The 288,358-nt window shown below is 48.1% G+C and overlaps 1 protein-coding gene across 3 annotated transcripts; it reads left to right on the forward strand.

The window, feature by feature from the left end:
* The first annotated feature begins 60,178 nt into the window (after positions 1 to 60,178).
* Positions 60,179 to 191,573, forward strand: SEMA6A (semaphorin 6A). Of its 3 annotated transcripts, XM_004618175.3 has the most exons (20): positions 60,179 to 60,819; positions 127,606 to 127,743; positions 129,930 to 130,047; positions 134,745 to 134,805; positions 135,785 to 135,847; positions 136,730 to 136,831; positions 143,140 to 143,230; positions 146,148 to 146,267; positions 147,192 to 147,280; positions 148,251 to 148,468; positions 152,231 to 152,362; positions 153,642 to 153,797; positions 155,648 to 155,824; positions 156,438 to 156,578; positions 156,886 to 156,966; positions 159,323 to 159,381; positions 161,960 to 161,980; positions 162,117 to 162,167; positions 167,166 to 167,330; positions 189,471 to 191,573. In XM_004618175.3, the coding sequence occupies exons 2-20, from the start codon at positions 127,644 to 127,646 to the stop codon at positions 190,670 to 190,672; spliced, it is 3,147 nt and encodes a 1,048-aa protein (XP_004618232.1). In that variant the 5' UTR covers positions 60,179 to 60,819; positions 127,606 to 127,643; the 3' UTR covers positions 190,673 to 191,573. The 3 variants fall into 3 exon arrangements, with proteins under 3 accessions (XP_004618232.1, XP_004618233.1, XP_054997966.1); XM_004618176.3 differs by lacking the exon at positions 162,117 to 162,167; XM_055141991.1 differs by lacking the exons at positions 162,117 to 162,167; positions 167,166 to 167,330 and having other exon boundaries at positions 60,181 to 60,819.
* The last annotated feature ends 96,785 nt before the right edge of the window (positions 191,574 to 288,358 follow it).

A 288,358-nucleotide genomic window follows, 5' to 3' on the forward strand; every position in this document is an offset into this window, starting at 1 on the left:
CACTCAGAGCAACAATCCAGTAAATATTCTTGGTTGATTCTTTTTTTTTTTCCACATGGATGTACTTTCATACCGTTGGGTTTTATTTATTTTTTATTTTTATTTTTTAAATTTTATTGAATCACTGTGATTCAATAAAAGTTACAAGTTTCATGTGTGGGTTACAATCACACAATGATCAAACACCCATCTCTCTTTTGCATGCACATTCAGGAGGCTTTCTTCAACATAACTTCTAAAAAGTACAATTCTCAAGGCAGAAAAAAAAACTCAAGAGTTCAATTTGAGTAGATACAACCAATCTGGAAAAGATCTGCAAGGCAATACTGTATGTCCTCTGGGGAGGAGCCCAGAGGAAGAGCCAAAAGGGATTTTAGCTATAATGTTGCTATGTTTTTAGACAAAGAGAATAAATTCATTTATTAATGATGTCATAAAAATAATTTTAAGGGAAAGATTTTAAACTATATCAAGGGCTGGAATAATCTTGAGAATAAAAAAGATCCAATCAACTTTTCTATTCCACTTGGTCCCCCATCAAAGGGAACAAGTAACTGTCCTAGTGCCCCTACACACACACACACACACACACACACACACACACTCATGCTCTCAAACTTGCATTTTCACAAACTTACACTTATATATATATACCCACTTACACATACTCACCCCCCATTCACACATGCTCAAACACTCACATATATATTCACAGTCACACATATCTCATGCACATATACATGCTGGCAAGGTCTCTAATATATATACCAACTTACACACATATATACACACTCACAAAGACACACTGAGTATTCAACAGATCACATATTTTTCATCCAAATCCAGTATGAATTGCACTTGATATGACTGGGGTTTAACGGGAGACACCAAGGAGTAGCTCCCCCAATTACGTTCCAATAAATTCAACATACATTCAATTTTTGGAGGCTAAGATATCTTCCCAAAGCTGATTTTCATATGGTTGAGCATGCAAATTCTGTGAAGAGGTCATCCTACCAATACCCATGACCCTCAGCATTGTGCAAACTAACCCACTGTGAATGCTTTTTCTGAGCAAAGTCACAGTCACAAAAGAATGCCTAGAATCATGCATGGGCACCCTGGTACTGCTCTTTAGGCTCACAAATACACATTTTTCTCCCCCTTCTGCCACCCATTCTCATTCCTCACACCCATGCCAGCACCTTCATCAATAAGATCATCTGAGCCTCCGGTCATCTCGCCTTTCTCGAGCCATGGCTACCTCCTTTGCCTGCATGTTGAGAAAAGTGGGTGAGCGGGTTCCCACAGACCCGCTGGTGTTCCAGCAGTCCTGTCCCCGCTGATTACCAAAGTCAATGATTACTCCTAAGGTGGATGCTTCTATGCTGCCCTATAGACTCTGGCACAGCAGACAGTCAGCAGACACAGTGCCACGCTCAGTGGGAACTTCGTGACTCTCCCAGTAGAAACGCTCTCCTAGAACCAGCCACCTCTCACCCCCACAACCTGTTTTTGCAGCCACAGGAAGCACCAGTTTCCTAAAACAAATCACAGGGGAGCCATTCTTACTGTCCTCCTTGGTGCCCACTGGCGACCCCAGACACCACCCACTTAATGGTTGGCGAGGTAGGGTGCAGACATGAGGGTGGGAGGTTGTGCCTGCCACTCAACATGTCGCCTCGAAGCCAGATCCTGGAAGGCTGTTCAGAAGCCAGCTCCTTTCAGCCAACCTGGGAAGGGCCAGGGTCACTGTGTGTACTAAGGCAGGCTGACTCGAGAGTCCCAGGGGTCCAGAGTCCCTCCCTCTTTTCTCTGATGGAGTTCTCAGTGCAGGAACATGGAATTCTATACCCAGGAACGGAGCACTCAGTGAGCCATTTAGCCGTCATGCTGCCGTTAGGTGGAAAGGGCAAGCTGATGGGGTCAAGATGAATCATGGCTCCATCCAGGGTAGGAACCTGATGGTACCACTGGCACCAAGTGCTGGCTGGTCTCGGGAAAAAGGATGGGCAACTCACGGCTCAGGTCTGGTCTCTGTGCTGAGGGAGACGGTCATCCAGCAGGGACAGAGCAGCCTGACTGGTGGGAACCCCCACACCTATGCCCAAGCATCACTTCCCTTCTTTCCAATGTGGCATGAAGCCCATGTTTTCAGCGCTGGAGCGTCCAGTGACTGATGTCAACGTGCTGAGTCACTTTGTCAACTTGGCTCTTTAATGCCGCTCCTGTGGGAATTGCACCAGGCTGAGCATCAATATTTCATCCAAGTGTCTTAGACATTAGTCTCCCTCTCCCAAATGCTTCTACTTGCCTCTTTTCTGGTCTCCTCACCCCTCGATCTCCCACCTTCCTTCTTCCAGACAACCAGATAAGACACTGATCATTCTTCATGACCCCATACGCAGTTTCACCTTGGTTTCTGTTTGCTTTTAGAGAACACACTTAGGAGCACCAGGTATCACTCCTGGCCCTGTGCTCAGGGATCATTCCTGGCAGGACTCGGTGGACCATGTGGGGTGCCAGGGATCAAACCAGGTCAGCCACAAGCAAACATAGTACCTTCCCTGCTGCATTGTCTCTTGGCTCCATATTCTTCCTTTGAACTACTTCTCTGTCCACTCCCAACTTTCTATCTGTCTGGAGGATTTCCCTTCACTCTTTGGCCTTGCCTGAAGGGAGTTGAAAGCTGAAAGCTACTAAAAAATATCAACTGATTCAGATGGGATGTAGGTCAAATGGTAGATCACATGCCTTGCATGCATCAGGCCCCAGGTTCTGGCACTGCATGGACCCCGAATCCTACCAAACCTGACTTCCCACTCCTCAGCACCACCATCACACACACACACACACACACACACAAACACACACACACACACACATACACACACACCACAAGTAAATTAAGTTTGACATGTGACTTCCTTCATCAACTGGTCACAGGGACCTCTGATCTCCTCCTACAGGTGCGGTGGGAGCTGAAGACCACCTGTGGGGAGAATGGGGGCTGAAGAAATAGTCTCACACACCTGTGAATGGTACCCAACTATGCCTATTTTCAGATGAAGCTGTTCCCATTAACTTGTGGGAGTAGATGGTCTTCTGGGGGGTCTCATGGGCTTAGAAGTTAGCATGACTTGGATCCTGCCATCCACCTCTGGGAGCCCAGACCAATGTGAAGGACAGAAAGGAGATTTCAAGTCCAACAGAAGGTATTCTGGGCTGGAGAATACCTTAGTCCAGTGGGCAAAGAACTTGCCTTATAGGCTGCTGACCCAGGTTAGATCGCAGGCATCCCATATGAGCACCCCCAGGAGCAGCTCCTGACGACAAAGCCAGGAGTATATCCTGTACATCACTTGGTTTGACTCAAAAACCAAAAGAAGGGGGGAAAAAGAAGGTATCCAAGTTACCCCCAGACATTGGCCACTCCAGAGCCAAGCCCCAGAAGTGTAAGGAACAGCAGAGCTTGTATTTCCTGAAAGTAACTCCTTTTTGATTGTTCTCCCCTAAATGAACCAATCCCAGAAGCAGCTCCCCCTTCCAGGAGCAGAAAGAAGGAGAAATATCAGAAATGTGTCCAGTGAATACTGCGCTCCCCCACCCCCGCAGGGAAAGGCAGAGGGCTCTGAGATTTCTGCTCTAAGGAGCAGGACCAGACGCTCAGGGCCCAGAAGGGTGAAGTGATGTCTCAGAGGGGATGGTCCCATTCAGAGCCAGAAAGTCCCATCTCCAGGCTGCCTACCAGGACTTTCCATGGAGAGGGAAATGATGGCAGAGTCCAGAAGAGCCACCAGCCACTGCCTGTGGCCCCTGCATGCTGATGTGTAGTATGAGAAAGGAACCCAGCTGCTTCTGTTCATGCATGTAAATGCAAATGTCCCTGTGTTTGGCCTGTTTGGACAGAGCAGACCTTGACTCCAAGAACAAAAGCCTTCGGGAGCTCGATGGCACACATGGCCGTGGAGCTAAAGAAGGTTCTGTATGTTTTCCTGTGACCCCCTCCACTGGATAGACCAACGCACTTGGTCTGGAAGAGACATTGTAGCTTTGCGGGCAAGTTCCCTGAGTGCCATTTCAGCCCAGGGCCTTCCTGAGACCTTACTTCCGCATTTCCGCTCCTAGGAAATGAGATTTACTTCCTTAAGAAGGCCATTGTGGGTAGGAAATAAGTGCACCCCTGTAAGATCCTGGTTCACAGGGATCATCGCATTATTGTACCTGTCCACTTGTCTTGCCACTTTTCAGCCCATCCCCAGAGAATCCTCCTGGATCTTTCGTGGCCTGTTTGCGCTCCCCTGTGCAAGCATGAAGGCAGCAAGTCTTCTGTTCTGGATGGACCATCACATCTAGCGGCCTCTGAGAAGATTCAGTAAAGCACAAAGTGGAGGGCAATTGAGCTACTTTGGGTGGTGGGGGGAGGCGAGGTGGAATTTCACTGACAGGCATTTCCTTCACACCCTCCCAACTCCACTGACAACAATATTACCTAGGACGATGCATTGCAGCATGTGTGGAAATGAGATTCACACTTTTTTTTTGCTGTCATATCTCTAGGAGGCAGAGATGCGAGTTTGAAATGCTCAGTGTGGAGGGCCCTCATCTGAGAATGACATCATTCCCAAAGGGCAAACAGCCAGGAGTCAAATTTGGCAACTCACCAGGGTTTATTGCAGGCTGATTTGGCCTGTTGTTTGGCTGTTTGGCACGTAGCTTTTGTTTTGGTTTGGGAGGTTGTGAGTGATGTTTTGAGCTGTGAAAGATTCTCAGGTTGGCCCTTTCGCCAGTTGTTGGGGGAGAAGAAAGAGCTGGCTTTGTTGGGGAGCTCAGTAATGATCTTGTTATTTCTGTGGTGGGTGGTGTCTGGGAAGTTCAAAGGGTTCCATTTTAATCTCTCAAGATGCAGGTTTTAAAGTTTCTCATCCTTGCCTCAGTGTCAGCCAGCCTATAAATAAAAATACACGAAGCTGGCCTAGGGATTTGAAGCTGAGAGTCCCTGCTATCATTGAGGAGCATGTTTTAAACCCACACACACACCCCGGCCCCCAGACTCCCGGTTTCGTTATTATCACCTATGCAAAACCCTCTAATGAAGGAACAAAGTTAGTGCCTTCCGAGCAGCAGCAAAACAGAACACAGTGAAGGAATTCTCAAAGGAACGAAGCAGCCTGCTGTGGCTACTGACAGAGCATGCTTTTAGAGGGTTTCTTTCCCTGAAAACCCTGCAGGCCAAGCTTGGACACCCCCCTAACCCACTATCCCCTACCCCCACTCTCGCCGCATGCACCGGGTTTGCCATTGTGCAAGAGCGGTTGGCAGTCTGCATTCCCACAAGGTTTGTGTACAGAGTAGCTCTGAGTCCCATTTCTGATCACTGAAAGCTCTGGATGTCTAGAGAAATGTCGATTCCCAATCCTATGTGATTTCGACACCATTTACTGGTCTTTTTCGTGGTTTTGTTTCCCTTTCAAGGATAAGTGGCTGGAAAGCTGGCTCAAAGGACTAGGGGATCGGCTGTGCATACCAGACGCCCAGGTCTGAGCCCCCACATGGCTCCCCGGGCACTTCCAGGAATGCCCCTCAATGTAAGGGGAAAAATTAAGAATACGTTTTATAAAAATTTAAAAATTGAGAGAGCAATTTTAATGAGCTTTTTCTGAATCCCTGAAAGTTATTTTGTACACTTCTGGAGGGGTGGAGGGTAATAAGAAATTCATGTCTGAAGAGAAGGCATTGCCAACACTTCTTCAGATCACCTGTATTTAAATCGTATTCTCAGTTTGCAAACCTTCTTCCAAAGGATAGGGAAAAATAATGGTTTGGGCAATTTGCCACCTTAATGAACTAAAGTGAAATCCCTAGAGACAAAGAAAAAGTGGGGTTAATTACAGTCCCAGCATCTTAAGAGACAAATGAAATGAATGAAGGCACAGAGCAAGCAAAAATAAAAGAAATTATGTCCTAACTAGCTCAAGGGCTTTCCTCCTTAGAGGCTGGTAAAAAACATTCAACCCCCAGAAGAAGTTTGAGTGGAACAGCATTGATGGAGGGGGTGAGGTGGCTCCCGGCTGGGAACAGTGCCTCACAGGGTGCCACCAGCAGGCAGGCAGGCTGGGCCCACCCAGCTCCTGGCCATCAACTGTAAACCCCTCTCCACCACTTACCTAAGTAGCAACAACAGGTGAAATAGATGCCCAGAGTGGGCACTTCCCCAGGAGCACCTCACCCAGGGCACAGGAAATAATGTTCTCACTTTAGTTGCCACCCAACAGGCCGGGTGCACGAGGGTAAGGGAGAGGTCTGGACACCTCAAACCCTCGCTCCTCAGTCCCACCCATGTCCCTGCAGCATATATGCCACCAACACACAGCCTGACAAGCCCCTAACATTTCTGTCCACCTCTGCAAGAGCCTTTTTTCATGCCAGGATTCTTGTAGGGGACAACAAGTCTTCAAAGTGGAAAGGACAGAGGCAAGGCACCTACAAAGACCCCAGAGATGCCTGCGTGAGACAAGAGCTGGCTGATCAGGAACAACCCTGCCACGAGCCCCTGACCCCTGACCAGCAATGGGACTCAGGGGCCAGGTGCATGACTTGGAGGGCACGGGCTGCCCCCACCAGGCTCTCACAGCCCCCATTGCACAGCTTTCCAACACTAAGGACCAAAAGGGTACCCACACTGTGCCCCGTGAGGACAAAGGGTCCCGTGAAGCCTCCCTGGGCCATCAGCCAATGACCTGGGTCCCAGCACTCCCCAGACGTGAATCTGGAGCTAGTCATTTAACTTCATGGGTCCTCATTCCTTCATGCGCTAGATGTGGGAAATAGCCTTGGTCACAAAGCTAACAGGGGGCTCAAATACGACCATATGTGAAGAGCTTCTAGTCTGGCACTTGGTCAGGCTCACTAAATACCAATGTACTCTCTCTCTCTCTCTCTCTCTCTCTCTCTCTCTCTCTCTCTCTCTCTCACACACACACACACACACACACACACACATACACCTCAACCAGATTATTGTTAGTGAGATGGGGTTGCTAGAGCTATAATACAGTGGGTAGGGCATTTGCCTTGCATGCAGCCAATTCAGGTTCAATCCCCGGCACCCTGTATGATCTCCTGAGCACCATCAGGAATAAATTTTGAGTTCAGAGACAAGAATAACCCCTGAGTATTGCCAGCTGTGGTCAAAAACAAAAACAAAAGTGGTGGGGGTAGGTGTGTGGGGGTTGTGGAGGAGTCAAGAGAGGCGCGTGAGAGGGGTTAGAGATGGTGCAGTGGTTAAGGTCTACATCTAGCACACACCCAATACAGGTGTGATCGGAGAGAACAGTGATTAGGTTGCACACCTAGCATGTGTCCAATCCAAGATTGATCACAAGCACCACTTGGTTCCCAGAGCATTGTGAGATGCAGCCCTGGGGGCCCTTGAGCACTGCCCGTTGTGACCCTAGAGGTTTTCCAAGAACCACCGGGTTTATATGGCCATGAATGCAGTTTCTAGAAACAGAATGAATACATGTGGTACAAACTGTGAATGCCTCAAGGCAAGGCCATTTTAAAATCCAGATGCTCAGCACATGACTGCCACTAGAGCCACAGGCCAAGTCCTGCCTCCCTTCTCACCGAGGCAGCTGGCCCCCCTGATTACCTTTTAACCTTAGTTGACCCTTTCTCTTGCAGCTGACACAAGGGAATAAAAGGGTCTGGAGAGGGGCTGGAGCGATAGCACAGTGGGTAGGGCGTTTGCCTTACACGCGGCTGACCCGGGTTCGAGTCCCAGCATTCCATATGGTCCCCTGAGCATGGCCAGGGGTAATTCCTGAGTGCAGAGCCAGGAGTGACCCCTGAGCATCGCTGGGTGTGACCCAAAAAGCAAAAAAAAAAAGGGGGGAAAGAAAAGGGTCTGGAGAAATGGCATAGCAGGCAGGACGCTTGCCTAGCACTCAGCCAGCCTGGGTTTGAATCCTGACGTCTCATATGGTTCCCTCAGCCCTCCAGGAGTAGCTGCTGAGTGCAAAGCCAGGAGCAAATCCTAAGCACTCCAGGTATGGTAAATAAAATAAATAAAACAAAACAAGGGAAAGAAGTGTTGGGTCAGAGATTCCACTGGGCAGCTTAGGAGAGAATGAAATAAGCATTGTTGTTAGGTTTCAGTGATGGAATAGCCACCAGGCTCTCCTGCACTCTCAGAGACCCACTCAGGAGCATGAAGGACAGGTCCTGGCCCCACTGGCCTGAGAGGGTAGGAGGCCCTGGGTCTCCAGCCCTCTGGGAGAGTAACGGTACATAAAGACCTTGGGTATCTCCTGCCAGCCATTGACAGCTAACTCCTGTGGGGAAAACGCTGATGAGACTCATCAAACATAGGGACGCATCATCAGGTGTCTTTTGGGATAGGTGTCAGCCTTTCCTCCAAGGCTGGAGTCCAGAAGGCGTCTGGGTGGGACTCTGGAACTGGGTGGTCCTGGAGAAACGCCAGACACCCACCCATCTAAGCGCCTCCTCCATAGTCTAAGCCAGCAAAATTATTTACATTTTTGGAAAGGGTGTTGGCGTTTGCTGCAAATTTAGATCAGTTCAACAACATTCTTCCCCTGTGTCTTCTCATGTCCTCCGAAGGGCTGAGAGTTGTCTGTCCTTGAGGGAGTTGAGGGTTCACGGCGAGGCCTTTAGATGGACATTCGAAGGAACAGGGCTGGGGGTTGTTTCCTGACTCTAGGCATTGTAGGTATTTGTCCTTGGCGTGGAAGAGCCAAGAAAGCTGTGCACTAAGCATTTAACCTCAAGACATGCAGACGCGGAGGCTCTGTGCGCCCTATGACAAATGCTGGACACGCCAGCCAAGATCACATGAAATGAAGCCAAACATTTTTCACTTGCAGGGAGAAAGGGAGGAGGGGGCGGGGATTAGGATCAAAATGTTCCTCGGTCTCTCCTTCTCTATTGGAGTTCTTTGTTTTCATCTCCAATAACGTAGTGGAGTTCTCATTATAAAACTGCAGGAGGGTAGGCAAGTGCAGAGATGTGGTGTGATCAGTAATGTAGAGAACTCCGCCCCCAGCCCTTGCAGCTATGATGCAAATTAATCACGTTTGATACATTCCTCACGTCCTACCTCTAAGGAAGCTCACCCCACCTGTTGTACGAGAGACCACCCCCTCTGCGCCCAGCATCTTCCCTCTCTGTATAGGTGATTGAATGCCTGGTATCATGCTAGAGCAGCAGGACTTTGTGGAGAAGCCAGTGCTGAGTTTCTTCCGTGAGGATTGAATGAAAGGACAGTTGACAGAGGAGAGGTGTGAGGTCATCCTCATGCTTCCCAGTGAGTCTTGTGAGGAACCCAGATCCCGTGATCAAAGAACCGGGATGGGGTGTCAATGACATCCCCTCATGTCCACGTGGAGATGTGGAAGAAGCCTCCATGCTTACCACACCAAGGTTCTGCCCAAGGTTCTGTCTCAGCACTCTCCCCAGACAGATCTGGTCTGTTGGAGTGAAAGCTGATCAGGATAAAGCGAGGCCCAGAGAGATGCTTCCTGCTAATGGTGAAGCCAACTCACAAGAGCAACTTGGAGGATTGAGAGGTTCCCACCTCCCAAGCCAGGGGAGCCTGCTGGGTGTAGAGAGAGCCTCCATCAGACCTTCTCCTGGCAGCATGGAACGGGCTCTTTAGAAAGCCATTCCAACTGTAATTTGCTACTCACACTTGGGCAGTTGATAGCAAAGCATAAATTCAAGTGGCTGCTTTCTCAGGATGTCCTTGGATTAAGGTGAGTTCTAATGTTGTCACTACCTGAGTTTCCAGAAATTGGATCATTTCTGGAATTGGATAATCCTACCATATGTATCACCCACCCAACTCATCAGATGAAGGGAACCGCTCTAGCTGATGGGAAAGATAAAAATGGTTTGGATGTTGGGCTGGAGCCATAGCATAGCGGGTAGGGCGTTTGCCTTGCACGTGGCCAACCTGGGTTTAAATCCCAGCATCCCATATGGTCCCCTGAGCACCGCCAGGGGTAATTCCTGAGTGCAAAACCAGGAGTAACCCCTGAGCATTGCCAGGTGTGACCCAAAAAGCAAAAAAAAAAAAAAATGGTGTTTAGATTTAACCCAGGAACAATGTCACTGTAGTGAGCTATGCAATTTGCTTCTGTTATCTAGATGTTTCTCTGGCTGCCCATCTCCTCTATTTTTCACTGCTCCTTGGACCACTTATAAAGGACCATGTCTTTGCAAAATATGTACCATGGAATTCTTTGGATGATTGCAAAAATACAGCTACCAAAGCCCAATCATATTCCACTGAATCAGGATTTGGATGTGGGTAGGGAGTGGATCCCAGGAGTCCATATATAACTTAAGATCCCCGTGGGATTCCAAAACTCACCCAATATTGACGACATCAGCCTAAATGGAAAACAGAACACTAGTGGGGAACACTCAAAGCCAAAAGCAGTGCTGACAAAAGTCAGATCAAAGTGGATTAAAGATCTCAATATCAGAACTGAATCCATAAAGTACATGGGGTAAAACGTATGCAGAATCCTCCATGACATTGAAGTTAAATGCATCTTTAAGGATGAAATAGCACTAACCAAGCAAAGTAGAAACAAAGATAAATAAATAAGACTGCATTAAACTAAAAGCTTCTGCACCTCAAAGGGAACAGTTACCAAAATAGAGTGAGCCCACAGAATGGGAAAATCTTTTTACCCAATACCCATCAGATAAGGGGTTAATATCCAGGATATACAAGACACTGTAGAACTTTAGCACTGTCATCCCGTTGTTCATCCATTTGCTCAAGCAGACACCAATAACGTCTCCATTGTGAGACACGTTGTTACTGGTTTTGGCATATCGAATATGCCACGGGTAGTTTGCTAGGCCCTGCCCTGTGGGTGGGATACTTTCGGTAGCTTGCTAGGCTCTCCAAGAGGGATGGAGGAATCAAACCTGGGTCGGCTGCCGTGCAAGGCAAATGCCCTACCCACTGTGCTATTGCTCCAGTTACCTGGCAGGGGAGACACCATGATCACTGTAGAACTTTACCAAAAAAAAGTCTCCAACTCCATCAAAAAATCGGGGAAGAAATGAACAGAAATTTCCTCAAAAACAAAATACAAATGGCCAAAAGGCACATGAAAAATGTTCTACATCGCTAATCATCAGGGGGATGCAAATCAAAACAATAATGAGATAACATCTTACACAATAGAGACTGGCACACATCAAAGAAGAACAATAAGTGCTGCTGTGGATTCGGGGAGAAAGGTAATCTCATTAATTGTTGGTGGGAATACTGATTGGTCCAGCCTTTTGGGAAAACAATATGGACATTCTTCAAAAAAAAAAAACAACAACTAGGAATTGAGCTTCCATATGATCCAGTAATACCACTTCTGGGAATATATCACGGGGATGCAAAAAAGCACATAGAAATGACACCTGCACTTGTATGTTTATTGCAGCACTGTTCACAATAGCTAGAGTCTGGAAACAACACAAGTGCCCAAGAACATATTACTGGTTAAAGAAACTATGGTACATCTACACAATGGAATACTATGCAGCTGTTAGAAACGACGAAGTCATGAAATTTGCTTATGTGTGGATGGCTATGGAGAGTATCATGCTGAGTGAAATGAGTCAGAAAGAGAGGAACAGACATATAATGACTCCACTCATTTGTGGGATATATAATAACATAGTATGAGACTAACACCCAAGAACAGTAGAAACAAGGGTCAGGAGGATTGTTCCACAGTTGAAAGTCTGCCTCATGTGCTGGGGGTGAAGGCAGCTGGGATAGAGAAGGGACCACTAAGTCAATGATGGTTGGAGGGATTGCCCGGGATGGGAGATGTGTGCTGAAAGTAGACAAAGGACCAAACATGATGGCCTCTCAGTATCTGTATTGCAAACCATAATGCCCCAAAGTAGAGAAAGAGTTAAAAGGAAAGTGCCTACCATAGAGGGAGCAGTTGGGGTGGGGGTAGAGGGAGGGATACTGGGGACGTTGGTGGTGGAAAGTGTACACTGGTGGAGGGATAGATGTTCGATCATTGCATGACTGAAAGTCAATCATGAAAGCTTTGTAATTGTATCTCACAGTGATTCAATAAAAGAAAGAAAGAAATGTGCTGATCTAACTGATGAGAATGAAAACTGAAGAGGAGAGTGTGGTGTAGAGGTCTAGAGCCCCCGTTTTCCTCTCACTTTCACTCTCCCACTACTGCCACGGACACAAATGTCCTAGCCTAGGTGGGTGGGGTTGAGGGTCAAGATCACTGTCCCCAGGCTGGGTTCTCCATCACTTGGCATCCGTCTCCTCCTCTCTCTCAAACCCCTTCCACTCCAGCCAGCTGGTGCTTCTGGTCCCCAGAGTCGTGGTCATACCATTCTCTGTGTCTTTCACTCCCATGTAGAAGGTCTCACCTCCACCTCACCTACAGCCCAATTCTTCACCTCTTTCCTCCTTGAATCCGTCTGTACCAGATCCCAAATCTGTGTCTCTCCTTTCATGCTCTGAATCTTCACTTTCCTTAGAATCTATGTTAGATTTTCTTTTCTTTTTCTTTTCTTTTCTTTTTTTTTTTTTTGAACAGTCTCTCTGTTCACTCTTGAGCACCAGGTTTGCTCTTACAGTGTCTAGCCTGATGCCATGATATGGACACTTATATAGCTCAGAGGTACATTCTAGTATAAATACATCCCGACTACTTCATTATTTAGATAGAAGATTTCTAGGCTTATATTCAGTTGTGTTTGGATTCATTATTTCAATTCAGATTCTTTAAATTCCTGGTGAAAAATAGAAAAATTGGGGAATTTTCCAAGAGACCTATCAGAAGTATTTCTAAGATGGTAGCAGTTGAAATTCTATATTCATTTATTTTCTTATAGCCAGACACTTTAATTGCACTTTAACTGCTTTTCCATTTTGTCAAAAGTATCTTGGTCCTAACACTTATCTAGAATTGGCCCTTAATTTGGAGATTCTTTTATTTGGAGGTCACATCCGGCAGTGCTCGGGGCTTACTCTCGACTCTGCTCAGGGGTCACCCCTGAAAGGCTAGGGGGACTATATGAGGTCCCAGGGTTTTCCCACACCATCCCTTCACCAGTGAGTCTTTTCTTTTAGCATTTATTTATTACTCATCTTATCTTCTGGGTTTTTCTGGTTTTTTTCTCCTTCATATCCTTCCCCTTCTACTTCCCTTCATTGCTGCTGTTGTTGCAGTGACCAGGAGCATACACATGCTTGGCAGTGCTGCTCACACACATTTACTTGTAATAATAATTACTACTATTCATTGCATCTTTTAGTTGTGAGGCTCACAGAAAAACTAACCAGGGATCTCCCTTTGGCTGAGGCATACAACTTACAGTTGTAGTGTCACTGCAGTGGACGGCAGTGTCACACACATACTCTCCAGGAGACCAATTTCCTGGAGATGCTCCTCACTCGTCTTTTTCATTCATCTTCAGCAGTTGAACTTTTAGGGGCCTGAGTGATAGTACAGCTCTTGCCTTGAATGCAACCTATCCAGGTTGGTCCCCGGATAGGTTGCATATGGCCCTCTGAGCCTTCCAGAAACAATTCATGAATATAGAGACAGAAGTAAACCTTGGGCACAGTTGGTGCAGCCCAAAATCAAAACAAACAGGGTTGAACTCTTTGGTAATGCTTATATATACACCTGGCTGTGGCATGGTCAGAAGTCACTAACAAAGTTGCCAGGATCATGCTTGATGCATGTAGCAACACCAGGAATTCAAAGTCGTGACCGTACAGAGTTGCAAGGCAGGTGTTCTAAGCCAGTGCACTTTTCCTCTAGTTCTAGCAGCTAAACTTTCAAGACCACACTCTGCTGGCGAGAGGATGATGTTGGCCTCCCCTTTCACACCAGGGCCCCAGTCAGATGCAACAAAAGAGAGTTTGATGTCACAGAAGACCCAGAGAACTGGCCCAAAGAAGGTACTCAGAGAGGAGAGCTCTCAAGTTATTATTTATTAGGAACCAACAGTGTGTGGGGTGCTGGATTAGTTTCTAAGAATATCCCCCACTTCTTGGATCTCATTCTCATGGAGAGAGATGCTTCAGGCCACCATAAATGGCACTAATCCACTCCATTTTATTTTTCAGCAGAGAATAGAATGGGGGATGCTGAAAAGGAGATGCAGGAAAGCCAGACCTTTAGTGTGGAAGAACTTGGAGATTCCAAGTGAAACTATGAACTTCCTCCTCCATCCCTACTGCTCCAATTAGCTACATAAACTTTCCTGGGGGAGGGAGCGGGTCAGCCACGTGCAAGGCAAATGCCCTATCCACTGTGCTATCGCTCCAGCCTCTAACCCACATTTCTTTGTTAATCAACCTCAGGAAAGAATGTGGCAAAATGAGGGATGAGCACTGTGAAGGCCTATGTGTATGTATATGCATGTGTGTGCACGCATGTGTTGTGCGTGTGTGTATCTGTGTCTTTTGTGTGTGTGTGTCTGTGTATAAGCCTCTGTGTATGTGTGTCTGTGCATGTGTATATTGTGTGTGGGACTGTTATGTGTGTGTCTGTGTGCTATCTTTGTCTTTTGTATGTGTGTGTCTAAATAAGAATGTAATAACTAAAACTCAGTTACCCAGTTCAGCAGTTCTCTTGTGACTTTCTGTAGGAGACAACAATGGGACATTTTAGGGGGTTTCAAAAGAGCCCTTGGGGAAATTTGGCTGCCTATCAAACAACAAGGGCATTGTTTATCCCTGAATAGCTTTGTCAGCAATAGACAAACTTAACATGATAGTTACCCTGAAATTCAGCATAGAAAAAGCAATACCATATGGACACATGGATGTGTTTTTATTGTTCAGCTTTTCTGTAGAGCTTATATAAAATGTGCTACATGTCCCTCTTGAGAATATGTGGGAAGGTAGGGAAGTGGGGGGCGGGTGAGGGGAGCCACCCAAAGGCAGCCTGGCCACTTTATTTAGCCTTATTCAGTCAGATGGGTTATATTATGCAAACGCACATGTTGAAGATGTTTCTCCTCAAACTTTAAAACATGAGATTCAAAAATAGCATTGTCATAAGACCCAGAAGATTTAAATAGATAATGCATCCGATTGTATTTAACAGAAACCCAAACACTTGCAGTGATTAAACTTACAAACACCTTTGTATTAAATCTGGTCTATGTCTAACAGCCATACTAATACTTAACCAAAGCATGAACAGCAAAGGATGCCTGTATTGATAAATAAGCACATTTTTGGCCTCTCTGTACATCTCTCCCCACCTAAATGTTCATCTCCTACATAACAAGACACAAGAAATGGACTGAGTAAGAAGAAAAGGCTCTTAGATATTTTGCTTTCTATGTATCAAGGCTAAAGCGATAGCACAGTGGGTAAGGTGTTTGCCTTGCATGCGGCCGACCCAGGTTCGATTCCTTCGTTCCTCTCAGAGAGCCCAGCAAGCTACTGAGAGTATCTCGCCCCTACGGCAGAGCCTGGCAAGCTAACAGTAACAACAAATCTCACAATGGAGATGTTACTGGTGCCTGCTCCAGCAAATCGATGAGCAACGGGATGACAGTGATACAGTGATGCAGTGATGTATCAAGTACCTTCTTGATATCTTTGTGTATCTTAACTCATTTGCTAGTTGAAATAATGCTACCCAAAAGGCATGAGGTCACAGATGAAGAAACTGAGGCAAGGAGCTCAACAACTACACCAGGCCCCAGAGCTGAGGAGTGAAAAAGGGTGTAGTTTGAGGGCAAATACACAGGTCAGGTATTCACATTCTCATAATGTCTAAGAGAGAGCAGGAGTGATTATAGGTCTTTAGAGAGGGTTGGGAATATAAATGTTTCGCTAGAGAAATTTTTTAAATTCTTGTTTAGTTAAACAGCTAATCAGAGATAAGTCACAGGTTAACTTACAGTGACTCAAGTGTCATACAGAAATCACAAATGGCTGATTTGTACCACCTGAATATGAATGTGTGATTGGCGATGCAAACAAGGGAGAGGTGTTTGAGCAACCTACCTTTTGGGTGGGGGTTGGAGCCATAAGTTAAAATTGACTTCCGTGTAAAAAGACTCCTGTCTTTGCAATTTACCCAAGTGCTTGGAGGTGACTTAACAATTCCCAGCCTACGCTCAGATCTGCGTTTCAAAGTGCTTCTTTTAGCAGCTCTTGCAGGATAAATTATGACTTCAAAGCCAAACCGTCTCCATTCACAAAATGGGTCACAGACAAGAGCTCCGGGCGGGGTTCAGAGAAACTATAACAAGCTGAAAATATGGCAACAAGAAAAATGAATTCCTACCTCATTCCTGTTTCCTCTTATCCATTTCACACTGTTATTAGAGCACCCCATTCTCCACCTCGGGGAACAGGAGAAGGAGAACAAACTCATGGGTTTGGGCCACAGAGAAAGATGGTGGGAGTGGAAGAGTCTTGTCTACATCTGAAAGCCTGAGTGGCTTTTCTGTGGGCACTGCTGACTTGGAGACCACTCTGGACTGGGTGACAAAAGTGGCTTTGACATCTTCCCATGAAGTCCCTCTAAGATAAGAGATCCTGGTTAGGGGCTGGAATGATAGCACAGCAGGTAGGGCATTTGCCTTGCATGTGGCCAAACCAAGTTCAAATCCCAGCATCCCATATGGTTCTCCAAGCACTGCCAGTGGTAATTCCTGAGTGCAGAGCCAGGAATAACCCCTGAGCATCACCGGGTGTGGCCCAAAAAGAAAAAAATTAAGAGATCCTGGTTAGTGCGAATTCAGGGCATGGTTTTATGTCTAAATGTAGGGGAAGAACTTCCGGCTATGAACTTTTTTTTTTTTCACTTTTTGGGTCTCATCTAGCGATGCTCAGGAGTTACTCTTGGCTCTGCACTCAGGAATTACTCCTGGTGGTGCTCGGGGGACCATGTGGGATGCTGGGAATCAAACCCAGATTGGCCGCATGCAAGGCAAACGCCCTACCCGCTGTGCTATTGCTCCAGCCTCTGTCACAGCTAACTATAGGGAAAGCTGTGTGTCAAGAGAGGGTTTGAGTTCCTCTTCATAACTAAACTGGCCTGTCATTTTGCAGAAGAGGACAGTAGGTACCTAGGGGCACGGTTTCCTTAGGGACTGCCCCAGAAAGGACATCCAGGAATCTGATCTTGACAGTCTCTCTTCCGTTATTATTTCATATCACTTAAGACCTGCCAGGAGACCTACAGCCTCCCTGATGGTCTCCTGCACCCTCCCCAGCATAGGCACCCAGTGCTTAAGGGCCTGACCCCTATCTGTGGAAAATTGCCTCTAACCCAACAGAGAGAAGAGGGTTACAAGCCCTGCAGCTGAGCACGGGGCTTTGTGCGTGTCAGGCCCTGGGCTCTGGTATTGCAAAACTAAAAACCAAAAACTATGCAAAAGGGAGAAAACTGGTTCTTACCATTGTTTTCTGGTTTTGTTTTTGGCCACACCCAGCAGTGTTCAGGGGACCATATGTGGTGCTGGGACTCAACCCAGGTAGGCCTGGTGCAGGCCTCTTTCTCCAACCCCTTCTACTGTTAGATTTCCCTCCCCCACCCCATCAGTCCACCCGCTTGACTGCACAGCAAAATAAGGATCGAGACAAAATCTCATTCTAATTCTCTCTGTTATCTTGATTCAGCTGGGAAGATACAGATAACAGACCCAGCTTCTGGAGAACCTAAGAATTTTAAAGAATGAAGTGAAAGAGCTAGGAGAGGTCAGGCAGAAATAGCACAGGATTCAGAGACCCTGCTCCCAGGCTTCTGTCCCCAGCATCACATGCTACCAACCTACAGGATATAACCCCAGATTGCCCTCCAAGTGGGATTGGACCTATAGCCCAGCGGGTAGGGCGTTTGCCTTATACGCAGCCAACCTGGGTTCGATTCCTCCATCCCTCTTGGAGAGCCTGGCAAGCTACCGAGAGTATTCCGCCCACATGGCAGAGCCTGGCAAACTCCCCAAGGCATATTCGATATGCCAAAAACAATAACAACAAGTCTCACAATGGAGACGTGACTGGTGCCCATTCGAGCAAATCCATAAACAATGGGAGGACAGTGCAGTGCTACAGAGCCCTCAAAGTACCCCTAGGGTTGCCCTGATGAACCGTCACACCATAGATCCAGAGTAGCACCTCATCCTTGGCCTCTCTCAACAAACCACCCAGTCTGACTGGCTGGGTAGCACCGGGATGGTCCGTGGAGGGCCTCTGGCACTGTTTTTGGGAAACACACAGTTTCTGCCCCAAAATGTTCACTGGATCCCTATGGAGACAAGTCAGGAACAATTGCCTCAAGAGAGATTAGAAATGAAAATCAAAGTGAGTGCTTGTATTGCTGCTCATCTAAAAGTATCAAAATCAGATGAATGGGGGTAGAGATGGGGAAAATCACCCAGAAGAGGAGCGTCATCCCACAGTTTTGTCTCCTACAGTAGTGAAAACAGAGCTGCCAGGGCTGATGATTTGGCCTCCGGGGGCTGCTCAGGCTGCCTGACAGCTCCCTTTACTGCCCCCGGGTCAGGCCCAGAGATCCAAACCCGAACCATCAGGCCCAGCAAGTAGGGTGCTTGCTTGGCGCGGCTGACCCGGGCTCCATCCAGGCGCCATGAATGGTCCCCTGAGCACTATCAGGAGTGATCCCTGAGTGCAGAGCCATGAGTAAGCTCAAGCATTGCTGAGTGTGGCCCCACAAGAAAACACACACACACACACACACACACACACACATACACACATATGCTCGCGCACACACACCCCAACAATATACCAGTGACACATTCCTATTTTTTCATGCCCATAATACACAGAGCAGCAAAATCCCAAGAACAATTAAAAAGCAAACTATAATGCTATCAACTGCATTCTCGTAGGAGATAGCTTTATTTCACTATCCCTTAAAGGACATGTTGTCAAGCATACTTTCCTAGAGAATCTTTTCCCCCAATTTTGTTTGCACTAACATTCCAAGAACGAAATAGTGAGTGATACACTATGAAATTAATCTAGCCATGTTTTGATTTTGCCATCATTAATTGGAGTCAGGCAAGCCACAAAGCTAAGTAAGCACATGGGCTTTAAAAAAAATTTTTTTTTAATCATGCCTATTTACCCTCTTCAGGAAGAGTTCAAATCTTTTCCTGCAGATAAAACAGAGGCTCCAGGACTTATCTTACTTTCTTTCCAAAAGTTAGTAAACAATGTAGAGTGTAGAGATGATCATCAAATCAGAGACTATTGTTTTCAGAATTGCCTCTTCCCTAATAAGACTCTTGCCACATTTTAAAATGTTAATACACACAGTATACTAAAACGCTCAATATACATACGGTCTAGGAGACAAACATAATAGCAAGCAACATTTTGAATCAAAATTAGTCTTTTAATAGTTTCTGAGAACTCTGAAGAGTCTCTGCACTGTGATTAATTTCTGATGAAAGTAGAAAGCATGAAAGCAGTAGACAACGTGTGAAAGAGACTGATTCTGAGGGAAGGACCATGGTTTCCACCTTCACCTATAAGTGCTAAGTGAGAAACACAGCCATCACTGCTAACCTTTGCAATGACGTGCTCTTTATTTAATGCACTAAGAACTTAATTAGGATGCCAATATAAATCTTTTAAAAACTGTGTGCAAAGTCAGCAGGGGGTCCAGGTCCTGATGTTATTTTCCCCACAGCTGAATAAATGATTCCCACCACCACACTCATCCACGCGCCCTCATTAGTATGTATGAACTGAATGGAATAAGCATTGGGAGATTTATACTGTACCATATCCAACTTAATTAATAAGAAAGGGAGTTGATTTCTAGAGGAGGAAGGAAATGCCCTACATATGCACAGATCCCTGCTCACCTCTTTTTTAATCAATGATATAAATCCATCCTAAGGAGACTTTACAAGTGCCCTCCTCATTTTCTCCAGCTCTTACAACTATTAAGTAAGCTTCTTGGGCACTTCTAGATGGTGACAGGCCATGATCTTTAGGGAGGTCTACAGTGCCATTAGAATCCTAATGCCCTCAGCACATCCAACACCGTCATCGAGGGACAAGGGAGTGCCAATCTGACCCAGCAGTGAGTTTGGCCTACGGGACATAGGGAAGTCAGGCAGAACCCAAATTCTGAGTCCCCTCCAGTTAGGTAGAGGGGACGAGAAAATGAATAAGTGAAAAAGGAAGGTTTTATGGAGTTGGGACTCCCAAGCAGTTGTCAGGAGACCTGGGCACCCTTCCTGGTGATTCTTGGTCACCTGGGTCAGTGGTATTGATCCAATTATGTGGTTCAGGGACTATCGAGACCACACCACCTGTGTTCCAGGGGACTCCAGGGCCGTCTGCCTAATGCTTGGGGGATCAAGATCAAGTGGTGCTAGGCACTGAATCAAGGCCAGTCACATGTCAGGCATGTACCCTAACTTCTATACTGTCACTTTCTAACCCCATGGAATTTCTGAAGGGAGAGGGGTGTCCAGCTGACTGCTAAACATGAGCTTAAACTCAACAGACCCACTCAAGCAGACTGCTTTGTCTATAAAAACTTCCACAATGGATAAAAGTCAAATTTCAATCTGGGTAAATACAGGCCAGTTCTGCAAATGTAGTTTCTCTTCCTTGGGATAGTCATACTAACACAGTCTTTCTTCTAGTGTGTTTTCTTGTACAAATACAGCCCTTGATGACATTGAAGATGCAAAGAACACATTCATGAATGGCTGATGTCCTCAGGCTGCGGTCTGCACCAGCATTTCAGGGGGGACTTAAGGGTGAAGTGGTCTTGGCATATCCTGAGAACCACAAGCAACTTATTATAACAGAGAGTGTGTGGTTTGAAGGAAGGAAACTGGAAAGGGATCATGAGAATTCTGATTTATCAAACTGGATAAAAGCAAATGGCTGACCTCCAGGAATTTTTTTTCTCCACAATAGTTTGGAAGCTTATAGGAGCACACGTCAACCTCAAACATAAACCCAGCACATTATTAGTAGTGTCTTGATAACCCAGACTTGTTTACAAGGCAAAAAGAGAAAAGCCAGGTGTCTAGACAATGACAACATATTTCTTCCAGTTTGAAATAATGGAAAAGTTTTGGATGCGACAGTGTTGCTGGCTGGGCAATGTCATGAAAGCCATGAATGACATTGACTGGTACCGTTAAAGTGGCCAAGTTTGTTATGAACATCTTACCCCATTTAAAACCATTTTTGAAATGTTTTTGTGCTCAAGAGCTACAGCTTTGACAATGCAGAATTTTGAGAGTGATTTGGCATAGAGCTCACCTTTAATCCCACCCTCCCTCGTTAAATCAGAGATTGGGATTGTTGACATAGGTTCTGCCCAGTTCTGGGATTGGTGAGTTGATTGGAGACGACCTGATTCAGCTGAGTGCTTGGTGGGCCATGCTTGGCAGGGTACCCCCTCTGCTGGAAACATCCTCTGAGAAAGACAAAAGACTGTGCTATGCACCCCAAATCTGTATCTCCCTGCGCCAGCAGCCAGCCTGACCTGAGGTACACAAAAACTGAAATTCAAGAGTAACATTTCTCTGTCAAGCAGAGCAGGGTCAAGTTCATGTTCACTATATGCTGCTTGCCTGTATCCTCCTGAAGGGACAGGATGAGGGAAGAAAACACCAGGGGCACTGAAGTGCACACAGGAACCTGAACTCAGGGTGAACAACTCTCTTTGGGGGTGATCTGGAGGAAGAAATGCTGAGAAAAGCAGTTGGCCACAGGGTAGGAGGGTGAGGGGTGCAGTTAGACTGGGGGACAGCTGCCATTTGATTGTAACTGAAATGGTAATTTGAATTCTAATTCAATTATAATCATTTCAATTAATTCAAATTATAATTATAATTCGGAGCACTGGCCCCTCCCACCCACCAGGTGCTCCCCATAGCTAGTTCTTTAGGTTAGTGAAGAACTGAGCCTGGATGAGTCTAAATATAGATCCAAGGTGTGAAAGTCTAGGCCCACTAAAATTCTCCTGAAAAAAAGTAGGGCAGCAGAACATATGATTTTAAAATATCCATATGAATAAGCGTTGTAGGTACCTCATCCCCTAAAGACATGTCTAACACAAATTAGCCCCAGGTAGAACTTTCTGGTTCGCTCAAGCCTGTGTGGAAACACACAGGTAATCATGGCATTTGCTGTTAAAACAAAAATAAAACCAATAACAAACAAAAACAAAGCAGGGGGGTGGAGTAAGAGCCAAAGGAGATTTTCAGTAGTGAAGAGACTAAAATGTTCTCAGGCATTACTCAGGCAGTAGTTATTATATTTGATATTCTTGGGCACTCTCCACTTTCTCTGGGTACCTCTCCAATATCTTTCCCACTAGCCACCCCTCTTGGGGGCTCTGTCAGAGGTGAATGCTACTATTCTGGTCCAGGGTAGGTTTATGTGGTTCAAACAGGAGCTGATCAGTATGAACCCCTCTCCTGGCTAAAATGACTTTATTAAGGACACTTTGTTTATTTGGGGAGGTGGCGTGGTGGTGGTGGTGACTGCACCTACTAGTACGCAGGGTCTATTTCTGACTTGGTGCTGAGTGAAGGTGGGGAGATAGGATAGAGGGTGGGCTGGAGGGTTTGCTCTTGATGGGGCTCAGAAGTCCATATGATGCAGTGATGCAGCCTTTTTGACCCTTGAGTCTCTCTGAGAAGCAGACACTCAGCCCTTCTGAATCATCTCCCCAAGCTATGGCTCAAGTATGAATGAGCAGGGGCCAGTGTTACAGTACAGCGGATAAGGCATTTGCCTTGCATGTGGCCAACTCAGTTTCAATACCCAGCATCCCATATGGTCCCCCAACCACTGCCAGGAGTAATTCCTGAGTGTAGAGCCAGGAGTAACCCTTGAGCATTACTGGGTGTGACCCAAAAGCTCCCCCCTGCCCCGAAAAAAAATGTATGAATGAGTAATGTAGGGCCATTAGACAGGAGGGGGTGTACAACTTCCCCGAAGGAATACATCTTTGGTTATTTCTGAGCATTTCTAAAAATGACCCCTCTCTAGTGTTCTACAAGGACACAGGTGAACACCAGTGTTCTGAGACTGCCAGCTGTCAGATTACTGTCGTCATGCAAGACAGCTTCCTTGTGACTCTGCTGCATGATGGGCAAAGAGGAGAGGGTGGGCAGGCACTTGGAGAACACTGCAGAGCACCTGAGTTCAAGGAATACGGCAGACAGTGCTAGGCAGAGCGCGAGCGGATGTGGACCCAGGTGATGGATGCCAGTTTGGGTTGAATTGTTGATTACTTCCTCCTGACACCCAGAAAATCACAGCCCCTTGCCCCACCATGCGTCTCAGCGGGAAAGTACCTGCCTTGGTGGTGTGAGGCTGAGAGATTTTGATCCCTGACATCACCCGCACAGTACTGAATGCCAGCACCCGCTCCCCAGTGCGCTCTCGGTGCCATCCCTGTGGCCTGGGGCAAGCGAATGTGTGGCCCCTGTGAAGTCAGTGGGCCCCCGGAGGTAGCTTATGTGAGGAGGAGAGGAAAGAGATGAACACATTGTCGCAATCCACCTCTGCCACCCTGGCAAGGGAAAGCTCAGACTGATAGTCTGCAATGAGCCCCCGCATGGCAGGGACCTCAAGTCCCACCAGCCCCATGAGTGGCCGTCAAGCCTCACCTAATGTCTGCTTGGTCTTCTGAGCATGGAAGTTGATCCCTCTCACCCAATCTCCCTCAGGAAGCCACGGAGTCAGGCTAGAGCAAGAAATTGCTCTTTGCACAAAAGGACTTACTCAAGATTTCTCGAAGAAAGGAATTTCAGAAGTAGATGGCAGTGAAGTTAAAACAGATTTTGTTTGCAGGCTTTTAGGAAGGGGAAGGAGGGAGAGCAAAGGGAGAAAGAGTAGTGCGTTCAAGAAAGAACGAGTGCTTCTCCAGAGACTGCGAGAGACCCACTGCACATCTCAAGAGGGGAGATGCGGGTGACCCACGTGCACAAGCACCACATGTGCTCGGCCCTGGGGGCACAAGCAGCACATGGACTCAGGCAGCATCTGCACACACTTCCTTTGTTCAACGTGGCTTTTATAGGATTTTTCCCAAGCTGTACACATGGGACTTTCTAGCTAGGTAGGAGCCAATGCTAGAGTGCTAGAGTGGTTGCCAAGGTGGGTAGCGTTGGGACGTTCTTCTTGGAGACTCCTTTCCTTGACCTTTGTTCCTGCTGGATCTTCTCTCAGAGAGTGGGTCAAGCATTTTCTGGTCTGGACTAGTACGAAGTAATGGTCTTATCAGGTCTTGATTCCTGTAGCCCCAGGTGGGTCCTGAGAGCCTTAGGGCTACGTGGTTTTACTACTCCCTAGGAATTCCATTGCCATGGGGGCCCTTCCCTGTCGAACAGCCTACAACACCTGGACATTGCAACAGCAACAAAGAAAAGGTCTGAAACAGCAGTACAGTTACAGACTGGACACCCCCCTGCCTACAGATCTGGAAAGAAGGAAAATCCCAGAAGGCAGTGACGATGGCTCCACGCTGACCTAAAGGGCAGGTTACGACAATCACATTTGCAGTCCCAATTAGTTTGAACTGGTTGGCAAGGGATAAGGAATTTTAGATAGGATGGACCTGCTTGGTGTCTGTGTGTATTTTAGGGGCCATCGAAGGAGTTTAAAGAGATGCGACCAGGAAGAGAAAAGCACAAGGAAACCACAGAGAAGCTGAGCACCGCAGGCTCGAACACAATAGCTAACATGACGATGTTGGGCTTACAGGTGCCTGGCTGTGTTCTATGCTGCCGACACTCGTTCGCTCTTCTCAGTATCACACAAGAATGTTTGATATTGCCCTCTAGCCTTTCTCTCAGAGAACAAAAGAGAAGCTACACCCGGTACCCCAGCCCAGGGACACAGAGTTGCAGAACCCCAGCACCCAGCTCGGCTTCTGTTGCCCCTTAACTGCTGTCTTTCTGCTCCTTCACTTGAGGGTGATGCAGAAAGGTGCCCATGACCCATTCCCTGGGTACTCCAGGAAACCCAGAAGCATGGCCAGTCTGCATGGGGCCAGAGGCTTCTGTCGGGATGGACCCAGCAGAGCCTCGCTGGACAAGGTCTGCAGGTGAATCATGCCAAGGAATGAGGCCAACTGGGGGAGCGCTCTTGCACAGCCTTTCCCGCCACCTCCTCATCTGTGGGTGTTCCTGAGAGCCTGAGGAGCAGCACTGTAAACAGTTTTTCTTTCCTCCCCATTCCTCCCCCAGCTGAGGATGGGTGGGGATGCATGGGATGGAAAAGCACCCATTGGGAAGAGTTGCAGACCAGGAGATGGTGGGGGGAGGGGGCTAGAAATGGCAAGTTGGGAAAAAAATAATCTCAGAAACCTGAACCAACCCAAAGTCACCTCAGGAGGCCGAAAAACAATTGAGATGCAGAATTCCAGGCCCCATCTCAGCTGGATCCCAGAGAGAAGAGGAGACTGATGAAGAGTCTCCTGGGAGGAGGCTGAACCCCCTGGGAGGAGACTCCACCCCTGCAACAAAGGCTAGGTGAGGCATATAAAAAAGACAGGGCCCAGAGCAGATTTTCCTTAGCTAAAGCTGTCCCCCAGGGAAGTGCCTGGGTAGGGAGGGGTGGGCAGAGTTCCTTCAGAGGCCACCAGCTCTCCTCCACTTCACATAAGCCACCGGGGAACCCACACAGGCTACAGCCAGTGCCCTTTGCGTTTAAGTGGTTAGCAGACCCTGATCGAAACAAAACACTTGCCGTGCAAGCAGCTGACCCGGGTTGCATCCTGGCCACACTCCACAGGACCCTCCAAGCCCAGCGGGACTGATCTCTAAGCACAGAGCTAAGAGTATAAGTCCTGAGCACTGCTAGGTGTGATGCCCCCCAAACCCAAACCCAAACCCAAACCCACCCTCCCCCAAAGGGAAATGAGCAGTCAGACTAAAGAAGCCCAAACAACTTTTGAAGAAGCAATTGGAAAAGGCCCAGGAGAGGAGAAGGAGCCCCCTTTGTTTTCATGGAGACTGTCATTCCCTGGGCACAGAGAGCACCCTGAGACCACCTTTGTGAAGCCTCCCTCTACTGCCACCCATGCCATGTGGGTTCCAGAGAAAACCACCACCCCAAAATGCCTGTTGTTAGCTTCCCTTGTAAAATATTTACTTGCTTCTCTGTATGTCTCAGTTGTTGTTTTTTTTTCCCCCCCAACAAACATTTCCCACCTCGCCCCACTCCAGCTCCCCAAGGTCCCGGGAGAGGCGCACAATGGAGTGGAAAACAGCTCAAACCACAAGCCTTTGTGTCTTTGTTCTACAAAAGCTCCAGCCCCGGGGGTAAGAGCCACTATTCATAGCCCCAAGAAGCCAGCCGAGAAGCTGCTCTCCAGCTCCCCGGGGCCTCTGGGGGGGGGGGGGGGGGCCCTGGGCAGGCACAAAGCAGTGGTGGCCTGGGAGCACTCTGAGCAGAGCTGGGCTGGCATTCAGCAGACCCCTGGGAAGCCTGCAGCCTCCCGGGGCAGAGTGCAGGTGATACTGTGCTCACTGTCAGCCCCACGCAGAGAGATACAGGGCTGCCAGCAGGACTGGGAACGGGACTTCGGAAGAGCAGCAAAGCACAGGACAGAACTGACACGCGCTTGGATGGGCCCTGTCTGAACAGTGACAAGAAGGTCCAAGGAAACAGGAGGAGCACTCCTGCCAGCTACTTGCACAGCCTTCCCCGCCACCTCCTCATCTGTGGGTGTTCCTGAGAGCCTCGGGGAGCTGCACTGTAAACAGTCTTTCTTTCCTCCCCACTCCACCCCACTCCTCCTCCTCCAAGATACCTACCTCCTGAGGTACCTTGAACTTGGCGCCTAAACAATCCCAGAACAGTGGGAAGCCGCGAGAGGATCCCAACAGAAAACCGGAAGTGAGGTCTCTTTTGCCCCTCAGCTGGTCCTGCAAGAGGTCCTGCAGAATAGGCACAGCCAAGGCTGACGTGGCATTGGGCAAGCGAAGGCAGAGAGAGGAAGGGCTGCTGTGGAGCCATCAGGGCCGCTGGGAGAATACACGGATCTGTCACAAATTTAGCATCTTCAGGCCGGAAGAGATAGATGAAAGGGAGGGAGCATGCCGCATGCCTCAAGTTTGATCCCACGTGACACTTGCACACCCCTAACCTCCCAGCATCCCTAGGTGTGGGCCTGGGTCCAGGCACACCGCACTACGTTGAGCGGCACCAGAACCAGCCCCACCACCACGAGCACTGCTGGGGAGCCCCTATAGATTTAGGGCCTCGGTCTTAGACTCTGTGGAAACCCTATGGCCTTACACATTTATAATCTACTACTATCTAGAATTCAGAAATGAAATTACTCTGAGGATGACAAATACGGGAAGGAGCCCTAGAGTAAAATGTGGTGGAAGAGATAGGAACCAAGAAGGAAACTCCGGGAAGAAGGTGGGGTTCACATACAGAATGTGATAAAATGGGCAGATAGGGAGAGGCAGCACTCTCCTAGCTGGTCACAAGGGTGAGAAGGAGATATAGGAATGGTCTGCGCTGAGGGCTAGAGGGTGATCAGACACACATGCAGGTGTTAGGTTGGGGCCGGGAAAGAACATAACTGTAGAGTCTTGCATGTGTGAGGTTCTGTGTTCAATTCCTATTCTCCCGTTCTCTCACTCTCTCTCTGTCTCTCTTTCTCTCTCTCTGTCTCTCTGTCTCTCTCTGTCTCTCTGTCTCTCTGTCTCTCTGTCTCTCTGTCTCTCTGTCTCTCTCTCTCTCTGTCTCTCTGTCTCTCTCTCTCTCTCTCTCTCTCTCTCACACACACACACACACACACACACACACACACACATTGACCATTAGCAACAGGACACCCAAAGAATGTCTCAAACCAGGCCATGAAATAGGTTTTGGAAAACCATATCCTGGGGCTATTATGAAGTTGGAAGATTGGTCATTGATAACCAGTGAGGCTGAATCAAGACATTGCACACAGGATACCATTTTCGAAATCTAGAGGAAAGGGGAGTAAAGCCTACCCGGGGGGTTGGCACAGCTGAGGGTGGGGGATGGAAAAATAAATGGATGTGAGAAATAATGGCTGCAAGAGCACATCGAAGAGTAGCATTCATTTGCATTTGGGCCAGCTGGATCTTTGACTTGAGCGTTCTCCTGAGCTGAGCTCATAATCTATCACACGAGGCTCAGAGGGCTGAGGCGGATATGGATGCAGGCAAAAGTGGTTTGCTATCCCAAGCTGCTGGTCACTGGGGCCCCTAGTGGTGTCTTCGTCAGGAGAGAATTATAGGAAGGAAGAGAAAACAAATGTCTCTGTGCTCGGCATGTTTTCATTGTTGTAACGTTTGGGGCCACCGCTGTTTAAAGTCTTTGAGGCCTGGTGACACCGCAGCAGAGGCAATGAGGAAAGCAAACTTGGGCCACTGCATGAACACAGCCACCACAGAGAACTGGAACCCCGTAGTCCCAGGGGTGGAAGACGCTATGAAAAGGAGCAAACCAGATTGGTGCAAAAGCTGCCTCTGGAGCATAACATGTCTTCAAAACACTGGCAGCAGTCCAAGGATGGGAAGTGGGGAGCTAGGGGGGCTGGCCTCGCAGGCAACCCACCATGTTTCAATTCCCAGCCCTGCATGGGGTCCTCCTGAGCTGCCAGAAGGGACCCCCTTTGTAAAAAACTAAAGCACACCGACGGGCGTGTACACTCGTGGGCTCTCCGGGCGGCTCTGTCTCACCGCCCGAGTTCAGTGCTCTGGAACCGCTGTGTGTGGGCTGGATCAGGACGGCCATTGGCCAAGGACAGGCGAAGGAAGAACGAGGACCAAACTGGTTGCTGATTAGTTGCCATTTATTCAACCTTCCATCTTTCTCCTTCTCCGCATTCCTAGCTCCGTCGTCTCTCTGGATCTTCTGCTGCTCTCTCCTTCACTAGTCTCTCCCCCTACTTGTCTCTCTTCACCTTGCCCTCTAGGCTACACACAGCCAGGTAGCAAAATCAACATAAGATTATAAGCCCTTCCTAAGGGCTGGGCATTCCAAAGCCCTTCCTGACTGCCAGCAGGTAAAATACCTCTTAAGGTTTTTCTCCTTTCCTCAGTCCAAGAACTTATTCACATCTTAATACTAGCTATTTTTGTATGGACATAGCAAGAGATACATTGAAGCTTGCAAGGCAGCTCTCCTGGCAACATCTTGCCACAGACTCAGACTACAGCGCTCAGGCCAGATTAATCATTCCTAACCCTAGCAGGGTCCAAATCTAGTTATCACTATTTGGATCATGACAGCATTTGTCCATGACCAAGCTCTTAACTTAAAGTTAAGCATTAGGCACTTTGACCAGGCCCATCTCGATGCCAGGGTAGCACACAACTCATCGCTTGCCTTGGGTCCGTCCCATCCCTCGTCTGGACCCTGCTTTTGAGGGTGCTAGGAAGTAAGGGCAGCTGAGGCTTAGGTTGAGAGAACAGATGTCCAGAAGGAAAATATCATGTAGAGTCAAATGACTCCCAGGTTACAAAAGCATAGCATTTGCTAAGTCTTCCTGTGTCCATACAAAAGGACATGGCTCTGAATAAACTATGCAAAGCACTCAAGGAGAAGAGACAACAGAACATTAAGAAAGTCAACAGAAGTCAACAGAACATTAAGAAAGAAGCTACAAATAAACACAGAGGAATGGGAGCACTGTGGTAGGAGTAACCCCATAAACCTAAACTACCTGAGGCTATGTTATCCTATACCCCTTGAGTACAGCTGGGTGTGGCCCATCTCCCTGCCCCCTAAGGAAAGGCTCACAAAGAACCATATCTGCAGCCGTATAGTGTCCGGGATGGGGGTGGTGGTGAGGGGCTGGAGAGCCCTCAAAGGCTGATTCTGCTACCAGTGACACTGTAGCCCTGGACACTCCAAAGACAGGCCTGGTGACTGGCCAATCAAAGGGGTTGCAGGGGACAAACCGCTCCCACTCATCCCCCCTGACAGAGCCTCCCCGGCCACAAGCAATGCCCACAGCTTGAAACAGTGAGTCTATTACTGGAATTCTGTGCTTTCATTTCCTGTTTGCACAGTGAAGGAAATGGGAGTCTCTTCCTCCTGGGACTGTTCTGAAGATTAAATGACTCTAGAACCTGTGAAGTGTTGAGTAGAGTGTTTGGCACACTGTAACCACGCTGACCACTGTTTACTCTAACATTGTATTACTATTCATGTGAAGCACTCGAGTGAAGGGCAAAGGTTAGCAGACTATAGCTCACAGGCCTACTCCCATCTATCACATGTTTTCACACAGCCCCAGAGCTAAGAGTTGTTTTGTCTGTTTTAACTGGATTGGGGAAAACTGAAAAAAAAAAAAAAGAAAAAAAACCCAATTATTTGGTGTTAGGAGAATGATGGAAGGGCCAAGCAATAGCACAGGAGTAGGACGCCTGCTTTGCATGCAGCTGACCTGAGTTTGACTCCCTAGTACCACATATGGTCCCTGGAGCACTGCCAGGGGTCACTCCTGAACATAGAGCAAATAGTCCCTGAGCACCACTAGGTGTGTCTCAGAGCCCCATTGTCTACCACCATCGCAGGAAAAAAAGATAAAGAAGAAGGAGGGAGGGGGGAAGGGAGGGAGAGAGGGAGTGAGGGAGGGAGGGACGAAGGGAGGAAGGAAGGAAGGAAGGAAGGAAGGAAGGAAGGAAGGAAGGAAGGAAGGAAGGAAGGAAGGAAGGAAGGAAGGAAGGAAGGAAGGAAGGATAGATGAAGGAATACAAATGCTATGGTTCAGAAGTAAAGGGTTAGTGAGTGAGGCATTTAATCAGGAATGTAGGCACTAAGGAAAGTAGGCACCATTCCCCTTTTTTCCATCTTCCTGTCACCATGTCCAGAGGTTGTACACACAGCTATGGATCTCATTGCAGGCTGAATACACTTTCCCTGATGCTCCAGAGACCACACACCTGTAGCTGGGGGATCCCAATGCCAATGCACCTAGGATTACATTTGGTGAGTGGACCAGTGCTGGGGATCAAACTTGTGGCCTTCAGCCTACCTGGCAGGCACTATACCACTGAACAACTGCCTCGAGCCCCACAATAAGTTTTACTGCTATTCTGCTATGCTCATTCACGTATGCATGGTCCATACATAAATACATGCTCCTGAAAATGTCCTTACTGAATACGTGAATATGTGCTTGGTACAGGCATGAATACATTCAAATGTCCATACATGCTGCTCTTATGGCATCCACCAGAGTCAAGCGAAAGTAAAAGTAGGGCCCCCAAAGTCCATCACTGTCTCTGTCTTCCCTTTGAAAAGGTTTACTGCTCCATGGGTTAGGGGTGAGGGGTGTTTTCACCCACACCAGAATATGCTTTTCAATCGTCCCAAGGATTCAAGTCAAATTAAAATGATTGTGGAGGGGCTGGAGTGATAGTGCAGCGGGTAGGATGCATGCCTTACACATGGCCAACCCAGGTTTGATGCCAAGTGCCTCATATGATCTTTTGGAACCACCAGGATTAATCCTGGAGCTCAGAGTCAGCGGTAAAGTTTGAGTGCCACCTGGTATGATCCAAAAGCAAAAAACAAAACAAGATTTAAAAAAGACTTTTTAGAAGTTGAAGTGATAGCACAGCGAGTAGGGCGTTTGCCTTGCACACGGACAACCTGGATTCGATTCCCACCACCCATATGGTCCCTTGAGCACTGCCAGGACTAATTCCTGAGTGCAGAGCCAGGAGTAACCCCTGTGCATCGCCAGGTGTGACCCAAAAAGAAAAAAAAAAGGCGTTTTAAAATTCTTGAACAGCAGAGAACATCGAGCCATTGAAAGGGACACATTCTTATGCTTTCCAAGAACTTTGTCCTATCGTTCAAAACACTGTCACCTTTCATGGGTGATGACACAGTGCTTTGCATTCATTCTCTGGCTAATGGACAAAGAGTGGCAGCGTCATTCCGGAACCTGTGCAAACACACCTGCCCAGGCTGTCCCAAGTGGTGCTGTATTCAACAGTTTCAAGCTGGAGACAAACATGGATGGAAGCCAGGTCCGCTTGGGCTGTCACATGAGTTAGCACATAGACATGGAGAGCAAAAGATCTAGTCACAGACACGATTTTTCTCAGGTCCAAAAATCAGATACTAGGACATATCTAGATATTGATTCCCATTTTCACTTTTGATTCAAATTTGGCATTCAGCCTAGTCCAGCTAATAAAAGCTAAATATGATCTATGTCCTAAATACCAATAAGGAAGACCAACTTATTCCCTAGTTTTTCCAAGATAACCTTCCTGGTTCAGCTTGTTTCTTTGTTGGGGGTGAAAGAGGTGAAGGGTTGGGCCATACCAAAGGGTGCATAAGTTTATTCCTGGCTCTGAGTTCCGGAATGATCTCAGGCACTGCTGGTAGGGGCCAGAGGTCGTACCAGGGATCAAACCTGGGTCAGCTGGAAGCAAGGCAAGTGCTTCAACCCTTTCCTATCATTCTACTTTCAACTTCTTTATCATGGATTCCCTTGTTTCCTTCTTTGCCAGGGCCCTCTGTTTCTCACCTCCTTTATTTTTTTTCTTTTCCTTTTTATTTTTTTGCCTTGACTATTCTTTCTAGCATATTCTCTGTGAAACTCAAAGAGCTTCTTCTTTCCAGTTTTATTTGACCCAAGAAGAAGAGCAACTATGATTTACGTTATTGAAATGCCTAGTGAGACACAAGGTTAAATCTCCAAGGGTATTCCAATGGCTGGAGAACAACTCATGTACAATTGCCAGACTAGGTCCATGAGAAAGCGCGTGGAGACAGCTTTCACTGTGGCCCTTCATATTTTTTCTCTTATTTTCTGTGGACTTTGAACAATCTGTTCAATCAAACCCTGTGCTGGAATATAGCCTTGCCCAGGCCCCTGTTTCCAATTATGGCAATTATACCCTTTCCTTGACTTCAGCTGCTTTCTGGGGACACAATTCTGGCCTCCACTGGTCCATCGTAGGCTTGAGGAATAACATGGCCCCCGCCAAGACAAACGTAGCCCCCCTCTCCCTGCTCCTCTCAGCCTTTGAAACAGTCTCCACTGGAGGAAGCCTTGCTGTGACTACTGCGTTTAGGCCAACGTTCATGTTGGGATGTCTTTTTCATGTTCCCACTGGGGGCTTTTCCCTTCTCCAATCAACACTACAGGGTTAGCTATACCACAGATCACATAAACCGGGAGAGCAGCTGCAAAATTGTTAATTTTATTGTCTTTGGTACTCAGCTTCATAGTAACGAAGAAAGTGGTTCAAAAAGAAAAGCTCAGCAACTGTCTTGATTTTAACATAATGACTGCGTGATTTCTGGGGCAGGTGGGAGACTCAGAAATACTTGGTTTCCCTTTTGCCTAAAGAGCTTTACCCCCAAAATACCACATTCCGAAATCTTTTGTCATTAAGAGGAGAGAATTATACTTACAATATTAAACAGGTCAGCCTAATTCCAATGCCAGGCAATATCCTAGTACTACTTAAATACTAAAGTCCAGGAAGAATGTAAGCCACCATGCTGATGTATCAGCAACCAGTAGGGTTGAGTGACCAGAAAATCATACTAGGCCATCTTTTTTTTTTCACTTTTTTTTCACTTTTTTTTTTTGCTTTTTGGGTCACACCTGGCAATGCACAGGGGTCACTTCTGGCTCTGCACTCAGGAATTACCCCTTGGTGCTCAGGGGACCATATGGGATGCTGGAAATTGAACCCGGGTCGGCTTCGTGCAAGGCAAACGCCCTACCCGCTGTGCTATCGCTTCAGCCCCCATACTAGATCATCTTAACTTGCAGGTAAAATTCCAATATGAAATCTCCTCCCATACAAATATTTCTGTGTAGCTAAATTATCTTAATATTTTGGGGCATTTACCAGAATAACAGGATTTTAATTAAAGTAAGTCATTGTCTGTACCCAACTATTTTATGCTTACATGCTTTCTCAGGTCTCTGCCAGAGAAGTTATATTCCCCCCAACTCTTAGTCATTGTCTTATCCTCTAGCGGGACTTGAAAATAAAATAAAGTGAAAGAACCAGATTCCTCTCAGCTCTTCTGCCCGGAAGGCGATGCTCTCATGGGCTTCAGCCCCTGGAGGAGGGAGAAGGGCCCAGATGGTGGCATCGCTTGAGTGAGCCACTCCTCACTGATGATTCAAAGGCCCTGGAAAAGGTTGTGTTTGCTCCTAAGTCTCCTTTAGGAAAGGAACACCTCCTGGCTCACAGAGTTGGGAAGGCAATGAGGACACCATATTTGTCCCTCTGATGCCGAGAAAGAACCTCATATGTGCCATGACAGGCTGCACTTCAGCAAAACAAGCAGTAGGCCTAAGTTTCTGTTTTCCCCCAAAACACTCCCTGAAACTGTCCTTGGCTGAAGCTGGAAATCCCCTACATGCCACTAACCAGTCCTGTGATAAGTAGGATATCTCTGGGCACAGCAGGTGGGCATGACCAATTAGCTTACAGACTTGTGACTGCTTTGTCACAACACTTGGGAAAACTACCAACTGTAACCAATAAATAGGCCAACTTTGCTTATGTAACCAAGGGCAACATGATGTTCCCTGAAACTAGAGTTGAGGTCCTTGTCAAGACTCCACTGCGTTGGATGCGGCTTGGACCCTAGCTCGAGCTAGCAATAAAGGTTTCTTTGCTTTTGCATTCTCGCGTGTGGAACTGGTCTCTCTGCAAATGGGAAACTCCGAACCCAGGTATAACATACCTTCTCGAACCTCCAGCAAGCTTCCTACCCAACTCAGAATGAAACCCCAAAGTGTTTTTGAGAAGGATCTGTGAAATCCACATAGTCAAGCACAACGTTCCTCTGGTACCTCAGACCCTGCCTCTTTCTGCCCAAGGGCTCCTCAAGCTAGCAAAACCAGCCTTTCCTCTGGCCTTTCTTCACTAAGAGCTTCTACATCTTGCACCAGATATTCCCAGGGTTCACACAGGCCCTGCCGGTCTCGGCTTCAAAGGTAAACCCCTGACCTCTCTGTGCCAGGCAGAAAAATGGAAGGAAGGAAGGAAGGAAGGAAGGAAGGAAGGAAGGAAGGAAGGAAGGAAGGAAGGAAGGAAGGAAGGAAGGAAGGAAGGAAGGGAGGGAGGGAGGGAGGGAGGGAGGGAGGGAGGGAGGGAGGAAGGAAGGAAGGAAGGAAGGAAGGAAGGAAGGAAGGAAGGAAGGAAGGAAGGAAGGAAGGGAGGAAGGGAGGAAGGAAGGAAGGAAGGAAGGAAGGAAGGAAGGAAGGAAGGAAGGAAGGAAGGAAGGAAGGAAGGAAGGAAGGAAGGAAGGAAGGAGGGAAGGAGGGAAGGAGGGAAGGAGGGAAGGAGGGAAGGAGGGAAGGAGGGAAGGAAGGAAGGAGGGAAGGAAGGAAGGAGGGAAGGAGGGAAGGAGGGAAGGAGGGAAGGAGGGAAGGAGGGAAGGAGGGAAGGAAGGAAGGAGGGAAGGAGGGAAGGAGGGAAGGAGGGAAGGGAGGGGTGGGAGGGAGGGAGGGAGGGAGGAAGGAAGGAAGGAAGGAAGGAAGGAAGGAAGGAAGGAAGGAAGGAAGGAAGGAAGGAAGGAAGGAAGGAAGGAAGGAAGGAAGGAAGGAAGGAAAGAGAGAGTTATTACATTAAAACTAGTCCCTACTGAAGCATCATCTGGATATCTGCATAGATGAATGAATGAGTGTGTGGTAGAGAGGTCATTTGCAGTAGCTTCAAGAGAGTACTAGTGGTGGTACAGGTTGTAGTAAAGGGGTTGTGGTGGAATTGCAGAATCGAACATTTCTGTGTTGAAATAACAGTTTGATAGACAATACTTAAAATGCACCAATGTTTCAAAAAATCTTTTCCCTTTCTATTTAACTCCATATGAAAATGTCCTCCATGAATAAGTTCAGAACTGCTCTGGACTAGACGCTACACACACCGAGATGACACCCTCACATGAATGGTCCAGGGCACAGAGCAATTCATCATAGCCCAATGTCCCAACTTGGGTCTCATATGCTTGGGAGACCTTTCCCTAATTATATAACTAAAGAAGTCAAGCTAGCTGTGATCAAAGCTGCAAGGCAAAATTAACCCCAAGAAAAGTGTAGGGCAATATTTAAATCCATGCTTTGTAAACTAAAAGATGGTTCCCATATGAAAAGAGAAGGAAGGCGGGACTTAAAAAAAGTTGAGCTTTTAATTGGTATCAGAAATAAACCTCAAAGAGTTATTGGCCCAATTAGCACGTTGGGTCTGGGTTGACATTGCCCTTTTCAGGGTAATGGGATACTTAACCACCTTCAGATGTCTTTTCTGCTCCTGGGAAACACCCAGTTTTCAGAGTGATGACCTTTCAGGGAGTGGCCAGCTGGTGTGTGCCTTTCCTCAGGTCCATGGCCATGGAATTCCGGAGCCAGGGAGTATGGTCTGCTGTTCCACACCCAGCAGACACGGGCTGGAGGCTGCTCTCACTGACCTCACCCCTCCACCAGCCAGTCAGAATGCCTCGTCCCAATGCCAACCCACCCAGCCTGGGCCCAAGGAAGCAGGAGAGAAAGGGAGAGCTGAGGATCCTGAGTGAACAGAGCTTTTTAGATGAATGGGAAAATTATCTAGAAAGGGGGAAGGGCCAGGGACTTGGGCCAGCGGGTTATGAGAGACAATGAGGAGAACCTAGCACGGTAAAGAGCTTCCAACAACACTCTGCAACATCTACTTCGAGTGTTTTCTGCATTCCTGATGTGTGAAGTTGTATTGTATTGTTCTCTCTATGTATATTTGCATATACACATAAAAATGTGTGTGTGTATATTTTTTTTAAATGTTTGAGCCCTCTGCTTTAAGCATTGTGTTTTTGCATTTCCATAGGTGGGATTTTATTTCTCTTTTCCTCTATTTACAGACATTCAAAGTGTTTCCAGAATGTTGTTTTCTGTTTGCCATTAAAACATTGCAGCATTGTTGTAAAAATATCCTTGCCATTGTTCCCCACTGGCATGTGTGAGAAGGTTCATAGGGTAATATATGCAGATGTGGGAAGACTGGCTTTAACCTCTGAGGTAAGAGTCAGACTTCTGAGCTCCTTCCCAATTCTTTCCCCAAAGGGTATAGTTGATCATTCCTCCCCCTCCCACTTTTTTTTGAGATAGTTACAAGCTTTCATGTTTGGGTTACAATCACACAATGATCAATACCCATCCCTCCACCAGTGCACATTCCCTACCACCAATATCCCCGGTATACCCCCCTTAGCAATCCTCCCCCTGCCTCCATGGCAGACAATGTTCCCCATACGCTCTCTCTACTTTTGGGCATTATGACTTGCAACACAGACACTGAGAGGTCATCATGTTTTGTCCATTATCTATTTTCAGCACACATCTCCCATCCGGACTGATTCCTCTGGCCATCATTCTCTTAGTGATCCCTTCTCTATTCCATCTGCCTTCTCCCTTCTGTTCATGAAACAGGCTTCCAGCTATGGGGCAATCCCCCTGGCCCTTGTGTCTATCTACTGTCCTGGAGTGTCAGCCTCATGTAATGTTATTCTATACTCCACAAATGTTCACTCAGTCCTTCTATGTCTGTCCCTCTCTTTCTGACTCATTTCACTTAGCATGATACTCTCCATGTCTATTCATTTATAAGCAAATTTCATGACTTCATCTCTCCTAACATCTGCATAGTATTTCATTTTGTAGATGGACCAAAGTTTCTTTAACCAGTCATCTGTTCTAGGGCACTCCTAAGGATGCAAATAAGCACTGTAGAAATGACATCTGTACCTATATGTTCACTGCAGCACTGTTTACAATAATCAAAGTCTGGAAACAACCCCCTCCCACTTTGGTATGTTCTTTGCCCCTTCTACTTGAACTCATTTTATGTTAATTCTGATATGTGATACATAGTATCTCATCTCTATTTCAATTTTCGCATATTTAGCCATAGGTGGAGCTGACTTTTTAAATTTCTTTGTTAATTCTTTTAAATATCTAATCATTGTCTTTCACTTTCACTGATGTACATTTGATAATTTACTGATTTGATAAGAAACTGATTCAATTATTTATTATTTGATTTATTTGATAATTACCTATTTATGGCCTTTGTTAATTTTTCATTTTATAACCCAGTTTTTTCCACTTTGAAAGTCATCGTTTTTTTTCATAATTTACACATATTTAAAAATACATATTGTGGTCTGGCAACCAAATCAGTCTTGCTATATAAGCTACAACTTTCTTTTGGTATGTTTTAATATTAAAATGTTTTATTTTACTCAATTTGATCTGTACACATCTCAATAGCCTTGTTATTTGAAATAAGCCTATACAAGTCCATTAAAGGTAGTACTCAGAATACAACATACATCTTTTCTGGCCTTGTATCAGGAAATTTTGTTAAAGGTTCAGATAAACTTTAGCATAATCACATTTATTAAGAAGCACTCTTCTTGAAAGAGTTCTACTTGAACCACAGATAAAGACCTCCCAATATTTAATACAAAGATTTTCCTTAATAGTCACTCTAATTTCAAAACATAATTAAAATGTGCTTATTTATTTGCAGTAATTTTCTACATGGGTACATTTATTTTCTGCAATTTAATGACATCTTGTAAGAAAAAATGGCCAATACCTTATTTTCCCCCTAGAAATAGCTAATAATATTCTTTGGAGTAAAAAAAAAAAAACACGTTCCCATGCTAAATTAAAATTTTATTTGGCTTTGCAGTGGTTCCTCTTAAGTAGCATATCGAGAGATATGGTTCATTCTATTAATTTTTTTTTTTTTTTTGCTTTTTGGGTCACACCTGGCGATGCACAGGGGTTAGTCCTGGCTCTGCACTCAGGAATTACCCCTGGCCGTGCTCAGGGGACCATATGGGATGCTGGGATTTGAACCCAGGTAGCAAACGCCCTACCCGCTGTGCTATCTCTCCAGCCCCCATTCTATTAAATTTAATGAGGGCCCCAAAGAAGCCACATTTATTATCATAAACAAAATTTAAATTATGTATTTTACATTATTTTAAATATCCTAAGATTTTCCTGTAAAACATATTTATTTTGTTTCTTGAAAAATTGTTTTATTGTAGTTCAAGTAACATAGTTTCAATAGTATTAACATTTATGGTTTTGATGCATGAAGTTACCCAAAGTATGCATCACCATAGCATCCCAGACCCTCCACCCTGTCTTGTCTAGTCTAGTCCACTTCTTTCCCTTCTTCAGTGTCCTAACAAATGTTTAAACCACACATTTCAAAAACTTTCTACAAGAATATTTTAGAGAACCCTTACTCAAAGAACTAGATGCTAGTTTAAAGAACAGAGAATAAACAACATGAAATTCTGTATACCAACTGAGTGGGATTGGTAAAGGACACTCTAAACTTCAACCACAACATCTGGAGAACGAGGCTCTGCGGGCCAGGTATCTCTCAGCTGTGTTTCAGAACGTTCACTGATGCTACAACGATAAGTGGCACTGGAGGGACACAAACATGTTTGGAAGCAGTTTTGCCTCATTGCCTTCCACATACTCGTTTCTCGCTCAAGTTCCTTGAAAAGCCAACCAAGCAAAAGCAGAGAATGAAGAGGAAAGTAAGAGGCAAAGAGTACCTGGACCACCAACAGAATTCTGGGAGGTTGTGGCATCGTCAGCTGGAGGGTCAGCGACAGGAGCACTGGAGCACTGTGCTCCGACCGGGAGTTTAGGAATCGCGTGGTGGTGAGATGGGTGTGCCTGAAGGTATCAAGACTCTCATTCACTCCACTCAGGTTATGATAGAAAGCAAAAACAGATATTACTTACAGGGAGGTAATGCTGAGGACAGAGAGAGTGAAAAAAGATGCATGACTACAAGCCTTCCTAAATGAGAGCTCCAGTGATCGCATAGAGGGTCGGACACTTGCCTTGCACCTGGCTGACCTGGGCTCAATCCCCAGCACCCCATGTGGTCCCCAAGTACTGCCAGGAGTGATTCCTAAGCATAGAGCCAGGACTAAGTCCTGAGCATTGCCAGGTGTGGGCCCCACACCAAAAAGTAAATAAATGACAAACCCAACAAAGAGTTGGCTAGATTCCACTCTCTCTCCTGCGTCTGTGAGAATCCATCTGGGATGACTCACATTGACCTTTGCCTTGCTCCCAGAGGCTCCCAAACTGATTGGTCTAGTGTTCTCTTGACACGGAAAAAAGAAAAAAAATCCATCCATGGCCCCCTGGAAATCTATCTTGAGTCAACAAACAAAGCATTGCACCTGGGGTTCCTATTGCTTCCCCCTCTATCATTCCAGCACCCCCCAGTGTGGTGGGGACAGCAACACCCTCTCTGAAAAACCCTGTCCTGGAGGTTTTGCCTGTAAATCTCTTTCTGTTTCTTCTGTGGGACCCCTTCTTCCAAACACCCAGCAGAAGGGGGCACCAGGGGCACTACAAACTCAACTATCCTTGAGTTTGAGGAACTCTTGGGTCTCACCTTCCTGGAAAGAGAGGCAAGTCGTGGAAGACAGCAGCCACAAGCCTGCAATCACGAGTCCCTTCTACTGAATTGGGGCAAATTTCTTAGGTCATCTAAACCCTCTAGGTCCCATGAGGCGAATCAGCCCTTCCTGTCTGCTCAGAGCCTGCGGGCAGGCACAACTGTCCTGAATTCTGGTTTTGGTTCTACAAGGAAAGCAAGTAAGGTAGAGAAACCGGATGGAAAATGCCCAATGGAAACTGAACCGGAGACTTTGAGCACAGAATGGAAGTTACGAAGGACGGGGAGGGGATACGGACACAAATGGGCCTGGTGGGTGTGCTCACATTATATCTTGAAAGCATCACAGTCACAGTCACAGTCATCCCATTGCTCATCGATTTGCTCAAGTGGGCACCAGTAAAGTTTCATTGTGAGACTTATTGTTACTGTTTTTGGCATATCGAATACACCACGGGTAGCTTGCCAGGCTCTGCCGTGTGGGTGCGATACTCTCGGTAGCTTGCAGGGCTCTCCGAGAGGGGCGGAGGAATCGAACACGGATCAGCCGCGTGCAAGGCGAACACCCTACCACAGTGCTATTGCTCCAGCCCATCTTGAAAACATAGAAGCAGCAATACTCTTGCTGACCAATCCTAACTCAGATTTTCATATTCTTTCATTCCCACTGCAGCCCTTCCCATGCAGCACTGCAGCCTCTGGAGGTAATCAATCTGGCAAGCCTGTTTCTTTATCTCCGAATGCTGGATGCACCCACCCACCTCAATTTTAGTATGGAGTTGAGGCCATGCAGGCCAAGTGCCTCTGGTGGTCGGGGAGCCCGGGAATCCAGATCCCAGAGGTGGAGGAAGCTCAGTGCTTCTTCTGTCTTTATAGACCATGAGCGGATACAGAAGGCACAGCCACATCTTTGTAGACTGCATGTATATATGTAAGCAAGAGAAGGGCTGCCCAACTCCCAAAATCTGGTGAGAATAGGAGAGCTTCTCTGCATTCAGCTATGAGGTTTCAGAGTTTATGGCCTACTGAAAAATATCTGCATGACATGGAATTGTGAAACAAGCAAACTCACAGACCCTATCCTTGACCAGCTAGTCCAAGTGATCTGGAGATGGAGCCCAGCAACCTGCATTTTACTAAGTACTCCTTGCAGGATCAGGTGTCCTCAAAGCACTGGCAGGCATCATTCTAACTGATCCCATAAAGTTCATTGTGGGGTATTCCAGAAATGGCAGTGATTCTTTGCTTAGTCAAACTATGGGCAATAACCACGTTATGGCAATGAAGGCCAGGCAGTCCTCACTACAGATTGCGTTGGTCATATTTTAGAAATGGGATCAGACTCCTGATTACTATCTGTTCCTTTCTCTATTTCAAAATGAAGATGGTGGAACTAAGATGATCAAGAAACTAAGGCTGTAGCACTCCAGATGCTAATGTCAAGTTTATGATTGCAATTAAGTTGATCTGTAAGATTCATTGGCGAAGCCTGGAAATCAAATCCCCCAATTTTATAAATATTTCATGATCAATTATACAACACAGCTGCAGTTACTAGATAGTAAACTTTAGGAGAAAAGTTGCAGTTATAGAATGTGTGCAAAATTACATTTGCTTAATTTAAGCTATTTAACAGTGTGCGAGAGCGTGTGTGTATGTGTTAGTGATGTTGGTCCTCTTTGAAAAAAAGTACTGACATTTAATTATAATCAGATTTATTGCAATGTTGCCTGCCAATCTTGCTGTTCTCTGCTCATTGGCATAGCTTTTTTTTTTTTTTTTTGACATTTGGCAATTTTGTTTCGGTTGTGCAGGGCTAAAGTAATTGTTGTTGTGAAGCTTTGGTTCCCCAAAAGAAAAGTCCTGATTCTGCATGCTCAGTTCGAGCCATAAATAAAGCATATGATGTTTGGGAAAAGTTTTCAGTGCTCTGCATTTTTCCATCATGTAAAACACAGACTGTGATTTTGAATCAAGACGTTGGGTCCTCACTTCTCATGCCTAAATGCATTAATATGAGTGGGTGTCCATTTTTCTCTTGAAAGTATTGCATGATGTATATTTCGTTGGCCTAAGGAAAATGGAAACCATGATTGCTTTAAAAATTAGCGACCTGCGTGAGCTTGCCTGGTGACCCACAAAGCCAGATCTGCACATCACTTTTCTATAAGCCCTGTCAGTTCTCTGATTCTTCTATGCATTAAAAATTCATGCCTGCCCACCTTGGAGGTTCACATGACCTTCAGATTTCATTCCTCAGTCATGTGAAACCATTCATCCTCTCCAGCTTTATTTCTCTCTTTAATCTTGTTCCTGGTGTCCCTTCCTCCTTCTCTAAGCAGCCCCTCTGATGGCCACTGGTACCTTCTTGTTTGTATGCTTGCAACATGTGTAAAACTCTTCAGCAAGAAGACTAAACTCTTAATTTTTTAATAGCACTGGCTTACGTATCTAATTTTTCCATACATTTTTTATGCAGCTCTATGCTTTCAGATCCCGTTCAACTGTCCTATACACAGCCCGTCCATTATTGGTAATTCTGGCTGTAACAAGGGACTCCCTTTTCTAATTAATGGGTGTAAAGAGGTTTAGAGTTCCTCGTTCCACAAAGCCGACATTCAAACTGTGGTAACAGACAGTGTGCACATCGCCAGGCATGCCATGGTTAAGTAGTCCTCTTTCCTTTTATTTAGTATCCTTAGCGTCCTTCACAGGTGAGGGCTAAGGGATGGAGCCAAGGCTGAGAAGAACAGGCAGACGAGATGCCTGCCCTCAGCAAGCTTGTGATCTAGTTAGAAAAGATGAGCCACACCTGGTGCATGTACCTAGGTAAGGATTTAAGGCCAGAGGCAAAAATGGGGCTTTACACCTAGAATGACGTGATCCAGTATGCAACTATTCTAGATACATGTGTACAGTGATTTAGAGTGAAGCCAGGACAGACCTGGGGGAACCGGAATCTGAGGTGGTGGTCGCACAAAGGCTGAGACCCCAGAGTGGCTTCATGAGGAAGGGTGGAACAGCAAAGAAGGAGAGAGAGGCTGGCCACGTGGCAGGCAGAACAGACAGGAGTTGCTGAGGGTCTCACTGGGAAGGGTGAAGAGGAATCAGGGAGTATCCCTGGGTTTCTAGCCAGAACCCTGAGCTGGAGAAGACCCTGCTCACTTCCGGGGAGTAAAGTCAAGTCCTGTTCAGCGATGGTGCTTCTGAGGCTTCTAGATGCAGGATTCAGGCAAGCAATGGAGTATCTGAGTCTGATGCCCAGAGGAGAGGGCACACCACCAAGACGGATTTTCAGCTCATGGGGATGAATTGGAATGTTCACAGCAGCAAAAACGGGGCCGCTCAGAACCTACCACCTCCACCCCGTGTACCTTAACGTGGAGAGACAAGATGATTATCGAGGAGCCATTAGAAAGGAAGTGAAAGGGAGGGCTGGGGAGCACATGGTACCCATGAGGTTCTGTACATTTTCCCAAGAACAAAATGGGGCAGGCTGCTCTTACAACAGGGATAAAGGGCTGGAGCGTTAGCACAGCGGGTAGGGCATTTGCCTTGTATATGGCCAACCCAGGTTCGATTCCCAGCATCTCATATGGTCCCCCGAGTACCACCAGGAGTAATTCCTGAGTGCATGATCCAGGAGTAACCCCTGTGCATCGCCGGGTGTGACACAAAAAGCAAAAAAAAAAAAAAAAAAAAAAAACAGGGTTGAATGGACGTGACGTGAGGAAGGTGAGATGCTGGGTGCAGACAAGCCTCAAGTGAGCTTAGGGATGGCGAGAAGCAAATACAGCAAGAGACTACTGTGTTTGCTTTTCACCACCTGAAACTACTGTGTTTGCTTCTCACAACTGAAAGAAGCTCCCCCCTTCTTTCAGTTTAGTCTGGCCTACATAGCAGAAGACAGGTCTCCAGGATAAATCAAATTTAGGGCTCTCAAAAGAAGAGCGTATGATGGTGCGGAGGGGGACTGAGGAGGGATGTAAAATCAAAAGGGAGTGATCAGAAAACACCCAGAGCCTTTTCACCTGTAGTTGGTCCCAGATCTCAAACTGAATGAAGTTAAAGAGGAGATGAACTGGTTCAAACAACTGTCGAGTTAGTGGTAGTCAGCATGACCCCTTTGTAAAATGGGAAGAGGGACTCCTGAAAGAGCACTGCCTTGGTGCTGAATGGGGACCTTTGTCCCTTCATCTAGGTAGATGCAGCCTTGCTTCTGGCTGCCCAACATGGCTTTTAGCTCCCACTTTCCCCCTTTGCTTTGCAGTTCATACATTTCTCAACTCTACAGTAAGGCCCTGCATCCAAGGGGGAGTAGCACTGTAGAACTGTCATCTTGTTGTTCATCGATTTGCTCGAGCAGGCACCAGTAACATCTCCATTGTGAGACTTGTTAGGGAATTAAAAATAATACATCTGTATCCAGAGATTCAAACCCTGTCACGCAGGTCTTATCTTTCCTATGGATTCTGTCTTGGCTTTTACAGAATCCATTTATGGTGTGTGTGTGTGTGTGTGTGTGTGTGTGTGTGTGTGTGTGTGTGTGTGTGTGTGTGTGTGTTTGCTGATCTCTTTGATCTTGACAACATGGGTCCCATCCAACCAAAGGGACCAAGAAAGCAGAGGAACTTGGGATATTATTCCACACCAGGGTTTCTCAATCCTTTTCCAACCAAGGCCCCTTCTGACCTTGCTTCCTTCCTGCCAGTTTTCCTCTTAGTCTCACTGTCTAGCCTTCTACAGAAAAACTTTTGAACAGTAGTCCCCTTTGGATATCTGGGAGGGCTATGGCTCTACGTTGAGAAACACTATTCTAAAAGTAGGGCCTGGATGCTGAGTTAAAAAAAGAAATAAAAAATAATTTTTGTTCTTTTATGTATTGTTGATTTCTAGTCAGCTTACAAAGTAAATCTTAAAAGATCTCAGAGACACTCCTGTGAAGTTTCATAATCAGCAAAAACTTTGAAACGGTACTGGTCAATGCCAAGAGTCCTGCGACGGACCCACTGCTTGTGACCACAGCTGGGGCCATCGCTAATTGGCACACAGCTTTGGAAGCTATTGAGCCATATTGATCAACAGAAATAAAAAGTGCTTCTAGCTCATGGTGTTCAGTAACCCCCTGAGAATTTATCCTAGAGAACTCAAATTTAAAAATGCATGCGCCAGAAAATGTTTATTCAACATTATCTATGATAACAAGTTGGAAATGGCCTAGGTATCAACCCCAGGGGACTAGATAAGTAAATTATAATACACCAACAAAACAAAGCGTTGAGTAATCAGTAAAATAAAAGTCATGAAGAGTAAGAAGTCTGCTAAATAAAACAAGGTTTGCATGGAATTATATAAACCCTTTAGTAACAAGAGAACAATATGCAAGCATACTGATGAAGCTTAGGAAGGAATACATAAAAATACAAATTGCATTTTGTGTTCATGGTACCAGGTAATGGGAAAGCTATTTGTTTGTAAATTTCTTGCCCTGTTAGACTAATAACGTTTTGCAATAAATAAAATTTAGTGAGAAAAAAAAATCTGTGACTTAAAAATAGTTCTCTCAATGATTGGGGGGGGGGGGAGTTTGCTAGAATTAAATGAGATATTGCAAACAAAGTGTTTAGGGAGTACCAACCATACAGTATAAGTGAAATAAATAAAAGTGGCCATCTGTATTATGGTCCTTCCTTTAGAACATTATGTGCAAGTTATGTGGTGTTAGAAACGATAAGGTGACTTTTACACGTGAGCTCTCTTTAATGCAACAAGAAAGCAATTTCTTCTCACCATAAATTGCCTCTCCAGCTCACACTCCTCCCCACGCATTAAACTACATCTCACCAGAGACCCTCGTGTTGTAACAATGAAGCCTTGGCTCTCATATGGAGACTCGGGGAACCCCCCTCCTGGGAGAGGATCTGTTTGGGGTTTGCTATTTTGACATCAGAGGAAGTCATTGTCACTCAGGAAAGGAGCCCCAGGTCACTGGGTAGGACCAATTCAGGTAAACCGGAGGTAGAAAATGTGAGCCAATGAAGAGACTGAGGATATAAAGGCATTTCTTCCCATGGATAAGCCCCAAAGGAGCAAAGACCATAAAAGAAAGATTAATGAGGTCAGAGAAACAGTACAGGGGTCAAGGCCTTGCATATGGTTGACTCATGTTTGAGTCCCAGCACCACATATGATCTCCTGAGCTCCACTGACCCACAAAGAGAGATTCAGATGGTCTTGGGGAACAATTTTTCCCCAAGGTGCCCAGACACATTGCGCACTGTGTCCAGGCAGATGTGGGGCAAAAGATGACGGGCACACAGAGAACCACCCTCCAGGAGCAGCTGCTGGCTGTTCACTTTATTGCCAAATACACCCATATTTTATAGAAGGTCTGTTGCATGAACGTTCGTGCTGTCGAAGGCGCTGAGATAGGAACGCGGAAGAAATGCCTTGATTGGAGGACTAAGGCTCGCTCTGGCTCTTACCAAAGGCAGAGTGCCTCATGGACCTCCCTTTATTGATCATGGTACCCCTAAAGGGCGCAATACAGAGACGTCACCAAAGGCATCAAAAGATGTTACAGGGAGAACATTGAGGCAACATTATTTCCTTGTATCTGCAGGCCAGTAATCTAGACCTCAGGAAAGAAGATGCAAAACCAAAACTGAAACCTTCCTTGGGCTAAAAGCACTTGGATTTACATCCCAAAGACAAAACTGGACCTGCACCTGAAATCTACATCCCAAAGACTAGGCTGGGCCAGAGCCTACAATTTACAATATCAAAGGTCAGGCCTGGCTAACACCATCTGCATGTCAAAGACCAGCCAGGCTTCTGTGAGAGAAGGAAAACTGCTCTTTTCAGTATGCTGAAGTTATTTTTCTGAAGGCAGCTTGAAGGGGAAAAATGTTCAGCTTCATCCAAACCAGTCAGGATACAGGAGAAGTCTCCCCCATTTTCATGGGTCCCTATGTTCCTGTCCGTAGTACAGTACAGTATACATGGGCTCGCCCTGGTAGCTCAGTTCAGCCCCAACAAAGGTCTCAGCTTACAAGAAGATCCAATCACTATAGTTCAGCATTATTGGCCTATCACCTTTTCTTTTCTTCCAGTCCAATCCCAATCAAGGCTAGATGCTGTGGTTAGGATGACCTGTGACCTGCTAAGCGTACGTGACAGTTTCTGTGTCTTTGGTGCATGTGACTGGGAGGTTGAGTGAGGTTTCAAGGCCGAACACCCTGGGCTGACACCCTGTTCTTGCCAACTTTTGCCCAGATACTCCCTTCCACGGGGCCTCGCTTCAGGACCGCTTTGCAAGGTCAGTCTTATCTGCTCCAGTGCCCGTCACCATGCTCCACACACAAAGAGAGAGAGAGAGAGAGAGAGAGAGAGAGAGAGAGAGAGAGAGAGAGAGAGAGAGAGAGAGAGAGAGAGAGAGAGAGAGAGAGAGAAGAGAGAGAGAGAGAGATTCAGATGGTGGGGAGGGAAGGAGGGGGAGACCAGGTCATGGGAGAAGCACAGAGCTGCATGGACAGGAAACACAAGTGAGAATTGCCAAGAGGAAGGACTAGTGTTTGTATGGTATCGTTTGAATGGTTTGTATTTGTATCTCCAAGAACGCAGGGGTGGTAAGCAAGGGAGATACAGCATGCTAAACCTAGGAGGCGCTCTCTCTGATGTTGAGAGAGGCTTCGTGTTTAATAACTTACACTAAGTAGAAGATGTGCTAAAATAGGCTCTGTAACTGTGCGGATTTCGTGCAGCAAAAACACTTATAATGGTCCAACAGTCATATTAGACTCAATTTTTATGTATGTGGTATGTTACAAAGAAACATCATTTGCTGAAAATGTTAAAATAAATCATTTGTGAATGTTCTAGACCAAAGGGCCCTGCTCTCAGTAACCCTACCTAGAGTGCAATGGGGTTCACAGGACTGAACTAATTCTGGGGTGTTTGAGAAATAAAATGATCCCCCTACCTACTCCTAAAGTTCCTGTATAGAAACCCCTTAACACTAAGGAGGGAGAAAGAAATAGAAGCTAATATAAGAAGAGATATCAGGGTGAACTCAAACTCCTCCTCCTGCTCCTCCCCTTCTTCCTCCTCCTACCTCCCCACTTCCCTCACCCCCCTGTATGTGCGTGCCACGCGCACTCCCCCCCCCCCAACACACACAGGAAGAAAGGCCATGTGAGACACAGGGAAAGGCAGTCATCTGTAGCCAGGAAAAGTCCTCACCAGAAACTGATTCAGCCAGAACCTTGTTCTTAGACTTTAGTTTCCAGAATTATGAAAAAAAAAAATGTATATTTTTTCAGCCACCCAGTGTTCGGCATCTGTTGATGGCAGTCCCAAACAGGACCCACTTAAATCACTGTTTTCAAGCAGTGTTAAAACCAAAAAACATTTTTAAATGCACCCATCTCGCATCTTGTGCATTGGACAAAGAAGTGGTGGAAGAGAACCCTCTCCTGGAAGTATTCCTTGAGAGAGGGACAAACGGAGAGAGAGCAAGTGCCACTCACCTGGGCTGTCCATCTTACCTGGTGCATAGTACATGCACCTGGAAGACCCAATGTGACTAACGTTCTGTGCAGGAAGGTGTGATTATTCATTCATCCCACAAGTATTTATGGTAGGGCTAGGGTGTGCCAGGCACTGTTCTAAGTGCTGGACATACAGGGGTAAACAAGTCACTTCCTGCCCTGATGGACTGCATGACTGGGTGTCAGAAGACAGACACTACACAAATATGTCAGTGCACACAAGGTTGGGTGGCAATAAGGGCTACGAGGTAAAGGATATGGAGTGAGGGGCACAGGAGGAAAAACAGTAGGTTGAGGGGTTGTCTCCTAGACAGTGGTCAAAAGGCTGTTGGAGAAAAATCCCACAAAAGTGAGGGAGTGAGCAAGCCCTGTGGAAATGTGGAGCAACAAGAAGAGGAGGAACTGGGGTTGGAGCGATAGCACAATGGGTAGGGCGTTTGCCTTGCATGCAGCCAACCCAGGTTCAATTCCCAGCATCCCATCTGGTCCCCCGAGCACTGCCAGGAGTAACTCCTGACTGAGTGCAAAGCCAGGAGTAACCCCTGTGCATCGCTCGGTGTGACCCAAAAAGAAAACAAAAAAGAAGAAAAATAAGAGGAGGAACAAGAGCCAGAGGTGGGGTTAGTATGCCAAGGGGGGGTCAGGACATGAGCTGGAGAGCTGAAGAGTTGGGCACCAGCAGGGACCAACTTGGCTTTATTCCAAGAAAATCATGGATGGTGCTGAGCAGAGGGATGAGATTTTAATGGAAAAAGCTAAAGGGCTGTTACTCTGGCTGCTTTGAGGGGACCACAGCAGGGTAAGAGAGCAAGTTCAGGAGCAGAAAGACCATTCAATCACTCCAGATGCCAAGTGTTTGCAGCTCAGGAAGCGTGGCACGGTGGAAACAGACAGATCCAGAGTGTAATTTGAAGGTCAACCAACAGTATTTGCTGATAAATTGGAGGTGACAAGTGGGTACAGGAGGGGGCTCGAGGAGGTTACTCCTGAGATATTCAGCCTGAGCAGCTGCCATGGTGGCCAGGTGAAGAGGAAACATGTGCTGGGATGCGGCCAGCATCATGTGAGATTTGCCTCCTCCCAGTAGGCACTGATGGCCTTGGGCCCATTCTTCCTTCACCTAGGGTCATGTACTCCTGCTCTTCCACACTCTTCTTGTGGTGCATATTGGTGCATCTGCAAGAAAGAAAGAACAAAGCAGTTTATCACCACTCCCACCCCTAAAAAAAAAAGGAGATCTATAAAAGCATTATAGGGGGCTGGAGCCCCCCTATAATGCCCTATAGTAGGTAGGACATATTGCCTTGCACTCAGCCAATTCAGGTTCAATCCCCAGCACCCCACGTGCTGAGCCTCACCCGGAGAGATCCCTAAACACAGAGCCAGGCATAAGCTATGAGCACTGCCGAGTAAGACCCCCCTCCCCCCCCCACAAAAAAACCCAAAATGCATTGCAGTGACTAAAGAGTTCAAGAGGGGAACTGTTCCCAAGACAAGGGAAATCCAACCACATAGCACCTTGTTGGACTGTGATCCTTGGGGATCTTGCCCCTTGTTCTGAATGCACAGAGGGCAGGGTGATGGTGAGGTGGAGGACAGGGCAAGGCTTGGCCAAGAAAAAGCTTTAAAAGGCCATGTGGTCTAGAAGTGACAGCAGGACAGAGAATCTTGGGTATTGGGTGGCAGAAATGGTATTGCCACTCTGTAGACACAAAGTAAGCCTAAAACATTAGCACTATCTTAATCGTGTACTAATAGATGTTATTTACAATTTAAGGCCATTGGGAGAAAGGAAAGCAATGACTCAATTGCTCCGAGCATAAAAAGAGAAGAATTGTCAGGAACTCAGCAGCACGCATTTTTCCAAGAGCCTTAATAACAGAGTGCACACAACACTAGTATGTCATAAGAAAAGAGGAGGAGAAAACCATGAGGTAAGTAGAGTCAGTTCAAATGTTAACTTGTGATGTGCCCATTTAAATTAATAAATACCTGGCGAGGAACAAAGGTGTGCTGAGAAATTTTATAAGGACCCAAGAGATAGTACAACAGGTAAAGCACTTGCCTTAGCATGCAATGACCTGGATTCACTCTCTGGCACCACATATGGTACCTGAGCTCCACCAGAAATGATCCCTGAGCATAGAACCAGAGTCAGGAGGAAACTTCAAGTATAGTTGGAGTGGGAAATTTTTTTTTTTTTAAATTAAACTTGGGAAAAAGCAAAGAAGCTTTACATAGAAATTGACACCAGGTGTTGCAATGGTCTGTAATGTGGGGTGAGTCCAAATTTAGCACTAGTAGTTGATGAATGAGCACCAGCCTTGGGAAAGGCCCAAAGTCTGTGTGGTTTATTTTCAAATGTCACACTAAAGTGTATTTCTACCTAAAGGCTATCTCTGAAAACATTCATAAGTCTAATTATGTGTCGTTTGTGTTTTATAGGACAATTACCTAGAGACTTGCCAGAGAACAAACCCGTACATTAGGCCGAGACGTGAGGAAACCAGGTTTTATTTTATAATTATACTTATAGAGGAGTGTTCAAGAAGAGAGGTTTATGCTCAATGATGTTATTTTTTTTAATACTTCACGTAAAAACCGACTTTAGATCTAAGCACATCATTTGTTTTTAAAGTGCTCTCATTGTCCACAATTATCCAGCCAAAGTTTAAATGCTTAAAACAGCTGTCTTTTGTTTTAAGGTTTCCGTGTTAGAGCAAACAAAATACTTTTAGCTGTCTCCATTTCTCTGGCTATAAAATTACTCTTCAATACACATCCAAGTCATCATAAACAGACTTGGGGGGGCTGGTGGGAAGGCCTTTTGGTTGATAGCTATAGTGTTGTCTTCCCATAATCTAAAAACTAGAATTAAAACTAATTGAAGCATAATTTTGTATTTCAGAGCGGACAGAACAATTTCTTCTTCTATCAGGCCTCCTGCCACCTGGAAGCAAAGGCCACGGAAAACAGCTCTCGAAAATAAGAATATGTTTCTTTTCATGATTTTTTGGGTCAAGCGAAAATTCCCAAGTTGTGTTTAATCAGCTGGCTTATCTGGTCCTGAGAAGCCTAAATTACACTTTGGGAACCTACAGTTTTAAGTACATTCATGTCCAAGGAGGTGCTTTTTTACAGTTGAAATGAAAGTTCAGAGCAAGGGTGGTTAAAAGAAGCCACGCTGGAACAGAAAATCACTTGAGTCAGGCTGGGGACAGTCCTTGCGCTGTGTTGTGTAAGGAAGGACTTTGGTTGAATGTAAAGGGCTTTTGTGAAGTGGGGGGAATGGAGTTCGGGTTTACTTAACATGGATTGTTCATTCATTACCTTATTTCTAATCTGCCTTTCTCCTGATTTCCCAAACAATAATTTGATATCAGAAGTGAATAGAGCCTGGGCTTCACTGGGGGACAGGGCAGGGATTGTTCCCTGGGGAGAGGGCACCACCCGAGAAGCTATTCACCAGCAGACAGTGCATTACTGTTAACACTCCCCAGAGTGCGGGGACGGGGGCCTTGGAGATGCTCTTATATTGTTCCCAGTGGATTCGAGTTGCAGTTCTAGCTCCTTGCATGGGTCTTTCAAATACATCTATCTAATTTCCAAGCCACTTGCTCTGTAATCGTGGCATTGACCCTGTACCTCAATCTGTATATTCTTTTCCTTCATTCACAGAGCAACTTGGACACCATACATTGGAAAGGCAACGTCGAGAGAAAACCTAGACTTAGTTCACCTTTAGAACCAGACTCTCAAAATCAGCAGACTCTGGTTTACTCTCTAGAGTTTGTCTTTCCCTCTTAAAGTGATCCTGTCTGATTCAGCAGTAGAATTTTTTGGCTAGTAAATCCATTTTAAAAAGAAAAAATAAGGGGCTGGAGTGATAGCACAATGGGTAGGGTGTTTGCCTTGCACTCGGCCAACCTGGGTTCAATTCCCAGCATCCCATATGGTCCCCTGAGCACGGCCAGGGGTAATTCCTGAGTGCAGAGCCAGGAGTGACCCCTGAGCATCGCTGGGTGTGACCCAAAAAGCAATAAATAAATAAATAACAGAAGAACTCACTGCTTTTATTTCTTCCTTCGTCCTCTTGTTTACGGGGCCTTATGCTCAACTTGGTGCTAGGGATATAGGAAGAGCCAATGATTTAAGAGTCCCGGTGCTCAAGGAGCTTCTGACTTTACAGGGCAGAGTTGCAGCCAGCACACAATGGTGCTAAAAATGAACTCTAGCTCTCAAGCCTGAGCACATTTGGAAAGGTGCTTTAGGAACACATGATTTGTGTGTGAGGGTTGTGGGTGAGAGAGGTTGGATTGACTCTGGATCATCAAGAAAGCCTTTCTGGAGGAAAGGATATGTAGACAGAACCTTCAAGGATGAATAGGAGTTAGGGAGAGGGCAGAAAGTGGGAGTGGACAAACCAGCTCAAAGGAGCAGGGAAGCTGGTATCCATGGGCAGGGAGAAGAGGGAAGGTGAGAAGGTGGTGGAATCCTGACAAAGGAATGAGACCAGAGAGGTTGATAACAAGCAAGCCATGCATGGCCTTCAAGGCTTTGGGATACAAAGAATTTTACACAGGGGAGTGATATGATTAGAGATGCCCATTTGGGGGGCTTGGAGGTGATGCAGCAATGAGGGCATGTGTGTGGGCTTCTGCTGGACACAGATTTAATCCCTAAAACACATGATCCTCTGAGCATCACTGGGCATGACCCCAGTGGTCCCCAGCACCCCAGGGCCTGAGCAGCACCACATCCTCAGTGCACTGAACTGCCCACCCAGCTGGCTGAGTCTGGTCAGGAGGAGCCCCAGGGCTCCCTCAGCAATGCCTGGAGGCGCCCCCTCACCCCCTAAAAAAGAGTAAATCGGATAGTATTTACGTTGATTTGAAAACAAACAAACAAACAATAAGTGACCCAAACATTATAAGCTACTGGTTCTGGGTTTGTATGGCATATGTTGAAATACAGGAAATGTTCTAAAAATCATCAGCACACAGAAAACTCCAAATCAAGTTCCCTACTCAGCAGTGGAGGAGACTGGGAAGAACGTGGATTACACAGAAAAGGAAGTTTCCCATGCAACTCTTTGGTTCTTGAAATAAAGATAGGGGCATAGTTTTAATATTAATTAGTGTTTGTTCGGGGGGTATTTGGGGGTGATACCTGGTGATGCTCAAGGCTTACTTCTAGCTCTGCACTCAGGAATTATTCCTGGATGGTTTGGGGAACTATATAGAATGCTGGGATCTAATCCAGGTTGTACGCAAGGCAAGCACCCTACCTGCTGTCCTATCTCTCAGGCCCCAAATATTAAGTTATTCATCCTGGGTGGTAAAATTTGGGATGCTCAATGTAATTTCTTGGAGAAAATCATGTTTTCCATTTTAAGTTTCATCAAAACAAAAGTAAAGTTCAAACAAGAAGGAAGGTTGGGCAGTAAGGAGAAGCAATAGCAAGTAATTTGTGGTCGTGAGCAGAGGGAAATTAAGAGCTAAGAGCATTTTCTAGAAGAGCGGGTGGTCGTGTTCACGGTTGCTAATAATTCAAATAAAATTAAACCTTAAACTGTCTGCTGGATTTCCCATCAGAGAGGTCACTGAAGACTTTAGCAAGACCCTTGTCAATGAAGTGTGAGGAACAGAAGCCAGAGTGAGGAAAGAGTATGTGGGAAAAGTTGACACGGCTATGGCAACTGTCAACTATCTTTGGTGACATTCCTCTTTGCAAGAGGAGAGAGGGGTACAGGAATGGAGCAGCATTTTCCAAAGTGAGGGACCCGATTTCCCTTAAGCCCTGGGACAACAGGGGCAAATGGCAGGGGTACTCTCAATTGCCCAGAGAGCACGATGCTTCCTATTTGTTCCTTGAAGAGAGCATATTTATAGGAGTTGGGATGCTGAATATTTTCTTTTTTTTTTTCTGAGAAGGGGACCAGTATTTTAATGAAGTTTGGGAGTCTCTAGCAAAGAGGCTTGTTTCTGAGAGTAAACCTTGTTTGCTTGCTAATGGTGGGATGTAGGTAGGAAGCAGAGTAGGACAGAACTTCTAAGGATCAGTAATGGATGTCAGTGGATATGACACTGGAAATCAGGTGGCTAGATCAGGTGGCAGGATCAGCCTCTGCTTGGAGGATGCTGCCTCCACCATGCCAGGTGGAACAAAGGCAGTATGAGTGCAGGGACACAGTTCCCATCCAGTAAACTTGCTTTTCAAGGAAACAGGAGGCACAGAGGGTTAGAGAAGAAAGTGAAGAGACAGCATCAAAGGGAAGATGAAGATGAGACCAGTGGAAGAGTGCACTGGAGCCCAGAGGATGTGTTTCTGGACCCATGCTTTTGCCTTTTCCACAGCTTTCAGTAAATGGGTGTGGGCAAAAGGCAGAGAAGCAAAGGAAAGAACTCAAAGTGTTTAAAGTATTTGTCAGAGAGAGAGAGGGAAAGGGAGAGAGAGGGAGGGAGGAGAGAGAGAGAGAGAGGGAGGGAGAGGAGAGAGAGGGGGGGGGAGGGAGGGAGGGAGGGAGGGAGGGAGGGAGGGAGGGAAGGAGGGAGAGTCATGACACTCAGTATAGATTGGGGGACCAAGGAGGAGAGGACAGATGGATGGAGAGACAGTAGCCTGGCCCAGAGAGCCTCGCAAAAACAGCAAGTGCAGAGGGGGGGGAGACAAGAGGATACTATGCTTGAAGAGCGGACCCCAGAATTATTAGGGATCTGGAAGGAGGGGCCTTTCTGATAAGGCAGCCCACCATGAAGAGTTGGCAGAAGGGGAAAGATGGTTGAGATAAGGAAGGTGCCGAGAGGCATGGGGGAAAATTCTTCCACCCCTTTTGGGTTTTTCCAAGATTGGACAGATGGACAAATTAACTGATAGGGGACCTGAGAGATAGTACCGCAGGTAAGGCACTTGCCTTGCACCTGGCCAACCCAGGTCCAATCCTTGGCATCCCATCCGTCTCCCAAGCCCCACCAGGAGTCATTCCTGGTGCAGAACCAGGAGTACACCTGAGCATTGCAGGGTGTGTCCCAAAAAGCAAAACAAACAAGCAAAATCAGACAGATGAAGGGGGGAAATGTTTTAATGATCTCTGTATGTAACAAGGCTCTCAATTCTAAACTTAAACAGGCTATCAGCTTGTATGTACGTACATATAACCCAGAGATTTATATCTTGTGTTAAAACATATGGTAAAACTAGAGATATAGTACAGTGGGTAAGGCACTTGCCTCACATGCAGCCCCTGTGATGTGCCCAGCACCACTTAAGGTCCCTTCCACCATGCCAAGAGTGATCCCTGAGAGCAGAGCCAGTAAGCCTTGAGTACCACCAGGTGTGCCCTTTTCAAAAACAAACAAGCAAAAAGGATAAAGATGAGGGGACTGGAGTGATAGCACAGTGGGTAGGGCGTTTGCCTTGCACGCGGCCGACCCGGGTTCAAATCCCAGCATCCCATATGGTCCCCTGAGCACCGCCAGGAGTAATTCCTGAGTGCATGAGCCAGGAGTAACCCCTATGCACCGCTGGGTGTGACCCCCCCCAAAAAAAGAAACCCGCCCAGCATTTGTGGCTCCCTCTCCTGCAGTCCCCAGAGTCATCCTGGAATTGCAGAAATACACTTGAGCCGAGGAGACAGGACCATTTCCCCCCAAACAAACAAAAAATAATTTTAAAAGTTAGCCTTGCCTAGAACTCATGCCAGTCCAGTCAGATGAGTAAGAATCTCAGGAACCCGGAGATGTGAGCATTTCAGAGCCTCCCTGTGCAGGTGGGGGAAGTAGTTCAACTGGTCGAGCACAGGATTTGCATGCAGGAGGTCCAAATTCCATCCCTGGCATCATATTGTTCCTCTGTGTAGCCAGGAAGGACCTCTAGCTTAGATCTGGGAATAAGCCCAGGGAACCACTGGGTGTCCTCCACAAAGAAAAAATAAAGACTTAATCAATGAGGGAAGAAGTGGGGTGAGGATGGCTATGTTCTGAATATACAGAAGTATATTCCCAAGTCTTCCCCATCCTGCCACCCTCCTCTAAGGTCCATAAGGAACAGAATCATCAGTGGGCTCCTCTGCCTTCCTGGACTAGCTCAGCAAGTCCTCTATGTCCTTTTGTTTTAGAGCAAAGGTCGTAATTCAACGGCTAAACGTTAGATCTTCAAAAACCAACCAGCCAACCTGGACCAGTTTTTCATTTTATTTGAATCTTCCTCCATATTTTTGGCCCAGGAGGCACAGGAGACAGCGGGTGCTCTCATTGGAGCACTTATTACAAGAGTTTTTTCAGAAACTTCTGCCATGACGGAATCTTTGCCACTAGGCAGCTGCCCTTTGCCTCTGGACAGCCTCTGAGTCCTCCAACCTGTGGCGCTACGGCTGCTGTTCAGGGTCAGGGCAATGGTGCTCCCTCACTTGGACTGGCAACGGCGCCTGACCCCACTAGAGGCAGGGCTGCAGCGGCGGCCGAAGGGCAGTGCACAACCCCGGGGAGACAGTTTATGAAGCCCAAGTCAGATGGAGTCCAGGGAGATTCCTAAGACCTACAGTGACCCACGGTCACCAGCCACAGTGCTCAGATTCCCGGAGACCAAGGGCCTTCACCGCCTTGCCTTCCTGTCCTACCAGTCTGCGCTGCTCCAAGGCCCCTTGGCCTTTCCCTAAGAGAGGGTCCAAGACAGACTGTGAATCGGCTGATGAGCCCAAGAGTTCAGGTAGCGCCTGCGGGTGGGCCTGAGGTGCCCAGGAGAGGAAAGGGTTTCCCTGGACAGCGCCCCAGCGCCCCGCCCCGCCCCCTCCCGCTCCCGGGCTCCGGAGCCACGCAGCACGGGCGGGCGGGTGTTTCTTCCAGCGTTCCCCTCCCCCGGCAGGTGGAAATGCGAGGCCGACACTTGAGAGGGGCGAGGGGCGACCCCGAGAGCCCGGAAGTGGCTAGGTTCTGGTGGGTGGAGGAGAATTCTTAACTGTGCAAAAGTAAACTCCCAAATCTGATCTGCTGGGACACTCCTGATTTCAAAACAGGTACAAAACATCTCTCGCTTCTTGGCCCCGCGTTTTACCGGCAGGCAGAGGAAACATACAAGAGTTAACACTGAAAAAATCATTTCGTTTGAAAACAAATTATGAAACTCGTTGTGGGGCACGGCCAGTATACCCATAAAGCAAACAAGATAGCCGGATTGTTTCTTTCTCCAAGAAGGGGGGGGGGAGCAAAACCAGAAATTAATTTGATTCAGCCTCTGAAACAATCCGTTTGCCCAGCCTAAAGCTGCCAATTAAAGAACTCCCCCCTGCCCCCCACCCCGGCGTCCGACCCCCGCAGACACAATTAACATGTAAATCAGCGGCGGAGAGAGAAGAAGGGGCTGCACGGACCCCCGCGGGGTGGAGGTGCGGGATCGAGAACATCGGGGGCCCCTAGGAAAGCGCCTGGGCGTGCGGGGTCCCGGGCGCGCTCGCTCTGCGGGCACCAGCCGAGGGAGCGCCGCCAAGGACCCAACCACCGCGGGCCGCTAAGGGCTCTTGCCCGCTCCCCGGAGTAGAGGAGAAGGTTCCGGAGAAGGCCCCCACCCATGCCGCGGGAGCGCGCAGTCCAGCCGCCGCCCCCACGCCCCAGCCCCCTCCCGGAGCCGGCCCCGGAGCCTCGGGGCTGCGCGCGCACCGAGGGCCGCGCCCCCCGCCCCCCAGGATCCGTGGCAGCGCGGTCTGGGAAAGGTGGCGCTGGCGGCCCCTGCTGGCCGCTCTGGCCAGCTGCAGGAAGACCGACTTCTCTGGTCTCGCCACCTTTTCCCAGGTGGCTGGCAGAGGGAAAAAAAATATTAGGGTGTGGTAGTGCATGCGTTGATTCTTTATGAGCTCTCCTGGCGGTCCCAGCAGGAGCCGCAAAAAAGGGTTCGCGGACTGAGTGATGATCTTAGCCAGGGGAGGGGACCGAGACGAATAGAACGTATTTATTTGACGGCCTAAGGGAAGCTGAGACCCCAATCTCTTTCCTAATGGTTTTCTCGACCTATCCCCCAGGCTTAAGAAGTATTGCTTGGAGAACTGCTCGGCCTTTCGGCACTTTCTCTTAAAGCCGCGTTTGTGGCCCGCACCATCTGCCCAAGCCCACTTGGGGAGCCTCGGCCCCTGCGCACAGTTGTTTGCTGAGCGAGTGCGCGCGGCGGGGAGCGCGCGGCGGCCCGCGGAAGGGGATTTGGTGTGACCTGACCAGTTGGCACAAGCCTGGAACCGCAACGCTTTTTTAGCGATTGGAAGTGTAAGCGCCGGAGAAAGGCTGTGCCTGCCATTCTTCCTGAGAGCGTAACAATAGAGCGTTGTAAATAGTAGCGATTTACTTCTTCCACGAAGCGGTTGGGTTCTCATCGGAATCGTTTGCGTCCTATTTCTGAAGTTGGTGGGGTTTTTTTAAAATATTTTTTTTGTGTGTATTTCTAAGAACAGTCAACACACTTTCCAAGTTTTAAAAACTGATCGTGGCACTTGCCAACACAGTTCTTTGTGCTGGGGTTTATTTGCTTAACATGCCTCATTGTCGTTTCTGTGCGTTAACTAATAGCCGTGCTCCGATCTTGGAAGAGTATTTTTAACCGCACCGGCTTCAATCCAAGTCATCTGGGTGCGTGGCGCGTCCATCGCTTCTGAAATCTACCCCTTGATAGCAGATCAGAATTAGAAAGGCTCGCCGTTCACTTATCCTCATCCTCTCAAACTTTTCCACTTAATAAAATCGATGAACAAATCCTTTCTTGTAACTCGCTCCTGCACTACTATTTTTATTTATTTTTCTGATTTTCTGATTCAGCAAAGCCATCCGGGATTTTTTTTTTTCCCAAGCTAGAGCAGATGCGGGGGTGGGGACGGGGGTGGGGGTTTCAGGGCTGGGCTCTGGCGGGACTCGCCCCCGTGGGGACTTGGACCGAGCGCACGGCGTGGGGCCGGGGCTCACTGTGAAAGGAAGCTGAGCCGGCCAGTCGGGCCACGGCTCCACCTTGCAGACATCACCGCGTGGCTTCTCCCTTCTCTCTGCCGAGCTCCCTCGCATTCACGCAACGGGCACCGCAGCTCTCCTTCGGGTCGGAGGCGACGCCAGCCAAAGGAGGCGGGGTTGCGGGAGGAGAGTCCGCTGTGCGTAATCCAGTCCGGGACTTGGCTCCGCCCGGGAGCGGCGACGGAGTAGTGAGCGGCGCGGGGTGAGGCTGCAGCTAACTCCGCTTTCCGCGCACTCGGCTGCCCAGGCGCTCGGGACGCAGCAGCGGCGCTTCTCCGCGGGGCCCACCGCCCGCGATGCCCGCTTAGGAGCGTGCGGCAGCGGCCAGCATCGCCTCACCGGCGCGGCACAGCCCTCGCGGCGGCCGAGCGGGGCTCGAGCCCTGCACCCCCACCCCGCCCCCCACCCTGAAATGACTTGTTAATCGGAGCAGACACCACCGAAGGCGCTCAGCGGAGTGGAACCCAAGTGGCAATTGGATTTGGTGAAGAGTTTCTTGAACATTTTACTCCTTTCTTGTTGGCTTTTTCCCTCCCTCCTTTCTTTCCCTCCCCACCTCCCCTTCTCCGCCTGTCATTGGAGATGAACACGGCGCGTTTGCATCCCAGAAAGTAGTCGCCACGACTATTAGCCCCCAAAGAGACAAGCACACATGTAGGAATGACAAAGGCTTGCAAAGGAGAGAGCGCAGCTCGCGGCCCGGAGAGATCCCCCTCGATAATGGATTACTAAATGGGATACACGCTGCACCAGTCTGCTCCCAGCCCCGGCCGCCTGCCCGTCGATGCACCGAAAAGGTACGGCTGGCTCTGCCCCCGGCGCGCCCCACCTCCCCGGCGGCTTGGCCACGGCCGGCGGGTCCGGGGGGGCTGCGGTTCGCACGCGCTATCGGCTTTGTGGGTTGCCTGCGTTTTATTTTGACTCGTGCCTCCGTCTCCCGAGCATTGACCGGCCCTGGGGGAGCCGGGCTGAGCCCTGCCCGCCGCTCCTCTCCGCCCCGCGCCCGAGAGACCGCCGGGCTCGGGCTCCCCAGCTCCCCTTCCCCACCCGTGCGGCGCACACGCCCGGCGCCGCCCGGGCCCGCGACCGCGCGGATGGCTGCCTCGTCCGGGGGATATGTGTATGTGTGTGTGTGTGCGTGTGTGCGTGTGCAGGACCCAGGGCTCGTTCTCACTCTCGGAGGCCCGGAGAGGGTGGGATTCTCCCGAGCTCGCTGTCTGTCCTGGTGCGCAGGCTGGGGGAGGAGGTGAAGAGGGTCCTGGCCTCGAGGGGCTAGGGAGATTGGGGGACTTAAGGGGAGTATTACGCTCTTCTCGCCCAGCTGGGACCCAGTTTGGGCTCCGGAGCGTGTGTGCGGGGGAAGGGTTAGGCAGAGACTGGGGGAAGCGAAGAGAATCTTTTGTTGTCCGCGCGGGGGTCTGGGCTGGGCTCTGGAGTGCGGGGAAACTTGGAATGGCTCTGCCCCCCCCCCGGCCCCCCCACCCCCAGCGCGCCCCGCTGCTCGGGGAAACATCCCGGCTCCCGCAGCTGCTGGCCGCAGAGATTCCGGGCTTTGTCTGCGCGAAGGAGTGCCCAGGAACGGCCTCCTCCTGGGGGTGGCGCGTTGCCCCCCCCACCCCCCGGCCCTGGGTCCGCGGACGCCGCTAGCCCCTGGGCGGTGAGGAGAGCATCTGTCGCGGGTGCGTCCCTCTCAACACGGAGCCCCTCCACGCCCGGGCCGGCGTCCGCGGCGCCCCCTGCAAAGCCCGCCGAGATCCCGATCTGGAAAGGAGGTGTCCCGAGGCGGGGGGAGGGCGTGGAGACCTGCCAAGAGATGGCCCGGGCGCTGGTGACCCAGACCACTCGCAGCCTCGCCGACCGACGGGGGTCGCCGGGGAGCGCGCCCCACAGTCCCACCCTCCCGGGAGGACCTCCGCGCCGGTGCCACTGCCTCTGCTCCGGGTTCTCCGCGGATTTTGGTTTTGTTTTTCCGTCCCAGCTTCCCCGTGGGGGACACGCGGTGGAGCTGGGTGCTGAGATTCCCTCTCCTCCGCGCACTCCCCGAGCCACCCAGGGGGAGCCAGGGAGCAAGCCCGGGACTTGCTGGTGTCGGGAACGGAAACCGGACGCCGCTGTCTTTCCCGCTCCCTCGCCTCCCCTCCGCCCGGCGCCGCCTCCTTTTCCCACTCGGGGTTCTCTCCCACCAGGCGCTTTTGGCAAAGTTTCTTTGAAAAAACCGGGGGTGGGGAGGGGCGGGCGTCAAGGCCGTGCAGCCTGCGGATAAACGAACCCCGAGGGCGCAGAGGGTGGCTCGCAGGGGCTTCGGCGAGGAGTTGGGTGCCCGCCCCTGGACGGTGGCGCCCCCAGGCGCGCTGTCAGCTGGACTAGAAAAGCGCGACCCTGCATTTGCAATGGAGGGGTGTAAGAATTGGGTGTAGAAGTGACAGGAGAGGGGTGCGGAGGGGTCGGGAAGTTAAGGGGCTGGATTCGAGACGCCTGTGGAGAGCAGCTGATGCGCCGACGCCGCTGGATGTACCTGCGCAGGCTCGAGGGTTTGCAACGAACGAGGTTCAGAAGCTGCACCCCCAGCCTCCCCAGCCCAGCACGAATTCCAAGCCCGCCAGGGTGCAAGGAGAAGGGAAGCAGGCAGCTTGCGGTGCGTGGGGCTGCAGGGGTCGAGGTAGAACCTGTCAGCATTGCCAAAGCCTGTGTTTGCCAGGGCACCCTCCGGCCTGCTTAGCAGCGCGAAGTGCCCTCTGGACGTTCAGCATCGGTTCTTGGTCAAAAGGGGTTTGCTCGGTGGAAGGTGGTGACCGGGCCCCGCCAAGGCGGAGGTAACTGTGGGTTTTGCTGGACGAACTCATTAACTGCATGTTGCTACTGAACGCGAGCCATGCACGCTTTGAAACAGTGGCGCGCGAGGACGCAGACACAGACACAGACATCCCACTTGTAGGCGCAACTTTCTTCGCCTCGAATCCGGATTCGCCTTGAGTCCGGGCTTCTCCTAGGCAGGCTTTAAAGCAAGACGTCGCCCTCCAATGCACGTTCCCATCTCCTGGGTGGGGAATTCCAGGTCCGCACTATAGCCTGGCGGGGGGTAGGGGGGCGCTTTCATCCTGGTCCTTGTCAGGCTTCCTTTTCCTCGTGCACAGTCCTTACACCCTGCTGCGCTAAGAGCTGGACAAGATGGGTGGTTCCTATACTCACTCGGGCCTGGTGTTGAATCCTTGTAGGGGACTCCCACCCCCACCGCCCAAAGAAAAGATGCCTGTACTGCATTGTGAATGCAAACATCTTCGTTTCCTACACCTTCTCCAAATGACTACCAGAGGTCACGGTGCAAGGATTCTGTGTGTATTTTTTTTTTATTGGCCTGTTTAGTCTTCATGGAGCAGTTTTAGGATTTACAGTAACCTTTGATTAAACGACACCAGGCACCAAAGTTAATTATTAACCTAACTTTAAATACAGTGGTGGAGCAGTGTCTGCACCTAATAACCTAAACTATCAGTTAAAAAATAATTACACGATTTGAATTGGGGTACCCCTGCTTGTTGGTGTGGTTACTTTTATTTGAACACTTTGTGGCGCCACCCCCCCCCCCTTTCTCTATTATTTGTGTTACGGGGGCATTCTTGAATGAGCCACGCAGTGGACAATCTGGAAGCAAGAAGGGATGGTGATCAGACTGAAAACCTCCTTTCTATGTTCTTTTTTTCAACTTTCTATGGAGTCTTCTAGTTCGTGTTTCCCACAGTGCTTGCAAGGTGACAATGATCCTTCCCTGTTAGGTTTTGCAGCTCTCTCACCCTTTTAGAGAGGTGCCACATTCTCAATAATGCATATCATCCACATATGTAAATGTGTCTCAGACACCCCAAGTCATTATCTCGGGGAGCCATCTGCAGAATGTACACAGTAGATAAATCATCTAAGTTGAAGTAGGTTAAAATGCATCAGAACCGATATAGAAAAGCAAGTTAATGTTGAATGAATAAATGAATAGTTACATGTCTCCACTCCATGCTTCACATTTCTCCATTTAAAATTGACCTGTTTATATTTTTCCCAGGGGAGAAAAGAAAACCACTATGGCTCTAAGAAGTGGTTATTCAAAAGCGGCAATATGTATAACTTTATTCACACACACGGACACACACACGGACACAAACACAACTCCTCAGGTTCTTTCCCAGTTTAGTGAATACTCTTCTCATCATTAAAAATACAGCATTTGCATTTTGAGTGGGCGGGTAACAGTGCTCTAGCTAAGTAAGTCGAGTGTGTTGAATCAGAGGGACGGCAAAAATTAAGCAGACTGCTATCACTGAATAAAAATAAAGACGCCCAAATTAAGAGCCGGTCTTAAATTCAAAATACTCATGCTTTAAAAGCAAATGAGTAACTGCACTCCCGTATGAAATGGAAGGATAAATACTGTTTTGAACAGGAGATAAGTCAGTTACTTTACTCTGTGTACATAGTGGTTTAGCACTATTGGCCCTCCCGGCCTTTCCCCCTACCCCCTGCCCCTCCTCCCCCACTTCCCAGGACAAAAGCATGATGATGGGAGCAAAGTTTTTTTAGAAGGAGATTGCCCAGAGCTAATATATTCTCCCATCTTATTTGTTTGCAGAAAGGAATCCCAGAACAAGCCAAACTAATTGCAAACGCTTTGATTAGGCATCTGCCATTTGCTGCAAGCAGCTCGCAGCCCGGGAGAACTGGCCTGCGTGCGCCTCTGCGCAGCCCTCCTTGGGGTGAGGCGGGGCATTGTCCAGCTCCCAGAGTGGGCGTTCCCTGGGCAGGCCCACTTCCAGGGGAAGGGGAAACCTACACGCATCCTATTGTCCCCTGCCGGGTCAGTGTTCCCCACTCTCTTGGGGTCGCCCTAGAGCTCCGCTCGCTCGCCGCCTGGCATATTTCTATTCTAGACTGAAGGCTTTTCCTTCTCTGCCGTAAAAATGTGCTGTAAGAGCAACTGAGCTATTCTCTGCTGGCAACCACACGGCTGCCTCTTGGGGATATGGTAAGGTAGGGAAGGGAGGGAGGCATTTAATCCCTCTGAAATGGGCAAATAAGATGTCATACCGCACAAACCTCAGGGGGAGCTGGGAGTCCAGGATGCTTCTCAGCGCGGGACTATTACAGTAGAGCCTATACACAGGGGATCTTGCTTGGTGAAGCAGAGGAGTTCTTGCAAAACTTTTATTTTGTTTTATTTTTTATGAGAATAATTCTAGTTGCACTCAGAGAGAGCTTCCAGTGAAACTATCAGCCCCCCAATGACTCCCAAACAACTTCTGTGGCCTAGATTATTTCTCCCCATCATCCCTCAAATCTTCTCTACCTAGAGATAAGGAGCTGCTCTACCATGTTCTAACTCCTACCACTGGGGCTAGTAGAGTGGGTAAGGCACTTGTCTTACAATGCAGCTGACTCTGGTTTGATCCTTGGCACTGCATATGTCCATCTGAGCCCCTGAGCACAGAGCCAGGAGTCAACCCTGAAGACCATCAGGTGTGGCCCCCAAACCAAAAACCAAACCGCAAACACCCAACTCAGGATCTTTCTCTGAACTTAAACATACTTTTGTCATCATCTTCTCCTCCTTGGTCCATAGCAGTTCTACTCTCGGGTACAATGAAATTTTCCCTGGGTCTTCTTTCTCTTCCTCACATCCTCTTCTCTTGGGGGTGGGGGGTTTGGGTTGGGGGAGGTGCATACTGCTAATGGCCTACCTGAAGACTTCCTCCAGCCCTCTGTGGCCCTCCTGCTGGTCAAGCTGCTTCCTCTCCCCTCCCGCTGGGTCCTGAGCCAGCCTCCCCTCCTCTCCGCCCTTTGTTCTTGGCCTCCTACAGTGTTTTCTTAACAAAGCAGTTAAGTGTTTTTTTTTTTTCTCTTAGCCTGGCCGGAAGTATGACCCAAGGCCTCACGCAAAGGAGACATGTGCCTACATCTGAGCTACATCCAGGGCCCTCCCCCCCAAATTTTGTAATCCTTAAATGCTTCTGCTGCTTGGATGCTTCCTACCTTAGTCTGGTCAAAGCCAAAGCTCTTCCGGTGCCCTTCCTCCCCGCCCTCCCATATCTGCCCTCACAGGCTGTCTCTCTGATTGAACTCTTGCTAGAGGTCATGGGTATCTGTCTTCCTTGCTCTCCCGGGTCTTTGCACTTGTTCTGCAAAGCTTGGGGTGCTTTCCTCATGACAGTTGCATGATTGATTTGCCCCTCGCCTTTGTGACGGAGCCAGTGAAGCCTCATCACCCTTTTCCTCTAGTATTTCCTCCCCTCCCCCCTCACCTGCTCTCTATTCTTTGGTTGGGCTGTTTATTTCTGAACACCAAATAGTAGGGATGACCTGGGTGTTGACTATTTTCTCCTCTTTCTTTCATCTTCTACTAGGACACAGTGCCACAAGGAAAGGATTTTTTTGTTGTTTGCTTTTATTTGGGGGCCATACCCAGCTGTGCTCAGGGCTCATCCCTGGCTCTATACTCGAGACTCACTCCTGGTAGTGCTCTGTGGTAGGAGAATCATGTGTGGTGCCAGGCATCAAACCCTGGACAGCTGTGTGCCTGGCAAGTGCACACAAGTGCCACCTGCTATAGTCTCACTCTGGCTACCAGAAAAGACATTTTTGTTTGATCCACTACTGTACCCCCAGCACCTGAACATTTAGGCTCATTGAATGAGTGAATGAAGTAAAGGAATAAAGAACGAATCTCTTTCCGTCCCAGTTTTTTTCTTTCTTCAGCTGCTTCTCCATGGGGCAGTGGGCAGGGCTTGGGTTTGACAGCTTCAGGTGCACTATAGAATAATTCCTGCTTAGGGGTCCTGTTTCCCCAGCGTGTTCTCCTGTACTGGCTTTGGGGTTCGAGCCTGCTCCTTCCCACACTCTCACCCAGGCCCCTTCCATGTCCAAGAGCACACATCTGGGAGCCACCCAGCAGAAGGCAGAGGGAATCTGATTTTGGCAAAACCAGCTTGCCCAGAACCTGAGCTTTTGGCCTTGGCCTCATTTCTTATGCATTGTAGGCACTTCCCGCAGAACTTTCTTCCTTTTTATTTAAAAAAAAAAATGTTGCTGAACATCATTTTAAAAATTGAACTCCCAAATCAAGGAAAAAGAACATTTCCTGTTAGCCTATATCTCTGAGCCCTGGTCTGCTATGGTGCCTGTGGATAAAACCCTGTGCTCCATATCAGGTGACTTGTAAGTCTTGTAAGACTCAGAGTCTTACTTCCTTAAGCCACACCACCTTCCTGAAGTTACAGTATTTTAAGTGATGAACAGTGCATCATTTTATTGTGAGCAGTTGCAGGATTGCTGCAAGAATCAAGGTTATGAATGTGAATGTGTTGGGTAAAATCTAAAAGGCATCCAGGAAATTTGTAAGTTTCAGGCTAGCTTCTTCTTCCTCATTTAGGCCTCACAGAGATGTGACTCGATCATCTCCTAAACTATATTAGAAATATTATACTCTTTAGCCATCACTTTAGGATAAGTTCCCTGATGAGATCAAGCAGTATCCTCGGGTTCACAGAAAATGTTGGTTGTGCATGGACAATGCATGCACTGAAAATGCACAACCCATGTGAAACGTCGAGAGCAATTCTCGTTGACCCAACACGAACCCTGTGGATGCAGATGACTCTCAGTGGGTTTGTTGAATTGGCAGGGTCATGAGAGTGGCACTCTGCCAGGCATTATTTTTCAGGTCAGGGCATTGTCTTTGCTCAGGGAAGTTCTGCTATAATTCATATCGACGTGAGCATGAATGTAGGACCGACCGGGCAGGGCTAACCAGGAGTGGGATGAGAAGAATTTTGATCTCTAGTACAACGAGGGCAAATGCATTCAATTTTGTGACAGGAGTTTCTAAATGCAGAGGGACTGTTGAAGGGAAGGGGATGCAGAAGTCCCGCTAAGGAAGACACACCATGCTTGACTTGGCATCCCAGTCTTTTTGTCACTTCCAAGAAGTATGTCTGGGACAAGTGATTCAGCCGCCCCCCTCTGTTTCCACTTGTTGAATTACTAGTATGGTGGTTGCTGGGTCAGGTCAATAGGAGCAGCAAAATCTGCAGCAACACGTCCGGTACAGTCTCTGACCCTCACAAAATACGACTGGTTATTTTCCTTTGGATATCGGTAGTCGCGGGCCCCAGAGTGGAGAGGGACCAAGAGGAAATGACCACATGTGTGTTGCACAAAGAAATGATGCAAAGGAAACCACCTTTGGACCAGACATGAACATTCACACCGGGGCCAGCTGCCCATGTCGGGGATGTGAAGATGAGAAGTTTGTGGAAGAGTTACAGGCAAGGGAAGCGGAGTCAGGATCTTCCCCTGAGCTTTGGAAGCTGAAATGCCACACCCCAAACAGAGAGGAATGAAGTAAGATAATAGCCAGCCACAGAAGGCCTTCTAGAAAGACGGGCCCTGTTGGGTAGTGGTTGATAAAGCAAGATTGCCTTCACTCCCTAATGTCTTGGCAGTGAGAGATAGCCACTGCAGATCCTGAGTCCCCACTTAGGACCATCACAAGCTGCCCACCATAGGCATTCAGGGATGAACTCCTGGACCATACCTGCCATCAGAGGGAACTGTGGTTGTGGAAGGAGGCTGGGATCCAGGGTCTTGCCTGGTGGTCACGTGCTTTGCAAGATGACTCCTCACTCGCACGCCTGAAATCCAATTTGGGAGAATGTGAAATCTCCATGCAGAAGCAAAACTGCCACCTTCTCCACCAAATGCAGGGAGCAGATGGCTGACCTCAACCCAAATTGCATTCAGCTCCACTGACCACTGCTTCTTCTGCCCAGAGAGGGTGCCTTTCTCTAAAATCTGGAGTTTAAGTCACATGATAACTTACATAAGTACTTACGGGTGAAAAGACCTAGGGTAGTAGGAGGGAGCAATAAATTGATACGATTACATTTCCCTCAAGGGGTCAGCCGGCCCCTAGAATCACATTTGTTTTCAGAGAGACAGCACAGCAAGTGGGTAGGGCGCTGGCCTTGCAGAGGGCCAGCCCGGGTTCAATCCCCGACACCCCATATGGTCGCCTGAGTACTGCCAGCATAACACTTACTTTCCTTTAGGAAAACATCTTCTCTTCAATTCTGTGTGTGGAAAGAGGCTATGGAGAGTAGGAATAAATCAGTAATTAGCATGTCCCAAAGGCTGAAAGGACAGGTTCAGGGGGAAGGGGGGCCTTGATGCGGCCTCAGTGAAGGGTGTTTCCACATCCAGCCTTTTCCATCCAAGGCTCTCATTTAATATGACTCAGTGCTTTCTAGTGGTTTCCAGCGAACCTATAATTGCCATCTGTAGAAAATTTAATTCAGAGAATCCATGCCAGTTTTAAAAAAAGTTAGTAGAATAATCTCAGAAATTGATGCCGTCCACCCGCTCTTTTATTCCTTCTGCCTTCCCATGTGGTTTGTAAGCCCAAACCTTTGGCCATGATTTGATTTGAAGCATTTATAAACAGAACGGGGTCTGGCATGAAACACAATGAAAACGTGCCATTGGAAAGTAAACATTTTGCAGGGGAGAAATAAAGAATATGTTAATGAGATTGTATGTTGCATCAGAGTTTTGTAGAAGAACGGGCCCAATTCCTCATTGCATTTTCCTATTCTTGAATCTTTCCTTAAGGATTGCGTATTCGGTCTCTTCCCCCCCCCCCGCCCCCCCCCGGGGTGGGGCACACCTGGCAATGTTCAGGGGTTACTTCTGGCTTTACACTTAGAAATTATTCCTGGCAGTACCTGGCATATGGGATGCTGGAGATTGAACCCAGGTCAGCCGTGTGCAAGGCAAGCACCCTACCCACTGTACTATTGCTTCGGCCTCCAGGAGAATATTCTGTCTTTTCATAAATATGAATGACTCCAGCACCCAGCAAATCCCTGCCCCACCCAGACTCCTACTGGAAAGGAAGGAAGGGAGGGTGGAAGGAGGGTGGAAGGGAGGAGGAAGGGAGAGAATACTGATTGGGCTGGTGAATAGAAAATGTTCCTTTTCTGAAAATGGAATGCCTTATGAGAAATGGTATTCTAAAACACACTCGAATATCCCACAATGCCTTTTCCATTCTTAGCTCAGAGTCATGTGGCTTCATTCACATCATTGGTGTTTGGATGTATTTGTTCTTCGGTCTCCAATACCCAGGTGACAAACCAATCTATTAAGTAAGTCCTTCATTATTGGAGCCTCTGAGTTCCTGCCTGGGGGTCGGTAAACACAAAGCCAAATTGTCAACAGCATTCTAAGCTGGGGTCTATGAAGCCGAAAGGCAGTTGGTTGGGTTTTTAGAAGAAAAATCCTTCTTAATGGTTTTCAAAATGAATTCTGTGCTAATTTTGCTCCCGTTGTGAGTGATGGCCCTTGCTAGACACTGTCGCTGGGATCTTCATCTATTAATCATGGAGGCTGCTTTCTTATTCGGTTGCCATAGTTTCAGTGCCACAGATAGTGTTGGGGTGTCTTGGGAAAGGTTGGAGCTAGACTAGAGTTTGCAAGCCTTGCAGGTATTTTGGCAGTTGTGTGCAGTGCAAGAGCTGGAAACTGCTTCTCCAATCATTCAGCCTTGGATTAAAAGAGGCAACTTCTGAGTGTGTCTCTCTGGACCTTGTTATATGTGCATCCAGCTGATATTTACTCCAGGATTTGCCTCTTGCTCCATCTTGCTGTTTAAAAAAGAAGAAGAAGAAATGACGGTTCAGGGGCTGATGTCACTTTCATCTTTCCAAAAGAAAACAGGAGGGTGTGAAAACTCTTCGTTAAGGCTATTTATAAACGTGGAGGGACACGAGGGCTTTGGGGCCTTTGGTCCAAATTTCAGATCTGTAATTTGATTTGCACTCTGCAGAGGGCTAAACAAACACAATGACTTCATGAGGATTGTAGGCTGTGTATTTTGTCTGGGACACCTTGTAGCGTGCTTCGCTCTAGACTTACCCTTTGTCTTTCCTGCTTTCTTCTTCTCTGACACCCATTATAGAGGAGCTGGAGGAGCATTTGGGCTACAGTTTTGCAACAACTGGGCCCTAGGTCCAGTGCTTTGTCAGCACCTGAGTCACGTGACGTGCACTTGCCTTTTTCCATTTTGCAGCAGCAATATTTGGCTGTTGCTCTTTGGCGCTGTTGACTTGGGGTTGAGGAGGAACAGCCCCCTAGCTCTGTGTGTGTGTGTGTCTGTCTGTCTGTCTGTCTGTCTGTCTGTCTGACCTAGTCCCAAGTAGCTCCGGAGGAGTGTGGATTAGGTGAGTTCAGCGCTTGGAGTGTGAGGCAGAGTACAAGCCCCCCTTTGTTAGGTAGATTTGGCCTCCAGGAGCCAATCCCCTGCCCCACTTTTCAAGGCTTTGCTTCCTTGCTTCTCATCTCTGCACTGCACTTTCAGGACCGCCACCCAGTCTGCACCAGACCACCAAAGGCCTTTGTGGATGACTAGGTAAAATCATCTCACACTCGAAGCAATTGAGGCTTCAATTCAGGATGTCGCAGGCATCCCAGAAAAATCCAGGCAGATTCAGAAGAAAACCCTGACTTCCTGACCGATGGGGCCAATCTTGAAAATTAGTCCCTTCACAGAAATTAGAAAGAAGGGCCCAGTGTGTATTTTAGGAGACGCTTCAAAGCAACCGTTTTAAATTCCCTGGGATCCAGCCGGGCACAGGGGGTCTCGAAAGATCCACAAGCATTTCTAACGCACGCGTCCATCCTGCGGGGGCCCCTCCCTCACCCCACCACACACTCAAGGATTGATTTTAGAGGCAAATAATTTGAAGTAAATTAAAAGGATAACATGGCCTTAATTGCCACTGGCTTCCCCAGGCTTCTGGGCACCGGAATTCCTTGTGGAGAAAGACTTTTCAGAGTCACAGCAGTTTCTGATCATGTGGTCTGGCTTCCCCATGGGCGGTAATTATCCCCCAGCCCTTCCCCACCTCCCTCTCCATTACCTCCAGGAAGGGAAGAAAACATGCATTTGTAAATGTAGTATTAGAGGGGCCCCCCCTGATTATTTGGCAGCCTAAGAAAATAGGTGCTACTTGTTTGAGTTGGTTTTGTTGTTGTCTGAGGCAGGGCGTGCGGGGGCGGGGGGGGGGGCGATGGGAGGGGGAGGAGCAGTGGAACTATGGGGGAGGAAACGCCTTTGTTGTTGGAAAAAGAGCCCGAGTGAGTTCAGGATGTCGTCCTCTCCGCCACAGTAGCAGAACGGTGCTCATGACTCCTGGGGTCAGACTGATGTCGGTGGGCCCCACGGGTGACTTATGTGAAGCGGGGAGGAGAGAGACGGTCACTTTCTCCCCAACTGCCTCTACCACCCGGGACCCAGGGTTAATGGGTTCTTGTCTCGCTGGAGGAAAAGAATTTCAGGAGTAGACAAGCAGTGAAGTGAACAGATTTTATTTCAAGGTTTTTTTGAGGGGAGAAGGAAGGGATAAGAGGGAGAGAGAAGAGTAACGCGCTCAAGAGAGAACACAGGCTTCTCCCAGGGTGGAGAGAGCTCTACACACATCCTAGTACTAGACACGAAAGCATGAAAATACACATCTCAAGAGGGGAGATGCGGGCGACACATGCATGTGCTCGGCCACGTGGGCACAAGCCGCACATAGGCTCAGGCAGTATATGCGCGCCCTTCCTTTGTTCAAGGTGGCTTGTAGGGTTTCTTCAACCTGCCCCCAAGCGGGGCTTCTTTCCAGGTAAAAGTTCGTTGCTAAGGAGGTTACCAGGGAGGTTGGGATGGCCTTCTTTGGAAAACTTCCTGGGGAGGGGTCTATTATCCTCAAGGTCTGCTGATTATCTTATCCGGTCTTTTGTTTTCTGAATCCACAAGGTGGATCAGTCTTAAGATTCTCCTTCCCCAGACTTTGATAATCTAAATTTCATTGCCAAGGGCCTTTCCCTATCTACCTGCAAAGGCTATGTTCTGGGGGTGAGATTTCAGAAGCCTTAAGCAGGCAGCCGGGGCTTTCATGGAGAGGTCAGTGGACTGTGATGTGGGGTGCAGACGTGAGGGCACCTTCAGGAATGGTTTCTGATTACAGATTCCCTAATGCACTTTTGTGGCACCATAGCTCTGGAGGGCATATGTGGGTGGAAACATTTTCAGGATCTGACCATGCCATCACCCAAGGTTCTGGGAGGAGGTGACCAGTGTGTCCGTGAAGCCTTCTGCAGAATGGTTTTGGAAAGGAAGAGACTTCATTTAGGGGTCAAGTGAAGGTCAAAGGGAGTAAAAGGATCTGAACCTTTGGGGAGTCATTGTGATGGGGTCCTGAGTGGTGGTGTTCAGGGCACTATATGCAGGGCCAGGGATCAAGCTAGGGTCGGCCGCATGCAAGGCCAGTGCCTTAACCCTGTACTATCTCTCTAGCCTCGGGGAGTCCTTTCTAACTTGGAAGGAATTTGCCACAAAAAATTGCTAGTGGTTCCTGATGCCTGGAAAGACTGAATGGAATGGTGAGTGGTGCCCCAGCCTCCTGATAAAAGCTGCTCTGAGTGACCTTTCCTTGTCCCTAAGTGTGCCTCTGTGGGGTGCTACACATAATGACCAGGGAGTCACACAGGCATTGGAGAGAAGTAGGTCTTAATTTTGGTTAAAGGTACTTTTTCCTCTATCATGAGTTTTAGACAGATATCAAGAAGTTGAATCATACTGTGACTCTTAGACTCTGTCCCTTAACTTTTGACTCAAGACACCAATGTAAGTTCCGTGACACTGGTGCCAGCCAACTTAGGAATTGAATTCCTGAATTTGTGCCAATAAGTGTTTTGACACTTATCTACAACTCTGATAGCCTGAAGCCCATACATTTAGTCTAATATGTGCTTGTCAATTGTCAGTGCTTTGATTTTTCTGTTTGTTTTGTTTTGGGGCTACACCCGGCAGAGCTCAGGACTTACTTCTGGCTTTGCACTCAGGGGTCACCCCTGTCCATGCTTGGCAGACCGTATGTGGTGCTGGGGCTCGAACCCAGATCTGTCACCTGCAAGGCAAGTGCCATAAGCCACTGTACTAGCTCTCAGATCATTGTTTTTGTAGCAGCGAAGGTGGTTGAATTAATAAGCATCACAACAAGATGATTCTCAAATTAGGCAGATATGTGATAGTTGCTGTTAGGTGTTCTAAGTTGTTCATGCAATAGTTCTCAGGAGGATGATTGATCTCCTGCAACCCATTATATTTTACTTTGAAAAGAAATGCAGCCATTCTAGTGAACCCGATCCCTATTTCTCCCCTGGGGGGGAGAGAAGTCAGCACAGGTAGCAAAGGCAGAGAGAACAGTCTAGTTGAATAGGTGGTCAAGAGAAGAGAGGATATATAATTTGGGGAGACTTTCTCTTTTAAAGGGATGTTTGGAGTAGAGGGGAAAAGTTGTCTCTGAACAAAACCAGTTTTTATCTGCAAGGTGTTTCCTCTTGTACGCAACTAAGGGAAGTTCAACATGCTGAATATGCTGATTAATTAATTCCCCCAGGGGGAACTTTGGAGGGTGGGGCTTTCGTTTTCATATATTGTCACGCCCAGAACACAGGACCTAGTAAGACTGCCCAAACACATCCGCTCCCAACAATGAAAAGGACAACACAATCGCCTTCTGTGGTTAGAAAACAGCCACATCCAGTTCCCCGATACATCCTAACCACACGCCAGGTGTGCCAGGGAGGGCTTTGACTGAGTGACTGGCGAGTCACTCAGTCACATTGTTCTTGGGATGCACGTTGTGCTGAGCAGAAGCTGAAAGGGTTTTAAACACGGGGCAAGGACAATGCCGTTCCATGCTGCTTGTCAACCGTACCGAGTCTTCCCCGGCCGGCTTGTTCTAGGGAAAGTAACCAGAACATGTTGGCAGCTCTCCGCCTCGCTTCGTGCTGCTGCTGGGAAAGGCAGACACGCCTCCCCGAGGTGGCAGCTGGCTGGGGATGGACAGGGATGGGCTTCCAGCCAGGAGGTGCCAACCCAGCACTTGTCTGCCCAGAGAAGGAGTATCTTTGCATCCCACCTGGGACTTAGGCACGGGGCTTCCCGAACCATGGTCAACACCCACGGTATTTAGTCGTGTTATGATGAGTAATAAAGACCTCGTTTAGATGGTGCTGAGAGTTCAAAAAGCTGCCTCGTTTCATGGCATCACTACCCTTTGGCCTAGGTCGGGCCAGTTTCATTAGGTTCAATTTAAAGGTGAGATAACTGAGGTGCAGAGAGGTCAACTCATTTGCAGAAAGCACACACCCCCTCTAGGAAGGGGTGGCCTGAGACTTCTCTCCAACCTTCTCAACCTGAGTGGAGTGTCACCCTCCTTCAGGGGCCTGCGTGGCTTTTGTCAGTGCTGAGCTGGACCAGGGCTGTTTCCGGAAGGGGACAGCGTCCCCAGGCCACCGCTCAGGCCGGCTGCACAGGGACACACAGCGCCTTTCCAAGTAGCTTTCCAAGAACTCCCCAGACCTACGTCCTGGCCGTGCATGGAAAGCCATTTTTGGACGATGTGTTTGGAGGCTCTGGAGTTTGTCATCCGAAAAGAGCTCGGCTAAAAGTTGGAAAGGGTTTTCATTTGAGATTCTAGTCCTGTTTTATAGTAGAGATAAAAATAAATAGATCCAGGGGCCAGAAAATCTGCATAGCAGGGAAAAGTGCTTGCCTTGGACACGACAACGGTTTGACTCCAGGCACCCCATATGGTTTCCCCCCACCCCCCACCCCCAAACACCCCAAGCCAAGCCAGGAGTGATCTCTGAGCAGAGAGCCAGGAGTAAACCCCCAGCACTGCTGGGTGTGGCCCCAAAGCCCAAAAAGCAACAACAAAAATCAGATTCACCTAAGGGCAGATGCAAGGGGCCAGGGAGATAGTGCCACGTGGTCAGCCAAGGGGCAATCCCGAGCATCCTATACTGTCCCCCAAGCCTGCCAGGAGTAAGCCCTGAGCACAGCCATGTGTGGCCCCAAACCCAAACCCAAAGCTGAACAAACAAACAGAGCAGGCACAAGACAGGCTGGTCCCGGTACAGGGCAGAGCTAGATGGACACAGATAGAGGATTCCCGGGCAATAACAGCCTCGATGCTGCAGCACAAGCCTGTAAAACAGCAACACTCTTTCCTCCAGGAAGTGAAAGGCACAACTGCAAATGGGTTCTCGTGCACACCCAGGTTCACTTCCCTTTCTGCTCCTGGCTTCCGAGACTTTCCGCTCCGTTCAGCAGAGACATTGCTGGCAGCAGCTGTAGGCAAGGAAAAGTTCCAGAGATCGTGGGCATTGGGAGGACCCCGTTGCAAATTCACTGGCCAACGGTAGGCTGGATCTGTGCTCTTGGACGTCTTGGAGAGTGAGGCAGATTGTGTTGCTGAATCACCCTCCCAGTAACGGCACCCTATTTTTCAACCCCCGCCCCCCAGCAGAGAGAGTGGGAAGGATGCAAGATGGGGTTCGGTCTCACCGGGAGGCAAGGCAGGGTTCTGTGAAGGAGGACACATTTGATTCCTATCTAAAGAATGAGCGAGATTTGGGGAGGGGAAGAGAAACAAACAGCCAAGAGAGGCATAGCAGTAGGGTGATAGGTGATGTCACTTGGAAGCCCCCAAGAGGAGCCTTGGAAGACTCAGCCCTGCTAAAGCAAGGGCGGGGGGGAGGCAGAGCTGCAGACCCTTAGAACTTTCCAGCCCCCTTTTCCTAGATGTTGTCGGGAGCCACCTGCCATTGTGGCCCTGGCTCTGAACCCAAGGTTATCGACTGCTGCTTAGTGGCTGAACACGGCAAAGAAAGCCTCATGGCTGGACCCATCTCGCTCACACCTGCAGCGCTGCAAAAAAAAAAAAAGAAAAAGAGAAAAAGATGGCTAAGGCCTTTTCATCTATCTAACCAATGCTTGTGATGATGCTTTTGGCTGCAAGCCCTCCCACCTGGTGGATTAATGAGGCCAGGGAGGCATCGTGAATGCAGCCCTAAAACTTGGACCCAAAGTGCAGGGGAGGCTTCTGCTCTCACCTGAGCCCCTGGGAACTGCCAGCTCCCCAGTAGCCTTCTCAACTCCTGGCTTTACGAAAGTTTCTATATTCGGAAGTTAGAAATGCATGTGCTCATCCCGTCCCTCCCCTTCCCCCCGAACTGCTGAGCATATTTATATGAGTGTTTATCTAAGTTGCCTTGTGTAACTGAAATGTTACAGCTGACGTAATTCACAAAATACAAATAACACCTAAATTGTGTTGTTTATCTAATAAGACAAACTTTAAGGAGGCAGTGAGGCCTTCTCTGCTGCCTTGTGCTAAATTTGAACGCTGCTTACATGAGAGAAAGGAAGAATGTGTTTAATAATATTTCACTTGGGGAGAAATGAATCTCTCCTATACTGGTGGTGAAAGTGTCAAGAATTTCACTTGATAGTTTCAATCTTTGGAAACTGGTGATCTTGTTCATGATTGTTCCGAAAAGTCCCCCTCTGCCTGTAGGCATTAAAGTTAGTGGATGTGAAGACTAAAAGAGTTCTCAAAATAAGGATATTCTATATTTTTCCTTCCTTCACACTGCATTTTTCTCTCACGGGGTCTCTCAATAAAAGGTGTAACAGGAAATTTTATCCTATAACGAAGTCAAGTCTTGTTTTACAGGTTTAAGGAAAGTGACTAGCGAAGGAAAACATGACAGTATCAGAAACATGGGTACTTTCAGGGGGCTTGAGCAAATTAAGTGAGTTTCCAGAAAGGAGACCACTTTGATCAAGTTGTATGCTTTGCTGTCTCATGTTAAGGGCCCGTTCAAATGGAACCTTAAAGAGAAACTTATTTTATTTTATTTTATTTTATTTTATTATTTACTGATGGGGCGCCATAGTTCACTCTGGAAAGCTGCACTGGGGATCACTTACCTATCCTGACTGGCCCAAGTTGGTTCATTTCCCCTGTTTCTAGCTTGCAGGCTGCCCTCTAGTGTTCTTCCCTCTCAACACAACCTCTTCTGTTGAGATCCCCTGCAAGGTAGAAACACATACTCAGAATCTTAACGTTTCCTTGGCAGCCTGGCCAGCTCGGCTAGACTGTCTCTAATCACAGGGTAAAGATTTTGTGACGCACGCTTTGAACGTTTGGGAGAAATTTTGTCTTATTTATTTTGTTTTTTGGGGGCATGCCCGGCTGTGCTCAGGGCTTACTCCTGGCTCTGCTGAAGAGTCTCTCCTGCCAATGCTTGGGGAACTATATGGGGTGCCAGGGATCAAAATGGGGTCAACCACATACAGAGCAGTCGCTTTAGTCCCTTTCTCCCCCCCTCCCCCCGCCACCATACTATCTCTCCAACCCAGTATGGTATGAGAAAATTTGAATATGGTCTACTCCCCTGCTCATCTATGCTATAGAGAACAGACCATATGGAAACACACACACACACACACACACACACACACACACACACACACCACCGTTGACTGTAGTGAAGTAAGAATTCAAAAAATATCTCTGAACAAAAACTGTTAGAACTACACTATCCAGTTAATTCTCTTCTGTTTTTTTTTTTTTTCTGGATGTGCACAAGAGTAATACAGGAAAAATAAGCTTTGTCCAAGCAAGTCTAAAACTTTAATAACTTTAATGGAAGTTATAAGCATTGGCGCCAGAGAGATAGGTCACTGGGCTGGGCGAAGTCTTTGCACGAGGAAAGCCTGTGTCTGTCCCTGGCACTGGATGATCCCTGAAGCACAGCCAGGAGCAACCCCAGGGCACTAAGCTGGACATCTTGTGGTGCGGCCGAAAAGCAAGCCAACAAACTGACAAGTTCAAGGAAAACTGAACCACACTTGGGTGGAAAATGTTTGATCACTCTTCCTCAAAGCTTAGCACTCAGGAAAGAGTTCTGGAACTTCAGTACACTACCCTAGTCCAAACTTTTGAAGACTAAATTCCAGCACTTTATAAATTATTCTGTGAAAATACTTAAGAGATGCATGTGTCAGATTAAAAGCGCTCATTTGTGGCTTTAAGTACTGTCTGACAGTACTTTCAGCTCTGCCACACACTCTAGCTAAGTATACTAGAGTCTGCAACAAGTGGAAACTCAGTAGCTCTTTAGCTATTTTATTGCTCTGTGTGTGTGTGTGTGTGTGTGTGTACACTGCTGGGATTTGCAATGGATTATGAATGTAAGGTAACATTATATCCATATGTATCCGGTAGCTGCAGCGTGGCTGAAACAAACTGTTATATAAAAATAACTACTGCTGCTGCTGCTGCTGGCAGTGGTGATGGCAATGATGATGGTAACTTCCTAAGCTTTTGGGACCAAATCAGCAGTCACAAGATCACATTCGTGCGAGACACACACAGAAGCTGAGTGAAAAATTACACTTAAAAGTCAGCTTCAGGGCTGGAGTGATAGCACAGGCGGGTAGGGTGTTTGCCTGGCACGCGGCCAACCCAGGTTCGATTCCCAGCATCCCATATGGTCCCTTGAGCACTGCCAGGAGTAACTCCTGAGTGCAGAGCCAGGAGTAACCCCTGAGCATTGCCGAGTGTGATGTAAAAAACAAACAAACAAACAAACAAATAAAAATCAACTTTATTCTAGTGGGGTAACATATGGAGTAGTTAAAAGTATGAGTTCTGGAATTTCCTATTTGGCTGTGAGATTTGGGGAAAAGTCATTTAACTTCCCAGTGCCTTACTTCCTCACCTGTGAAATAGGGGGTTAAGAGTAAATAGTAATAGAAAATGTAAAATGGTAATATGCTACTCCATACAGCAATTCTCTCTTTTTTTTTAATTTTTATTTATTTATTTTGTGCCTCACCTGTCTGCTCTCATTGCTTACTCCTGGCTCTGTGCTCCGGGATCACCCCAGGTGGGCTCAGGAGACCATATGTGAGACAGGATTTAAACTGCCCACATGCAGGGCTAGTGCCTTACCTCTGTACTATCTCTCAGGCCCCATACAGCAATTCTAATGATTATATGAAGTCATTGGTATTAGAATTACGGCAGGAGCAAAGTAAGGCACAATAAAAATTAGTTATTACAACTTGACACCAAGTCGTCTTAAAAGAATTGGCAGACTTCAGTGTTTTAAATCACCAGCAGGGGTACGGTTCTTGGTATGTAAGTTAAAATTGAAGAGACAAGATGATGACAAGATGATCATGTCCAGATGAGACTTTCTGTCTGCCTCTGTCTCTCTGTGTGTGTTTGTTGGTGTGTGAGGGCACTTAACTGATGGGATAATCACTTGTTTTTGTAATTTATGATGAAATACTTAATACACTCCTACATCGCACACTGAGCTATCTCAGATCCTCTAGGGTTTTTCCTTCTGAGGGGTCATGTGAGAGCACTGGGTTTTGCTTCTGTTTTCATTCTTTGGGTCTAGTGTTCAGTGATACGCCAAGTTTGCCAGGCTCACATGCCCACCTGGCTTCTGAGAATAGAAGGCACAGAAATTCCAAGGGAATAATACCAAGATTTCCTCTCCTTGTAAGTTTCCTGAGTGCGGAGTTTTGATTGTAGTTAATGCTGTTGGAGTCAGGAGTCTCAAAGTTTCACTCACTGTAGGGCCCAAACACCTCTCTTAATTTGATGTCTGAGTAAAAAAACTATTGTATACATTTATAAAGCCTCTATTTTACTCAATAAAACTTGGTTACATGTGGCCTAAACTACTTATCCCACACAACTGAAAATGGCAGATTGATTCAGTAACTGTATACACTTCTTTTTCACAGAAATGTAATAATTGACTCCCTAGACAGCCAAGTGGATGAAGGAGAAAGTCCCAATTTTCACCTGGCTTTCACCACTTTCATTCCAAAGGAAAAGTGGGAAAAATGTAGAAAGGTTGTTGGTTGAAGAAGGAAAGCTAGTGCGAAACTGATCATTGGCTCTTGAGCAAACATAAGTCAGTTCTGACCTTTATCCATCTCGAATATTTATCGTACAAAAAGCAAAGCTGAATTCACACACACACACACACACACAGACACACACACACAGACACACACAGAGGAATTGCTAGTAGCAGTCAGGGGTGTGTTCACAAGAACTAAGTGCCAATCTCCAGAGATAGATCATTGAAACAGGGATCCCTGGACCCGTGTAGCAGGGAGAATTGTGTTCATTGGGTATTTACCCAACTTCAGAATTGTCTGACAGCTGTTTGGTATTTCTTGTGAAACAGACTTGGGCACTGGCCAGATGCTGGTGGACAGATGTTCACAACACAAAAACCCTCATCAGAATAGGTGCTAATTGGCACCTTCCTACAGATCTAAACAAATAAGGCAGGAAAGGGCCACCCGGGTACTGCTGATGCCCTTCTCCACACCCAGGGAGAAGGCAGCTTCTTCCACAGACAAGATTCTTAGCTCCTGGGCTTCTAGACAAAAATAAAACCCTCTAAAAATGGAGTTAGGGAGATTGCTTCAAGGGCTGGAACAGAGACTCAGCACGCAGAAGGCCTGGGTTTCATCCCCAGTACTGCGCGGTCCCGAGTATTAGTCAGGGAGTGGCCGCCGCCCGGACCACTGCTAGGTTAAGAAATAACAACAACAAAAACACTGGTTAAGAAACAAAACCAGGCTTTTTCCACCCTGGAGAAGCTCATGTTCTCTCTTGGCATCTCTGTCTGCTTCTTTCTCTCCCCTCACACTTCTATGTGAATTTATTAATATCATACTATTTTACTTTACATACACATCCAAGAAAGAACTCCCAGGAGGATATTTGGTTGTATATATGTGGATGCTTGTGGGTGCATGTATGTTCAGGACAGTGGCAAATCAGTGACCGCTTGGACTTTACCGGCCACCTTCCTCCGAGACAAGTCTTCAAGTGCAATATTTTCTTTTCCCCAAAATCTGGTTTCAACGTGGTAATTTTGAACACAGTTTCACGTGTGATCTTCCTGTGGCCCTTCCAACAGTGCTGTGTGTCGCAGACCTTTGCTGCTATTGATTAGGAATAGCCGTGGCGGCGTTTCGTTCAATTCCTTTGGTAAAAATGAGTTTTTGAGAAACCGAAGTAAGTTTCAAGTGAGTGTTTCGGGCCAACTGGTTTGACAATGCCCCCATTAATAATGAGGTGGACTTGCTCCTACTTGCACAGGCTACAATTAACTGGCTTTGATTTCCACAGTTAAACTGTCTCTCAAGTGCCCGGGGCACTTTCTGAGTTAGGATTTCTTCCCTCTCTTTTCTTTCCTCTTCATTTTGCAAGTTGGAAATGAACTCTTCACTCCTGGCTTACTACAAATAGAATCTGTTACCCATCAAAAGACTGAAAAATAATAATTTTTTTTCCTTAGGCGGGGTCGCGTTGTATAATACACATAAAACACTGGAACTGAAGTTACTCTTCTATGTGGGGTTTTCCCCATGACGGCGGATCATACATAGATTAGGACATAGATAGACCTTCCTTACTATGTCTACAGACTTCTGGCTGCCTGCTGGACCATTCCCTACTTAGTAAAGCCCTTACCCCCTTCCAGAGAGAAGGGAAGGCGCATTCCCCCACCCAGATCTTTCTTCTCAAGAGGCTAGGTACATTTTATTTGTCACTTCTAGAGCTCAGCGTTTCTCACTGCGAGTGCTTTATGGCTCCACTATGGGTCCCCAGGATATTCTAAGGGGGACAGTATTCTAAGTCACTAAGTGAGTGGCCCTTGTAGGAGACTAGAGGTTCAACAGGTAGGTCAGGGGCGCATAGGAAGGAAGTAGGTAGAAGGGCCCCTGGTTCGGAACACTCTCCTGTAATTAGTGATGTCAAGGGAAGATTCGATTATGTCCTGCTGAGTGTGAGGACATGTTCATCAGGGTATTCATCCAGGCCAGAAGTCTTGTCACCTCCCCATTCCCCCCCCACCCCCCACCCCCCCCCCCCCCCCCGTCCACATCTTCCTCTCAGGATTGCTCTGGACTAGGAACTCATCCCCCCACCCCCATCTCACCTCTAGCCCATGTGACTCCTACATGCCCTTGAATGAAAGGTGGCTCGTGGTGGCCCAGCACGATGGAGCTGCACCTCATTTTACAGCAGAGTATGTTGGGGACCACCCCTTCTGAGTAGCATAGCTTGGCTTCGCTTGTCCCATCAGCCCATTTGCCGTGGTCACAAATAGCACTACCCAGGCAGGAAATTAGGATTCACTTTCCTCCTTGACACCGAGAGCTCTCGTGCCATGAACCACGAGGCATCCTCCTCTGTTTTAAACAGACATGACAAGGGCCCCAGCCCATGCCAGTGTGTTTAAAAGGGGATGGACCCCTGAGAGGGACTGAACTAGGAGTTCAGAGGGGTCTCACTTCTCTCTAGCAGTTCTACTGCGCTCTCTAAGAAACTCAACTCAGATGACCACCTGGCCAGTGGTCAATGTAAATGAGGAGACTGTGTTCCAAGTGCATGTATTAGTAAAAGTTTCTTGAGGCTGGAGGGATCGTACAGTGGGTAAGATACTTGCTTTGCATGCAGCCCACCCAGGTTCAATCCCTGGCACCCAATGAGTCCCCTGTGCCCACCAGGAGTTACCCCTGAGCAAGAGCCAGCCAGGAGTAAGCCCAGAGCATAGCTGAATGTGGCCTCCAAAAAAAAAAAAAAGTTTCCAAACAGTCAGCTCCCCCCCCCCAAATAGATGCCAAGTTATGAAATATATTCCAATTAGGGCATTATGTTTTTCACTCTCATTTTCAGAGCAGTTTCTAAACTAAGGATACTGTCAACTAAGGAGCTGTCTTCATTTTCCCAAATGTCCTTTGGTGACCCATGAGGACGCTTGGGAATGAGTAAATGCTCTTTTTTTTTTTTTTTTTAACCTTCTTGGGTCACACCTAGCAATGCACAGGGGTTACTCCTGTCTCTGTACTCAGGAATTACTCCTGGCGGTGGTCAGGGGACCATATGGGATGCTGGGAATCAAACCGGGGTTGGCCACGTGCAAGGCCAAACGCCCTACCCGCTATGCTATCACTCCAGCCCCAAGTAAATGCTCTTTCTACCGGGGCTGCATAATCGGTTTCCACCAGAGGCCCCTTTCCAACAGAGAAATGCAGATTCCTCTGGCTGATTTGGAAATAATCTCTGGTCTCTACCTGTTCAGCAACCTTGGCTGCCAATTTTTTTGTAGACCACTTCTTTCCCGCTCCTCCACACTCACATTCACTTATGCCACCCACTAGGTTAGTGATCCTTCGTTGAAGAAGCGTGGGGCTGGAGTGCAGCCTTGTGAGCAAACAGTTTCATGCCTCTCTCACCCACCGACATCAAAACCTATGGTTGCACGCCAATGTTAGCATCCTTTTTTATGGTTTGTGACATGCGGCCACTGCTTGTGAATACTTTCCTACTAAATTTGCCCCTTGGCCCCATTTGTAGAGCGTACTATTCCTCCAGTGCACATGGAAGGGACTGTCACCTCTCCCCGGGGGCTGGGAGACAGCTGCTCCAGGGCTCAAGCACTGGCTTTTCTTCAAGACCATGAGTTTGACCCTCGGTGCCAGTGCACTTACCTGGGCCTGGTGCAACCTTGGCAGTTCTCCTTTCTGAGGGTCCTGGCACTGCCACTGACTTCCAGATGCCCCTCAGTCAGGTGTGTGTAAGCCCTGCCACCTGGGGTGCAGCTCTGATAGGCACAGAACTAAAAAAAGATGTTCAGGATTGTGGCTCAGAGTACAGCTCCCTGTGAGCATGTAGGGGAGCACTGCAGGATGGCGCTGCAGAGCACTAGGGCCAGAAGGTGTGTGAGCACTAAAACTAAGGGTGCACACCCCCTCCCCCGGAGAGCACTGTGGCCCCAGTCACCAAGCAGTACCTCCAGGAGAGGAAAGGGGAGGGAGTATTTAAAAATAAGGAAATAGAAGCCCCTCTGCACGTCTAAGCTGGGGGCCTGAGGAGGTGCAGCCCTGCCCCTTCAGGTAGAGAGGACAGACTCCTATGCCTGTTGTCTGTATCATCTGCAGCCTCCCGAGCACTGACCCCACATACTCATGGCCTCGCCAGCAGCAGTGAGAGATGGGGGTCCTGGAGTGGGAAGAGGTATCTTTTTATTTCTTTCAGGATGGTGGTGTGCTTTATAGGACCTATATCTAAAAGCACAGAGATTTCCTTTATTTTTTTTTTTTTACAAAGCTGTTCATGATTGAATTTCAGTCATAAAGTATTCCAACACCCATCCCTCCACCAGTATACATTTCCCAGCACCAGTGTCCCCAGGTTCCCTCCCATCACCCCCCTCACCCCCTGCCTGCCTCCATGGCAGGTGCTTTTCTTCTCTCTGTCTGTCTCTGTCTGTCTGTCTGTCTGTCTGTCCTTTTAACCCTCAGTTCTTGTCCAGTGTGATCATTCCCAGCTATTATTGTCAAAGTGGTCTCCTCTATTTTACCTACCTTCAGCCCCACACACACTTGTGGTTAGTTCCAACCGTTGACCAGTCCTCCTAACCCTTGTTTTCCCTGGCCATGAATATTATTCTTCTACTCTCTATATTTTTTGTATACCTCAAATGAATGCTGTCATTCTATATCTGTCCCTTTCCTTCTGACTCATTTCACTCAGCATGATATTCTCCATGTCCATCCATTTATAGTCAGATTTCATGACTTCGTTTTTCCCGACAGCTGCATAGTATTCCATTGTGTAGATGTGCCATAGTTTCTTTTTCCAGTCATCTGTTCTCGGGCACTCAGGGTTGTCTCCAGATTCTGACTGTGAGTAGCGCTGCAATGAACACAGGAGTGCAGATAGATGGTGTGTGTGTGCACTATCTTTTAAGGGGCCAGCACCCCGGCAGAGTCTCTGTAGCACGAATTCTCCCTGGACCTACCAAATCATTAGTGCAGGAACAGGTGAGGCTCCTTTACTGCCCACCATCTCTGTTCATTCTCATGGGGCACCGTGCACCCTATCTGTGTCCTGATAGGGAAGAAGATGAAAAGTAGTCCTCTGGAAGAAGAGATCCCATGCAAAATGATGTGTTCTTATCATGTTGCCCAACTCTTACACTGGAATTTTCAGCTTGGTGAACTGAACCATGCTGAAAGTCTACATGATCCTTGTTAAAATGAACTGTGAAAACCAGAGGGTGTCTTGGGTAACACATGCAGTTCTTTGACACATTCTGGGACAGTTTTAAGATGGACTTTAGCTCCCTGCAGTGTGGGGACCCATGGGCCACTCTCAGCAATATTGGCCTGAAGATGGGGGGCTTCCCCTGACTGGTGCCAGGGGCCACGAGGACCCACCCTTCGGGGCTCCTGGCTGTGCTGGGGATGAGACTTAGGGTCCCCACACATGCAGGGCATGGGCTCTGGCCTCTGTGCTCTCTTCCTGGCCCCTCTGGGACAGTTACTTTTCTCTTTTGGGAGGGAACCTAGGATTTCGTGCTAGCATGCAAGGCAAATGCATGACCCCTGAGCTTTGTCCCGATGGTTTCTGAGTAAGAACCATTGCCAGCCTTGCGAGGGTTAATCAGGGATTCCCAGACAGGGGACAGTGACTTTGGGTGAGTAACAGTGGAGGGCTGGCTTTCAGGAAAGTCTAGGGGGCAAAGGCTAGACAGGTGGTTTGGTTTGGTTTTGCTTTTTAAGGACCTCCTGTCATTGAGGGAACGCTCATGGCTCCCTGCCCCCGACACTGGTGTTTTCAGATCTTCCTCTCACCGCACAAACGGGTTTGGGGGGGCCGCCCTCTGAGATAATACTACATTTGAACTCCATCGGCAAGTCAGATGCCAGCTGAGGCAGGTGGGGCACAGGAAGACTGGGAGAGACGGTCTGCATGGACACTGGAGCCTGGGCTGAGATCCAGGTGAAATGCACACATGCCCAGGGGCCTCCTTGGTGGCAGACACTTCCCTCTGCCTTACTCGCCTGCAAATGGGTCTCAGCATCTGGTTGGGGTTAAAGAAGTCTGTATATAGAAATACGCTGCTGAAGGGGCTGTCACATAACGAGCATTAGATATGAGTTTCCTCGCTTCATTCCTACCAGATCCGTTCACAGACTGAGGCACTGGCTGTAAAGAGGAGGGTTGTGCACGTACATGTATGAGCATGTGGCATGCGGGCATGCATGTGCGCATACATCCTATCACACAGGATCCATTCTACACGAGTGCTGTAACCTGGGCCTTTCTCCTATTCTGACATGTGCCGCCTACCCCAAGCCTTTCCTTTGCCCCCTGCTGCTGATTCTTCATCCCTCATTCCCCTTAGACATGTCTGTGTCTCCACTAAGTGTGGCTCAATGGTGCCCTTGAAACCACTGCCTTAAAGGACCCCAGCATCAGAGACTACCCCGGAATCATTTACTCTTCCTGGTTGAATGGCCTGTTGATCCTCACACTTTTATTTTTCCTACTCTTATTTGGTGTTGGTGTTGGTGGTGGTGGTGGTGTTGGTGGCGGTGGTGGATGGGTTGTTCTGGGGTCAAGGGGGCTGGGAGAGTCTTCCCATAACTACTGCTTGGGAGCCCCAGAGGCTCCTCCTGACAGTTCTCACTCAACCTGCCTGCAGGTTCCATGCGAAGGTCTGAGGATGTTCTGCTGCTCATCCCAGCTGCTGATCCCCGCTGTGGTGCTGGGATCACAGGGCTCACTCACCCCAGCGGTGCTCAGGCCCATACCTGGTGATGCTCAGGGGACTGTGTGGTGCCAGGGATCAAACAGGGGTTGACCACATGCAAGAAGACACACACACCTGTCCCTTGCCTGTATTCTCTCGGGCCCAATCCTGAGGCTTTCCCGTGGACCCCAAAGACAGGTCTCTCTGACCAACAGCCTGTGATATCTGTTCTTGCAGCAGTTTGGGTTGCAGGAGACGTGCCCGGTGAGACTGTCCAGGGTTGAGGTCGAGGATCTCTAGGTGTCAGATGTCCTGCAAATCTGTCCAGTCTGTCTGTCTCAGACACTCTGGCTTCATTCACTGTTCTGAGACATTTCCCTCTTGCGCGAGGTGATGGGAGCACAGCTTTTTCTCCCTGGTTTTGGTGTGGACCAAATGACATCAAATCTGTTTCAATTTGGGCACTGTTGGGAGATGCTGAGTCCCGGGAAGGGCCCAGGGCCCTCAGAGCATGGACACGTCACCAGGCTCTGCTGGCAGGTCCTCTGGACGCTGATCACAGGAGAAATATTCCCCATCCGTCTCTCTTGTACTGTGATTCAACCAAGCCAGATCCAGGCGAGACTTCCAGCCTGGGAGCCTGCCTGGGCTCTCACTATCATGAGATACTGTCAACACGAGCGCTTTCCGAGTACTATTTCACAGACACGGTTTCAAGTTCAAGAACTAAGAGGTGGAGAATGGTGTCAGATCACCTCCAAGAGGTTAACCTGCCCTTTCTTAAAATAACCCAGACATTGCTGACAGTGGGGAAATTGGCAACAGACTTTCAGTTAGACATATTTATTTTCCTTTTTCTAATTTTTATTTATTTATTTATTTATTTATTTATTTATTTATTTATTTTTGCTTTTTGGGTCACACCTGGCGATGCATAGGGGTTACTCCTGGCTCTGCACTCAGGAATTACTCCTGGCAGTGGTCAGGGGAGACCATATGGGATGTTGGGAATTGAACTCACTAAAAGGGAGTTTTGGGGACACCGATCTAGAGTTTTCAACAGAAGCTCCAGCCCTATTCACACTGGTGCGAGCACCGTGGGCGCTGTGATATTTATAGACCGTGACAGGGCAAAGCATTTGGGGTGTAATACAAGGGCTGCGTAGAAGGTGCGACTTCAACATTTCTGCCCTTGATCCAAAAGCCTGAGCTGCACCCTGGTGGTTCGTAAGTGACCCCCAGAGCCTATTTTCAAAATTGTTGTATGGATCAACACACTAAGGTTCCATCCTCCACAGCGGGAGGTGGAATTCCCCTGCACACCACCCCCTTCTCCCCCCCCCTCGCAAAGCCCACTCCCAGTCGGTGTCACTGAAAAGTACCAGGAGCCTCCATGTCGTGGCACTGACTCGGGCATGGCAGCTAAATAGACAATCTCAGGAGTGTGCCAACCCTCCGGATGCAAGAATCCAGGCCCATCAATCAAATCTACAGCAAGGAGAAAAAAGCCAGCACAGCCTTCAGGGAGGGTGAAGGCACTGTCACGGGCCAGAGCCCCTTTGCAGGGCCTGGCTGACTTCCTACCCACAGAGCTTCAGAAGTCAGGCAAGCCTGGTCAACCCCAAACTGAACAATTAGGCCTCAGGCTGCCGGACATCCCAGCCTGCAGAGTGAGAGAGGTCGGGGTTTTGCATGGGTGAGGGTCAGTCTCAGGCACAAAGAGTATGTCCAGAGACGAGACCCATCTGTGCTTTGGGAGTGGTGTTAATTTGCAGCCCCTCAAAGCACTGTGCCTCCTCTCAGAATCCTTTCCCTGCTGCAAGGTTCGGATGTAAATACACCTTAATTAATAGTACTCAGCATGCACCCTCCTTATTTGCAAATGCTTTATGTTCTCAGATGTGTTGACTCACGGGATCATTCGGCTTCTTTTATTAAGTATCAGATGTATAGCAGTTTACATCACTGGCTTTTTTCTTTTTTCTTTTTTGCCTCTGGTTTAGATCCAAAGACTTTAATAACCAGCCCTAATGCTTGCTTCTCGGTAATGCTGTTAGGAAATAAAAGCATCTGTTGTCGAAGCTTCCCTAACAGATTAAACAAAGACCTTTTCTTAATCGAGTTGTTACTTAAGAGAGTATTAATCAAATAGTTAAGTCAGGAGAAAAATGATCAATGCTTTGAAAACATAGCCCTCTCTCCTTAAGAACATATAAACCTCACTCATTTCTGAGAACAGATTCCAAGTTTGATGGCATGTCAAACTCTCAGGAGTTTTATTGCTGAGTCTGGGTGCTGAAAAAGAAACAAATAGAGCTTGAATGTGTGTGTGTGTGTGTGTGTGTGTGTGTGTGTGTGTGTGTGAGAGAGAGAGAGAGAGAGAGAGAGAGAGAGACAGAGACAGAGAGAGAGAGAGAGAGACAGAGAGAGAGACAGAGACAGACACAGAGAGACAGAGAAGAGGCACATGTCTTGGCTAGGAGTTCAAATAGAATGCCCTAGAAGGAGTTGAAGCGAAATATTTCCATAAAAATTGAAAACGAGTTTTTCCAATAACATCAGAGCAGTGACCCTCTAGGACACATGGTGCCCATGTCCTGGTACTATTACTGCTACTTCTTTAATGTCCCTAGAGTAAAAGGGATATACTTGAAAAGATATTAATATATTTTTTAAAAATTTTATTCAAGTCTTTCTAGAATAGCAGAAAAAAATTTTAATAGCAGAAAAATTGATGCAGGAGCAGAACAGAACGATGACTTCATGGAAATCAGGCAACAAGTCTAAGGAAAAATATAGGTTTAGAACCGAAAATAAATTGATGATATAACACCTTTCCATTCTGTTCCCTCTTTTTCTTTTTTTTTCTTTTTCCAGAGAATCTATATTTATGGAAAAGTCAGTTGATTGCTTATCAGGCTGAGGCTCAAAGCTCCTGTTTGCTCAGACAGAGCGATAATGAGCAATAAAAAGAGGTGGGAATGGGTCTAGTGAAGAGAGATGAAATCAGGGAAAATGGGTGGGCTCCCATAGTAGCTGTGGGTCTCTGAGTTTTGAAAGTATTGTGCCTCCCCTGGGCGCTGTTACGTTAATTGGAGGAGGGTTAGGATAAGGATCTGTGTAATGAGGATGGGGGCTTTCCAGGCAATCTGGCTGGAAAGGCTGGCGGCTGACTCCAGGGAAGAGCTGCCGGTAATTACCTAGTTACAGCCCCAAGGCTCAGTGGACAGGTGATGGAAAGCAAGTGTTTCTCTGCCCACCTCCACAGCCAGCCCAGCCGAAATGCATCTCTGCTCAACCACGCCCGAGAGCGTATTAGAAATGCAGATGCCGGTGGCTCAGACCAGGCCCTCTGCATGTGAGCCTGCATTTTGACAAGGGAATTTCTGTGCACATTCATGTTTGCTAATAACTGCTGGAAAGGTCACAGGCATGAGAGAGAAAGCGTGTGTAGTAGAGTGTGCGGTGCAGAAATTGTGGATGATATGGGAAGACGTGGGGCGGGGGTTTAGGAGGCGGTAGCTTGCTCCAGTGTGGCAATAGGACAACAGTCCCGGGGACTTCAACTTTTGAGCTGCAAAGCAACGTGTTGGAGACAGCTGTCTGCACCTTGCACCCTGACTTACTCCTGTGGAGTCACAAGAGCCCCAGTATTTGTAGCCAAGCCCCAAGGCAGGTAATGGTGATCATAAATGCACCCCTGATCCCAGGGGCTGGATGGACTATGGCTATCACGAGATTTCTGGGCTTTGACTCCAGGAAACCCCCGACTTTGCCTTTGGCCTCCAGCACACTTAAAGTATTCAAATGTTTTGTTGTTGTATTAAAGCTTCCTGCCTCCAGGGTGCTTTCTAGCCCTTTCGAGATCATCTTAGTCATCCTAACAGCTTCGGAAAGTAGCTCACTCGTCTAGCTCCCCATTCCAAAGCTTGCCTGAGGATTTTTGCCGTTGCCCCTGAAATTTGCTGAGTGGTGGAACTCATCTATCCCAAGACTGTGAAAACATTATCAGAACAAGGGACATTCACGCCAATGCTTATTGCATCGTGATATACAGCAACTGAAAAGTGGATTCCAACCCTTTGTTCGATCATTGGTAGAGACAGTGTAACCCATGTATACCATCGAAATCTATTTTTAGAAATGAATTTTTGCCATTGACAATAAGGTAGAAAGAACTGAGGGAATCTGGTAAAGTGAACTGAGTCAGGAATGAAAGGATAAGTATTGAATGGTTTCACCCAGGTGTGCCAACTAAGGACAGATTATTGGTGAACAGGGGATGAAGAAGAGTTCAGGAGTTATGGTGTTTACTTTGCATCCCTGCTTCAAATTCCTGGCACTACACATGGTACCCTGAGCATCACCAAGAATTACTACTGAGCACAGAGCCAGAGACAGCCCCTGAGCACCACCAGTTGACCCCGCCCCCCCCCCCCCCCCCACACACACCTACATCTCCCTGACCCAAGATATGATGAACAGACAAGGGACAAAGAGGAAGACTGGACACTGGCAACAGAGCTAAGAGTACAGGAGCAGGAAAAGGTGGAGGAGGAGTAAGGAAAGATGGTTTGTAAAAACAGATGCTGCTTTCCAGAGCAGGCAGTTGCCACATCCAAGAGACATCTCCAGGCCTCCATAGACAACTGAATGAGCTCTTCTATGTTCTTTTCCCAGTCTGGGCGGCCCTGTTCCTGAGCCACCAAGTCCCTTAGGGTGTAAGTGAATATGACTCTTGCATAGTTTTCCTGATTGTGGCAGGTGAAGTGCTAGATGAGCCCTTTGTCACTTAACCGTTTATGGCTAAGCCTGAACGCAATAAATACCAAGCTGGAGAAACATTGACTAGAAGTGGTGCTATCACAATGATTACTAACCTATTTATGTCCCTTTGGCATTGATGACCTTAGGCCTGCATGGCAGGTTAAAGTCTTCAGGGTTTTGGACATCGCTTCTGAGAAGCACATGAAAATGCAGCAGATGGCACGCAGACCCACATTCCACCCCAGCCCAGACCTGGCAGTGAGGATCGGGAAGCTGCTTCTTCCGTGATCTACCAACTCCGAGAAGAAAGGGCCAGGCAGTCTTACGGTGATCAGAAGGACAGCCGCTACACTCTTAAAGCAGAAAGCATAACTATGAGGGTCGTTGAAGACCTAAAAGTCTAGCCCACGGTCCCTAGTTTTCCAAATATTTTTTTGAAACACCAGCGGTGCCACTGCCTTCCTTTCTCTACCCAGTATATGTTAACCTGCATGAGGAACAAAGCAGAGAATGTCACCTAACCTAGCACTCTCCAGCTGTATTTGAAGAGCCTGCCCCAAAGATTTAGAGATTTGATGGAGAAGTCAAGAGGAGAGAGAATCTGTGAAATCTAATTCTAAGCCACAAGCTCATTGAGGCATCAATTTCACAACACTGGGGACTATCTAGACTTCCAACTTATACCCCAGCAGATTGTTAGCGGGCTCCGGGACCTGGCTCTGGAACTCTTACATGAGTTTTAGTGAACAAATAATAACTGCAGGGGAAATAAGGAATGTTGACCTCATTCTCCCTGCCCAAGGTCTTTTGAAAAAATAAAATTCCACACGCCAATTCCTACATCTCAAATGAAGAGGGGAGATGAGGACACTCCACATTTGAGCCTTCTCTAAGCTCCCCTCCCAGCAGAGGGACAGATTTCTGCAGATATTAGAAGGAAATGAGTGGGCATCCACCCCTACACTGCTGAGATAGCACAGGAGGCTTCCCAGTGGCACAAATAAAGCATCTTAAAGAAGTTAAGGTTTGGGTCTGCCCCAGATACTCATTCATGTGTAACATGTTACCAAGTTCACGCTAACTATTCATTAGCGTTTGAACTCCTAATGACAGTCACAGGAGTGGGACTGACAGAATGAACTTGTGTGGGAGGCCTCTCCGTGCAGAAGCAGGCATGGTAATTAACCCTTTGTGCTGTCTGCATCAGTGGTGTTCATCTGGGTTGCCTCTTAAAGGGGCTGCAATTCAGGTGCTGCAGAACGTCAGGGTGCGTCAAAACACAGCAACAGTCCACCAGAGTAGGTGCCCTGATAACATCATTTCATTCGATACTGTTTCATGAACATGTTGATAGGATAAAATTAATTCCCTCCAATGATGAACAAAACATCTGAGAACCTAGTTTCTATATGCATCTTTAACTTGGTTTCTGTATATATCCTTATGTTCTCTTAAGGCCAGAGGTCCCACGAACCTATCCATGGCCTAGAAACACCAGGATATCAGTAGCAGGAGTGAGTGAATGAGTGAGGAGTAAGTGAGGAATCAGTATGACAGTTTCAGAGATTTTAACACGCGCGCGCGCGCACACACACACACACACACATCCTCCGCCACTATCACAATAAACATAACAGGAGGACTTCTGAAAACAAACACACCTGGGTAAGATCAAAGACCAGAAGTGTGAATTTGAGCTTTGGTCGTGCGTGTTTAGTATAGGTGCCCTTAGCCTAGCTGTGGCCAAGTTGATATACAATCATGTCATCTCCTGGTTCTTGAGTCCACCGGTTTTCTCATTGTTGCTGAGGCACAGAAATGCTACCAAGCAATTACAGTTCGAGAATGAGAAAATCCAGAACAGGCGCCTTTATTTTGCCCCAGTTAGTATGCAGTGGGGCAGAAAAATCTCCACCGTAAATAACTTACATTGTCATCTTAATATCATGATTGTGATTTTCACTGTCATGGGACAGATTGAGAGCTTTGACATCAGTTCCACATTGCTGATGGAAAATATTATTTGCATGAGACTTTCTCTTGTCTGAGCTCAGACATGCCTGCAGAAATAGACCATCATCTCAGTGCCTAAAGATGCTGATCTGAAGTAGAAATTGTTGGCTGCTACTGCTGCCAGTCAGATGGCAAGAAACTGCCAGGAAGACACAAGTGGAAAATGATCATTTGGGCCAAGTAATTTTTTTTCTCTTGTGCAACTTCTGAAATTGGGTATCCAAAATATAAGGATGTGTCATATGTATATACACATGCATACACATATATGTAAATACCTGCAGTATTAAATCAGTCTCTGTGGAACCTGAAAATGAAATAAAAAGGGGGTGTGGGGGGCAAGATCCTGATGCTTCACAAGTTCCTGCCCCATCTCTTGCCAAGTCATGGTTCTGACAGTGAAAGATTGAAGTCCAGCCAGAATTTGGAAAAAACCCGAGTGCCCTAGAACAGATGACTGGTTAAAGAAACTTTGGTACATCTACACAATGGAATACTATGCAGCTGTTAGAAAAAACGAAGTCATGAACTTTGCATATGGATCAACATGGAAAGTATCTGCTAAGTGAAATGAGTCAGAAAGAGAGGGACAGACATAGAAAGATTGCACTCATCTGTGGAATATAAAATAACAGAATAGGAGACTAGCACCCAAGAATAGTAGAAATAAGTACCAGTAGGTTGACTCCATGGCTTGGAAGCTGGCCTCATATTCTAGGGAAGAGGCAGCTCAGATAGAGAAGGGAACACCAAGTATAATGTGGTTGGAGACCACACGCGGGAAGGGTGATGCATGCTGAAAGTAGACTAGAGACTGAACACAATGGCCACTGAACACCCCTATTGCAAACCACAACACCCAAATGGAGAGCGAGAACAAAATGGAATACCCTGCCACAGAGGCAGGGTGGGGTAGGGGGAGATGGGACTGGGGGGTGGGAGGGATACTGGGTTTATTGGTGGTGGAGAATGGGCACTGGTGAAGGGATGGGTTCTCGAACATTGTATGAGAGAAACATGAGCACGAAAATGTGTAAATCTGTAACTGTACCCTTACGGTGATTCACTAATAAAAGAAATAATAAATTAAAAAAAAGAAACATTGAAGTCAAGGTTGACATGGTGGGGGGCCCATTTATTTTGTATTTAGGACTGGGCTCAATCAGCTCAGAGAGACTTGAACTAGAATTGATAGTCAGAAATCAGGGACTTTCTAAACACATGACACAGGAGTTCCTCCAGAGTTAGACACCTCCACTTGGCAGAGAAGAGAATAGCAAAGTTTTTAATAATGCTGTTTGTTTTTAAATGAGCTGCATTTAACATAAGTTTTACTCACCTATTTTCAAAGCATATTTAAGATGACTACAAGTCAAACACTTGTTAATGGGGGCTGGAGCAATAGCACAGCGGGTAGGGCGTTTGCCTTGCACGCGGCCGACCCGGGTTTGATTCCCAGCATCCCATATGGTCCCCTGAGCACTGCCAGGAGTAACTCCTGAGTGCAAAGCCAGGAGGTAACCCTTGTGCATTGCCAGGTGTGACCCAGAAAGAAAAAAAAAAAACACTTGTTAATGGATACTTTTCTGTTTTTTAGTCTATCCACCTATGTGTGTGTATATAGACACATATACACTTACATATACATACATATATGCACATCCACACACCCATGACTATTAATAATAACTATGTGCCCGGAAAAAAAATCTCTTCTAAAGAAAATATAAGATTGGAGGCTGGAGAGATAGTACAGCACATAGGATGCTTGGCTCGCATGTGGCTGAACCAGATTTGATCTCTGGCACCACATATGGTCCCCTTCCCACCAAGAGTAATCCCTGAGCTAGGAGTAAGCCCTGAATACTGCTGGCTATATCCCAAAAGCAAACAAACAAAAGGAGAATATCATATTGATCACTGTATCACTGTATCACTAGCATTCTGTTGCGCATCAACTGCTTTAGCAGGCTCCAGTAACATCTCCATTCATCCCTGTCGTGTGAAGTGTAAACCAATGGCCCTGCTTGCTCCAGGAACATGAAGAGCACGTTGTTGTTATTGTTTTTGGAATATCGAATATGTCACGGGTAGCTTGCCAAGCTCTGCCATACGGGTGGGATATCCTCGGTAGTTTTGCCAGGCTCTCTGAGAGAATTGGAGGCTTTGAGCTTATATAGCTGAGCCAGAGGTGGTTCATGGGTGTGTCTCCTACATACGTAACTTTTGGCCATTTAATTTCTTGGTAAACTTGGCCCCAAGTTGTTGGAGTCTGGCTAAAGGCACATCAGCAATTTTGGGGTATCTGGAAGCCTGAAGGGACCATCAGGTTGCTGATGCACTCACCCCACAGGTATAGGTTGACCTATACCCCCATCAGATTGATCATATTAAAAAAATAGAATAACCTTTCATCTAGCTATATGTTTTCAATATAAATATAGGAGGTTTAAAGCCAGAGAGATAGTGGAGTGGGTTAGGTACTTTCCTTGCATATGACTGACCTGAGTTTGATCCTTTGCACCCTATATCCCCTGATCCCGGCCAGGAGTGATCCCTGAGCTCAGAGTCAGGAGCAAGCACTGAGAGCAACCAAATGCGGTTAAGTGACAGAGCACCTATATTGCATGTGTGGGGCCCTGGTTTGATTCCCGGCACTGCAAGAAAGAACAACCACCACCACCACCACCCAGGTTATCACCGAAAAATGAATAAGAGAAAATGAACTTGCTGCAGAGAGGCTAATGGAACAGACAGTGAGATGAGAAAATTCTCAAGAACACTTCCTTGACAAACTAAAAATTAACCTGACAAACTCATGTAACACATTCTATGTCTAGTGAAGTTTAAGGTACATTGCAAAGAACAAATGATGTGAGTGATGATACAAATAATTAAAATCTTATATTAAAAGGGCTAAGACTAGTAAACATCATAATATAGAGTATCTGGACTTCAAAGATCTTGCAAACGCCCCTGGTAATGAGCATTGACCCACTGATGCCAATAATGTGTGAACAATTTCAGGTGGGAAAATCAAGTTTTGAACACACCTATAAGGTGTGTGTGTGTGTGTGTGTGTGTGTGTGTGTGTGTGTGTGTGTGTGTGTCTGCTTGCGTCTGTGTCTGTGTGTGATTTGAGGAGAATTTATCTAGTACAAATTAAAGATGGGCCAGACCTGTCCCTGTTAGGGAAATTACTAAAATGTAGTATAGGCATGTCCCTGTTGGGGAAATTACTAAAATGTAGTGTAATAAAATATTCAGGATTGTCATCTTCGAGTATTAGGATCCTGTTTCTCTGGAGTATGACCTCAGAGCAGGAGATTAGCTCTGCAACTGCTCTCCCAGCTGCAGGGGGCTGGGGGCTCTTACAAGCCATGGTCATCAATGATTGGCCTTGTTCTCAGCTGGCAAAATAATGAGAATGCTTTCCAGAAGCATTTCCAGTCTGCAGCCATTTTTATTTAAATAGCCTTAGAATCAGGAATAGATGATGAGATATTATGAGAAAAATGACACCCAAGGATGGTGTCATGATAAATTAAAAAATTAAAATTAAAAAAACAAAACCAAAGCAGCTGGTTTCACCTCCAGCTGTAGGAAGCATGTTACACCTTATGCTTATCTATCATCACAGTGAAACCTCACTGCCCAAAGGTGCCTGGTGCTGAAGACTGAAATAAACGCTACTTGTTCTAACTTCCAAGAGTAGATGTGGAACATAAGGATAAGGTATCAATGCTTACAATTGTATGATGTGGCACCAGAGAGAATAATACATCAGGTTAAGGTGCTTGTCTTGCATGTAGCCAACCTCTGTTCAATCCCTAGCATGGCTTATGGTTCCCCAGATCCCACCAGGAGTGATTCCTGGGCACAGAGCCAAAGGTAAACCCTGAGTACTGCTGAGTATGGCCCAAAAACAAAAGAAGAAAAAAAAAGAAAAAGATGTATATCCTAAGGAATGAAGAATAATACACAATTACAAATGATACTTCCTTCATGTCAATGAATGATTGAATTCCCACCAAAAAAAAAAAAGTAAAGAATATATTTACTATCCAAAATGATATTGGTTAAGTAATCATACAAAGTGCCAGGAAGAAACAGAAAATTCTAGGCACGCTTTAGAAGCTCTCATGGTTGACCTGGTGCCTATTCTTTGGGACAGACTAGAGTGTGGCATAGTGGGATTTGAGATTGGAGGTAATGTTCAATCTACCATGTTCATTTTAGCTATTTTTGTCATGAGAAGGCTACTATGTATTGTTCATATAATATCAGTACATGAAGTCAGCCTTTAATTATATTGTAACAGGTACATAGCAGGTTAAGCACAAGACAGAAATACTCCAAAATAGTTATTGATAGTACAGCGGGCAGGGCATTTGCCTTGCCCGTGGCCGACCCAGGTTCGATTCCTCTGCCCCTCTTGGAGAGCCCGGCAAGCTACCAAGAGTATCCCGCCCACACGGCAGAGCCTCGCAAGCTCCCCATGGCATATTCAATATGCCAAAAACAGTTACAACAAGTCTCACAATGGAGACATCATTGGTGCCCGCTTGAGCAAATGGATGAACAACGGGAGGACCGTGCTACAGGACAGTGGACCGGTTATTGAAAGCACAAAACAAAACAACAAAATACATCTAGAAACACCCACTATGATCCTGTTGTTGAGACGGGTCCTCTAGGGAGCACTGGTGGAACGGTGCTGAGAGCCGCGCCTTTGGGTGGTCTGCCGGTGGGAGGTCTTCTCTGGGCCACTGCACCCTGACCATCCACGTGAGGACTTCCACACACCCTTTGGTCATCAGAAAACATGATGAGCATGCCTGGCAGCAGTTTATTGTGATGGAGAGATGATGTTTTAAAAGAACCAATAAAGACCACCTCTGACTAACACTGGGAAAAAACAAAGCCAAACTGTTGGGCCACAGAGATGGATAAAAGTTGAAGGAAGTTTCATGTTTGGGTGTGAAGGTTACAGCTCACTGTCCTTACAGAGCTCCTGAGTTGAGGGGTTTTGTTGGTTTATTCTTGGGGCATGGTAGAGGAGAGTTTTTGGGCCACACTCATCTACACTGGGGGCTGCTCTCAGCGCAGTGCTCAGGGGTTACTCCAGAAGTTCTGGTATCAAATCCAAGTCTCCTGTGTGCAAAACATAGGCTCCAGTCCTTTGAGTATTCTCTCCAGCTCCTAGAGGGGAGCTTGTAAATATTCAAAAAAACGTGTTTAAGATGAGCACAGGCTTTCATTTCCTACTTGCTAGGGTGTATGAGTACATGTATGTATGCCTGTGTGGTTGCTGTCAGAAGATTTTCACCCCAGAGCATGTCAAAATCCTTCATGTTCTGGTTGCTGTTTCTGCCAAGGTGGGTGCTTGCTTCTCCGATGCTTTTAGGCTGCACTGGATTTCAAGGAACACCTATTCTTCTTTTAGTTTTTTCTTCTTCCCACATATGCTAATACACGGTCCACCCGCCTCTCCGAATAGCCCTAGGAGTCTTGAACTTGGAACCAGAAAAGTAAAGCCTTTGTAGACACGCCACAGAGCATCAGTTTTGTGCTTTTCTTTTTAACCACCCGAGGCCAGAATAAAGAGTGCTTGGATGTTTCCCAGGCTGCTTCTGCTCTGTGTGGCTGGTGCCAGCCAGGCAGTACCTGGAGGAGCCCGGCCACGGGGCCACTCAGGGGTGCAGCCCCCCCTGGAGCTGTGCCAGCCTTCTCGCATAGATCAGGGCCTTTTGCCTTGGACTTGGCCTGCTGAGCCTGTTGCGGTCTATTGTTCTTCTTTGTCATCTTCACCCTGGTGATGCAGGGACATCACCTTCCCGGGCTAGCCCGTAGAAACTTTTTCTTCTCCCCTTTGCTCCCACTTCCTGCGAATGCCCAGGGAGCCTTTGACTGGCCTTGGTCCACCCCCTCGTGAGCTATGCATCACTGTGCGGACCGAGTTCCCAGGACTGGGGCTCTCTGGGACAATGTCTCTTTCTTCCCCAAATCGATGGTAAATATCTGGTCAGCCGGGTCTATTTAAAACCAGCCAAGCAGGAATCCTAGTGCTGGGGAGAGGATTCTTTTGTTGGCTTGTGAGTAAACAATGGGCTCAGCTCTTCCTCAGTAAAATTAAATTCTAATCACTCTTAAAATAATATGAAAGAACTGATCTAATTGCAATGGGGGGGGTGCTGCAATGGGGGTGGTGGAGGAGGGAAATTTGCTGGTGCTGTCTACTGCTTCCCACTAGGTGATTCCACAGCATTCTAGAACATTCCAGAGCACACGCCTAGGCAAAGAAGATGCTGTTGTTCTTTGCGGTCTGAGCTGGTGAAACTAAAGGCCAGGTGTGCTTCTTTATGTGTAGTCATTTCCTTTTAGAGAACTAGGATTGAGTTCAGTGAATTATTAGGGGGCCAACATTTATGACTTTTTTTTTAATGCCTAATAGGAGAGAGACTGCCAAGTGACTGACACAGGTACCACTTACTTTCGGGTGCAATCGAAAGTAGAAGACCCCAGCTTTATACGGCCTCTGTGCAGAAAGCCTGTATCGATGAACAGTCCACGGGGTGGGTGGAATGTGTTCCACAAACTTTATTCTCCCAGGAGTACCTTCAGCACCAGCCCTGCTCCTGGAATAACATGACCTACTTAAAAGCCATCATCTGTGGAAAGGTGGATGCCTTCCCAACCTCTCCCTCAGCTCAGAGCCTGCCCTGCTTTTCCAGAGTGCAGTGGGTTGCAAGGAGCCGGGGGTACTTGACAGTGTCAGCTGCACCTCATGAAGTGTCTCAGGGGGTGGGCAGCCTTCTTACCTACTGGCCACTCTCCATGGAAGCGTGGAAACCTTTTGATTCAGTTACCCCGACTTTCTGATGAGACCCCAGGGCTGGGGAACCATGGTATTGACCTTGATCGCTGCCTCTGAGTGTTCCAAATCCAAAGCTCAAGTGCCCAGCTTGGGAGAAACATGGCTTTGTAGCCAAAGTTTCACGAGATCACCGTACCTCTTGGTCCTTGCTGCTCTTTCTCTTCACTTGTGACCAGGATCCCCCTGCCCTGTCTTAGCCCCCACCTTGGCAAAGCTGACTTTTCTTCTGTGCCTTTCTTCACTTCTGCACCCCACTGGCACAATTTCTGTGCTTTTATACACACGCGCGCGCGCGCGCACGCGCACACACACAAACACACACACACACACACACATCACCTCATCTGCTTAGCATAGGGATGTGCTATGCTCAAAGCATTTCTCCTTCAGGCCAAGTGATTTAATTTACCAAAATAATGACTAGACCTTTTTGAATATGAGACAGGATCACATGTGAATGTCTTCCCGTTGAATTCATGGGCAGTGAAATCTGTTTCGACCTATATTCCATGACCTTGTGCATGGTGGTGGGACAGGGCACGGGGGTTTCTAGTGAGGAACAAAAAGTACTTGTAGTGTGAATCTGTGAGTCTGACAGCCCTTTGGCACAGACAGGAACCAGCCAGAAAGCACAAGGGTACATTCCCGGCAGAGCTTCTGGTCATCAGCATGAAGGGGAGGAATGAGGTGCCCGGAGCCCTGAAATGGGGCGGGGTAATGGGGTCTCACTGGCATGGTTTGCTCCCTGAGGAGGGTTGGGTCTCTCTGAGGAGGAAAGGATGACATCAGACCTGAGAACTGCAGCTGAGGAGATGGCAGCCAGGGCAAGGAGTGAAAGACCTTCCAGGTCAGAGGTCTTTAACCACAATCCATAGTCAGCTCCAGGTGTCAGAAGCTTGGAAACAACTGGTCTACCTCGTGGGCTATCCCTGCTGGTCTGTAGGCCCGTTTGCAGCACAGGTACCGGTGCTGCTCTGGGTGGAGGCAGGGAGGAATACCTGGAGGCTGTTTGAAGAGCTGGCTTGCTTGGCTGGTACACAGAGGAGGCGCAGAGTGCACTTGTCGTTCTGTATGTGGGGAAGGGACAGGGTAGGTGAAGCTCATCACAATGGCGGTGGCAGCGGAGAAGAAGAGAAAGGAAGGATTTCCAGACTGGGATAGGAGGAATCCATGAGGCCCGCTCAGATAAAGCCCCCAGATTCAGGAACTGGACTTTAAGTTGGAGGGAAAGGAGACAGACAGACAGAGAGACAGACAGACAGAGACTACTTTCGAGCAAGTATAAGGATGAAGCAAAGAGCCATTAGCAGCTTCACTGAATGCGCCGCAAAGCCCTTCCACAGGGCTCTGTTCCCCCCTCCAGAGACCCCACGAGCTGATGTACTTTGGAAAGATTTTCCATAAGAAGGGCTTTCTAAAGAACTTTTCAGTTTAACCAGGAAATCGTTCAGCCAGAGCTCCCTCCCCCCAGCCCTCCCATTCGTCTGGGCCGTAGGAAAACATGTCAGTGGTAGAAAGTGCGGAAAGCGGCTAAGAAGCAGGGCCCAGAAAGGGTGCCAGAGGCGCCACCCCGTACAGTCCGTACAGGCTGGTGCCAGCTGGAGCTCTTCAAAGCCTGCCTGGCAAATGCAGGGGTGCAGGGACAGCAAAGGAGGGGGAGCCCCACAGCACAGCGGGAGCCGAGTCCCTCCAGAGGACTCCCTGGCACATGTGTATGTATTGTGCAGGGCTCTAGGAAGTCCTGCTTAGACACGAACCACCAGCACTGCTGTCTGAACGAACAGCTAAAGGGACACCTTTAGTGGTCAGACCTTGCCGAATGTGTGCACAGAGAGAGAGAGAGAGAGTACAGGGGTTCAGGCTTGAGCCTTACAGGCACGGTGACCCCAGTTCAACCCCTAGCACCACATGGACTCTCATGCATTGCTCCGTGCAGCCCCAGAGACCCCAGAGCACCATCCTGGTGGCCCTGGTAAAGTCGGCACGAGTAGGTCCAAACAGCAGCTCCTCCATGGGTCTTTGCACTGAACTGTCCACCTGTGGGCTAAGAACCTCCAAAAGAGACCCCTGCAGCCTCCTGAGCATCAACTTGGGGAAAAAAAAAAAACAAAAACGTTTTCTAAGAATGTGCACACAAAGGGCGAGGCTAAGGTTCGTGCCTCGACCGTTGGCAGAGGCCACGGGGAAACCTGATCCTGTGCTTCGTAAATTATGAACTGTTTACACCTGTCATCGCTGTCTGGGCCCCTGCTAATGACACTCTAACCACCGGCTTGTGTGTGAGTGCCCTCAGAGCCACCGCCTGGAGATGGAGCGCCAATAAGCCAGCATCGTGACCAGCAGGCGTCAGGGTCCGGTGAAGGGGGTCCTGGGACCGTCTTCAGTGCGGGTCAGGAGGGGGCTGTTACGTCCATGGGGCTCATGCATGCATTCATGCTGTCCAGTGGCCTCGGAGAAAACTTACCTCTGGGCAGCGTGTTTTCTAGAAGGAAGGAATTCCTGGGAGAGGCAGCGTTGCTATTCTCGTCTACCCCTGAACCATGTCCATCTGGCTCACAAAATCCTTCGTTTTTTTTTTTTTTTTCCAAGTTCGTGACCCCTTCACTCGAGTCCAGATCCTGACCCCACCGGCCCGCCAGGCTCTAGCACCAGGCCCACACACCACCTCAGAGACACGGAGTGTTTGGTAAACCTGAGATTCAGGAAATCACTGCAATTAGAGGGCGGTCTACATAGCAGTTAAAAATGAGGGCTTTGGATCCGGCTGGCCCAGGGTTCAAATCCACCCCCAACCCTCTCGGTGTGAGGCCTTGGGGAGAGTTCTGTCTGTAAAATGGGGTTAATAACAACACGTCTGCCAGGGTATCATGGGGACCAAGTGACTCACTGCATGAAGAGGTAGATGGAAGCCTGGTAAACATGTCATAAAAATGTGATTATTGTTTTGAAGAAAACAAATTCCTCCTGGGCAGAAGGGGTTGTTCTGAAAACATACCTCCTCAACCAAAGGCAAGCAGCGTCTAGGTCACTCTGGAAGTTTCTAAAACTAACGCAAGCTTACTAGCCTGCTTCTGCTTGTTTGGGCCAACTGGCTGATGCTTAATGGCTGTTCCTAGCAGTGCCTGGGGGAGAGTATGTGGTGTTGGGGAAGGGGTCCAGGTCTCCTGCATGCAGAGCTGTGACCTCTGCTCTTACGGGGAAAATGTTAAGGAATATGAGTTTTTACTCATTGGGAGTCCAAATGGTTGTAAATAAAATTACACACCATTTCTTAAAAAAAAAAAAAAAAAAGGAACAAAAACAGCCTGAGTATTTTTTTTTTCAAATTAAGCTTCTGAAATGTTGTTCTCTCTCTCTCTCTCTCTCTCTCTCTCTCTCTCTCTCTCTCTCTCTTTTAAGGGGAAAGGCGAAAAAGCTTACCAGATTCTGTTTTTTCTTTTTTGGAAACAATCTTGCAACTGCCATGCCAAATTTTAGTGTTACTACATTATGGAACAGCTGAATTATAATTTTTCAACTTCCCAGAACACAGAGTCTTGTGATGGGAACATGGGAAGGACATTTATCTTTCCAGCTGCAGGAACACGAAACCCACAGTATTTCTGTGAACTCCAAGGAAAAGGCCTATTCCACACCGAAACCAAGTGTGACGGGGAGGGTTGCTCTCTCCATGACCTTGGAATCCGCACCAACCCCCAACTGGACTGATCATAATAGTCTTGACAGTTTTCGGGAGCAATAGTAGCTTTTCCATGGGAATTAAAGTGATGTAAACCGTGGTGATTCTCATTCTAAGAATTTCGGACATACAGCATTTACTTCAGACAGACATCCACACAGCCCCCACTGACTTACAATCATCTCCCAATTAGGACAATAAAATGCAGCCCTCAGAGAAATGAGGCCTGATTCAAATGGGACTTACTTAAATATCCCTAGTTTTAGGTCATATAGCAGCACACTTAGAACTGGATATCAGATCTAAAATAACTGCTTGGAATACCAAGAATTTGGGGCTGGAGATTGCATGCAGCCGACCCAGGTTCGATCCCCAGTACCACATATGCTTCCCCAAATCCACCAGAAGTGAGCTCGCGTGTACCCCGCCCAGAGGACTGTCAAGGATCTGCTTCACATTGCCTCAAAGCCTTATTCACCCCTGCCAGATTTCTTTCCTCTGTATTTCGTCGCTGTTTTATTATAACGCCTATTTTGTTTTGAAATGCCTACGATTAATAGTGCCCTCAGAGACAGTCTGCAGAGCCACCCCAAACCTTGGCTTATCATTATGCTCATTTCACAACTACACTCCATTAGTTAATTTAACAGAGTGGGGGAACTCATTTGTCTTCTTCAGTGTTTCACAGCCAAGCGTGACACAGGGTCAGTCCTTATCTGGAGCAGGAGGGGGTAGCAAAATTAAAGCCACGTGGTAGCAGCCCCTCAGGGAGGCAAAAGGGACCATTATCAGCCGGGTTATAATTAATGAACCCCAGCAGTGCCCCCCCAACCCTTCCACTGGTTACCTCCATATCAAGCAGCTTTCCCTCCTTCCTTTGTGCTCCCCCAGACCCTCTACAAAGGAGTGGCACATTTCTGTGTATCACCCAGTGCAATTTAAGAGAGGCAACTGCTGCTGTTTCTATCTGAGAGCTGATAAGCTTCTGCCTTGTGTTTTTCAAACAAGGCAGAACCGACAACTCTCCTGCCAGGGTCCTAGCACCCGCTCATTAGCAAAGTGGATGCTGGAGCCTAATCAGTGCCCAGATACACTGACACACAAAATCCTCCGTCTCATTAGGCTCCTTCACCTGAGTTGCAATCCTGATAATCCACTGCTTCCACAGTAGCTGTAGCCTGTATGGGGAGAGCGGGGTACTGCACACAGAGGCCAGCTGAGAGGCACCAGAGTCAGAAGATGCTGCTCTTTTCAGGGGGCCCTCGCTGAAACCGACAGTCTGCTGGGAGAAACCTGCAGGAAGTGGCTAAGCCTTGTTAGCCACTTAGGGCTTCAAAGGATGAAGCTTGAAAATGAGAAAGCGATCCTGTGCTTAAGAATAGGATCCAATTTGTTAAACGTGGAAATGAAGAGAGGGAAAGGAAGAGAGGGAAAGGACATGGTAGGAAGAACAAACACGTTTGTGAATTGGGTATTGAATCTCCAAAGGTCCCAGAGAGTGCAAATTGCTTTACAACTAGATCCACTTACATGATAAGACCCAAAGGAAATTGTTCGAGGTGATCACTTATGTCCAAACTAGAAGCTTCTCATTTTAAAAAAGAAATCTGTATTTTTTTTCTCCCTTGCTTTTTTATTTGGAAAGGTAGGTGGTGGTGGGGGGGCGTTCTGGGGAGGGCGGCGATGAGATGTGGGTGGAAGCTCTAGATTGTATCTCTCGTCTTTAACAAACTTTTCATGCTTTATGGCATTTAGACTCAAGTGGTATTAAATGTAATGACGTTTGAGTTGAACTTTGGGCCTGTTAGATTAGTTAAGAGCTGTCTGGATGTTAAACTTTAATCTTATCAAAGGTTTTGTGGTTCAGAGTTGACTTTTAACTTGGAGTCGTCCTGATGTTCTTGCTGCTGTCTCTGAGTGCCTAGAATCAAATCATTGGACTTTTTAGAATCAATTGTCTTGATAACCGGAAACACATGGTATCTACCCATTTCTCCTAGCACCTCACTAAAACAGCAGCCTGGAAAAGGAATATGTATAAGAATTCTTTCTCCAACTTTATTTACCCTTTCACCTTTTTTGTGGCCTATTGGAGATTTTTTTTAAAAAATCTCTTACTGAAAGTACTTTGGTTCGAAGAACTTCCCTATATGGGGAGGTGGGGCGAGGGGTGGGGGTCATGTAGGGCTGCACAAAGACCCATATATTTTCCTGTTTGGAAGCATTAGAAATTGTTTATTTTACTTAGCAAGCCCCAAATCTCCATTTGTTTAATTTGGCAGTAGTCATTTTTCTGGCCGTGTTCAATTTTTCTTATCCAGCAATTTGGAGGCGCCAGCTCCACCCATTCTTTTGGGTAGAAGTGTCCAACGCTGCTTCATTCAGATGACAACATGTTTAATACTGAGTACAACTGTGAGCATTAACCTCTGTTGGATTGCTCTTTTGCTGGGACGAGCTGTAAGGAACAATTTAAACTTCATTGTCAAGCGGAGATAAAATAAATATCATCATCTCTTCACACCCAGGGGGATTCTGAGCCAGCTCCATCCTTCTCGGTTCTTATTTCAGTGTCCATATCATTGAATAAGTTATCTCCTCTAATTCAATATTAAGGTTACAGATTTAATAAGCCAGAAGTTGGGGAATGCAAAATTTACTTTTCTCAAGATAACAAATTCTTCCATGTGCTGGGCGTTTGAGACACTGAGCTTTCGACAGTACAGCCAGCTCCAGGATTTCATAGATGCCAGGGGTGCTGCATCTATGTGTTACGGTAGGGATACCGGCAACTTTTGCCTTAAATCTATTTCAAGAGTCTATATTTGCAAGAAGATGGGCAAAGATTATCAGTGTGATGTGCATTACTAGGGCAGGTTATACAGTTAGGGGTTCTAACACCAGCCGGCATGAAGGCCTGTTTGAGTGGGGAGGAGTGAGGGAGCAAGTCTACTGCTTAAAACTCCCTAACAACCGCACCAAGGTTCCAATTCATTACGAGATGAGCTAGGTAAATCTAAGCCTTTCTGGAAAAATTACAACATAAAGTCTGTTACATCTTTCTCCAAGTACATTTGCATTTGTACTTTATTTTGCAAATGGTTATTGACATACCTGTTTCCCCATAAATTGTGAATTCTCTGAGGAGAGAGACTGTGCATTGGATTATTCAGTATTGATCCATTTATTTACCCATCCAACATTTATTAGTCCTTGCCAGGTTTGCTGTCTAGGGGTATAGGCTGATGAGTCAACGAATCATGGCAATTTGACTGCTAGGAGAGAGCCCTGCCAGCTGAAAGGAAGAAGAGAGACATCTAGGACCAACTGCCAATGGAGATGGGGCTGAACTGGCAGAGAAAGCAATGTTTGGAGAGTGAAGGATGAAATTCCCATGACCCTGATAAATACAAATCCCTGCATGTACCCTTTCCTCCCCACAGGAGTTAAATTTCACATCCACGAATTTCTGGGTGGGCACCAAACTGCCGTCTGCTGCTCAGAACAGTTCCTCAGCCGAACTGCAGTGAAATGTGGGCAACTCCCATGCAGGACCCAGAAGCTAGGAGCCAGGAAATGTGGCACTTGCCACCACAATGAGCAAATTATTTTAAGGGAATGAGTGATGCACAGATGGACACTTGACCGTAGTCAAAAATGCCGAAACGTGAACTTCCAAGTGCCATCCCATGTTTCGAGAAGGTCACAGAGGCCGTCACTCATAAAACTCCTCTGCATGGGCCGGAGACTTTCATCCTAGTCGAAACAGTGTGGAGAGAAAGCCTCATTACCCGACTTTACAGAGGCGCAATCACTAGGCCAAGACCACTTGGTTTTCATGGCAGAGGCATGGGAAACCAGTGGAAGATAAGCGCTGTGAACGCTGAGCCTTCTTTTGAGGAATCCTCAGCGCCGAGGACAGGCCTGCCTGGTACACCGCAGAGATCAAAATGTATTTTCTGAAGTAACCCAGACTTCAAAGTCCAATTATAATGCGGTCGGTTCAGTTCCAGAAAAGATAAACTTTTGTAATTGCTCTTGGGATGATGACCCCTATAGGCCAGAGCGCCAACATGCAGTTGCAAGCGATCATACACCGACAGGAAAGAACAAGTATGGTAAGGCTGGAGAGTGTAGACAGAGTTAATATTGCTTAGGTTGACGATATGACCCTAAATCGTGAGTCCTCGATGTACAGAGATGTTTTCCTTGTCACTGACACGGTAGCGAAGGCATAGAGAATCTGACCCCCCCAAAAAAAATGTCTTCTGCAAATGAAGCGGTGGGATGTGGGAGTATGTGTGTGTACATATAATCACATATAATCACACACACACTTTCTGTGGGTGGTAAGGAACCTGTGAAAATAAATGGTTATGTTGAAAGTTGTCTTTAACCTCCTTTGTAGCATTTACTAGTGGAAACTCTGTAATTACTGCTGTGTTTTTGGTGGTGACTGTTCATGACTTTTTTTTTTTTTAAGGTCTGACAGCTGCCCTCTTGGTATTTACGTTTCTCTCTGCCTAGGGAGCCCAAGGCTCACAACTCTAAGCTGGTAATGAGAAAAAGAAGACAATACAAATAACATGAAAAGGAGTAGAAGCTGGCCATCGCCAGAGAGAAGAACCATCTCGTATTCTATGCTGCTTTAATTGGAAAATAGTTCTTGCACGGGGGCCACTTTCTCTTCGGCTGAGATAATTAAGCTGACACTAGTGACCAGCTGCTGCTGATATATAGTCAGTCACTAACCATGCAGCAATCAGTAATCAAAATTTATATTTCCCAGGTTACCAGGGCACTGTGGAAGAGAAAGGCCATTTTGATCAAGCCCAGAGATAGGCATCCTGAGGCCTCATTCACGCAGCCTGTGTGCCTTCACATCTGGGTTAATTGGGTCTGCTTTCCTTCAGCCCCTCCTAAAAAGAGAGCGTACCCCTATTGTCTGTGTTTACATTAGCGAGACTTTGCGGGCCCTGCCTGGCTTCTGCCTGGCTCCCTACAATTTTTAATGGATTAAATTATATTTTGTTAGTGGTTTGGCAGGAAGGTAGGTGGGCACGAAATACACTTAGATATTTTAAAAGCCACTCCATGTCGCTGGCACACGCACAAGGTTTTGAATCATGATTAATTATCCCTGGCTGTAACCGAAGGCACTGAAATAGAAGGGATTAGGGTTGTAATTTGGATACCTTTTGTGTTTTTATCAGCAGTTCCCAAACTAGTCTGTTCTCTCGAATCACCTACAATGTCCAGGACCCTGGCCACACCCTCATGCCCAGTCGGCTACCTCTGGAGGTGAGATGCAGGTAGCTTGAGCTCGTGCATCTCTGCAGGGATGTGCAGGGCGCAGGCTAGTGTGGAAGCCCTGGTTTATCCTTCTACTCTTTTCTTTTTCTTTTTCTTTTTCTTTTTTTCTTTTTTTTTTCTTTTTGGGTCACACCCGGTGATGCACAGGGGTTACTACTGGCTCAGTCACTCAGGAATCACTCCTGGCAGTGCTCGGGGGACCATATGGAATACTGGAAATCAAACCCGGGTCGGGCTGCGTGCAAGGCAAACACCCTACCCGATGTGCTATTGCTCCAGCCCCCTTTTTTTTTTTCTTTTTTGGGTCACACCAGGCAATGCACAGGGATCACTCCTGGCTCTGCACTCAGGAATTACTCCTGGTGGTGCTCAGGGGACCATATGGGATGCTGGGATTCGAACCCAGGTTGGCCGCATGCAAGGCAAATGCCCTACCCACTGTGCCACCCTGAACACACCCGATCTCATCTCCTTCCACTCTGGCAGAGGTCTGCCTTGAGCTGTGGACAGAGCAGCTTGCACTGGTGAAGCGAGGCCCAGAGAACACAGGTACCTTGCAGGGGTGGGGCTTGCCTCGGATGTTCAAACTGGAGTTGAAGCTGGAAGTGGAAACTGCCAGCACCCACCCTGTCAGAGACATTGAGAAAAGAAGCATCCTGGGACTCACCCATCTAGAAAAGTACCTTCAGGGCTAGAGAGAGAAGTGGGATTAAGGGCCAAGCTTGGTTCCATCTCTCTGCATTGGGTTCCTCCGAGCCTTGCCAGGAGTCATTCCTGACCACACGGGCTTGAGTAAGTCCTGAGCACCAAAAAGAGTGATAGAGAGGAAATGTTTGAAGGGAAACCTAGCATGGAAATGTCAAGTGTATTTGCCTGGAGTGCCTCTGAGCCTTGGAAGTGGACTCCATTGTGTCCGGTCTTTCTGAGTGGGTTACATTTTTATTTGGAGGTGAGTGCTTGGGGGGGTCAGTCATTCCAACCACCTCCAGACAGGTCTATGGCATTCTGGGTTTTTATTTATTTTTATTTTTTGGTCTTTTGGGTCACACCCAGCGATGCTCAGGGGTTACTCCTGGCTCTGCACTAAGGAATTACTCCTGGCAGTGCTTGGGGGACCATATGGGATGCTGGGAATCGAACCCGGGTCGACCGCGTGCAACGTAAACTCCCTACCCACTGTGCTATCGATCCAGCCCCTCTATGGCATTTTGGAGACCAGCACTACCTGGAGCCTCCTCTTCCTCACAGACACGCCCACGCATGTACACTTCCCCCCTCCCTGCTCCCAAGACCCAGAGTAGCTGACGGAACGTGGGTGAAGGCTGGGGGCCTGGGGAAAAGTGGGAATTGGCAGGTAACAGCAGAACAACTTCCAGAGTTGCCTCTGGAGACAACCGGTTAAAAAAAAAAAATCATGAGTTTTGTTCTGCTCTGAAAATGAAACACATGTACATACATAACTTAAAAGAAAACATAAAAAGCCATTTTCCTTCCCACAACTGATCCCAGTCTTCCTTCCTCAGAGACAACCACTGTTAGCAGCTGCTTGTATAATGGAACTGAAATATTCACTGCACTTGAAAGTGACGCTCAATCTTGGTGCATTTTTCCGTCCACAATTTTGAAGGCTCCTTTAGCAAATCTCCTTAGAACTCAGTGCACTGACATTTTACTATTTAAATTTATTGTTATTTACACTTTTGGCTGTGGGTCCACACCCTGCAATGCTTTGGGATTGCTACTGGCTCTGCACTCAGGGATTAACTTTAAAAAAAAAAATGCTCAGAGTGACATGAATCCAAGTCCATACATGTTTAGCAAAGACCTATCTTCCGCAGAACAAATGCAGCCCGAGTCAGTCATTTGTGATAAGGATTTAACACTTGGATAGTTCAGATCTTTTTCTTGGTGTTTAAGCCATGCATCTAAAGTGATAGCTTTGTTTGAAATCCTGTGTGCAGACTCAGAGGTCTTCTCTTTCCGGCACCCCCTCCCACCTCCAGCCCTCCTAGCTTCTACCAGATTCTTTAACCAGTTTTCACTAGTTTTCACTAGGTCTGTCTTAGAGCAGACTTCAGGGTGAGCGGTATGCGCAGATCACAGTACACACTCTCTCTCTCTCTCTCTCTCTCTCTCTCTCTCTCTCTCTCTCTCTCTCTCTCTCATCCCTCCTCCGAATGGATTGACTCCAGCATGTAATACTCCCCAAAGAAAGAAAACTTCCTTGGCTGGCAGGAGAAGATGCACTGTAGAGCACTCTGCTTGCAGACCCACACGACTGTGCGTTGAAAGCTGAGGGCTGGTCTACGGCACAGCCGACATCCCCACCCGTGTCTTGTGTGCAAGGGGGTAGGGAGCAGCCAGGCTGCAGCCCACGGGGGCCTTCAAGATGAGAGCCCCCAGCAGCCCCCAACCTCCCCAGCTCCAGCAACATCTGTGTGTCATCTCTCCAGCTGGCTGCCCCAGCCGTTCTGGTGTCAGGAAAAAGTTATGAGTCACTGGGAAGGGATTTGAGACCGGAGAGTGCCGTTAAATCATCTCTTGGGGTCTGGATGTCATTGGCAATTGAGCCTTAGCAACCAGCCAGTGGATGACATGGCTCCCCCCCAGGAAGGCCACACACCAGAGCTGGGGACCTTGCCTGAGCCTGGTTGAGATAAGCGAAGGAGGTGCTGTAGGAATGGCGCATGCTCCCCCCCACGGAAGGTACTGCCCAGGTCACCGTGCAGGTCTGCCCCTCTCTCTCCTTGCCCGCACGTTACAGTGGAATGAGCGCTCTGGCTGGAGATCTCCTCTCTGGCCTGCTGCTTCCCAGCACACCAGGCAGATGTGCAGCCCTTAGCCTGGGCTGGAGTCCCCACAGCAGGATCTCGCTGGACTCTCTGGTTTCTTGCTCTGAGCTGTGCTCTCTTATTATGTGGGAGGAAGGACTTGTCTGCGAGCCCAAGAACCATGGGATGCGGGGTCTTCCCTGGGACCTCAGTCAGTTTCTAGTCTAGCCCCATCCTGTGTCTGAGTCTCCAGGACATTGACCCATCCACCTGGAACCCCGTCTGGCCTCCTGTATCTGTTACTAGGGTCATGAGAAGTCTCCCCTTTATTGGGGGAAGAAATCATCTCCTAGCTTCTGCCCACTGATCTCTCTCTTCCAGCCTCCTGTATCTGTTACTAGGGTCATGAGAAGTCTCCCCTTTATTGGGGGAAGAAATCATCTCCTAGCTTCTGCCCACTGATCTCTCTCTTCCAGCTGGTGCTGGAGAGGTGGGGATTGAACCCGGGAAATGCAAGGCAAGTGACTCATAACTATCCCCGAGCCACATCTCCAGCCCACTGATCTGACCTCTTATTGCCCTCCTGCCCGCCAAGGTTTCTCTTCAGATAACTGAAAATCCCTTTTCTCTCTGTCTCTGTCTCTCTGTCTCTATATCTGTCTCTTTGTCTCTGTCTCTCTTTGTCTCTCTCTCTCTCTCTCTCTCTCTCTCTCTCTCTCTCTCTCTCTCTCTCTCACACACACACACACACACACACACACACACACACACACACACGAGAGTAAGCTTTGCTCCAGAGTATGGAGGTAAGGTAGATTACAAGCCCAATTTGGCCCTTGCCCATCCATTCTAATGGGGGAGGTCGATGGATGAGTGCTAATAAAAATCAGTGTGAAAATATCATCTGGGGACAAAGGCATCATAAAAATTGAGGAAAGAGGAATGGGGGGGGCAAGGGGAGGGTAGGAAAGGCACTGGGTCAAGTTCGGGCTGTCCATTTCAGGAGGAAGTTAACAGTTAACAGAGAAGTTCTAAATGACAAAGGGAATCAACTCTTTGAAAACTGGGGTGGAGCTGGGGGGCCTCGTCCCGTCCTAAGCAGAGGGAGGAGCGAGTCCACTGGGCTGGACGGAGAGCTGGACAGACAGACACACACGTAGAGCCGCGGGTCTGGGGAAAGTCAGGTGGAGGAGTTGGAGCTGAGCAGGAAATCTCTGCGCCCTGAGTAGGGTGTTTCCGTTTGGTTGTTAAATGCCACTTGCAAGTTCTGTGCAGGGGTGGGCATGGATCTAGCGATGTTTTTATTTTGTCTTTTAGTTTGGGGGAGGGGGGTCTCCCAAGAGGTGGTCAGGAGGCTGGGGGCTCCTCCAGCTGGTGGCCTTAGTGCCAAGGCCCGAGGGTGCAGTTCTTGGGACTAGAGTGGCACGTACCTTCACTGCTGTCCTCTCTCTCTCCAGCCCCCGAATTCAGGCTTTCCCAAGACCATCAGTTGCTGTGCGCAGAGGAGAGGGGGTAGGGGCTGTGACTGGAAGCAGAGAGCTAGATGAGCAGGCTCCCACTGGAGCTGGTGGCAGCTCGGGTGCCCAGAGGGCAGTGCGTGGGTCTGGCCTGTGCCGGCCGTAGGATCAATGTTCAGATGGTCTCTCCCCACACTGCCATTGCATGTTGTCACTGGTTGTGTTCTCCCACAGTGGCCTGGCGGCTTCCTGACCCCTTGACCTCAGTTTCCCCCTGGTGCCCTGCCACTACCTCTTAGCCGCAGTATTTTTGAGGGGTCCAATGTATAAGTGAATGAAGGCAGACCGCCACCCGAAGCAGTTTCTTGTTTTGTTGACCATGGAAGAGAATGTCTCCTCACCACGGCCGTGTACGTGTCTGGAACTTTCTCCTGTCCCCAGGTTATCCGTGAGGTACAAAACCAACATTCCTTTCCAACAGAGCTTTCCACAGAGCCAGCTGTCTGCTTCCCGCACTCTCAGACTCCCAGCCCAGCGCCCTTGCTTCCCCGTCTCGGGTGACGGTTCTGGAGGAGCCTGACTGGCCTCCTAGTGCCGCTGCGAGGGGCTGATTAGTGCAGAGCCCCGCCAAGAGCTCACGGGCCTCTGCCTGCGTCCCACTTCAGAATGACTTTTCTGTTCTTCCTCTTGGGAGAAATAAGACTGTTAAGTGAACAGGAAGAAGATTGCTCTCTGAGCAGAAAATTATTCCGCCTTAATCTTTTAGTTAGTTATTCACTGGGAACTGGGGAATCGGCCTTTCAAAGGCAGCGTGGGCCCCATGTACCCTGGCTGTTGTTTTTTCCCCCCACTGCATCTCACTGTGCAACCCTTTGAATCCTGAACAGCGACAATGGGAATGGCCCAGGTGCTTTCCAGTAAGCAGAGATGAGTGGCTTCCAGGGCCACTGCCCAGGCCCCCTTGGCCTGGCAATGGAGGGTCACTGCTGGCATCCGTGTCTCTCTCTGCCCCGGGCACGTGGGCTGAACCAGCCGGGGGCACCCTGCTCTCTCTCTCTCTCCCCACTCAGTGCTCAGCTTCGGCCTCTGCCTCTCCACACTCAACATTTATTGGATAATTTCCACTTTTCCTCTTGATTGTGGTCGCTGTCTCTGGCGATTTTAATCACAGGGCTGGTCTGCTTAGCGTTTCATTAGGGGAACTATGGGTGAGTCATTTATTTATTTATTTTCAGAGGCAGGGGCAAATCGGTGAGATTCCGTGCATTGTTTTTCCTCCCTCCAGATAATTCAGGCTGCTGCGTGCGATTAGCCGCGGGTTCAGGGTATCAGCTAGTAACCGTTTGCTTCCATTTTCCATCGCAGAATTAGAATCGATGACCATTAGGTCCAACATCCGTGGTCCATTTTGTGGAAAGGAAGGTTAAGGGAGACCGTTTGCAGAGGGACCCATCTCTTCCTGCTGTTGTCCCCCCTCTATTGCCCAGGACAACTCTAGCTTCCTCCTCCCTCCCCGCCCCCCCCCCACATCCACACTATCCTTGAAGTCCATTCTCTTCCTACAAGTAAGCCTTCAGCTTCCGGGCACGACCCAGAGAGACAGTTAGAGATGCCTGGATGTCAGCAGGAGTTACAGAATGCTAAGCAGAGGCGGGGCAGGTATGCCCGCCAGTCATTCCTTCTGATGACAGGGAGTGGAGAAAGCCATCTTCTAGGTCTGTCCGTGTGGGAGAGAAAGATTCCAGGCTGCAGACAGGATGGAACTGCCTTTGGAAAAATCATCACCAGCCACATGCAAAAAAGCCTGTGAGGTCTGTCAGCAGCGATGGAAGGAGGAAAGGGAGCAGGCGCCAGGGCTGATTGTTCGATCCAGATAGGAGGGAGATTGAAGCTCACCCAGGCTGGGGTGTGTCTGTGTGTTCATTGTAAGGGTCGAGGTGCAATAGAGAGCTTGGCCCTTTCTACTGGGGGTGGGGGTGTGGAAGGGTGGGGCAGAGAGAGAGAGAGAGAGAGAGAGAGAGAGAGAGAGAGATCCCTGTGCTCTGAGGTGAGCACACTTTGTGGAGTCTGTCCTTTTCAATTCCTTCTATGGATGGGTGGCAGGTTTCAGACCCAAAACAGGACGGGAGGGCTGCTGATTAGCTGACCCCCCAAGCAAGCCCTAATCTCTGAATTACTACTGCAAGACAAGGATAAGACAGCACACGTTTCAAAAAGTAAACGAAATCAGATCACTTTTTTTTTCTTTAACGCTAGAAGGATTTCAAAATACACTGAGGGATGGATGATGGGAGCCGCAAAGGTTTACCTAAACTGCCACTAGAAGCTTTCTCTAAATAAGTTCTTTTCAGGAGGCTGGAGCAATAGCACAGAGGGTAGGGCATTTGCCTTGCACGCGGCCGACCCGGGTTCGATTCCCAGCATCCCATATGGTCCCCTAAGCACCGCCAGGGGTAATTCCTGAGTGCAGAGCCAGGAGTAACCCCTGTGCATTGTCGGATGTGACCCAAAAAGAAAAAAAATAAAGGAAGTTTTTTCCCCCTCTTTTTCTTAAATGTGCTTTAGAATTTTAAAATTTTCATATTCTTGAAAATATAGGAGACAGAGTTGATGAGGGGTAACCAATACTCGGTAATCAAAATCCATTCATATTTTTGCAGAAGCTAGGTAACTAGCTATTCATCCTCAAAGGGATAAAAAAAGAGTGAGCTTGGGTTACTGCCAGATCAGGTTGAGTTTTGTCATCCAATGAGTAGGAGAAAACTGTGCTTTTCATTGTGGTTTTGTTTCTGGTTTTTGTTTATTTGTTTGTTTGTTTGTGTTTTTTTGTGATAGTAAGGAGTGTGTACCGGTATTTCCAAAGCCAGCTTGGCTCAAATCCAGAACAGGGAAAAACAAAACAACAACCAAATGCAATCCTTGGTTTTCTTTAAACTTAAAGATCGACAAGGTGGTTTTTAAAATAGCTATTACCCAAATGAATACATACTGATGCAAGCCCACCTTTATCTCTCAGGAAGCTACATATGAGTTCTGAGCCGGGGTTAACCTTTGAGTCACCTGTTTTGAGGATTTGAGTCATTAAGTGGTATAGATATTTAAACAACCCCACAACTTCCTGGAACTTATTCGCCTGAAGGAAGCAGATTTTCTGGATGTTTAGAAATACTAATTTTGAGGGTAGGATTTCACATTGAAGGATAATAATCAAAGAGTATTTTATCGGGAGGGTGATGGCTGCATTTCACTGATTTTTGAAAGAAGCACTTAATCCGTGAGGCACGCTCCACCTCACTTCAAATGGAAGCTCCCCACATAATTCAAGCCAGTCCGAGAAGTCCCTTTTTGTGTAGAGAGAACACGAGCAAGGGCATGGACACCGCATGCAGGAGGCCCAGGTTCAGTCTCAGCACCAACGGTCCCGGAGCTTAATAACCAGACATGGACCCTGAGCATACAGGGTGTGACATCAAAACACACAGAAAAGAACATGAGCAAAACCACTTAAAGTGTCCCTTATTTTGGTTTTTGGGGTTTTTTTTGGCTTTTTGGGTCACACCCCGTGATGCTCAGGGCTGACTCCTGGCTCTGCACTCAGGAGTCACTCCTGGCGGTGCTCAGGGGACTATATGGGATGCTGGGAATCGAACCCAGGTCGGCCGCATGCAAGGCAAACACCCTACCCGCTGTGCTATTGCTCCAGCCAAAGTGTCCCTCATTTTGCTAAAAAGCTTAGCGCTAGCTACCAAATGCAATAATAAATGTAAACCGGTTGAAATAGATTGGGACCTAAAGCAGGCTTCCCTCCTCCTCCACTCCCACACCTCCCACTGACGGTTTCAGAAATGAAATGAATTGCCCTGAATAATAAAAGTTGTAGACATTCAAGAGATAACACCCCCTCCCCAAGCCCATTTCAGCTCTGTGCTAGATATATCCAGACGTCAGCTAATCTACTGTGTAGACAGAGATTTCACCAACGATATGCACCCGTCAGCAATCTCAGACTATCTTGGAGCAGCTCCTGAAACGCTATCATGTGTCTCTCTACAATTAGAAGCTTCTGGTCAAAGAGCAACCTGATTTTTTTTTTTCTGGCTTCTGGGGTGCTGGAAGACCCTCTGTGCATGGACAAAGGTAGGAGCAGAGTGAAGGAGAGCAGCTAGGGGACACCAAGAACCTCATGAAAGATGCTGAGTTCTCTCTTCCTGAAACCCCCAAAAGTAAGACAGCAGGAAGAGCCGGTAGGTCTGGGTCACAGCCCCAACCACCTGCAGTGGGGGATGCTGTCAGCTGGAATTGTTCCCTGGAGCCAGGGAGCTTTGCAGAGAGAGCCTGGCAGGTTGCTGGTGTCTCTGCAGCCGTGTCTGAAGTTGGCTTCTGCGCCAGAGCATACGCCTACAGCTGTCTCAGCCTGAGCGATCCCAGGCCCGGGGAGGAGCAGGAGGTGACATGGAGGCTTTCTCCTAACCACGCTGAGAGCAAATGGAGAAGAAATGATCAGGGGCACTTGGCCCGCCAAAGGGCAGCTCCCTTTAACTCACATGTGCTAAGCGGTCTGGAAAACTCGAGTCCCTGTACCTAGAGTTTCCTCCTTTTAAGTGCAGTCAGCCAAAATACCTTCCTAAGGGCTGGAGAGGGAAGCACCTTCCATGGAGGCATGTTATTCTTGCCTTTGTGTTTCGTTCCCAATCAACTCACAAGTGCCCAGGAAAAAAGCAGATGAGTAATGTGAAAATAACTCACATCATCAGCCTGGCATGAATAAATAACCAATATTCCGAGCTATTCCCCTAGCGTCCCAGCTCTCCACTCCACCATCCTCATCCCTTTATTCTTCTGTCAGATCCTTAGAGGGGGGAAAAAGATGTTTCGGACAGGTATCCGAAACGTCTGAAGCCAAGAGTGTAGTGTTGCACTTCAAATGACGAAAGAACGCCCCAGTGCTGTCGAGAGGCCTTCTGGCACCCCCTGTGTGGCCCCAGTCCTTCCACCCCTGGTATTTTGCTGTCCCCTTACTCGGAGCAGCAGGGTGCGCCCGCCCTGCTTTCTCCAACCTGAGGCCCAATGCCTCCCTCTGCAACGGCTTCCCGTCCAGGTGGCATCCTTCAGAGAAAACGGCGACTTCTTTTTTAAAAGCCACTGCTGATATTGAGACAGTGAGGCCCTAGGGTTGGGGGCCTGTTTGTTTGGGTTTTGGTTTTTGATCCCAGTTCCTATCAGCTGCAAGGCCCCGAGTCGGACTCCCAGCCCAGCACAGGCAATCTGTAAGATGGAAGTAACGCGTATTAGGCAGCGAGCCAGAGCGGGGAGTGAATGCCTCCTGGCTGCCTTTCTAGAAGCTGCAGCGTGTAGGGAAAGCGCTGGGTGCCCGACAGCTTGGTCTGAGTTTTTGCCGCCTCTGGCAAGTGACTTCCTTTTGCAGGACCCTAGTCTTCCGACTAGGACGATAAGAGGGGGCAGTTGTTTCTGCCCCAAAGCAGTTGTGAGAGTTGATGAATGCTCTGAAGGTCGAAAGGCGTCGGGATGGTGCAAAGTTGGAGCATAACCTGGAGTCAACCCAGTTGGGACAGCGGCAGCTTTTTAAAACTGAGAATTTTCACCACATTTTTAGGTCCTGTTAAGACTAAGAGCCTCCTTGCAAACTGAGTAAATCATGTGGGGGCATCTGATTCTGGGCCCTGGACATGCTGGGTAGGGGGTATCTATTCGGGGTGCGGGGGGGGGGGAGGTGGTGCCCTGCTTGGGGCGGGGAGAAAAACGAGTTCATCATTGCCCGAGAGACACCACATCCCTTCCCTCCTCCCACAATGGATTTGCCACCAACCTTCATTTTTCAAAAAAGCTTTTCTCCTTTTTTTTTTTCTCCCACCCTTAAAAGAAGTTCTGGATTCATGGCTATTTCTCTGCTCCTTTGTGATGGCTCCAGTGCTAAAAGGGAACATCCATTATACACAGTTGGTACTTATTATCGTACTCTGTGGCATGCCATCATCATTCTCCAGAATGTGTTGAAGTCAGGTCCGAGATGTTTCCTTTCCCTCTGGAATGGGCGCTTTTATATCTCCATTCATGGTTGAGAGGAGGAAGGGGTAGATACTGCAGGAAGACGTAGAGCTCTGCTTCCGCCTTGGCAGGAACCTTCATGAATTTGTGGTATTAACACAAGTATCACCTAACCGGGGCAGCCGTGGTCTCTCCAGACTAGGTATGGTACAGGCTTCACCCAGACCCGAGGGTCCCTGATGCATCTGATCCCACGTGGAAAGTGCCCTGTGGAAAGCTGCATCCTCTTTGTACTCTGCCCACCGGGCCGGGCGCTTGTGTTTCCATGCTTCGCTCCCTGACATGTCTCATTGGTTGCGGGAACGTGCCATTGGCGGGTCAGCTCTCAGGGAGCGCGTCCAGCTGCCGGCAGCTGCGTTTTCTGCACCAGCACCTGCTCTCTGCACCTCGATTGGGGCAGAAGCTCCTCCCGCTGAGGCGAGGGGTGTCCAGACCTGTGTGTGGTGTTGGCCGCCCTGGCAGGCAGCCTTGGTCTCACTTATAGTGGCGCTTGTACTCCGTCATTCTTCGACTCTCCGCCGCATCACGGCTCATGCTACAGGCAGCCAACGGCTCCACTTTACACGACCCCACGTCACACGGCGCTTCCTGAGGCCTCACTCCCTCTCGAACTCTGGTGGAGAAGCATTGGTCTTTTCCTTTTGAAAGTCTGCAGTGTGCAGTCACAGGGTCCGAGTCGGGGGAGCCTTTGCTCCCCTGCCAGTGTGGAGGTGGCTGAGTTCCTCTGAGGTGGCTTGGAGGTGACTGTCATCACCGATACAGTGGTGATTATTACTGAAGTCCTTGGGGCCTACGACCATCCTGGCCACATAAGCACAGATTTATCAACCTATACTCAGCTGCTCTCTTAAGTGCAATTTCCATTTAGACCAGCTTCTCGTCCTTTCCACTCCTCCCATTCTTTCCTTTGCTTTTCTGTGATTCCCAGGGAGGAACATACACTTGGGAGCTTGCAGCCTGGTGCTCCCTTTATGCCCACGTGCTGTAGGTACTAAGCACAGGTTTCCTGGACACGCTTAACTCCCTGAGCCTTGTTTTCCTTGTGTGCACGGTGGGGGTCAGAGGGCCAGGATGTTCACGTTAAAGAATGAGTATATGGGGGCAGGAGAGATAGTATAGCAGCTCTGGGACTGGCCTTACATGCGGGTGACCCAGGTTTTATCCCCGGTACCACATACGGTCCCCACAGCCCTGCCAAGATTAGTCCTTGAGCACTGAGTGAGGAGTAAGCCCTGTGCACAGCCAGGTGTGGCACCATCACAACCCGCCATCCCCTGCCACACACAAAGAAGGAGCGCATGTACTTTGTGCACAGAAGGAGCACAACAAACTCTTACATCCACCCCACCCTTCCTCCATCTCCCATGCCCTTATTTTCACTCACACACAGCGGCTCTTACGCCGGTTATGCCATCCTGAGAGCCACCCCTCACCTCTCGCAGACACCCACCTTCAGCCATAGGAGGCCTAGAGCCTGAGTGCCCGGGAAGGAGGGGGAGAGACACCCGGCACCATTTTTGCCAGTGACGATGGGACACCGGCTGCTCAGATGGTGCCTGGGAATTTCTTGAGCACTCTCAAAAGGCCATTTTCAGTTCCCCAGCTGAAGAACCAACATGCATTTATTCAGGACAGTGTTTGGATGTCTTACAACCCATCCTAAGACAGCATGTCATCCGCGTCAGCCCACTCTGGGGTGACACTGGTTTACAGAGACCCTCAACATTTTACCAAAGCACACAGAGCAGAGAGCTTCAAACTCCATGTGTTCTGCTTCCCTTTAGAGCCAATTTCTACTCAAATATTTATTAATTTATTCCTTCGGGGCTTAGGGGGGCCACACCTGGATGTGTACAAGGGGACCCAGCAGTGCTGAGCTCAGAGCAGAGGCTCCTGCATGCAAAGCATGTATTATAGCAATTTGACATTATGGGCCACTGGTTTTTTTGTTTTGTTTTGTTGTTGTTTTGTTTTATTTTTTAAAAAAGGGGAAAAAATTGAATTGAGGATCTGGGAAAAGTTTTAAAGAGGGCAAGGCCAGAAAGCTGGAGTTAAATATTAGTGTGAAGATGTTCCACTCTCTATTACACCCAGTCATGCTACTCCACAAAGGATCATGGGAGAGTAACAGTCTTGTCGGGGCCAGGCTAGAACCTTGTCCCAGGGAGTACTGCAGGGTCGGGGGGGGGGGGGGCGGGGGAAGAGGAAGAGAAAGAGCTTTATCAGACTTCGTGCCGGGCGAGGCCTCTTGCAGCCCACAGAGAGCACTGAGTGAGCCATGGCATTGCCTGGCTTTGGAATAAATGCCCTGAGCTTCTGCAGCAGGTGCAGGGGTGACTGAAGGACGAGGAGCCGGCAGCTCTGGGCTCCTGGGAAAGATACCCCATATCCCTGCATGTTCCTAGGGCTTGTCCAGTCCTGATCCTCCTCCTCCCCCTCCCCCCCAGCAGCCCCCCACTGCCTAGCCACATTTTCTGACTGTGTTCCCCGGTCTTCGCATCTGAAGGAAATATTTGGGTGTCCTGGGGGACCCCATGCGCATTCCTCTCTCCCCGAGCTCACACCTCCAGGAGGAGGGCCTGGGAATGGGTTGGGGGGGCAGCCAGCTCCAGGCCTCCACTGACTGCCACAACCCCACTTCTCCCCTGCATGGGGGCACCTAGGCCTGCGCCCTCAGAGCCCTAGTCAATGTGGCCATTGGCCCATTTCATAGCCTTCCATTTAATGGGTGACAAGGGACTGTCCTTGTCATGCCCAGAGCAACACCTGGTCTCTCCTCTTAAGCCCCTGTGAGTCAAGATCACCTTTCAGACACCTTGGAATGCCCATGCAAGATGCGCTTCTTATCACAGTTCCTGGAACGAGGTAGTGAATGGTTTTCCACATGGGGGTGAGAAATATGAGGCACTGACCTTCCATGCCTCTTATTCCATGGCCACCCATGGAGTTTAGTTCAGTGTATACCACTTTCCGGATCAGCTTTTTGACAGGAAGCCACCGCTCAACCATGGCTTTTTCCCAGGCCACCAGGGCAGCTGATGCTAAGCCAGGGGATGTCTCAGGCAAATCATGTGCTTCAGCCCTTGGAACCATCTTCCCGGCCCCAGTGTGGGACGCATCCTTTACATTTTGAAAATTACTTAAGTTCAGTGACTCTGCCAGATTTTGATGCTCCGTGAACAGTTGTTATTCATTTCTTCTTGTCCTCCTAAGCTGGCGGCAGGAAGCCCCGGCCCAGGTTTTGCAGGACAGGGAATGACTGTGAAGACACTGGAATCTCTCCATCAAGGCAGCTGCTTAGCGAGAAAATGGATTGTCTACAGCTTTACCAGGGTTAGAGCCCAGAGTTGAGTAGGAAGGGAGTAATTCATCAGGAACTTAGCGGAAGAATAAAGTGCTCATGCGGACTGGCCAAGATGAACTAGTAGTGCCAGAATATTTTCCCCCTCGTGACGTCCACATTTACAACCTGATGATACAATGATAGAAAGACACATAAAACAGCTATTTTTCCTGGCATAGAGCCCTACTGTAAACCTGGATATCTTTAAATAACCCACTTGCAGCCATGCTCTTGGCTTTGCCTAAGAATTAATGTAAGTCACCAAATTGCGGCATAGATTTCTGCTCAGTGTATTCCTGCCGGTTCCAGGGGTCGAGAATGTTGTCTCTCGCCCAGGCAACCTTAAGATAGAAAACCATAAAACTGGGAGCTAGGAGAAAATGGCCAGATTTGTTTGTGTGAGCTTATAGGGTATTTAGACAAAGAGCAATGAAGTGGTGGAAAGATAAAACCTTACTTGTCACATCAAGAAAAGTGCGTCTGTAAAAAGCATGCAGTTCTCGAAGACTCCTGCAGGACTAGGAATCAGCCTTCATTCGTTTCCCATTAACACACAGCTCAGAGCTCTGCAGCTGGACAATGTGTGGACACACCAGTCATGCCCAGGGGGTGCTCTGGACCGCTGCCATGCCCCATTTCCCCATAGAACCCGCCTCCAGCTTGTTTGCCTTATGCTTCATTCTCTTCCTGTTATTGATTTCTCCCTTCACTAGTTCTTCTCTTCACAGAGACCTCCCAGCGCTACTTCCCTTATGAGTTTGGGCTGCCCAGAATGGGAAGAACTGCCAGGGAGTTAGCCTGGGGGTGGGGCAGGGGGCAGGGGGCTTGTATCTGGTACACAAGGGCCCCTGTGGATCATGGTGACGGGCACTGGAGCAGATAAGACGCAAATTGCAAAGCGGCCCAGAAGCGAAGCCTTGCAAGAGGGAGTATCGGGGCAAAGTTGGCAAGAACAGGGTGCCAGCCAGCACCGGGTGTTCGGCCTTGAGCCTCACTCAACCCTCTAGTCACAGGCGCCAAAGACACAGAAGCTGTCACATACGCTTAGCAGGTCTTCATAACCTCAGCAACTAGCCTTGATTGGGATTGGGCCGGGGCAAAGCAGAGTAGGAGAGCTGATAGGCCAATGATGCTGAGCTGCATGTGATTGGAACTTCTTGTAAGCCGAGACTCTCTATAAAATGTGTGTGTATTTGGCCGTAAAGTGAACAGCCCTCAGCTGCTTCCAGAGGGTGTTTCTCCACGCGCCCGTCATCCTTTGCCCCACGTCTGCCTGGACCTGGTGCCCAACATGTCTGGGCACGTTGGGAAAAACTATTCCCCAACAGGCCCCTATTTGACCTTCAGCACCACATGTCTGCTCCTCCCTCCCCCTCCGCAAGCATCACCAGGTATAATAACCCTATTATTATTGGGTGGCAGTTGTAGACTCTGAGCATCAACAAGGTAACCCTGGTGGCCCCCAGCACTGCCAGACCACAGTCTTATCACATCACCAGGCCCCAGTACTGAACATCCGGCCTTGTCCTTATTAGCTAAGTTACCAGTATCCCGACTGGGAGATTCTGGGGCTCTCCTATGTCCCTTACACTACTTTGGAGCAACCACTTCCCTCAAAGATGAAAATCAGAAGAAAGAGAATTTGCAAAACTGAATGAAAAGACTGTGGCCTTTATCTGTCTATATACACGCTGCCTGTAAACACCTTGTCTACATCTTGCAGTAATGAATCGCCCTTGTGAATGGGCAAGTCATTGAAAGTCTCATTTTAATCTACACATCGGAGATGGATATAGGAATTGCTTAGACTTTCCTCAAGCTCCCTCTTTGATTTTTAAGATAAAGTAAATTAATAATGTGCATTTTTTCAATTGAAGAAATGATTAAGACCCAGCTGTGTCTGCAAAATTCTAAGTTTTGATGCGACACTGGGGACTTGTTAAGGCTTTTTTTTTTTTTCTGGCATGAAGAAGAGAAACTTAGGTATCTAATATTAAGTGGCATTCAGAAAAGCACAAGTTAGCAGTTTGCTTGCCAAATTAACTTTAAAAGACATTTAAGTTACTAAGTTTGACTTTTCTACGCAGAAATCTCAAATGATTGATGGACTACTGTAAAATCACTTTGTTAAAAAAAAAAAGATACTCTTTGGCAGGCTACTTCAAAGGTCTTACTAGTCTGGAAAGATGAAAAGATATCCTATTTCACATTAATTTCCCTGAAAGATCAACACGTTTGAAATATGCCTGAGAATTACATGGTATTTACTGTACTGATTCCTTTTCACCATATCCAGTAGCCACTCACATGGGGTTGCTTCTACTTAGAAGATTTGGGAGAATTTTTTGAGACACAAACAGCATCTTAAAAGTATGTAAGGATGGGCAGAAGCGTCTATCTGGCATTACTCGTTCATTCTGATTTCACTACCAGGTATTTTCTGAGACAGAAACAGATGCAGTTCCATGTAAATCAACAATCCCATCTCAGAGTGTGGCTTTAGCCCTCACCCCCACCCCCCCAAACCACCAGTCTCCTTATAGTCACAAAGGGTCCAATTCTTTTACTTCTAGCATGAAGTGTGCGGTTTTGTTTCTGTCTCAGGTCACCGCTGAGCTGCATAACCCAAGGGGTGGGCGGGGGGGGGGGGGGAATCTCAACCAAGATCAAACAGATAATGGAATTAGTGAACTCAATGGGGCCATTGATAGGGGGTGGGTCTCTGTATATGAATGTGGTATATGAGTCTATATGCCTGCCCTCTGTGTGTTGTGTATATAAATGGGGTGTGTATGTCTGTGTCTGTGTGCTGAAGGTGAAAGACACTGTAGATTGTAGGTGTGTGATGCGCGCATTCACACACGAATGTTTTGGAGATTGGAAAAAAATGGTGCAAGAGGGAAACTTAGATCAGTACAAGACTGATACTCTGATTTTTTTTGTTTTTTCGCTTTTTCAGTAAAAAGAAAGGTTCCAATCTCCTTAATTTTCAGTGTTGGTAACCACTTGGTACTTGAAAAGATGCTGGGTTTGCTAAATAGGGCATACTTTGGAATGCAAATACATTATGGCTGGCCAAACAGGCACGCAGGATGGTCTCTATTGGTGTTTCTGCAAGTGGACAATCCCCCCCACCCCCACCCCCAACCCTGGGATGCTAGAACAATGGGCGGAAGGCGTAGTAGCCTCCCATGTAATTGGGGGACAGAAGCTTTCTGTTTGTTTCTTTGTTTAAGGAAGGTAGATTTCCAAGGGAGCAGCTGAGTGATTTTTTTATTTTTTTCTGGAAAGGGGAGGTAGGCCAAATAAATTTGGGAACCTCTGCTCTAGAGGCTGTGTATCTGCTTAGAAGGAAAGTATTGCTCTTAAAGAGGAACAAACAAAAAGCGCTTTCTCAGCTGTCCACTTGCTTTGGAATGAACTCCCGTTTCTTAATTGCAAAGTGCCCACCATAAAGGATCTGCAGAGATCTCTGGACAGTGAAGCTGAGGGTGCATGTTTGTATTTGAGAGCAGCCTGGCAAGGGGGCTCAGGTATGCCATGAGGGAATATGCACAGAGAGAATCAGAGAGAGGTTCCTTAAGTAAAAGACAGCAATGAGATGGCCACAGTGGGGAAGATTGGAAACAGAGCCCCTCATTCTCTTACAGTTATCTTCAAGGCCATTTGATAGCAGTGACTAAAATTGGCTTGCAAAAGAAAAAATAAGGTAATAGTAATCGTAGTGGTAATGATAATAGTAATAAACATTCTTTGCACTTTGCAGGGTGAAGTAGAGGAATAAAGTCTCCCCGCTGAACTACTATGAGGTCAGAAGCCTTGCTGCTCTATTTCACACTGCTACACTGTGCTGGGGCTGGCTTCCCAGAAGATTCTGAGCCAATCAGTATTTCGCATGGCAACTGTGAGTACATGAACACTCCCTCCCGCCCTCCCTCTGCGGCCCTTTGGCCTGCCTCCACCAGCAGCTCCGAAACATTACACTGTTAATGCAATGGGAACTTAAGTTCGTTTAGCGTGTGCAGATGGCAGGGGTGGGTGGCATAAAAAGGGTCATGTGGATACCCACGGGTATGAGCAGTGCAAACAGTCCGTTCCTCCATTCCTCCATTGCTCCTTTTCTACTGGTGGTTTCATGTTGTTTGATTCAACTCTGAGATGATCATATCTGAATCCAGCTTGGAGACGATACTAACCTTACTTTGGTAGGGCCTCTATTTCCCACTTTCTTAGGCAATTACTGTTCAAACAGTGGTCCAAGATAGGAAGGGGAAGTAGGAAGTCTGTTCTGGAGTACTTCAGAGACAAGCATTTAGATGTACAAGTTCTATTACCATAACACTGGTGGAAGGCTTCTGAGTTCACAGGGCTCCTTCCTATCTTAACTAACTGTGCTAATTCTCTTTGGGGTTCCATTTCACTGCAAGGTGGTTAAGAAACCCATTAACTCCTCAAAAGAGGAAAGTCCTGCCTGAGCGTTGACTGGAACTGCCAAAGTATTACTTCCTCACCGTGTTCTCTTCAAAAGTCAAAACATTTCGTCACAGTAAAGATGAAAGAGATCATTTCCCCACACCTACCCCTCCCATATTTGTTTTCCTCAGTAACTAACAAGTGAGCAGCGTCTGAACCATACCAAAGGTGTTTACCTGCTGAGATTCTCATGAGCTCCATCAGTGTCCAGCAGAGAGCTGATAGATGTTCTGGGATGGGAAGGAGCTAACTTCTTCCCGAGAGTAAGGAGGCATGCAAGAGTGAAAGTCATGGCCAGAGGAAACCCTAACTTCGGAGTTTAAGACCATCACTCTTGAGATCAGAGAGGCTTGGGAGCTCCAGGGACGGGACCTTCGGAAGCATTACTGCTCTCTGCTGGAGATGGGCGCCTGCCCTGTGTGTAACAACCTATAGCCCAAATGTGCTGCTCAAAACCATACTTGAGTAGGCACTCAAGCTCTTGCTAGCAGGGAGATGTGACTTCTTTAAGCAAGCTCCTGGATGAGCAGGTAACGGAAATGTCAAAACGAAGGAGCAAAGAGCACAGAGATAGGCCATACCAAGGATGACTATGAGACACTGGGATTCTCCCGTGGGGTCCCCACAGTGAAGGATCTCGGAGACCACAGGGCTGCCCAGTGTCAAGGTCTGAGCCTAAATATGTGAATGATTTTTCAAGTCCTTATTCACCCACCCTGGAAAATAACTGCCTTTTAAAAGGGATTCATCTTCCTTCCTTGGCTTCTTTGGAAGATTGCCAGACCTCTAAAGCCGAGAGGTTGAAAGACAGAGAGATTTTTTTTTTTTTTTGAGCCATAGGTATTTCCAAAGGTCAGATAGTCAGATATTATTACAAATTGCTCCATCTCAGCCTAACAGAACTGTGGGAAAGAAGAGATATTGCTCATCAACTGCTCAGGTCGGGGAAAATTCCAGATTGACTGACTGGCTACACTCCATTTGACCCTGTCCTGTCCCAGCCCCCACTTCGGGAAGATTAGCCAATGGTTCAACTCAAGAGTGAACTTCCCACAGTTCCTAGAATGCCAACCACCCTCGCGGGGCTGCCTTCAATAGTGGATTATTCTAACTGGACGCCTGTGGAGACGGTATTTTTCTTCTGGCTCCAGGATGAGGGCCTTCGCCTGCAAACCACATTGCCTTTGTGGAGATTGATGGAAAGGCTGCTTTGAAATAGTTTTGTCCCGAGACAAGATCTTTGGCAGACTGCCCCTTGGGCTTAGCACTCTAAAAAGATGAAAAGAGAGCTGTGGAAGAAAGGAGCACCTTCATGGAATGGGGTTCCCTTGCAAGTTTAACCCCTGAAGGAAGGAACAGTCAGAAATGGGGGCGATCAGAAATCTAAGTACCGGCTTATTCTCTTCTGGAAACGCAACCATAACTTGATTGTCCCAGTGGAGCCTGTTTCCACCCCTAGCATTGGCTGGAATGACAGGCTGTGTGGACGCGGTGCACGGTGGCATGGTCGGTCTGACTTAAATCTGCTTTTGTTCTGTGCTCTGACCCCTCCTCTCCCTGCCCTGTTGATTCTTGGCTTCCTCTCCCCCTCTCTTGCCCCATCTCCGCTTTTCACAGATACAAAACAGTATCCGGTGTTTGTGGGCCACAAGCCAGGACGGAACACCACACAGAGGCACCGACTGGACATCCAGATGATTCTGATCATGAACCGAACCCTCTACATTGCTGCTAGGTGAGTGGCCTCTTCCTCCAGGTTGCCCTTGGAGGGGGGTTCCGGGACCCTCCCCCTCCTCTCATACTTCGAGTCGCTCAAAAGAATGGGACAGTCCCAAACAAAGTGGGGTTTCCTTAAAGCCTGCTTTGGTGTGGCACATGACAATTCTTTCACCATTTTCCCTGCGTGTTTGAGTAGACGGAGATCGGAATAATCACATAGTTTGTAGTGTAAGTTCACACAATTCTCTGTTTATCTTGAAAGTATATGCAGATATTTACTGAGCACCCAGCTCCTTGGTTCCTGTTTTTGAAATATACCTGAATGTATGAGTGTGCAATATGTGTGTGTGTGTGTGTGTGTGTGTATTACACCTGTTTAAATTTGGCAGTAAACATAGAGTATCATTATTGTAAGAGAATCTATTTTCAAGAGTTTGGGTGGGAGGGCTCCATAGTAATGTTGGGGAACCCAGCCTTTCCTGGGGAGACTTTTCTGGTGGAACAGGCCTAATGGCTCGGTGCAGGGCTTGGAGATGGGGTGCTAATGGGACCGACATACTTGGAGGCTTCTCAACCCTCCAATGCCTGCGATTAAACTCTGGGCCTCCTGCATGCCAGGTACGTACTCTACTCCTCTGTGCCATCTGCCCAGGCTGGGGAGGGTTTTTTTTTTTTAATTGGGATCTAGTAAGAAAATACTCCATCCGCAGTAAAATGTCATTTAGAGAAGCCATGTCTTCTAGCCAAATGACATGGGGAAAATTCTGCCTACAAGGGAGTACAGGATTTCAGCTCTTGTTTTTAGCCCTTAACTTCCCTGGACCACGACTTCACTGGCCGTGTCTTCTGTCAAGTGAGAGACTGAATTAGAGTATCTTAATAAAGTCGTTAGTGGTTCTAACAGTTCTTTCCATCTGGAATGATTATAAATGAGTAGCTGCAAGGGGCATTATTCTGGCTAGTGTGATTGATCACATTGGAAAGAAATCGAGGTGATATTCGTGATGCTTGCCTGCAAGCATAGGTAAATAAAAGACAAAAATTACAGCACTCGATTTCCTTCCCTTCTTCCTTCCTTCTTTCCTTCTTTCCTTCTTTTCTTCCTTCCTTCCTTCCTTCCTTCCTTCCTTCCTTCCTTCCTTCCTTCCTTCCTTCCTTCCTTCCTTCCTTCCTTCTTTCCTTCCTTCCTTCCTTGCCAGAGATTAAACCCTGGGCCTCCTGCATGAAAGATATGTGTGCTACCACTTCATCCTGGATTTCATCCAAGCACTTCAATGAACTGAAATGACAATCTATGCAATAGAAAGTAAAAAACAAAAACACATATTGGCTAGGTCAAAACTCCAAGTTCCCATGCAAGTGCATCCTAGGGAGCAATGCCAAATAAATTTCAGCAATTTTTTACTTCACAGATACTTAACAGCACATATACGTTGTGTGTGCTCTAAAATTACAAGTAAATTGTAATTTCCTTGTGGGTTTTAATACATTTGATCCTGGAGTGGGGAAAAAAAACATATGAGGAGGAAGCAAGATATTATAAGTGATTTTGATATAGAAGCTCCTACCCTTTGTCTTATAGAAAGAAGCCAAGGTATAGAGATGTGAAAAATGCCAGGTCAACGTGAAAGAGATGAGATTTGAACCGGGATGGTCTTGCTCTAGAATCCAGGCCCTTATCCCCTCTTATCGAGCTTTTTACAACAGGAGAAGAATTACTATTTGTCTGTAATCACCTCCTCACAGTCAGCACCCAAGAACACAGCCAATGTAGACAGACATTAAAAAGTACTGACAGGAACCGGAGAGATAATACGGTGGGTCAGTCACTTGCTTTGCATGAAGCCATGTGGGGTTTGATCCCCAACACCCCTATGTTCCCTGAAGCCCTGCCAAGCGTGATCCCTGAGCAGAGACAGAAGTAAACCCTCCGCACTGTTCGGTGTGGCCCAAAAACAAAAGCACCCAATAATATCCGCTCTCACCCACCCTCTGGTTGAAGATCAGCTCCTTCAGCATCATGTCTAGGTTCTGCAAGGTTTTATCAGTACTCAGTGCTATACATGGCACTCACCACAAATTATTAAACACTGGCTCCATGTGAAATAGGTTGATTCGGGAATCTCCTACAGATTGTTCGCTTTGGAATTGAGTTGCTGGAAGACTATCACAGCGATAGTTCTTACATAACCTGAGCCCCAAATGAGGGCCACACCTGAATTAAGACCAAAGTGCTATGCAAGCCGAGAAGTGACCATCATTCCAACTCTTTAAGGACAAGATGAAGGGATGAAGGAAGGAGAAAGGAAAAGAGGGAGGGGTCCGTATTCATCTGTTGGAAGCCCTCAAACAGCCTGGTCTTTCAGTCTAGTTCTACACCCAAAAAGGACTTGTTTTTCGGTCTCCACTAGCTACTCCCCTCCACCACCAGCCTCTTGGAAACACTCCTGGAGGAGTTCTGGGGCCACACCATATTTAGAGTCCCTCCCCTCCTTTTGAGTCCACATTTCCCAACATTGCCCTGAGAGATCCAGGTTCCTAGGCAGCCAGTAACAGGATTTAAAGTTAAATCCTTTCCCCAGGCACAAGCCATGGCAACACAATTCATTGGTGCTCACGGGAGGCGGGGAGAGGAAGTCTTGGGATTAGGTCAGTTTGTGTCCAAATAACTTAATTCATGAAGAGCAGCATATGAATCCTGGGGTGCACACATGGGCGGGTGGGAATAACCCCAACCCCGGCCTGTGGTTTAGTATAAAGATCTGTTTCTGTTTGCTGGGCAAGGCAACCTCTTAGATGCTGAGAAAGATTGCCATTGTCCAAAAGAAGCTTTCATTCATGGGCCTGCTTTTAAAAGTCTCCAGTTCTTGTAGATAATTAGTGTCAGCTTTCGGAAGCCAAGTCCCTTCAGCACCCCAGGACTGAGTAAGGCTAGAACCCATTTCAATTTAGCTTTATTATCCATTTTGTAGCGCTCTCTCTGTCTCTCTCTGTGTCTCTACATCTCACTGTGTCTCTCCGTCTCTCTCTCTCTCTCTTTCTCTCTCTCTCCTATTGCTGTTTAATCTCCAATCTGTTAATTAACATAAATAGACTATGCCAAAAGGGGGCAATCCCAGAGCATTCTGAAGAATTGCCAATGCATATTAATCAGCTTTTAATTTACAATACAGATAGTCCAGCCCCTACTTGTTATTTTGAGGGGAAGCAGGGTGAGGAAAACCTTGGAGTCATCTCATACCCAATACCAAAGTAATAGGCAATCCCATTCCAATAATGAGCCTGAGCTCGACCCACAGCACCACCAATAAAGTCAAACAAGTAATAAACAAACGCAATAAAACTGCCTTGAAATTAAAGGGCAGGGTGAGTCTGGCACCCGCTGCAAGTTGGAAAAACTTCCCAGTTCAACTGCTGCCTGCGCGTGCACGCACACACACACACACACACACACACACACACACACAGAGGCGCACACGCTCCTACACATTTTTTCAGAAGTCAGGCAAGGGAATTTTATAAGCCAAACCCCTGCTACCGCCTTTCATTTTCACGAGATAACCTGTTTTTATTTTTATTTCTCTGTTATACTTTCTCTAAAAGCGGCAGCACACAGATTTATAAAGAACCGGAGGGGAAAATAGAATTGAATCCTGGCAGCAGACAATTCCTTTCTTTCTTTCCTTTTTCCTTACCCCCCCACCACCTTTCTTTTTAAGTAATGAGGTGGGGAGGGGGCGCGGGTGTCGAAGTCTACATGGAGCCTTGAGTTCTGGGTTTAAAGCTGTGGGTAATTTTCCAGCCCCAGGACTTCCTGCATTTTAGAAAAAGTCAATGTTATTTCAAGGGAAAATGAGCTGTTTTGCTTTCCCTTTCTAGCCCCTGTCTCCCCAGTTGAGTGTAGTTCTTTTCTTTCTTCTGAATTCCAGACAAAAACGCCCTTGTACTTGCTCACACAGAAGGGATGTTTAAATATAGCTCCACACCTGAGCTGCTGATTCTGTTTCTCCCCTTCTAAAAGGAGATTGGCAGCCAATTGTAAACGCCAACCAAACTCGCAGCAAAACGGGTGTGCACGAAACAAAAAAGTGTAAACTTGACCTTTTAGACCCTTTATTGACCATCATTGCATGTAGAAAACAGTGACTGCTGGAAATAATTTTACTTTAATCATCTCTCATCTTGTCAATCAAATCATCAAAGTGTATATCAAAGTGTATGCTACAGATACATTTTCCACTGGGTGCAAGGGGGCATGTGTGTGTGGAGAGAGAGAGAGAAAAAGAGAGAGGTGGGGGGAGAGAGAGAGAGAGAGAGAGAGATTCATTTTTTTGGCAGTGCCATCCCCCTATCCTCACAGCCCCCATGAATAAATGTGACATGTGGAATAACAAGTGTATGGGATATGGATTTGAAGATTCTGGAAAAGCAGTTAAACCCACCTGCATAACTTCCAGAATCCTCTCACCTCGGCTGCATAGATGCAGGTATTAAGATTAAAGAATGAGCACAGTCCCAGGAAAGTTCTCCTTCAAAGCACAACCAGCACATTAGGGGCTTAAGCTGTCCCACTTTCTTGCACAGGGACACTTTGTGTTTTAACGGTATGGAAATGGGTGGAGCTGCCTCCAACGAGATACCTTTCCCTTCAGAAGAAAATGGACTTTCTTGACTCTTGTGTTTGACACTGTATTATTCATTCTTTGTTTACAGGGACCATATTTATTCTGTTGATATAGACACATCACACACAGAAGAAATTTATTGTAGCAAAGTAAGTAGTTTTTAATATTGTCTTTTTGAAGTGTAGAACCTTTAAGAATAGTTCTTCAAGAGAAAATATATTTTAACTGCACTGATTGAAGTGGTGTGGCTGATAATAATTGGGAACATTTTGTGATTCCTGATTTGGTGTCAGTTGGGATTTAATTCACACTCAGAAACAGCATGCACTTTATATTTTAGTCATTACATTCATGTGCCTGAGTACTACAGAGTTTGGAGTGATTCTTAAATTCCTTTAGTAAAACAGTGACAGGTTTGTCCAGAAAAACATCCATTTTCACATGTAAAACTTAGTCCCACAATTGTTTCAACATCACTGGACCATGTTTTAGAGTTTCAAATCTGATTTGACTGTGGTGCTTAAGGAATTTGCTCATTATCCGTTTCAGACAGACGTAAAATATAACCTAAACTTCCCTCATTATCCACATGGAGGCATTTTAGTTAATAAAATCTGCCATAGAAGTAGACAATGCCTTCCAGGCCATGAATTTACATGGAGTGTAACCTGAATTAAATCGTTGTCCATCTAAAGTGAATGGCCCCTTTATGTTTAAGAAAATGACTTCCATATTTAAAGGAAAAAGGCCTACTTTATGAAATTTGATTTATCAACTAAAATGAAAAGCCAAGGTCATGTGTTTGATCTAAATAAGCATAATTTACCAGCTCATTTAGGTATTTTATATGGAATTTCCACACTGCTGTTTATTCTTTTCTTTCTCCTTTATCTTGATCTCAAAGAGAAATAGATTATTTTGTAGTTTAATGAATAGATAGCTCAAAATTAAATGAACATTTCTATCTCTGATCTTTTGTTGCGGTGGTGAATTAATCATGGAGAAAGGGTGTGGAAAGCTTTCAATAAATATATGTTCAGCTCCCAGCCTTCCCAAGGGAACTCTTACTTCTCCAATCAAATGCAACAACCTCTGGGCTCTAATTGATTTCTTTCTTGATCCCCGCAGAAACTGACATGGAAATCTAGACAGGCTGATGTAGACACGTGCAGAATGAAGGGAAAACATAAGGTAGGCAATTTTCATTTCTCTAGCAGCTGCCACTTTGGGTTAAGTTTTTGACCGTTATCTCCAGCTGTAAACCATGATGCGGAATGGATCATGCTAAGGCCCCTTTCCCCCTGTAATTGCTTTTTCCATCAACTTATTGAAGGCCTTAATTTGCAAACATAGTTTGCCTTTAATGTGATGAAACATTACGACAGCTGCGAGGGCTGTGCTGGGAACGACCCAGGGGCCCTGGGGATTATGGACACAAAGCAGGCTGCCCCGGGGCTGAGTGCAGCCCTGAGCCCTCCGGGGAGTCTGCCAAAGAGTTTGGGAAGAACTACCACAGGCACCCGGGGTCTGTGCCTTTGCTACAGACTCACGGAACAACGTAAAGACACGCTTCTGCTGAGAGCCTTGTGCATCGAGGGAGCTCAGAGCATCTGGCAGTCGTGTGAATAGGATGGGGACTTGGCACTTTGAGACTGGTACATTTGTACAGCAACACAGTCCTTCCATAGGCAGTCATGTTTTTATTTATTATTGCAAAAGCAATTGTTCTTACCAATATCCTCTTTTGCTTAATGTCCGGAGGAGCTGGTACTTCGGGGAGGGCGAGGGGGAGGTGTTGGAGGCCACACCCAGTGGGGGCTCTGAGACTGTTCCTGGCATCGTGCGCAAGGCCAAGCTCAGGGGAACGTGCAGCTCCTGGATCCAGCCCAGACCTCTGGCATTCAAAGCTTGTTCCAGAGGCCAATGCTCTCTCTCCCTCTGAGCCGTCTCCCCGGCCGGGTACTTTTAATGGGGAGAATCCCGAGCCACAGTGTTCCTGTCACCAGATGCTGGGCTGTAGAGAAAAGAGTGGGATGGATAGACAGGAAACCTAACAGTCGGATTATTTTTCAGGATGAGTGTCACAACTTTATCAAAGTTCTTCTAAAGAAAAATGATGAGACTCTGTTTGTCTGTGGAACTAATGCCTTCAACCCTTCCTGCAGGAACTATAAGGTAAATGCTGTTTGGCCGGCAGGAGTAACTACCAGGAAGTATTTCGCAATTTCTTGTGATTGTACCTGTAGCAAACCAAGAGTTGTAATTCCACACCACCGGGGTTTCCCTCACGTGTCCAGTTTAATGTCTTGCTCCACATGCCTGAGTCTGAGCAGACTTCGATGCTTCCTGTTTGCTCAGGATTGATTGACGGATCTTTAAAGAACCTTTCTCCAGCAGTGTTCATTTCCTTCTGTAAGACCCTATTCTTGATTGTTCGGCACACCGGGGCAGGCATAGCCCACAAACCCTGTGGATTTCCCTCTTTTCCTTTCTCCCTCCTATACCCCACCTCTCATCATTTCCTCTCTGAACACAGAAACACATTGAGATGGTGAGTAAGACCTCATTTCAAAGGACTCTCAAAAGTGTGCCAGGGAAAACTTCAGGGGTCCCAGAGAGGGAAAGATTTTAAAAACAACTGCACTAAATTCTATTTAGAGCTCAGCTTAACCATTGCCTTCCTTACCTTGGCCTTGAAGTCAGGGGACAAAGGTCATTTTCAGAGGCAGCATCTCTGCTGAGTGCTAATATAGAGGGTGATGTAGAAGTGTTGCCACAGAAGCCAGATTGGGGCTGGCAGGGGAGATGTTAGTGGGTCCCTTGCCAGGTACAGAAGCAGAGATGTCTGCCCACTGTTAGCACTCCTTGTCCTTTCTTCCATAGACTGTCACTGACCAGGTTTTGAGTGAGTGCCCTCCGTGACCAAGTGTCAAGGTTATAAAGACATGGGAGGCCTGTTTCCATGGGACAGCTGCCCCCCAAGTGGCCTGGCCCAGTACAGACCATTATGGAAGTGTAACAGGAAAGTCCTCAGCCTCAGATGGGGAATCGGGGAATGTGGCCAGAAAGAGGGAAGTGACCTCTCAGACCCCTCCCAGCACCCACCTCCACCCTGAAGAGACTCACTAGTGACTGAATATTCCAAACCCAATAGGGGCTGGGTTCTTGTGTGTGTGTGTGTGTGTGTGTGTGTGTGTGTGTGTGTGTGTGCGGTCCATTACGGATGACCTGATGCCTCGCCAAGCCAAGGTCAGCCAAATGGAGTGAAAAGGTGTGTCAGGAGCACGAACAGTATGAACTAAGGCCCAAAGTAAGAGTCTGAGAGACTCCTTCGGGTTCTGAAGTGTTGGGCTATATACAGTGACAGGGTGGTCAGAAAGAGAGACCTTCGAGGTAGGTGGCCCCAGAGGTGAGGGACAAGAAGAGTTCAGGAAATATATAAGTAACCCAAAACAGGGGGATGGAGCCATGTTGCTAAGTGACACCTAGAAGATAAGGCAACAGGACATAGGTCAATTGCTGGGAGAACTCTTAGGGGAGCAGAGGACTGGGGTGACCGCCCATTCAGAAGGGAACAACTGGAAGCAGTGGAGTAGGGATGGGAGGCTGAGAAGAAGGGGCTCCAGGGGTGAGGAAGGCGGCTCTGGATGGCAGTGCTTGGGGGTCAGGGAGAGATGCGGGTCTCATCAGTATATACTGAAGATTGGCAGGTGAAGGAAGAGAAGCTACTGGGTTGATGTCAGACAACCAGCGGGCTCACCCGCCTTTGCTTTGCAAGTTTTAAAAGACCCTCAGCTGGGTGGGTGCACTGGGGATGGGAGTTAGAATTATGTGCATGGGAAGCCATCATAAATAGAACTGTCAGTCATAGTACCTCCATCAAAAAAGACATATATTTCAACTATCACTGTATCACTGTCATCCTGTTGCTCATCGATTTGCTTGAGCGGGCACCAGTAACGTCTCCATTGTGAGACTTACTGTAAAGTTTCTATCTATCTATCTATCTATCTATCTATCTAATTTATTTTATAATAATAATACAAGATTCTCTGCCTCTTCTTAGCATTGTCACAGACGATTCACATTCATCTTTCACCTGCTGGGTAGCAAGGGGCACTATACAAGCCAGACATCCCAATCTCAAAGTCTAAACATCAAGATAAATGATATTTCCATGTGGCTGGATTGGATTAGGGTTTGGTCTAATCACCCAGTAATGCTTAAAGGCTAGTCCTGGCTCTGTGCTCAGAGGCCACCCCTTGGAGTGCTCAGGGGACCATATGTAGTGCCGGGAATCAAATCTGATCAGCTGCATGCAAGGCCTTAGAACCCTCATTAGCTATCTCTCATACCCATGAATGTGATCATTTCAAAAGAGTCAAAATGCCTAGAAGGAAAAAAGACATTTAAAAAAAAATCAAAGTTTTAAATAAAGATAGAATCCATTCAGCTTCTCATAGAGATAGTCAGACCAATCCAAGCCAGGGTTCATGCCAGCCAGGGACAGCATAAGGCTGAAGTTTCACCTTTTACTCTGCTGTTTAATATTCTATCCCAGCTTGTCATTGTTTAGGACTCACTAAGATTAATGATTCTTTTTTTTTTTTCTTTTTGGGTCACACCCAGCGATGCTCAGGGGTTACTCCTGGCTTTGCACTCAGGAATTGCTCCTGGCAGTGCTTGGGGGACCATATGGGATGCTGGAGATCAAACCCAGGTCGGCTGCGTGCAAGGCAAACGCCCTACCCGCTGTGCTATCGCTCCGGCCCCCAAGATTAATGATTCTAACAAATCACAAGGAATTCCCTAGCTGCAAAACTCTCTTGGATGACCCCTGGCAGGTTTGCCCGGTGCTGTGATCCGCAGGAAGCTCATTCCTCCTGTACGTGTTCCAGCCTTGGACGCCACCCCCTGCTGCCTTCACCCTCACCTCGTGCTTGTTCTGCTGAGACCTGGGCCAGCAAGCAGCGTGGGTCTCTGGGAAGCCACTGTCAGGCTTTTGTTTCCCTGCAGTAGTCTTCTTTATGCCCAGAGCCCTGTGTGAGGTGGCGCAAACCCCCGACACAGCTCAGAAAAGTGTTCTTGAGACTTGGGCACAGCAAGAGTTGGTTAAGAACACGGACACAACATATTTAGCTCCAGGGACAATGGGCAGCCCCTCTCTCTAGTGCTTTTTATCAGTAGATCAGGACTGAGGGTTCAGAGCAAAAACAAGGACCTGTCTTCCGCTGCACATCTCAGCTCTCTGAGGACAAGAGGCATCAAGTTGATTAGACTGGCGGAAGGAGGATGGGCTGGCAGCTTCTCACTCTCTGGCTCTCTGCACCTTGTCCTGATTGATACCATTTTTCTAACATACGGAAACTGAACGAGTTCGAAAGATTAGAGCCCGGAGTGAGCTTACCGGGGGCTGGGGGTGGGGGGTAGGGGGGGAATTTGGTAGGCTCCCTGCTTAAAATCTGAAATAACAGCCCATGTCTTTTCCCTCCTGCTCTGGAAACCCACTTGGTCTTCAGCAAAAGTCAGGCTAGTTCTTAACGTAATTATCTGTACTCTGTGCTGATTAAATTTCCCCCGGGCTGCGGTCAAGTCTGAGATTAATTTGAGGATTAATTCTTTGTGGAAATAAGATTCCACCATGGCACTATGCTTAAACTGCTTGGTCCCCACACCTTTTCCAAACTCACAAATCCATGCTCTTTACTAGGATGGTGATAGGAGGAAAAATAAAATAACTCAGGCCATTTTTTTTAGGAGGCACATTTGAGAAAGATGCATCCTTCTGTCTCTAGCTTCTCCACTGGCAGGATTTGGGTGAAGTGGCATCTCCACCACATCACTGTGCCCTCAGCAGCACTTCTAAATGCTTTCCAGACACCCCCATGCCCATGTCAAAAGTCCTCCATGATTAACAGGAAGCTCCTTACTGGGATAAGATACCAGGAAAAAAGTTTCATCAAAAAATGTGCTGGGAGAAAGTGCATGCTGGCTTGAAAAGATCTCTCACTTGAACATTGTTCCCCTAAAAAAAAGCATTTTTTTTGGAGGGTCCTCTAAGCAGTGCTCAGAAGGCCTGGAGAGTCCCCACCTCTAACTTTTAGCCACTTGGGCCTGCAATTCAGTGCAGGAGCCCGAGGATGTCATGCTGCTTGGGACCCGTGGGTGCTGTGGATGCTCAGATGTACTATCTCTCCCGACCCCCTGAAAAATAGATATAGTACAGTACAGTGGGTAAGGTGCACATCTGACCCGGGTTCAATCCCCAGCACCACATTTGGTACCCTGAGCATGCCATGAGCACAAGAGCCATGAGTAATCTCTAAGCACAGAGTGGCCCAAACACACACACACACACACACACACACACACACACACACACACAATTTAAGCACAGTTGCTTTTTATGATTCTCAAACTGCAGTTTAAGCAAACAGGCTGGTTTTCAAAGAAGCCTCCTGAAATTGCTTACAGTCAGAAAAGGCATGCCATTTTCCTAGGCACGTTTCTGGGGATTTAGGATAAAAGGTACGATTGACTGGGCGGTACTGAAAGAACCTCTTTCCCAGGCAGCAACTATGAGCTGTGGATTTAAGGCTGACTCAGTGCCCAGGCCTTCCCATGGATCCTTCCTTTATACCACTACTTGCAGTTTTCAGATCTGTAGTCAAAGCATGCAACCTCCAGATGATAAAGAAAATGTCTTTAATCTGTAAAGACTGGGCCATAAGGGGTTAATAAAAAGATTCATGAAGTAGAGATACGTGTATGGGTGCAAGGATGCTGAGATTTTTATATGCTAGGAAGTGGCCAGGGTATAAGGAAGGAGACACGTGGTCCAGTCTGCACTTAGAACCACTAACAGATTCTCAGAACTGCTGCTGCTTTAGGCCGCCTGACTCAGAACACTGCAATAATACTGTTTCCTTGGACACTGGCTTCATTTTCTCCTATCTATATTATAATGAAAGGACATCAAACCAAATACTGTCCTTGGAGGACCTTCAGTATTATATTAACCAAAATGGGCCAACCTTAGACTCACCAATTGGAATTCATTTCCTGCTCACATCACTGTGGGTCAGTGAGAGAAGTCGTGGTCTATGAGGTTATTCAGTGCTATCTTGCTCATACCTCCGCCATCTGTCAGAGTCAAAAGTTCCTCCACTGAGTCCTTTGTCTTTAGGCAGAGAATTCGGAAAGAGCTAGAATGGGGTGAGGGTGGGGTGGGAGGGAGAATACTGGAAATGTTGCTGGGATAAGACCTAGAGGTGGTGCCTAGTTTTAGGCTCACATTCCAATTGGCTGGAGTAGAGTCTCATGATCACATCTGGCTCCAAGAGATCATGGGAAATACCGTTTTGTCTGACATGGACTAATGGGGAACTGGAATTTGGTAATTCCACAGTCCTCCACACCTGCACATACCTGTGGGGCCAGACAGGTAACTTGCAGAAGTCCAACAAGCATGATCTAGATACATCCTGTGTGTAGAAGGGCCTTGGAACTGGAGACATGCTTGATTGAATAAAATGGCAGCTACAGCCATTTCTCTGGGTTGTGAGTTGCTGTCTGACTGACTGACTTAGATCTGACTGACTTTATTACTTGTCTAAAAGAAGCAAGAAATCATATTTCCATGTGCAACCTGCTTGTCTTCCTCTTTTCGAATTGAGTTCAATTTCTAACTTTCCTTCCTCCTTTTTGTTTTTTGCTTGCTCTCTTATTTTTCTCTTTATTTCTTTCCTTCTGTATGTTTTTTTAAATGAACTAAGATGGCCACACAAGCTCTGTCAGACAGACAGGAGCCTGTCACAGACAAACAAGCCTGCACTGGACACTGGTAGGTGGGAAACAAGTGGCAGCCCCCAGCTTCTGAGCACTTTTTTCTCCTCTACACACTTTTGCTGCTGAGATGTGCTTCCCAAGTGAAAAAAATTCTCCTTAGCCGTTCTTGTACCCATGTACCTGTGCTGATGCCACACTGTTCTGCCAGCTCATTTAACGACAAATTCCAGCGCCTTCTATTGGGATTTAACCCACAAAGACAGGCCTCCTCTGGCAAAACAAAACCGAAAACTGAGGTCATGGTCTGTAGGGTTTATGACTCAATAGATAATTCAGGAGGGAATGGAGGAGGAATGGGAGTAATTTTTCCCGGTGATTGCCTCAGAAATTCCTTTTCCAAGGAGAAGACACGGATGTTTCAATCATTCCACAAGGATAAGGGAATCTGTGTAATTGTGATGCTTAAGAGCCAAAATGCTGAATTTCAGACACTCCAAGCTCCTTTGTCAAGTGATTTAATCTCTCTAACCCTAGTTTCCTCATCTGACACCAAGTGGTATATTTCACCCGGTATTTGGGGATTATATGCTCCAAACGTGTGAATTATGGAGTGCCTGAAGTGCCTTATGATGATTTGGTGCTATGACTACTGCTGGTTGTTGTCGTTTCTAATGAAGCCCTATTATTTCATTTAGATGGATACTTTGGAACCTTTGGGGGATGAATTTAGTGGAATGGCCAGATGCCCTTATGATGCCAAACATGCCAACGTTGCACTATTTGCAGGTAAACGGCCTGATTTCTTCTCATTGCGTTTGCTTTTGCATGTTCAGCCCGTCACTGTGAATCTGCTCTGGAGGATTCACAGAGTCACAGTTGTACGTGGATTCTCTGGTGAATACGGTAATTAAGAATGTCTTTTCCATTTGAAGTTAGTATGGAAATTGTACTTTTGCTTCTTAAAACAAGTCTGTTCCACACGTTCCCGTTCTTGGACACCTTCGAAATGGGTAACAGCTTTGCACTGCACCTGTGACATATCACTGAGGGCATGTTTGGGCTTAAATAATAGAATATCCCAACTCAAGCCACAGAGCTGTATTTATTATTTGTGCTAGGGCAGATTTGGGATTGGTTTGATCCAACAACTCAGTAATATCATCCAGGATCACTGTCCTTTTTATTTCTGTGCTCTCTTTGATTTCTTTCTCTCAAAGAGACTAGCTGCGCCCTGTCACAGGATGACTGCCAACCCCAATTAGGGCTACCTATTTGTCCACACACAGAAGGAAGAAAGAAAGGAAGCTTCTGGAAGTTTTTCTCTCAGAGCTATTTGGCCACATATCCACATACCCTCTAATATTGTTGATGTGATTAGGTACCATACCCGTTTCAGACTGAAAGACTGTAATGGTCGAGGAGAACATACAGTTTATCCTTGGTTGAAGCACAGATTTCCCATCCTCACACCTTCCCCTTCCACTGCAAAGGCTCTAATATAGCAACAAATAAGTCACATTTTCAGTTTGCAATTTCTGAATATGAGAGAAAGAGAGAGTGTGTGTTTTAATGAGGAATTTAGGAATTCACTACCAGCTGCGTATATGCAGGTGGGTGTAGGGAGAAGTATTTGTATAATTGTGATTGCTGTAGCATGCAATAAAGCAGTTAGCTACAATTTCCATCATAACAGTTGGGGGGCTGGGGGAGTGTTCTTCTGTAGCCCAATGCAGACAGGGCCTTGATTATGAAATCACAGGGACTTTCTGAAGCCTACCCTGAGTCGTGAACCTGAATTTGCAGCCGCAGATTGTAAAGAGAGCCTGAACCACATCAAGTGGGAAAGTTCCTTGGTTCTCCCAGAAGTGAGAGCATAGTTAGCACTGGGAGACCAAGTCATAAGAAACAAGGAGTCTTGTAAACCTGTTTGTCAGCATGAGCAGGCACAAGCCTGAGTGTGCTTTTAAGTACATAACCCACAGCAGCACTTTTCTGGTGCTTGGACCTGCTCTGGTTGGGAACATGAATGATGTAGTCTGTGACAGGGAATTTCAATTTAACTGTAAGCTTAAAAGGACTGGTAGTAGAATGGGGTCAATAGCAGGAAGGACAGCAGCCTGGAGAAAGGCAATAAAGACAATACTGTGAGACTCTGCTCACCCCTTCCTCCTACAGCAAGTGTATTTGAGTGATTTTCCACTGGAATATTTAGATGCTCATCAATGCTCATCCCTTAGTCGTAAAAGATCCTTGTTGTAGGACTGTCCTATTAGCAAGAGGGGTCTGCTTTTTTTATACATAGAAACTCTGGTGAAATACTTAATGTTGAATATAAAAGGAAAAGTACCAGAACAGTTAAGAGGCACGCGCGCGCGCGCGCGCGCACGCACGCACGCACGCACGCACGCACACACACACACACACACACACACACACACACACACACACACCCTCTCTCTCACTCTTCTCCCTATATACATTTCCAAGATATCTGTATGACCTGGGTCTATGGTTCTAGAAATAGAAGAAGTGCTATTTTTATTTTTGTAGATATGTGTATCAGTGGAAAGATTTACCAGCTTTTGTTTTTTCTTTAAATTCATTCAAGATTCACAGTACTTGATATATCACTGCTAATAATCCACCATCCAGATAGCTCTAACTGGAATCTGAGTAAATTGCAGTTCTTTCAAAATCTTAAAGTATACGCCAGGAACTTTCCTTAAGTGTGTTTGCCTACACTTTTTTTTTTAAGACTTTTAAATGTATCCCACAAGTGAAAGAGTTTAAAAATTACATAAACTACTTTGATATAGAATTCATGAGGATAAGTTATCATTAAAAATGAACAAAGGAATTTCCTTTAAAACCTAAGTATTGTTTCCGTATGAAGAATAGGCAGATCCAAGAGAAGGGGCTGATAGTGATGAAATCTTTGGTCCTCACTCTCTTTTGCCTTGGCTGTGTGTTACCACATAATTTCCCCCCAAGCACAAATTCTTAGAGAAATCCCAGTTTGAACATCACCTTGCCTCCTTCCCTTTTTTCCTTTGCTTTGGCACTTGTTATATCAGTGTTTGCAGGATTTTGCTTTAGAAATATCAAATCAAATATCTCTTGCTTATCCTAGATCGGCAGGGCGTGGCGATCCTTGTGCCTCTCAGGCTGTCTAATAATTGCATCAGCAGTTTCCCACTAAGGGATCCTCCCTTTCTTCATTTCCTCCTACCATCTCTGGCTGAGGACCCCCTTTACTGCCACGCTCACGCATACTATCTCTGGTGCTCCACTCAGCTTTGACCCTTTCCTGGCTTGCACTGGTTATGGTTTATCCAGGGGAGGTGGTAGGAGCCATGTACAAGGGGCTTTGGCCTTGAGATGCTGTGAAGGTCCATCTAATCAAGTGAAGCAAACGACGTTTTTCATTGGCCCTGTTGCTGAGCTGTTGCTGCAACAGCAGCAGCAGCAGCAGCAGCGAAATTGCCGTGCAATTTGAAAAATGAAAGATGTTTCATCTCTCATGATCCCAATTCAGAATGGTGAGGGATGCCGGCCAACTATTTTCCCAGCCATGACTGGATACGTCCCAGCTGTCCTAGCTCATTTGCGGGCAGTGTGATAGCAATCTGAGGGGTGCTGCTGCTACTCCCCCACGCCTGAGCTCCCTTCTCACCGCCTTCACCTATGTTCTTTCTTCTCTTAGATGGAAAACTCTACTCGGCCACGGTGACTGACTTCCTTGCTATCGATGCAGTCATTTATCGGAGTCTTGGAGACAGCCCAACCCTACGAACTGTCAAGCATGATTCAAAATGGTTGAAAGGTGAACAATTAAAAGAGAAGTTAGTTTTTATCTCGGGGGTGGGGGGGAGGTTGTGAGAAGATCTTGAGGGATATTTAGACAGACCCGACTCTAGCTTCCTTTTAGCTGTGGCTTCTGAATCATAAGAAGTTAGAAAATGGATCTTTGCTGATTTGTCTACCTCCCTTTCCCACAAGCTTCCTGAGTATTAGCAGAGCTACCAATGCCAAACAATCAAAGATTCCCCTTACCCTCCCCACCTCCCCTAATACTCATGTTTCTAGAGCCCCGCATAGAACCGTAGTACTGTCATCCCGTTGTTCATCAATTTGCTTGAGCGGGCACCAGTAACGTCTCCATTGTGAGACTTGTTGTTACTGGTTTTGGCATATTGAATATGCAATGGGTAGCTTGCTGGGCTCTGCCATGTGGGCAGGATACTCTCGGTCGCTTGACTGGCTCTCCGAGAGGGATGGAGGAATCAAAACCAGGTCGGCCATGTGCAAGGCAAACGCCCTACCCTCCAGTCCAGAGCCCCACATAAATAGAAGTAAAGTGTTTGTTCCTGGAAGGAAACAGGGGGAGTGCAGGTCATGGGAAGAGCCAAATAAAAACCTTTTCCCAATCCTCTGTAAAAGAGGGGTTAGCTGGGAGATGGATACAAAATCCTCTGTGTGCTATGGGCATTCCATTGTGGAAAATAAAATGGCAGAGACACACAGAACTTATTTATTCTTCCTTGCCGATTACTACTACTGAATGATCAACCTATAGGATGGAACGCTTTCTGAAATCACTGACGCTTGTGGGAGGTCCTCGGAAATGCTCAGTGTTAACCAAATGGCCCCATGCTTTTAATTAATAAGGTGTCTTGAGTGGCAACTGACTAAAGCTCATTTAACTCAGAGTGACACATCCCTGACTGAAATACCCATTTGTCCACAGAACCATACTTTGTCCAAGCTGTGGATTATGGAGATTATATCTACTTCTTCTTCAGGGAAATAGCAGTCGAGTACAACACAATGGGAAAGGTAAGAGGACCAAATCTTGGACCAATATTAGGAAGAAGCTGGAAGAGCAATGGATCTAATGATAAGACCATTCTTAGGAGAACTATCTAAGAACTGGCCTAAGTCAAACCTTGTACTGCCTCAAAATTTAAGCTTTTGTCAAAGCATAAACAGATGTCTTCGGGAAACTCCTTAAATATTTTCTGCTGGGAATTTCAGTCACAGATGTTGGGTTGATTTTACACTGTTTATCCCCCTTTGCCCCAGTATTACTGGTTTCCAACTATACCGGACAGCTTTACTTTCCTTTTTAATTGAATTGCCCCTTCCTCCCCACCTTCCCCCCCATAGAAAGACTAAATATTCTATATCCTTCAGCGAGCAAGGGTAGGGGTGGGGGAGTGGAGGAGGCATGTTTTTTCCTTTGTATCAGAAAGGCGGGAGTGGGGGGGGGGATGTTTTTTTCCTTTGTTTCAAAAAGCAGCAACATGCTTAGAAAAGATCCATTTCAACTGTTTTTACAGAGTAAGTGCAGGCCAACACACTGGAGGGCGCCAGTTCAAGGACAGGATGGCGCATTCTCCCCCTCAGAGGAATCCAAAGTATGAGATCCCAGGCTCAGGGACAGCCAGCAAGGATGGCCAGAACTGGTGCATATAAAATGTGCTTTTGTGGGAGGAAATAAAAAGCTAAGCAGTCTGTATGGAAATTAGTTTAAATGGCTGCGAGCTGGTCCCTTGAAGGATTTATGGCTTGGAATTAAATGCCACTGCCTTATCGTTTAAAACACACTCTTGCAGGGCTGAGTCGGGGGGTGGGGGGACTGAGTTCCACCCTTCCCTACTGATTCTAGAAAGACAGGATTAAATTAAGTCACTGTTGTTCTCATTCTGTTTTCCAGGAAAGTCGGATTCTATTCTGATAGCCCTGGCAGGTGAAAGCCCACGTACATCTCATTTTTTCCTGTGTTTTCCCCCCCTCCCCCCCGCAGGTAGTTTTCCCGAGGGTCGCTCAGGTGTGCAAGAATGACATGGGAGGGTCGCAGCGAGTGCTGGAGAAGCAGTGGACGTCTTTCTTAAAGGCTCGCCTCAACTGCTCCGTGCCCGGAGACTCTCATTTTTATTTCAACATACTTCAGGCTGTCACAGACGTGATTCGTATCAACGGCCGTGATGTTGTTCTGGCAACCTTTTCCACACCTTATAACAGGTAACCAAGGCCTGGCCGGGTTGACCTCATCAGCAGTGTTGGCTCATCAGCTCTTCCCGGCTTCCCTCTCCCAAGGGCAAATCCACTGCTTGTACAGGATTAGCAACCGCTGGAAAAATTGCCACTCTCTCTTGGTTGTGCAGAAGCACTTAATACTCGGTGCTCATCAGCAGATTAGCGGTCATCTCTGAGGTATTAGTAGATTAGAATTTGGGGCCGAGTAATCAGACTGTTACAGTATCTTGAGTGATATGCCCAATACGAGGGACACTCTTCTTGCGTTCTTTCTAAGCACCCGCAGCCATCCTGGGATCGGATCTCTGTTGCCTTCTCTTTACACTGGAGGTACCTGAACTTGGCTGCAGAGCCTCGTTCAGGAGCTCAGTACACAGCACCGGCCGGGTTGGCACCCCCTTCTCTGAGTCTCCCTCATCGAACCTTCTGTCTGATTCTAAACATGTCTGTGACTAGACCGTTTCTGAAGCAAAATCCCTGGAGATTTTTTTTAATGCACTACAGAGTGAAAGTTAGAATTGGGATGGGTTGGTCCTGCCTCTTCCCCTAAAGAACCCTGGGAATTATCGGGTCCTGACCACAATTATGATCAAAAAGGTCCCAGGGAAGAGAAGTTATCAGGCATTGGACCTGTAAATACTGAGTGTCCCTATTTTTGTGCTTATGTACAAGAAGACATGGGGCAATTAAATAGCTCACTTGTTAGCATACCTGGAGTAGTGGGAAGCATGTGAGCTGAAGAACAGAGGTGGGGGATGGCTCAGCGGTAGAGCACTTACTTTGCAGGTCTGATCCAGGGCTCTGTGAAAAAAGAGAAAGAAAAATCAGAAGAAAGGAACTGGGTTCCCCAGGATACCGATGTCCCAGTCCTCAGAGTCTGAACACTGTTGTGTGGAAATGATCACGACCTGGTTGTGACCTCAGGATACACATGCAGTTGATCCTTGAACAATGTGGTGTGGGGCACCAACTTCCTAAGCAGCCTAAGCATGTAGGGTCAGGAAAATGGCACTGGGGTTAGGGAGCATTCTGAGACTGTCCCAGGTTATATCCCAGAGCCACGTGGCTTCCAGGCGTTGCTCATACATGGTGGGACTAGTGGATGGTATTTCATTGAGTGAGAAATGCGTATGAATTGGGGAGACACCAGAACAGAGTAAGCTGAAGTGAGGACTGGAGGGATAGTAGAGCATAAAGGGTGCTTACATTGCATATGGTCAACCAGGGTTCAATCATTGCCACTCCATTTGGTCCCCTGAACACCGCAGGAGTGATCCCTGAGCATAGAACCCAGAATAAGCCCTGAGCACCACCGGATGTGGCCCCTTCCCCAAAAAAAGAACAAGCAGAAGAATGAAATGATGTTTCTGGATTACATAAAGTTTAAGAGTCAAGAACTCCCCACTGAAAAATCCATGAAAATATAAGCCCAGATGGAAGCAACAAGTAGGTTAGATTCAAGTAAGCTTGTACTAGCTCTAGGGAATTTTAGACTTGATGGTAGAAAATATGTAGAAGTCAGGCTTTGACAAGTCTTATTTATGGATTCATCTCTCTGTCTCGGTACTTGGAAATAGAGCGGTTATTGGGATTTCTAAGTACATTTCCAGTTTGATTTTGAAAGGATGAGGAACTCTGTGATTATAATAGTAGATTCTTGTATAGAGTTTTTTCTTAGGAGGTACCTAAGAAACATCCACTATCTGTTTGGTAAAATTAGAAAACGGTCATTTAAAAAGGGTCCCCAGTTTCATCTCCACTTCATCCTTCACACATGCAGACTTGATTGTGTCAGACAGTTTCAGATCTTCTTGCTTGCCCGGGGGATAAAGTCCACATTCCTGGGTCTGGCTCGCCATTCCCCTCACAGCCGGAGCCATCTCCTCCTGCCTCCTAGAGCTAAGACCTGTTTCGCAAGCGTGCCCTGCTTGCCCACGCTCTTCTCTGCCGGGGTCTGCCAGAGAGACGCAGGGATTGCTCCAAGACTCAGCTCCTGTCACCTCCCGAGGGATCTTGGGCACACTCCTAAACGCCGCTGCTGCTGAACTGTCCCCCGTGCGTGGTACAGCAGCAGCAGCTGTTAACAGCAGAGTTGTTAGGAGCAACTTCTGGCACGGCAGCAACGGTTGCTTTGCTTGCCTCTGCGTAAAGCCTCGAACCTCCGGGGAATGGGACTCTGCAGCTTGAGGTCAGGGACTCCCTGAGTATCTGATGAATGAATGGAAGGTGGGAAAAAGGAACAAAAGGAAGGGTGGTGAGAGCAGCGGAAGCAATAACAGGACTCCAGATCTGACATGGACTAAAAACCCTTTAAGGGGGTTTTGCTATGAAATCCTTCACAAGAGTGCTTTAAGCTATGATTATGCACTTTTCTTAATGTAAAAGTAAATGTGTACACCTGTTTTTCTAAAACAAAGGAGTGATGATACAGTGGGTAGGATATTTGCCTTGCATGCTGTCTACTGCTGTCTACCTGGGTTCGATCCTTGGCACCCCATACAGTCCCCCAAGCACCACCAAGAGTGATCCCTGAGTGCAGACCCCTGAGCACTGCCAGGTGTGACCCGCAAACCAAAAAATAAATAACAAAGTGGGTTACTAAATTCCAAAAATAAATGGGAATCAGTCTTTATCTCTAAATTCTGTGACATATATATGTATAATATACAGTACGTCTATTGTATAGTAGATATAAAATATTAAAATTCATCCTGCAAAAATCATGTTAAATAAGCTTTGTAATCTACTTCTTAGAGAATTAACTCAAGCGATTATATTATGGTATTAAAGATAGCATCAAATTCATTTGATCATCGATTAGGGATTCCCATATCCCATCAACAGTCGCAGAATGGAGACTCCAGGGGTTCTCTCTCTGCCCTGTGTGGTGGATGGCTCATGGTCTGGGTCCCTCGTGCCACTCTGCAATCCCCTTTCTGCCCTGGCCCACTCCCTTAGAGCCTGCTGCTGCCTGAAATTTATTTGCTCAAAGTCAGGCAACAGCCTGGATTTTGAGTAGTCAGAAGCAAACCTATACCCAGGTGAATGCCTGATTCATTCATGCCTGTGCGTGGCTGACAGGACGGGGTGGGGGGATTCTTCCAGGAAGGGCCAGGCCATGTCATCCTCAGTAGAAATTGCCATCATCTTACCACCCCATACTTAGTAGCGCACTTTATTTGGAAAGTGCTGGTGCTTCAGAGACTTCATTGTTCAGTATTAGGCACCTGAGCAGGAAGTTCCAATCGAAATGTGTAGAGAACTACAGGAAACCAGCGTGGGCTCCCCACAGCCACCTTCTGCCTCCTGGAATTCATGGCAGGAGGAAACCCAATCCCAGGAAGCTACATGTGTGCACTGGGGCCCTTTTACCTTCAATTATTCACCATGTTGGTGGTGTAGAATGCTTCTCAGATCTTTGGATTATTGGGGGATGAGGTTGGAAACTTCTTGGCCGTTCTCATTCACGAGCTTGACTGTCTTCCTTGAACAAATGTGCATCCAGAAAACAAGGCACAGGGAGGTCTAATTCCCTCCACGGACTCGCCTCTCTTACCCCTTTCTCTGAGGCCCTGGGTGCGGGTGTGATTCGCATGGAACCAGATTCTCTGTCAGCACGAGGATGCCTCCCTGCACCGTGCACTGGGATTGGCAGGCGAGGGCACCTGCCTGACCCAGGGGCACCTAGGGAGGACGTGCTTCCCAGGGCACGGCCCGGTGACCCTCACATGAAATATCCTGTTGCAGCATCCCTGGCTCTGCTGTCTGTGCCTACGACATGCTCGACATTGCCAGTGTTTTCACCGGGAGATTCAAGGAGCAGAAGTCTCCGGATTCCACCTGGACCCCGGTTCCCGACGAGCGTGTGCCTAAGCCCAGGTACGCACAGAGATGCATCTGGTCGCTCTGCACATCTCGAGATGGGGCAGGGAACTGCTTGAGCTCTGCATGCCTCCCACCAGGCGGGCCTGTGTGCCTGTGGCTGCCAGAACACTGGGAAGGCCGGGCAGGGCATTTGTTCTTTTGCCCATGCCCCAAACGTTGTAACCTACTTCCAGAAACCTTCTCTCTACTCTCTTACTTCATCTCACTGTCTGTGATTTGGCTTTTATTGGGGAGTCATACCCGACAGCGCTCATGGTCTCCTCCCAGATCACAGCCGGGGGGGGGGGTCTCTCCTGGTGATGCTGGGCGACCACACAGTGCGGGTGGACCAGACCCGAGCGCCTGCTTGCAGAACCCCTGAGCCCTGAGCCCTGAGCCCTCTTCCTGCGCTTTATCCTCTGTACTCCGAGTGTGACAGGACCTATCCGGTCCAACCTGTCCCTCTGTGGAGTTGAGGCTCAGAGCGGCCAAAATAGATAGGTCTAGGAAGCACAGCTGGCAAGATGCTTCCTGCTGCCCCCCTCCCTGGCAGGAAGTAGGGAAAAGCCCAGCTTGGGTTTCAGGGGCACTTTTGTAAAATGATTTAAGAGGGCGACTCCCTACCTTTGCCAGGGCCGGCCTTGAAGTGCTTTGTCCTGGTGGCCCTGTGTAGGTTTTCCTTTTGGCACATGCTGGTCCAGTCTCAGAGACCTCAGGATGCTCCGCCGGAGCCTGCTTTCTCCTCTCCGCCCCAAGTCCAACAGCAGCAGCCAAACAAAGCCCAATTGTTCTCTCACCTCTGGCTCAGGAGACAGTCCTAAGGAGTCTCCCTGGCAAAAATGCTGGCTGCGGGATTTTTGAATGCCTCTGTCTTCTGAATTTGTGACTGGACCAACTTAATTTTCTCCTTTGGTTAAAACTCGAGAACCCTTAGCCAGGGCCTGGGGTGGAAGAATATGGGGATGGGGGGGGGGGGGAGCAGGTAGAACTGTCCCTGAGATGAGATGTGGACCCACACACTCCCCGGTTTAAGGCCCTCCAGCAGTTCCTCGGGGTTGGTGGGTGCTTCCGGGGGGCATCCAGGCTTGCACCCAGGCATGGTTAAAATGCCCTGGCAGCGGCTCCTGAGGTGTGTGTGGAGGCAGTGGGAGAAAACTAGGCCTGCTTTATCAGGGGCCCTTCTGCACGGTGCAAGTTCCCCTTCTCAGCCGCTCCCCCGCGTGGGTCATTCAGCGACTCTGCCCTCGGGCAGCAAACATGCTCTCTTCCCGCCACCCTCTGCCTCTCTCCTTAGGCCGGGGTGCTGTGCCGGCTCATCCTCCTTAGAAAAGTACACGACCTCCAACGAGTTTCCAGATGACACCCTGAACTTCATTAAGACGCACCCCCTCATGGATGAGGCCGTGCCTTCCATCATCAACAAGCCGTGGTTCCTGAGGACCATGGTGAGGTGGGTGTCCGGCCGGCCCCGTCCGAAAGGGACTTGCCTCACTCCCTTCCCCGCTCCCACAGCCATGCACAGCTCGGGCTCTGAAACGCTACGGGCGTCCTCTGTCTTCCTGGGCACTGGTTCAGCTAGGAAATGCTGGTGGCTTGGGTGGGTGCCACACAGAGTCCGTTACCGTACTTCCAGAAAGAAGCAGGGTGAGTAGTTTCATGCCAGACGGACACGTGCCAAACAAGAGGAAATAAAGGTATTTTCTTGCAGCCCACTCATGAAGGAGCATCAGGTGATGGATATGGACACATCTGCTTGGCTGGATACTGTGGCAAAACATACTGCTGGTTGCAGCCGAGCATTTGCCTGGGTTGCAGGCTGTGGGACAGCGAGCATTTGCACAATCACAGCAGCCCGATCCAATACTTCAGCACTTGCTCTGTGAAGGGGGCAGCCAACAGAGAAGGGACAACCGTGTAGAGAGCACTGATGGCATCAGCCAGCCTCGGGGTGTTTATTTAGAACTTACTTCCAAACAATTCAGCAGGCTTCTCCAAGTACCATACAGTCACGGCCCTCATCATGCAATGTGTGAACCCTGCCACCGTTGACCCTGCAGCTTTGTGGAGAAGCGGGAAAGCATGCGGCTGGGGCGCTGGTGCTCTGTGGCAGGGCACCCAGCTTGCATAGCTGAGGCTGGGCCTTGAAGCCCGGGTCCCGCTCTCAGGCACTGAGCCGACTGGCTCTGCTGCTTGGCATCCCCTGCAGCACCACAAAAGCATGTGATGTCTGGGTGTGTCAGGCCTCACAGCTGAGAGTGTGCAAGTTCCTTGGTGTGTACGTGTGTGTGTGTGTGTGTGAGAGAGAGAGAGAGAGAGAGAGAGATGAGAGAGAAAAAGAGAGAGGTGGGGGGCACGGGAGAGATCCTGGCACACAGCACAACCAACTGTGCAATGCAGAGTCACTGCAAGCAACAAAAATGAGGGCAGAACCTAGAATGACTCTTGTCCAAAGATGGAAGCCATAGAGGAGGGGCTAATGGTCATGGTTCTGGCCACGGTGCTTAGGGCAGTGAGGCCCCCGTGGATCATTTGGTGGCTGAGGGACTATCAGGAAAAGGATGGTTGGGGCCCTCAGAATAGTGGACAGGGGCACTTGTCTTGCTCACTACCAACCCAGGTTCTATCCCCGGTGCTCTCATCTCGTCCCTGAGCCTTGCCAGGAGTGTTCCTTGAGCGCAGAGCTGAGAGCAAGTCATGACCACCACAAGGGTGGTCCCCCCCACCACGAAAAGAGGATGCCCTGTGGAACGCTGGGCCCCTGGAAGGACCTATGCCATCACCTCTGGCTGTAAAGGGGCGATCTTTTGTACATCTTTGTCCTTGGAGTGTACCATCAGCACTCTGCCTGCCACCCCATACTTCACAACACCCCCACCCCTCTCCCAGTGCCCTAAAGGCTTCCCAGCATGAGGAATTGCTGACAAGACTTTGCAAGCTTTCCTATTTAGTGATAAATGAGTTCGCGTATTCCTTCCTTCCCTCTGCCTCGGCCACATCAGCCTTCCCTTGCTGCTCATGGAAGGGGTAATTGCTGAGTAGTTTCAGATGGTTAAGCCTGTCTGTTTATTATGGAATTTGGCCTCTACACACACTCACATACCTCCTCGCTCCCCTTGGAGCCAGACTAATGCTCTGCATATGGAAATAAAGGACCAGAAACAGCCTGAACAATATTTATATGCATGTATTTTTCTCGAGGTTATTACTAGAAAGCTCTGTCACCATTGTTTGAAGTGGAAAAAAAAGACACTTTAATGACAGAGTCACAAAGAGGTGAAATATATAACCCTGTCATTTCAGATACCGCCTGACCAAAATCGCAGTGGACACAGCCGCTGGGCCCTATCAGAATCACACTGTGGTTTTTCTGGGATCCGAGAAGGGAATCATCCTGAAGTTCTTGGCCAGGGTAGGAAACAGTGGTTTCCTCAATGACAGCCTTTTCCTGGAGGAGATGAGCATTTACAACACTGAAAAGTGAGCAAAGCATTTGATTCTTTCTTCGTCATTATTTGTGCTGCTACTATGGCCCTTTTCTTGCAGAGAATGTCGTGGCAAATTTGACTTTATGCATCTTGGGTGCTTTTGAACACTGTGAACATCTTCTAAAATATCTTCTAAAATATATCAAAAGTGGACTGGAGCGATAGTACAGCGGGTAGGGCATTTGCCTTGCATGCAGCCAACCGGGGTTCGATTCCTCCGCCCCTCTCGGAGAGCCTTGCAAGCTACCAAGAGTATCCCGCCTGCACGGCAGAGCCTGGCAAGCTCCCCATGGTGTATTCTGTATGCCAAAAACATAACAAGTCTCACAGTGGAGACATTACTGGTGCCCGCTCAAGCAAATCGATGAACAACGGGAGGACAGTGATAGTGACAGTGACAGTTTCTCCTTGTCAGCGCTATATATATTTATAGATACAGTCACTGCATGTATATCCGTGTGTGTCTGTGCTCACACACAAGGATCTGCCTCTCCTTGGGTTCAATCAGGTTGAGAGAATGCCCCTGTGGGCTGGGAAGAGGACTGTGAGGAGGGTGGGGGAGGAAAAGAACCTGTGAGTGACCTGCTCCTGCCTTCTCAACCCAGGTGCAGCTACGATGGAGTGGAGGACAAGAGGATTATGGGCATGCAGCTGGACAAAGCCAGCAGTGCTCTGTTCGTCGCCTTCTCTACCTGCGTGATCAAGGTTCCCCTCAGTCGCTGTGAACGACACGGGAAATGTAAAAAGTATGTATTGAGCCTCTGGTCTAAGTACATGGTGGGCTGGACCAGGGGCGCATGCCCTGTGTGTGCCAATGCCCCAAGTTCAATCCCTGGGGCCATATGTGGCACCTTCCTGGCACCCCCACGTGACCTGGTGGTCCTCAGCATCACTGGGCCTGAGCACTGAACTGTCTGATACAGTTGGCCCACTATCAGCAGGAGTGATAAGCACTATTTTGGAAAGAGGGGAAACCCCGGACCCCCAAATTAAAAAGAAAGGGCGATTTCCAAAAGGTCCACCAGGCAGCTCATGTTCCTCCTCTTCCTGCAGAACCTGTATTGCCTCCAGAGACCCGTATTGCGGGTGGGTCAAGGAAGATGGTGCCTGCGCCCATCTGTCACCCAGCAGCAGGTAAGGAGCCCCAGAAACAGGAGAAATCCAAGCAGCCTCTGCCACTCCGCCTTCTGGATCCAAACCTCACCCTCGGGAGTGCCGGGCATTTTTCCCAGAACACCCCACACCACGTGTGGCAGAGTTCCAATTGATGAGTCGTCTGCCCGCAGTCTGATTAAGAAAAGAGAAAAGGATGCGCAGTGGGTGCCTAAGTATTCCCTGGAGAGAGGGTCAAGCAGACACATGCCTCCATCATCAGCGCGTGAGAGGGCTGAGAAAAGGAGCCATAGGGTACCGATTAGATTAGATGTGGTTTGTCCAGCCAGAGCAGAACTGGCTCTTTTCCTTGATGGCGCAGGGTTGAGAAGAGATCACAGAGCATTTGTTAATGCATGTGTTTGTGCGGCCTGCGTGCGGTACACATGCAATCAACCGCTTTCCTGACCCTTCTACTTGTTAGGTAATCAATCAGTTCTTGGCAGTTCTTCCACAGATCAGCCAGGTCTGGCCCAATAACCATGCCTGTCTGCCACTTTGATGCTGAAAATTGTTACCCTGCTTTGAAATGCTTAGATGGCATTGAGGGAAACATTTCTTTTATGATTTTACTCTAGGGGATGTGAAATACAAAATGACATTTTGGAAAAGGAGTCCTTCCATGTCCTTGGTAGCTTATGGCAACTTAGGAAGGCTACATATGCGAGCATGGCTCTCTCAAGCGAGCCCTCCAACCCCCCCGACATCCAAAGGGAGAAGTAAACTCCTTTCCCCTGCGGGCTCTTGTGCCTCAAATCAGCACAGTCCAGGTTCCATGATGGCCACCCCCGGCATAATTTGCGAAGAGTATTCCCGCAGTGAGAGCTCACACTAGCTGTCAAGTCTGGCCTGAAAGCTGACACGTGCGGGGGGTCGATTGAGTAGATAGTATTGGATCTGCATTTGAGTTGCGATATTGGCCTACTTCTGTGCCATAACTTTCCATCTTTTTTTTTATGGGAACCCCAGAAGCGAACAAGGAAAGACCAGAAAGCACACGGAGGCCAGCTATGAAATGCCCTCTTTCCTTCCCATTTGCAAGGTGTAATCAAAAACATTATTTTCAAGACAATCTGAGAAATCCAACACACATCCATCCCACCCCTAAGCTCAATGGAACTCTCCTTGGAACCCACGTGTTAACGGAACTCTCCTTGGAACGTGTCCTTTGGGGCCTGGTGAACACAGACTTTTGCTACTCTGAGAATCTTTATCCATTGAGGGTACACTTGATCTTAACACAGCAAGGAAAACACTGAGGGAAAAAACAGTAGATTATTCCATCATGCAGCATTTTCAAAGTTGTTTTTCTATCTGGCTCTTAAACAGACACTTCAGTTATGTTGGGACAGAAGCACAAAGTTCCCTCCAGGAGGGCAGGACTGTCTGGGATGGTTCCACAGGGCCGATTTTCAAAGTCAAAACAGACAACTGCTAAGAATGGTCCTGTCGATACTTCCAGAGCAGGGTTTCTCAACCTTGCCCCCTCCGCCACCCCCTTCCCACCTTGTTTTCTTCCCGTGGCCCCCTAATCCTATGGAGTGGCCCTTCATCTACTTGATTTTCACTTGCAGCTCCCTTGGAATATCCTGAGGGACCACATGGGCCCTGGTGGAGAAACGGCACTACAGAGTTTGTCTAGTCCAGTGAACCTTGTGATCAAGAAACGGGGGGCTGGGGGGAGCATATAGGGAGTGGGGAGGCCTCTGCCAGGAATATGCAGAGGAACAGGCATGGGGCAGAGAGGGGACAAGTGGCCTCAGCAAAAAGAATCACCTGGCGGTGCTCTCTAAGGGTCCCACCTTACCCACTGACTGTACCTTGAGCACCTGTTGTACAAATTATCACTAAGCAAAGACACAGATGAAAGTCTCAGAAGGCAAGCATCAGGGTGAAAGAAAGGCAGAGGGGAAAAGTGCTTTAATTTTTTTTTATATTTATGGACTTCTAACTTGCTCACATAAGGAGTGTATTTTAACATTTAAACTTCAAAAATATTTAAGAAATGCTCAGGGAATCAGCCTAAACTAGATACTCTATAAATGAATGAACTCTCAGGGCAAGATATGAATTAAGGGCTCACACTCGACCTTCTCATTGGGGATCTGGACAGGACACATTTTTGTAACCATCAGAAATAGGAGTTTAAGCTCTCAAATGTGAAAAGCTTTTACCATTTCAAATCTGCTCGGTTTTTCTGCACCTGCAACTTGATTTATCAAACTGCATTTTATTGAGTGAGATTTGGGCTATTTCCAAAACAATGACTTACATTATTCAATGTTTTCCTTTCTCTCTCTCCATTTTCCTTCCCGTCCCTGCCCCTTGAACCTGAAAGACTGACTTTTGAACAGGACATCGAGCGAGGCAATACAGATGGCCTGGGAGACTGCCACAGTAAGTAGGATCTTTTTATCCACAAGTAACTATGGGCACTTATCTTATTCTAGAGATGCAAAACTTGAGTTGGCCACTAGCATCTGTATAGATAGCAGAAATTGTCTTCTGGACATCAAAGAAAGAAAGGGTTATCTTTAAGGTCAAAGTTGGCAATGTGGTTGCTGTAATGCTGACAACAATTTCCATATTACAAAGCTGTGTAGCAAACTCACTGAAAGGCTATTAAATATAGCCGCACATGGGTAAGCTATATCAGCACACCCATTAAGGAAACAGAGCTTGGTCGTTTCTTAAGCTGTATCATTACTATGTAATGCTTAACCCAATAAATAAAAGATTGATCAGCTACTTTAGTTTTTAATTGAGTGGGACTGTTTGATTCTTTTAGAATGTAACAACTGCTGAAAGTTAATTATTTTTTAAATTGGATTTCCATCCATTACTGTTGTCAGTAGGGGAAAATTCAGAAAAAGCCCACTTAAAATGATTCAAAAATAACTTTTTGTAGGAATTAGACAGCCATGCTAACCTTTAAACTCATTTTAAAAGTTATTTACTAAGTGGTACCATTTTAGTTGGAAATTTATATTAAGGATCCTAATCCAAACTCTACCCAGGAGCCGGGGACTGTAGCTCAGCGGCAGGCGATCTTGCCTTTTATGTATGGGGCCTTTTAATTCCTGGCCCTAGGGAACAAAACTCTACCCAGTTGTCTTGTGATCTGATTACTATTTTATTCTCCTAAAAATGCCCTATCAAATGCTAAAAAGGACAGCAATGCCATGATCTTAGAAAATATTGTTCTGTGGTCTTTTAAATGTTGCATTTATCAAGTTTCAAGAAGCTCACATTCAAAATTATGCTAAAAATAGCTCCTAGGGGAATGAAGCTGTACTTTCAGTATTTAGTTTTATAATGGGAATCTATGATTCCCATTATAAATGAGATTATACTGGGCCAAGAGTACTGAAATATCAGACATTATAAATGAGATTATACTGAACCAAGAGTACTGAAATATCAGTCTCTAAGATGCCACTCAACTTTTCTTCCATATCCCTTTTTAGAGATCAGATACAATTCAAGAGCGCTCTTGACCCCTCCTCCCCCCCCAAATTCTTTACCATCTCTATTTCTTGTTTGCAAACATTCAATGCTGGCAAAATCTTTGTATTAGGGCCTTTATACATACAGTTTACAAGTTAAGAAATAAGCATCGGGCATGAGGTCTTGCCCCAGAAGCTGTGTTGCTTGTGTTTTAGGGAAGCAAGATGCTGTTTGCTCAGTGGATCTTAATATAGTTGGTGCCTCATGGCTTCGTTTCTATGGACACAAGCCTGGCTGTGCATTGCACTTAAGTGAAAGAATATCAGGAGGTGACTGCTTTGTGATGTGTCTCTGTTGTAGTTTATGATCCAGTGGGATCACTGACGGCAAATCAGGGGTGCAGGTTCAGACTGAAGAGACAAGTAGCTGAGAAATGGGAAGAGGGCTGTGTGTATCCTCTGCATGCAGAGCATCTCCCACTCAACCGCCTCCAGTCTGCGGCCCCACAGGCCCCGCTGCCTCACACACCCTCGCTCCCAAGCAAGCACTGTCCTTGCCAGTCTCAGCAGTCAGGCCTCCTTATGTTTAGGAGGAGGGTTTCTGAACCCCCCCCACCCCCACCGAGTCCTGAGCCACCTCCACTGAGATACTCAGTGATGCTGACCCCTGCTGCCTGTCCTCCTGGTTGCTCTGCTCCTCAGAGGAAGACCTAGATGCACAGGAAGTGGAGGATTAGTTCAGGGCTGCAGAGACTCTAGCCACATTTCCAGGAGCAAATCCAAAGACCCGCATCGGGGGGCTCAGGGAAGTAATAATTTGACCCAGACACACAACAAGGCTACACAGAATTCTGTTGCTGTGTGTGTGTTACTGTTTGCATTTTTAACTGCCTAACAAAAACCCCTGTTGAGTTCAGAACACATTGTTGATGCTGGACAGTCGCACCCCACAGGGTTGTGAGGTTGAGATGAGAGAAAAGTGCCATGTAGGTGTGGCCCACCTGTCACTTACATTATCCACCTGTGCAGCGGGTAGCATAAGACAATCCCCAAAGTGCGTACTGTCTCAGTCAACTTTCCTGCTGTTAAGTCTTGCTTCTTCTCAGTCTCTTGGTTACAAAGCCAGGGACATTGAGAAAACCTGCTTGGGAAAGAAACCAGGGGGGGGTCTAAGCACCTTGTGTTACAAGCAGATTTTTTAAAGCACTGACTGGGTCTGGGGAGATAGTACAGCTTGTAGGGCACTTGCCTTGCACACGGTCAACCTGATTTGATCCCTGGCATCCCATTGGTTCCCCTAAGCCCTGCCAGGAGTGATCCCTGAGTGTAGAGTCAGGAATAAGCCCTGAGCATAGCCAGGCATGGCCCAAAGCCAAAACTAAAATAATGAAAAATAAATAGCACTTGGACTGCATTTGGGGGAATCCTGCACTAACAGAGCTCTGTATTGGCTCATTTGCAGTAGTCAATAGTCGAGATAAGCCAAATGTTAAGCATTAAGTCACCATCTCCTCTCTTTTGTCTTACAGATTCCTTCGTGGCACTCAATGGTAAGAAACACATTGCCTGTAATTGAATATTGGTGGAACTCTATTTGGGAAGTCCTGTTTCCCTACTTCTCTGGAGTACTTTCAAACTTTAGGTTTCTTTGTCGATTAATTTGTTTATCCTGGTTATTTCTTATAGACATTTCAACTCCTCTACCAGATCATGAAATGTCTTACAACACAGTATATGGTCAGTTTGTGGATTTCTTTCTTTTTTTTTTTTTAATTAGTTTTAACGCTTCAAGCTACTCATCCTGTGGTAGTTTATAGTTTTCATCCCTAAACCCTGTGGACCAGATTCTTTGTAACTTCAGGGTCCCAATTCACTAAAATTATTATAGAGTCCATGGTGCTTCCAAAGTCACTGCCTATGAGGAAACTGGCATATGAGACCAAGTACTGCATTTTTCAATCCACACAAGATAAAATATTCCCATCTCAGGAAATTGGGTTACTAGAGCTACTGATTCCTTAAGTAAGAGGAAGTTGCATTTGTACTTTGGAAGTTGCATTTGTACTTTGGAGAGACACATCCAAGATAAAAGAAGAACCCAAAACCTCACCAGCCACGGCTCTGTGACAGGTAGAGAATAGTCACCAATCCAGTACACCCTTGGCAGGAGAAAGCCCACACATACTGCAGGTACTAAGTTCTTCTAGGCAAAATTTTCTGGCATAGCATGAAATTAGCCACAGAAATTTCAGGTTTCAAAGAGGAAGGTTTTAATCAAATGTTCAGTGATGAGGAGGAATGATGCCACAGAGATGTCCAAGCAGGATTTATCCCATTGTTCTGCTCTAGGCTACATCTGTGTTAAATACATCTACATTATTACATGCACTATTACATAATATAGAATACATCTACATTAAACAAAACCATTCAATTCATACATAGAATAGTCCAAGCTCTTACATGAAAAGTTGAAATGTTCCATTTACACTTCTTAAAGTTCCCCCAAATATTTATCAGTATGCAACTTGTGTGCTTTTAGAATGCGAAAGACATGTGTAGTTGCAATGTTAAGTTTCTGCATTCCAGTGGGGACAAGTTTCATTGATACACAGACATTTCACAATCTTTGTGGTTTAAGATATGTGACAACAACAGTTGAATCAAGAGGTAAGTAAAATTAAGGAAGGGAGGAAATAAAAGGTGAAGAAGGCAGAGTAAATTTAGGTTACAAGGAAATAGTTCAAGGATGGCCACAGTATTCAATAATTGCCCTGTGTACATACTTCTTCTTTATCAATCATGCTGGGATCAATTTTAATTCTCAGGTAACTTTTTATGTAGATAGGACAATTAAACTGTGAAATATTCTTTATGAGCCAGAATCACTCTCGAATCTATCGCTCTCTTATTTCCTTTAAAAAAGGGAAGGACCTGATTTAGTACTCCCATATACCTTAAAGAATAATGCCTATTTGTTCCCCCTCAGCTCTTCACAATGGCTTCTGTGAGGAATCTAAATAAGAACTGGGATTTTCCTTTCAACAGGCAGTCCTGTCCTTTTCAAGCTAAATCTATCCAGTGTGAAATCTGATGATTAACTGCCCATCAGAATGAGGTCTGGTCTAGACAGTACTTAACAAAACACAGAGAGACATTTTTCATAAACGATTGCGAGAGGTGATTAATTCAGAGTAAATAAGCCTAGAATACATTTCATAAATTCATTCAACAAATATTTGTTGAGTGCCTACTATGTGCCAAGGATTGGACCTGACACTCAATTTGTACCATTCAAAGAAATAACAGATTGCTCATTTGTATGAGCATGGATATGTAAACTACAGTTCAACTCCAAAGTCTAAAGTGTTCCCACTTTATGCTGCCTCTTTACAAGCCCCCAGAGGAAGTTCAGTAGCTGAGTGCAAGATCATTTCCAGGGAATCCGAGAGTGAACCATAGGAGCAACATTGCCCAAGTCAGAAAAAGAAACTGTTGAAGTCATCCATGTAATCTCTGCTTGGCAACAACTCTGTACAACATCACTTGCTTATGCAAGAACCCCTTTTAGTGAATTGGGCCCTGAGTGTCTTCCTTCTCTCTTCTTCCCCTGTATTGATGTAGTGTCTCTCCTTTGTGCCTAACTGACTATAAGCTCTGTTAATAGGTCAAGCCTAGTTTAAAGGATCTCTAACCTCTGGAAGAATCACCACTTGTAGATATAGAGAAACACTATAATGCATATTTAAGTTTATTTATAATCTGTTTCTTTGTATTTCATAAAATAATACAGCATCAGCTGCATTGATGAGAGACAACTCCTATGAATGAATTAAAAAACACAAAATTGAAGGATCCAAATCTATTGACACACAATACTATATTCACAAATGATTGCCAATCTTTGCAGCACAAATTTGGTTTACAAAGTCTCTTGGGGGAAATCACAAAAAGAATACAACTTGCGAAATAAGATTATAAGGAGAAATATAAGTAATTTCCTTTAACAAAAAATTTTCAGGGGCTGGAGAGATAACACAGTGGGTAGGGGGCTTGTCTGGCACGCGGCCCACCCAGATTTTATCCCCAGTATCCCAGAGAGTCCCAGAGCACCGCCAGGAGTAATCTCTGAATGCAGAACAAGAGTAACCCCTGAACATTGTCAGTTGTGGCCCCCAAATGAAACGAAAAAATGTTTCAGTTGGTGAGGTAATAGTGCACATTGTCGACTGCCCTCATATTCATCACTGCTGCTCAGTGATAACTTGTAACTGGTGCTCCCAAAATTGTTGGCAATGAGGCATTGTTTTAGCCCATTGATTCACCAGAGATGCATGTTCCTTATCACCACACATAAGTTTAAAAGATTACAGACGTCATCTATACTCCTTTGGGTGGGTTCTTTTCCCCCTTTGATGCATGGTTTCTCTAGATTTACACCTAGAAAGCAGAGATGTGGTGGGTATTAGACTAACGCTTCAGCCATTAGCAAGGAGCTGCTTGTTCACATATGTGTAAAGCATTTTCCTACCTAACTACCATCTGGTCCACATTAATTTCCTCTCATAGCCATAGCGTTCCATTACCAATGAGTTTTCCATGTATTTGCAGCATATGGCCCCGGAAATCTTTCTATAGAGAATGTGTCCCCCAGGCACATATTTCCCCTAGATTACTGTATTAAGAAATGTTCTCCCTAAACCATACTTACGGCATTACCATAAAATTGCCCCTTGAACACAGTTAAATTGAAAGTACTCAAAATGCATATCAATTCAGGTCAAAGAAATCCTTGCTAGTTGAAGGAGAGGGTTTTGTTGTTTGGGGGACTTTTTGTGGGTTTTTTTTTTTTTTGCAGTGGTGGGGGTCGTCTTTTTCCTTTCTCTACTCTGCTCCCCTGTTTCAACTCCTTACAAAGCTATTTCTAACTGTTTGCTTATACTGGACGCTGAATTCTCTCTTAGGGTGAGCACATATGTCACTAGAGCAGTGTTGAATTCAGGAGTGGAAAATAGAGACTCTATTTTAAAGCTCAATGTAAGCAAAAATGGACATAAAGGAAATTTTGTATTCCCTGTGCTCGAGCTGACTTGCCTAGCCCTGTGCTCTTATCTGTACTCCGAGTTGAGATGTGAGACTCAGAATTGTGAAAACAAAGTTTAGAAGCCAGAGTTTTAAATGAACGTATTTTTAACAGTTGGATGCGAACCAGACTCTTTGCAACAAAGTGGATCTTTGTAGCCTGACCGCTTCAGTGTTCCCAAAGCTTTGTGGTATGGTTAAGTGTTGTGGTTCCATAGAAACCTTTTTAGCTGAGATGAACCACATGGCTGGCATGCTTTCCCTAACTAAGCAAAAAAATTAAGATTAAAAGCTGTCTGTAAGATAGATAGATGTTGCCTATAATCTGCCATATGAAAACCTGCGAATCCAACTTCAAATAATCATTTTTAAAGGATAAACTCAGTGCACAAATCATTATAATTTCTCCTTATGGTGGCAAGTACTTTATTTATCGCTTACATGATGGTCACAGCCAGAAACTGAAGCCACTTGGGAATCTGTCCTACTTTCTACCAAAAGCACCTGTGACACATTCACAATAGAGGCCATATAGAGGTCCTTTTTCTTTTTCTTTTCTTTTTTTCTTTTCTAAGAGATTCCTATAGGTCAGAAAGCTTAAAAGGCCAAAGACTGTTCTTAGAAATCACAAATGGCCTATATTTTATATTTTATTTCTACCTGGGAGAACAGGGAGATGAGCTTCCTTACATCATGGTGTTAGTTCAGATCAAAGTCCTGGTACCATCTGCGTTTAACCTTGGGGTGAAGGAGAGGAGACTGGTTTGGTGCCAAGTTTCCTACCATAGCACCCTACCCTGCCACTCTTTCTGGGGTTAACCCATGGCGGGGACTTTGGAGCTCCAAAGCACCCCCTCTCTCAGCTGAACCTTCTTCATCAGGATCCCTCAAAGGCAAGCTCTTGAAGCCACTTTGTTGGACTGAGGCCCAAAAGCACTGCCATAATAAGGCACAGGTCAGGCCTCTGTACCACTGTCAAGGAGGTGGGCGCAGGAGACTGCAGAAAGCGTTTGTTTGTCCTAGAAAGAGGAGCTGCTGGTGCGGAGAGATGGGAGAGCGGGAGGAGGCTCTCCATCATGCACCGACCTGCTTTCCATTCCTGGTACTGCATCCTTCCGGCACCACCAGGAATGGTACCTGAATGCAGAGCCAGGACCCAGCCCAGATCACATCTGGGTGTGGCCCCAAAACAACAACAACAACTAAAAGCAGAACCAGCCCCCTCTGCCCCTCGCAGCCCTGCGCCACTCTCACTCTCACGTGGTCCTGCTAGGGAGAACACTCTTCTTTTCCTGTGTGGCCTGATACCGCAGGCACGGCCATGCCCGTCCCCAACACACCCCTCCTCTCCTTTCCCACCCCCACCCCAACCAGGCCCTAACTGCACCCCCCCCCCACTTTACGCACAGGGGAAACAGAGGCCCCGAGAGGTTCCAGGAGTCCAGAGAGAGGCTCAGGCGCCCCATGTTCCAGGGGCCTTTTTGCTGAGCTCCCTCCCCACTAGCCTGGCTATGTCTCGGGCCATCTTGTCTTTCGGTCTGATGGCTTTGGCGGGGGTGGGGCCCCCCGAATCCCCCCCATCCTGGCTCCCAAGCCGAGGAGATCCAGGTCCGCCCACTGATGTCTCCCTAACTGTATTTGTGATGAAAACAGGGCACTCCAGTTCCCTCTTGCCGAGCACCACCACGTCAGACTCGGCGGCTCGCGAGGGCTTTGAGTCTAGGGGAGGCATGATGGACTGGAAGGATCTGCTCCACTCACCGGACAGCACAGACTCCTTGGGGGCAGTGTCGTCCCATAATCACCAAGACAAGAAGGGTAAGGCCTTGGAAATGCGCCTCTTCCTCCGGGGGGGTGAGGGGCCAAGCGGGGAGGACTTGTGTAACTGCTTCCAGCTGACACCTAGCTGCCTCCAAGGGACCTCCAAGGAGCCGAGAGAGATCCAAAGCTTCTGGGGAAAAAAAATGAGAATCAGTCCAGTCTCCCCCAGTCCCTCATGCTCAGCCCGATGCAACATGATTCGCTGACCAAGGAGAAACCACACAAAACCCATAGCACATCCTCTGCCCTCAACTTCCTACACCCCAAGCGGGGTGTGCCCCGGACCCTTGTTTGGTGGCCGAGATCCCCTTCCCAGTTCAGAGCTGAGTGGGCCTGCCCTCCATGGTGGGCAGGCCCAGGCCAGGGCGAGTGAAGGTGACTGCGATCAAGTCCCCTTTCATTAGGGAATGCAGGCATGGCAGGGCAAGGCCGTGTGCAGGCACTGAAACCTCCACCGTGGCACCCCATTTCCCAATTTGAATTGGGCTGGAGCCCCAAGATAGGGCTTTCATCACCCCTAGGAGGAGGAGACATTATCATATATATTATTAAAGTGAGCCGAGCGGCTCTGCGTCTAAACTGAACAAGAAGCAGCCCTCGGTGAAAGGGGCTCCACTGTCAACTGTCCTGCTCTGCCAGAGGCAGGAAATGTCATCACTTCTCTCGCCATGCATGGCTTCTGGTGACACGTCCTATTTTAATTGCAGCTGCAACCAAAAGAGGCCCTTTGCTTGTCCAAAATACACAGTCTTGTACAACAGGCTGAAAAGCCCAGTGATGCTGTGCTCTTCTCCCCACCCCCACCAGAACTGTTTCCTTCTATACATTTCCAAGAATTTCATCTTAGGGAGAGGGGAGGAAGAGGTCCAGTGTCCGGGGGCAGCCAGCCATCGTGACCCAGTAAAGAGAAAGGCTCTAGTGTGGCCTCCCCCTTCCCCCGAACATCTCACAGCTGCTTTCATAAGCCAAGCCAGAAAATAAAGATGTTGAGCTGGAATGATAGCACAGTGGTTAGGGTGCTGGCCTGGCACACAGCCCACCCAGGTTCAGTTCCCAGGCGGGGAAGGACCTGAAGTCTCCCTGCAGGCCCCGCCCTGGAGGTGCTGCTATCTGTTTTGTGTGGTTCCCATGAACCCCGGGAATGTATTCTTCTTGACTGGGTTCTCGGGTAAGACCGGACTTGGTCAGATTGCTCGTGTTTGCCCACTATCCACGTCTGGAAACCCAGACAGCCTTTGCAGTGGTGCATTAACTCTGTCAACCACACGTCCAGCTGCCTCAAGAAGGTGGCAAGTCTTCCCTTGGTCCTTAAGTCCTGTCCCCTTGGGATGGAGGTGATCAGAGTCCAGTCAACACTTGGGAGGGTCACTTTTCAAAACTCGGCCTTGTTCATTCCCTTGGGTCTTGCTAGAAGTACGGATGCAGCTGGGAGCAGTCTACCAAGGGCCAGACAATGGTGGCAGAGGTGGATGCATGGGTGTTCAACATGATCACTGTGTGTGCCATGAACTCCTTGCCTTGCCCCATCAAACTGGAGTGTGTTGGTTTTGGGGTCTTTGTTTTTTTTTTGTGGGTTTTTTTCGAGTTTCGTTGTTGTTGTTTTGACAATCGAGTATACTTTGATGGGGGCAATGCCAATGAGTTGTTGTGCAGAACTTAGAAAAGGAAAAATAAAAATGTAGCTGAATGTTCCTTTTTTTTTTTTAACCATGATTTTGATTTCCGTCTTGCTTCTGAACTGTTTTTTGTTGCTTTTTAAAATGTGTTATTTATTCTTCTGTTGGACCGTCATGATTCGTTGTACCTGTTCGTTTGGTTTCTTTTGTTTTGTTTTGCCCAATGCTTTGTGGTATATGACGTGGTGGTGGCGCGATCCCGTCGGAAAAGTCTTGTTTCTTTTCTGGCTCCCGTCGGCATGCCCGAGACGCGGTCCCCATCTGCGAGACCCTCGCTTCCTTCCATGCCCTGGCGTGGCTGTCCATCCCCTGTGGCACCCGTCTCCCAGCCTCGTCTCCGCTGCCTCCCGTGCCCTGGTGTGGCTATCCGCCCCCTGTCTCCCCGGAGGCTGGTGCTCGGCGGGGCTTTGAGTGCGCTTCTCCCTGGGTTCCTTGTCTCATGGGAATGTGACATTTGTGTGCCCCAGCCTGAGGAGCTAAATATACTCTGGAATTGTTTCTAACATACTGTACATTTCCCTGTGGAGCAGAAAGTGGGTCTGGGGACCGGCTCATTGAGGAGGAGTCAAGTGTCCGGTGCCCTTTAAATTCTGGCCACTTAAAAATAAATTTAAAAGGCTTCAATGAGCCACACGGAGTCCAGAGAAACTGCTCCAGAGAAATGCCAGAGCTCGTGGGGGCGTGGGGAGGGGGCTGGGAGGTGGCAGGGGGCTTCTCCATCCCTGTCCAGCACCTCTGCCCAGCGTTCCCGCATATATATTCCAGAGTATATGTGCTTGCCTTTTTTCTTTTCCCTGCTCCGTCTTCTGTCTTGATTTAATCCTGTGCGTCCCTGTAATCCCATCCTGTCCAAATGGAGTCCCGCATCTTGCAATTTAACCCCCTTCTGCTACCATTGCTCTTCGCCTCCCCCTTTCAAAACAATAGATCCAGATCTCCCCCTCTCTGGAACATTCCAAGGCGCTTCCCTTCTCCATGGTGAGCAGCATCTCTGCTGCCATATGTGTGTGTGTGCAGAGTCCTACTAACAGAGCATACGAAGAGACCTGCAGAGCAACCCAGAAGCATTATCACAGAAAATGAAGTAATTTTCTCTCTCAGTAACCGGCCTTGCCCTTCATTACCCTCCTGGCCTTGTCTAATGCCTCTTGTCCTTGCTGCTTTTCTTTTCCAATTGCCTGGTATCTTCCAAGCCTGAGATTCATTAGTTAAAAACACAGCCAACTGTTCTGTTTTTATCTCCGGGTCCCTCGCTGTCTGGAGCCCCCAGAGCCTGTCCTTTAATCACCAAGTGGGTAAATGAGATGCAGCCTCGGCTACTTCTTTCTTGGTTTGCCACATTAGAAAAAAATATAGATTATTTATTCATCCTATAACTATTGAGGTGGTAATGAGTAGTTACAAAGGGGCTCTAATTACAGATGAATGAGAAAGAAAATCCAGTTTATTTTTAGATTCTGGCTTGTCTCTCTCTCCCCTCCCCCCCTTCCCACAGGAAAAGAAATAAGAGCTTTCTTTTTTAGGTTAAGCAATACTGAGAATTAATAGTCACTCTTGTGTCTCTTTGTCTCTAACCATAAGTAACAATACTGTTAAATCTGATTTCCAAGAAGACTGTAAGATATGCAAGGAAATTCGCCATGCACTGACCTGCAAGAGATCTGTGTGTATAAATAAGAAATTTAAATGCTGGCTACTGCCATGTAGGCACAAGAATTCATCACATCAGAAATCAATACCTGCCTTCAGAACTTAAGAGTTCTGAAGGGCTGGAGTGATAGCACAGTGGGTAGGGCGTTTGCCTTGCACACAGCCAACCCGGATTCAATTCCCAGCATCCCATATGGTCTCCTGAGCACCACCAGGAGTAATTCCTGAGTGCAGAGCCAGGAGTAACCCCTGAGCATCGCCGGGTGTGACCCAAAACAAACAAACAAGCAAAAAAAGAGTTCTGAGATCTCAGAAAACATGAAATCATCGACATATCGAAAGATGCTCTTAATGGATTGAAAATACCAGACTTGTAATGGACTTACGTACTTTGGGAAAGCTTTAAAGTGAGATATCATTCCACTATTACATTTAGTCAAGAAGATAAACTTATTATCAGGTGAGGAAAAAGTTTGGGGGAAAGAATTTAAATTGCAGAGCAAATAATTTTAAAGTATAGAAGTGTTTAAAAGGCTGAAGTGTTTTCATCTGAGTACCAGTTCATTGTATGTGTAATTTCTAGTCAGGGAAATAGTATTCACAAGGTCAATAAAGGAAGATGAGTATACATTGTCTACACTTCATAATAATCCTGAATGGAATCATATAAATCCAGCTTATTAACAACCCTCTGGAATGTCATTTCTTGTTCAAATGCATCGCATTGCCTCCAAGTGAGATGATCAAAATGGAGACTTTAGAACATCCTGGCATTCGAAAGTTTGATGAGTGGTGAGAGCTTAACCTTTTCTCATTTGTCTTTCGGTATTTTTGGTTATGTCAGAAGAAAAGTTTGGGTCAGTGTATCATCATGAACAACTCTAAACTGTTACTTTATTATCCCTTTTGACCACCAAGAACAGGTTCTAGAGTACAGGCTTGGCCTTGCCTCTAGAATGAACATTTTTCATTTTAACTCTTTTAACCTTTAACCTTCTCAGTTTCTATGTCGTAAAGGTGGTTGAAATGTCAACAACAATGAAAAATTAATAACAATGTATGGGCATATGAAATGGCTAAGCACTAAGGTTTGCTGCAACTCACTTGTGTCACTGAAATGACAGTGTGACTAAAGGTTGGGTGAAAAATCTTTTTCAGCAATGAAAAAATACAGTAAGGATTCCACCTACGATCAAAGCTTTGCTTCTGGCATTCGGAAGATCTTAATCACCACCAAACTTTCCTTTGTCTTGGACCCGTATGATTAGATAGATCACTCTTAAGCACCACTGATAAAAATGTGATGTAGTGATCTTCCGTTATCTCTCCCAGCTGCCTGAGCTTTGTGATTGGGACTGGGAAGTCTGATCAAGTAGGAATTCAGAGTACAATGGGTTTGTACTGCAAAGAAATGGCCCATTTGAGGCTCGTTAAGCATCTGGCAAGATTTCTCTGTACACCAGCCATGAGCACCCAAGTTGCTTATTACCCAAATTGTGCTCTCGGGGAGTGTTACCTGCAGCACTTCCACTTCCTGTCTTTACAAGGACCCCTGTATGGCCACCTGTTCCCTTGGCCTGGCAACGCCCTACACTTGACCCTTCCCTCCCTCTCTGCTCACTCAGATTTTACCCACTTTGTGCCTAAGCCCTCTGAGGCAGGCTTACACACACACACACAAACACACACACCTGACTGAGAAATTTATTGTAGGGAAGCATAGTTAATTAAAGAACTTAACCCTTAATCACATTATCACATTTGCATTTTAATGCTCTCTGGTGCTTAAGATTTACCGACTGGAGACTTGAAGGTTTCTCCCAATGGAGAAAGTCACTTCTTCGGCCCCCCTCAAGTCCTGTACGGGCCCCCTGATGTACTGAGAAAATGCTATAGAGAAACACAGGCTACTTTTCCTGTCTGCTAACTTGGGCCCAGTTTCCTCTTCTTCCATAACATAAGAAATGTTTTGTGAGGCCTCTCAAGCAAACTTTATTATTGGCTCCATATTGGCCTTAGATGCCTGTAAGGAGTTAAAGGCTGAGCTAGAGATGGACGTAGTTCTTGTCCAAGAACTATCAATCCCAAGATAGACATCATACATCAGAAACTATGCATCAGAAAGTGACCAGGGTGTCCTTTGAATGAGATGACAACACACCCTAGAATTTCAGCCAAAGGCACTGGACAACCTGAGACAATTGGACAGAACTTCTGCCTCTTCTTTAGTCCTTCCCTTCAGCACCAGAGTTATCATAGCTGGCATATCTTTCTTGACAGGGAGGAATAAGAGGAATGTTTGGCATAGGATTCATATTTTACATTTCTGGTGCAAATGCAATTATGTTCCTTTTAATTTTTTTTAAAATAGTCTGAACTTTATGTAAAAATAAGAAGAGTAATGATGGTCTTGGGGGACAGAAAACCCCTGAGTGCAGAGTCGGGGCTAAGCCCTGAGCACCACCAGGTGTGACCCAAAAACTGAAAAAAAAAAAAAAAAAAAGAGAGAGAGAGAGGGAAAAAAGGAAAAGGAAAGAGGGACCAGAGCAACTGCACAGTGGGTAGGACATTTACCTTGCACGTGGCCAACCCGAGTTCATTTCCCAGCATCCCATATGGTCCCCGAACACTGCCAGGAGTGATTTCTGAGTGCATGAGCCAGGAGTAACCCCTGTGCATCACCGGGTGTGACCCAAAAAGAAAAAAAATAGAAAAGAAAAGAATAAGGAAAGATAAAAGCCCAGTGTAACTTGCATAGCATTACTAAAACCTCTGGTATCACAGCCATTTCCAAATTTGATGGGAGATTAGGACAATCTTGGAAGGAACTCACAGAAAGAGATTCTGTCTGATGAGGGGGTCCCCTGCCAGGGCAACAGGTCCAGCTTCAGTCTATGCACTAAAGGGTCACCAGAGCAGGTAGGAACCTGCAGAGTCAGGGACTGACCTGGACTGATGGTTGTTTCCACAGCCTTCTGAGTACTGCTCATTTACTTTGTGTTTGAGGGTTAAGGGGAAAGTATCCATAGGATAGTGGGGAAGGTGTGTATCTTGGACACAGCTGACCTGGTTTTGATTCTCAGCACCCCTTAGGATCTGCCAGCCCTGCCAGGGGTAAGCCCCAGAAGAAACATCAAAATAAGGTTTCAATTCTTGGAACATATTGTTATTTTTTTTTTAATTTGTGAATTGTGCTATATATAGTTGCCCATAATCATTGACTATTACTCTCTGTTTAATTCATTTTAATCTCCAACAGTCTCGAGTAAGTGGGTCTAGCTAATATTTCTGTGTTTCATTAGAAGCACATTATTTGGGGGCAGTTATTATTATTATTATTGTTATTATTATGATTACAGGTTTACTCAATAGAATACAGGATGCTTGCTTAAGTGTGAATTTCATATAAGCCACAAATAAAACTTAGTGCTTTACCCACACACCATGGAGACATTTGTGGCTATGATTACCTAAAGATGAAATTTAACCAGGCATTGGAGGTATATATACATATAATTATATGAGTATATATGTATATATGTACATATATATCAACCTGCCTATCAACCTCATTAAAAAAGAATGTTGAGGCTGGAGTGATAGCACAGCTGGTAGGGCGTTTGCCTTGCACACGACCAACCCAGGTTCGATTCCCAGCATCCCATATGGTCCCCCGAGCACCGCCAGAGTAATTCCTGAGTGCATGAGCCCGGAGTTACCCCTGTGCATTGCTGGGTGTGACCCAGAAAGCAGAAAAAAAAAAGAATGCTAATCCCCTACTGAGTGGAAGACCTAGACTCTTCACCACCAGGAGTAATTCCTGACTGCAGTGCCAAGAGTAAGCCCTGAGAACTATTAGATGTGGCCCCAAAAACAATTAAAAAAAAAGATCTAGTTGCTAGATAATATCTGCCTTTTTACCCTTAGGAAATCTAAAATAATACAGCATATACATTGATTTGTAATGCTATACACTAGAATCTGTATCAAGTTATATGCCAATGTTATTTCCATTAAAAATTTTTTAACGAAATATAGACTACCATATACTCACATATAAGAGGAACTAAAGCCAAAAAATATGGAGGGGGGGTGAAGGGACCAAAGCAATAGTACAGCGAGGAAGGCATTTGCCTTGCATGCGGCTGACCCCTGGTTCAATCCCTGGTATCCCATATGACCCCTTGAGCAGTGTCAGGAGTGATTCCTGAGCACAGAGCTAGGAGTAATCCTTGAGTATTACCAGGTGTGATCCAAACCCCCTCTACCCCCAAAAAAATTGGTGGCTGGAAGGCACGTATATGTTGAAATATGATAAAGAACTTAAAAGGCTGTGGTAGAAACCAGGCTTTCATATACCACTTTCCAAGGTGGTAGGCTCAGAGAGGGAACTGATATGGTGCAAATGACTGGGCCATTTTCATTTTGTTTTACCCAAAGCTTTTATAAACAGTTAATATTTGCCATATGTATGTTTTTTTCCTTCTTTAATCAGACTGGAGCAATAGCACAGCGGTTAGGGCGTTTGCCTTGCGCGCTGCTGACCCAGGTTCAACTCCTCCATACTCTCAGAAAGCCCAGCTTTACCGAGAGTATCCTGCCCTCATGGCAGAGCCTGGCAAGCTACCCGTGGCGTATTCGATATGCCAAACACAGTAACAACAAGTCTCACAATGGAGACATTACTGATGCCCATTCGAGCAAATCAATGAACAATGGGACGATGGTGCTACAATGCTTTAATCACATGGCGCCTTTCTCCCTCAAACAAACCTCTTTTTCTCCCGGCACGTGCTGGAAGCCTTACTCAGAGAATAGCTGTCCACAGACACTGAATTGAAAGGAGCTTACAGGGTAGCTGTGGCTGTACATGGCTAAAGATGGACTTCTGAGAGTAAGAGAAGAAAAAAGGGCATTCAGGATGCTGAGAGGGAATACAGGGAGACAGTTCATTGCTAGTTGGGGTGAAAGTGAAAGACTTTTTCAAGTATTGAAGAAGAAGGGAGAAGAACAACATTTCATGCTCAGTTTGTGTCTGGACATCATACAGAGCTATGAAAGTACAGGGTTGGGGGACAAAGAGGCAAGCAATGCACTGCGATAAAAGCAATAAAGTGTCCAAAGGGCAGAGAGAGAATGAAGATTGAAATGGCAGGCTGGAGCCTTAAATGTGACCCTGCGGGTTTGGCGTTAGTGGTAAACACTGCATGACAGGGAGGTGGATAGGTTAGAGGAGGTAAAGGAAGAGGCTGAGAGGTGTGAGCTGTATAATGAACTGGTTCCATAGTATATTTGGCAGCTATTAGTTCTGTGGATGTACAATCAATTTGGGGAATGAGTTTTTGCATCGATTTTGCATCTGTAATGGGCAGGGGTTGTAGCTCAATGGGATAGCTTCACAATTTTGCGTCTGAATTGTCTAAAAGTTCAGAGCTGGCCATTTTTCTGGTAGATGCCCCCTGCTTGGCTAAAGTCCATCCTGGGTAAATCCCCAAGCCAGTTGACCTTAAGGTAAATCCCCATGCCAGTTGACTTTGAGGCTTCTCAGTCATTTTAGAGAAAGCACTGGGGTGCGTAACACCTGGCAGATTTTTCATTTGTAACAGGTTTTAAAATCTAGGGCAACTGAGAAAGGAAAGATAATATAGTCTAGGGGTGTCATAATTTATTTGTACCATAATAACAGTTCTTTGTCATCTGCCAGGAAAAGGAATCAATTTAGTCTTCAGGTTTTGTGGAGGGATTTGCTTTGTTTTTTTTAAGAACTTGAGAAGGTGGCATGAGCATCTTCGGAGCAGGGCTCTGAGGGAGCACTGATGGGGAGGAGGATGAGCCCTGTAGGCCTCTGTGGGAGGTGGTAATTGTCTTTTCAGCCATGCGGGCTGTGATATAGATTTGATCTAATTAATTTTGTTTCCTCTTGACAACTTGCTGAATTTATCTAAGGTCTTGATGAGATCATTGTGGAAAAGGGTAGAAGGGAGGAAAAGTTAAGTGTCAGCCATGTAGAAAGCTGTTTCATCTCCCTGCCTGCCTGGATCTGCATGCCAACACTTGAATTTCCTAGAGATAAAACCTAAAAGTCATTTTCTACCTCATACCCACGATTCCCGCCATAACCTAACAGCCGTTTTCTTTAAACAAACATTTAAATGTATCATTTTTGAGATTTAGATTTTTTTTTAAATTAGCACCGTTCAGACCTGAAGTAGGATAGCAGGGCTGTCTTACATGTGACCAACCCAGGTTCAATCCCCAACACAACATATGGTCCCCTTAGCACTGCCAGGAATGATCCCATGAGCACCGCCTGCATATATGGTCAATTAGTAAATTAATTATGCTCCTTAAACCTTAGGGTAGTTAAAAATCCATTTCTCCTCCAGAAGTGCATCTTTTTTTAACCTATGTGTAGTTTTTTAATCCAGGCTATTCTTGACATGTGTTCACTTCACCTTACCTTCTTCCTTCAGTCTCAGTTTTTCTCTATTACTTCCCATCTTTCACACAAAAACACACATAATGACAAAGTTTTCTGACAGCTTAATGGAAATTTCAAGGACTACAGGGATTAGGTTAGGCGTGATCTTATTAACTGAACATCTGGAGTAGTTACGGATTTGCTCATTAATTGGTTCAACTGCACTGTGTTCAGCTAGATTCTGTTTTGTCTTAAGAGTAAATTTGTGAAGCATCCATTTACACGTTGGATCATCGGTAAGAAGAGAAAAGTAATAGCACTGTCTCGAATCCTTATTCCTAATCCTTTCATTGCCTTTTGTTTTTTGTTTATTTTTGGTTTGAAGGCTTACTCCATCTCTGCACTCAGGGATCACGTGTGGTGGGCTCAAGAGACCTTATGTGATCCTGGGTGTTGAACCCAAGTCAACCACATGCAAGGCAAACGCCCTACTTGCTGTACTGTCGCTTAGGCTCACAGTGCCTTTTTAGAAAATACTTACGATACATTTTACTTTGCAAATGCCACTGCCCTTTAGACAGAGAAGCCTGCTAAGACCAAAACAGGGTATTCTCTGGGCTCAGTTTCTCTTTATCTTTTTTGCTTTGGGCAGGACAGAGATACAAGCTACTAGGGAAGGGGCAGGGGCCCCACTGGCAGTGTTCATGGCTACTCCTGACTCTGTGCTCAGGACTGACCTTGACAGTGCTCAGGGAGCCACATGTGGGTCTGGATCTTTGAACTAGGGTCGAGGCCACCATAGCCACATGCAGGACAAGTCCCTTCCTTCCAAAGCTGCAAAGAGCTGTTCAGAATATACAATACAAAACCACAGAGAGAAGAAAACAGGAAAGCCTTATTCACTTGCTGGTCCTAGGGAGAAGAATGCTGTGGAATGGGGTGAGTCTTGGCTAGTGTGTGGCTGAGAAGGTCCATGCGAGCCACAGAGGCCTAAATCTCCCAGCGCTTTCAATCACAGAAAGGCCCTGGCATGAACAGCAAAATGCAGTTGGATGTGTTCAAATACAGTGAGTTACTGGCAGATGGGACTTAATCGGTGTCAGAAAGCTAATTACAGGCAGTGCGGAGGTTTGTCATCCTTAATTAATATTTCTTAAACTCTTGTATTCCTATAGCCGGGGAACTATTGTGGTGAAGAGAATCATTTTAATGGCGGTAATAAGAATTTCCCACACCAATTATTTTTAAATTTTATCTCTTTTCAGTGAAGCCTCTTTTTTTCTCCTCTGCATCTGCAGTTACATTTCTTTGCAGAAGGCAAAGGCAGTGATTAGGAACTGGGAGGAAGTAGCGGGCACTGGAGATAGACCACACTTAGAAGGCTTTATTTGGAGGGAAAATGGTGTCAAGAAATTTATAGGGCTTCACACTGCATTATGCCTAACCTTTTGGACATATTAAAGCTTGTCATTTTCTAGTCTTACAGCCTCTTGTTATACATAAATAATATATAATACTGGGCCCCGATCATCTGACATTTGTTAAGGTAATAAATATACCCTAAGTGCTGATGGGTCTTGCACTCCGTGATTTAAAAGCACGCAGAAGAAATTTAATGTAACTTAAAATGTCCTGTGTAATTCTACGGATTTGCAGATTCCATTCCAGTCAGCAGATCTGCTTGCACTGGGATCTGTTGAGGGATCTGTCAGGTTCATGGTGTCAAGCAGGATGAAGAGTGAAAGATGAGCTCAGGTCCTTCCTTCAACCCCGGAAAGGCCAAGGAGAACCAGTCATTAGCAGGTTTGACGACCGTTAGTAGGGTTGGTAGGGACTTGACCCTGAGGTGACAGGAGCCACAGACCTTTAGAGGAGACCCCCCCACATCTGCAATGAGCGACCCTGTCCAGCTCATGTGTCCTGGGACTTCTCCGATTCCCGTAGCACCCGCCTTTAGCTGGGGGCCAGGCAGCAGTGATGGGGAGTGTCAGTAATTCCCCCACCTTATCTTTGTGCCGCAGCCAGTAAAGACGCTGCAGGCATTTGTCCAGCCGCCTTTGGCTCTGGCAAAGCGGGCTGATTCTGTTACAGTAGTTTCAAACCCAGAGTTTAAGGCCATGTGTCAAGCTTTTGTGAGGCACCAAGGGAAACCTTTGTTACAAGGTTTGTTTGTCTTCCCAATCAAATCATACCCTGTCTGTATTATTTGTCAAAGCACCACAGCCCGTCGGAAAGAAAATCTGTCATGCCTGGTCCCACAACAGACGCAGACCGCGGACAGCCAGCGGAACTACACTTGCCTTTTATTTATTGTCTGGAGCATTCTGACTCTCGGGCTGAACTCTGCCTCCGTGCTCCCACGGCCTTCAGAGCTAGGTGCCCTGGTTCTTTTCTGGAATAGCTTTCATGCCATTTAGGGCACAGCTCCTCAGGCCTCCGTGCACTTAAGCAACACTGGGAGGCCCCCCGCTGAAATACAAATTCCGGACCCCAGGACAGAGACTCTCACTCTGAATGGGAAGGGTAGAAGCAAGTTTCAGATGGAATGGATAGTCAACAGCACAAACTCAGGACACCAGCCCAGGCGCTCTGAGCTGTCTGATTTAAGGACACACCCTAAAACTGAGAGGGTGCCCTACCGGTGCTCAAGAGCTGCTCCTGACTTTATGCTCAGGGCCAACTTCCATCAGTGCTCAGGGGTCCGACCATATGTGGTGCTGAGGACTGAACTGGGATTGGCCACATACAAGACAAACACTTTAACCTCTGTATTATCTGTCCAGTCCTTTGTTTTATCTTTAAGCCTATTTTTCCCCCACTTGGTTGTATCTTAGTTGAACCCTACCAGAGAATTGCCTTACAACAGTCTGTCTCGGACCCTGTATCGGTCAAGTAGCTGTCAAAAATTCTAGAACACTTCCCTTCCATAATTAATTCAGCATGAACAGGTGTCCTGCACAATGCCCGGTGCTTTCTATGCATTCATTAATTTTATCCTCCCAACAATACTCTGCTCATATGCCGCACTCCAGGCAACAAGGCAGCAAGGAAGGCTGAATAACTGGGTCACTCGATTAGTGCTAGAACCAAGACTCAAACCCAGCTCGCCAAGCCTCAGGAGTTCTTAGTAACACCCATTTCCTCTGTAACCCAGATCTCAATTCCATTTGTGGCAAGTTCAAGTTTGCAGTTTCCGAAGTTTTCAGGCAGACCTGTTTCCTCGTATTCTTCATAGAGAAAAATCAAAGCACTTAAAATAATCCGGAGGGCTACCTGAGTCTCAGTTTCATAAGGAGACCCACTTCCCTATTTTGTAGCTTTGATGCCTCGTGGCAGGGCAAAGGAAGAAGATGGGATCAGGAAGTGGGAAAATAGAAATGCTTTGTCTGCTTTCATATATTGCTTAGATGTTGGATTTCCAGTCTTAGCTGGATAAGAACCTCAAAGGGAAGAAAAATAAACCATGCAAATTCTGCCTTGCCTTCCAGGCCACCTGAGACTCCTGCCGACACTGGGCGGGCCGGGAATATAAAGTCGTTCTTCCCCTAAAATAGGAATGTCATATTCATTCTCCCTTTCCCTATGATGGCATCAGAGACACCCCACCCTCCCGCACCCCATTTCCCCCAAACGCATTTGCTCACACCCGTCCACAGCAAAGCCTTATTTCAAAATATGAATTTTAAAATAGCTTCCAAATTGAGATTTTTCAACTAGCCAAGAGGCAGTCTCTAATTTAGTCCAGTCAGTCATTAACTAGGCACCTCTTGAAGACCTTGGTCCCTCCCAACAACTGATCTGCAGTCTGTGCAGGTAAAAATCTATATACTTTAATGAAAAGGACAGTCCGAGTTAGAAGCTCTGAGCCCATTTCCAAGGTGGCTGTTGGCAGTTGAGTTTATGCCTGCGCCATCTGGTTCGCGTTATATGGTAAGACAAGAAGAGGGCCGCTTCCTGCCGAGATAACCACAGAGAACTCCCATTACATTTCAGTGTGATCATCTCCAGTGGATGGGGCGTGCCTTTGAGGATAAATTGTCTCCAGTTAGGGCTTCTCCCCCTTCCCCCCCACCCCCGATTTGTTTGCTTCTCTCCTTGACAGGGATTACAGCGGGCCCTCTGTGGCTAGCGGCCGTGGTACTTGGCCCGTGATTAGTTCATTCATTCATACTGCCTTGCGAGACTGGGAGCCTGGCATTTTGTTGCAATAAGATTTTCAAACCAGAAAAATTGGGTTGTTAGATCCCATTCACCCAAAGTTGTTATGAGGATTTCAAGGAAATTGCAGGCTTGTCTTACCATAAAGTCGAATCAAGCGTCTATTTTTAGGGGACCCTGACTCCGGGGCATTTCTTGGTGGTGTGCCATCTTTCTGAGCGCTTAGACCCAACACGCACACCCGCGCTGGCCCAGGCAGTGGAGGAAACGTCCATCCTCTCTTCTCTGCCTATGCATATTTCTCCACAGGACACAGAGGGGCTTTGTTGTCTTTGTGGTCACCGGGTCCGCTCCACACAGATGCCCATTAATCACTTCACTATGGAGACAGACACATCCATCATATCACAGCGGCTCCGAAACAGGCAGGCCAGTGAGCCGGGCCGATGGGCCAAGGAAAGGGCGTGCTGAACCACTGTGAGGGGCTGGCCACAGAGGTCTCATCTGCTGGGCAAGTTGACCAGGGTACATTTGGGTATGGCCGTTCCTCATCTCAGTAGCAGCGAATGACTGCTATTATTGATCGGAATGGGTGTTATTATTGATCTTATGCATCTGACATTGTATGTTTCACTTCCCCCCTCCTTTTTTTTTTTTTTTTTTTTGGTGTGGTTGGAACCAATAGCAGCTCCCAGCTCTGTCTGGATCTTGTAAGGGAGCACAACTGAAGACAGAAAGTTTTCATTTTGAAAACTGGAATCATCAGTTCAGCTCTTGATGGAAAGGTATTGACTCCTTAAAGTCAGTCTTTTGTGAAAAATGGATTCAGCCCGAGGCAGAGCGAGCTGATGTCAGCTTTCTCAGGCAAGGAGACCCTTGAAATTACAGGAAAATTGTCCGGGAACCTGCCTTTCAAAACTGACCGTGTCTTCCATCTTGTTTTATTATTATTATTATTTTTTAATCTTTCAAGGCCACTTTTTACATTGGGCTTCCAGGTGGTTTTTAGCGGCCACTTTCGTTCTCCCCTGCAGTACTCCCTTTCACGCACACAGTCATTTACTACTGATGTAACAGATCCTAGCACCTTTGTGCTGGAGGAGACCAGAGTCGATCCAGCCCTTCAAGAATGAGAAAATGAGCACAGGGGTTAGGACAGCGCTGTGCAGAGCTGTGGCACACGTGAAGAAAGAAGTATTCACCTGGGGCTGGAGTAATAGCACAGCGGGTAGGGCATTTGCCTTGCACGTGGCCGACCCAGGTTCGATTCCCGGCATCCCATAATGGTCCCCCAAGCACCGCAGGAGTAATTCCTGCGTGCAGAGCCAGGAGTAACCCCTGTGCATTGCCAGATGTGACCCAAAAACCAAAAAAAAAAATTATTCACCTGACCAGTGGGGGCTGCAGAAGGCTTCCTCTTGGAGCTGAGACCGGGAGGACATGGGGGTGAGCAGGGAGAGAGAGAGTGGGCAGAGGGAACAGACTCTGGGAGATCCCATAGGACAGTGACAGCAGAACAGGATGGAGGGAGGGAGGGTGCCTGCAGTAAAAGAGGCCCAAAGGGAGACTGGACAGTGGTCATCCCCGACCACAGTCTTCCGCTGCCTTCCCTGCTTGTTCGTGTCGCTTTCTCCACTCAGCTGATCCTATGCAGCCTCAGGCTTAGCTCAGATGCTATTTCCTGCACCAAGTCTTTGTCCCCGTTAGAGAAGCAGTGATGTAGCTCTTGAGGCTGGCCCACTCTTGGGGTGCTTTCCTGGGTGAGTGCAGCCAGCACCTGCTTTCTCCCACTGGATCACAGGCTTGGTGCCTCCTTCAGTGTTATCCACCTCAAACCCAGCACAGTGCTCGCCAGTGCTCAGTAAATGTTTGCTGAAGACAGAGATGGAGAATGCAGGTAACAGCACTGAGGAAATTTTTTCTCGGCCTTGGAGACCATCCTTTTTGAAGCAGACTATCTTGTGGTTTGGTGCTAAGCTCCCCACGCAGATAGATAAGGTAATATAGCGACTCTGCTGGACAGACCCCTCCTTAGTTTTTGTGCCCTACCCAGTGGGACTCTGGCGCTCCTGCCAGCTCTCTGCTTAGGGTTACCCCTGGCACCACTCACAAGACCATGTGCAGTGCTGAGGATTGAACAGGGCTGGCTGCATTTTCTCTGGACTGTCTCTCTGGCCCAAGAGCTGTTTTATTTTGATGGGATTTTTGGACCACACCCAAGCAGTGCTCTGGGGCCATTCTGGCTCTGAGCTCAGAGGTCATGTCCTCTGGGGTCCTCATCCATGTCCTCATCCATGCTCAGGGGACCCTATGTGGTGCTGGGGATTCAAACCCGGTCAGCCATATGCAAGGCAAGTGCCTCACCTGCTGTACTATCTTTCCAGCCCCTGAAAATATATTTTTTTGATAAAGAATCTGTTATGTGATATTCATAATGCATCATAAGAAAATCAGACCAGTGCTGTAGTTTCTCTAATCTTATCGTTTATAATTGCTTATATTTGGGGATTAGGAATCACAGGGCAAGAGTGTTCTTTATTTTCACATTGCTTTACCCTCTGAAGAGTTGCAAACTGCCCCCTCTGAGACCTCCCTCTAGCATCCCTCCAGCAGCTAAAACACTGCTCTGACTTCAGGAGGAAAAACAACAGCAACAGCAATGGCAATTTTATTCTTTCTTAGTCCTGCCAACGTAGGCATGATTTCAGAGACCTCTCTAAGCTATTGTGTGCCTGGCTTCCTGCTATAGGAAGGTGAAAAGAATGACCATTTAGGACCTCATGACTAATGAGAAATTGCTGGTGGTTAATGAATCAATGCGAAGGATTTTTCAGATACTGTTTTCAGTACAAATGCCCTAGTTTCAAGTGGTCAGAGCAGAAGGCCCAGGGGTCTGTAGAGGAGGCATTTCAGCATCTCAGGGTAAGGACGCCAACTCTGATTGTCCCTCTGCAGTGCCAGGGGTGGGAATGAGGGTGATCCCTGGGAGGTAATTTCTGCCCTGCAAAGATACCTCCACTTTCTGACCTGACCAGGGGTCCCCATGCAGCCTGAGCAGCCATGGACACTCACGGGGCCCAGAGCCCTCTGCAGAAATGAATTTGTTTCCAGTGATTGATTCCTGTCCACCTGGAAACACTCAGAGGGTAACTGTGTTGTGTTGTGTTTTGTTTTGTTTTGTTTTGTGTTTGGGGTCACACCCAGCAATGCTCAGGGGTTACTCCTGGCTCTGCACTCAGGAGTTACTCCTGGAGGTGCTTGGGGGGACCCTATGGGATGCCGGGAGCTGAACCTGGGCCTGCTGCATGCAAGGCAAATGCCCTACCTGCCCTACCCACTATACTATCGCTCCAGCCCCAGTAACTGTGTTTTAAATAGTCCATATATCCTTATCCTCTCTTTGTGGATTAAATCCCCCCAATTTTTTTTTATTTTTAAAATAGTTTTATTGGGGCCAGAGAAACAGCACCTGGTTAGGCCTTTGCCTTGTAACACATCTGACCTAGGTTTGATCCGCACTAGAAGTGAACCCGGAGCAGAGTCAGGTGCTTTGTGGTCCACAAAACAAAAGAAGGCTTCTCTATTGAACAAGTGCTTACACACCTATCTAATTTCTTTCAAAGGAGATTAGTTGGTTTGGGCACTTCCAGTGCTGCCTGGGACTTGCTACTGACTCTGTGCTCAGGGACAACTTCTGTTGGGCTTAGGGGACCACATGCGGTGCCAAGGATTGAACCTGGGTCGGTTGCATGCAAGATAAACAACCTATCCACTATACCTAATTTCGACTATCTCATTTCTTTTGTCTGGGAACGCCAGGATTAACACTGGGCATCATACCTTGAGAAAGTAAGAGTGTCCTCCCTGCAGTGATGGCCCGCCAGGTTTATGAGTTCATTTAAAAGCACCTCTAGGTGCTCATTGCACGTCTAGAAGCAATAGTGGGTAGGGACTTGTCTTGCATGTGGCCAACCTAGTTTCAGTCCTCGGCATTCAATACAGTCCCCAACACACCAGGACTGACCCCTGAACACAGAGCCGGGAATAAGCCCTGAGCACGTAGAGGTATGGCCCTGAAACAAAAATGAATTAAATAAAACCGTTTTTATAATGAGTCACAAACCCCTTTATTTTGCAATTATTTATCAAGTGCTTTGCTATGAACCCTGGAGGTAATGAGAGACGTAAGCAGAGCAAACATGATCCTTGTCTCAAGTCACTGATTTTAGGATCATTTCCACTTGAGGTTCAGCTTTAGTAGTCACACTCTGCTAAACATTTCCTGCTTGTGTTGTTCTGCATATTTCAAAGCTTGGGATGGTGCAGCATCCCGAAACGGCGGTGTCTGAGTGCATCTTGTCATCCCTGTGGCAGCAGTAGTCACAGAGCAGGAGCGGGGAGGACTGGGAATATGACAGAACTGGTCTGTTTCTCTCCTCCCTGTTGGCCCCCGGGGAGCAGATACCTTCCTCTCCACCCTCCGAAAGCCACTCACTCCCCACTTCTTACTGTGGCTCCTGTGGACCGTCAAAGCATTGTTTCTCAACCATTTCCCATCCACGGCCGCCCTCCCAACCTTGCTTCCTTCCTGTGTGCTCCCCTGCCCTGTAGGTTGCCCCCCCTAGTCTTATACTGTGGACCTCCATTTGTGCTATTTTCACCTCTGTCCCTTAGATCCCCTGTGACCCTCTGTAAGTTACTCATTGTGTCACTTGATTCTCATAGCAACAGGAAGATGGTAAGTTTGCAGAGGGGGAAACTGAGGTTCAGAAACATTAAGTCATTTTCCAAAAGTTCACCCTGCCAGAGCAGTGTGCTCCTTAGGTTTCTGTGTTCAAGAAAGTTCTAGCATCGCTGGTTCCACCTGGGCCCAAGGCAAGTTGTACTGTTTTCAACAGGGACTGCAGCCAGTGTTATCATTTCCAGGGGTGCTCCTCTGCCTTTTTTTCATGGTATAAGAATCTGCCTTTTTAAGTCCAGCAAACTTTATTTTTAATTTAACTGCTCATCTTCCTGACTCTGGATTCATCAGACTTTCTGATTTGTGTCTAAGTGTGGACCTGCAGTATCCGCAATCATACAAACAGATGAGAAAAGCCACAGGATGCCTAGGCAATATTGCAAAGCTAAAGAAGCAGAAAGGGTTTTAAGGGCACAATTTACAAAGCCAAATTGGGAAGGAGAGGTACAGAGACTTCATTTTCCTCAAAAATCTGACCCCAATTGATTTAACCACTGAAACCCACCTCCCCCAAAAAAATATGTCATCCACTCAAGTATTTCCCAGTGAAAAAAAGCAGAGGTTTGCACAAATCTCAGATAGTTAAGGACTGTCAGACATTTAAGAAGAATATTTGGGAGCTAAAAGTTAAACAGTGGATACATTTGAAATTTGTGCAGGTCTCCTAGTTAATGAATGGGACGCGTGGGTTGCTCTGGCCTTGATCTTCCAAGAAAGTCTTCAGTTTGGTGGTAATGGGGAGTGTGGCAGGGAACAGGAGGAATTTAACTTTCAGTATGGCAGAGTCATCTGTCAGTAACTTTTGCTCATAAATGCATACCTGTGGAGGCATCAGTCTCATAAATATTGTTGCCTGGAAGGAATTCAGAAGATACCTATTACTATGATAAAATTTACCTAATGCCCACTGTTGGTGGGGGGGATCTAGCCTGCGTTAGATCCCAGTGAAATTACCCATCGGGCCAGAAAAGAATGTGAGGTAAGGCTCTCACTTTGTATGTGCTGACCCCAGGTGGAAATGCTCCCTACCCCCACTGCACTAGGTGTGGTCCCCAAATATGCACACACACGCAAGTCACAAAACCAGTGAAAGAAAGACAGCCCCATTTTTCCCCACAGGTGTATCTCTGTGTTATTAGATGCGGTATAGATGAGTACAGATACACAAGAAGGAACAGGGACGTGGGATGTGGGATGTGGCTTGGGATTGAGTCAAAGCCTGCATTCAGTCCCATAAACCTACCCATACCCCCACCCACAGCACCAAGGGTGTAATCCTCACCATAATAGGGCCTCCGCCAAAAAAAATCATTCAATCTATTCAATAGTTTCCATATACAACCCAAACTGAAAGAAAATCAATTGCTCTTCTAGCACTGCAACAAGGAAACGCAAATTTAAGGAAGAAACTTTTATTGGTCCCATAGATGCTGGGTATTAGAACATTTGGATGCAAGACACCCCGCTGTTTGGGAAGCACCACAGCATCAAAGATAAGAGTTATGGCTGCATTTCCTGCTGGGTTTTTGCTTCTTCATTCCTCTCCTTTAAAAGCTCATGAAGATAAACCTGGAAATATGGGGGAAGTGCCACATTTGGAAATTACTCAAAGTCCTGCCACTGGACATACACTTTTCCCTGGGCTGAACTGCCCAGCCAACTCTCATTTCACGGCAGAATCTTTGTTTCTCGCAAGATCCTTGCTGCTTCTATTGTTCCCCACCCACTGGAAGTCACAATTCCTTTGCCACAGAGCAGTCATTTCCACTGCAAACCAACGGAAGGGGCGCAGGCAATTTAGAAAGAAAAGAGGGGGCTAGAGTGATTGTACAGCAGGTAGAGCGTTGGCCTTGCACGTGGCCGACCTGGGTTCAATCCCTGGCATCCCATATGGTCTCTCAAGAACCACCAGGAGTAATTTCTGAGTGCAGAGCCAGGAGTAACCCCTGAGCATCACTGGGTGTGACCTAAACCAAAAAGAAAAAAAAGAAAAGAAAAGAAAAGAGACTATCCTCTCCAAGCTAAGGTTTCTACGTTTTGGAGCCCTGGATTTTTTAGCAGGGGAAAAATATAATCCCCAAACCCTTGACCAGGCTGCATTTCAAGGCCCCGGCAGAAGTTGGCGGGTGCTTCTTGTGTGTTTGGGAAGGGCTGGGCATCTTTACTTCTCTGCTCTCTTAATTCTATGCCACTGCTATCTGCCAGTAAAATACATTAAACATATTCCAGAAAGAGTTGATTTAGTAGAAGAAAAATCGTCTCCAGAGACCAGAAAGCTACATTTTCTGTCTTACTACCATTTCCATAACAGAAACAATGTTTACATTTCCTGAGCCCATGTGGTGCCTCTAATGTACTCCAGTTCCTCCACCCTCCTGAGGCGGGGACGGAGATATTTGAGATTTTATTTTTCAGCTACCACATCAAGCACTTAAGATCTGACAGTGGTGATGCGTACTCTCCCTTGGTATTAAAAAATAAAAGCTCCAGTGTTTGCGTTTGATTAGAGTCTCTCAGCTTGGTGGCTGATTAAGCAGGAACTGCAAAAGCCACTCTCTCCAGAAACACAGCATCATGGTTAATGTAGTGTGATATTATTGACGGGTCTAGTCACATAATTTTTATTAAATTGAAGAGATTAGCTCTGCTGAAGGATCTCATCATGACAGCAAGCCCGAGTTGTAATAACAAGATCTGACACTTTTCAAACCCACTATAGAGCCCCAAATGCTCTTTTTGCCCCCTTCTTTCTGTTCAAGAACTGGGAGGGCTTTGCTGAAATATTTGGTGTATTTACCTGAAAATGAGTGTTTTATGGTTTGGGTTTATTTTGTTGAGAATTTTTGGCGGGGGAGTGGGGGTCGGTGGTGAGGGGTTTGAGGGGTGATTGAAAATCGGTATGAACATTTGTGGTCTGTGACCCTCAGATTTTCTTTCACAGTGCCTTGCAGCCCTTCCTCCAATTGTCCAACTTGTAAACAGCTTTTCTTCAGCTCGAGGAGATGGTGCGCAGAAAAGCAGGGGAAGGAACCCCCAGAGCCCTGTGCAATTTATGCCTTCAATTTATGCCTTCAGTGTGCATAGAACCTCGCCCCTTCCCCCACACTCCCCGTGTCCTAGTTTTATGAGGGGAAACTGAACCCCCTAAAATGTGGCAGGATCTGTCTCCGAAAGCCCCTATGTGCCATGTTCCGCAGAACGAAGCGAAGGAGGAGCAGGATAGACTTTGGAGAGGGAAAAGCAAGAATCTTAAACACAAAAGCAGGCCAGGACTGGAGCGTATTTGCATACCGGCGTGGGGAGGGGGTTGGGGGGAGGCTGGGAGGATTAATTAGCTCCAATTTTGGCAAGCTGCTCCTGGAAGACAAGTTGTGCAGAGGTGCTATTGTCACTTATTACTGTTATTAATTAGCAGGGTGAGCGCCAAACACAAACGAGCCCCGAGGCCCCGCCTCCACTTCCTAACCTCTCTCCGCCGTCCTGTCTTGCAGGAGTGATTCGGGAGAGTTACCTCAAAGGCCACGACCAGCTCGTCCCGGTCACCCTCCTGGCCATCGCGGTCATTCTGGCCTTCGTCATGGGGGCCGTCTTCTCGGGCATCGTCGTCTACTGCGTCTGCGACCACCGGCGCAAGGACGGCTCGGCCGTGCCGCGCAAGGACAAGGAGCTGGCGCACTCCCGCCGCGGCTCCATGAGCAGCGTCACCAAGCTCAGCGGGCTCTTCGGGGACGCGCAGTCCAAGGACCCCAAGCCCGAGGCCATCCTCACGCCCCTCATGCACAACGGCAAGCTGGCCACGCCGGGTACCACGGCCAAGATGCTCATCAAGGCCGACCAGCACCACCTGGACCTGGCGGCACTGCCCACGCCCGAGTCCACGCCCACGCTGCAGCAGAAGCGCAAGCCCAGCCGCGGCAGCCGCGAGTGGGAGCGCAACCAGAACCTCATCAACGCCTGCACCAAGGACATGCCCCCCATGGGCTCGCCGGTGATCCCCACGGACCTGCCCCTGCGGGCCTCCCCCAGCCACATCCCCAGCGTGGTGGTGCTGCCCATCACGCAGCAGGGCTACCAGCACGAGTACGTGGACCAGCCCAAGATGAGCGAGGTGGCCCAGATGGCGCTGGAGGACCAGGCCGCCACCCTGGAGTACAAAACCATCAAGGACCACCTCAGCAGCAAGAGTCCCAACCACGGGGTGAACCTGGTGGAGAACCTGGACAGCCTGCCCCCCAAGGTGCCCCAGCGGGAGGCCTCCCTGGGACCCCCGGGCGCCCCCCTGTCCCAGAACGGCCTGGGCAAGCGGCTGGAGATGCATCACTCGGCCTCCTACGGGCTGGACTATAAGAGGAGCTATCCCACGAACTCGCTCACGAGGAGCCACCACCAGGCCGCCACGCTCAAAAGAAACAATACTAACTCCTCCAATTCCTCCCACCTCTCCCGGAACCAGAGCTTTGGCCGGGGGGACAACCCGCCCCCCGCCCCGCAGAGGGTGGACTCCATCCAGGCGCACGGCTCGCAGCCGGCGGGCCAGGCCGTGACTGTCTCCAGGCAGCCCAGCCTCAACGCCTACAGCTCCCTGACGCGCGCCGGGCTCAAGCGCACGGCCTCGCTAAAGCCCGACGTGCCCCCCAAGCCCTCTTTTGCTCCCCTTTCCACCTCCCTGAAGCCTAACGATGCGTGTACATAATCCCAGGGGGAGGGGGCCAAGGGTTGAACCCGCAGGAAAGGCGAGAGAGAGAGACGCGGCTCAGCTCAGCACGGTCCTCGACGGCCTGAGTACCTGCCAGACCCAGACGGCCTGTGCCAGCGTCAGCGTCCTGGGCCTCCCCTCCGGGACCCCCCTCCCTCCCGCCCTCCGGAAAAATCTCGCCGCGGGGTGTGGTGAAGGTCTGCGACCGACTCAGCTCCATTCGCTACCTTCACCTTCCCCGACACCCCTACACGACTAGGTCGGATTCACAAAGACTTCAAAGGATCATCACAAACATGAGCCAAAAGCACACCCCCAGCACACACAGACACACACACACACACACACACACACACACACACAGACACACATACACCACATCACTCCCAGGGGTGAACAGCCACTCGAATATTTCCTCCATGACCACACAGGGCGCTGCCAAATTGGGCTCACCCTCCAAGCCACAAAAACACTACATTTTTTTTAAAATCATGAAAATTTAAAAAGACAAAAAAAGTTTTAAAAAAGAATTCATTGATAACTCTAACTCAGATTTTAACAATGGCAGAAGTTTACTATGCGCAGATACTGTGAAATGCCCACCAGTGTTACAGCTCTCTGTCCTAGCAGATGAATGCCATGTTGGGCCATGATGTCGATGTCGTAGATTTCTGCTCCTCCTCCTTTTAATGAAATAACGTGACCGTTAACGCAAGTAACTCTTTATTTATTGTTCACCCTTGTTCTCCTTAAGGAAAGGACTCATCCACATGCCATCCTATGAACAGCTCTTCAGAAAGCCCATTGCAAAGTTAAAACTATTTAACGTGAAATCCATTAACTGGAATAATTGAGTTTCTTTATTTTTACAATAAATTCACTGAGTAAATAAGCTGGAGCTGGAATTCTGAGCTTTGTTTGGACTGTCTGCTTGCTAGTGAAAGGAAAAAAATGTTAACAGGGGAATCTGTATTCAGATCTATCGGTTAATCATGTCTCTGGCCTATATAACCTGCAAAAAAAAAAATTAATTTTAAAAAAGTCCTTCCAGATCCTAACTTCTAAAAAACCAAGAGAGGAACGTTTGGGGTGGCACTTCCGTGCCCTGTTGCCACCCACCAGGTTGTCGGTGGCTCCTCCTTTCTGTGAAAGCGCCAGTGTGTGCTGTGCCATCTCATTTCACCTTGCATGTGAGACAGCAAACATGAGCCCCAAATCGCGTGAACTAATTTAGATGCTGGCTGCTCCCTCGCATAAATTAAAGGTTTGCCCACCCGGGTCTCCCGTGGGGTTCCATCTGTGAATAGCCTGTTTTCCACATGTAAATTTGTGCCTTACACCCTGAGTTGTGTACACTTGTAAACTGTGGTTATGCTCCAACCGCCCCCCCTTTCTAAAATAAATGCAGATATTTATTTAACCCTCCCTCCGCTGCCCCCGCCCATGCCCTCCCCAACTCTCTGGAAGGCGAGTACTCGTCCGGCAGATGGAAGGAGGAGGCAGTAGGGATGGGTGTGAGCCACCGCCTGGGAAAACTGGGCACTCAGCACTGTTCCCCCCTGGTCGTGCCAAGTAGAGCCACCCTCGGGCTGTGCTGCCAGCACGGACCCCAGTGTTGAGGGTGGCAGAGCCCCCTTTCTGCCTGCAGAACTCCATTTCCCTCATGTTTTCAATCATTTTAACGTGGCGGTAGCCTAGGAGCAGGAACGGGACAAAGATTCCCATCCTTTCCTGCTCTGACCTTTTTGCTGGAGAACACGCTGGGTGCAGGGGGTGGGGGGCACCCTGGACGAGGCCCCAGGCCTTATGCTCAGCACACATATGAGTGCACCCAAGAGATGACCTGGAGACAGACATGGGCAAGCTAGTCCCATAGCCACAAACGGGAAATGCCCAGTACGAGGCCATCCACAATGGATGCTGCAAAAATGTTGAATGGGACAAAAGACTTTTTTTTTTAATTTTTGGAAACCTTTTTCGTCCTTTGGTGGTTCTTGTCTGTTGGGTGGAGTGGGACATGTGCTCATCTTCTCCTTGGTTTTTATTAGTTCAAATGAACGAGAGGGACTTTTGTTTACTCTATCGTGAACAAATGGATTGTCACATCCTGTAAACCATGAGCACTGAGGTCAGTATTGTTTGAAGGTTTTTGCATTTGGTTGTTTTCCTTTTATTTGACAGTTAAACAATGTTATTTGGTGTCTCTGAATCTTTTCACTTTTAGTATGATCTTCTGGGTTTAGTTTTGTCTTTAACAGAGAGAAAGAGGGAGAGAGAGAGAAAGAAAGAGGGAGAGAGAGAGAGAGAGAGAGAGAGAATTTAGGGCAATTTTGAGTTGGCTAGTAAAGAAGAGAAGCTTCCAGAAGGAGTGTAGTTTCTCCTTGGTATATGGCAGGGCCAGGGCTCAGTCTGCTGTTCCAAACATCCCTTGCAGTGTTGCTGTTGTTTGAGGTAGATATTTGTAGCTGTTGCATTGTTAGGTTTTTGTTTTGTTAGTGGAATCAATGTTTACATCCTCTGAACTCTGTACCCTGAACCCACGAGATCTTCTAGAAACTGAGATCATTGGTTTGTTTTCTTTCTTCCCTTTGCATCTTCTTCATAGTCACAGCACACGGGAAGGTGCTGGGTTTGTGTCCCCTTCTCCCCTCCCCCGAGCAGCCACCTTCTCCCTCAGGCTGGAGCCCCAAGAGCGTGGTGGGTGCAGCTTCAGCCCTGCCAGGGCCCTCACTGCTCTGCCGTGTTAAGGAGACTGTGTCCAAACCGTTCTCCCGCAACCCTGTACCCCAGAACACCTTCATATGCTGTGTTCCCCCTACGTGGCCCACATGTATTGAGCTGGTCTTCTGCATTTAAGTATTGTCCCCTCTTTTTTTCCCCACTGTATGTGGGGGAGGGTCCATAAACCTGTGTGCCTTTGCTTTCCACCCTTGCTAGTCACTGGTAGATGCAACAAACTCAGATTTATATTTGTTGTAAAATTGTAAAAATATTGTGATGTCACCGATTTTCCCTCCATCACCACCATATCCTCTAACATCTGATTCATGACTTATTGTACGTTGTAAACAAGGAAAAAAGAAAAAAAAAAGGAAAGGGGGGAAAAAAGGCAAGGAAAAGGCTCTTTATTACTTAAAAGTAATAAAACCAGACTGTTCTACATTCTCTCCTGTGTCCTGAATGCTTTCATTGATCTCGTTTTCCTTTTTCAGTCCCATGTCCTGTTGTCACATTCTACTCTTTGCTCCATTGCTAACTGGCACGAGTTAGACTCATCTGTTTACAGCTCCCCCTCTTGCTCCCCTGACACACACCTTACCCCTCACAAACTCTGTTTCCTCTGCCTGCACAAAATCTGGAGAAAAGTGCAGCGGCAGCCACCGGTAATTAAAAGGCAGAGCATGCCTTGCCTCCCTCTATTCATTTTATGCATTTTCTTTTTATGGGCTTGCTCATCGTCAAACATTTATGGTAGGCTTGATCATTTAAGAGATCAAGGCTAGGATTTTAGTATGTAGGGTCCACTAAAAATAGATCCTTGAACAGATGTGACTTCATTCTCTTTACATATTAATAAGGTGGAGGGGGCCCAGTTTTATTCCTCGTTAGCATTTATCTCTTGTAACCCAGAAGGCATGATTGGACGCCTCTCTGGATAGAGCCCTTCGTTTCCGTATTTGCCAGATAATATCACGAGAGGCCTAGAGTAGCTTTGACCCTCGGGGGCAGTTTTTAGAGCAGTCATTAAATAAGTGTTCAGCTACCGTATTTATTTTTGACCTCTTGAACTAGTTTTCTCTGAACTGTTTTTTTCTTTCTTTGGCTTTTAGGTAAGTTTAAGTGTACCCTTTTAATAAGTCATTTCTCTTTGCATTTCTTTAACGTCACGGGGCCAGGCCCAAAGTTGCTGAGGACCCAGCACCCACCTCTGTGATCAAAGACAGATGGTCGTGGCACCTGGGTTGGGGGTGAGGAAAAATGAGGAGGAGGTGCCCGGAAGTTGAGGCAGGAGGTGACCGGGGTAGAAGGGATGACTTGTGCAAAGGTGCCAGAGCTGACACATTTGAGAGACCGAGGGGAGAGTGCCCATAAGTGGGGTCCCTGAGAGCCTGACAAGAGAGGGACAAGACTGGAGCCAGCCCAGGAAGAACTGTTAAGGAAGGCTGGAGTCTGGCTGCTCAGCCCCTGCTAAGGGTAGGTCGCCCACGGCAGGCGCGGGCTGGCGTGGGGGTGGGGGCTGATATCTCCCTCGCAGTCACGTGGACATGGACAGTGGGCTGGTCCAGAAAGAGACTGAGGGCCACCAGGCAACGGGCCAGTTAGCACGTCATGTTGGGGAGGAGCAACACAAGGACCAGCTCTCTCCCATCTCAAGGTACTTAGGAAACAATCCCATCAGCTCAGGGTGGGGGGTGGGGGGACACCCATTTCGCCAGAGAGACTCCTTCTCATGGAACAGAGAAGTTGACTCTGCGGCTTAAGGGCGAAGACAGGGTAAGCCTCCCAGCTGGCCCATATGCCTCCCAGCTAGTGCAGCCTTGGCGTACAGTGTGGGGAGATCCTGAGGTCCTCTGGGTGAAAGCGTTCGTGACCGTCATCCCGGATCTGCCAGCAGAACAGTTCCTCCCAGGATAAATCAGTCTTCCTTGGCCTGTTCCTCTCACCCTTCTGGGGGGAGGGCGGTCACCCTGACAGAACCCACTTCGCTCCACTCTCTGTCCAGGCTTTCCTTCTCACTCCCCCATCCACTCTCCCCAGGGAGCCTTCTTGTGTCTTGCCCTTCTCCATCCCAAGTTCCTTCCTCAGAGCTGAGGCAAGGCTGGGCCTGAGCTCAGCTCCCTCCAGTTTGAAGCAGGCGCTCCCTGGAGGGCAACCGGACATGTGTCTGGTCTGGGAGCTTTTGCTGTTGTCAGCTTTGTTCTGGCCTGGGGAGAGGTGACAAGCCAAACAGGTGCAGCCTGAATTTTCACAGCAGCCCAAAGAATGTGGATGCACAGAGCAGCCCAGCATTTTCTTTTGCGCTGTATGTGTCTGCCCATTTTGTTCCAGGGCTTAGAACCCTTCCTGGATTGCTGGTTCTTGCTGTTCTGGGGCTGCTGGGCTCAGGAATCACTGGGCAGACTGGTGTCCGATGGGGCCACGGCGGAAGGCTTGCACTTGCCTACTTTCCTTAAGTGCTTCGTCAAGCACAAACGGTTCTCCTCCATCAGCCCGGTGAGTTGGCTGCCTGAACAAAAGCTCCTTCCAAAATAAAAAGAAGTCACTCAGCAAGTGAAATTAGAGCATCAGAAAGGCACCTACCACTTCAAACACTGGCACATTCTGCTCTCGGGGAAAGGGGGGAGGGGAGTTTAAAAGAACCCTCTGGGGACAGAACAACGCGCTTCTTTGGACTGTAATCCTCCTCCTGGCTGAGCGCTGTGGCAGCTGGGTGCTTCAGACTCGGTAACCCTTGTCCGGTAACCCTTGTCTTGTGCTCCTCTAACCAGGTGGTGACAGACTCTGGGAGGGCGCTGGGAAGGCAGGGCTCCGGTTTATTGATCGGGATGCCAGACAGATGGGGAGCTCCCCTCATCCATTTAGAGTATTGTGTGTCCTTAGCTCTACCCCCCGAGGGATGCCTGGAGCCAGGGAAGTGACCTCCGAGAGGCTTAGGGCTGAAGTGATGTGCATTAAACGTGGCCGCGCCAAACAATGTGCAGATGTCTTTCTCGCAAATGGAAATGAAATATGAGCAAATCAAGAGTGGCAGCTGAGTAACGAGGGGTTCCCCATCCCCCCCGCCCCCGAAAGCACATCCCCGCCCCTCCCCCCATCACGGGCTCACACAAAGGCTTCTGTCAGGCTGCTCCCTCCCATGGGCAGCACCCAGAACGTCAGGGGGCGGAGCCACGTTGGTGGGAGGCGGGCCCTTTGGGAGGGTCTTTCCTCCCCTCTTCCTGGGGAAGATGGACCCCACCTCACACCTGGGGGTGAGCCACGTCTCTTCTCTTCCAGGAGCGTCATCGAAGCATCCCCAGAGCAAGCCCTGGGTCTGCCAATGGGCTGCAAGAAAGGTCCAAAACGGCAAAGATGGGAAAGTAGGGATGACATCGGAAGCATTCTTCATTGATGGTTGTCAGGAAATGCACACGAGCACAGGTACAGGTGGCATGGCACGTAATGTCAGATGCCAAGAAACTGGCACTAGGGAAATTTTGGACAGGACTTTCCAGGGGTCTTCTAGGATGAGGAAGATGGAAAGTCAGTCTGAGAGCCAAAAAATCTCTCTTTCCCTCTTCAATCGACCACTACCCTCACCTGGGCTAGGGAGACGAGAGGGAGAGAAGAGAGGGAGAGAAAAGTCGGGGTATCTAATGAACATTTAGACTAGACTAGACCTGGTCGGTGCAGATGTGTGAATTTCAACCACTGGGCAACCACATCATCCAGGAAAAATGAAAGGGGCCTCTGGTCAGGGCCAAGACATGTCAGGCAGACAGATGTACACCCCCCCACCCCCAACCCCTGTGGATAGCAACAGTACATTTTACCTGGATTCTACCTCCAGGTGTGCAGGGAGCAATGCACTCATGAGTACCCTCCTTTGTGCAGGAATCTCAATTTGGATGTGGGGGAGGGGGACCTCCCGGGGTACTTGACCCACACTGAAATGCAATGCAGTCATGATTCCCAAACCTGCATGCTGACCTCACCCCCTCCTCTCTCTCAGGAATACTGTGCGCCTTACACAATTACTGCGATTCACCAAAGGGAAAAGCCTCCCACGGCGTCTCCCAGGAGAGCTGATTGCAACAATCCAGTCCCCAAAATAAAGGCGAGGCACACACGTTCTATTTTAAGGGCATTGTGCTCTAATATTTTTCCGTCATTAAAGAACACATCTCTTCCTTCCTGCGTCTGCAAAGTCTTGATGCCGGCAGCGTTGTTAGGAGCTGTCAACAGAGCAGGGAAACAGAGGGAGTTGAAGCCAGTTCGGCAGCCGTGCTTCTGACGGCGCACCCACCTCTCGGGACAGCAGGACAGGAAGCAGGGCCCAGCTCAAGTTTCTCCATCCAGCTCCAGCCAGGTGGAGCACAAGAAAAAGTTAAGAGGCTCAATAGATCCCAGGATTAATAAGGAACGAGGGAGACAATATTTCCTAGAGAAGCTTACACGGGTAGAGAACAGGGCCCCCATAAAACAATAACATTGGGGTTTTTTTAAATTTTTTTGTTTGTTTTTGTTTTTGTTTGTTTGTTTGTTTGTTTTGGCTTTTTGGGTCACACCCGGCGATACACAGGGGTTACACCTGGCTCATGCACTCAGGAATTACTCCTGGCAGTGTTCAGGGGACCATATAGGATACTGGGAATCGAACCCGGGTCGGCCACGTGCAAGGCAAACGCCCTACCCGATGTGCTATTGTTCCAGCCCCAACATTGGTTTTTAAAAAAAGAAAAAAAACTACAAGAAAGTCAGGGATAGAATTATTATTATTGATCACTGTAAAGCAATCACAGATGATGAGCTATAAGCAATGGGGAGAAGCAATATGTGAAGAAATGGCCTTTATATAAACAGACTCACACAGCCTGTGCTTTTTTTTTCAGTTCTTCTACTAGGAATTATTATTTTGTGGGCTGGAGAGATACTACAGAGTTTAAGCCATTTGCCTTGCACATAGCTGACCCCAGTCCAATCCCTGGCACCACGTATGGTCCTCCAAGCATTCTTGGAGTGATCCTCGAGCACAAAACCAGAAATATATCCTGAGCACCACCAGGTGTGGCCCTAGCATAAAAATCATATTTTGAGGGACCAGAAAGACAGAACAGCAGATAGAGCTTGCCTTGCATGTAGCTTATCTGGGTTCCATAAATGGATTCCCCCAAGCACCTCCAAGATTGATTCCCAAGCACAGAGCCAGGAGTAAGTCCTGAATACAGCCAAATGTTGTCCAAATAACTGTACCCCCCAAATAAATAATCATTCTGACATTTATCCCTATTATTTTGTGCATCTCAAAAATACCTTTTATCACCAAGTTATATATCATTGTATACCCTACAGCTTATTGATCTATTGACCAACTTTGGGGTAAGTTCTACTTTTTATTGAGTTAAAAATATCTATGTCCTGGGGCTGGCACAGCAGGTAGGGCATTTGCCTTGCACGCGGCTGACCCGGGGTCAATTCCCAGCATCCCATATGGTCCCCTGAGCACCGCCAGGGGTGATTCCTGAGTGCAGAGCCAGGAGTAACCCCTGTGCATCACCAGGTGTGACCCAAAAAGCAAAAAAAAAAAAAATCTATGTCCTAAAAAAAAAGGACATAAACAAGAAAGAATGGATCCCTACTTCCTGTTAGAGAAGCTGCAGGTCAAGGAAGTATGAAAAGAAAGAAATACTTCGTCTTGTCTTTTCATGTAAGCTCCACTGGCCTCCTGGACACTGTGAGTACCAACCATTTTGACTTTATCCCTGATGTCAACTCTGTGGTTGGATGATCAGATGGAGGACCTGAAAAACTCCCCCAGAAGCAGGACAGAGACAGAGATGCCTCCATCTGAGAGCCTCTTCTCTGGCCACCTAGCTGCCAGGTTTCTGTGGCTCATGCCTCAACCTCTACCTCCTGGAGTCAACAAGACGCATTGTGTGAATGCACATGGCACAGAAGGGGGGTAGCGCTGTCACCTCTGGAGTGATGGCTGCCACACAGACAGAAGCTCCTTATTCCACAGTTCCCTGGAGCAGCCAGCCCACCCAAGACCAAGTATTTATTTCTTTTCATACTCCCTTGACCTGCAGCTTCTTTAATAGGAAGTAGGGATCCATTCTTTCTTGTTTATGTCTTTTTATTTTTAGGACATAGATATTTTTAACTCATAATAAAAAGTAGAACTTACCCCAACGTTTGTCAATGGGTGCCGCCTTCACAGACAACTCGGATTCAACCTTAAGAAAGCAGAGCATGGTTGATCTTTGACTGCCATGTTCTCTTTCTGGTTGGTCAGCATTGTTCTGGCCTGTCTGGTTGCCAGCAAAACCCTGTCTCCATTCCACTCAACCTTTTCTCAGCACACGTCTGCTATTAAGTAAAAATAAAGGCTTGGCTTCCACCCACATGGGTGACCGTTTTAAAACACATAAGTATCCAAACTGCCACACAGTGCTCTTTACTACCCAATGAAAGCCACAATCATGGAGACAATTAACTCCCTGATCACAAGGCTCAGAGTCAATCATCAATTAACCTGGAAAAGGATATTTTCTATTCCAAAGTGGGCATTGTGGGACACTACCAAAAGCAACGGCTGTTCTGTTAGAGATGAGCCTCCTGCACTGCCAGGAGGAGAGAGAGAGAGAGAGAGAGAGAGAGAGAGAGAGAGAGAGAGAGAGAGAGAGAGAGAGAGAAGTGTGTGTCTGCATGTGTGTATGTAAAAGGAATCTGTCTCTTGAAAGTTGATATTGGTGTTGACTGATTTGAATTCCTAATTGGTATTTAATTTTATTTAAGAAACATTGATTTGTTCCCCTCTGGTTCCAGGGTAAAGAGGAGGCCTGTGATCACATTTCTTCCTTGGGGAGGGAAGATAATGTGTTAGACTTATATGCATGAATAGAAACAGGTAAATAGTCATATTTCCTCTGACTTTGTAATTTAAACAGTGTAAGTCAGTAGGGAAGGGCTGTAATTGGAGCCAAAGTGAGGTGAAAATTACTAGGTGTTGGAGCATCTGCATCTCATTTTTAATTAGGTGACTATAATAGCAAGATCAAAAACTTTTCCTTGTCACTCAATCTTTGGGGCTTTCTAATCAAGAAACCAAAGAGCTTGTTTGTCCTCAGGAAAGAGTGACCCAAAAAGATCCTCTTTAATTACCTGATTACCCGGCTGGTGCTGCAGACGGGTCTGGCCTCAGGGACAGAGCAGGACTTGGTGACGGTGGTGTGATGAGGGCAAGGTGCCTTGTCATCACTCCCATGAGGGCTCTCAGGAACAGTGACCACCTTCTTGTTCCTTCGGAACTGTGTGTCTTCTCCCCTCACAAGGCCAAGTTACATAGGTGGAAGAGAGTAACACATTGTGTGCTTTTGGGACTGGGTGCTCATTGAGCTGACACTACCATTTGTGAGGCTGCCAGAAAACTCTCTGGTACCTTATGTCCCTATCTGCGTGGCAGATCGAACTCTCTCCCTACATGTTAGAGTCAAGCAAGGTAAAAGCTGACCAATGCTTGCAAAACTTGAGACCCCCCACTCTGTCTCTCTTGGGTTTGGCATCCTAAACAAGATCCCAGTCACCCCTAACCTTCAAATGATATAGATGATACTGAGGCCCCATCCTGCTGATAATGAAAATGGTCCCTTTGGGATTTCTTTTCTTTTCTTTTCTTTTCTTTTCTTTTCTTTTCTTTTCTTTTCTTTTCTTTTCTTTTCTTTTCTTTTCTTTTCTTTTGCCATTCCCTTACATATTTTTCATCTGCCAACAAAAGCAGCCGGACCAACCCAGTGAAACAAAAGCCCTGCGTGACCGCTTAGAATTCTGGCTCTTTTTCAATGGCCATCTCAGCCATCCTATGCCTGCAGGACATCTGGGGACTCTGACCTCTTGCATGCCATTCTCCTGATCTGATCAGTCTGCCTTCCCTGCCTCGGGGTCTCCTCCTGTGTCCTGTGTCCCAGCTGTTGCCTCTAGACAGGGCTTTCTGGCCTCCAGTGCTGCCACAAGCAGTTCTTCTGTAAGTTCATTCACCACCTTGATCTGTCAGATGATGTCTGGTGGCTTTGGCCTCAGTGCCACGTGGTGCTTTGCTCTCTGAGCTAACCTATTCACAGCCACTGCCCACAAGCATCCCTGCAGTGCCGGCTGCCGAGGCCCCACGGGCTTCCACTCCCGGATACAGAAGACTTGGTTGGAAGTTCTGCTCCCTGTCCCAACTCTATTTCTTTCTCGTGTGCCAAGAGTTTGTGACATGTTTTTCAGGAGAAAAACAACTTTGTTGTAACTGTATAGCACCACACCATGAATGCTGGTTACTACCCATCTCACAAGTGTTGTAAGATCTAAATCCATACCCTCCTTTTTATTTCCAATAATTTATTTGCTTTGCTGTTTGGGTCATGCCCGGTGATGCTCAGGGATTACTCCTGGCTCTGCGCTCAGAAATCACTCCTGAAGGTGCTCGGGAGACCATCTGGGATGCCAGGGATCGAACCCAGGTTGGCTGTGTGCAAGGCAAACACCCTCCCCGCTATCACTCTATTACTCCAGCCCCCTACCCTCTTTCTACATAAGAAGAAATCAAGACGTAAGAGGCCACCCCATTAACTGCTCTTTCATGACAGAGAAGGGGATAGGAAGTAGGTGCCCCCACCCCAAATTCATTGCAAGACACTGTACTCTGTGAAATACAAAAACTTAATTTCTATGAAAAGTAACACCAGAGCAGGGCCAGTGGAAAAAAATGAGATAGACATTCATCTCTGTCTCATATAATAACCCCAAAGCAAGTGATCCAGGATCAAGGATCGATGGGTCTCCTCGTCTCCACCATGTGGCTCTACTTCCAGATCCAAGGAGCTTCTATAGTTGTACCCGTTTCAAAGTCAAAAGGGAAGACAAAGGAGCGGGTGGGTGGAGTGTGTCAAGTGATTTTTTGAGAATCTGTCCTGGTCGGTGCCCAGAACATGTTAGCTCAGGCCCCAGGGGAAGAGCATTGTCACACACCACATACGGCAGCCCGGGAGGTGGGGGCAGGGACTCCAGGCCCGGTGCTCTGCCTTGTGTTCTCATTTCTAAAGGAAAGGGTGAAAGGCTAATTCAGGAAATCAGTGGCTGCCTTCTGCACACTTAGAATGTGCAAATCTTATTATGTGCATGTACATATATTTCTGCCCACATGCACGTTTTATGAAAAAGAAAATGCTATCCGTCATGGCATATACTATATCAGCCCTTGATATAAGCACCTGCCACCCCCAGGCTTTGTCTGAACTGCCTTTTTTGTTCTAGCTGTGCCCTCTTCTCCGGCAAATTCCCCTCTTTCACACACACTGTGTCTGGGGGAGTTGCTTCTCCAAAAGAAGGCAAGCATGCCACGGGCAGTGAGTGTGTTTTCTGTAAGTGGATACAGTCTCTACTGAACCTGCTAAATGGTAGGTGCACAATAAGTAGTTTATTCTACTGTGAAAGTGCTATCTGCTGTGCTATCTGATAGCACAGCGGGCAGGGAGATTGCCTTGCATATTGCCGACCTGGGTTTGGTTCCTCTGTCCCTCTTGGAGAGCCCGGCAAGCTACCAAGAGTAGTCACACAATGGAGACATTATTGGTGCCCGCCTGAGCAATTAGATGAACAATGGGATGACAGTGCTACTATGAAAGTAAGTTAGCAAGGACTGGCTGCATGTCCAGATGTTCGTTGCCGTTACTGCTGTAGAGGCTGTAACAGGGATCACAGGCTCTCTCAGGCCAGATGCTGGGCTGAGCACTTCCTGGAGTGAGCTTTGTTCATTCCCACAAGAGTCCTCCTACCCTTTGTTATTTCCATTTGCCAGGTCCAACAACAGAGGTGCAGAGAAGTGGAGCCACTCTCCCATATTCACTGAGCTAGGAATTGGCGGGTCTAGGGCCCATACGATCAGGTGAACCACACATAGCCCGTGATTTCATCATCTTATGTCATATAGGGTGGGATAAGAAATGCTTTATTAACATGATAAAGGGGGCCTACCAGAAACTAAGAGATAGGCCAGCACAGGAGGGAGCTAAGTGATTAATGACACAAGGAACAGGAGTCAGACTAATCCCTTGGTGACACTCTTCTAGTTACAGACAAATGGCTCAGCCCATCCTCGGATACTCAGTGTGCGCACGCGCAGCCTGTGGCTCAAAGGAGAGGCTCCGTTTCCTGAAGGGCTTTCACAAGGGAGGTGAAGTTCGGAGTGAAGTTAGCTGCAACTGGGAGTGATAGAAGCAACTATTGCAGGACCCCAAAGCCTGGATGTTCTTGAGATTCCCCGCCCCAGCAAAACCTGTGCAAACAGTGATTGTAGAACATCAGAGACACCCCAAGACCATAGAAGGGGCATCCAGAAATGTTGTACTGGTGACAGCAGTGCTGACCCCCCAGCACCTGACTCTGGAGGCTTACGTACATATGAGTGTGTGTGTGTGTGTGTGTGTGTGTGTGTGTGTGTGACACAGAGAGGGAGAGTGCAAGAGAGATTTCTCTCTACTCAGTGCTGTGCTGTGTAAGTGCTGATAAGAACCCCCTAAAACTAATTCAGAAGAGCTTTTTTAACGCAGCTTGGGTGTGTGGGGAGGCGGGGGCAGATCATGAAACGGAGGGGAAAAGGACGAGACTTGATTCACAAACACGTTGGGAATCGTGGCATCATCTTACCCATGCTCAGCAAATAGAATCAGCCGTATCCAAGCCCCCCGATAAGGGTGTATCACCTTCGCTGGTGCCGCAAACTGCAGATTAAGCTGCTGCTTTTTTTTTTTTTTGATGCTGTTCAAATTGCCTGTGAAGCAACCTTTTATGAGATATGATGGTTCAAACAATTTTGCAAAGAGCAGAAGACAAAGAATACGGTTTTTATACTGAACTGGTTTCCTAGGAAACCCTGAAAAAAAATGTAACATGATATCTCTTAGAGCTAGTTCAAGGACCAGGCCTTCTCTTTACTTATTTAATTTTTTTTGAGTGATGTTTAATATATCTGCCTCTCAGTCTCCCTGCAGGATAAACAGGAGGGTTGGACAAGCTCTCATACCCAGCAGCCCAGTGTTCTCCTGCTCACTGAAGGTCTGCTCTACACAAAAGGAAAATATTTGAACCAAGTCAAACCTTCATTACTCTGCAGCAATTTGAAGTAAAAAGGTAAAGGAACAAAGTTTGAAACTTCTACAGTACCCTTAAAAAAATAGTCTCAACTAAGAAACTAAGGCAGGGGAGGGGGAAGGCCAACCCACTCTTTTTCAAATCATATCTAGATTAACCTTCGCAAGGTCTTCAAATACTATTTTAGGTTTATTTTCGCTTGGGTTCTTTATCCATCTCTGCGAAGTGCTGGCGTATGCAGTCTGCCAGAGGGTGCCTGATTTAGCGGTGCGCACATCGCCAACCTCAGATGCACAACTACCAGGTTCTAAGGGTGCAGGAGAAACTGTAGTGAGGGGATACGGGGAGGCAAGGGTCCGTGGGTCAGTTCCCTGTTAAGGAGAATGAGCGAGCTCGTCTGCAGAGATACCTTCCCTGGTCCTCCTTGCGATCACTCATTACTCGTAGCAAGAGGACATCAAAATAGGAAAAGGAAAGGAACATCTGGGCTGTGTGGGAAGGAATTCAATTTAATTTTAAAATAAATGAGGCATCAACTCTTCAAGCTTCAGTTATTTTTTTTTTAATGGAGATAAACAAAACATTGCTTTGCGAAAGCTTGGGGATCTTTTTTTTTTTTTTTAATGGGAGAATAGGATGGAAAGGGACATACAGCTACTTGCTCCGTGTGTGCTCACACCCCCTCTCTGAAAGAGAACTGGGGAGAGACCAGGGTAGGCATTGGGGCAGGAGGGTGACTGCTGAGGGCTGAACGAGTCCCGGCACTCAGTACCAGACAGGCAGACACTTACCCCTGTCCTCTACACAGGTGTCTGGGCAGGTGTGACTTCTGGGAAGAACCCTTCCCATGCAGAAATCAACACACACACACACACACACACACACACACGCGCGCACACACACACACACGCACACGCGCACACACGCACACGCACACACACACACACGCGCACACACGCACACGCACACACACACACACGCGCGCGCACACACACACACGCGCGCACACACACACACACACGCACACACACACACACGTACACACACACACACCTGTTTCCCATTTAGAATTCTGGAGGAGAATTGGTGGGAGAGCCTTTGCAGCCATCAAACACTTGTCACTGCCATTTTTCCTGGGGCACAGTGAGTGGAGTTGCCCAGAGGGAGAGAGAGGAGCCCAGAATCTGAACATTTTCCGTCAGGTGAGAAAGTGTGAGCTGCCAAACCATCTGAGGCAGACTGACAGGCACCGCGGTGAGCCTGATGGTCCCAGGAAAGCAGCAGCACGAGGCCCTCTGGGTCAGGTCATCAAACACACCACAGACAGTGATAGGAGAAGAAGTCAGATGTTTAATAATAATGGCGTTTCCCTCCCGTGCACACAGCTGCTTCGGGGTCTCCTAAACAAAGAGAGCCCAAGCAGAGAGGGCAGCAGGGAAGAGGGGGGCGGCCAGTTATGCAGGTAATTGGGAAAAGGTCCAACAGGCAACGGGATGCAGACAGGAGCTGCGCCTTCCGCGGGAAGGCAAGGAGATGGATCCCCCAGGGAGACGCCCTTCAGGAGGAGGTTTATAGGTTTCGCCTTTCAGAGCAGGCAGCCTCCAACCAGTCTCTCGGGCTCCACCCCTGAAATGAACCTTTTGCCAGAGACATATATTAGGTGGCAGATTTATTTTCAGCGGCAAGGGGGGCTTCTAAAAGGGACACTCCCAGCAATCCTCGGCTGAGTGGCCTGGCAAGTCAGGGGGCCCAAGGATGAGGCACCGCTCAGACCCTGGCCAAGGCCTCCCTGGAGGTACTTGAGGGCTCGAAGGTTACACCCTCAATGTTCTGGGGACAGGCGGTGCCAGAGATCATGAACTGGGGTGTCTGTCCCTTAACCCTATATTCGTACTCCGTCCCTGGGATGGGAGAATCTTGTTCCCACCACATTCTAACAACAAGTGGGGAGTTCTGTTTGTCGGTTGGATTTGAAAGGAGAGAGGGGAGGAGGTGACTTGTAACTCCAGCCTGTCCACTTTCTGCTACAAGTTCAGTGGACCTCATTTGAAGGAGGGAAATGCAATTTAAAAAGAAGTCTGTGGGTTGCCAAGGAGGGCACAAAAATGCCCTGTATGTGGAGACAGTAGGCTTGGATGCTTAAAGGCTTCGAGCAGATGCTGCATTGGGGAGCAACAGGTTCTAGGTTTGATGGTTCTTGGTTTCTCAGTAGCATTGGCCTCTTTTTGTTTTTTGTTTGTTTGTTTGTTTGTGTTTGCTTTTTGGGTGATGCACAGGGGTTACTCCTGGCTCTGCACTCAGGAATTACTCTGGTGGTGCTTGGGGGACCATATAGGATGCTGGGGATCGAACCCAGGTTGGCCGCATGCAAGGCAAACACGCTGTACACCCTACCCGCTGTACGATTGCTCCAGGCCCCAAGTCCTCTTTTTTTTCTTTGGAGGGAGGGGTTGATTTTCTCTCTGATCCTGATGGAACCATAAATTTGAATTGCTTGCCCTTTCCCAGTCAAGCTAGAGAACTCAAACTCTGTTCCCCAGACCTCTTCAGGGGGGGGCAGTGAGGAAGACCCATATCCAGAGATATTCAGGGGTAACTTCTGGCTCTGAGCTCAGTGCTCGGGGGACCATCAGGGATGCTGGGTTGGCCGCATGCAAGGCAGGTATTATCACTCCCGACTCTTCAATAGATAGGCCCTCACGAGCTGTTGCCTCCAAAGGCAGGCCCAGGCCTCATGGCATCGCAGGATGTAGAGACAGTGAAAGACCCCCACAGAGTGGGGACAACCACTAGCGCAGTGTGAGATGGGGAAAGGAAGCCACAGTAGCAGCGCCGGCCTGGGGCAGGCCCCGGCATCCTGAGGCAGGTGAACTGAGCTCCGTGGTTGCAGCCTGGCTACACAAGCCTTCCTGGCAACGGGCACCACTTGCGGACCAAACCCGCATGAGCAATAGTCGAGAGTCCCTTGGCTGCCAGTAACCGCCTTTCACCCTGATGGAACAAGGTCAGCAGAAGCTGCCACTTACCCGGATATGGGGGCGTCAGGAGGTGCAGTTTACTGGCCCCCGAGGAGCCCAGAACTAGAGCATCAGGTGTCAGAGTCTTTTCTCCCTGGGGTCCTTGGGGTCGCTTCCCCTCTGGTGGTCTTTGGGCATGGCTGGGTCACAGAGACCACCACACTCTGACTGCACAGGGGCTCCAAAGTGGCCACTCCCCCTCCCACTGCACACTGGGCAGCAGGAAATAACAGGAGAGCCCAGGGTTCAGAGCCATGTGCGGGGGGGCGGGGGGGCTGGCTGACACCTCCTCTGCCCAACAGCCATTTACCTGGGGCAGATACAAGGTGCCCTCGGGAGCACTTTTCCACAAGCACTGCGTGATTTAGAGATTTGCCCCTTACCACTGTCTGCTGGTTGACTTGGGAGTAATTACTTCACCTTTCTACGTCTTAACTGCCTCACTTATGGGGGGGGTGGGGGGTGGAGGGTGCGGGAAGGGGGAGGGTGAAAGAGTTTGGGTGGGGACCGGGGGAGAAATTAGATACATTTTTAGAAAATACTGGCACACACTAGCTCTCAATTAATGGCATCCATGGATGGAGGGGGGTCAAAGGGCACAGAGGCCTGGACCCCTTTCCTAGAATGCTCATGTGATTCTAAGTTTTTGCACCCCTATAGGCAGTTTGGGGTTAGTCTTCACTTTCCTGAGAGTCTGCTCTGGTCACGAACGCCAGTTCCCGGAGCTGGCTGCAGTGCCTGGAGCCCACACTGGAGAGCTTTATGCTGAGTGACAGTTCCGTGTGCAGTCCCTGGGCCCTGGATGAGTTTAAACAAACACGACAATCTCTGCGTTAACAGGACTCAATAGGTACCCAGGAGGGTTTTATTCTTTAATGTTAAAATTAAATTTTTCCCTCAGATGAACAGAGCACCAGCTGTCAGGTAAGGAGAGGGCTCAAAAATCTCAATACGTGTATTGTATTCAGAGGTGGGGGGCAGACGGTACTCAGGGTAGAGGAGGAGTAAGAGAACATCAATAATAGCAGGCCTCTCCCCTGGGCCAGGCCTCACTCAGTGTGTTTTCAATGTTCAGCTGATGAGACTTGTGGGCTGGTGCTAGTGGACACAAGGAAACAAACGTATTTTCCAAATACGTCTGTCAGGAAATTGCAGGACGGATTTCCTGAGTCAGCCAACGCTCCCCGCCTGTCCAGGCCCGTGTTGCTCTCCCAGGGGCTAGGGAAATGCGTGAGCCAGCAGGTGATGGGGAGAGGCGGACCATGTGCTGATCTGGCTCTGTGGGACCCAATAAGAATCCAGAGGAGGGAGCCCCCTGATCTAGAAGGTGGGGAGCTGAGTGGGTGAGTGGGCTTCTATAAGGAGAAAAAGTCACTCAGATGTGGCTCTGATTTGGGGGGCTAAGGCAGGGCTAGAAGCACAGAGGAGCTATTCATGAGAGAGGAGAGAGAGAGAGAGAGAGAGAGAGAGAGAGAGAAAGAGAGAGAGAGAGAGAGAGAAAGTGCACAGGCCCAAGTAAACATGGGTCCTGTAAAAATAGGTGCAGGCTCCAACTTTTTTTTTTTTAATTTTATTGAATCACCATGAGATATAGTTACAAGCTTTCATGTCTGAGTTACAATCTCACAATGATCAAACACCCATCCCTCCACCTGTGCACATTCCCCACCACCAATATCCCCAGTATATCTTCCCCCTTCCCTCCCTCCCCCTGCCTCCATGGCAGACAATATTCCCCATACTCGCTCTCTACTTTTGGGCATTATAGTTTGCAATGCAGATACTTAGAGGTCATCATGTTTGGTCCATTATCTACTTTTGGCATGTATCTCCCACCCTGACCGATTCCTCCAATCATCATTTTCTTAGTGGTCCCTTCTCTATTCCACCTGTCCTCTCCCCGCCCACTTTTGAGGCAGGCTTCCAACTATGGGAGGCTCCAACTTCTTCATATCTTAGTTGAACTAATTTCCTGGATGGATGTTAAGATGTCTGAAGTTACCACATATTATACCATCCCTTTTCTTGTTCTCCTCCCAGGACCAATTCCCATATTTGTGTCTATCCATATGCTTCTCTTTTTAAGTACAGTAGCAGGGCTTGGGAGTGCTCACCTGACAGTGCTCAGGAGATATTCTTGGCTCTGTGCTCAGGAGTGACTCCTCGTGATCAGGGGGCTTGGTGGCACTGGGTGTGGTCAGCTGCAAGCAAAGCAAGTATCTTCGCTCATTTGTAACCTTCCCACCCGAATGATAGCAGTTTGAACGCAGGTAAAGTGAAACTATCACACTGTCCTGTTTATAGTTTCTTGGCATCTTCTTCTTCACTTGTTTCATCATCATCATCATCACCATCATCATCATCATCATCATCATCATCATCCCGTTGATAATCGAATTTCTCAAGCAGTCTCAGTAACATCTCCATTCATCCTAGCCCTGAGATTGTAGAAGTCTCTCTCTACTTGTCCTTCCCAACGATGCCGCATTGGAGGCTCTTTCAGGATCAGGGGAATGAGACCCAGCTTGTTACTGGTTTTGGCATATGAATACACCATGGGGAGTTTGCGGGGCTCTCCCACGTGGGCAGGAAACTCTCAGTAGTTTGCCAGGCTCTCCCAGAGGGAGAAGTAGGCTATAAGATATCGCGCAGCCACGAAGCGGAGGAGGTCCAGTCCCAATCCGAGCAGGCCTGGAAGTCTCAGCCCCGGGTCTCACACACCTGGGTTCCTCTGCCAGCACCTTCATGCGTGAGGCTCGTCCGAACGTGTGGAGAGGGGCCTTGAGCATGGCTGTGGCTAGGCTCCGGAAGTTTTCCACTGCCGGGAGCTCTGCTCGGGGCAGGGAGGGAAGCTGAAACCCACCCCCTCCGAGGGGCCCCGGGGAAGACAGCCAGGCAAGAGACTCTCTGCCTATTTATTCACCCACAAAAATGTTTTATTTAAGCCATCCTAAAAAGAATGGGTATACCAGTTGGACTGCCCAACCACTTTTGAAATTGCATGTAGGGGCTGGAGCGATAGCACAGTGGGTAGGGCGTTTGCCTTGCACGCGGCTGACCCAGGTTTGATTCCCAGCATCCCATATGGTCCCCTGAGCACCGCCAGGGGTAATTCCTGAGCAGAGCCAGGAGTGACCCCTGTGCATCACCGGGTATGACTTAAAAAGCAAAAAAAAAAAAAAAGTGAAATTGCATGTAAGAGTGTGTGTTTGTGTCTAGAAATAGAACCAAAAGGGGTTCCTCTGAGCAGGAGCATTTTTCTGATCACCTGATCTTGACACAATCTTCAACAGAAGAGTTGCACATGATGGGGAAATCAAGTGATTTATCCACAGCACAAATAAATGTACTGCAATGCAAAAAGCAACAACAAAAAAACCCTGCTCCCTGAAATTTCTGAGCATGGCCCTGAAGAAGAACAAAGCCAAAAGGACCCACTCTCCAGACCCAGCCGGGGACGATATCAACAACAGAAACTAAGAATGCAGAAGGTACAATGAGGGAGCCAGCCCCATCCCCCCGCCCCCCACAGAAGGAGTTGGGTGGTTAGGGAGGGCTTCATGCTTCAGCAGGCAGTAAAGCACTGAAAGATATAGGCTCGTCTCTCATTTATTATTTAAGTCCCACCTGCTTCCAAAAGGAGATGACAGTTTCCAGTGAAAAGCAGAGAGATGAAAAGAAGCCCAGAACGGTAAAACGGATATCACGGGCACGAGCTGAGAAGCAGCAGCAGAGGGGCGAGGGTCTGAAGGGTCATTCTAGCAGGAAGCGAGACCGGGCTTCACAAAGACTGTTTAAGAAGGGAGCAAACCGAAAACAAGAAGCAAAACCCCCACCAGGGCATAGTGTTGCCTCTAGCTACCTACCATCCGGCCAGGCTTTAGCAACCTCCTGGGGATTCTGACTGATCTGGCCTGCAGCGAGGCAGGAAGAAGAGGGAAAGAGGCGTGAGTCCCTCTCCGAACAGCTGAGCCCTCCCAGGACCTCTGCCCTTAACGAACAGGAGAAACTGGTGGGGCTAGAGCGTTTGGAGGCAGTACAAGGGTTTAAGCGCACATGGTGCCTGTGGCCGATTCTAGTTCAGTGGTCCCCCAGTAGCCCTGCATGCTCTAGCCTGGGCAGTGACCCAGCAGCCTGGCTGGCTGGAAACAGCTGGGAGGGACCTGGGGCCTCCTGAGCACTACTGCTTAGGAGGGTTAAAAAAAAAAAATCCTGGAAAACTGGACCAAGGATATGGTTGAATGGGCTTTGCACGCTGGGGACAGAGCTTCATTCCTGCCACCATGTGGGCCCCTGAGCAGAGAGCCGTGAGTCACGCATGAGTGGCCTCCAGCATCGCTGAATGTGACCCCACAGCTAAATTAATAAGTAAGCACTTAAAATGTAAACTTCCTGGGTGCAAGGAAATGTTGGACGATTGCAGAACGGTCCATTTTGCTCATCAAATATTTACTGACAAACTCTGGCCAGACTCAGTACTGAAAAATTCAAAGTGAGGGTAAGAAACTGGAGAGTTTCTGTCGGAAAACTCACAGCCAACGGAATTAGACGTGAGCAAATGATTAAAGGGAACCTTGGTAAGTATTTCTAGAAGAGGGCTGCACACAGGCAGAAGAGTACCCACTTTCCCAAGGAGAACGCCAGTGCCTAGGCCAGGATGGGGAACAATGAATGCTCCCAACTCAGGGCCTCTCAGGTAAAGAAAGTGCAGAGAGTATCATGCTGAGTGAAATGAGTCAGAAGGAGAGGGGTGGATATAGAATGACTGCACTTATTTGTGGGATAAAAAAAAAAATTGTATGAGACCTTTTACCAAGGACAGGTTAAACAGTGGCCAGGAGGACTGGTTAATGGTTGGAAATTACCACAAGTGGAGGGGGAGGGGGCACATGGGCGATAGTTAAGATAGAGGAGAGTCCAATATGACAACAGTAGTTGGAAATGATCTCTCTGGACAAGAACTGCATGTTGAAAGTAGGTAAAGGTATATACATGACAACCTACATTGCAAACTATAATGTCCAAAATGAGAGAGAGAGAGAGAGAGAGAGAGAGAGAGAGAGAGAGAGAGAGAGAGAGAGAGAGAGGTGCCTGCCTGCCACAGAGGCAGGCTGGAGTGAAGGGCAATTGTTGGGGGGGCGGGGAGGAAACAGGGGTCTTTGGTCATGGGAACTGTACACTGGTGAAGGGATGGGTGTTGGAACATTGTATGACTAATCCGATCGTGAGCAGCTTTGTAATGCTCTCTCTCATGGTGATTCATTCATTAAATAAAAGGAAAGAAAGAGAGAAAGAAAGAAAGAAAGAAAGAAAGAAAGAAAGAAAGAAAGAAAGAAAGAAAGAAAGAAAGAAGAAAGAAAGAAAGAAAGAAAGAAAGAAAGAAAGAAAGAAAGAAAGAAAGAAAGAGAGAGAAAGAAAGAAAGAGAAAGAAAGAAAGAAAGAAAGAAAGAAAGAAAGAAAGAAAGAAAGAAAGAAAGAAAGAAAGAAAGAAAGAAAGAGAGAGAGAGAGAGAGAAAGAAAGAAAGAAAGAAAGAAAGAAAGAAAGAAAGAAAGAAAGAAAGAAAGAAAGAAAGAAAGAAAGAAAGAAAGAAAGAAAGAAAGAAAGAAAGAAAGAAAGAAAGAAAGAAAGAAAGATTGCAGAGGCCAGAGCAATAGTACACCAGGTAGGGCCTTTACCTTGCATGCTACTCACCCAGGTTCAGTCCCCTGAGCAACTCCAGGAGTGATCCTTGAGTGCATAGTCAGAAGCAAGCCCTGAGCACCCCTGGGCTGCACCCTCCTCCCCCCCAAAGAGAGAATATGCAGAGTTCAGTAGCCAGAATCGTGAAAGGCCTTTCATGTGAGGCTGTCTCAGTCAGGGCAGGAGAAACACTTGGGGTTTTTAAACGGGGAGCCAAGAAGTCCTCTCTATTTGCTTAAGTTCCTCATATGCATCCCCAGAGGTCTTGTGCAGAGTCTAAACCTGGGTAACAGATAACTCTCCTGGAGTGACCCAGACTGCAAACAGGGGCAGGGCGGCACTGGGTGTCCTTTCTCACTCTGACAGATAAGAAATCCTCAGTGTGTTGGTCCCATTTAATGCAACCCAGAGAAGCAGAATCAGCAGGGGGTGGGGAGTGCGTCCAAGAATAAATCTACGAGTCTGGAAAGAAAAAAAAAAAGAGAGAAAAGATGCATTTGGAAGCCATCTAAAAATAGATTCCTTGGCGAGGTGCACATGGGTCCCGTCTGCATCCCTGTATACTTAAAAGAACCCCCAAATGGCTTTGACCCATTGGCACAGCAGGTTTCCAGAGGCATAAAAGCCCCTTGGCACAACCGCGCGCAGGATGGGAGCCCAGAGTGAATTAGGGGCCAAGGAAAATGGTTCTAGGCAGAGCCTGATGGCCTACAGGATTGTGGGTAGGAAACAGATGTAATCTAAGCATGGGTAAGTGGGGAACTCGGGGAAGCCAGGAAGGAGCAAAAAGTCCCAGAGTCCTTTTCTGCCCTCTGCAGGAAGAAATCCAAGGCCAAATTCCTCTGTGCAGCCTCTGCCGACAGCCGATAGTCCTTCTTCTCACTGACAAGCCTCAGCGGTCCCGCCCAGAGCCTGGGTCCACTATCCTAAAGGTTGGCTCTATATATCTGTTCGGAGCCTAAAGAAGCGAAAGCAAAAGGAAAGAGTCACGCAATTTGCACATGTCCGTGATTTATGGTGCCAGAATCCCAGATGGAGAAGTGGGCTGCACTCAGCCGTGGCACTTTGATTTTATGACGGCCAAAGCCTCAGGGTGCAGATCCCGGGCACTCACTGTCACCTGCTGCCTGATCTGGGAAGTGCCTCCACAGTCCTGTGTGATGTCACAAGTGAGTATGTTTGTCTTCCTGCAATCTGCCAGTGACTTATTTCCCCTCTGCTCTTTCTGAGAACCAATCTTTCAGAGCCTCCCATGGCTTTTACGACTTCCCCACGAAGATCTTTCCATCTGGCTTTGCCTGCGATCACTCAGCACCTCCAATCCAGAGTTCCTCAGAGACACATTCCTTGGAGTTTTAAACTTCGTGAGGAAAGGACAAGATTGTTTTCTCCTTGGAAGGTGTCTCCTTTCCTCTCCGACCCATCTGGACTGGGGTGCCTGGATTCAGCTTTGGAAATGGCAACCATTCCAGGGTAGCGCTTGGGTTTCAGAAATGCTCTAGTCTCGGAGGTCAGTGCTTACCTTAGACAAACTGGTCAGCCACACACACCGTCTGCTCAGGCCAGCAGCCTTGTAGTAGCCCTCCATCACTGGACATCGATTCCTCCCTCTGTTTGGGGTCTTCTCTTCCCTTGGGGGCCTTCACCCAGATTTACCTGCTAATACTTTACATGGTTCAGGCCTTTCTTGAAGTCCAATTTCCCACCACATCAGCCCACTCATGTCCTGTACTCATAAATGAAGCTCAGGGTGAAGTACCACAGCACTGCAAGTACTCCCAGAGAGCAGGCGGGTGCTCCCACAAGCACTGTGCATTCTCCCACCCCCCTCCAGAATCTTCATGACAGTGTACCTGTTCTCTTTTGCAGAACCCCATCACCTCACTCAGTTGTCATGAGAAGGTGTGCACAGCTGATCCTCCCCAGGTCAAACCCAAGTTCAGGCTCAGGCTCCTTCTGAGGCCTGAGTAACTTACTCTGTAAAACACTCTTTTTTTTTAATCCATCCTTAGTTTAGCTAGCAAAGCTAAAAAGAAAAAAAGAAAAATCTAAACTTTTTTTTTTTTTTTTTTTGGTTTTTGGGTCACACCCGGTGATGCACAGGGGTTACTCCTGGCTCATACACTCAGGAATCACTCCTGGTGGTGCTCGGGGGACCATATGGGATGCTGGGAATTGAACCCGGGTCGGCCACTCTGCAAAGCAAACGCCCTACCCACTGTGCTATAGGTCCAGCCCCGTTTAAACTTATTTCTTAACCTAAGAAAATAGTAAGCTACAGACATCTGAAATAAAGAAAGCTTTGGAAGATACTAGTTTAGACCAAGTGGCCTTTGGGGGAAGAAACAGAAGGTGCTTCTGTCATTGCACAGTTTCCCTGATCTTCTAACAATGGATATTGCCCAGGAATAATCAAAAGGCTGTCGCTAATATGCGATGTGTGCTGAAATCTCCCCTTGTGCGCCCCAGTTATTTCGGTGAGATCACACCCTTCTGGCAACATTGCAAGGGAAATGCTACAGAAATCGTGTTGCGGGGGGGGGGATGGCCTAGACCTTTGCACACAGGCAGATACATTGGAGGCTTCCCCCCCCCCCCCCATCCCTCTGACAGGATTCTGGCTCCTGGCTCATAGTCCAAAAAGGGGGGACATTAAGTCAACCGTGGTTCAAGGCAGAAGCACCCTGAGGCTAATAAAGTTCAGGCTTCAGAACCAGAACTTTCAGTGGCCCCTTCCAGTTCCATACTCCAGGTTCCTCTCTCTACTTAATACCATACTGTTACTTCATATTTGCACTGGAGAGATAGCACAGCGGGTAGGGTATTTGCCTTGCATGTGGCCGACCCAGGTTCAATTCCTCTGTCCCTCTCGGAGAGCCCGGGAAGCTACCGAGAGTATCCCGCCCGCACGGCAGAGCCTGGCAAGCTACCGGTGGCATATCGGATATGCCAAAAACAGTAACAAGTCTCACACTGGAGACGTTACTGATGCCTGCTGGAGCAAATCGATGAACAACGGGATGACAGTGCTACAGTGCTACTTCATATGTATCCTAAAAAGCAGACCTCCCGAACTGGGCGAGCACTGGGCTCCAGGAAGCTTGGACTCCCGCAAGAGTAATACTGAGGAAAGAAGACAGGAAACACTAGGGTGGGAGTTCTCTGAGCAAAATTGAAAGGTGCAAATGAGGACAAGAAACAACTCCAAGGGATGAGCCTGGGCTCTGTTCATGGGAGGCCCAGTTCTGATCCTTGGCACCACATGCCCCTCCCCCAAACACCACAGGAATAAACCCTGAACACAGCTCAGGGGTGTGGGTCCCCCTGAGGAAAAAAATAAACAAAAACAAAACAAAATTCTAAAAATGACATTTTATTCAAGCCACACCCAGTGGTGATCAGGACTTACTGCTGGCTCTGCACTCAGGAATCACTCCTGGGGGGGCTCCAAGGACCGTATGGGGTGCCAAGGATCAAGCCAGGGTTGGCCAAGCCAAGTTCCTACCAGCTGTACCATTTGCTTTGGTCCTTGCAAATGACTTTGACTTTGGAAACAGAATTGCAATCAGGATCGGACAAGATCTTCCCTCTTCTTTGACCCCTGCAGGGTGTGGGGGGGAGGTTGTCCTTCACTGCCCAGTGAGGGCCCAGGGCAAGCAGAGAATCATCCTCGTGGCCCTCTCACTTGAGGGCTGAATGTGCTCTGTAATCAGCTCCCTCAGTAGGACAAAGGGGAAGCACCCAGAACTGCAGGGTGATGAGGAAACAGGTGCTTCCTCTTTGGAAGAGCCACCAGGCCCGCCCGTCTTCTCTCTTCTCCCGGGCAGCTGGCTCAGAACCCAGCAGGACACTTTACCGAAGGTTCCAGAAGGCAGTCAATGTCGAGAAGCCGGAAGACGTGACTTTATTTAACTCACATTGTTCCTTGCCCACTGTGAGGCTGCCGGGGGCAGAAGAGCAGGACCTTGGAGACGAGAGCTTTGGGGGATGTGCCACGCAGATGCTCCCACACACGCAAAGCTTCGTTCACATCCATGTGGCTGTGAGGTGGCTGAGCCTGGGAAGAACCGAGCAAGCGCCCCTTCCACCTAGGGGGCGTCTAGAGATGCTGCCTGGTGCCTGACGCAGCTGTGTGCAGCTGGGAGCCAGTTTTCCCTGACGGCATGTGAGAACAGGACAACCTGTAGGACCGGCACCTCCTCACTCCATCTCCGCCACTTCTCCAGCTGGTTTCTCCTGCAGCGCCAGCCTGCGCTCTGCTAACGCGCTCTGCTAACGCAGCCTTCTGCCCACATCTGCCAGGACACAACCCGCAGGCGGGAACCAAGTCTTAAGGCCAGTATGAAAGAGGCCAGTATCAATCTGAAGGAAGGCTGTGCCCTTGAGGAAAATCCCTTTTCCTTGGCTCGCTATAAAGTGGAAGTGGGGTGGGTGGCCCTTCCTTGGCATCTCTACCCTTGAGGGCTCAGCCTACTCTAATTAATTACCTGAGCGCGAACCTTGCCCATTAAGCGCCCCTTTTCTCCTCAAGTCCACACAATGTAGTTCCACACAGATCAGACGGGGCCTACTTTCACAGTGACGGAAACCTGGGGATTAGTATCTTACAGGAACTGGTGCCGTATCCAAACAGTGGTGTGCATGTAGATGAAACTCTGAGAGAGGGAGGGACTGTTTCCGTCCTGGACACCATAGAATGGCTTTTAGGGTTTAACAAAGAAATAAAGATCTGGCCCCTTCCCAGAGCCAAAGATTTCACTTTGTTCAACTGCTTGCCTGGAAGAGTTACATTCTTTGCTACTTAATGTATGCAACATTTATTATGGAGTGTGAAGACTGTAAGGTAGTCGCCAGTCTGTGATTGCTACAGTAACGCACATCAACTCAGAGGCATGGAAGCATCTGTTTCTCCCTGGTGCATCTGACAGGCAGCTGAGGTAGGCGGGGTGCACCTGGACCTGACTCAGGCCTGCAGGCTCTGTCTTCTGCACCTGTCTTTCTCTTTGGTCCCAGCAGCTCTTGGGGGTATAGTGTTCTCATGGTCAAAACTGGGAATGCAAGGCTGGAGAAGAGTATGTGGGTTTAGGCCCTTGCTTCGCATACGGCTGACTCAGGTTTCATCCCTGGTGCCACAGATGGTTCCCCCAAGCAAGTCCAGAAACATGGCCTGAGGGCCTGTCAGGCATGGCCCAACCCCCACCCCACCAAGAAAAACATGAGATTGCAAGTGGATAAGGAGCATCATAAATATGTATCTCCAACCTCCTCTTGGGTTGCTAATGGCCAATAGCCAAAGCAGCCAGGAGGGCAAGCCCACAGCAAATTAAGCAGCAGATTCCACTATTAGGAGGCAGAAAATGAAGTTCTGCCTCTAGTGGAAGGGAGCTAAATGCCACATGGCAACTGATTCCAGCCAGGGGTGAGAACAATAGATCACGATCAAGATCATGAAATCCTGTTAATCACCGATTTCTTGGGTGGGCTCTGTAACCTCTCGTTTCGTCCTGTCCCTGAGATCTTAGAAGTCTATCTGGACTCCGCCCTCCCAACGATGTGGCACTGGGGGCTCCTTCAGGGTCAGGGGAATGAGATCCAGCTTGTTACTGGATTTTGCATATGAATACGCCATGGGAAGCTTGCAAGGCTGTCCCATGTGTGCAGGAAACTCAGAAGATTGCCAGTTTCTCCCAGAGGGAGAAGTAGGCTACAAGATATCACTTCTGAGAGCTTGCTTTTAAGTCTCTCTCTGGATGTTGGCCGATGGGATCACACACACCTGGGTTCCTCTGCCATGGAGGGCCTCCAGCATGGCTGTAGCTAAGTTCCGGTGGTCTTCGGCCACTGGGAGCTCTGCTCGGGTTGGGGAGGGAAGCTGGAGCCCCTTCCCTCCGAGGGGCCCCAGAGAAGACAGCCAAGCGTGCGGGCAAGAGAACAATAGAGCTGAGAACAATAATGACATCTACAGTATGGAGGGAGGGGTGGATGACAAAAAAAATAATATTCTTAGGGATCCGTCTCCATGTCAGGTGTCTACATATGCTACAGTCTCTTCCTTGAATCCTTGCAAGAACCTGACAGTCATCGGGGCAGTGAACCTCAAGATGGGCAAGTCGGGAGAGCCAGGGCTGCAGACTCCGCCCACAGACACAGTGCCAGATGACAAAACCTCGGGGTCTGTACCTTGTGCAATCTCAGGGGCTATGCCCTGTGCATCCTCAGGGGCTGTGTCCTGCTTCAGAGTTACCCAGACAAACTGTGAGCCAGGAGAGCGGTAAATAAACTGTGATTTATTTATTTATTTATTTATTTGAAAATCCCAAGTTCTTCCACAGGGCCCAAAGCAATGCATTTGAAGACCTGATTGGATTCCGGTGACCCGAGTCCTTCATCATTAAACTGTAAATTCTCTGCTCACTTATTCCCAGTGCTCTTGCAGGCACCAGAGCTAGAGGAGGGCTGTATTATTCATACAATCTCGCCCTGAAATCTCCGCCTTAATGGGCTTGGGAGCCATTTTCTCATCGGATGTGACAAGTTCAGATTTTTACATTTTTTAATTACTTTCTTGCATTTGACTTGTGATGTGTAAATGCGGAAAGACAGCATGGGAGAAAATAGATAATGTTATCAGACAGTGCCCGCGGAATCCTTTTGCATCAAGCTTTTATGCAGATGAGAATGCTCTCGGGAAGAATGAGGCGAAGAAGGGCAGGGCACAGCCCGGTGTTATGTTAGTCTGGGCTGAATAAGTATTTGCTAAAAAGAAGGAATTCATCATCTAGGATTTCCCACCTGTGCCATGCAGCTGTCCCATGCTTTCAGCAAGTAAGCCACCCATACTCCCCCATTAAGAGAATAGCTCTAGCTCTGAGGGTTTTCCCCCAGCTTGTATCCTTATCCATTTAGACAGTGGGTAAATTCTGATGATTCCCCTGCGCCCTTCCTGATGACTTCGGTTCATGCAATACCATCTCTCCCCATCAATGCTAATACCCCAAAGCGCACTCACATGCACACACACACACACACACACACACACACACACACACACATACACACACTTTTTTTTTCTTTTTGGGTCACACCCAGAGATGCTCAGGGGTTACTCCTGGCTTTGCACTCAGGAATTACTCCTGGCAGTGCTTGGGGGACCATATGGGATGCCAGGGATTGAACCCAGGTCAGCCGCATGCAAGTCAAACGCCCTACCCACTCGCTCTGGTCCCCTGTACACACACTTTTATGCCAGAGAACCACCTTGGACTATATTTTCAAATCGCAGACCAGAGTCATAAGTGAGTCCCAAAGTCAATCTAGTGACCTAAAGCACTTCAATTTTCTTTTTACAGGTGGGGGGAGAAAGAAAATCAAAAAGGAAATACCCAAGGTATTACCTATAATAAGAGTATTTTTCTTCCAACACTTTTGTTTCCATTTTATGTGTTGATGGTCAATGCTCAGAGTAGTGATAACCACTTTCTTTTTTTCCGTAAGCATGAAGGTTAGAGAAGGGTGGATCCCCTCAGGAAAAGGAGAAGCTTCAAAAGCAGCTAAATGTCATAAAGAGAGTTTGGAAAGACCATCAAGAATTAAAGGCTCTCCCTAGGCAACAGTCCAGGCCAGAGAGCAGCGCCAGGAGGGGCAGTCTGGAAGAAGACCTCTGATAAAAAAAAACAACCTGGAAAGGCATTCGGGTGCACGCTCCACCCTGGAGAGGGGCCGGCATCTCCACGTGAGTTGTGTACTCTGTGGAGAAGCCCATGTGCTCTCTTGAACTTGTAGCTCTCTCTTGTCTCATATTTCTCTAAGCAGATTTCTCTAAATAGTATTTTACTTCATCCACACAAAGTTACAGTCAGAGAAAAATGGACTTGACTTTTTACACTCTTGGATTTTCTCATTTTTAAGATAGCACGTTCTCACAGTACAAACATCTGCACTCCTCTGTGCTTACCCTCTGCTCCTTGCCCCCATCACGTCAGCTCTTTCAGATCCATGTGGCCCTCTAGCAGAGCTGGACAAAGAGACAATGGAAACAGGGAAAATGCAACCTTTTGTCCTGTTCCCCATCTGTGAGCCCTGTGCACACAGCCTAGCCAACATAGGGCACATGTGTAAATATAACCTGCAAGAGGGAGATGAGTTTCCCATTCCAGCTGTGTGTCTGGCAAAGCGAAATGACCAAGAAATGGGTATTTTGCAGACACTCTTGTAGATGTGAATAAATCTCATAAAACTGGGTCAACATCCTGCAATATTTCAAGCATCCTGTAGATTCTAGCTGCTTAAATTGTGGGTCACAACCCCCAGGCTTCCACTGCAGCCCTGAGCCTGACCCTGTGCCTGGCTGGGTCATCTGTCCTGTGATGGAGAGCTGACGAGTGCACTTGGATCGTGAGGCAGCATTTCCAGCCTCGACTCAGGAATGCGGGGTGGTTCATGGAACGTTATTTAAATGTGTGTTAAAATAGATTTCCTTATGACGTATTATCAATAGATGTCTGATTTGCATACCCAGCTTATATACCTAGATACCCTGGGGCACCCACGAACAATTTCTGGGGTGAAAGGGTGGCGGGTGGTAAGAATGCAAGCGGGTCCCTGACTGCACACAAAACCAAGACCGAGAGGAAAGCAGGGCCCGGTTTCCCCTGATATCCAGAACCACCAACGCAGCCCTAATGGCACCTTGCAAGTCAAAACAACAGAACCGGAACCAGTGACGCCATCGATCGCTATGGGAACAGTTTCTCACCCCCCACCCCCGACCCTCCGCACAATAACCTCCCACATCTTCCCCAGAGCAGCGGAGCCCGCATCTCGCACCCCAGCTAAGCCTCCGAGTGAGCCAGGGACAGTGGTGCGTGTCACTCACCGGAAGCCAGCGCGCTCCCTGCAAGGCCCAGAGCACAGATGCAGCGTGGCCGAGTGCAGGAGGTTCAGGGAAGCAGGTGCCGTTGAGTGTCGTCGAGGAGGGTCCCGAGGCGGGTGTCATGTCCCCGTCCGGTCCCTGCAGGTCACACCTAGACTCATGTCCCTGAGAACCCTAGAAGCCTGGCGGCCACTCCCAACCTCCGTCACTGCGGGCCCCCATGCCGACAGGGAAAATCCCCACCTTGGGGCCCAGGCCTGGGGCTGCCCGTTGCCCCCCGGAATTTCTCTGGGCCGCCCTCCTCTGCTCCTGGGCCCGCATGCCCGTCCTGGTCCAGCCAGGTGTGCGCACTTCACCTGTGCGTGCGGCACGTGGCTGCCTCTCTCCCGGCAGGCACAGTGCCAAAGTAGCGGCGCGCTTGTGTCCATCTTCCGCCCCTCCGTCGTAAAAGCTTTCGTGGGCGCGGGAACTGGGGACCGCTGGGGCTTCCGCTTGAAACTTCAAGCCACTGGGGCAGAGATAGTACAGGGTTAAGGGACTTGCTTGGCTCGCAGCCACCCAGGCTTGACCCCAGCTCCACAGAGGGTCCCCCTGAGTACTGCCAGGGGTGATCCTGGCCTAGCCGGAGTGTGGCCCAACCTTTCCATCCCACCATCCCACCCCGCCCTCTGAAATAAAACAAACAAACCTTCAAGCCTAATCAGGACTTTGATTCTGGATAGATGATAAATTCTTCTCTTTAAGTTTTGGCCCACACTCAGCAGTACTCAGAGAAATGCTTGGCTCTGCACTCAAGGATCACTCCTCCTAGGCTCAGGGGACCATACGGGGTGCAGGGGATCAACCTGGTTGGCCGTGTGGTTGGCAAGCTTCCTACTTGCTGTACTATCTCCCTGGCCTGAGTAAATGCAATGTCTTTTTTTTTTTTCCCAGAAGACAGCATAGAGCAGGATTTATCAACCTCAGTACTATTGACATCCTGGGTTGAATAATTTTTTATTTGGGGACACTCCCAGAGAAGCTTGGACTGTGTATGGGGGTGGGGTGGGGTGGGGTAGATGGGGGTTCTGCCCAGTGATGTGAAGCAGTTTGAAGCTCTGGGCTTGGGGAGTGTGATGCTGGGAGGGGGGTCACCGGGGCCACCCTCAATGATGCTCAGAGCTTGTATTCAAGCCGTTGAGCTGTACCCGCCCTGCTAGGTGACCTCTGTTGGGAGGGAGGTGCCGTCCTGTGCACCGAGGGCTGTTTGGCAGTTCCTCTAGCTGAGACCCAGCACTGCTGGGTGCCTCTCTCCTCTGGTGACAATCCAACCTGTCTCCAGACACTGCCACTTCTGCTCTGGGAGGTAACTCACCTCAGTTAAGCCCCCATAGGGTAAGCCTCTTACCTTTCATGTGACTGAACCCATTTATATCTCTGGTCCCCCATACGGATCCCCATGCTCCACCAGGAGTGACCCCTGAGAACAGTCCCCAAACCCAGTCCCCCAAATAATAATTATTAACCCCTGAATTAGATCTGTGATATCAAAATCCCACATAGAGAAGTTTCCTCGTGGGGGTATTCAGTCCTCTGCAGCAGCCCTGGGAGATAAGCTGGGCTCCGGGTACCCAGGTCCCAGTCCCCAGGTAGTGAAGAAACCCGAGGTTCCCCTGGAGGAGCCCCCACCCCACCCTGATGGTCAGTCCCAGCTCGCCCGCCCAGGGACGGCTTTCATGGAAATCCATCCTCCCACCTCTGCTGGAACTGTCCTGGCTCGGGCTGCTCTGATGATCCTTCCCGAGGAGAGTTCCCCCCTCACAAAGGATAACCCATGACCCAGACTCTGCCTTTGGGGTGGACGGTGGGGCAGAGAGAACTAGAAATGCCCCTTTTCCGCTTTCCTTGTGGAAGCGGTCTGCATTCCACTGAGACAGTAAAGCCTTTGGTAAACTCGGGAGAGTCATTCGTGCTTGTGGGTGTGATCCCAGGGTAAGCAGGCAGCCAGGCCCTGGTCCCCCCACCCCCACCAAGTCAGCAACTGGCCTGTTTGCAAAGCTCCGGCAGTGGCTGCTGAGGGCAGTGGGCAGGGGGCCCGGCGGGAGGAGCCGGCATGAAGATGTCATGATTTATCAAGTCTCTGGGCTAAAGGTGACCCTGAGAGGCTGTCTGAGCCCCTTCCTCTGCACAGATACGTGAGGCATATTGATTGCCTTTTAAAGATCCTATGAGGAAACAAATGTCAGTGTCTAGCAGTGAGTTGGCATTATTTTTGCTCAGGAACTTCTCAACCAAGTCCCTCTAGTTTCCTTTCTTGGCCTGCACCCATGGGTCATGTTGTCAGATAAATTAGAGGACAAAAGTAGAACGTTTAAAGGCAAAACAATTTAGGGAAGTTGGCCGGACAGGCGGCACCCAAGGAGAAGCACCTGGGAGGAGTCCCCAGGCACCTCGGAGGCTGCAGGAGCTGCAGCCTGCAGGGCGTCCCACAGTCCCCGTCACTCTAAGGGGTGTTTGTGATACGCTTTTGTCTTCTTATAGGGAGGGGTGGGAGGGGAGAGTGTTTGGAATCACACTCAGCAATATTCAGAGGCTGGTCCTGGTTCTGTGGCCCGGGTCCCAGGGATGCTCAAGCAACCATGCCATGTCAGGGATGGAACCCGGGCCTCCAGCAGGCCAAGTCTGTGCACGAGCCCTCGGAGCTCTCTCCGGCCCCATTGGCCATCGTTTGTTTTGTTTTGTTTTGTTTTGTTTTGCGGCTGGGGAGGGGGGGTTCCACACCCAATGATGCTCAGGGGTTACTCCTGGCTTTTCATTCAGAAATTACTCCCAGCGGTGCTGGGGAGACCATATGGGAAGCCAGGATCGAACCCAGGTCAGCTACATGCAAGGTAAATGCCCTACCCACTGTACGCTCATTCCGGACCCTGGCTGTCTTCTCAAAAACATATTTCCCATCTATTTAACGTGTATTTTCTCAAGTTAGGAGAAAGTATCCCAGCTTATAATTTTATTTCCCAAAATCTTCACATTATTTAACAAAGTGCAAACATCATCAAAAAGATTTTCCCAATTCAGCTTGGTCTCTGGCCATTGCCCCTCCATCCTCCTCTGCAAAGCAGAGTGAGGCCTGAGCACGGAGAGCACCTGCCCACGAGAAGGGAAGCGAGGCTTGCTGCTCAAGGCATCTGAGGCAGCAGAGGCAGGGCCGGCTCTGGCGTCCACAGCGAGCATGTGGGTCAAGACAGAAGCCGATGACAAAGCAAGCAGCCAGAGAACAGGACAGCGGTCTGAGGATGTTCAGAGGTTCACGTCCAGCTGCGCCTGAATCTGAGCTTTTTTTCTCTGAGGACATTCTAGACAGCTCTTATGTCCCTTACCATCAGGAATCCTGAGTGACAAAAATACACAAAGGAAGTCTCCTGAGGCAAGATCCAGCCATGGCCAACAGCTCCCGCTGCATAAAATCGGTCATAAAAGAGATCACTAGAGGCTGGAGTGATAGCACAGCGGGTAGGGCGTTTGCCTTGCACTTGGCCAATCCAGGTTCGATCCCCGGCATCCCATATGGCCACCCCAGCACCGCTAGGAGTAATTACTGAGTACAGAGCCAAGAGTAACCCCTGTGCATCGCTGGGTGTGACCCAAAAAGGAAAAAAAAGAGAGCGATCATTAGCCTGCTGGGGCTCCTGCACTATGTCCTCTCAGGGAAGGGCAGAGAGGTCGGCTACAGCAGGTCACCGTGGGCCACTGTGGTCTTCATGGCTATTTGCATATTTTCTTTTTCTTTTTTAGTTTTTGGGACATACCTGGTGATGCTCAAGGGTTACTCCTGGCTCTGAGCTTAAGAATTATTCCTGGTGGCACTCAGGGGACCATGCAGGATGTCAGGGGTTGAACCCGGGTTGGCAGAGTGCAAGGCTACCTGCTGTACTATCTCTCCAGCTCCCATATCTGCATTTTTTTAAGGGTAGATGATATGAGGGTTGGGAAATTAGTGGGTGAAGACAAATATGGAAATAAGTAATATGTAGGCAACCAGGACTTTCGTCATCGCTGATGGGCTATGTATAATAGCACTAAACTGAATGGAAAAAAAATGACATTTTGGAATGTGGATGAAAGCATGGTGCCTCCTGAAAGACTTCACTGCGTGATCCTCAACAGAAAAACCACCGGCTCCTCACAAATTCATTTGGACAAACCATAAATTCAATGAGGGACACTCTGGAATACAATGTACTTTATTCTACCACTAAAAAGATTCATGAGTAGGAGCCACCTTCAACACATTACAAGAAAAGATAATAACAACCAAAATGTAAAAATAAAGGGATTACAAAGGGGGAGAGGGCAGGTAGTACAGAGAAAGGACCACGATGACAAGTGTGTATTCAAAAAATGCATATGAACCAAGGAAAGATGAATACAAAACTGCTGTGCTTTCTCACCACCTGCATCGGGTGGTCTTAGGCCACTTTTCCCACCCCTGACAGCCTATGGCAATGGGGAGACAAAGGAGGAAATGAGGGCCAGGCTGGGTAGTGATCAGTTGAAGTTTATTCCAATCTCATCTTCCTCTGCCTTCTTCCAGTCTCATCCACTCCTACATTCCTCCTCTGTCCCTCTCGATTCTCCTCCTACCGATTCTCCTGGATTCTACTATTCCTGCCCACTCTTATAGACTTAGTGATACCCCAAATCCTGAGGGGTTGGGGTAGCAATTACACATAGGCGTGGTCATCAGCAGCAGCTATAAAGACCTTCCCTCAGGGGAAGCTTCTCTAGGACAAATTCTCATCCAGCAAGATGGCCCACCTAAGGGCAAAATGCCATCTAGGGGTGTGTTCCTCCTTTTCTTAGTCCAACAACCATTTAAACATTCATCTTAATTCTACTTCTTTTTTTTTCTTTTTGAGTCACATCTGGTGATGCACAGGGGTTACTCCTGGCTCTGCACTGAGGAATCACTCCTGGCAGTGCTCAGGGGACCATATGGGATACTGGGAATCAAACCCGTGTCGGCTGCGTGCAAGGCAAACGCCCTACCCCCTGTGCTATTGCTCCAGCCCCTTAATTCTACTTCTTAATAATAGTCCTTTTGAAAGGACATAGTAAGAGATACATTAAGCTTGTAGGGTGGCTCTTCTGGGGATATATCACTATAGATCTCAGACTACAGTGCTCAGGCCAAATTAGTCTTTCCTAACCCTAGCAGGATCCCAATCCAGTTGTTACTCTTTGGATCATGACAGAATTTGTCCATAACCATGTTCTTAACTTATAGTTAAGTATTATGGCACTTAGCCTAGCCCATTTTGATGCCAGAGTAGCTCACAGCTTGTCCTGGGTCCCTCCAGTCCCTTGTCGGGACCCTGCTTTGGGGGTACTAGGAACTAAGAGCAATTGAGGTTTAAGTTGAGAAAGCAGAAGCCCAGGAGTGAATATTATTTGGAGTCAATTAACTCCCAAGTTACAAAAGCATAGCATTAACTGTCTTCCTGTGTCTATACAAAAAGGACATTGCTCTAAAGTAAACTATGCAAAGGACAGACATAAGGAGAAGAGAAAAGGCAATATTTCACTTATAAATGCAAATACAGGGTCCTTAGAAGGATCTGACCTTTCAAGTCAACAGGGTCTGATTTGGGGATAAAGACCTGTTGGGGAAGCAGGAAGCAGGGCACAGAGAAGAGGTTAAAGATAAACACAGAGGAATAGGAGTGCCTCGGGAGCACTGTGATGGGTGCAACCCAATAAACCTAAGCTCCCTGTGGGGAGAAAGGACAAACCAATGTTATCCTACAGACCAGGATAGTTGGAAATTATCACTCTGGACAAAAATGGAGCAGTGCTTAAAGGAGATCAAGTGATATGCATGATACTCTTTCAGTAACAGAATTGTAAACTGTAATTCCTAAAAGGAAAGAGAGAGAGAGAGAGAGAGAGAGAAAGAGAGAGAGAGAGAGAGAGAGAGAGAGAGAGAGAGAGAGAGAGAGAGAGAGAGAGAGAGAGAGAGAGAGGTGCCTCCCATAGAGGCAGGCTGAGAGGCTGAGAGGGGGTATTGGCTGGTGGGAGGAATACTGTGGACATTGATGGTGGGAAATGTATACTGGTGAAAGAATGGGTGTTGAAACAGTATATGATTGAAAATCATGAACAACTTTGTAACTATGTATCTCACAGTAATTCAATTTTTTAAAAAGGGGCTTTTATAAAATTGTACTTCTGTTGATTAACTAGATTATAGTTAAGGAAGGAAGGAAGGAAGGAAGGAAGGAAGGAAGGAAGGAAGGAAGGAAGGAAGGAAGGAAGGAAGGAAGGAAGGAAGGAAGGAAGGCAGGCAGGCAGGCAGGCTCGGGCATGGACTTTGGTCCCCTGAGTTTCCATGTTATTTTCTTTCTCAGACTGAGCCTCCCCGTTCTCTCTCCCTTTCCTTCTCCCTCTCGATACACCTGGTTTTACCACAAGTATTACCTCTTGTTCAAGAGTCTTAGAGCAACAAATAATAAGATACTAGGGATGAAAGTTCTAGAAAATGTACAATTACTTAAAAACTAGCACAGAGCCCCAGTAAGGTAGCAAACAGCAGATTCTATCTCCATGTGGGTCAATTTTACCTCGACCCACCAGACCCAGGAGGGGCAAAAGAACCTCTTTCTAATGCTCTTGAAGGTAACAACATCACCCCTCTTATTTTCTAGGGCTGTCTCATGGGAGGGGGGTGGTCCCCCAGTGGTGCCAGGGGCCACCAGAGCTTTACCCATTGGTGTTCAGTTTTGTGACGTGGTGCTGGGATTGAACTCTGGGCCCTGTGCATGGCAGGCATAAGCTCCAGCCGCTGAGCTCTCTCTCACCCCAGCTCAGTCATCTCATTTTCACTTACCTGGTCCTGTGACCATTGTATGTACCCCAATTTAGGGTTCTGGAAAATAAAGCAGCAGATTCACTTGTGTTTCTTGGGAGACAGAACTCTAAGGCAGAGCGGTATGGAGGTGGGGATATTGGGGGTGGGGGGAGGCAGGCTGCTCTTTTCAATAAGGGGGAAATGTTAGCAGCTTCTAACTGTTGAACCCCAAGTCCAGAGCTCCTTCCCCCACAGAGTGCCCGGACCCTGGGTCTTGCTGAATCGAGTGTGGCCATGACACAACCAGTGCTACACAGATATTCTTACCTTCTGATTTGGGGTTGCTATGGAAAGGGATGTCACAAAAACACTGTTTTTTGGGCAATTGCTGGTTGAGATGAAGTGAAAGGATTTGAAAAGTGAACAGAATTAGATGGAACTATGAAATACATAAATTGCAATTCAGTGATTTACTGCAATGAGGAAAATCACCAAGAGGCAGAGAAAGGAAGGGAACCTGGTAAATTCTGCCCTGTTTTTGCCCCAGTGTCTTTGGAGGTGGGGAGTCAGCTTCCCTAAATCGAAGTTTTCCATAATGTTCAGTTTGGGACTCCTGCCACCCCATCACCCTCCACCCACATCCACATCCACATCCACATCCACCCAACACCGCTGAAGCCAGTGATGTCACATTTTCTCCGTAAAAGCAGTGAGCAAGCAGCTGGGCTTGCAATGACTCCCCACACCTGGCTGAAGGAATAGCACGTCCTATTATTATCACCTATGCTGCGAGAAGTGACAGAAAGTGCGCGGTCCTGACACCCTTCCCATGATATGTCACAGAGGCCTTGGGATAAAGACCTCTGCAGCTTGGGCTAATCTGTCTGCAACTTCATTTGGACAGTGGCTCAAGCCTTTTGAAACTTCTGCTCCAGGGACTGCAGTGCTGGTGGGGGCTGTGCTGAGTTCCCACCCGCCTGGGTGAAGCCAGAAAGAGTCACCAGGAGAAAAGCCACAGACCTGACTCCCAAGAGAGAAAGACTGGAGAGAAGCAAACCCTGATTCTCTCACCCACCTGACTTCTTACATGGACTCACCTCATTTCTCAGAGGTAGCTGAGCCCACCAGTCTCCCTGGGTTTCCGTGACAATCAGAGTTGTTTAGATGAGCACTTGGCTCACAGTGACAAATGCTGACAGTCCCGCCCTTGCTGCCCTTCCTTCCTCTGCACAGGCTCGTGCGCAAGGGAGCCGCTGGTGGCTGCCAGGAAGGAACTGGGGCTCGGGTGCAGAGGACAGTGGGTGCTTGGTCATGGTTTCTGCTGCCCTGGTGTCCACACTGCTGCCCCCCCTCCCAGGCCTGCCCTTGGCTTGTTCTCAGGGAAAATTAGCCCCTTTAGGCTGGTGGCTGCAGAGCTCAGCAGAGCATCTGGGTCGGCCCAGGGCAGGGCAAGCTGGACTGAGACTAGGGCCAAGTCTGCCTTTGCCAGCCCGCTCTGCCCCTCCGAGGGGCCTCGCTCTCACCAGAGGACACTTTGGGGACTTTCCCTCCCACGAAGCTCTTCCCATCCAACCCCTGGGCCTGTTTGGCGAGCAGCCCTGGCTGACCTGTAGGCGGGTCATGCAGCAGCAATGCTGGCTCCGACTCAGCCATTTGCCTGGACGTTTGGCTCTGGCCACTGCAGATGTGTGTGGGGGCGTAGAGCATCTGAGCCCACTGAGGAAAGGACATGTTTACAGGGGCATTGTCTCTTATGCTTCTCAGGGCACGAATATATGCTCAGACCCATCCAAAATGGAGCAGAACCCTGAAATTACGCATGATCTCACTTCTGGGAGCTCACGATGGCAAATGACTCTGCAAGTGCCACTCGGTGAGTGACATCTAGAAGACATCTCAATCACACACACACACACACATTTGCACTCACACTCAAACTCACACATACATACATTCACACTCAAACTTACACACACATTCACACTCACACACATCCACATTCTCACATACATCCACACATACACATTCACAGACACATGCACTCACACACATTTACACTCACCTCAAACTCACACACACATTCAAACTCACACTCAAACTCACACACACACTCACACTCAAACTCACATATACATTCACACTCACACACATACACATTCTCACACAAATCCACACTCACATACACATACACATTCACACACACATTCATACTCACACAAATACACATTCACACACATCCACACTCAAAGACATACACACATACACATTCACACATTCACACTTACACACACTAACACACATACACATTCACACACATTCACACTCACTCAAACTCACACACATCCTCACACATACATCCATACTCACACACTCATTCATACACATTCACACTCACTCAACTCACACACACATCCTCACACATACATCCACTCTCAACACATTCACACACACGTTCACACTCACACACTCACACATTCACACTCACACATTCACACTCACACATTCACACTCACACATTCACACTCATACATTCACACACACACACACACACACACACACACACACATTCTCACACATGCACACCTGTCCTCAGAGACCCAACGCTGTTGGTTCTGGAGGAGCCCTTGTGGGGGAGGCAAAATGGCGCCCTCTGGAGGTGGGTTCTGGACTCTCCACCACAGCCCCAAGCCAACTCAGGTCAGCGCTGCTGAGCACAGGCTTTGGGAAGCCAAAGAGCAGATCCTTCCACGGGCCCAGAAATTCAGCAAAGATCAGGGGCAGGGGTGGCTACCTCGAGGTCTCTGCACCCACAGGAGAGGCAGAGGGCGGTGCAGAAATGCACCAAGAGCGCCCTCCTCTGCTCTCCGTGGCCTCCTTGTCCTGCGCATGCTCCTGAATGCAAGGCCTCTTCAGGGCAGGCCGCTCTGCTTGTCTCTGCACTGCCAAAGGGTAAGGCGACGTCCGTGATGGCCCAGGCTGCTGCAACTCAAAGCACGACTGTCCCGTCCATGAGTGGTGTATGCCAATGATTCATTCAGGGCACGTGATAGAGCATGTTGGACACAGAGCTTGGCCGAGTCACCTGAAAAGTTTCAAGGCCCCAGGTGGCACCCATGTTCGCCCGCCACTTGGCACACTGGCTCCCCCTGTTGCTGGGAGGCCTGGAGCCACCCAGAAGGTGACCATCCTTGTGGAATCCCAGCTCTGTGACATCCTGAGCAAAAGCTGCCTCGGGTGCTGAGGAGACGGGGCCCTGGCTGTGTCTCCGGAGGGAAGAGAATTGACACAGGTGCGGAGCGAAGTGAGCAGCATGGGGGTCCCCCCTGGCTGCGCCTCTGGGTGCCAGGGGGCGCCCGCACCTGAATAGGGGCTGTGTATGTGTGTGTGTGCGGCGGTGAGGGAGTGGGGGGCTTCCTGGCTTCTTTCACCTAGCACCAGCTTGTGGCCCAAGCGGGCTGAGCAGGCAACCTGGGCCCCAGGGCAGGTTCCTGTCTGGGAGCTGCATTAATTTGCTGGGACTGAACATAAAAATGGAAGGATGTCAGGCCTGGCTCCTTCCCCTGGGCGTGCCTTCAGGAGTTATCTTTGGACCATGACTTGAGGCTCGCCTTCTCCTTCTTTCTCTGATGCCCCCATCCTAGGAAGGGCTGAGCAGCTGCAAATGTACCCTCAAAATGCTGAGCAAATGCACTGCGGGTGTGTGGGGGGAGAGGGGAGGATTATTATTTGGTTGTTGCCTGTGCTTAGGGCTTACTCCAGGATCTACACTCAGGGATGACTCCTAGCACCCTTAGGAGGCCATATAGGTGGCAGGGATTCAGTCATGTGCACAGCAAGTGCCCTACCCACTGTACTATCTGCCCCCTCTCCCGGAGTGGGGCGGGGTGGAGGGGATTATTTAAACTCTCACTACAGCTCTCCCTGGCTTGTCAGTGCTCTCTTCTCCCTGCCCGTCTCCACATGACCTCTCCTCTGTGTCCACCTGCCTTCTGATGGCCTGTTATTTGGAGGGATGGGGGATGCTCCCAAGCAGTGTTCAGGGGACCCAGGAGCCCCTTTTGGAGTTAGTCAGCAGGGCCAGTGGTTCAGTGTTCAGCCAGGCAATGTAAGCTACTCAACCTTGAATCACCCCCATCCCCACCCTAGGTTTATACTGGCAGTGCTGGGGGTGTGGGACGGGGAAGGCGGGGGTGGAGGGGTGTGGGGGGCATTCAGAACCACACCAGGCTGTGTTTGGGAGAATCACCCGGGTACTGGAGTTCAAACCTGGGACCCATACTCCTGACTGCCGAACTATCTCTCTCTCCCCATTGTCCATTGGAAGAAAAAAAAAATAAGGTTACAGGGCTGGAGAAATAGTATAAGGATTAAGGCTCTTGCCTTGCACACAGCCAACCTAGGTTCAATCCCCAGCACTGCATATGGGCCCTGAGTACTGTCAGGAGTGATCCCTGAGTGCACAACCAGGTGTAAGCCCTGGGAACTGCAGGGTGCCACCCCCAAACAAAACAATAATAACAAAACATTCAGGTCACTAGTCATTTTGGAATAAGGCCTGACCTCATTGTCATGCAATTGCCTCTTCAAAGGTCCAACTACATAGACATGCCTGCCCTGAGGGGCTAGGGCACTGAACGAGGGCACAGTGCCCCCCTGGGACCCTCTCCCCAGGGCGTGCTCTTCTCCCCAACTCTGGGCCTGTCCAGGTCCAGGCGGCGGGGCGGTGCACTGAGCACCGACAGCGTCAGCCGAGAGACAGTGGACCCGGCGCTGTGGCCATGGCCACTCCCCCGTGCCCTCTCACGCTGAGCCCAGCCCCACGCCTCTGCTCCCATCCTGCGCACTCACCTGGCTCCCCGGGCCAAAGGCTGTGTGAGCACTGTGTGTGCAGAGGATGGCAGGCCGTCACCCAGGTGTGTTCTGGAGATGGAGCGCAGGGTCTGGAGCGCAGGACCGTCCCCACGTGAACACAGCTGATTGGCTCGGTGGCACACTCACGTGGTCAGAGATAGCCTATGGTGGGTCTAAGAAGGACATTCGCTGACCCTCTTTTGGACATGGAGGTGCAAATACAGAGCGAGGCTGCCCCCTGGTAGTGGGAAGAGAGGAGCCAAGAACAGGAGGTATCAGAACTCCTCGATGCAGCCTGACTTCCACTGCTGGTGTCTGGGAGCCCCTCTTGGCCCTGAAACTGCTTCCAGGTCCTGACACCCTGAGCTGGCTCCCAGCTGTCACCACTGTTTTTCAGTTCTGAGACTTCTGAGCAGAGAGTTTGTTGCCCGCACGCCTGGCTGTATTCCTCGGGGCCCCTCGGAGGGGATGGGCTCCAGTTTCCCTCCCCACCATGAGCAGAGCTCCCAGCAGCTGAAGACCACCGGAACCTAGCCACAGCCATGTTCAAGGCCCCTCTCCAAACTTCAGACAAGCCTCACGCATGAAGGTGCGGCAGAGGAACCCAGTTGTGTGTAATCCCATCAACGGTCAACATCCAGAGACTTAAAAGCAAGCATCCATAAGCGATATCTTATAACCTATTTCTCCCTCTGGGAGAAACTAGCAAGCAACTGAGAGTTTCCTGCCCACATGGGAGAGCCTCGCAAGCTTCCCATGGTGTATTCATATGCCAAAGCCAGTAACCAGCTTGGTCTTATTCTCCTGACCCTGAAAGAGCCTCCAATGCAGCATTGTTGGGAAGGCTGAGTAGAGAGAGGCCTCTAAAATCTTAGGGATAGGACGAATGGAGAGGTTACTGAGACTGCTCGAGCAAGTCGATGATCAACGGGATTTCGTGATTCATGATTCGTGAGACTTCTGAGCAATGGCATCTGGATCCTGATAGTAGAGGTCCTTTTCTGAACTAATACTGCAATGAAGTTATGAGCTTTTTTTTTTTACTTTATTGATTTATTTTTGACAATTATATCTGGCTTTTTTTTTTTTTTTTTTTTTTGCTTTTTGGGTCATACCCGGCGATGCACAGGGGTCACTCCTGGTTTTGCACTCAGGAATTACTCCTGGTGGTGCTCGTGGGACCATATTGGGATGTTAGAAATCGAACCCGGGTTGGCCATGGGCAAGGCAAACGCCCTTCCTGCTGTGCTATCGCTCCAGCCCCATCTGGCACTTTTTAAAGGTTTTGTTTTTTGACCATGTAATATAAAATAAATTTTCTATGCCTGACAAGGGGGCAAAACAAAACCCCTCATAAATGAGGGAAGATATGATGATTACCACAATAAGATCCTAGTCACTGTCACTGTCACTGTCATTGTCATTGTTCATCAATTTGCTTGAGCGGGCACCAGTAACATCTCCATTGTGAGACTTGTTACTGTTTTTGGCATTTCGAATATGCCACGGCTAGCTTGACAGGTGTGTAAACACACAAAAAAGATGGGAGGGGGCACCACACTGGGCACAGGGCAGCAGAACTCTATCTCTCCCACTGCCCACGTTCAGTAGTCTCCAGCCACTTCTCCCACCTGGGGAAGTTGATGGCGATGATGAGGCAGGCGAAGGAAGGAATGGAGCCAGGATGGTTGGTTTCAGTTGCAGTTTATTCCATTCCCATCTCCATTCTTCTCTGATTCTCTTCCTGCTTCTTCCTCCCCCGTGCTACTTCATTCTTCTTCTCCTCTGGACCTGGATCTCGATCTGGCTTCTCCAGATCTGGCTCTGGGACTGGCACTGGGACTGGCCCCGGGACTGGCCCTGGAACTCGATGGGACTCGCTCCCTGCCCACTCTCACAGCCTAGGTAAATCCCCAAGCATGAGGGGTTGGGGCTTACACATAGGTGTGGTCACAATCAATAGGGGTAAAGTTCTTTCCCTCGGGGATGCTTCTTCTAGGACAGATTCTCTTTCAGCAGGACACCCACCCAAGAGCAAAATCCCATGGGTATATTTCCCCTCTCCTTGTCCAACTAACATATAAGCATTCATAATATTAATCATTTTGTATGGACATAGCAAAAGATGCATTAAGCTTATAGAATTGCTCTCCTGGAGTCATCTCAATCTCAGACTACAGTGCTCAGGCCAGATTAGTCTTTCCTATCCCTAGCAGGGCCCTACTCTTGTCGTTGCTTTTGGATCATGACATGACATGTCCATGACTAATCTCTTAACATATAGTTAAGCATTAGGCACTTTGGCCTGGCCCATCTCGATGCCAGAGTAGCACATAACTCACCGCTTGCCCTGGGTCCATCCCGTCCCTCATCAGGACCCTGATTTTGGGGGTGCTAGGAAATAAGGGCAGCTGAGGCTTAAGTCAAGAAAGCAGATGCCCAGGAGTAAATAATATTCGAAGCCAATTAAATCCCATGTTACCAAAGCATATTAACAACTGTCTTTCTTTGTCCATACAAAAAGGACATTGTTTTAAAGTAAACTATTCAAAAGACGAGGAGAGGAGCAAGGCAATATTAACTTACAATACAAGTTCACTGTCCTAGCAAGGTTTGACCTTACAAATTAACAGAGTCTGATTAGGGGAAAAGCTGATTAACTGGTTGAGGAAGAGAGCATAGAAGTGATTACGGAATGGGAGTGACTCGGGAGCACCTTGTTGGGTGTGACCTGATAAACCTAAGCTCCCTGTAGCAAGGAGAACAGGGCATACCAATGTTGTCTTAAAATGTTTAGAGATTATTACCAGATATGCCTAAACTCTTTGTGGCAAGGGAGAAAGGACAAACCAATGATATCCTACAGCCAGACTCTGCTGTACAGGTGAGATACTCTCGGTAGCTTGCCGGGCTTTCTGAAAGGGGCAGAGGAATCGAACCCAGGTCAGCTGCTTGCAAGGCAAACACCCTACCCACTGCACTGTCACTCCAGCCCTAGATCCTAGTACAAAATAAAATCCAATGCTATATATTTTAGATACCAGGGTTGAAAATTTAGTTATGCAAATCAAAACAGGCAGAATACTGTATGTATTAAATGATTTGAACTTCTTTTTTTTTTAAATGTAACTGCATCTAATGGCAATTCATTTTTTTAAAATTATTTTTAAATGAGGTTATGAGCTTTCACATTTTTTCCCACTGGACCTTGAAAGGCAACTCCTTTCTGTCTGTCACATTCTGCAACATCCTTAGCCAGAGCTCTGAGCTCCCAGTGACTTTTCCAGCTATAGTAACGGCTCCTCCAGGATGGTACAGAATGAATCCATGCCTCATGTATAATCTTCAGTGATAATCATTTAAACAAAAAAATCTTAGGGTCAGGGATGTGGCTCAATGATAGAGCACATGCCTTTCATACACAAGTCCCTGGCTTCAATCCTCGGCACCAGAGAACAAGAACAAAACAAAACAAAACAAACACTCCCTAGCTCCCCATCCCTCCCTTCCTCAAAATTTTTCTTCCTTCCTGTCAGCAACTATGGGGACATCAGATGTTGTCCCACACTACCCAACTGTTCGCACAGTCCCTAGAGCCGGGACCATGCCCCTCACCACTCCAAGAAAACTGCAGATGAGAAGTACCAGGCTGTGGGTTGCTGGAGGCACACACCAGTGGTCAATAGAACCAAGATTCAAACCGGGGGCTCTAATCCGCAACCTGGTGGCTTTCATGGCATCTCAAGGCTTAAAAATAGCTTCCAGACAAATAAAATATACAATGGGGATTGGGGTGGGGTGGGGAGACAGTAGAACAGGCTATGGCGCTTGCATTACAGGTTCAATCCCCAGCACCCCATACGGTCTCCTAGCCCTGCTAGGAGTGATCACTGACCACAGAGCCACGAGTATGCCCTGAGCACTGCCAGCTGTGGCCCCAAAACCAATGAAAACGTCAAAAAGAGGCAGATTCAACTGTTTTTATTATTTATTTATTTATTTATTTGCTTTTTGGGTCACACCTGGCGATGCACAGGGGTTACTCCTGGCTCTGCACTCAGGAATTACCCCTGGCCATGCTCAGGGGACCATATGGGATGCTGGGATTTGAACCCGGGTTGGCCGCGTGCAAGGCAAACGCCCTACCCACTGTGCTATCTCTCCAGCCCCAGATTCAACTGTTTTTAGCAGGTGGTGCAGGTTCCCACTTCTAGAACTCTCCACACGTGAGCTTCCTTTGGGGAGCAGATCTCCCCCCAGCATTGGGAGCGACAGGGAGATAGGGATTCCCTGTGTGCTCTGTGGAAAAACCCGGGAACAGTGTGTCCTTGCTGACCAGGGTGCTGAAGGGGAAGCAACACCGTGCTTGCTGGTGGAGCAAAAATGAGCATCTGGAAAGGGCTGTAGATTGATGAATTGAACTCTCTCCCACTGCCTGCAGCTGGATCTCCTCTCTCTCCAGGCTCTGGAACCGCCCCAGACCCAGCCCAGGCCTCCTGATCTCTCGGATGCACTATAAAGACTCACCTGTGTGGCCTGGAGTTTAATTACACTTGTCAGGCAGGGGACTTGGGGAGCTTTAATTTAAGGCTGCTGTTGAGCGCTTTTAAATTATTTTTTTTTAAAGTTCGGAGGCACCCGGGTGCAACACACGTCTTTTATAAATTACAGAGCAAATGCTTCGGAGGCTGCGGGGTGCACAGAAGGGCCAAGCATCAGGACGGTTCCCCAAAGGCTGAAACATTCCTGGCAAGCGGGAGGAGCCCGGCGCACACCTATCATTATTGTTAATGGGACGAGGCGGGGGGGGGGGGGTCTGCCTCGCTCTGGGGAGGGCGCGCACCGTGCAAATCTGGCTCTTGGAATTCAGTTCCCGCCTGTTCCCAGCCCGCTCAGTAGCCCTGAGCCCTGGCGAAATGCGTGTCAAGTTCTTCAAAACAATTATTGCGGCCAGGGCGGGGGAAGGATCAGCAAAGAACTCTGAAGTTCGCTCCTCTGTGGAGCTAGAAATGGAAATAGAAATGGATCCTGCGTTCGGCTTCACAGGCACCTGAGCGCGTTTCAGGGGCTGTATGCAGAGTGGGAGAAGGGGCCTGGACAGTGAGGAGGGGCTCTGGGCAGAGCCGCGAGGTCTGGAAGCCCAAGTAGAGTAGTGGCCACACTGCGTGTTCTCAGGGGAAGCGAGGCGCTGACCTCCCTGGGTCTCCCCTGGAAGGCCGCCCCGCAGGAGTGTTTAGACCCCTCATTTGGCTTGGAACTCAAACAAGGGTGGGCGTGTCTGCTCAGAGGAGCGTGTCTTCTTCTCTGCAGTAGAAACCCTCCCACAGGGACGCAGCCATGAGGCAGAAAGGGAGTGGGCGGCGGTGCTGTCCCCCTGGGCATGCTGGCCCAGATCCGGGGGTCCTAGGACAGAGAGGAGACTTGGGGTGGGAACAAGACCAGAGATGTGTTGGGAGGGACCTGTCTTAGAAATGGGACCAGAAGACTGACATGGCCCCAGCATAGGCTATGGGGTTTAGGCGGGGGTGCAGCATGGCTCTGTGCTGGTGAAAGCCACAGAGGTGAAGAAATGTGGGTGAACCCTGGGAGCCAAGGAACCCCCAGACTGAGATTTGTCCACCAGCCTAAATCATGTGGAGACCCCACATGAACAGAGATGAAAGGAGCATCCAGATTTCTCAGGTCTGCAGGCACATGTTTTTCACCCAGCGGGTAGGGTGTTTGCCTTGCACGCGGCCAACCCGGGTTTGATTCCTCTGCCCCTCTGGGAGAGCCGGGCAAGCTACCAAGAGTATCCCGCCCGCACAGCAGAGCCTGGCAAGCTATCCCTGGCATATTCAATATGCCAGGGCTGGAGTGATAGCACAGCGGGGAGGGCATTTGTCTTGCACGTGGCTGACAAACATATAGGATGCCGGGTTCAATTCCCAGCATCCTATATGGTCCCCTGAGCACCACCAGGGGTAATTCCTGAGTGCAGAGCCAGGAGTAAGCCCTGTACTAGGCCGGGTGTGACCTAAAAAGCAACAACAACAACAACAACAACAACAACAACAACAATAATAATAATAATAATAATAATAAAATCGATATGCCAAAAACAGTAACAAGAAGTCTCACAATAGAGATGTTACTGGTGTCTGCTTGAGCAAATTGATAAATAATGGGACGAAAGTGCTACAGTGCTACAGGGCATGGCCTCTGCAGGGAGAATGGGGATGCTGGGAGACTGAGCCTATGCAGGGAATGAAGGAGAAAAGGGATCAGCAAGGAAAGAGCAGCCCCCGCCCCCCCCAAAAAAAAACAACAAAAAAGCCCCATTGGGAAGCTGTGCAACCTGAGGAATAAATGGGGGTCACAGTAATGCTTAACAACACCCAGCCCCATCTCTGAGCCTGGAGGACCAGAAGCAGCCTGGTGAGGGGAAGGAGGAGGGGAAGGGCCAGAAGGGGGGATGGGCAAGAAGCCAGCCCCAGCTGGAGGTGGGAGCTGGGTGGGGAGGGAGGAGCTCCCCCTTCTGAATGGAGCCCAGGTTTCCGGGATCATGCCAGGTCAGTTACTTCCCTGACACAAAATGTTCTTATAATTTAAAGTGACTGGAGGCCTTTTCATTTTCCAGGGGGAATTATGGGATCTACCCTGTTATTCTACATGGCTCCGGGGCCAGTGAACCATGGTGTGGAGAGAATATGAAGGGCTCATACAGAGATGGGGGCAGGGGGACAGAGACGGGTGGGGGGGAAGGAGGGAGGGGGAAGGAGGGAGAGAACGAGAGAGAGAGAGAGAGAGAGAGAGGGAGAGAGAGAAAGAGAGAGAGAGAGAGAGAGAGAGAGAGAGAGAGAGAGAGAGAGAGAGAGAGATCCAACTGTTCCCTCCCTGCAGCCCCCAGAGGTCATTCAAGTCGGTGCAGGAGCTCAGGGACACTTGTCTGACCCAGAGCCCTGGGGTCGCAGCCTCAGCTCTCTCTTAGGGCAGAGCTTAGGTGGTCTCTGGGTGCACGTTCTTCCTGCCCCAGAACAATCAGTAGGTATCCCAGAATAATGACACTGCCTCCAGAATTTTAGTCAGAAACACGTTTTTGTTTGTTTTGGGGTTCAGGTTGTTTTTTTTAATTTTTGGTTTTGGTTTTGGGTCACACCTGGTGGTGCTCAGGACTTACTCCTGGCTCTGCTCTCAGGGATCACTCCTGGCAGGGCTTGGGGGACCATGTGGGGTGCCAGGAATGGAACCAGGTCAATAGTGTTCAGGGCAAGCACCCTACTCATTGTATTATCACGCCAGCCCCAAGTCATAAATAGTCTTACCTAAAAAGCAGTGTGTGTGTGTGTGTGTGTGTGTGTGTGTGTGTGTGTGTGTGTTTTAATAATGTAGGAGCACTGCTATGTATTCATTGATTAAGCTGACTGAATTGGGCATGAACACCACATTACTTTTTTTCTTAACTTTTTAATTTTATAAGTTAGTTCACAATGTTTAATTACATTCAATATTCAAACACCAATCCCACCACCATTACACCTTTCCACCACCAAATTCGGGATGTTTCCATCCCAAACCCCAATCCCTGTCCCAAAACACAACCGAAATAATATATTTCGTATTGTCTGTTATGAAGAATTGCTGAACATGCTTTAAAAAAGTGTTCATATAGGAAACAGTGTGAAGATTGTTCTACTTTGGCAGGAGCCATTAAGATATTCTATAGCGTATCACTAACATTTTGTTTAAGTTTGGGTGATGTGAGCTTTGGTATGTATCTGAAAACATGTATATATGCATATATGTATATTTCCCTCTATGATTTGTTGCCTACTATCTAAACCCCATCAAATGTGGTGTGGTAATTATGGGGAATGGGTAGAGAGTGTTTTATGATGTGTCCAGGAATATGTTTACTCATATGTGAGGCTTGGCCTGAGCACATGGGGAACGGCCTTGAGCATGGTGGCAGTTGGGGTGTGGAGGATTTTGGCTGCCGGAGCTGGGTACCTTGGGGTGGGGAGGGCTCTCACCTGCCCCCCTCTGGGGTGCCCCATGTGAGACAGCCTGGCGCAGAGTCCGGTGACATGATTATGGGGGCCTCATGTTATGCTTCCTTTTGGGAGAAGCAGCCGTGTGCTCTAGACAGTGGACGATGGCGAGATTATCTGGCGCCAGCAGAAGGTGGCTTATGGGTGTGGCCCCTGGGTCACCGGAGACTGGGGAAAGTGGGCAGAGGATCTCCACTCCTGGTCCCATTGAGCCCAGAGTCCAAGGTCACAAAGTTTCGCATTACCTGGGTTCTATAGAACTTCACTCATGTGTGAGGCTTGGCCTTAGCACATGGGGAGCAGCCTTGAGCGTGGTGGTGGTTAGATTGTGGAGGATTTTGGCTGCTGGAGCTGGGTCCCTTGGGAAGGGAAGGGTTCTCACCCACCCCTCTCTGGGGCGCCCCGGTGAAGACAGCCTGGTATGGTGTCAGGGCATCCTGTGGCACTCTCTTTCAGGAGTTTTAGTTTATAGTTCCTGGGTCTTGGCCACTGATGAGATTGCATGGTGCTGGGGACAGTTTGTGGGTGTGACTGCCAAGCTACTGGAAAACTAGAGACCTGGGGGGAGGAGGCCCAGTCCTCATCCAAGTGGGCCTGAAGCTCTCAGTCATGGGTTCCCACCTACCTCTGTGCTACAGGCCCTAACTGCGTCTTTTGATCTCTTTTGAGATTTATGGGTCTCTGAGATTAGGCCAATAAATGAACTTATATAGCTGAGTCGGAGGTGGTTTGTGGGTGTGTCTCCCACATACCTAACTTTTGGCCATTTAATTTCTTGGTAAACTTGGCCCCAAGTTGTTGGGGTTTGGCCAAAGGCACAGCAGCAATTTGGGGGTATCTGGAAGTCTGAAGGCACCATCAGGCTGCTGATGCACTCGCCCCACAGGTATAGTGTCCCGTCCTCGGGACTAGTCAACATGGGTAGCCGGGAGAGATTGTGCAAGTGGTTGAAAGAAGAATGGGAGCAAGACAAGGCTTTGATCAAGCAAGCAAGCAAAAGAAAAAGCTCTTTATTTCTCTCAAGCTATTTTTTAAAATAATTGATTACATGAGGAAGTAGGCAAAATGGGGAAGTAACAATACATGCACATTTTCAGTGACACAGGGTGCAAGCCCTAACAGGAGGCGCATGACAGTTATCTTGGGCATTGCTCAGAAACATTACACAATGTGTTCTAACATTTTCCCGAGAAGAGGTTAATTTCTTAATGTAAGGACATTTTTTTCCAAAAAACGGTTGGGCTATACTGACCTTTTGGCCCCCGGCAGTATAGGTTGACCTGCTGGTGGTGCCATCCTTCCAAAAGCGGCATGTTTTGTATTTGTGAATTTTATAAAGTCCAAAGAAACTAAGGCATTTGCTCAACCACTATTCTTTTGGTTGCAAAAGACGGCTATCAAGACAGAAATGGAAGAAAGAAGGAAGGAAGGAAGGAAGGAAGGAAGGAAGGAAGGAAGGAAGGAAGGAAGGAAGGAAGGAAGGAAAGAAGGAAGGAAGGAAGGAAGGAAGGAAGGAAGGAAGGAAGGAAGGAAGGAAGGAAGAAAGGGAGGGAGGGAGGGAGGGAGGGTGAGGGAGGGAGGGAGGGAGGGAGGGAGGGAGGGAGGGAGGGTGAGGGAGGGAGGGAGGGAGGGAGGGAGGGAGGGAGGAGGGATGGAGGAAGGAAGGAATGAGGGAGAGCGGGATGGAGGAAGGAAGGAAGGAGGGAGGGAGGGAGGGAGGAAGGGAGGGAGGGAGGGAGGGAGGGAAGAGGGAGGCAGGGAGGGAGAAGGCAAAGAGGAGAAAGCTTGGCTCCTCATGGTCTGGGGGCACAGTCTGCACCAGAGAGACTGGATTCAGCCACAAGATCAAGTCTCAGATGCCTCCCCACCACCCACGCCTGGTCAGTATATTTGCTTTCCTATGCAGGAGCAAAACAGGATCGGGAGTTCCAGCTGTGCAGTGCAACAACGGAAGAACTGCAGCACCTACAAGCCTCTGCAGCAGTTCCCATGAGAACCCAGGCACAGCCCTGACAGCCTGCTTTCATCCCCGGGGCCTGTGCTGACCTGCTCACAGCACCCCGAGTGCCCTGCAAGGTCTTGCACTTGTCCAGCCACAGAAAAAACATTGAGTGGGACAGAACTTCTGGGACAGGAAGACAGGAACGTGGGTGATGTGCCGGCAAAAACAACAGATGTCCACTCCGGACACTGAGCCAGCCAGCAAACGGCCAAGCCAGGCTGACCACACAAGTCTTCACTGGCTTCCTAAAGCAGAGCCGTTTGTCGGCCTGCAGGAATGTTGCGGATGTTTTTCTTTCACAATTTGTGTTGGCCGGTGTTAATATGGTCCATCTGGGGTATGGCCACTCCATTCTCCCTGTGCACCTTTTGGGTGAAGAGCGTGCTAAGTGTGACTTGAACCCAGCGCAACTAGATCATTTCATATTCCAGACTCCGAGGGAATCGCATGCCTTGTTTCGTTCATCTTTGTTCAAGCAGATCAGCTGTGCTCTTACTGCCTCTTCCATGGGAGAAAGTGCTCATTTGATAAAGCCCCAAATCAGGACTGCAGGCTGCTTTCCTGGGAGTCAGGAAGTAGCAGAAGCTGGTCAGGATCTCTGCCATGGGACCTTCCACCCGGCCAGTCCCTGCAAACACAGCGCACTTCATTAGGGCTGGTGGAAGTGTCAGAGCCATCAAGAGCACAAACTTTGGCTTTCATCTCCTAGTTACTTGTATATTTAAAAGAAGCAAGCTTCCTCGCCTACTCCCATTTCCCAGAGAAATGACAATTTGATTTTTACCCATCTGTTTTCCTGCTACACAAAAGTTAAAAAAAAAAAAAAAACTTCACTGAGAAAAGAAGGGATCCAGGCTGGTGGCCGGCCGGAAAGGGGAGACACAGACTCTGACACAAACGGAACTGCTGGTCCCTAATCGCCTATTACGGCACTGCCTGGGGGTCTCTAAACCACAACTCAAATTCAGCCCTTTCTGTGCCAGACCTGAGATGAAGGGGCAGTCAGGGAGCCCCTGGCACACAGAGACCGCAGCGGGGTAGCACCATGGGAAGCGGAGAGATGGGCTGTGGCGGTGTTCAAGGTCCCAGAGAGCAGAACATTGTGTGCACAGGAAGCTCCCAAGGCAAGTGATGACTTCATTGGATGCAAGTGCAGGGGCAATACCAGGACAGGGCCAGGACTAGAACCAAACCTGTCCCTGACCCACCCATGCAGAAGTCAAGTATTCGATGAAAAACACGCTAAAGCTTAGCCCGCTTTCATCTGTTTATCCACCATCCATACCTTCGTCCATCCATACAGCAGCTGTTGTCCACTAGTGCTGATGGGGCCAAACCGCAGAGGTGCTGCATCAGGAAGCATAAAGGCACCCACCGAGGGTTGAGGGGTAGGGGGTGTCAATAAGGCTTGGGGAACGCCGGGCCAGGCCACACTGGGGCTCTTGCTTGCAGGAGGCATCGCTGCCCCAACGGAAGGTGTCACAGGCCAGTCCGGCCATCAGGGAACCTCAGCTGGAAGGAGGAGGCTCTCGGGATCCCTGCACAGAAGGCGGGCTTTGTGCAGGCTGTGTGGAGGCTCAGCTCGTGGACTCGAGGGCTTTCAGATGGATTTCCTATCATTTATCTTCTTATCAAAAGGTTTAATCACTCTCCAGGCTCTGACTGTATGGGAATAAGGAGCGTATTCTCTCCCCACTGATACAATGCACAATAGGAACGGTTCACAGACCACTTGGCCTTCCCAGATGAATGTTGTTATTGTACAAACATCACGAGAACCACAGTGAGAGGAATGTTGAAAGAAGAAAGACAAATCTCAGAACTCTGGACCCCCTTCCGCCTCCCCACCATGCCCCACTCTGGCTTATTGCCCTGCCAGTCTCTGGTGCACCCCATGATGATGTCTATGTGAAAATTTACTGTCAGGTCTTTTCCCCAAGAGGCTGAGTCTCCTTCCTTCCTTCCTTCCTTCCTTCCTTCCTTCCTTCCTTCCTTCCTTCCTTCCTTCCTTCCTTCCTTCCTTCCTTCCTTCCTTCCTTCCTTCCTTCCTTCCTTCCTTCCTTCCTTCCTTCTTTCCTCCCTCCCTCCCTCCCTCCCTCCCTCCCTCCCTCCCTTCCTCCCTCCCTCCCTCCTTCCCTCTTCTCCATCCTTCCATTCTTCTTCCCTTCCTTCCTTTTATTTCTGCTTTGGGGCTACAACCAGCAGAGCTCAGGGCTTATTATTCTGGTGCTAACTGAGGGGCCCTTGTGGTGTCAGGGATTGAACCTCAGCCCACCACATGCATGGCCAGTGTCCTACCTCCATCTCTGGCCCCTGCCCCATGGTTTTCAACTTCTCTGTCAAAGGCTCAGCCAAGAGCCAGGTTATTCAGCAGAGCTGGGGAGCTGAAATCCATTTTCTGGAAACCGCAACCACCTGGCATTCCTGGGGACCGAGACTGACACGTATACCTTGGGGCCTGGACGAGCTCTCCCTGAACAAAGCGCCTTTCTGGGAAGCGGGCGCATTTTGTAACAAGAGAAGCGGGAATCAGAGATGTCGTGAGCGGGTCCTGCAAGGACGCCTGGCCTGGCCCTGTGCAGCCCGCCCAAGTCTCCCGACTCCTTTCCTGTCCTCTCTCCCCGGCCAGGCAGTCCCCTCCGACCCCACCGGAGGGATATTCCGTGTAGCTCCTCCATCCCGAGGAAGGATCCGTCTCCTACTGTCCTTTCTCCCCACATCACACCTTTGCTTGAGCAAAGATGGAGATTCGGCATCTGCAAACAGGTGGCAAGATCTTGGCTACTAGGGCACAGTACCCTAGGAGCACCCCACAGCACTGTTCCCTGGCCCCCCAGCACCTCCACTCTGGGACCTGCCAGTGAGGCAAAAGACTCCCCCTTCTACGGTGCTCACAGACACCCCCCCAATCTACTCAGCAGCCAGACTCCCCCAGGCTCTGCCTGTCAGGGACAGTTAAGGCACCTAGAGCTGTGGGGGTGTCTCCCTGGGGGGCTTCCTGGAGAGGGGCAAAGAGGCGGTGATGAGCTTCTGTTTTCTGGCTGGTCAGAACACTACCGGGCGGGGGACCACACCCACCCCAGGGGAGAAAGCCAGGTCACTGCCAGTGACCTCCCTGCTTCCCTGAGTACCCCACGTCGGCCTTCTCCTCTGCTAGCCCTGCCCCTCTGCCAATGGGAAACGGCACAGTATTTCTCACCACCGTCTTGCGGCCTGCAACACTGGCCTGTGTGCACCTTTCCAAGTGCAAAGAACAATCACGGCGAAGGGTGTGAGGTCAGGCTGGGCAGAGACGCTGGGAGGCGATGGATCACCCTCCTGGCAGCCCAGAAAGGTCCTTTCCAGGGCCTGGAGCCAGAGCACCTGCTCCGTTTCCAGAGAGGGGAGAGTCTGGAGAAGGCCATAGGGGTGGCCGTGCTGACACTTGTCTCACTGGAGTCTTGACATCTTATACATACTTCCTGTCCCAGCAGCATCGGGGCTTGGGGGAGAGGGGTGCGTGTGGGGAGACGTTCATGCCAGGTCTGATAAAAGAAACATCAACACATCCGAATCTCTGCCCGAGAAGGGCAGGGTAACATCCCGAGAACTCTTCCCCCCACACCCTCGTGGGCTGAGAAAAAGACTCTTCAAAAGAGTGGAAGCAAGGCCAGGAACACAAGGTCAGCGTCCCAACAACGCACAGCACGGGGACCAGAGAGGGAGCCAGCTCAGACTGACCCTCGGGTCCCGGGTCTGTGTGGAAAACCTGACTTGGGGCAGACCACAGTGGACTGGGACCGGAACTAGGCACAGCCACTGCCAATGCCTCCCGCAGTGCCCGAGGCCAGGAGTGAGCGGGTTCTGCCCTTTGTTATAAGACTCATTCTCACCCCCCAACCCCCCCCCCCCACACACACTCCCAACCCACCTCCCGCTGAGGCTCACAGCTCCCTCTGTCCCCAGGGACCCCACACAGCATCCTGCAAGCTTTGGTGGCAACAGGAGGCACCTGTAATGATGTCATTGTCAACAGAAGAGCTGGCTTTGAATTTGTCCTCTGCTTTGCTTTTTAACTTTTTGGTGCTGGGGCGGTTTCTTGGGCCATGCCCTGTGGCTCTCCAGGATCACTCCTGGCAGGCTTTTGGAGGGGACCACGTGGGGTGCTGGGACTGAATCTGGGTCAGAGGCCCCGTCAGGCGAGAGTCCTAGCTACAGTACTGTCCTTCAGCCTCTGTTTTGCTTCCTTAACTCCAGACGAAGACTTTGGCTGCTTTTGTTTTCTGAGCTCCAACAATAGTGTGTGTGTGTGTGTGTGTGTGTGTGCACGCACGCTCGTGTGTGTCTGGTGGGGGTGGGGGGCATACTGCTTCTTTGGGGGACATTTTTCTTTTCCTAACTTTCATTTCTCGCCTTCATTTGTTCTGAGCCCACCAGCCACTGCCTTCAGGACCCGAACCCCTATGCCTGATCCTACTTGGGGGAGGGGCCGGCAGGAGGTGCTTGGCTGGGTCTCTAGGGGGGTGCTTGGCTGGGTCTCTGGGGCCCTCTAGGAAGTGGCCAGGACAAGGCTCTGAATGGTAAGAGGCTGGTACGGGCCCCGGTGGGAGCTGCAGGGAGCACTCCTCGGGGAGGACTGAGAGGAGGATGAGGATGATCAGACGTGGAGTCACATAGGGGAGAGACCCTTGTCTCCCTTGTGCATAAATGCCTCGGCCCCCACCGAGATGGGGAGTCACAGAGGTGGGTGAAGAGATGGGGGACCTCGGGTCCAAACTGGTTGAGGAAGGGTCAGGTCATGTGGTTTTGTGCCTTGACACCTGAGCTTGCCCCATGCATGGAGGTGGCTGAATAAACACAAATTAAACACAATCACAGTCCCCAGCATTGTACAATGGCCCATCTACCATCTCCACCAATGACAAGTCTTCGGAGGGAAGACGGGGGCGGGGAGCCTGGGAAATTTGCTGGTGGCAGAAAGTGGGGGTCTGGGAGGGAAGAGGGGTGGCACTGGAGAGAGCTGCCCGTCCCTCAGGGGCAATGGGGGCGGGGGGAAGGGCTGCAGAAACAAAGTTACCTCAGAATGATGTCCACCCTGGGCAGGGGGAGCTGCCTCACTGGGGCGCCTTCACTGCCTGCCTTGCAGTGGGTGGGTGGGTCCAGGCAGGTCCCCAGGCTGGCAGAGTGTCTGGTTCCCTGTGAGTCCGGCTGGGTTAGTGACACAGAATGAGTGAACGACACTCCAAGCCCACTTGGAAGATCCGGGGAGGCTGGCGCCCGGGAGCAGCGTAAGCCACGGGCTGCAGGTCCCCGCGTTACTGCCCCACCAGACGTGAATCCAGGGGTGCTCTCGGGGCGGGTTTTCGGGGTGGGTTTTTCCCTGAATGTATTTTTGGTCCACTAGACAGGCAGGACATGGGCTGAAACCCATCTATGCCTTTTCTGCATAAGATTCTTTTTTTCTCCGGGGTGCGGGGTTTACATCTGGTTATGCTCAGGGGTTACTCCTGGCTCTGTACAGAGGAATTACTCCTGGTGTTGCTTAGGGGACCATACGGGGTGCCGGGGTCGAACCCAGGTTGGCCGCTTGAAAGGCCAGTGCCCAACCCACTGCACGATGGCTCCAGCCTCTCTGCCTCTTCGGTAAACAAGAAATGAACAGTGTCAGCCTAGACTTGAAGGTAGAATTTGTAAACAATTTAGGAGAGGAAAAGAAAAAAAAAACACACCACACCTGTTTCCTAAGACTTAAGAAATAACTGAGAACCCCAGAGGACCTACAAGTAATTGATACTGTATTAATCATAATTTGACAATTTATTAAAATAGGTTCCCTAAGGCGATAGGGGAAGCCACGCTAGATGAGCCTGATGGAAAATTGAAAGGACTTGACAACTGAAAGGAAGATTTAAAAGGACTGTGACATTGCTTTGAATATGTTCTAACTTCCCAGTCCCACTGTTTTCTCCCCTACTTCAAAGATTTGAAATCTTGGGGTGGAGAAACCAGCAGTGCTCAGGGCTTACTTCTGGCTCTACCCTGGTGGTGAGCTCAGGAAGTCATTGGTGGTGCTGGGGGGGTCAAACCTGCAAGCCATGTGCAAGGCAAACACACTAACCACTATCCTATCACCCTGGCCCCAGCCCAATTTTTAAAATCTGTCCATTTAATGCAAAACTCCCCTTGAAAACCAGTGAAGCGCACTGTATTCTATGTCATGGGCTCCAGAGAAGAGTCAGGAAGGGAACTGGTCCCCCAGATGTGTATGAGAAAAGGGGTTAAGCCAGGTAACTCGTTCCCACGAACAGCGTTCCCAGGAGATTGTGGTTAGATGCCATAGACCTGCGGTAGGGTTGTGGTGTGGGCAATGGGGTATTCTCACCAGCTGTGCAGGAATGCCACCACAAAGGTGGACTGAGGCAAGGGAGGGAAAGGTCTTGCCCAGGAAGAGTCAGGTGGGAGGAAGATGTGAGCACCACAGTCAAGCTTGAGGCCCAAAGTGCACACAGCACCCAGCCTATTCTGTGCGTGAGAAGGAGCGACCAAGTGTATGATGAGAGGAATGACGGGTGGTGGTGGGGTGGGGGTGGTGCATGCATCGAGGGTAGCGATAACCACGACCACTCAGACCCCCAGAATGGGGCTGAGAAGATGCTGGCCGAGAGACTCCTGGGGAGAAGAACAATGAGTGTGTGGAGAACATGCTCACCCCCCACTTGGCTCTGGCCTTCCTCTCCTCACGCTCCACCACCCACACCTGAGGGGGGCCAGGGGGACCCTGTCATGGTGAGTGACAAGGCCAAGAGCTCCTTGAGTTCACGCCCCTGACAACAACGTAGGAAACATGGAGAACAAGGCCAGACCATGGCAGGGCGGGAACAAGGGCCCCCGCTCAGGCACATCAGCTGCCTTCAGGAAGGGCTCTAGGGAGCCGCCCGTGGTGCAGACGCGGTGTCGGGGAGGCCCCGCGGCTGCCCTGGTGCTCTCCCCCAGGGGAGGGTTTCCAAGAGCAACACTGAGAGGCGCCCAGAGCCCGGCAAAGAGAAAAGGTACGTGACGGAGCTACCACCTGGCAGGGAGACAGCGGCAAGAAGACACAGACGCCAGCCCTGGGGCCGCCGCGGTGCCCTCCCAGGCCCTGGATTTCTAAACCATCCGCTCACTAAAGGGGCCTCCACATTTCTGAGGAAGTGGCAAGAAGAGCACATTCTGCAAGGGAGACCCGCGAACGCCACTCTCCCTCCAGGCAGCAGATTTCTACCGGCTAAACCGCTCAGTGCAGGAGCGGAGCTGCGGGTCCTTCCTGGCGTTCTGAGGAAGCTCCTTCCCTAGAAGTAGCAATGACAGCATCTGGGCTGGGGCTCGGGCACGAGTGGTAGAGCACTTGGCTGGCTTGTGGAGGCTCTGGGTTCGATTCCTGATACCACAGGAAACTGAACAGATGAAACGCAATGACAATATTTTACTCTTGTTCAAACACTTGTATTTTTTTATTTTATTTTTTTTTCTTTTTGGGTCACACCCAGCAATGCACAGGGGTTACTACTGGCTCATTCACTCAGGAACTACTCCTGGCGGTGCTCAGGGGACCACATTGGATGCTGGGAATTGAACCCGGGTCGGCTGCGTGCAAGGCAAATGCCCTACCCACTGTGCTATCGCTCTAGCCCCACAAACACTTTATTGAATCACTTTCTGATCAGGTCAGTATAGCGAATGTTATTGTAGCCATTCTACAGACAGGGAGACTGAAACTTAGTGGCACAACCAGAACTACTCCATTGCACTCTCTCTGCTATGTATCAGAACATTTAGAGCTCAAAACTTGGGCCAGAAAGATATTATATAGCAGGCAAGGTATTTGCCGTGCAAGAGCCTGTCTCAAGTTTAATCCCCGGCACCTCATATGGTCCCCGGAACCCTGCCAACAGTGATCCCTGAGTGTAGGGCGAAGAGTAAGTCCTGCATTTATTGGGCCTGGGCCCAAGCCCAAAAGTAAATAAATAAATGAAAACAAATTAAAGAGAAAAATAAATAAATGAGATAACATGTCTCTTGCCCCCACACCTGGCTGTCTCCACTGGGGCCTCTCGGAGGGGGTGGGTTGAGTTTCCCTCCCCGCCCCAAGCAGAGCCCTGGCAGCTGAAGATCTCCGGAACCCAGCCACAGCCATGCTCAAGGCCCCTCTCCATGAGTTTGGATGAGCCTCACACATGAAGGAACCGGCAGAGAAACCCAGGTGTGTGGGACCCAGGACTGAGATCTCCAAGCCTGCTTGGATCGGGACTGGGCCTTTTCCGCCCAGATCCCCCATTTTCCAGTAGCTATGTGGTCACACCCAGAAACTGCCCCCGGCACCGTGTAATCCCATCAACAGCCAGCATCCAGAGACTATAAAACCAAGCTCCCGGAAGGTTATAGCCTAGTTCTCCCTCTCAGAGAAACTGCCAAGCTACGGAGAGTTTCCTGCCCACATGGGAGAGCCTGGCAAGCTCCCCGTGGCGTGTTTATATGCCAAAACCAGTAACAATGATGGGGCTCATTCCCCTGACCCTGATAGAGCTTCCAATGCAGCACCATTGGGAAGGACAAGTAAAGAGAGGCTTCTAAAATCTCAGGGCTAGGATGGATGGAGACGTTACTGAGACCACTCAAGAAAATTGACGATCAGCGGGATGATGATGATGATGATGATGTTTAACACATTACTAAAAAGAAAAGAAATGAAAGCACAAAACTCCAAGGCAACTGTCCATCCATTCAGAATATGCATGGCTAGTTCATTATGCTGCAAAGGGAGCAATCATGGAATTTTATTTATCGTCTCTACTCATTACACAATCAAATTAAAGTTGCCAATACATGGAAGTGTGAGCTGGGTCCTTTGTTTTGTTAACCCCACTGTGGAATTTCTAATCACCCTTCAGCAAGGCCTCTCCTCCAAAGCTCTCCGGGGGGAGGAAACAACATGTTGGAGGAAGATGACTGGGCCTGCCCGCCTGACCCAGAAAGCAAGCGGGCCAAGGAGGTCTCTGCCCATCACCTCCCTCTACCAGCACAGGGCTGAGCCCCCAACTGCTTCTTGTCCAGGCCTGTGTGCGTTGGAGGAAGTGGGAGCAGGAGGCACTTCCTCTTTCATTCCGTGCTCTCTGCTCGTTGGGAGGCTGGCTGAGCCCCCATACAGGGTCTGGGTAGTTTCTTCTGGGCGCTTCTGAATGCACAGATGGGTTTTGGGTTGTTTTTTTTTTTTTGCATTTTAGGTCACACCCGGCAATGCACAGAGGTTACTCCTGGCTCTGCACTCAGGAATCACCCCTGGCAGTGCTCAGGGGACCATATGGGATGCTGGGAATCGAACCCGGGTCGGCCGCGTGCAAGGCAAACGCTCTACCCGCTGTGCTATCACTCCAGCCCCTGAATGCACAGAAGGTTTTAAGACCTGGAGCTCTGCTCTCCAAAATCCCGAGTGAAGGCAGCTCTCACTCACGTGCATCACCCAGCATCCTCTGGGTTCCCTTTCAGGGTCAGCTTAGAAGCTTAGAAACCAGGAGGAAAAAAAGATCTGAGTTATAGCCCTGAGTCTGGCTCCTGTTCCCTCAACTCTGCTGAACTGAGAGAAGCGGGTGACTGAGGTGCAGCAGCCAGCAGCTCGTGTTTTTGGTTTGGCAGGTTCTCCAGTGTCCTCTAGGTGTTTTATTTTGTTTTTTTGGTTTTACTTTAGAGGAAAAGTGAGATTGTATCTTTGGATTTCCTTTTGTGAATAGGTAAGACATGTGCATAGTTGAAAAATAAATATAAAACCTGAAAAAATCTTGCCCAAACTGACCCTCATCTCCTCATTTTCTTCCTTCCAGGCAAATTTTTTTAAAAAGCAAAAAAGCAATGAGTTTAGGATGGATCCCTCCAGTTGGTTTGGGGAAATGCCTATTTTCTCTCTCTATTTTGAACAGGCATTCTCCACAGGGGTGCCATCACCCCCAAAGGAGTGAAAATTGTTTTGGGGATGTGAAAAATTCGTATTCTTTTTATGTCCAAGTCACAGATATACATTACATATAAAGTAGTTAAACAGTGACATATAGTAGAGAATTTCATGGAGGCGGGGCATGAGGGAAAACTATCTCTGAAGGGCTTCCTAGAGAGCCAAGACAAGGCTGAGGAAAGTTCTGGAAGGCAGTGCTCACACACGCTGCCCACATCCTGCTTCTCTTCAATGAGCTGCAGCTGGTCCCACATCAGCACATTCTCTAGAGGAGTTGGTGCTCCCGGGAGAGGCTGTACCAGCATCCAACCAGCATCCTTGTTGCCAATACTGGGGCAACTGTGTGACCCCAGAGAGCATCACAACCAGATGTGCCATCACCTCCACGTGCCACTGGGCAATACAGCAAAAACTACAACGCTGGCAATAATGACAGTGACAAAAGGGGAAGGGAAAGGAAATTAATTTGGGGGGGGTTAATTTTCTTTTATTTACTTTAATTTTGTTCCCTTTTTTAAAATTTTTAATTAGTGAATCACCGTGAGGTACAGTTACAAACTTATGAACTTTCATGTTTGTATTTGGTTTACATCCCTCCACCAGTGCCCATTCTCCTCCACCAATGTTCCCAGTATCCCTCCCACCACCCCCACCCCAACCCCCACCACTCCACCCTGCCTCTGTGGCAGGGCATTCCCTTTTGTTCTCTCCTTTTGGATGTTGTAGTTTGAAATACAGGTATTGAGTGGCCATCATGACTACTACTTTGTAGTAGGGTTTGAAGCTGGAGAGGCTGATTCCTCGCATTTTCTTTTTCCCAAGAATTGCTTTAGCTATTCGTGGGAGCTTATTGTTCCACATGAATTTCAGGCCAATTTCAGTGGCCATCATATAGTCTATTTTTGGTACTCGGCTTTCAACACAAGGGGTACTCCCAACATTCTCTACTAGGTGTTCCCTTCTCTATCTCTGCTGCCTTTCCCCCCAGCATGTGAGGCCAGTTTCCAAGCTTGAGGCAGACCTCCTGGTTCTTATCTCTACAACTTTTGGGTGTTAGTGTCCCATTCTGCTACTTTATATTCCACAGATGAGTATGATCTTTCTATGTCTGTCTCTTCCTTTCTGACTCATTTCACTCAGCATGATACTTTCCATGTTGATCCACTTATATGCAAATTTCATGACTTCATCTTTTCTAACAGCTGAATAGTATTCCACTGTGTAGATGTACCAAAGTTTCTTTAACCAGTCATCTGTTTTGGGGCACTCTGGTTTTTCCCAGATTTTGGCTATTGTAAATAGTGCTGCAATGAACATACAAATGCAGATGTCATTTCTACTATACCTTTTTGCCTCTCCGGGATATATTCCCAGGAGTGGTATTGATGGGTCAAATGCGAGCTCAATTTCTAATTTTTTGAGAATCGTCCATATTGTTTTCCAAAAGGGCTGAACCAGTCAGCATTCCCACCAGCAGTGAAGAAGAGTCCCTTTCTTCCCACATCCGCGCCAACACCAGTTGCTTTCGTTTTTTGGATGTGGGCCAGTCTCTGTGGTGTGAGATGATATCTCATTGTTGTTTTTATCTGCATCTCCCTGATGATTAGTAATGTAGAGCATCTTCTCATGTGCCTCTCAGCCATTCGGATTTCTTCTTTGGGATTTCTGTTCATTTCATCACCCCATTTTTTGATCGGGTTTGCAGTTTTCTTCTTGTGGAGTTCAACCAGTGCCTTGTATATTCTTAATATCAACCCCTTATTAGATGGGTATTGGGTAAATATCCTTTCCCATTCTGTAGGATGTCTTTGTACTTTGATCACTGTTTCTTTTGAGGTGCAGAAGCTTCTTAGTTTAAAATAGTCCCATTTATTTATATCTGTTTTCACTTGCTTGGCCAGTGGCCTGTCATCTTTGAAGAAACTGTTGGCTTCAATGTCGTGGAGGGTTTTGCTGACCTTGTCTTCAATGTACCTTAGCGATTCTGGTCTGATGTTGAGGTCTTTAATCCATTTTGATTTGACTTTTGTACATGGTGATAGGTGGAGATCTGAGCCCATTTTTTGCATGTAGCTGTCCAATTTTGCCAGCACCATTTGTTAAAGAGGCTTTCCTTGCTCCACTTCACATTTCTTGCTCCCTTATCAAAGATTAGATGATCATATATTTGGAGAGGGGGGTGTTAGAATATTCAACCCTGTTCCATTGGTCTGTGGCTCTGCCTTTGTTCCAGTACCATGCTGTTTTAATGACTACTACTTTGTAGTAGAGTTTGAAGTTGGAGAGGCTGATTCCTCGCATTTTCTTTTTCCCAAGAATTGCTTTAGCTATTCGTGGGAGCTTATTGTTCCATATGAATTTCAGGAGTGCTTGTTCCATTTCTTTGAAGAAGGTCAAGGGTATCCTTAGAGGGATCACATTGAATTTGTACAATGATTTGGGAAGTATTGCCACTTTGACAATATTAATTCTTCCAATCCATGAGCAGGGGATATCTTTCCATTTCCTCGTGTCCTCTTTCATTTCCTGAAGTAGTGTTCTTTAGTTTTCTTTATACAAATCCTTTACCTCCTTAGTTAAGCTAATTCTGAGGTACTTGATCTTTTGAGGCACAATTGTGAACGGGATTGCTTTTATCACGTCACTTTCTTCTCTCTCATTATTTGCGTATAGGAAAGCCATGGACTTTTGGGTATTGATTTTATATCCTGAAACTTTACTATACGAGTCTATTGTTTCTAGGAGTTTCTTGGTAGCGGTTTTAGGGATCTCTAAGTATAGTATCATATAATCTGTGAATAGTGAGAGCTTGATTTCTTCCTTTCCTATCTGAATGCCCTTAATATCTTTTTCTTGCCTAATCGCTATTGCAAGTACTTCCAGTACTATATTGAGCAGAAGTAGAGAGAGTGGGCGTCCTTGTCTCATCCCTGTTCTTAGAGGGAAGGCTCTTAGTTTTTCCCTATTGAGGATGATGTTTGCTGTAGGATTGTGATAAATGGCTTTGACTATATTGAGGAAAGTCCCTTCTATACCCATTTTGGAGAGAGTTTTCATCATAAACGAGTGCTGTATCTAGTCAAATGCTTTCTCTGCATCTATTGATATGATTATATGATTTTTATCTATTCCTTTGTTGATATAATGGATTATGTTGATTGATTTCCAGGTGTTAAACCATCCTTACATCCCTGGAATGAATCCCACTTGGTCGTGGTGTATAATCTTTTTGATGAGTTGTTGAATTCTATTTGCTAATATTTTGTTGAGAATCTTTGCATCCGTGTTCATCAGGGATACTGGCCTTAGTTTTCTTTTTTTGTGGTGTCTTTGTTTGCTTTTTGATATTAGGGAGATATGAGCCTCATAGAAACTGTTTTGGAGAGTTTCTGTTTCTTCAATTTCCTGGGAAAGCTTGAGAAAAACTGGCAATAGGTCCTCTTTAAATGTTTGGAAGAATTCACTAGTGAATCCATCTGAACCTGGGCTTTTATTTTTTGGAAGACTTTTGATTACAGTTTCAATTTCCTTGATATTAATAGGACTATTAAGGTACTCTAGGCTTTCTTGGTTCAGCCTTTAGAGATTATAGGAATCCAGCAGGAATTTATCCATTTCTTCTAGGTTCTCTTGTTTCATGGCATACAAATTTTCAAAGTAATCTCTGATGATCTTTTGAATTTCTTTGGTTTCTGTTGTGATATCCCCCTTTTCATTTCTGATTCGGTTCATAAGAGTTCTCTTTCTCTCTTTCTTTGTGAGTCTTGCTAGTGGTTTATCAATCTTGTTTATTTTCTCAAAGAACCAGATCTTGGTTTCATTGATATTTCGGGTTGTCTTTTGGGTTTCCATGTCGTTGATTTCTGCTCTAAGTTTTATTATCTTTTTCCTTCTGCCTGATTTGGGCTCCATTTTTTGGTCCTTTTCTAAAGTCTTAAGCTGTGAAGTCAAGTTACTTATGTGGGCCCTTTCTTCCTTCCTGAGAAATGTTTGCAGAGCTATAAATTTTCCCCTTAACACGGCTTTAGCTGTGTCCCACAGGTTCTGGTAGCTCGTGTCTTCACTCTCATTTGTTTCAAGGTACCTTTTGATTTATTCCTTGATTTCCTTCCTGACCCACTCATTGTTCAACATCGAGTTGTTTAATTTCCAGGTGTTTGATTTGCTTTTCTGCATCTGTACACGATTAACTTCTATCTTCAGTGCATCATGGTCTGAAAAGATTGCTGATACAATGTCTATCTTCCTGATTCTGTTGAGGTATGTTGTGTGGCCCAACACATAGTCTGTTCTGGAAAATGTTCCATGTGCACTGGAAAAGAATGTGTATTCCTTTTTTAGGGGATATAAAGCCCTGTATAGATCTATTATCCCTCTCTCTTCTATTTCTTCCTTCAGAGCCAGTATTTCCTTGGTGGATTTTAATCTTGATCTATCCAGAGGTGATAGGGCGGTGTTAAAGTCTCCAACTACTATTGTGTTACTCATGATGGGAAGGGAAATTCATTTTAAAAATAATAAACCCTTGCGTTGAGTCTCAATTTTGGCCCTTGTCACATCACCCGGGAACCAGTGAGGTTGCTAAATCAAGGATACCTCCCTTTGGAGCTGGAGAAATAGTACAGGTATGAAAGAACTTGCCTCACATGTGGCAGTCAGTCCCTGGTTCAATCCTCAGCACTGCAGAGGGTGCCCTGAGACCGCCATGGCAGGGGTCCTCGTTCCTACCCCGGTCTTCCTTCCACCAGCGTTTCTGACAGACTCCCAGCTCTTTTGTTCAGGATGCAACTGTGGAAGAAGATGCCAAGCCTGAAACCTCTCCTTTCTCATCCTAGTTCCCCCACTCTCCCCGTCTTTCCTTCCTCCCTCATTTGTGGCCAGATTTCCCTCCCCTGCTCTAGAATTCCAAACTTAAAAGCAAGCACCTGGTACTTGGTGATGCGCTCTTCAGCACTGTGGACAACAGCTCTCGTGTGTGTGTGTGTGTGTGTGTGTGTGTGTGTGTGTGCCTGTCTGTGTGTGTGTTGGGGATGCCCAGATTTTGAGGGGACCTACAACATTGATGACTCAGAGTCCCAAAGTCTCCTCCAAAGTGCTCGAAGCAAAGTGTGTGCAGGACTCTGATGTTCATTCGTCCACCCCACCACTGCTCTGAGGATCCCAAAAACTACCCAAAGAGCTAGGAATGCCTGCTGCAGGCTGGGTGCTCCCAGACAGGCCTCACCTGGTCGTGGATTGCTTGTTATTGATCTGTAGCTCAAAAGCTTGACTTGAGCCGTGGACTCGAAGGACGTCTGGCCTGAAACCCCCTTCCACACAATGCCCCGCAGCGCCTCCAGGTTTGTCTCTGGATAGCGACAGCATGGAAGGACACGCTGAAACAAGGGCCACCATCTCAGGGTGACACTGAAGAAAGTATGTTGACATTGTTGCTGAGGGCCTGGGGATAGCTCAGCCAGGGGTGGAGCGTCTGGCACTGCCCCTCAGCTCTGCCACGAGGAATCCAGCACCCCGACCAAGCATGTGATCTCCAGGGGAGCAAAGCCAAGTGTGTATGTGCACCACCATGAAAGGATACTACCCCCAGCAAACACCCCGACCGAGTGTATGTGATCCCCCCACCATCATAACGACGATTACCCCCAAAGGGAAGGGGGGAAACAGGGCCATATAAATGTTGAGTCAGTTTTATCAAGTCCCCCAGTGGGGGAAAACTGGTGCCTTTTGTACAGAATGGAAGTCTCTCTTTGTCATCTAATACATACCAATATGCAAAATAAGGGGGCTGCCGGGAAAGCTTCTGCCTTATCCCCTGAGCACCACTAGGGGTCACTTCTGAGCACAGAGGTAGGAGTAATCCCTGAGCACTGCTAGGTGTGGCCCCCAAACAAAACAAAACAACAAAAGAATGGATGCGTGTGAGTGATTAAACATCAATTCTGCAAACTTTAACACTATTGTAACTTTGTTACCTAAAACCCTCAATTCAAGAATATTTTAATGGATGAGTGTATCTGTGATATATAGAGAAACAAGATAAGGGAATGGAAGAAACCCGACCTTTGACACTGGGTTATAGAAATGAGAATGAAAATGAAAGGGGTATGAGTGGAGTGATGATAAGACAGGCTGGAGGTCAAATAAGGACATTGGTCAAAGGTCTTGGGCACTTTGGTGGTGGACCGGTTTTTATGTGAATAAACCAGAGTGATAGAACAGCAGACTAGGTGCTGAGATTGCACACAGCAGATTGGGGTCCAATCCCTGACACCCCATACAGTCCCCCAAGTCCCACCAAGTGTAATTCCTGAGCATAAAGCCAGCTGTGACCAACCCCCACAAAAAAATTACAGGAACAGAAAAACCATAAGCATCAACACTGTTATAAGCATGTGACTGAAACTATCATCATTAAATTTGAAGACATGAATCTGTCAAAATTGTGGGGTGGGGGTGGCAGTGGGGGGAGGTCTGCGCTGACTTTGGTGGGGGTGTGGCACTGGAATTTATATGCCTGAAACTGTCACTAAAAACATTGTAAATCATTGTGCCAAAAGAAAAAAGAAAAAAAGAGACAGGAAGAGGAAGGAAGGAAGGAAGGAAGGAAGGAAGGAAGGAAGGAAGGAAGGAAGGAAGGAAGGAAGGAAGGAAGGAAGGAAGGAAGGAAGAAAGGGAGGAAGGAAGGATGGAAGAAAGGAAGGGAGGAGGGAAGGAAGGGAGGAGGGAAGGAAGGGAGGGAGGGAAGGAAGGGAGGGAGGGAGGAAGGAAGGAAGAAAGGAAGGAAGGAAGGAAGGAAGGAAGGAAGGAAGGAAGGAAGGAAGGAAGGAAGGGAGGGAGGGAGGAAGGAAGGAAGGAGAGAAGGAAGGAAGGAAGGAGGGAGGGAAGGGAGGGAGGGAGGGAGGAAGTAAGGAAGGAAGGAAGGAAGGAAGGAAGTAAGGAAGGAAGGAAGGAAGGAAGGAAGGAAGGAAGGAAGGAAGGAAGGAAGGAAGGAAGGAAGGAAGGAAGGAAGGAAGGAAGGAAGGAAGGAAGGAAGGAAGGGAGGGAGGGAGGGAGGGAGGAAGGAAGGAGAATGGAAAACTGAATTTACTGGAGGAGTTCAGAGATCTCTAAGGAGAGATGATGTGGCCTTAGAAGTAAAAGAAAAACCAGCTAACACAGGAGCAATGAACTGTCCAGGCAGAACGCCAAAGGCAGCACCCAGCACCGGATGCGGTTTAGAGGGGAGGGTGTTTACCTTATACGCAAAACAGAGCTTCCAGCATTAGAAAGCTCCTTTAGGTCTGATTCCCTCCCAGGAGACCACTGAAATGATCGGGCCCACCCAACTGGGGGTGCAAGGTAAGATGAGAGGCCTGGGGGCGGCCAGTAAAGGAGGACTAAACCCAGGACTAAGCCCGTTTGGCTGTGGCTCCTGAAGTCTCCCGGGGGAAACGGCTTCCTGTGATCCCAGACCGAAGAGAGCCCAGGTAGCAGCGGCCACACTGAGCACAGCGGCTCAGTGCTCTTTCCGAGGCGGAGTTTCCGCACATGCCAGAGAGAGGTGCCCCGACCTTGCGGGAGGTGCTGGTGAGTGTCCAGCTGGAATCTCGGTGACCCGTGCTCCGCTGGCGGTGCCGGAAGCCACTTGAGGTGAGCTGGGCCTGGTGCTGAAATCCAGGCGCAGATGGGAGCAGGGGCGGCAGGTTCTCTGGTCAGGTCTAGCTCAGCCCCGAGGCCGCGGGCAGAGATGAGGCCGCGGGACTAGCCGCACAGCACAGGGCGGGAGGTGATTTCCCACCAGCGGCAGCCTCGGGGGTGGTTGCAGCCATCCTGAGCGAGAGGACAGCAGGAGGAGGAGCGGGGAGGAGGGGGGTGAGCAGGCTCCCGGCCCACGCCCGCTCCCCACTTGTTCATTTGACTGACTAAGCGGCTAAGGAGAGCAGATGGTGACGATCACATCAAATGCTTGTATTTCCTTCGCCTTCTCCTTCCTTGTCCTCCAAAGTGTTCTGAGGTTTGGCTGTTTGCTCTTCAACAAAGGAAATGAGCCAGAACAGAGGAGAGAGATCTGGGGTGCCGCAGGCAGGCCGGGGGCGGAGGGGAGCTGTCCTGGCTGAGAAAGGGGGTGCAGGAGGAAGAGGAATGGGGAAGCATCTCTGTTAATCTGGGCTCTACTCCCCCGACTGCAATCCCCTGCAGGCGCCGAGCTGCACCCTCCCGCACCCCCGTTGGTGTTGGGGGGAACCCAGTGTTTGCTTGTCAGGCTCACGGAGGTGACCAAGAGGTGAAAAATAACCGAGCCCCCCCCCCCCCCCGCCAAAGAGCGGCAGGAGCAGCTGACCACGCTGAATCTGAGTGTCCACACCAGGATTTTTTTGTGGCTCTGTAACGACATGTCCCCGAGGGTGGCTACTGTCACTCTGAGCCTTCCTCTGTGGCCACAGGCCAGTGTCCACCCTATTTTGTACACGCCACGGCCAGGGCGCTTTTCCTCCCTGTTGTGGAGTGTCCCGGCTGTAAGGGCTCAGGGACGGGCCCAGGGAAATGATGACCCACTACAGTGGCTGCCCCACTAGAGGCAAGTGCAACCCCGCACCCCCCCTCCTGCCCCCAACCTGGCCTCACTGCCCACTGCCAGTCATCAGCAGCCAGGCCAGAAGCAGCTGCAGAGCTGGCAGTGCCCTGTCATCATCTCGGCCTGGCACGCCTGGAATATTCTGAGCCACCGGCGGCTCCTCGGCTCCACCTGAATATGTATCCACCCCGGCCCGGTATGAAGAAGCCCAGAGAGGGGCCGTGGTGGGCACCTCCGGCGGCATCACCTCTGAAATGCAGATTTGGTTGCTTGTGTGAGGGTCACTCCTGGAGGGACTCGGGGGTGACTCCAGCTCAGGGCGTGCTGCGGGGAGCCGCGCTGTGCCGGGGATCAAGACTGCAGCTCCTGCCCACAGAGTGCATGCTCCAGTCTCTCCCTCTCCCTCTCTCTCTCCCTTTCCTCCTTTCACCAGACACCCTACAGCGGGTGCGTCCAGACCATTCGCCAATTGCATATAGACTGTGGGACAAGCTGCAGCAGGCATGCCTGCCCCTCGGAGGTCCCAGAAACATTATCTGTCAGTCTCACTGCGTGGCACAGGCTTTGGGCAGAAAAGCAGAGCTACCGTGGGTGATGGAGAATAGGGGGGTGTGTGCGTGCACGTGCGCTTCTCCAGTAGTCTGACCTGTAATGCAGATGCAGACGCTCCCCTCCCCCACCCCATCAGCACAAAGGGTCACTGGTTCTGCAGGCTGCTCCTCCATGTCACCTGTGGAGCCTTAATTCCTGCAGATCAGCCACCCCCTCAGCCTCGAAGCACCCCGAGGCTGCCAAGCGCCCGCAGGAGTGGAGAAACTGGTCTTCCAAGCCATTGAGCTGTTGCTTCCCCTGTCCACAACTCTGAGGAGCTGAAAGAGACCTGGGGTGGGTGGGTGGGGGTGTCCAGAGTCCCCCCGGGACTCAGCCACAGTGGCTGCTTTACCACTACAGAGTTAGAAATCTCTCCCTGGTCAATGCTTCCTACCCCCACACCACGGGCAGGGAATTCAGAGGGTCACAGCTGCAGGCCAGCTAAGCTGCCGCCTCACTTCACAGTGCATCATTGTAGCACCCCCGGCACACCCCCAGCCCCGAAGCCAGTGGCTCTCCTCCAGGGAAGATGCTTTCCGTTCACAGGGCCGAAACGCACTCACTGACCTCAGCGAATGCATGTTTGTGCGTTTGGAGGAATTGGTGGAGAGTCCTTCACGCAGAGGGGAGCCCCCCTCCCCACCGCCTGCCGTGCCCCTGTCTCGGGAGGCCCCACTCCAGGGCAGCTCCAGCCAGGACAGGCCCTGCTGAGGTTATACAACAGAGATGGGGGAAAAAAGGGGCTCCAGCTCACAGACGGGCCCACTGAGCTGGAACCGCTGCAATCCAGAAGCTGATGTCAAAGAGAAACGTCTCCAGGCCTCGCACCCCTTCTGTTGCTGCCAACTGTGGCCTGCTCTCACAGCTGACTGACCACCACCTAAAAGCCTGGGGCTCTGGGAGTCACAGCAGCTGGATGGCCTCCAGGGTTCCCTACTGCAAGTGCTCCCCTCCCCCCTCCCCCCCCCCCCCGCCCCACCCGTTATGCAAAAGACATAAGCCATAATTACAGCTAATGGAGGCAGGTCAGGGCAGGCTTTCCCCCCCTACCCCCCCATCCCCACCACCTGCCTCCCCAAGGATGCGGCTGAGGCAGGCTCCACTGGCAGCTGCTGGTTGGGAATCCCAGTCAACAGCTGGTGTGACTTGTTCCCAGCTCACACTCTCCCCACCGTGCCCTCACGCTTGCTGCCCACACCCACCATCTCCCGTCCCTCACCCGCAGCCCGTCCACTGCCTTCCCTCCCTCGCCCCAGGCCACTGCTCAGCTTCTCATTTAGAATCCATCTCTCTTCCGATGCAGCCTGAGAGGATCAGACTGGCACGTAAATCTCAGCTGAGTTTTCTAGAAGGATTTGGGGGGATGGGTATTTCTCCAAGGACATTACCTTTTTTTTAATTTCTTTTTTTTTTTTAATTTTATTGAATCACCGTGAGATAGTTACAAGCTTTCATGTTTGGGTTACAATCTCACAATGATCAAACACCCATCCCTCCCCCAGTGCACATTCCCCACCACCAATATCCCCGGTATAAACCCCTGTCCCACCCTCCCCCTGCCTCCATGGCAGACAATATTCCCCATACTCTCTACTTTTGGGCATTATGGCTAGCAACACAGACACTGAGAGGTCATCATGCTTGGTCCATTATCTACTTTCGGCATGCATCTCCCATCCCAACTGGTTCCTCCAGCCATCTTTTTCTTAGTGATCCCTTCTCTATTCCATCTGCCTTCTCCCCTCCGCTCATGAAGCAGACTTCCAGCTATGGGGCAATCCCTCTGGCTCCAAGGGCATTACTTAAATCGAGTTGTTTGGAGGATGGACCGTTAGCATGTTGTCCCTTTCACAGGCCCTTTAAGAACCTACTCACAGGGTATCTTTAGTTGATCCGAAGAGCAATTTCTTCACATGCCTTATCTCAGGGCAATTGGAGGAGGACGTATTACATCCGCTCAAAGAGAAACGGTTCTGAGACCTCAGGACCCACGGAAGCTCAGGAAGGTGCCTCAGCCAGCTGGGGTAGTGTGGGCTGAGGTCGAAAGCACAGAACATGAGAACTGGTATTCAGCAGGAAACGTGCCATTTGCGGGGGCCGGGAGAGGGAGAGGGCATCGTCTGTGGCGGAAGGCAGCATTCAACCACGGTGGGTGGCAGGGAGGTGGTGCTGGAAGGTGGTGAAGTGTTAGGTGTGAAACCTATCAGCAACATACTGTACATCACAGTGCAAACATATATTACAAAAAAACAAAAAGCACCTCTTGTAGAAGCAGACAGGTGGGTGGGATGCAAATGGGAGGAAGCATTGGTGGAGGGAAGTAGACACTGAAGAAGAGATTGCTGGTAAGATGTGTGTCTGACACTGGTGCTGGGAAATGTACACTGGTGGAGGGATGGGTGTTGGAACACTATAACTGAAACCTAATCATGAACAGCTTTGTAAGGGGCTTCCTCACAGTGATTTAATATTTAAAAAATAAAATAAAACATGAAGAAAAAAAAGTAGATCTGAAAGCCAATCATGAATAACTTTGTAATTTCAGAGTGGCTAAAGTTTAAAAAGAGAGAGAGAGAAAAAAAGGCAAAGGCAAGTGGCAACCTGCAGGTGGGACCCCGTGGACAAAGGGGGTTGACCAGATGACCTTTCTCCTCTGCTGTGCCCAGCCTGGGGCCCCTTGCCTGAACTTTCCTCTTTTGTGAAGACAACAGTCTAGACGAATGGAGATAACCTTTTCCGGACCAATCACAGCCTTGTGCTGGGACATTTGCATGCAATTCTTCTGGAAAGGTCACCCAGAAAGCTCCATGGTCTTGGAGCATCCTTCCAAACAACAACTGCTATGACTGCAACAAAGCGCCCTTCTCATTTGATGGTGCGGAAGCAGCTGGGCTCCAGGAAGGCTTAGCTGGCCCGGGCTCGTGGCATTTGTTACCTGAGGGAGACAATAGCAGCTCTGTAGGCGTTCCTGTTGGAAAGGGCAGGAGAGGAGCTGGCTGCCTTCTCCCTTCAGGACTGCCGGGCAGCCTCACATCCTCTCCAACACATCCTTATACTCTTGTCCTAGTGCACATCCTCCCCCCACCCCCCCATGCACATGTACTCCCATCAATAACTGAAGACAAAATTATTTCATTTCAGGCAGAGCTTGGAGCCTGGAGCACAGGACAAGGCTAGAGGCTGGGGGTGTGTCTCTTTGACTTCACCCTGAATCACCTCCGCAGGTCCTGTGCCCAGGGCACCTCTTTCCCCTTCTCCCACCATCCTCTCTGTGGTATCAATGCTAGGTTTAAAATGGTGTGAAGTTCCTCCTCAAATACTCTCAACCATCCACATGTGCCATAAGCATTTGGGGTACTGATGCCCACATGGCCCACATTATTCATAAGGAAGCACTAGTGGGTTGGAATGATAGTACAGAAGGTAGGGCATTTGCCTTGCACTCGGCCTACCGGGTTCAATCCCCGGCACCCCATATGGCCCTCCAGGCACCGCCAGGAGTAATTCCTGAGTGCAGAGCCAGGAATAACCCCTCAGCATCACTGGGTGTGACCCAAATAGCAAAAAAAAAAAAAAAAAAAAAAGAAGAAGAAGAAGAAGAAGAAGAAGAAGCAGCGCTAGTGGCTAGATGGCCCATTTCGATGTCATCCCACTCCACCCGCATTCCTCTGCACTGAACCAAGAGTTGGAGACCTAACCCACAAATAGAACCAACTGATAACTTTCAATGACATATTACCTCCCCTTTTATCCTAAAATAAAATTAAAAAGGAGAACTGAACTAATTTACTTCTCCCTCTTCCATTCCCTCTCAAAAAAAAAAAAAAAGAAAATCATGAATCTGAGAAGAATTTTCTATTGGCAAGGAAAATGACTTCTTAAAAGTAAACTCAGAAGTAAAACCCCTCCTGTAAGGGTGGACTGGGAAGTGGGCATGCCCAGGTGGATGAGAGGGAGGCTGCCCTAGAATGTGTCCATTCGGCCCGATAGGTGAGGTCCCCTCTGTTCTTCTCTTCCATTTCCAGGCCACCCAGCTCTCTCGTCTTCCTTGTGTTTTCACAGGTACCTTATCAGGAGGAATTGCCTTGACCCAGGCTAATGGGAGAAAGGCTCTAGTCCCCCCCTGGGAAGGAAGTCTGGACAAAAACCCAAACATCTTGGGGAGACTTGTTTCCCAGGTCCAACAAAGAAAAGGTTGATTATACTAAGGATACATTTAATTGTTGGTATTCAGTTTGATTAAAGGAAGGAGGACAAAAGCCTTGATTGATGAGGCAATTACCAGTATGATCCAGGTCACCCAAGGTGGTGCCATTTGTGCAGCCTGAGGAAGGTGATTGCCTAAGATGGGGGGAGAGGGTGTTTGACCTTTCCCACCCAGAAGTTGTCCTTGGGAAGGAGCAGAAAATGAAGTTATGCCAAGGGAGCTCTCAGGTCTTCCTCTGGGCAGGACCAGCAAATCCTGCGCTGCAACAAGCATGTCCCGAGATGAGGTGAAAATCTGTTCTACCTGATTCTTTCAGCCTCTTAACCCCTGACAAATGACCCCAGGACTGCAAGCAGGCCCGGCAGACTCACGGTCCAAACTGGGGGTCTATCACTTGTTGTTCCTTGTTTCAGTTTCATGTACAGTGAACATGTTCTAGGCTTGATCAAGTATAAATATCAAGAAGTTCCTGTGCCATCGAGCGTTCTTCACAGCTTCTTTGAGGAGACTCAGAGAACAAAGAGGGAATAGACCACAGAGCATTATAAAGCGAACAAAGACATAGAGAAGGAGGATACGGTCAGCTCAATGTTCACAATTAATCATACATGTTTTTACTTTTATAAACATGAAAGGTCAAATGAATGAAGGGATCTGTGACAAAGAACAGCACTTAGTTGTATCTTAGAACACCAAGTTTCTAGGATGGCGACCTTGAGATTGTACCAACATGTTAGGAATCAGGTGAAAACACTCCTTAAACTCAACAGCGAGAGTGTAACGGCATCTTCTGAGAAAAATAGTAGTGAGTGAGTTTGGGTCTAAGTGCTCCTGAACTAGACAAGGGCCTCTGGTACTTAAGGGGATTACATAGACACTGGACATAAGCAGTTCCTGGGGGTTGGACAAGGTGCCTGGGGCCAGGGACTCAAACCTTAGCCCTGTCAAGAAACGCTCCTGGGAAAAAGCGCTGGCTCATTTCTGGCTGTGAAACACTATTCATGTAAAGAATGATCTGTGTTCAGAGCTGATCACATTTCCAAAAGCAATAGTTCCATTTGGAAAGACAAGTTGGAGGCTGTTTGCCTTTATTTTTAGCCCTGGCCTCTAATCAACTCATAAAGGGAAACACCTTTGACAGAATCCAGGCCTTGTATGACACAATCTTGCTCTCTGATGGACACTCCATTCCTGATAACACTCCAGCCATCAAGTTCTAGCCTTAGCTCTTTCCTTGCCACAGAGAGATACTGAAGGTTCAGTGAGTCACAAAGAGGTGGCGTTTAAGATAGGTTCTTCATGGGTCCTGGCTGGGCCTGGAATTGTGTAGCTCTTTCTATCAAACCCTTTCTAGAAATTGTGAAGACCCCTTTATGCTCCTCACACTTTTAATCCCAGAACAAACCCAGCAGCTCATCCAATTCCACCCAGAGTCAAGGAAACAGAAAGCTTCATGGGGTGGGGTGGGGTGGGGGTGGGGGGAACGAGACAGGAATCTTCTTCTCATAGCTACCAACTCCCTTAATAGGAAATGTATGGCCATACAAGATCAGAATCAGGTTCCCCTGGATTCCCCAGCCAGCAGGTTGGATTCCAAATTCAATCTGCTGCAACAAAAACATGTGAACTTACGGGATCCAATGGGAAGAACTGGTATTCCTCAGTGTACCCTCCAAGGCTTGGGACAGTGATTTTATTTGCTTTGGTCTTAGTCTCCTCATCTGTAAAATGGGTACACAAACAGTCCCAATTTTGTAGGGTTGGTGACCTAATTCAATGAGATAATTCAGGCCAAGTTCCTAGCAGAGTACTGGTGAAAAATGTTGATTAATAAAAAATAAATAAAATAAATAAATAAATAAATAAATATGCAGTCCTTGATTTTGTTGTGTTCACCTTTGAAACAAACAAACAAAAAGCTCTTTTTGTCCCCCCAAAGATGTCTTCCCTGAGGAAAGGATATCCCAACAGCTAAATATGGTATGTTCTCCATTTGGGAAAAGAGACACAAAGGGTTTGGGGTGGGCACAAAGCAGTTGGCTGACCAGGGGTCGAATGCTTGGAGCACTGCACCCATGACTCCACAGGAGCTTGTCCCAAAGTGCCACCTCTGCCATTTGCTGACTGGGGTGAGAAATGAGTCATTCCTGCCGCCCGCCTTAAGGCCCCGAGAGTTCAGTCACACTTGTGTTCATTAGTGTTCCAGGCAGACACAGAATGACTTTCAGTGGCACTTTGGGCCTTTGAGCACTCCCAGGCTGACTCGGGGAAGGGGAGGGTTTGTGGTTCAGCAGAAAGAACAAGAGCCGGGGGCTGGTGGGTGGCTGGGCGAGGACCAGGGGCTCCGCAGTGCCTGGGCTGCTGGACCTGCCCAAGTCCACGATTCCTGCGTGCTGGAGAGAGCCTCCCACTAGCCCTTCCGAGGCCTTGCAGGAGACGGTGTTGTGGCTGGAAGGTGGTTTGGTCCTTGTTTGTGTTTCCCCATCAGCAGCCACGGGCAGGCAGCTCCGTTCCCAAACGCAACACAGTTGGTCGGGGGGAGTCGGTCAATGCGGAGGCGACACAGTAGGCCACCTCCATGGACCCCACTGGGCATCTCTCGCCCCTCAAGAGCACTGGAGGCGGGGACCTGATGGGTGAGTGTGTCTGGGCTCCTTCAGGAACTTCCTCCTCCTCTCCCACCAATGACCCTCTCCGGGTCCTCCCACCCCAGCCAGCAACCTTCAGGTCTTAGTCATAGTACCTCATACTTGTCTCCTTGTTCACGTTACTTCAGGTCTTTTTCTTGCACTGAGCACTGAGTCCTGAGCAGTGGGGATTTGGGTCTCAGAGCAGCTGACCTGAAATGCTGCTTGGCTCCTGACTGCATTCCAGGACCTTAGCCAGGTCACCTAACAGCGTTGCCTCAGCTTCTGCCATTGAGACTGGAGGTGATAAGGGGTCCACCTTGAGAAGGCTGTTGTGAAAGTTAAAGAAGTTTACATGTGGGAAGCATCAGCACTGTGTCAGGAACAGAGGGGGAAAACCTCTGTGGCTGTAACTGCATTAATCCTGCTTCCTTTGGCCTCAGTGACACCCCACAAGGATCGGGGTGCTTTGGGGATGTCATCTTTCAGAGAGAGAGAGAGAGAGAGAGAGAGAGAGAGAGAGAGAGAGAGAGAGAGAGAAGACGCTGACCAGTCAGCTTTCCCTGGGAAGTTGGGCGAGTCCATCATCTGTCTGCCCTAGGGTTATCCTCTCTCTGCCTGGTTACTATGAGCCTGAGCTGCCCATGTGTTCCTGTTCTCAGGACAGTTCCTTGTTTCTACACTCACCTGGACTTACTCACCTTTATGTATATTTTTCACTGGCAGAGAAGAAACACAGCCCTGTATTTTGCTTAGCTTCAAAACTCAAAAGAGAGCCAGAGAATCAAGGTGCTTGCCTGACACAGAGATGACCCAGTTGAACCTCAGCCCCACATATGTTCTCTGAGCACCAGGAGTGATCCCTGAGCACAGAGCAAGGAGTAAGCCCTAAGCGCTGTTGGATATGTGCCCTCACACCCCCCAGATGGAGATATCATCACCACTGGTCCCATCACAGTGAAGCTCTGTCCTCCTCTAAAGCCCAAGAGAGGATGGGAAAGGGCAGCTAAGCACTACCCTGTCTCTACCTCCTTGTGGGAGGAGACTGCTGTGGTTTTCCTAAACATTTCCCCTCAACAGCTCTCTTCTAAGCGGCTGCAACAGAAGAGTAGCACTGTAGCACTGCTGTCCCGTTGTTCATCGATTTGCTCGAGCGGGCACCAGTAACGTCTCCATTGTGAGACTTGTTACTGTTTTTGGCATATCGAATACGCCACGGGTAGCTTGGCAGGCTCTGCCGTGCGTGCGGGATACTCTCAGCAGCTGGCCGGGCTCGCTGAGAGGGGCAAAGGAATCGAACGCAGGTCGGCCGCATGCAAGGCAAACACCCTACCTGCTGGGCTATGGCTCCAGTCCAACAGAAGAGAAGCATTACAAAAGAGTTCTCTGAGATAAACTTGCCCCCATTTTAGCGACTTCGGTCAAAGTTACAGAAATACCTTCCCGAAGACCCACCTGACACCCTCTCCCCTTCGCTGACCTTCAATTCTCCCAGCTCACAAAACCCCCGAGAGCAAAGTTCTTTATGGAAAGTGCTAGGACTCTCCCTCTCACTCCCCCCACTCTGCAGGACCCAGAATGCTCCATGCGCAAAGAGGCCATCGTTGGCACTTTTCTTCTCTGTCTCCACCCTAGCTGCTCATACAGGGGGAACATTTCCGAAGCCTTCAAGACAAAAAAGGCTCTATTTATTTATTTACTTATTTTTAAACAGGCAGCTATGCACATTAAAGGAAGACTGTTTAAGTCTAGAGCCACAGCTAGAAGATCAAAACTAGGAATAATTAAAGCTGGAGATGGAACTGTTAAGAAAGACATTTTTATCTTTGTTGCCAAGTCCTTAAACAGGTAAACCACATATTTGAAAAAAAAAATAAAGGCAGCACTCAGATCTGAAAATTCCAATGGGAATTTTTTTTTTCCTTGTTTCACACATAATGAATTTAGTCTTCAGAGAGCAGGGCGCGGGGTTTGCTAAGTTCTCTGAACTGTCAGCCGAATAATTATCTAGCAGAGCCTGGGTGTAGGTGACTTGAGTGATTCAGCTTCTTTCCTGTTTTGAAACAGGGGGTTACCAACCTCTGGAACCGAATTTGGCAAAGTCAGAGAATGTCAGCTCTATGCAAACACTGTTCCTTTTTTTTTTTTTTTTTTGTGGCCTTCATTTTCATCCTGTGATATTTGGGTTTCAAAAGTCTTATAAATATAATGAATTCCACTCCGGTCCCCTTTTCCAAATGCCCCAGAGGGAAGGCAGAACTTAAACATGAAAAACCAACCAACAAAACTCCCTTTTCCACCAGGGGCTGCCAGCAAATGAACTTGATGTCAAACTCCTTGCACAGTCTGACAATTTGTATTCCGTGGAGAAGGTGAAGAAAGCGCATGGGGGCTGTATGCAAGATGAGAAGTTTAGAGGGGAAAACATGGCTCATTACTGCCAAGCCCGTTGTTTTTAAATATGATTATAATTTTAAATTTAAAATACTTAAAAGTATTTGGGTTATGGCTTTAAAGCATCCACTTGAGAGGGGGAAGCTGGGGTCTCCTATAAGGAATCTGGACAGGAATGACGGGCCTGTCCCTTGGTTGCAGGAATCCTCTTGAAACTAACTTATTTTGCCTCCCTCCCCTAAAGATGAAAAGTACCTGCAAGCAAAGACAATGCCCCACTTTATCCTAATTTGACTCAAGGAACAGCTCATGTGTCAGATGGAGATCGGATGCAAAACCTGAAGTGGAGTCCAGTGGATGCCTGGCTCGCTGATGCCCCCAAAATGATTTGCCAGGGAGCTGGGGGGGGGGTCCCATAGGGATCTCAGCTACGCACGAGTAAACAGGAGCATGGGATGCACAGAACAGAGGACACAGCTCAGGAGGTGACGCAGGGAGGAGAGAAGTGAACGGCGTCCTCAAGCCCAGTGGGACAGGGGAGTTTGCAGCTCCAAGTGGACTTTGTAGTGGCTGCCACTACTGGTCAGTGCCACCGCCAGATGTCAAAACAGGATGCAAGCGGAAGTTGATTCCTTCTTAAGGGGGAGGAGTGGGGTGAAGAGAAGAACAAAGATCAGTGATGTTCTTGGGGTCCAGTCCCTGCCTGGTGAACCTAGGAGTGAAGCCGGAGGCTGCAGCCCAGCGCATTTGCAGTGGTCTGTCTGTCCTGCGCTGTGTCCCTGATCTTTCCACCCTACCCCGCCAGGGAGAGGTGTATTCTGCCACTCCCTCCTACTCCAAGGCAGGAAATGTCACTTAACAGCAACACCTCCAAAGTATGGGGCTGGCCTTCCTCTCCCCTCTTCCCTGGAGGCTTGACTCTTGAAGTTCCAAGAACCTGCACCATTCAAGGCTCTTGCCCAGTTTTGAGAGTTCCGGAAGCTGTGACAATAATATGCCAGGCCAGTTACAAAGGCGTTGGCACACACCAAAGGCCCAGATGACATGGTGACTGCCATGCTCGAGGCTCACTCTGGAACAAGGGGAAAGGTACATGCGCTCAAAAGAGGATGAGAAAACACCCGCGTGGAAGCAGAGAAGAGCAGCATCCCTAACTCCCCGTCAGTCCCAGGTGATCTCTGCAGCCAGAAGGTCTCAGCCACGGGCTCCAGCCCACTTAATTTCCCTCCAGGAACAGGATCGATTCTTTAACTTGCTTTCACCGATGAATGCATGTGCAGCGATCACTTGGTGAGGGAGCTGTTGGTTCTGCAAAACCCAGAAACACAACTTAGAGGCTGGGGATGGAGCACAGTGGTAGAGCACTTGTCTTGCACATGTGAAGCCCTGGGTGTGATTCCTGGCACACCACCACACACACACACACACACACACACACACACACACACATATTCTTCAACTTGTCACTTGTATCACTTGTCATCCCGTTGATCTTCGATTTGCTCAAACGGGTGCCAGTAACATCTCCTTTTGTCCCTGTCTCGTGCTAGTATAGCCCAATGGTATCTGCTCGCTCCAGAAACACGAAGAGCCTCAAACCATTCATTCAGGGTTTTGATGAAGAAGTCTCACCATCTCGTAAGTGGGTGACCACATAGTTTTTTTTTGACATCCTGTGGAATCCAGTCAGTAGCAGCTTTAGTCCAGCCGTCATCTCTAAATCGCATTACATGTCCGGCCCATCTGATTTTCGACGCCTTGGCAAACGAGACAGTGTCCCTGATTCTTGATCGTCGACAGAGGTCGGAACTCTGGATTCCTTCCCTCACTTGAGTGTGATACTCCTAGCATAGCTCTTTCAATTCCTCATTCCTCATTCTTAAACTAGTTGTCTTTATAGGCATAATACATGCTGTACCTATGTAAGTTTAGAAGTATCAAGACAAGCGGTTAAAATATTATCTAATGGGGTCAGGAGAATGGAGTTGTTATTTTAAATTGTGGAAAACCAATATAAGAATAAACAGTAGATCTTGACAGGAAGCCCTTTATCAGTTATTACAATATGGACCCATCTCAATCCCAGGTGGATGTTACCTGCACAATCCCCTGTGAGGGTTATTCCCTAACTCTTTAGGAAATTGCTTTAGGTTTTCCTTTTTCATGTAGTTTGGACATAATTTTTAAAAATTTATTCATGGGTAATCTGAAGTTTCATAAATGTCCTCATTTTCTCCCTCGTGACATTTTTGCAATTATTAATAGACATCTAACTTGCTAAATTCTCTTATTCAGTCAAATTATTTTTTTTCATGATTTGACTGGCATGGACTTCTAAGTAAATAATCATATTGTCGACAAGTAAAAACAGCTTAAAGTCCCTTCATTTTCATATTTATGTTTTATTTCTTTCTGCTATCTTATTCCTTCATGTGGGATGTTGAACAGTTATAGTGATAGTGTCTTGTCTTCATGTCTAATTTCAAACCTGTGATTCATCACTAAATATGTTTGTGTAGGTTTGCTTTTTTTACTGAAACGAGGTTGTTTTCATCTTTATGTTTCAAGTGGTTTTTTTTAAGTCATAAATGGGTATTTACTGACTACATTAAATATTTTTTCCAATTCTATGAGGATGATGACTTTCTCCTCTTAATTCTTGGTCAAATTAGTTACATTAATAGATTCTTAAGATTGAAGAATCCTGGCATTCCAAAGATAAGCCCTGCTTTGTTAAGATGTATTATTCTTTTAGTATACAAATGAACTTAAGTTGCTAATGTTTTATTTAGGATTTTTGTTCACAAATGAGGTTGATGTAAAGTTTTCTTTTCCCACGATATTCTTGTTTAGTCTTGGCTATGTTGGTGTCGTGACTATACAAGCATCAATGATGAGTTGAGAAGCTTCCAAGTTAGCACTGTGTTCTGAAAGAAGGGATTTAACTTCAAAATTATCTGTTTCTTGGTGATACAAATTTTAACTTTTAAATATTTCTGTAATTATTTATCTCTTTAGTCAGTTTAGAATTTATATTAACCAGGCAATCGCCCATTTTAAATACATACCTTAAAATGTATTTAATAGAGTTGAACATGGTATGTTTTAAATCTCCAAAGAGAATATATATCTTTCCTTATTTCTAATGTTTCCTTAATTTCTAAGCCACAGTCCAAAATTTGTTTTTTGTTTTGCTTTAGCGTCATTAATTCATGCTTAAAAAAAAAACAAGCTTGTTTACTAATATTTTCCCTTCTACTTTTTGGGAAGGTTTAACCTCATTTGCTGTCTAGTTTCTTGATTTATAAGTTTAGCTCATTTGTAAATACTCTCATTTAAGACAGTCATTTGAATATCAATTTGCATGTACGCCACACGGTTTTAAAAATACTGTGCCTGTATCATTTTTATTTATCTCCAAGTTGTTTGAAACTTTTGTAAGAGTTTATCTTTAATACAAAAGTTGTTTTTAAAAGCTGGTATGGTCCCGGGCTGGAGTTATAGTACAGTGGGTAGGGCATTTGCCTGGCACGTGGCCGACCGGCATTCCCAGCATCCCATATGGTCCCCTGAGCACTACCAGGAGTAATTCCTGAGTACAAAGCCAGACCCCTGTGCATTGCCGGGAGTGACCCCCACCTCCAAAATAAAAAAAAGCTGGTATGGTCCTGAATGATAGCTCAAAGGATTGGAGCACAATTGTGGCATGCCAAAGCCTAGAGTTCAGTCCCAAGCACCAAATGGTTCCTCTCACCAAAGCACCGCAGGATGTAGCCCGGGTGACCCTATGGGCACCACCCCAGGATTCAGCAGTGAGCCAGCCAGCCTGCAGGATCAGAACACGTACCCTCAGGCTGCACCGCCTGAGACTCCGCACTACGACACACATAACAACTGTGTCAGAATTTCCTTAAAGATGTTTCTATACTATGTAAAGAACTCCTGGGCTGGAGCAATAGCACAGCGGGTAGGGCGTTTGCTTTGCACGCGGCCCACCTGGGTTCAATTCCTCTGTCCCCTCTTGGAGAGCCCCGCAAGCTACCGAGAATATCCTGTCCCCAGGGCAGAGCATGGCAAGGTCCCCATGGTGTATTCGATATGCCAAAAACAGTAACAAGTCTCACAATGGAGACGTTACTGGTGCTTGCTCGAGCAAATTGATAAATAATGGGATGACAGTGCTACAGTGCAGTGCTATAAAGAACTCCTAACAAATAATTAGACAAACTATTTATAAAATGGGTAAAAAATTGCATAAGTAATTCATCAAAAAAGATGTTTGAATGATCAATAAGCACATAAAAAGGTATTCAGTGCATGGACCAGAGTTAGTCCAGGAATAAAGGTGCTTGCTCTGCACAGCTGACCCAGATTCCATCTCCAGTGTTTCAAATGGTCCCCAAGTACCAACAGGTATGAGCACAGAACCAGGAGTAATCTCTGAACACCACCAAGTGGCCAAAAATTGAAAGAAAAAAAAGAAGTTACTTCAAAAACACTGAAAACATTAAATCTAAGCTGCAACCACTGAAACTTTGTGATGTGCCTGTCAACTTGACAGGCGGGGATGGGGTGGGAATTGGGGTAGGGAAGGAAATGGAAATTTTCGTGTTATCATGTGGTTATAAATCTGGATAGACCATTGAACCTACAAAGTAAACTTATTCAAAGCTCTTTATGGAACAGAGATATGAGGTAGAATTAACACAACACTCTGGTGGAGGGAAATTAACATTGGTGGCAGGATGGATGTTGAGATATTATGTGTCTAAAATACTATCAATAGCTTTGCAAATTACAGTTCTTTAATGAAAACTTAAAATAATAAATACATAAATGAAAAAAAAGGAGTTACTCTGTATCAGGGGCCATCAGGCAAATGCAAACTAAAACTTCAGTGAGACATAAGATGTCACTAGAGCTTTGGAAAACAGTGACAGTTTTTGGCACTTCCTAACACAAGAAAACCAGAAAACCCAGCATCACACACACCAGAGATTCTGTTAGAATCCAGTGAATGAATGCACATATTCAGAAAAACCCTGGCACAGAATACTAACACGGTCATTTCACAATGACCTCAAACTGAAAACCAGATAATCTACCAGTGATACAGCCATCCAGAGATACACATGAACACACAAAGAACACAAATGAGAAAAACTGTGGCTGGAGAGATAGCACAGTGGGGAGGGTGCTTGCAGTGCATGCAGCAGACTGGGGTTGGATCCCCATCTCCCCATCTGGTTCTCTGAGACCCGACAGGAGTCATCCCTGAGCACAGAGCCAGGAGCAAATCCTGAGTACTGCTGGATGTGGCCCAAAATCAAACAAAAAATAAATAAAAACTGCTGCTAAACTCAACCAACAATACAGATCTCAATGACAGCATGTAGAGTGGCAGAAGCTGAACACAAAAGCATACACACTGCGTAATGCCCTTTACATCCAGTTTAGGAATAGAGGCATGATGACCGTCTCTGGATGGGGGATGACTAGCAGGGGCTTGAGGAGTCTTTTTCATGTGACAGAATGTTCTAGGTACTGATTTGAATCATAGTTGCTGAGGTGCAGACATCAAAGTTCTCTGGTTTGTGTTTTGAATAAGTATTCATTCAACTATGTAAATTAGACTTAAAAGAAGAAAAGAAAAACAACAATGAAAATATGGTTTTTGACTGCCATCTGTGTTAATTTATACTTTCATTGCATTTGGCCAGTAAATTTATTTAAATACATTCAGCTTTTTAATATGTATTAAGATTTTTTTGAGTCATGTAATAGTACATTTTTTCTACTGCTCCTTGATTATTGGAGAGAATATATATTGTCCTTTTAGAAATAACTCTAATTATGGTTTTAAGAAATGTACAGAGTTTGTTGTTCAAGTCTACTGATTCATTACAGTTCTGTATTAGCCTGTTTATACTTTCCTTTTCACCCCAAATGCACTTTATTGAGATTATTTGGGATTTTAGTCTTAGTTTAGTCCTCATTATTTTTAATATTGTGCTATAAGTAACGGTTTTATATTTGACTACAGGTTTTACATGTTTCTTTATTTACCCCTTTCCTGTAAATTGCTGATCACTTTCTTAGGTTTGACTTCAATAGCAGCACAGAGTGTTTCTGTCCCAAGCGGGTATGAGGACAGTAATCTTTTGAGTACTTGCCTGTCAGTGATTTTAGTTTGTCCTTCAGTGTGTCTTTGACAGCATAAAATTGAACTTCACTGCTGCCATTCTATTTTTTTTTTCAGTTGAAACTATTTCCTCTAAATATCTATTTCTTGGTCTACTGTTGCTTTTCCTTGGATTTCAAATTTAACAAGTATTTACTAAGTCCTCTACTACAGGCTAGAAACAGCTCTAGGTGCTGGGGATGTAGGGGCAACTGAGGCACAGGCTACTCCCCTCACCCAGCTGTTCTACAGTTCCTGTGCTTCCCTCAAGACTCACCCAGGGTTTCTCTCATTCAGGGGAGCCAGTGCCAAGACAGGACTACTGCTCCTGACATGATGTGGATCTGACACTAAATAAAGTTCCCAAACAACAGCAACAAAACTGAATTGTGTCAATTCAGTTTCATTCTCCATCCCCATCACCACATCATCATCATCACTACCTTCATCACCATGATCACCACTGTTATCACCATCCTTACCATCAGCACTGTCATCCCCCCATCTCCATCATCACCACTGGCACCCCCACCATTGCCATCATCCCCCAATTACCACCATCAACATCATGTCCACATTACCACTACCACCATCCTCTCCATCACCACCATCCCATTATCACCATCGTTACCATCATCCTCTCTATCCTCGCTACCATCACCAGCATATGCATCACCATCAGCAACACTCCACTTCAACTTTATATAAAAATATACTTCATATTTGCAATGAGCCCACAAGGCAATACATTTCTCTATTTCTCTTCCTGTCCATGTCCTCAACCTTTTCTTTCTGTGAAGCCTGAATCTCGGGAATCTGGAGTCAGCATGTGGTCCTATGTATTTGTCCTTTTTATGGTTTCTTCTTATCTGGACCTAATAGAAATCTGGCGGTCCCCCACAACTACCAACTCATCAGCGTCCTCTATGGGGAAACCTGTCTAGTCCCACCCTTTTCCTCTTGCTTCTGGGGCCACATGGAGAGGTGGGTGTCCCACTATACTTGAGATTTCCTCCTCTTCTGAAATCCCCGTAGTCTTTGAAATTTATATGAGACTTGGCCACTTGTCATCATCTGCCAACAGATTCACCTTCATACATTAGTGACGTTAGCACCTGGCTCTTCAGCTCTATTTTTTTTTAATTGAATCACCATGTGGAAAGTTACAAAGTTCTCAGGCTTATGTCTCAGTTATACAATACTCAAACACCCATCCCTTCACCAGTGCCCATATTCCACCACCAAAAACCCCAGTATACCTCCCACCCCCTGCCCCCCACCCCCGCCTGTGTAACTGATAAATTTCACTTCATTTTCTCTTTACCTTGATTACATTTTATATTTCAACACAAAACTCACTATTGTTGTTGGAGTTTCCCCCCAAAAAAAGACAGCCCTACTGCCAAGGAAGCATTTGATAATTAGCTTTCCATTGCTGAGAATGAAGAGATATGAAGTCCCGCTGTTCCAAGTACATAACTTTTTTTTTCCTCCTTCCCATGACACCAAGTTTTTGCCTGCTTAATAGTCCTCATAATATGGCTGACGCCACGCCACCTGACAAGGGGGAAAAAAACAAGCAAGAAGGATACCTATCTATTTCTGACTCCATTTTTTTTCCATGATCTCTCATCTCCAACCATCTTTAATCTCTATCTCAACCACACACTCATGACTGTGCTAATCACCCCATTATCATCGCCCTCTGATATCAATCCATTGACTCTACCCCCCCCACCTCCATTTGCCCCCCATCCCGCTCAGATTCCTACTTGTCTCCTTGATCAGATTAATTCCTTGGGTAGCCATTGTAATTTCTGCTCTATGAATTCTCCCCTCTCCCGAACTCTCTTTGGAGATTTAAAAAACATTTTGATTTAGGTACTAGAATTTATAATAGTGTAATCATATTTTTTATGGATACATCATCCCATCACCACCACTAGAAAGTCTGCTTCCCACCACCCATGTCCCCGGAGTCTCACCCCAACCCCACCATCACCTACGCTGAGTGTAAACTAATTTCTATAGACAAAATCTTCATCTTTTTGATGACTTTGACTATTTGTTTTTTCCTTACTGCGTTTAGTTTTTTAGCTAATGTTTGGGATCTCTCTCTTCTTTAAATTGTGGAGGTGGTGACAATTTACATACATAGAAGTAAAATAGAGCCAAGCTCTTGGAATTCCAGGAGAATTCCACAAAATAGTAACAATGATAAATTGATAAAACATTTTTTTCAAAAACTATTTTTATAGGTATATTAAATTAATTTAAAATTATCACTTGTATCACTTGTCTTCCCATTGATCTTCGATTTGCTTGAGTGGGTGCCAATAACATCTCCATTTGTCCCTGTTGCGTGCTAGTGTAGCCCAATGATATCTGCTCGCTCCATGGACAGGAAGTGCCTCAAACCGTTCATTCAGGGTTTTGACGAAGAAGTCTGACCATGTCGTTGGTGGGCGGCCACATGGTCTTTTGACGTCCAGTGGAATCCAGAATTTTGGCACTATTGCAGCAATGTGGGAAGATGCCGTCCTTGACAGCATCGACAAGGAATATGATTGTATGGTTCAGCACCTCCATGACTGCATGAAGAATGCCGAGAGTGAGAAAGTCACAAACAGACGCCTGTCTTTGGAAACTCTTGAGCTCATTCGTCAACGTGGTTTGGTGCGTGCCTCAGGCAACCACAAGCTAACGTTCGAGCTCGCAAAGCTGTGCAGAGAAGTGATAAAGGAAGACCTCAAAGAGAGAGGAGCAGCAGTGTTGGCTGATGTGGCAGAAGCCAGGAAAAAAAGTATTCGCAATTTAAAATTAAATTTTAAAAATTAACTCATGAATTCTGTGATAATAAACTTTAAGATTTACATGACATAGACATGTCAAAAAAAGTATTAGTAAAAGTGAAGAGTTAAGAAAAAAATTAAGGGAAGAATCTGAATAGGCTTAGAGAAGTATCAAAGAATGTTTTGAAAAAAGAACACAATGCCACTAAATCTCCCTAGGTAGACTAGTTCAGGCTGAAACATTCTGGGGTGTTCCCAGAATGGGGCAGGCAGATTCCCCTTCCTGCCTGAAAGCACAGCAGCCTGTAGCCACACCAGACACTACTCAACCTAGAAACGGCCCAGCTCCACAACCGAACCTTACCAAGTCACCAGATTGTTCCCATTCCAAAACTCCTAGAGCATGACACTTCCAAATTCCATAGAACTGACAGCCTAGTAGTAGCAGCACAACAAATTTGATGGAAGAGTTGCATAGAAGACCACCTTGCTAATAAGCAAAAACAGTATACGAAAGGCTCAACGGGCATCAACCAACCCAGTAATTTCCCAATGACTTTAGTAATACTGTCAAGGTGAAACTGATGCCATGACAAGCTGCAGCTAACATTAAGTCTCAACGAGGCCTCAGTTTCTGTTTTCCCAAAGCAAGACTTGCAATTTCTGGTAAACTCCCAGTTGAGATAAGGAATCGGGCAGTTGGGTTTGACCAGTCATGAGGGGTCGCCACACCCCTCGGAAAGAACCTCAAACTGTTACTGATACCCGCTGTCTAATTGCTGACCGTTGATGTAATAAGGCCATTGCTAAAAATAGACCAGTATATAAATTGTTTCTTAACTCTGAGCCTTATATAAACTGTTTGTGATTTGGAGTCGGGGTCTTTTTCAAGACTCTACTACGTTGGATAAGACTTGGACCCTAGCTTGAGCTAGCAATGGCTCGAGCTAGTAATAAATTTCCTCTGCTTTTTGCATTATCGTGTGTGGACTTGGTATCTCCGTGACTAGGGATCTGAAATTCGGGCACCACAACATCATTGTGAGATATGAGAGCAATTATCATATGTTGACATTTAGTGACCTATTTTCTGATCATTTCTTTTGCCTTTGTATCATAACAAATATTAAGTAAATTTGTATGTGCCTGCTAAGGGGAGGTAGGAGGGAGACCTGGGACAATGGTGGAGGGAAGGTCGCATTAGTGGTGGGAACGGTGTCGGAACACTAAATGCCTGAAACAACTGTATTATGAACAACTTTGTAAATCACAATGGTATATCAAAAAAAAATTTGTGTTTTGTCCTAAGAAGGAATATGGATGTTATGTTAGAAAATATTATAGCAGATACTGCTTCAGAGTCTGCATTAAGAAGTAAAGTATTTTAATTCTCCTGCTCTTCTATCAGAGTGACCAAGTAAAATCCCATTCAAGGTGAGATCCAGATCTTCACACTTGGTGCCTATACCTGAGATGCTTGGGCTGGAGTGATAACACAGCGGTAGGGCATTTGCCTTGCACGCAGCTGACCCGGGTTTGATTCCTCTGTCCCTCTCAGAGAGCCCGGCAAGCTACCGAGAGTATCTTGCCCGCATGGCAGAGCCTGGCAAGCTACCCATGGTGTATTCAATATGCCAAAAACAGTAACAACAAGTCTCACAATGGAGATGTTACTGGTGCCCACTCGAGCAAATTGATGAGCAAGGGGATGACAGTGACAGTGACAAAATTGCTCAAAGTTGTGGAAGAAAATAGAAAGGAGCTGGTGTGCTTCACTTAACCCATTACAAGCCCCAAATAGGAAGCCAGCTCCCTTAGCAACTTAAGGGTAATTGTCTAGTCTGCACACTTTGTCACTCCGTGGAAAGAGGGTTTCACTCTTTGTCCTTCCTCTTTCAACTTGAAGTATGACTGTGGGCCAGAGTGTCCCTAAAAGCTATACCTGAGACACTGTTCACCTGCAGGTAGGCTCTACAGGAAGTGATTTCAGGACTCCTGAGAAAGGACACGAGGAGACAGGACCAGGAGGAGAGTGGGAAAGGCACGAGGCACTGACGTTGGCTACTCCAGCGCGACCCATGAGCAGCTGGAGCTGCAGCTTAGATATTGCTGTGCAGGGAATGAAACATGCCCACATTTCCCCCTAGGCTCCTGCCTTCCACCGGGGTCCTCCTGGGAACAGCTCCTACCTACGGAGTCTACTGAGTGCCCCGTGGATTCTGTGGGCACTGAACGAGGCATCTGTCCAGGACGGATGCTGCCGCACCGCTGCTGAGCACTGCTGTCCCTAAGCCTGCAGAGCCCATCAGGGAGGGCTGCAGCAGGCAGGGAGTGAGGGAGAAGGTTCAGAAAAGGGGCCACCTGACAAAGATCACTGGAAATGATCACTCTGGATAAGGAGTGCTAAAAACAGGTGAAGGAACAAACATGATAACCTCTCAGCAGTTGTATTGCAAACCATAATGTCCAAAATGAGAGAGAGAGAGAGAAAAAAAGACAGAGAGAGGGGAGAGAGAGAGAGAGAGAGAGAGAGAGAGAGAGAGAGAGAGAGAGAGAGAGAGAGAGAGAGAGAGAGAGAGAGAGAGAGAGAAGAAAAGTGTCTGCCATAGAGACAGGCTGGGGAGAGGGTAGCATAAGGGAAAGAAAATGGGGACATTGGTGGTGGGAAATGTGCCCTAGTGGAGGGATGGTATTGGAATGTTTTTTGACTGAAACCCGACCATGAACAGCTTTGTAACTCTGTGTCTCACTGTGATTCCAGTAAAAAATAAATAAATCAAAGGAAGACAAGCCTGGTCCCTGGCATCTCTCAAGTCTGTCAAGGGGAGCCTGATGGAGTCTCTTCTATGACCTTGAAGGCAGCTGACACGTGTGCTGGACTGTCCCCCACCCAGCTGATCTCAGAGCCGTAGCCACCATTCATCGTCTCCTTGTTCCCACTGCCCGTCCCCACTAACCCCCTGTCCTCAGTCAGGGCTCGGCTGGCAAGAGGAGTTAGTTTTATGCAGTTACAAAGACCTTTATCCCCGAGAGGTCAGAGCTCACGGGCCTTGCCCCTCTCGGGTCAGAGCTGCACAATCCCCCAGATTCTCCAATGAGAAGGCCCTGAATTCGCTCCGGTAAGAGCCCTGGGTTAGACAGAGCAAGAGGCCAGCAGCAGCAGCAGCAGCACAGGAGTGCGCGGGGCCTGAGGGCTGTGGGCCTGGGGCGGCGGCGATCAGTCAGATGCGGAAGTTCCCAAGGGTTTGCCAAAGGCCTCCTGCATGAACTTCCCCAAGAGGTGCCTCGGTTTCCTTGATTCCTCCTGGCTGCCAGGTGCTGTAAGTGACTGGCGAAGGGACAGTGTGACCCCTGCTTTCATCCGACCCAGGCCGGAGCTCACACACAGGTCCGTGGGAGGACGCCTGCACTCCAGGCCCTGCTCCCCGCTCTCCTGGCCGGGCCCGGCGCCCCCTCATGCTGCTGGCAGCCCTGGGCCAAGCAGGCCATTAGCCCTCCGCTGCGCCCCTCCCCAGCCAAATGGGTCCCAGATGCACACGCAGACTTCGGACCAAGTGGGGAAGGAAAACGACTCCGACAAATCAGCAGAGAAAACACAATTAGGCAAAGCAAACAGAGCCGAGGAGGCAGCCGGCAGGCCAGGTCCAGGCGCCCACCTGCAGCCCATTTCCAGGAGCTTCTCAGAAGCTAAGCCCTTCTAATGGGGGCCAGATGGGAGCTCCCGGCCGGCCCAGCGAGGCCGGGGCAAATCCAGAGCTGCTGTGCCGGGAAGGGCGCGGGTGGGGAGTGGGGAGTGGGTGGGGAGCCGCGTCTGGCTGAGTTTCCAGGAAGGATGTTGGGCCTGAAGCTGCTGCGAAAACACCAGAGCGCGGTGCCAAGAAGTGACCAGAACACCGGCCCCGATCCTGCCTTAGCCTGCGACTGAGGGCTCGGGCCAGAGCCAGGCCTTTTGCTACAGGACAGCGAGGGCCAGACGGCCACTCTGCAGTGACTCTTCCTCTCAGAGGATGCTCAGGCCACTAAGCTGGAAAGAGTAGCCGGAAATCATGTGCACACACATGGACTCACACAGAACACATGTCCAGGTGGATGTCGTGTGTATGCACACGCGTGTGTTCAGGTATGTGCACACGCATGCGTGTTTGTGTGCATGCATGAACGCATGCATGCATGTAAGTTCATGCATGTCCACATGTGTGTGTGCATGTGTGTGTGTGTGTTGGAGGCTCTCTAAGGTGGGAGTATCAGGCGGTCGTGGAGGTGATGCTGTGAAGAGCCCTTACTCGATCCCCAGGGAACTTCCATGCCAATCTCAGGAACAGCAGCTGGGAGGCGGTTCTTGCTCAGGCGCCCCCAACCCCCAACATCACGGATACCCAAGGAAGGTGGGAGAGACCCCCCTTTCTTTACGGAGCAGTTCCCTGCCAATGGCCCTGCAGGAGCCCAGGTTTGGGGATCAGCCATGACTTCAGATCCCAATTCTACCATGTCTGAGCTGTTCCACCGTAGGGAAATCCAAACCTCTCTGGGGCTGTTCCCTCATCTGCGAGCTGGAGCGAGGACACCTCTGGTGGCTGGAAAAGCAGGTGAGACAAGGGCATACATGATGCAGGAAACAGACCTGCACACAGCTGGTGCCTAGCGAAGGGCAGGCCCGTTGGGTTGAGCTGATTTGAAGGACCAAAACCCCCACGGAAGGGAGGTGCAAGGAGAGGGGTGACGTGAACTGTAGCTGAGAGGTGTTGGGAGCTGAGAGAGTCACTGCTGATAAAAACACAGCAAAGTGTTGCCACGAAGACGTCATCCGCGCCCGCTCTCGGGCGGAGGGGCAGAGCTCTGCGGCTGACAGCCCTCAAGCACCATCAGTGATCACTTCCCCTGGCGGGACAATCCCCCGGCCCCACTCTTTCCCACCCCCCTTTCCCATGCTGCACCCAGAGGGTCAGTCTCTCTCCTTCCGCACCTGAGGACGTACAAGCTCTCTGGGCGCTTTCATGCCTTTGCCCTGAGCCGCACAGGACAGTCTGGAGGTCAGGGAGATGTCATGGGAGGGTCAGAGGTCACAGCCTCTGTGCACAGGTGTGACCCCAACCTCCTTCATCTTTTAAAAAAAATTTTATTGAATCACATGAGATAGTTACAAGCATTCACGTTTGGGTTATAATCACACAATGATCAAACACCCATCCCTCCACCAGTGCACATTTCCCACCACCAATATCCCGGGTATACCCCCCTTTCCCACCCTCCCCCCTGCCTCCATGGCAGACAATATTCCCCATACTCTCTCTGTACTTTTGGGCATCATGGCTTGCAACACAGACACTGAGAGGTCATCATGTTTGGTCCATTATCTACTTTCGGCATGCATCTCCCATCCCGACTGATACCTCCAGCCATCATTTTCCTAGTGATCCCTTCTCTATTCCATCTGCCTTCTCCCCTCTGCTCATGAAGCAGTCTTCCAGACACAGAAGGACTGCACTCATTTGTGGAATATAGAATCACATCATATGAGGCTGACACCCAAGGACTGTAGATACAAGGGCCAGGAGGATTGCCCCTGCTTCGTCTTTGACCTGTTCCTCAGAGCCACCTGATGCTCTGCACCCCAGATCCTGACAGGGAGAGGAGGGCTAATTGGGCAGAGGGCAGGGAGGGAAAATAAACCATGCGGCTGAAAGCTGGACAAATTAGGCCAAGTGCACAGAGCAGGTGTTTGGGATTTAACGATGCAACAATGAATTTCAGTCCGGAAGATACCATTTTGTTTCCTTCAAACTCACAATGCAATGATGAACTGTACATCTGAGTATCCAGAGATCGGAGCCAGTGGGGGTCCAGGCCCCCTTCCTTCCCAGGGGGTGCCCAAACTGGGTAGACTTGTCCTTCGGGAGCGCCCAACTGTCGGGGGAGGGTAAGGGGCGTGCTGGGCAGTCACCCCGAGAATCTTACCTCCCCCTTGGGAAGCGGCTCCTACATGGCGCCGAGGTGCCTCTCCCTGCCCACGGCCACCATCGCCCAGAGACAACTCCCGCTCCCTCCTTGCTCGGTGCCCACACAGGCCCTACAGTGGCTGTGATTTTATCCTCCTGCGAGAAATGTGCCCCCGGAACTTGAGTACGGACTTACTTGGGGTGAGGGATCTGGAATGAGATCTCCCCGGATGAAAGTAGGCCCTAGTCACAGAAGTGAGCTGGCTGAAGGGATGTCAACCCTCAGGAAGCATTGTACACAGCGGGATGTCACGCTGTGCCACCACCACCTGCAGTCGACCACCTGGGGCAAGTGCCGCGACCCCGCCAAGCACCAGAGAAAGTCAACCGGAGCGCCAAGGTCAAGAGGAGGCACCTGAAGTGTTTGCCACAGACTCGGGTACGAATTCTGCGAGGGAACAAGGTCTGAAGACTTGTTCAGAACAAGGGCAGCAGCTGTGGCTCATCTCGCTCATCTTCAGGGTTTCAGCAACCATGTGAATGAGTGTTCTGGTTTAAAAACAAAGAAAGAAGACCCTAGATTCAAAGACAGGTGTCTTTCGAAGAGCTGAAAGACAGGTGGAGAGAGAGCACAATGGGCAGAGCACTTGTCTTGTTGCACACAGCAACAGGTCTCTAGAGCAGTGCCAGGAAGGATCCCTGAGCACAGAGCCAGGAGGAAGCCCTGAGCACTGCCAGGTAAGCCACCCTCCCCACCCAAAGACAGAAGACCCAGTGGGCATTAACGAATGCAGAATGAGGATGCGGTGAGCTGGGCGGGAGGTGGCAGACGGCCCTCGGAGCCCGGAGGAGCTGTGATTTTGCACATCTACCTGCAGGAGCTGAGAAAAGAGGCTGTTGGGTTTTCAGCCAATCAGCAGCCTGTGGCTATTTGGTACAGCAGCACTGGGACGCTGATGCTGCTAGCAGGGGGCCTTCCTCTATGACCTCAGTGGCTGGCCCAGGACAATCTTTCCCAAAGCACTAGTCACGCTTGTGCCCTGTCCTGCCCACGCCTCTGAGGGCCCTATTCCCTGCTCCCCTGCTGGAGGGGCTCAGCACCCAGAACATACAGAAATCCAACCCACTGATCCCAATCAAACCTGGCTCAGATCCAGTCTGGGACCATTTTTTGGACCCAGGAGCAGTGCTCAGTGGGGTGTGGGAGACTCAGCTCCCAGCAGAATGCAGGGGTGACCCTAGGGCTTCCCAGAATAGCAGGGCACAGTGGCCATGCTGGCATTGTCCTACAGAAGCCAGGGCCTAAATCTGAACCTGCAGCTCCACCAA

This window comes from Sorex araneus, chromosome 6, assembly GCF_027595985.1.
Source record: "Sorex araneus isolate mSorAra2 chromosome 6, mSorAra2.pri, whole genome shotgun sequence".
In the NCBI taxonomy this organism is placed as follows: domain Eukaryota; kingdom Metazoa; phylum Chordata; class Mammalia; order Eulipotyphla; family Soricidae; genus Sorex; species Sorex araneus.

Bases quoted from the DNA above. Each gene is read 5' to 3' on its own strand.
- SEMA6A (XM_004618175.3), top strand. From the start codon at position 127,644: ATGAGGTCAGAAGCCTTGCTGCTCTATTTCACACTGCTACACTGTGCT. The intron at 143,231-146,147 runs GTAAACGGCCTG...TTCTTCTCTTAG, and splicing joins CAACGTTGCACTATTTGCAG to ATGGAAAACTCTACTCGGCC. The intron at 156,967-159,322 runs GTAAGGAGCCCC...TGAACCTGAAAG, and splicing joins CATCTGTCACCCAGCAGCAG to ACTGACTTTTGAACAGGACA.